This window comes from Oenanthe melanoleuca, chromosome 2 (genome assembly GCF_029582105.1).
Source record: "Oenanthe melanoleuca isolate GR-GAL-2019-014 chromosome 2, OMel1.0, whole genome shotgun sequence".
NCBI classification, from domain to species: Eukaryota; Metazoa; Chordata; class Aves; order Passeriformes; family Muscicapidae; genus Oenanthe; species Oenanthe melanoleuca.
Genome location: NC_079335.1, coordinates 83,916,077 through 84,204,434, shown reverse-complemented (window position 1 = coordinate 84,204,434; position 288,358 = coordinate 83,916,077). Strand labels below are relative to the sequence as shown.

At 41.8% G+C, this 288,358-nt stretch overlaps 5 protein-coding genes across 9 annotated transcripts in view; 3 read left to right on the top strand and 2 right to left on the bottom strand.

Moving 5' to 3' along the window:
- Nucleotides 1-7,849, top strand: part of EEF1E1 (eukaryotic translation elongation factor 1 epsilon 1) — a 17,571-nt gene extending 9,722 nt beyond the window's left edge. For both annotated transcript variants that reach the window (XM_056483804.1, XM_056483805.1), the window contains exons 3-4: nt 108-203; nt 7,204-7,849. In XM_056483804.1, the coding sequence (XP_056339779.1) occupies nt 108-203; nt 7,204-7,344 (237 nt within the window). In that variant the 3' untranslated portion in view covers nt 7,345-7,849. The remainder of the gene's footprint in view (nt 1-107; nt 204-7,203) is intronic.
- An 8,783-nt stretch (nt 7,850-16,632) lies between these two features.
- BLOC1S5 (biogenesis of lysosomal organelles complex 1 subunit 5) lies at nt 16,633-26,204 on the top strand. Its single transcript, XM_056483803.1, has 5 exons — nt 16,633-16,740; nt 17,892-17,974; nt 20,060-20,189; nt 21,807-21,865; nt 24,120-26,204. Exons 1-5 carry the CDS (start codon nt 16,638-16,640, stop codon nt 24,297-24,299), a joined length of 555 nt encoding a protein of 184 aa, XP_056339778.1. The 5' UTR covers nt 16,633-16,637; the 3' UTR covers nt 24,300-26,204.
- Nucleotides 26,205-53,423: 27,219 nt separating this feature from the next.
- On the top strand, nt 53,424-77,755 carry TXNDC5 (thioredoxin domain containing 5). 2 transcript variants are annotated; one of them, XM_056484735.1, is made up of 10 exons: nt 53,424-53,700; nt 58,063-58,212; nt 60,917-61,022; nt 62,231-62,327; nt 64,614-64,729; nt 66,821-66,907; nt 69,633-69,773; nt 72,485-72,567; nt 75,366-75,495; nt 76,069-77,755. In XM_056484735.1, the coding sequence occupies exons 1-10, from the start codon at nt 53,480-53,482 to the stop codon at nt 76,189-76,191; spliced, it is 1,254 nt and encodes a 417-aa protein (XP_056340710.1). In that variant the 5' UTR covers nt 53,424-53,479; the 3' UTR covers nt 76,192-77,755. The 2 variants fall into 2 exon arrangements, with proteins under 2 accessions (XP_056340710.1, XP_056340709.1); XM_056484734.1 differs by having other exon boundaries at nt 72,479-72,567.
- Nucleotides 76,069-163,896, bottom strand: BMP6 (bone morphogenetic protein 6). The gene is made up of 7 exons (XM_056484733.1): nt 163,402-163,896; nt 102,488-102,680; nt 90,203-90,351; nt 88,777-88,974; nt 81,196-81,272; nt 79,103-79,213; nt 76,069-79,011 (listed from the first exon to the last, which is right to left on the bottom strand). Exons 1-7 carry the CDS (start codon nt 163,808-163,810, stop codon nt 78,862-78,864), a joined length of 1,287 nt encoding a protein of 428 aa, XP_056340708.1. The 5' UTR covers nt 163,811-163,896; the 3' UTR covers nt 76,069-78,861.
- A 62,453-nt stretch (nt 163,897-226,349) lies between these two features.
- On the bottom strand, nt 226,350-265,079 carry DSP (desmoplakin). Of its 3 annotated transcripts, none has more exons than XM_056484729.1 (24): nt 264,610-265,079; nt 255,695-255,797; nt 253,925-254,073; nt 253,401-253,575; nt 250,733-250,861; nt 249,533-249,583; nt 248,410-248,571; nt 247,403-247,507; nt 246,159-246,254; nt 245,831-245,956; nt 244,931-245,083; nt 243,728-243,882; nt 243,208-243,334; nt 242,465-242,669; nt 241,769-241,986; nt 240,872-241,038; nt 240,416-240,554; nt 238,297-238,490; nt 237,274-237,436; nt 236,584-236,667; nt 235,569-235,676; nt 234,897-234,995; nt 231,780-234,071; nt 226,350-230,239 (listed from the first exon to the last, which is right to left on the bottom strand). In XM_056484729.1, exons 1-24 carry the CDS (start codon nt 264,807-264,809, stop codon nt 227,045-227,047), a joined length of 8,595 nt encoding a protein of 2,864 aa, XP_056340704.1. In that variant the 5' UTR covers nt 264,810-265,079; the 3' UTR covers nt 226,350-227,044. The 3 variants fall into 3 exon arrangements, with proteins under 3 accessions (XP_056340704.1, XP_056340705.1, XP_056340706.1); XM_056484730.1 differs by having other exon boundaries at nt 233,106-234,071; XM_056484731.1 differs by having other exon boundaries at nt 233,574-234,071.
- Between the last annotated feature and the right edge of the window lie 23,279 nt (nt 265,080-288,358).

Below are 288,358 nucleotides of genomic sequence, written 5' to 3'. Positions count from 1 at the left end.
TATATGCATGGTCTCCAGAGGAAATGTCTATTATTTTTAACAACTGCCTTAATATATTGTTTCACAGAGTCAATACTACAGCAGTACAATGGCTTTTTCTTTTTTAGGATCTTAACGTCCACCTTGAAGATAAAGTCTACCTTGCAGGAAACATTTTTACCTTAGCAGACATTTTGATGTACTATGGATTGCATCATATCATGGTAAGCATTACTTGCCTCATTTTTATATTTACAACTATTATAATTTTTATTTATCTAAAGGGCACTTTATTGTTGTAGAAGTTGACCTACTGGACAGAACAGAGGAAGATAAAACTTTTAAGTTTTTCATTTTATTCTTTAATACTTAGCTATGGATCTGTAGTTTCAAAAGACCTGTAGTTACAGAATGCTTTAGTTTCCTCTCCAAAGTTTAGCAAGGGTGATACCTATCCCTGTGTTTCTAGGATTGAGGACTCTTGCCTGTTCGGGTCTGAAACATGACTGAACTGCAGAATTACAGTCACAGAAGTACATGGGGAAACAGATAAATGAGGCTGAAAGGATGTGTCAGAACTGAAAGAGCTAACTTCATTAGTATTAGACAAATACAAATGCATGTAAATTAAGCTCCTCAATACATATAAAAAAGTTTGAGCCATAACAAATTATCATTTGTGTTTCTAGGCTTAAGTGTAAGACTTGATAAAGTACATAATATGAAAATAACATGGGGAGCTGGTGCTTAGGAGGAAAAGGAAAACAAAAAACAGCCCAAAAATAATTTTGTTCTAAGTGGAAAGATGTTGAGATTATTTGTAGTCCACTCAGGCTACTATGTACTTAAAAATTGGTGCACTTTCAGTTCTGAACCCCAAGTATTAATTTAAACATAAAGCAGTAGAAGCTATTTGCATTTTGGTGGCTGGAATGTGTTTGTAGATGAGCCATTGTCATCCTCTGGAGTGGGAAGAAACTAAAGGACTCAAATAAAATGGTCTAAATTATTGGGAGAAGATTAAATCAGTCAGTTTTGCATAAGAAAATTGAGGGGGGAGTGAGGGTAATTAGAAGAAGATGCTTTTGACAAATGCATGTGTGTCTGAGAATTGAATTCAATCAACTGCGTGAATGGTTACTTTTACACAATTAAAAGCAGAGCTCTGGGAAAAGTGTAGAAGAATACTACATTTCAAAATGGAAGCAGGAGGGAGAGGCAGTCAAGCAGTAAAATTCTGCCAGAAATTAAAGAGAACTTATGTATCTCTATTTTGCCTGTCCAGAAGTAAAAGTTCAAATGAGTGTTAAGCAGAGGAGAGGGAAGCTCCATTTCAGAAGGTTTTTGAAAACATGCTAGAGAAAGTCACATAGAATTAATTCTGTTAAATTATATTTACCTTGTAAAATGTCTTAAGCAGTAGGATAGATGTGTTGATTACAGTGTCAGAATGGGTTACCTTTCACATATGATATGTAGACATAAAAAAGACTGTAAGTATTGTCTAAAAATATGATTGTATATTCTGTTAGAGAGTACAAATTGAAATGAGATTTTAAAAAAAATAAAAAAAACTTGGCAGGGGAAAATCCAAGCATGTTTTAAATTTAGAGTTTGCTCTAGAGTAGACCACCTAATCAAGATGAAAAGATACAAGTTATTGCTTTGGGAAATAGAACAGATGGTAAAAACAAATGACTTGGTGCTCCTGGGTGCCTGCAACCATCCAACACTACTTGGGACAAGTTTATAGTACAGCATCTGTTTCTGAAATGTTTGATTTCATCGAAGGTAATTTTCTGAATCAGAAGGGTACAAAGGGCCAACAATGGGGTGACTATTCTAAATAAACACAAAAATCTAAAAGCTGCTAACTAGGAATTACATGTATTTTAAAGGTTTCAGAACATACAGAGGCAGAATCTTGAACTGTAGAATCTTGTGATTTTATTTTTTAATGTCTTTTAATTATTTTTATTTTTCTTGTGATCAGAAGAGAGTATGTCCAGAGCTGCTGCTCTGCCCTAAGCTTTATGGGGGAGGCAGAGAAAGCTGCTGTATCTCTTCATGTGATGTGGTCCAGAGAAGCAGTTTGTCATATCCATCACTGCTTCAGCTAAGCCTTGTGCTAAATATCAATATGTATTTTCTATGATGCTTTAAGAAAGGAGGGTGAACTAGGAGACATGGGGCATAGGAGAAATACACAGATCTTGCTGTCCATCATGTTGTCTAGAGAATTGATCTGAAAACATAACTGGTAGTTCCTTAAAGGTTAATCTCTGCTTTTGCTAGGCTAAAAACTACATGCTAACACAGACATTAGTGATGGGATGCTGTAAATATTACTGACATACCATGATCATCCTGAGTAAGCCAAGTAGTAAAACTTTAAAACTCTTTTGATGTTTCACTGGAAAAGTTTTTAAGACCAATCAATTCCTATAGCTCAGTTCTTCACATGTGGTATCTTGGTTTCTCTGAATATAGGTCATGCATATTTGTATTCGTTCCCCCTTCCCATCATCATTTTGCCCTTCCCATTATCCAGGAGGGGTTCTGGAGTCTGGTTCTTCACTGTCCTGGCTCATCCATTTGAACTGACAGTTTGTTTACTGGACAGCAGCAACTCTTAATTCTGCAGTTATGTGCCTGCCTTTCATTCTCCCTGTCCATTCTAGTTTGTCATAATAAACACAACAGTGCAATGTGTTTAAAAATCCATATTGTGAGAAAATAATTATTATTTCAATCAGTGAGAATCAGATTCACAGGTAGTGTTTCAGGTTTCTTGCAGAATCTGTTTTGGGTCTTCTAATTCTAATTAGAAATACACACTCATAGTAATAAGGCAGGAACTAAATAGAACATGTTGTTCTGCATCATAATATAGGTCACAAACACCCAAAAAAAAAAGTGTAATGCTTGATACTGCCTTTTCAATCAATGTGAACTACATTGTCATATATAATTGATGTCACCGTGTATGTAGCATTAATATTGTCTTATAGACACTTCACTTCCAGAAATACAAATGGGGATAAATACAAACAATAAAGTTCTACTAGGTTAAAGCATGCATTGCAGAGAAAACATGAATTTAGAAGCATTGCTTGAGGTTAGCTTAGGCAATCATTAAGCATTAAATTCCCCCCCCCCCCCATGGTAATGAACTTGTTTTCTAATCTGGGGGATTCTTTAAATTATTTTTTAAAAAAACTTTCCAGATGTCTTCCTACTTAAATATTTTTGACCAGCACAAGTCCAGTTTTGTTTCAAGAGAAAGAATCAATATGGTGATTGGTCTGCTTTTATACTTCAAAAATGTTGTCAGAACCAAGGAAGCGATTTCAAATCTATATGTGTGACTTGAAAATTTCTTTAATAAGGTCTGGAAAATTACTTGTGGGTGAAGCTTATATCTGCAAATGGAAGATGCCTCAGTCAAAATTTTTTTGTGTCAAACCAAATATGATCAAGTACAAAACAAACTAAGCAGTGGTCCTTGAGTTAGAACCACTAATATTGAACTGTTATGAAACTACAGTAGTAGTTTATTTTGGAGTTATTTTTTCCATAAGGAACATTTCTTGTAATGAACAGATTGCCATGACTTTTTGTTAATATTCGCTGATATGTTGCTTATTTTAGTACTGAGGTAACAGGCTTTTTTGCTAAGCAATGATGCTAAAAATGGTTCTTGAATGGAATTGCAAAGGAAGCAGTTTTAACTAAAAAAAAGATATAATTTTCTGCTGTTAAAGGAATAATCTTAAAATTACACAAAACTATGTGAAAGTGCATGTATGTCATGAAATACACCATCCAACTGTTGGGTTTTTTTCTTTCTCTCATATCTAAAGGCTAAGTTTAAAAAGTCAGATAGTATCTATCCTTTTCTTGATGCTGAAGAGGTTCATATGTAGGCAGGTATTTTTAGATTTTCCGTGACCTGCAGGTTGTGGGAATGAGGCTTTATGCCTGCATCCCCAATGCTACAGAAAGAGAATATAATTAAAGCTTGTGTATTTTTAGCCCTTTCAGAAACTCTTAGAGTTGCATTGTATGATAACCACCTTGGTTCCCCTCGGTGAGCTTTGTGGTGGAAGAAAAAGACCTTTTTTTTTATGACATTAAAAAAAAAAAGCCTGTCAAATTAAGTGTCGGCTTCTTTGCTATTAAAATAATTGCTTTAATAGCAAATAATTATTTTAACAGCAGAACAGCAGCCTTTCTTAACTTGGGGGAATTATCTAATTTAATGAGGAAGAACAGAAAATACCCATCTAACAAAATGTTGTAAAAAATGCCATGGAAGTGATCTCTAAACAATTAACCTAAGAGTTATGTTCTGAGTAAAAAGTAGAGCATGCCACAAAGTGCTTTTTAATATATTTCACTGATGGAGTACATTATGTAAATAAGTAAAAATATCTTGCTTATTGTGCCTAGAGTACAAAAAGGGATCTTACTATTAGCATGGTTGTCTGTTTTGCCCTTCAGATGTTTTTTCACAATGCTAACAGAATGAAAGAGAAACGCTTTTCCAGACTTTTATTTTTTATTTACATTGGAGAAACGTGAAGATGGAGAATGATCAGTAAAAAACTATAGGAAGGAAATACCATATCTGCTGCAAAATCTAAAATTTAGCTCAGCCTTTCCATAGCCAGGTGCTTATCCATTAAAGACTTGGAAAAGGTTATTGTAAACTCAAGGCACATAAAGTTTCAGTATTTTAGTATGAGCAAATACTAAATACCAAATATCTTTCTTCACTTCCAGTAGTTTTAGATTGCCTTAGAGCACATACATTGTTCTTTTCATGTACTCTGTTACTTTGTAAATGGTCCTCCAGCTTCGTATCGAGCATCAGCATCCAGCTACCATTAATTATAACACACTGCAGGTAGTCAAAAGTGTATTTCCCTAAATGGTACTGCTTTTTTTTTTTTTGGTCCTGAATATACTGCACTTGCAGAAACTCAGGCAGTTTGTGAAACTGTTATATTACTGTAGCTTCCACTTTTCATTTGTAGTGCCTTTAAAAATTCTAGATTTTTTCCCCTTCCTTTGTTAGTGCTGTTCTGGTTAGTGCTATTCACTTGGTTAATTGCCAATAACTCTCTTATATTTCCAGATCAGAAAAAATATGTGTCTCCTTTTTATGGTTTATCTGTGCATTTCTATCAGACTATACAACTGTAGGAAAAGTGTTTACATTTCCATGCCAGCAGCAAGAAAAGCAGATTTTCTCATACTGCCTGAACTGGGGTTCATAAGAGTGCAGAACTGCAAAAGTTGTTACATAAATACATCTGTAGTGCTGTGCTTCTGGCAGGTACATTCCCTAGGAAGAGCAGCTATGTGGGTTTAGGAGCAGCTGCAAGATCCCTGGTATTTGGTTGCTGCTGCAGTTACTGTGCTCTTCCTATTAATTGAGCTTTAATGCTATGTTCCATTGGGTTAGATTTTCCTTCTGCAACTCCTTGGAATTGTTCTTTCCCAGTATTTTTCCATTAGTTCATCTTCTAGTATTTATCCTTACTTTTTTTTGCCACTATATTTTTGAAGCTTCCCAGTTCTAAGCCAAGTGCTGGGCTATGTGAGAGAACAGCAAGGAGAAGCAGAGAATCTGATAGGAACCCCCTGAAATCAAAAGGATGGTATGTCACAAGGTGACATTTATGTAACATAAGACTTGGGTTTAAAGAGCAGCATTTTATTCATACACCTGAATAACTTTAAATGAGTATGTTTAGCTCTTTCTGTGGTCCAAAGTTTGTTGAAACAGATTTGTTTCCAGCTGTCTTGTGCCCAAGACCAAATTTTCCGTGAACCTGCAGCATCCATAAAATCTAGTGTTTCTAGAACAAAGCGTAAGGAATATGCCATCTGTTTAGCTTTAGAGGAGATTAACCTTCATTAGCTTTAGAAATCTAAACGTGAAAAATATTAGGCATGTCTAGATCATTATTTATCTGTTAAAAATGTCCTCTACAGATGTGCTCTTTTTCATTGACTGCTGGCATTGTCAAGATTTAAGTCAAGCTTGATGGTTAATTGGCTAACTGAAAATGAAATGAGGTGAATCCTGATTGGTTTCAGTATTTGGTGAGATAGGATTAGGTAGTTGATGTGAGGATAACATTTTGTTCCTGGTTCAGGTTTTATAGCCTATTCTGAGGACTACCCCATTTGTAATTCAGTTGTAGTATGTTAATGTGAGAAAAGAGATTATGGTCTAAACTGATAAGCCAACTTGATTACAGAGAAATAAGAAGACATAAAATTGCTAATCAAGAATAGTAATACAGGTGATACAAGATGGGAACATGTCTACAGCTGGCTTGAAAGACTGAAGTAATAACAGACTTTGTAGTAAAGTTTTGAGAATGCTGATGACCTATATTTGAAAGACTTTTAAAGGTAAAATTTGGATCTGTAGCTGTAGATAACTTCACCTAAGCCAGTGTTCGGATTAAAAATAGTCTTGAAACTCTGTATTAATCCTAGCCACATATCCTGTGACAAGGAGCTGTTGCAATAGTGTGGTAGAGACTTGTTCCTGATTGATCTTGAAGCTGTTCTGTGTGATAGTACTTTAAATATTTTTATGAAGTATGGCTTCCAGTTTGTTTTACTGTTGTAATTTGAATCATGCCATTGCTGTCTTACTAATGTAAGCTAGCAGATCTGAACAGTTAAGTTATGCTGAATCTTAGAAACTATTCCCTTTTGAACAATAGTCATACAAAGCAACTTCCAATTATCCTATCCAGTCTGAAATTGCCTGGGAAAAGCTTACTCCTGTACTTAAAATACCTTGAAACATGAAGTAGTCATTTTGCCTGTGAGACAAGACTGTCTGCTAAACGACCGTGAAGGGGTTGTGCATGTTATGGAACTCTTCCCTGCCCAGTACTGTACGCTGACCCCATGAATAGAGAGATGCGTTAAATCCATGCGAGCTTTTCCCCCCTCTCTGTCATGCTCTCTATCAGCTGTGTATTCCACTTTCAGGTCTGTTCCTTTGAGTAGATTAAATTTCCATAGATATTATATGTTTGAGTTTTACTATGTGAAATTAGGATAGAATACTGCTGGACTGTAACAAATTACTTGAGTTGAAATCATTTGTAGAATGACCCACTTTTATTTTGCCTTACCACATGACTCTAGTGATACAGTGCATGGTGTTACTTGTGTTTATTCCCCATGCAGGTGGACCTCACAGTGCAAGAAAAGGAGAAATACCTTAATGTGTCTCGTTGGTTCAACCACATTCAGCATTACCCAGGTGTCCGACAGCATCTGTCCAATGTCGTCTTTATCAAGAACAGGGTATACACTAATACTCATTAAGGCAAATCTTGATGTCATGTTGGGATGAGATGTGAGAGTTTAGAAGTTGTACTGTCCAAAGCCACTAACCTGCAAATACTATTTTGTAACTTTCTGTGTGTGAAACGAAACTGTCAATGCCTCAGATAATACAACTGCATTGAATTGCTGTTGTTCATTCAAGAATTGGAACTAAAGAATTGTTATTGTGTATCTGATCAAATGCAAAAATGGTGGAAAGATGGAAATGAAGTTTTAATTCACTATTTTTTTAAAGAAATTAAAGTTCTTTTAATTAAACATTCAAGTGAAATCACATGATCTTTACCATCAAATATTCACTCCTTTTGCTATTTATTGAATTTTTATGTATGTCAACCAGCTTTCCTTTAATTTTTTTTTCCATGGATGTTTACACTAGTTTTGTACAAGTTAAGAGCTATATTGTGTGCCAAGGATGTGAAAAAGGGAACATGCAAATGTTACAAAGTATTTATGTGACTGAATAAATTATTTTAAAACTCTAGTCTTAATTTGGCTATGAAACTTTCTAGTTTTTCTTCAGTAAAAAAAAGATTTGAAAGGGTTAGTTCACTTCCTGCTTCATTTTGTGGTGTACTGTTTTGTATCTAGAAGGGTTTCCTTTCAAACTGGGTAGCAAAGTTAGTGGTTTAAAGATTTTGCATGTGCCTTGCTTCATGTTTTTTACATAAGTGCAAATGCACTTTTCCACTTCCCAACAAAACCAACCAAAATCCTCATCTTGAGATAATTTGCTGCTCTATCAAGTTTGTTAGCAATGTTTAAAGTGGGTTTTAAAACCAACTACACTGTTGTTGTAACACGGTTGGATGTGTCATTTTACTGTAGAATGTGGTCCTCTGATTTTTATTTGTACAAGTATAAAAGTGCTAACTTGAACAACCCTCTGCTCAACTCAGATAACATTTCTTTTAAGACACAAAAGAAATACAAAAATACTTTGATATTTTAATTGATAAATAGACTATGTTGGTTTCTTCAGCAGTGCTTAGCAGACAACTTCACTTGTACATTTTTTTGTTTAATGTGCTACTTAGAAGCCTCTCACCCAGTAAATGTAAAAAAGATATCTTGGATAGATGTTTAAACATTTTGAATATTAAAAGTCCTTTAAAAAAAAGAATAAAAATAAGTCGATAATGAGGTGAGGTCATTAAGATACATTCTGACACATAAATGGACAGAAAAAATTGCAAGGATAAGCATAACCTGGACTATTCCGGACTCTAATAGGTGTTTTCTGTATATATATGTAATTTTACTTCTAATTCTTTTACTGAAGGTTTACAGGCACACCAAGTTACTTTTAGGGCAGAAATTTCTCACCATTTCCTGGGGGCTTAGTTCTCTACTTCTAGCTATTCTTGTTCCTTGCTATTTAGAAGCTCACCTTAGGTACTTTTAAATATCTCTCTGAAATCTTGAGATCTGTTCAAGTTGTGGAGTGGGCTTTAGTCCAAACATACATTATAAACTTATTCTCAAAGCTTTTCATATTCCACTGCCTGAGAGCTTCAGATGTTTACTGTCAGTACTTGTAATCTTAATATCCAGTTTATTCAAACATTTATTACCTAATGTGTGTGCATTCCCCACATGTGTGGGAGTAAGTGATGGTAAGATTAGAAAAATACCTGCACTTCTACTAAATAATAAACCCTTTTCTGTTTCAGAAGGGTGCATGGGTGGGGATCATTAGTGCATTTGGTCAGGTTTAGGGAAGTTTCATGTTGATCTTGAGGATTTATTGCTTTCGTTTATGCTTTTGCAAGTGAGAATGATTTAAATTCTTCAAAAGTGAATGTGCAAGCCTTTTTCCATGAAAATAGCTTACATTGCAACTGAGAACACTGAAATTGAGCCAGAGCTAAATGTTGCTGGGAACAATACTGTCATCTTTTCAGACAGGTTGTTGTAGAGATATTGCTACAAAAGTCATATTTTTTTTAATCCCAAACAGCTGCTGTTTGCAAGTATTGGGATTTCTCAGGTTGGCTACATGCTATTGCTGCAGTATCCCCTAGCCTCTTGTGCCAGTTTTATTTTCTCTGGTGTAGAACAAAAGTGTTACTTGCTGCTGAAATGTTTAAAAAAAAAAGAGTTCACCTAGTAGAAAGATGAAATGTTTAGAAGTTGAATAGTAATATTTAACTCTGTACTATCTAAAAGGCATTTGGTCATTATCATATAGTAACTTGAGCATATTTCAGTTTTTTTCCCCTACTTGGGGAAACTTAGGAGGATAGAGGGTTAAAAGCAAAGAAGGATGAATTGAGACTTCGCCTTTAGAGAGATGACTGGGAAAACCAGATGGTATTTTTCTTGCCTCTCCCCCTTTTTATCTAATGCCTTTTTATCAAGGACAAATAAATCTGTAAGAAAACTTCTGAAAAATCATACAATTCTGAGTTGGTCTGAGACTGAGGTACATTTTTTACAACTATGCTTCATAATTTTGAAAGATGAGGTGTGTAGTGGGAGCTCTCAAATTAACATTGATGGTTTATGTAAAGGGTTTGCATTGGGTAAATATTCAGCTGCTTTTAAAGCTACTTCCTCTTTCTGTAATATTTTATTGCACTTTCACTAAACATTGGTAAAAGAGACTTTGCTCCCTTGCAACCCCTTTCTCCATTCTTAAAACTCCAGTTGCTGAAGGGCACTGTAATGTTTTACTTTCGTTGCTTTGCATTTTGATGATGATGATGACCACAGTGATGTGTGGAATTTATTTTCACAGCATTTCATGAACAGCAACTTTCATTTGTTAATGTATCTCATCATTGCAGTATTATTATTTTGCATAATCGTTCTAATTTATTCAAGGGGCCTGACATGTTATGGTCTTATAAGTATGTGCCCCTGGGACTTGAGTGTATTGCCATATGGTGAGATAGTGCTGTATGACAACCTTTCAGCAACAGAAGAATTCAACAGTGAAATAAATATGATAATTGTAAATGTTTAGCAAAATCCTACGCTTAGCACTTTTTCCCCTTGATGCCAAGATGCTTGTAGACCAACCAGGTTGAACCAGGTGTTCAAGTGTTGCATAAGATATGTTAGAAATGTGCTGATGATTTTTAGTTGTCCTTGTGTGTGTAACTTCACTTTTAAGTGAGAGCTCAGTTTGACTTCTGAAGTCTCTAGGGGTATTTCTTGCTCTGAGACTTGTAACTGGGCAGCAGTGATTTATAGGAAAATCCAGGTTTAATATAGGATTAGGAAAGAGTGAGCAGGAATGGGAAAATTGGAAAGATTACACTGAACAAAAGAAAATTAGTTCAAGTTTAGACCTGGGGACTAAGAAAATCTGACCATTCAGATGGAACCAAAGTGAAGGCTTCTCAACAGCAAAACTAAAGAAATTATTTATGACAGCTTAAATGTGTAACATGCTTTCTGTCATGTTCCTGGTCATCAGTGATTTACCTTTCAGGTTGGCATCCCAGTATTTCTCACAGAAAATGAGTTAGAAGGTTCTGGTTCACACTTGAAACAGTCCAATCCAGCAAGTTTGTTACCCTTCTTCACCCCACCACAGTAAGTACTTGCCGTTGATAGGTTTGCACCTATTGAATTTCCCAAGATTCTTTGTGTAGAAAGTGTAAGTTTTGCCAATGAAGCCTCCTAGCAAACACCTTAGCTGTTTGCCTGTCAGAAATTAAATTCTCACATATTTTTAATCTTTTTCATCTTGTATTCCTTCTCTGTGGCCTGCCAGTCCTCTTCAAAATATTTGTAAACTGAAGTAGAGCTTTTCTCAGGAATGTTATGCTACTGGCCGAATCCTTGGAAGCACATAGGCCTAGAAATGGGGAGCTTATTTTTTGTGAGGTGTACCTTAGACTTTCCAATAGGTGTTACAACTTTGGAATATTTGATAAAAAATCAAAAATAAAGTAATTCTAGAACTTAACTTTGTTTCTCTCTCACACACGTATACACACATTAGTTTCAATTATAGCTGATGGAAGGTTATTCTGCACCCTTCAGTGTGGGTGTGGATCCTGGGTAATTTGCAGGGAGCTGAGACTCTAAGTAAGGTTTAATGTAGATGTACTTTGCAATTCAAATAAGACATTCATATTAACTATTTTATATGAAAATGTGACTTAGAAGTGGTTTTGTCTGTGAAACAGACCAAGTAGCATTACAGATAGAAAAACAGTGGAACTTGGGTATCTTTATTTTTTGCTTGGTTAAAAAAATCATAGATGATCAAAAGTCAGCTGTTGATTTGACAGAGGACAAAGTACTTAAAAAGCAATTAGCTGAGAGAGATGAAAATAAAGAAATAGATAGAACTATAAAATGATTTTTAAGAAATCCATTATAAGCTCTTCTATTTAGAATGGTTCATATTCTTTCTCATCTGCTAGCATCTTCTGTTTGCATATCTGCAGGTGGTTTATGGTTTGTCTGCTATGTTGAATGCAGAAGCTGGGAATAGATTTTTCAAGTAGATTTGCTTGGTATGGACATAAATTGATTTTACAATTGTATGTATATACAGAACCTTGTATGAATTTTTTTTCTACCTTTTTTTGCTAGAAATAGGTATCTGTAGGCCTATTTGATTTTTTCCCCTTTTGGTTTTTAATCTTATCACCTCTTTTAATCTTTAAAGACTGTGTGTTTCACAGTCTTTAACTTCAAAGTGTAATTGCAATGATGCAGCTGCTTAATGGATTGCTACATTTAATATTTTCCCCCCAAGAGCAGTATTTCTTCTTTGCATCTATAATTGGATCATGCTGCTGCTATCCCTGATGGAAATGCCAGGTTTCATATTCACCATACACCGGAGCACATGGTTACTCACTTGGTAATCCTAATTTTTTTTTCTATTTATCAAAATTTACTTGGATTGCACACATTTTCTTTGCGCTGAAATTTTATTGCAGAGGAACTTAAAGGGGAAATGCCATCACGCACCTCTTGCTTTGCTGAGTCTTCAGATTCAGACTGGGCCTTTGTACCCCTCCTCTGCATGTCTTGAAGGTGAGATGTATCCTACCTGAGAGCCCAGCTCCAGGACCACACAAAGATATCACAGATTTGGAAAGGGGCATCGATTTTGTAGCAAGCATTACTTGTTGCTGCTCTGTGCACGTTCCTGCAGGCGTGGCCTTTATTTTCCATGCTGGTAGTGACTACAGCCAGCACGGCTGCCACAGAACACCGTGCATCCCATCTCTCACTGCAGGCAGGCAGGAGGGCTGCATTTTTCATTGTTGCTGCATCTGAAGGATTCCCCTTTCCCCTCCCACACTACCTTGGCCCCTTTAGGAAAATCTTCATCCATTAAACTTTCCCTTCTCTGTTGGAAGAACTAAATCTCTCTCAGCATTTTCAGGCTGGTGATCTAATTTGACAGCTCGTAGGTGATGTCTATTCCTCTTCAAAGAGGCAGGTAGCCCCGGGCTAGCCAGCTGCATTGTGGATTCTGCAGATTTGGCTTGCTGTTCCTGCTGGGTGTCATCTGTCTTCTCAGTCTTGCAGTAGATAATTTTTGTCCTCCCCAGCATCATCTGCCTGAGCAGTTTCTGCCTGGCAGGCCTGTCTGTCCGGGTTGAGCATCAAACGCAGTGGCCGCCCGGCTAATGTGACAAGGCACCCCTCCAAAGAGCGCAGCCCCGGGCCTGCTCAGGCCAGCATCGGCATCGCAGCCCGCAAACTTGCAGCCATCACCATCGTGGTCTTGCTCTCCCATCACGGGTGCAGCCCATGGACTTATTCTGCTGGCACAAAGTATGTCCCCCGCCTCGCCCTCTTAAGGGCCGTCGCTCCGATTGCTGCCGTCTGGGCAGATGTCTGCCTCAACAGGTTTGGGTTTCCCTGCCTGTTGCCGCCATTTGACTCGGACATCGGCGCTTGGATGAAATAATCCTTCAGAGGATTATCGTCGCCAGACAGCCTGTGGGGGAAATGACAGGACTCGGCACGTTCATCGAAGATTTTGCAATTCAGAGTGCTGCTAATGCTAATGGGAAGTGGCAGGGTGATCCCTAAATGAGAAAGCGGGTTCCATTGCACGGCAAAAATGACAGAGGTTGTTTAGCCTATCTTCCAAAAAAATACATGATGACTACATATGTTGATTTTCATGCTCCAAGCCATAGCTATTTCCATATTTTTGTGACTTGATGACTACTTTCCACAAACTGACAGGTTAGGGGCTCCACAAGTATTGTCTTTTTATAGCCATCACCTCTTTAAGTCCTCCTTAATTTCTTTAAAATATGTTTTGAAAATAAGCTTGACTGGGCAATGAGAGTAAGCAGGAAAACAAAACCAGGCATAAATACAACAAATAGCATATTCAAAAAAAAAAAAAAAAGGAAAAACCCAACATTATTCAAACAAAGGAGGAATGGTTTCAGAACAGTAGTCCTAGAAACCAATGCAACTATCTGTCACATGATTTGCCTTTGTTACAGTCCCATAATTCTGAACCTGACATTAGTCATGATGTAAAAACTCTTTCCTAGAAATGCAGTAGTTACAAAACCCAACTACAGGATTTCCTTCTTAACAAATAAAAAGCTGGAGCATAGGGCTTAGAGGGGCAAATAACTTGTCTGAGAGGCTATGAAAGAAGGGCAGCTAAGCTGGAAAGGGTAAAATTAACATTTGAACAATTCTAGCCCAAGTTAGTAGTGATGATTGAGCAGCTGGAATATCCTGCAGATATTACTAATATATTTGCATGACTGTAATTTACTGGTGATTGTCAAATGCTTACATGTTTTGGATTCAAGTGGAAAACTATAAATACTAATTTACAGGTTGCAATAGGTGGTCACTTTCAGGAAAAAAGATAATGTAGGAGGAAACTATTTTTAAAATAATTCTTATATGTAATAATTACAGACTGCATAACAGTGAAGGAGTGAAAAACTACATTATATATTTATGCTAAATTTAATAATAATGTTAGTTGAAGTATTGAACACTTCTCAATGTAAGATTCATTTTATTATTTAGACAGGTTCCAGCTATATTTTGCCTGATTTGGGGGAAGATTGTTTCCACAAAACCAATTAACTCATTTTTGAGCCTGAATTTAGAAGATTGTTGATATTGTCAAAAAAACCAAAACCCATATAGTAATTTCCGTGAGCAGTTTCCAACCTTTTATGATGTGGCATACAATTTAATAATAGAATCATTTTTTTGTGTCAGTCTTAATAGCTTTAAAAAGTCCCTTTTTTTTTCCTGAGCCACACAATTGCTCCTATTTATAAAAGCTATGTGGGTTAGAACATGGGCACAACTAATTTCTAACAAAGAATACATACTAGTCCTATTTTCTACTAATAAACTAGTAATTGTTCTAGCTAAACTAGCACCTTTCTGGTATTCCAGGTAGGAAGGAAGCCTTCAGGACACTGAAGGCTGCAGCAGCTATAGCAGAATTTGTGGCCCAGTTTATTCTTCATTGACCATACAATGACACTGAGAATTATAGTATGTATTGCAGATTTAAAAGAAAAAAAAAATGTGTAAATGAAGAAAATAATTTAGATGCGATTAAACAGAATCAACGTGTTCTATAAATTACTGAGTATCAGGAAGAAAAAAGTCACAAACAGAAGTTAATATACTGTAATTTCTAAGTGGCCAGGATGGAGGGGAAGCATATTGAAAATATCTGAATGCTCTCATAGAATCACCGGATGGGTCAGGTTGGAAGTGACTACGTTGGCTTATCTGGTCCAACCTCCCTGCTCAAGCAGTCATCCCAGAGCACTTGGCACATAATTTTATCCACAAAATACCTAAGTATCTCCAGGGAGGGGGACTCCACAACCTCTCCGGACAATCTGTTCCAGTGCTCAGTCACCTGCACAGTAAAGAACTTCTTCCTCCTGTTCAGGTGAATTTCCTGTGCATCAGTTTCTGTCCATTGCCTCTTGTTCTATTGCTCAGCCCCACCAAGAAGAGCCTGCCTCCATCCTCTTGTTACTCTCCCTTCAGATACTGATAGACATTGATAAGGTTCCCCCTCAGTTGTTTCTTCTCAGGGCTGTACAATCCCACTTCCCTCAGCCTTTCATTGCAAGAAATGCTCCAGAACCCTAATCAGTTTTATAGCTCTCCACTGGACCTGCTCCAGGAGCTCCATGTCTTTCTCATACTGAAAGCCTCTCTTGTACTCTGAAGTAGTTTTAAAAGAAATGTACAGGGATTTTACATCGTTTTTGCTTTTTTTTAATACTTGTAAAAAGAGACTGCTGCAAGCTTTTTTGTTTGGTTGGTTTTGTTTGTTTGTGGTTTTTTGTTTGGTTTTTTTTTTTTTTTTTGTAGCCTGCGTGTCCAGCAGTTGCTATTCATGTTTGCTGCACCTAGAAGCAAGCTGGGTTGCTTAATGTATGTCTCTTACTATAATTTATGAACCAGAGAATCAATTGGGTTTTAAAAAACCTTTGAAATAATCGAATCCTTCCTATGACTAAACACTACCATGTCAAGTAGACCAAGCGTCACGTCCAGTCTTTCCTTAAACACCTCCAGAAGTGGTGACCCCACCACGTCCCTGGTCAGCCCATTGCAGTGTCCAATCTCTCTTTCTGCGGAGAAATTCCTCCTGATGTCCAACCCGAACATCCCCTGACACACCTTAAGGCCATGTCCTCCGTCCTGTCGCTGGTTAGAAGAGGCTGACCCCACCTGGCTACACCCTCCTCTCAGGGAGTTGCAGAGAGCAGTCATGTCTCTCCTGTGCCTCAGGGTAACGCCCGCAGCTCCCTCACGCCGCTCCTCACAGGAATGTCCTCCCGCCCCGCGCCCATCTCCGCACCCGGGCGCTCTCCCCCACAGGCGCAGCCCCACAGGCTCGGGGCTCCCTGGGGCGGTTCCGCGGCCCCACAGGCGCAGCCCCACACCCTGTACGGGTCTGTGGGCTCGGGGCTCCTTGGGGGCGGTTCCGCGGCCCCACAGGCGCAGCCCCACACCCTGTACAGGTCTGTGGGCTCGGGGCTCCCTGGGGCGGTTCCGCGGCCCCACAGGCGCAGCCCCACACCCTGTACGGGTCTGTGGGCTCGGGGCTCCCTGGGGGCGGTTCCGCGGCCCCACAGGCGCAGCCCCACACCCTGTACGGGTCTGTGGGCTCGGGGCTCCTTGGGGGCGGTTCCGCGGCCGGCGCGCTGCGATGACCTCACGGCGCGGCGGCGGGCCCGGCGGAAGCTCTGCGGGAGCAGGCGGGGAGAGAGGCCGGGGAAGGGCCGGGGCGGCCCGGGCTGCGCTGCCCGGAGCCGCTGAGCGCCATGAGCGGGGCCGGCCCCGCGTCCCCGGGCCGTGGAGGGCCGCCCGCCGACAGGAGACGGGACTCTCCGGCCGCCGGGTCCCCGATCCAGCCCATCATAAAGGGTAAGGAGGGAGCGGTGCGGGGCCCGGAGGTGCCGAGCGCGCTGTGTAACCCCGCGGCAGAGGCGGAGAGATGGCCCGGGAGCGGCCGGAGTGTCCCGGGATCCCCCCAGCACCGCTCCGGCTCTCCGGGATTCCAGCGCCCTCCAGCCCTCCGGGGTTGGGCGGCGTGTGCTGAGGTTTAAAGGTGGACGCCTGGGAGGCTTAGCTGGCTTTCGCCTCTCAGAACTGGAAACCAGGGTGTCTCTGTGGCTTTTTTTCGGGGAGCCGAGTCGGCCACCCAGGGTCTTGATACGGGCGTGGGGTTTCCTGGGAAGCTCGCTCTTTCGGTCTTGTTCGCCCAAGTTTTGTCCTGTATAATCCGTACACAAAACATTTGGGCTTTATTTGCTGCAATCATGACTTTCCCGAATTTCTAAATAATCGTTCTGCAATCGTTTTGAACGTGGTGGGATTCAGGGTGTTGAACAAACACGGGTGGACACAGTAGAGCCACAGGGCAAGTACATCAGCTGGGGCAGGAGAGCGCATCCATCCTTTAGATGGCAGTGCCACTTTAAAATGTTTTCTTGGCACTGCGTTGTGTTTGCTGTGCTCTCACGGTGCTTTTCAATTTAGCAGGCTTTTTCTTTGTGACAGGCAAGCCTGTTTCTCCACATACACTTAAATAGTAAAGGCTCTTTTCCAAGACTAAATTTCAAGTCTGGGCCTAGAATACAAGAAAATGTTCAGTTTTCCTTTGTAGTAAGGATTCCTCCTGTCTCTCGCTGCAGAAGACTCCCACACTTACTCTGTGGATCTCTGTTAAGCTGCAGCGTTTAGTTCTGGTCTTTTACCAGCACTAACAATCAGGTATGGAAGCTGTACTGAGGAGAAAGAGGATTGAGTCGAAGGGTGCTGAGCCACAGCATTCACCTTTACAGAAAGGTGTTTTTGGCATCTAGAATACTGGTTCGTTGTGTTTTATCTAAGCTGGTGGTTTGCTGGATAGATAGGTTACCCTACGAATTCTGTTCTGGTGCTCTTTAGGTTTTGTATGCACTTGGTGAGCAGTAATCCTTCCTTACACTGAGATATAGTGCACTGCCTGTGTTGTGTAGCCTGGTGTGAGAGTGAGAGAAAAACTAAAATTCTGGCTTTCATTCATCTTCTAGATGTTGGGGAAGTCTATTCAAGACTGCTGGATCATCGACCAGTAATTCAGGGAGAAATACGTTACTTTGTTAAAGAATTTGAAGTAAGTATTTGTATCTTACTGGAAACTTTGAACAGCTTTAGCAGCTTTTTAGATATCATAGTAGGTCCATAACTTTCTTCAAAAGGGCTTGACATGGATTTTTTTCCCAAAATAACCTGTAGTATAGATCTGCATCTTTGGCAAACAAGGCAGTAGTTTAGGCCTTTCTTTAAAACAACTTTTGAAAAAAGTTTGAAAAGAACATGTGTTTTTTAATTTTTTTCTTGCAGAAGACTGGAAAGAATATTGATGTAGGAGAATAATGTAGTCCTAACATCTTAGAGAACTCCTGTTGGTTCAAGGAAAGTGTAGTTGGCCAGTGTAGGTTTACATCCTCTAGAGAAACTACTTTGTGCCTCAGCTGGATTCAGCTAGCACAGTTATTTTTTTATTTTCTTTGATTTTCGTTACACAGGAGAAAGTGACACTACTCGAAAAAAAGAGGAACACAAAGTAATAAAATCATTAAAAATTGAATGACTGTTATTTGACTGTCTGCAAATAAGGCTAAAGTACTAAATGTGTAGAACTGTTTATATACAGCTTTGCCTGGGAAGTATAATTTGGTTTCCACAAGATGGCAGCAAAAGTTTAGAAAATTTGAATCCTACGCCAGCAAAAGGCTGTTTCTCTATAGATTTTCTTTCTTACAGAATGTGGAATTTTAAAATTGTAGCTGAAAATGCAATAACATCTCAAAATTCCGGTGTACAGACCTGATTTGAATGACATTAAAATGTCTTTCCTCATCACCTTCCCCAACCTAGACTGTAGCTTATATTTCAAGCAGGTTTGTTTTTGTCTCTGCCGGTTTAGCAAAATACAGATAAGAAATAAAATCTCACCAGATTGGTATTGTATACACTTGAGAGTCACAAGAAATAGTTTCTTTTCTCTTCTTTCCCTAACTAAGCTATAGGATACAGTAAATAATTTTAAATGTCATTCCACAGGGAGGAAAATATTAAACTCATGGACAAAATTAGGACTTATATCTTTAGGTTGATAATTTATATATTTGTCTCATTTTTCCTGAAGTCTTGATCTGTTTCTTAGACAAGTTTAATATATTCCTAGATCTTTTATTGAAATTTAGTTACTGGTTTATACTTTTATGGGGGGAAAATAGTAAAGTAGAGGATTGTTTAAATTTCTGCAATTTAGAATTTCTTTTAAGTGGGCTTAGGAATACTGGCACCCTAAAATTCCAATTGTTTCTAACTTTTGAGATATGAGATACTTTTTGGTTGAAACATGTGCTTGTTTTTTCAATGATTAGCACCTAGTGTGCAAGGAATGGAGATTTGCACTCAGGAAATCTGGAGCCTATTTAATTAAGGAGTTTTACTTGTCTGTGCCTCTGTTTCTGAAGTTTTAAAATAGGTGTGGTGATCCCTGTCCCCCTTTATGTGATAGAGTATTTTTGTTTATTATTGAAAGTAAAATGCTGATGAAATCCATAGTGTGAATAGTGCTGTGGCTTCAGAAAAATAGATTATTTTTTTTATTTAGTCAATAAAACAAGATCTTCCTGTACTTGTAATTAATCATGATCAGTAGTGATCTAGAAGTGCTGCCTCTTTAGCCAGCTGTGTTATATTATTTTTTAGTCAACTTCATTGCTTCAGTTGAAACAATTTTACTTGTTTTCATCTCCTACCATACTAAATGTGAAGGGTCAGACATCAAGCAAGCTATGTTATTTCTCAGTAACCAACTGAGCTATAAAAATGAAATACATTCAAGCACTGTTGCTCTCTGTTGTTTTAGAGATGCTGTAAATTATCTATACAAGACAGGACATTTTTCCTCACAGTGTGTAAATAGTTAATATTGTCTTTTTTCACAAGGGACAGCGGCATCATTCAGAGGATTTTTGTATTTTAATGTGAAGTGTGGAACATTGATCTCGGGTTATTTTGGCAATTTTTTCTGTGTTGTTAAATAAATAGAGTAACACTTTAGTAGACAATGGTCTAGTCTTTGAAATGAAGCTATTAGTTGATCAACTGGGAAAGCTTCTTTAATTTGTGAAGTGGAATTCCTTGCTAAGCACTTGCTCACCTTCTTTCATTTTTTTGGCAGGAAAAACGTGGCCTCCGAGAACTGCGAGTACTTGAAAATCTGAAAAATACAATCTTTGAAACAAATGAACGTGTTCTTCCAAAGTGTGAGCAGGCAATGCAAGACAATTTGAGTGAAACCTTCAAGAGATGTAAGCAGGTTGCTTCTTATTGCTCTTGATGCATTATTTTGAGTAAATTAAATAATATGGATTCAAAACATGATTTGTTAAAAAATTAACACACTTGGGTAATTTTGTATTCTTTATGTGCTTTGTTCTCACTTCTGTGCAACTTTAAAAGGGAAACAACAGGGACTTTTTTTGATAATAGCTGATCAGCTCTTGCTAAGGTTGCATTAAAATTTTTTGTTGATTTGAGTAGAAGCTGTTTCAGCACATTCTCTTCCTATTTGCTTGGAAATAGTGCACCAGGTAGACTAAAGCCATGTGAAAAATTTGAGTTTCCTGGTTTGTTGCAAGTGTGCTGTGGTGACCATCAAGTTTCTTAATTTTACCAGAAGACTGCATAATACTGTCTCACATCATCTAAAACAAAACTTCCTTCTGAATAGCTATGAAATTATTATTATTATTCAGTCACAAATTGGGAAGTCACAAATTGCATGCTAATCTTTGTTTCATCCTTATTAATATATATTTCTTTACTGCTCAGATTTTAAAAGAATGTTTGAAATTTTTGCTGATTTTTAAGTGTTCTTCTTTTTATACTCTTTTAGCAGGATGGCTTCTTCAAAAGAGATTCTAAGAGAGTGTGGGTACACAGCTTTAGTTGCCAAATTTATGCAGTTGGAACATCCCACTGTGGGTTTTGTTACAATTTATGTGTGGCATGTTGTATAAACATTTAATTTCCTATAACTTATTTATATGGCATCTGGCATATGCAGAATAGCAAATGGTAGATGGTGCTTTACACACCAAAAGGATTGCAGGAAAACATTAAATTAACCTTAAAATTTAGTCATGCAAATAAGGCATTCTAATACCATCCAAGTGGGGTGTACCTTTGATGCTGCTCCCTGACTTTCTAATGGCCAGCTACATGCAGTTCATCATCAGTAACAGAATCCCAGAATGTTTGGGGTAGCAAGGGAGCTCTGGAGGTCATGTCCAACCTCCCTGCTCAAGCAGCAGCAGCTTGAGCCAGTTGTGCAGAACTGCAACCAGCTGCTCTTTGGGAAATTAGTGCATTTAATTCTGCATTTAAATTAGGTGTTAAATAAGTTAGAGGGGAGGGAGAGTGTGTAGGAATACAGTTCCTATTTCCATTGACAAGTTTTCCCAGGCTTAGTCTGGGAGAGAAGAGATGGACTTCAGCATAAAGATGTTGTATATGTAGAATCTATATACAGCTGATGGGGAGAAAACAAGGGAAAAAAACCCAACTAACTAATACATAGAGTTTGATCACCTGTTTCTACTTACTGACTTGAGAATGGTTTTTGATGTCTTCTGAGTTGCTGAGTAGTGCACTCCAGCTCATCAGCAGCACTAAGAGTGCTTTCTGCTTTTGGCTTCTAGAACATACAAAGGTTGAACTCTGCAATAAGCCTACTTACTTTTCTGAGTGTAAAAGTTGTAAGTGTAAAGCATTTTCTGCAAGTACAGGTGACTCTTGGGCAGAGTTAAGTGACACAGTGGAATATTATCTTCACCTTGCAACAGCCTTGAATCTTCTAAATCCCTTTTACGCAAGTTTGTCTGATTTACAGCAGCAGCCTGATGTACTGCAATTTGTTGTTTCAGTGCAAGCTGCCAACGCCATGATGCATAGACTCCAAGAGAGGGAGTATGAAGCAAGAAAGGTAAAGGATGGATGGATGGATGGATGGATGGATGGATGCATGGATGCATGGATGGATGGATTTTTATTTTGTGATCTAAGAGTCTTGTGCTTCACAGCAAGTTTGTCTGCCTTCAGTACAGCAAAGCTTAGAAACATATTTTTCTATACCTTATATACTTGCAGTAAAACTTCCTTTGGGATGATTTCTGCACTTATAAAATGCACACTGCAAAGTTAATGGATGTAGCTACCTCTTTCTACAATCTCCTGGTATATGGAAACTATTTTTTTATTTCCTTTGCTTTATTTTCCCTCCTAGCTCAGACTATAACATTTGTCACATACAGGGAAAGCTTAAATATAAAAAAATCTTATTTTCTGTGGAACAAAAAACATCTACTAACCTACCAGAATGGAAATGTAAATCTTTCCTAGTTAGCTGAGAACATTGACCATATTATATATATTGCTTGTTGAAAGGAAGTATTTTTTTCACTTGTGGATGGGTTATTTAATGAAGGGCTATATTATAGGAACATGCGAATCATTGGAACCTTTTCAGTTGGCTACACTTTGCTTATTTGAAATACATGTGCCCTGAATCTAAAACCTGGAAAATTATACAAAAAAATTAGTTTCATGTATTCCCATTACTACTTCTTTATTGTGTTCCTGTGTTATCTCTTTACTTGCAAAATGCCATTGATAATAATTTAGTTCAGGAAAAACCGAAGACGTTTCCATGGCTATCAAGCAAAACAGGTTGTGCATTGATGGATGTAAGCTGATAGTCATGTTTTTCTTTCCTTTTTTGCAACTGATGAAGATGGGCAGTCCAGTTGCAATTGAATACTGGTACTGGGCAAACAGCACACGTCTGAACACTGACAGAGTTTGTTGTGTCTGACACTAGAGTAGATACTCAGAGAGGTAGGAAATTCTTACAGTTCTGCCACTGTTTGAAGTAAAACTTTAATAAGAAATTTATAACTTAGAACATGAACAGTCACTTAGTAAGAAAGGTGACTGTCCTTCTAAAAAATATTAGCTGTATGTTTTTTTTTTTCTTTTTTTTTTTTTTTCTTTTTTTTTTAATATGTAGCAAAATAGTTGTTGTAGGTATCCATGATTGATAGCATTTCTTAAAGTTTGTAGTATAAGACTTTTTGCTTGCAACTTTCCAAAAGGGAGTAGTAACATGTAGGTAACTTTTTTTAAAATATAGATAAAATTTGTCATTGTAGTGCAGCCACTTGAGGAGAAATACTTTTCCTTACTTTTCTGAAAGGATGTGTTAGGAAAAAATCGTGAGATTTTGGCAGAAGTAGTGTCAGGTTTGGGTGTATAACATGTAATTGTATCAAAAAGTGTTTGAAACACCAGTGTTTCAAAATACAAAGCGGTCAAACTGTTTGTGTGCACTAGTGTATTTTTGTCAGTAGATGTTACTGTATCTGTTGCAAACAAAATGGATCTTGGCACATTGTTAAAGTGTATCAAAGGCTGCACTGAAAAAGTAGTGTATTTAGCCCTTGCTGTGTGAGCTTGAAGAACAGCAGAGAAAATGTTTATATAAATGTGTTCCCAGTGCCTTTAGTTGACAAAAATTCCACACATTAAAAAACAATCATTGCTGATACACTGAAAAGGAGAGAGGCTTAAAAAAAGAAGGATTAATCTTCTCTTTTGCTGGGTGATGGAGCAAATGGAAGAGCAACTGCCTAGATTTATTTTGGCTTCTGCACCTGTAATATAAGGGGGCCAGACCGTCAATACAGCTTGCAAGCAATCCACAGAATTACATTGTGTTTTGTCATGTGCATTGGATGTGTGTATGATCTCTTTTTCTAGATATGTAGACATTTTTAATTTTTCTTTTCAAGATAAGATAGTGAATGGAATTAGACTTAGCAGAAGCCAAGCAGTAGGAAAGTATGAGGGGAAAAATAACTTATTTATAAAGGAAGACATTAATCACAGTGAGAACTAGCTGGCTAAAGCAGAAACACTAGCTGCCAGTTTCAAAACATTTAATATCTCTGTTGTGTTTTATAGAAATAGCATCATTACTAATACAATCACATTAATAGCATTGCAGACATTTTACCACTTGTTTTGGATTGGCTATACAAAAATAAGTGTTTTCTTTTTCGTTTCCCCTTTCCATTTGTTTTCTTGCTAGTTTCCAGAAACTTTAAAGTTACGTAGCTCTCATTAACCCCTCTGTTTTAGCATGGAAAAGATTGTTCAAAACTGTACTTTCCTCCTTTCAGCTTCAGGCAGACAAGGTGATGGCTCGCGAGGAGAAGTGCATTGCTGACTGTGAGGAGTTCATGAAAGAGCAGCAGAACAAGCGCGCGGAGGTGGACGAAGAGCACAGAAAAGCCATGGAGCGCCTCAAAGAGCAGTATTCTGAGATGGAGAAGGAACTGGCCAAATACGTCTCTTTTTGAGACCTTTTTTAATAATGCTGGATTTGTGCCATGCTGAGTTGCCTCTGAATTAAATTGAGGTTATTTTGGAAAGCTGAAGCTGATAGAAATAAGGAGAATTTCCTCTGCTGGCTTGGTACGGGAAGAAAAAGTTTGCATGCTTTCAACTTAAGTGCCTATCTATGCTCTTTTGGTTCAGGGCAGGTGGAATGCCAATATTTGTTTGTTGGAAGGTGGAACTGAAAACTGTGTGACTACATCAGCTCAGGGAGTTGCAAACTGGAGTTCTCTCCCATCAGCAGAGTATCGTATCATTTGAGAAAACAAAGACTAATGTAATATCAACTATCCTGGTATGCAGCCACAACCCTTTCCCAAAAAGTAGGTTAATAGATTCCAGCCATAGTTAGCTGAGAACACTGGGAAAACTCTGCATTATGCTTGTAGATTTCAAGAAAGTAAAGTTGTCTTATGGAATATTTTACTTTGAAGATTAACCTGTGAAAGATCTCAACAGAACTTTAAATCCAATTGTAATTCAAACTTTTGGGTTGTATATTTAGTATTATGATGTAGAGTTGCTATTTGAATGGGTTTTGTTAACATAAAAATTGTAAGATAAGCTTGGTAAACAATTCCTTTTTTTTTTTTTTCTCCCTGTAAATGTCTCAGGCCTCTCTTTTTAAGCAAAGCCATAGCAAGCTAAAAAAATGATCATGAGAGGCATATCAGTCTTTGTATTAGCTTTGTAGCTAGTACAGATTTACCTTAAGTATTTGGCGTGCTGTTGGTTTACTTAGGATAAGCTTGTCAGAAATTTATGAAGCAATTGAGGTAAGATTTTTGTTTCTTTATCAGAATAACAAATGAGCAGATTAGTGGTTAAATGCCTGTAGTACTGTTCTACTTTCTTACCAACTTTTACAGCATATATGAAATACACTTTTGCACTGCCTTCATTTATCCCAAACTTGCAGTTACCAGCAGTGTAACTGAAGAAGTTAACTTAATCAGTTCATTAGCCAAGGAAAATGAGACATAGTACCTTAATGAAAATTACTGCAAGCTAACCGTTAGCGCAGGAAATATCTTTCCATAATTTAGTTGGTGTCCAGTGTAGAATGGAAACAGGTAAAAATAAACAGAATTTACGCGTTACCTGTATTGCAGCAGTAATGTACCAACAAGGGTTGCTTGTGTAGGTTTATGGCTTGGTTTCAAGGCTCCATTCCTGGCAGCATGTTGATAGTGTGATTAAAGTTAGTAGAGGAGATGGAATAAGTATTTGAGATTTCTTTCAATAACACTGAATTCCTGCCAAGCTGCTCTGCCTGCTACCGTAGGCCCAACAGCTTCATCAATCATCATCGTGTATCTGGACTGAAAAGAGGATTTGCCAACACTGGGGCACACTGGAATGTTGTTAATTCTCTGTTCTGAATGGAAAAAACATAGATGTCTCAAAAGGATCCCACACATGAAAAATAGGAAAGCTTCTTTGTGAGCAACTGTCTGAATAGAGAGTGACCTCTGTAATATTTCTCAGCTTGTGTACCCATGATGAATGTTGTAACTAAGGTCAGACTTTTCATTTACAAAGAAAAAAATTAGATCTTGCCTGTCTTTAGAATTGGGTGTGGAATAGTTTTGTTTGGAGCACAGGCTGGAAATGGATTCTCTTACCAGATTATTTGGTGTATATGTGCTCAAAGCCCAAATCTCTTTGTAACAAAACACATTTACCTGCATACTGAATTAATTTTTATTTTTGCACTGATTATTTTTATTAAGATTTAGATATCTAATTAACTGTGCACTGGAGCTGTGGGGTTTAGTATTTCATCAATTTGAAGACTCCTAAGCAATGATGCAAGTGTTATAAGTTGGATATTCACTGGAAAATAAAAGTGGTATTTCCAAAACCTGGGATGTGTGCTCCTGATTTTTTTGAAAGCTTAAGTACTAACACTGAAAACGTGTTCCCCTTTCTGAATGTTTCATGCTGAAGAATCTTTTATGCTGGAGACAATTTGAAAGCATCCTTCTTCAAAATCTGTCTACCTCTTGGTGTCAATGTTATTCATTGTGGGGACTAAATGAAAAACATCTGTTCCTGAAAAAATTTCATTTAGTAACTTTCACCTTTTTTTGCATAATATGCTGTAGGTACTTGGAAATGCTTAATCACATTTGAAGCAACTTGACAGTATTTGTAGGAGAACCTATTTTTCTGTTTAAGTGCTTAAAAAAAATCTCGACCAACACCTGATGTGTCTCAGTGTGTCTGACTGATAGATCCTGTCTTCAGTATTTTTTTGTCAAAGTGGGACTATGGTCTGTCTGGACACAACAGTTTACAGTGCAACTTTCTTTGCAAGATTCAATTTTTTGTTATTCACAGTCTCTGCTATTTGGAAAAACAGAAAACTCAATAGTTTACTCGTTGGTTTTATGCCATTGGTGCACGAAGGAAGTATTTCACCTTATACTTGTAATTTTACATGACTGAATTTCATAGCTTTAAAAATCTTGAGGGTTTATTTAATCCCTGTTAAACCTGATAGAAGTTTGCATTTGTTTCCAATAGGAGTTTGAAAAGGTCCTCAATATTAAGTTAACTTCTAGTATGAAAAGTGAGTTTTGCAATCCATCTTCATACCAGACTATGTGTATAACTTTTTGCTTAACTATTAGTGCTGTTTATTTTGCTGAACTGTTCTTTGGAACTGAGAGTGGGACGGGGTGTCATGTAACCACTGGAATATTTTCTTAGTACTTCTGTTCTAACAAGCACATAGCAAGAAGCTGGTGTCTTCCTTGGAACTGCTGTTTGAAATCTGCCCCTGCTGTATTTAGGAGCAATAACAAATTGAGGAACTGAAGAGGTATTTAAGGGTTTGGGGTTTTTTTAACTGCCTTATGTTAACAATGAACCTAAGTGCTGTTCTTCATGGAATGTTTTGTATCTAAGGCCTACCACATTGTTTTATTCTTAGGAATTAGGGAGAGTGCTGATTTGTATTTTCTTCCTCTGTTCTTTCTCTGGTAATACATTTTAAAGAAAAGGTAGATCATTAGAACTGGGTCATCACATCTCTGATGATTTATGGCTTGTTAGATCTTTCATTAAAAATTGTGGAGTTTTTTTCAAAAGTCAAACTATACTTGGCATAATCAGCCAGTGAATTGAATTGGTTCACTGCTGAGTTGAAAAATGCTTAATATGTCTCAAGGGTGTGGATTCTGAGGTCAACACAAGTTTCCCAGCAGGTGTCAGTGTAGTCTGGAGAAGGAGCATGAGGAAGCCTGGTTTTGCATGAGATATAAATTTAAATGCTGCTGTTCAGTTGTAACTCAGTGTTTTGTGTAAGTAAAAGATGTTTTGTGGTTGGAGCTGCATACTTTTAAATATAAAGTGACACTACTTTCCAGTGGCATTTGCCCCATTAGAACAGGACACTCTTCAAGTTGTTTATCTTACCAATGCTGATGTTCTTTTGCATTCTAATTAAAATTTATTATATTCTGAGATTAGACTCAAGGCGATTAAAACTTTTCAAGAGTTGCATTCTTACACTACTGTTGGTTTTAGTAGATCAGGTTTTCTGAAGATTTGATGCAAAAATTTAAGCTTATTGAGGGAGATTGTGCCATAAAAAGGAAATGGGATCTTCTGCAAATACAATTTGTGAATCAAATTACTGTACAAATTAAAGCAGGCCAGTTATTTTAATTGCTTATAATGAAGCAATTAATACTTCTCAAGTTATTAAAGATGCAGTATGCCCAGTGCTGTTGGTCAGTCTTCTGATCTGTGTGTCAAGGTACAACAGAATTTGCAGGAAGATGGAATTGGTTGATTAACACAACTTTCATAAATAGTTTAGTCAAAGATTGTTCAAAAAATCCAAATAATGTAGATGCTTAAAAGAGAGAGCAAAAGTCAAAAGCATCAGAGTCTATTTTGAAACAATTAACAAAGGGAGTTTTCTAAGGGTTGAAAGAAATCTTGTAGAAATACATTACTCCACATCCATGTACCTTCCAGGTCTGCAGGGTATACAGTTTTTTGTGCAGTGCCTTGGTGGTTTCATATATAAGCAATGACCAAAGTAGGAACAAATTTACTCAAGACAATGGTGAGCATCAGAAAGAAGAAAATCTTGAAGAAGTCCTGCTAGGGTGTAAAACTGTAGATTTGAAACTCCAGGCTCAGACTTCCTAACTACAAATCATGTAGCTAAGTTTCATTTTGTCACCTTATATGCTTTTTTAGGCCAAATCAGAACATAGAAGGTTCAGGTTTTTATTGAATATCATTTCTCAGATGGTGAAGAAAAAGAAAACCATTTCAAGATGAACTTTTGAGACAACTGTACTGAAGGGTGGACGATACTATATGGTAAAACTAATTTAAAATAAAATCTTGCATTTCCTCAGTCTTCCCCACTAATGACTCACTGGGTGGACACAAGGAGACCTGCAATTGTGTATAATTTTTTATTATTATTTTTCTTTTTTATCAGACATTGCATTTAATGTGATATAATGGAATTTAATGGGAATCAAAGCACTATTTATGGCTTTTGCTCATTACTAAGGTTTTGAGATGGACATATTCTAGAAATTTATCCAGTATTTCATGACATGTGGTCTCAATATTCTTTAATCAGGGAAAAAAAAAACCAACCCTTTGTTCTTGCTGCAGTAGATGTTCAGGAACTGGACAAGCATTTTTACTTGTCTTTGAATTGATTGTAAAATAAATTTACCGTCTTGATTTGGAAGGCTCGTGGGGTGGGCCCTAGTCAGTGCTTTCCCAAACTAGGATATGCAAAAATGCCTCTTGCTACAACGTGTTCTGGAATATGCACAGCACTTTTCAGTAGCTTTAGCCCTGGGAAATTTAGTTCAGGATTGCTTGAGGTCATAGGAAGTCCTTTATGAGTGGACACAAGTTTGTCCTTTCCAGATGTTTTTAGCCCTCATTAAATAAATTCCGGTTCCTGAAAATCCCCTCTCCAGATGGCACTAAATATGTTCCAATATTTACTATGTCAACTAGAAACATTCTAAGCTGAATTACATAAATAGGAAATACTGTGCATCCTTCCAGAGTACTGATTTGAAATAAAATTGAGCATCATTTAGTTATTAAAAAATGAATGTTCAAAATTGTAAAATAGAATTACAGTAGTATGCCTAGGTAGCAGCTTGGTTTCAAACAGCAAATTCGATTTTGGAATCCTAAGGAGGAGTTATCTATCAAGCTCTCAAAGGATTAAAAACTTTTTTTAGAGTAAGCAGCCTGCAGTACATCACCAGAGTGGAAAAATTTTGTGGAAGCAAGAAGCATTGAAGCTAACAGGACTGTGATATTTGTGTCTTGAGAAAGTTTAGAGATGCTCATTTTATCAACCAGTGTGATGAGTTTGTTGTCTGGGGCACCTTGTACAGAATACAAATACTGCACAGGCACCTAGTGTAGGACAGCACCTTTCTCCCATTTTGTTTAACAATTGTGTACTCTTGTGTTCAGGATAAGTGGATTTGCTACTGTATCTGGCTGTAAAAAGACTCAAAAAACCAAAACACCAAATCTCAAAATATATACACATGTACTAAAAAAAAAAAAATTTGGGGTGACCAGGATTCATTGTGTTTCGAAACTCTCTTGCAGCTGTTACTTGCAGATGGTACAGCAAATGCAATTTCCTTTAAAACATCCAAAACAGATAGAATATTGTGTAATAAAGCTTTCTGATTATTGACTTTTGTTTCTTAGCCAGATGTTGAAGTAGGGAGGAAATGGACAATGCAGCCAGCTAAATCAGTTTTACAGTTTGCCACTGAGGTGGTCACCATCAGCACATGATCACTAAAGGCAAAAATCTTCATTTTGTTTTAGAGGATGCAAGTCCTCCAGATATGAGACATGGTCAATCTGGAGCATGGAAAGCCATAGCAGAGTTTCTGCATATTGTCCCTTAGTCCTAAAACCCCTCTCCTCAGAATAAATAGTATATTCTTTCCAGGCCCAGTTTTTCTTTAATCAAAATTTAAATTGAAATTCAAAAACTGTGTTAAATTTTCTACATTATTTTTAGTCAAAAATAAAGAAAGAGGCTCAAACTGAGCTCTAGTTCTTACAAGTTTCAGTCCTTATTATATTTTGCCTGTTGACACGTAGCTGGAACAAGACCACATACTTCTGTGAGGAGGTTATCCAGCAGCCATTGTATCAGTGCTACTGTAGGTCATTGCCTCAGTGTGCTCCCTTTGAAAAGGCTGCCATAAAGAGAAACTTCAGCTGAAAACTATTTCCAAATCATTTTCACACGGTAAGGAATTATTCTTCATATATGATGTGATTTCCACGTGCACCTTCCTTCTGCTTTCAAGTTCCCAGGCTGGTTTGTCCCACAGAATCCAATAAAGAAAGTGTAATTTCTCCCTGGGGTCTTTTCTGGTCATGCTTGATATCACTTAACATAATGAGCTTTTTACTCTCACATCATAAAAGGTTTTGTTTAATATTTCTCTTTTTTTTGTACTTCAACAAAAAGTGTTGCTTACATCCCTTCTAAAGAATGCTCTGAGTTATGTGAAATGTGGACATGTTGTCTGGGCCAACCCCTTATCTCTGCCAGATTCAAAAAGTCTGGTTCAGTACAGTGGTTTAGACTGCGTGTTTTTATTGTGTTTTGTTTCTTTTAAAAATATGTATGTGTGTGTCTTGTTAAAAAACATTGCTGCCCCCGTCTAGGAACAATGCAACACTCACATCATTTCCTGAAAGAATAGAGTTGGAAGGCAATTATCTACTCACCAAACAGGCTAAAACAACAGTTCCTGATATTCTTCTCAAATATTTCAACTTCCCAGGAATCCGGAAAAAATAATTCCATGAGACGGTGTTATGAATGAAGGTATGACATTTCAGTTTCCTTCGCTTGGAATCAGACATCCAGAGGTAATAAATTACCATGTGCTTGGCACTGCTGGGAGGGGGGTCTGGCTGTGGCAAATTGTTTTTCTTCAGTGCAGGAACAATGAAGTGCTTTTACATCCTCCTTTGTCCAGTGACAGGCAAGGGATTCTTTCTTAATGAGCTTTCATTAGCAATCTGATGAATTACAAAGAGAAGCAACAGGAACCTGATGGCAAAGTACCCTGAGTCAAATGAAGTTAGAGATAAGAAAGTACAATAAAGACTTTTTTTTCCCATTTTATCTCTGTGAAGGAAAGCCAGTGACATGGTCTCAGAAATGTGCTGTACCAGGAAAACATATGGGAAAAAAAAATGAGTGGTGACAAAGCATCTTTCCCTCTTATGCATCTCAATGAGTGATATTTTAACCAGCATTATCTTGGTCCAGTTTCTGTCACTCTGAAATGACTGCATCTGCTTTCTGTGTTCATTTTATGCCTCTTCTTTTTGTTTTATCAATAATAATAATAGTAATAAAAATTGCTTTTGCAAGTTAATCTTCAGCTGACTCATTAATTTGTTTTTGAGTAGGCCTTAGAGGGGATTGCAATTTGGAATGCATGCTAGACATATTGGCATATAAAAAAATGAAAAGCTGCTCCTGGGAAAAGTTGATGCTCTTCATCTTTGAAGAGCTCCCTTTATGTGTTTAACAATCAAGGAAATGGAAAATACTTCTGAAAAGTCTGTGTTTGGATCCAAAATGAAGATACTTAGCAAGACAGCACAGGGAGCCTTGCATTTTTAGATTTGTGAAGTCATAACAAGGAAACTGCAAGTCAATGCACATCAAAAATCAAGTTGTATTAAACCAGAAGCCCTTAATTGAACTTACTCTCAGTCTTGCATCTGGGTGGAGTATTAAGAAAGTATTCTTAAAAGGGAAAGGTATGGATTCCATTTAATTAAGAAGGGAGATATTTCTGAATTAATGATAATATGTAGATATCATATAACTTTCCTTAGAGTTGTTTTTCTTTTCTTACTTCTTTGGGACAGCTTGACAGAGCTCTACCAGCTCCAGGGCTGTGTGGGATCACTTGTAGCATGGCTGCAGAGTCTGTCTGGACTCAGCACCTGGGAGCACACTCAGCATTTACAAGGGATCACTTGGCCAGAAAGACCTGGACTCAGCAGAGTCTCCACATTGTGTTGTTTTCATGCCAGGGAAAACAGGACAAAATCCTGCTCCTGCTGAAGCCTTTAGCAAAATTCACATTAACTTCACTGCAGCTAGAATTCAGCTGGGGGTTTTGTAATCAGACATGACTTCTGGAGGACAGAAGTAAGTAGTCCCTTTTTAAAATAATGACCCTGAACTGTGGTGAGGAAACCTGATTAATGTAATCACTGTTCTCATGCCACTGAACTTTCATGCCCATGCTCTTTAGATCTTTCTCAAATCGAATCTATTGCTGTAGATTTGCAACTTACCTGATTATTTCTGTTTGCTGTATCAAGATTTAGTTAGTTCATCACAACTCAAAACTAGCTCTTTCCAAACATTTAAAATTTCAAGGCATCTCGTGGGTAATGAGGTGAAGGAACTTTAGCATGTTTCCTGGCTAGTGACATATTTTGTGAATAGTAGGCTGGTTGTTAGTACCTATGAAGGGTAGGTAATGAGAGCACCTTGTCTTTTACCCAAAATGTCACCAGTGGCTTTTACATGAACCAAAAAATAATAGAGGTTAGATTTAGTTATTTGTTATGTAGATCCTTCTTTTCCTATCTGATAGCCCTGGATGCATAAAGAGGCATGTTTGAAGGTGAACTTCTTATTTCCATTTTGCCTTCTCTTCTCTTGCTCATGGTAAGGAGGTGATAAGCTAACAGTTTCCACAATTGTTTTGGTAGAGCCCTGCAGGCTTCACCTCCTATCCTTTTTCACATGGCCTCATAGTTGTGAGTGCTGTAGGACTTGGTGCTCTGCTTCCCACCAGTGCTGTCCCTTTAGCTTCACTTCAGCTCATTGCTGAGTTGGCAGTGTAACACAAAAGGAGTAAAAGGGAGTAAATTATTTCTGTTCTTGGAACATCTTAGTGGCCATTAAGCCAGTAACAGATGTTTAACTGAAAGGTCAGATAATTTACAATGTGAAACATTATTTTGGTTGCCACCTTTCACAATTACAAGTATGTAGTTTACCTACCTAGTACTCAAAGTGTTTGTGGCCCTGTGAAATTAGCTAAAATCTGGGCTGAGAATCAGACCCTCACTCCATTACAGGGTCATAAGGAAGAAAAAGGAGGGGAGAAAAAACAGTCCCAGAGAGCTAAGTAAAACAAACAAAGAGTCATTATGTCTTGGTATTCTATAATATCTATACTGATATTTTGCTAAGTCCTTTGATCAGAAGAAATTGAACTGGGCAATAAAAAACTAAAGATTAGATAAGAAGACTAGAGTGTCAGCTTGCTTGGAAGTAAAGTATATTTTAGGAGATGTGGTCTGGAAGCCTTAGGCAATCTATTATATATTTTATTTTTTAAAAAATATGGAATTTATTAGAGAGGAGTGGAATTTATTATCTTTATTTTAATGTCTGCAGAAAACAGGATTGTCACCTTTTCTTAGTGTGCAAGTAATTGAGTCATGAAGGCTCCAAATTTATTTTCTATAAAATTGAAAGAGAAAGAAAAGGTCTCAAATTGTGTTTCTTTCTAACAGGTGACTGTACTGTGCATCCAAGCATAGTAGTAGTGGGATCAGTTCTAGGGCTTTTTGGGTTTGTTTTTTTGTGGGGAGAGGTTCCTGAATATGTTGATAGAACAGCTCTGAGGTCTGTGTAACTTCTGTGTAACTAAGGAGGAGAAAACCCAAACTGAAGAGATGGGAATATTACATAGATAAGGCATTGGCAGTTATGTTATTTTCATGTATTTCTTGCTATTAAATGCTACAAACAGAGAAGGGAAGAAAGCTAATAATATTCAGAACAAACCCCATGTATTTTGCGTATTACACGGATATTCATTTAATTTTTAGATCGGTGGTTGAGCCAGCATTTAAGATAATTATTAGAAAACAAAAGCTGACTTTCTGGGGGCAGCTGTGTTGCCAGCCCGTGGCCGGATGCTCGGGCAGACTTTCCCCAATTAGCAGGTTGTGTGCCCGTTCTGGTTGGCCAACTCCTCAGTTTATGCGTCCTACGCGTTACCGCAGTCGAGACTCGAAACAGTAAACACCTCGGAACACCAAAAGTGCCAAAAGCCACCTCATTTTTGTTGTTATTTTCTGTAATTATACCTGGGAGGACTGGGGAGTTTTAGCACATTTCTTCCCTCCCTTTTTTTTTTTTTTTTTTTTTTTTTTTAATTTTTTTTATTTTTAATTTTATGGCTTGGTTTTTGCATCCCATAAACCCTTGGCAATGGGTACAACAGCTGCCTTTGGACTTGTAGGAGATGAGGTCCTCGAGGACATGGATGTTTCAGCAATGACCAGTCCCCTTCTTTGACCATGCCAGGGGTTGGTGGTCTGGCCAAGAGAGTGGCCATCGTGTGAACAGCCTCATTGAGTGGTGTGGGACTCCCCCTCAAGGCTCCCATTCACTTCCCTCCTTTCCTTTCTATTTTGTGCTTGACTTCCTAGTGAGCAATGATGCCCTCTGAGCTCTAACTTCCATCTTTTACTCACTTTTTTCCTCAACATGTCTGTATCAGGAATTGCAAAGTTCTGATTTTTTTTTCTCATTTTTTTCTTTCTTTAACATGAGAAGGTCAGTTTGGTTTACTTTATGGTAAAAAATATGAGACTCTACAGCAGAAAAGGTGGATGCAAGTTGTTTTCATAGAGTTTAATTAAGGTTAAGTGGAGTTCCCCCAAAGTTTGTGCTGGTGCTCTCTAATGTTTGATTTGGAGGAAGGCGCAACCAGTGGGATCGTAAAATCAACACATGCCCCAAAGAAATTGCTCAGTCACATTTAGAAAGGAGGAGAAGGAAATGTGGAAGGATCTAACAAAGGTCTGGTAATCTGACATGATGATGAAGCTGCTATTGCAGTGTAATGTGATTTAGAGAAAAATGTTGACTATTCGTATATACTAGATTTTAATTCACCGAAACCAGATGGGAAAAGGACACAGATGTGGCTGTAAAGAACAGAGAGAAAGGATTTTCCATCATGCCATGTTGGCTGAAAAGCAAAGAGATGTATGGGAAATGAGAGAGTAGTATTAGGGAAGAATAAAGAACAATACTAAAAATAAAATAATGTAAAACCTTGATATACATATATACCCAGATATATATACCTGGACTACTAAATGTAGTTTGCTCCGCCTCAGAAGGAGTATGACTGAGAAGGGAAAAGGGCAGCAAAAATCTAATGAAGTTTTGAGAGGTGTGTATGTAGGCAGAAAGTTTTAGAGGCGTGGTGTGGACTCTAAAGATTTTAATACAGTGAACAGCAGAAAGTAAACCACTGATCTATTAATATTCCTTTATTGTCCAAGAGTAGGGAGAAAATGGATTAAATCTATTTACAACTGAGTAGAGAAATTGAGTTTTTTATATAACAGACAATTGATTTGTTGTCCACACTATAGGTTGTCATTGACCAACTGTTTTGTTGGTGAACTTTCTGGGAAAATTGTGCACACTGCATCAAAGGACTCTGTTTAGGAAACTTTCCATTGGCTCTTTTGGCCTAATTTCATTGTGACCTTTCCTAACTGTTGAACACTATCCTTTGCACAACACTTTTTAACACAGATGAAGGCATCTCATCAGATACCTGTCTTAAGGTATGTGTTTTCCATGGATTTTAGTTCTTCAAACAATCTATTTCACACTGTATATTGTGTAACAGTTGCTATCTAACTTTTAGGGAACTCTAGGAAGGATTTAACAAAAAATCTCACATTTTACTGGAAGTATGATGTATCCTTTTTCCTTTAAGATTCCCACATCCTGTTACACCTCACTCTTTTCCTGGGTAGATAAGCATCCTTGTGAATTTCACAAAATTCTTGAAGAGGAGAATGCACGTGGCTGATCATATCTGGTTTGTTTCCAGTGTTAAACTTGTCATGAATTTTGGGAAGGGAGAATGAGCAGTGCAGTTTCTTGGAAGTACCTTGTAGGAGGTGGAGTAACATTGGATCCTGCACGACTTTGAAAGGTGCCGTGGGGGGAAACTAAATGGCACATTGACTTGGGGGAGAGAGAGAGAACCTGCTTCTACTAGGAAAATACAAATAATCCCATTTTTTTTCCCCCTATAAAGCAAATACATCCATGCCACTAGAATGACTCTCTGGGCTTTCAAACAAATTTACCATGCAAAGGTATTGAAAGGCAAGGTGGCTGCAGTCTGTGCCAAACTTGTAATACTTTGTTGCTCTTGCATATTAAGAGTTTGCTGTAAATAAGCTTTCTATCTATGTGCTCTTATTTGCTTTATGTGGAATTAATAGTCCAGCAGCATGTTTGCCTATAGCTCCTTTTATTTCCAGCTTTTCTGAAGTGCAATGAACCTGTCTTACTTTGTTTTAATACCACTGGAACTGTCGTGCACTTGAGTGGGCACTGACTGTTGAAGGGTCTGCTGGAGCAAGAATGGCTTCTGAAGGTGAGAGAAGGGCATCTGGCTGTGGACATCTTGCAGATGAGGAAACTGAGGTTTTCCCAGTGCTGGCACAAGGAAAGTGGGGTTGCTCTCCTTAGGGGTGGCATGAAGGGCATCAAGAAAGCTGAGCCAGGCTTTGCTTTTACCACTGAAATGGTGTTGCTGGACAAAAACTAAGGCCCCATCCAAATGAAATTTTTCCTGGTCAGCTGTGGGCTATGGACAATGAGAGAATCCAAATACCATCTCCTAAAAAAAAAAAAAAACAAAAAAAACAAAAGCAAACAAAACAACAACAAAAAAAAAAACCCTCTAGCACAAAGCAAACCCCACCAATGCCATCCACCAAAAAGCTGCAACTTCCCATCCTCCAAGTCCCGTGTTCCTGAATCTGATCACATACTTCTGCTTCAGCAAAGAAGAGAATTCCATGAGAATTTAATACCTCAGTCCCGAGGTTCCCACAGAGCAGCTGGCTTGGGTTCCTTCACAGAGACAGGGTAAGCAGTAGGTGATGGAAGGTTTTCCAGTTAGCATAGCACACTCCAGAAAGTGGGGAAGGTATAGGAACAGATATAAATTAATAATTAAAAATAGCCCACTTTCACCAGTAACAACAGAGAAAATACTTTCCATGCTGTGTAAGTAATACATCAACATTTAAGCTGATTAAAATTTGATAAACTACTAACTTCCCCATTTTCTGATAGGAAGGCTGGGGCCCAAGATAAAGCAGTGTCATGCTGGGGAGGACAAATACCCTAGCATCCAATAAGCTTTCAAAGCATTTATTTTGTTAAGACTGATCCCTGCTTCCTTTGTAACTCTTTGTTTATTAATGAGTTGACTCATCCAAAGTCCAGCAGCTTGTTTCCACACCAGAGGAATGGATTTGCACCTCTGCCAAGAGGAGTCAGAGGCAGAGATAACAGCCAGCAACAACAAAAGTCTTCCCTGGTCCCTTTGCCAAGAACAATTGGCAGAAAGGACTCGAGGAGTAACTTATCACCAGCACGGGGAGAGGCTGAAGCTCTGGAAGCAGAGGGGCTGCTGCTTGCCTGCCACAGATAAACAGCAGGATGCAGCCCAGAGCCAACATGCATTGCAGGCTTTACCTGTGGAGGAGGAGGAGGAACCCAGCAGTTAATGGAACACTCTGGGACAGCCAGCCAGTTATTTCTAGTGGTCTGCTAATAGTACCAGCCTAATGCAGCAGGCTTTTTTTCAGGTGCCAAAGCCACACTGATAAAACCCTGAAGATAATTAGATCCTGAGTGAAGTGTGCACACACATCCCTGAGTTGGTTGAGGTATTCTCAGGTGAAGTGCTGGGTTTTTAAAATGTGAGCAGTAGTCAGGTCCTGTAGTAAGGGTGATGCGAAATGAGATCACAGTAGTTCACATTTGACATTTTAACCTGTTTCTCTCCAGTGTTATTCTACAAAATAGTGATCACCTGTTCGTATCCATACCTCTGTGTTTGATCTGGATGAATCTTTTGCTCAAGGGTAAAAATATAGCAACACCTGAGGCAAATTCTATTACAAAAACTGTATCAAAATCTGACTTTTGACTGCATTACGGTTCTCTCTGAGAGGAGATCCCTCTAGCTAGCTAGCCAGAGAAGCTCAGGCTTTACCAAGGTGATAACTCTAAGTTACAGCTCTGCAGCTGATATTTGCATGGCTTTTTGGACAAAAGACACACCTTACCAACTAGCATGTTGAATGTAACTGGAACACTGATGGAGATAAAAGTTGTGTTACTCAAATCTCATCATGACTGATGAAATACAACCAATACAATATAGCCAATCTGAGGGTTTAGATGGGCAGAAGTGGGAAATGGTATATTGTGGATCATCCACCATTCATACTTCTGAACCCATTTCAGATTCAGGAGAAATTGGAGCATGTAATTTTTTCTACATCTCTTCTTTGCCTTAAATCAAATTTACTTCTTGATATGACTCAATGTCAGAAACTGTCTTTCCAATCTGGCTTGGTAGAGATTATTTTTTGTTATTTTTTCCTCTTCCCTGTCAATATATCTAGATTGTATTGAGATCCTTCCACTTTTTTTCTGCGGAGTTATTTTTTCCACAACTTCATCCAGTTTTCTCATTTGAGCTTTTATTGACCATGTGTTACTCTTCAGCTTGGAACATGCTTTTTGCAAGGGTCACAGACACATGCTTCCCCCCAAAACAAGTGTTCAATTCCAGCTCCACTTATATTTGTTTGATCATGCTGCTTCTCACTTCAGATCTCAGATTTGGCTTCCATGAAGCATTGTATCTAATTTAAGACTCTAGTTCCTTCAACACAGGACAGAAAAATTGCTGTTGATTTTTAAACTTTATATTTCCTGGTATTTTGAATTCTAAAGTTAGCCCTTACTAAACTATTAACATTATTTTTGTTTCACAGCAGAAACAACAGAGGTAAAAAAACAGTGTGAAGATGGTTTGCAATGAAATTTTTCATAGCCACTAGACCAAGAGATGAGAAAGTTACTGATTTCTGAAGTATGAGTTCAGGATAGCAAAATAATGATTTCCTGTGAATCACCCGTATTATTATAAAAACTGAACATCCAAAATGTACTTGTGCTGTAATCTTTGTCCATGAGCCCATCTCACCCTCCAGCCTTCTCCCTCTCAGCCTTTACCCCACCACACCTAAAGTGAGACTTTTAGCACCAGAGACCACACCTTTTCTTTTTTTTTTTTTTAAGAATTTATACCATTTTTGCTTGCTCTATAAATAACTGATAACCAGTGTGGGGCCAAGGAAGGAAAGAAAAACCAGATACATTAGATCATAAGGCAAAATATGAAATCGACAAACTTAAGTATTTTCCTTTCAAAATGCAACCACTCTCAGGAGGAATCAATGCAGCCAGTGTTATGAATGAAGTCCACCTCTTCATTGGAGTACCCCTGTTCCTGAGTGAAGACACTGCCATGCCATGCAAGGATATTTGGGACACCTAAATGACAAGTCAGACCAGCACTATGGGCTGGTCACTGAGAGCCACCTTGCAAGCCACAGGCAGGCAGCGGCTGCAGAGCCAAGGCCAGAGATGCTCTGAGCTGCCAGAACCCCTGATGGGCTCAGCAGTGCTCCCCACCTTGCTGCTGTGGTGCCCTTCCCTCGTGCCAGGTGTTTGGAGCAGGATTGGTGCCCCATGGGCTCTGTCAGGTGGAGCTGTGCACAGCTGTGAAGCACAAGAGGAAGGGATGAGCAGGGAGAAGGAGTGGGCCAGGAGTTGCTTATATAATCGTGATTTTCTGCTTACTTCAGCCAGGTGAATGGGGGCTGAGTGCCTCTCTGTTCCCACCATTAGCCCAGAGTCAACATATCACAACCGTGGCTTTAAAACCCCTTTGGAATTCATTCCCCTTAAGGCATTGGGATGTTCATCCCATCACCTTGCCTCATGTGTTTCTAAGCAATCAGACATACTAGCATTAGCAGTGCTGCAATCTGTCATTTGATGTACTTTTTCTGACCTATTTTTTAATGGTGTTGTTGATTCTATTTATCTGTTGTGTGTTCACTGTTCCCCTTTCCTTCCCATCTAATATCTCCTTAATATCTGCTTTCATTTGGATTCTAAGGGTTTTCATAAGGATTTGAGAAAGCTGGAATGCAGTTCTCCATCTTGAATGGATGTTATGTGATTCTTTAAAGTGTTGTAGATTTTTTATCTTATCAGTAGCAAAATATAGATGAGGAACATGAACTACCTGGATCCCCAAGAGAAATGTAGGAAGTGAGGAAGCTGAACACCTCCTCATGAGATCAGAAGGGAGCATTGTGTTGGGGCCCTCAGCTTTTTCTTTTAGAGTTTCTGATTCACACATAGTAGTAACATTTGCTCAGAGGACTCTAAGCAGGCATCTCATCATTCTTCATGCCCTTTCTTACCACAAATGTTAACAAACTTAAAGATGACACTAGGTAGTAGCCCTCTACTTGTTGACAGAGGAAAGGACTCTAGAAGTTGGGTAACACCTACAGCTGCCATCTCACATTCTGCATGGGCAGACACAGCTGTTTGTGGCTTTCCCCCCTCCCTGGAGCATTATTTTGCTAGCACCTGGCAAATGCACCTGGTAGGGTTTCTGGGACCGAGGAACAAACAGCACTGAACATACTCACTGTGCTGGCTGAGAAAGTGCACATGATGTTACTTCAAAATAGCATTTGAAAGTGGTAAAGGCAAATAACCCTTCCTCCAGCTCCAGGTCAAGGTGAGAACTATTCTAATCCAGATCTATAGTTTTTGCAGAATCTGTCCCCCAAAGGATCTAAACAGACAGGAAACCTAGAGCTCTAAAAGACTTTTTAACTTTTCAATATACTTCTATTCTGAGGACAGTTCCTTCTTATTAATAATTAAATACACTCATGGAAAAGCAATTTTCTTTCCTTATTAAGAGGACACCAAGGGCTTTCCCAGAGTTTGAGACATGGTGCATGCACAGCACCAGGACAGCCCCTAAAAGAAAGGTATGTGTGGGGTGGCAGCTTGGTTTGGAGGTTTCAGTTCAGAAGGTGGTATCTGGAACTGCTGAACATTCTGTCAATGCCTTTTACAGAATTTTAGTATATTTTTTTTACTGATTCCTTTCCCATTTCCCTCTCTATTTCTTTGACTAAGCTAGAAAATGCAATGTGTTGAGGTCAGAGAAGTGCCTTGTAAGAATAAACATTCAAGGTTGCACAATACTGCCACATAAAATGAATAGTTTACACACTAAAACCAGGTCCATTTGTTTCAGTGGGACTTCAGGCATATCTGTATGAGAAATGTGGTGTGTAAACCTTCACCTCCAACCTTGTGAAAGCCTGGGTGTGTATCTCAGAGCAGTAATTGCTGTAATTGTAGTTGCAGAGCAGTAGTTGCTGTGCTAGAGGACCCAAAATGGTGAAGTGTCCTTTCACTGTCAGGTGCTGAGCACACACAGGGTGACTCACTGCAATAAAGCTGGTGACATGTGTTGACTTACTGAGCTCTGTCAAGGAACTACACTTCCTTCTTCTGCTGCCTGAACTTTATCTGCAAACTGAGGCCCCAAGCCAGGTGTCACAGATGCTAAGAGTAACAGCAGATATTACACAGCTTATTTTTTAGCATGATTTCTCATAATCACATTGTAAAATCCATGTTTTCATATTTTGCTACACAGTAGGAATGTCCAAGTAGAGTTGTTTAAGAGCTGTAACCTCACCCTAATTTGAGTAAAAGAACAGGAAACAACAAACTTAAAGGAAGAATGAAGCAAAAGTTGCCATACCATATGCTAAAGTTGTTCCTGCATTTGCTAGCTGGAGTGCTCAATAAAACTTACTTGCTATTTATATCTTTTTTCCAAAGTAATTTGCAAGTATTCATAAATCAGTCCTTACAACACTCTTGTGGATTGAGGGTAAATTTATTTTCAACTAAGCAAAAGTACAGACTTGTCACAGTACAGTGGCTCATCAGGAAGTTGTTGAACTTGTTGTGTCCCTCCAGACCTGGTGCACTGGAGTCGTTGGTTTGGATATGTTGGCTGCTGACCACTGAGGTAGGTTTGCACAGACAGTGCCTTTCAGCCAGGAGTGCTGGAGGCTCAAGCCAGCTGCCTGTCAGTCATATGCTGCCAATAAAAGAACAACTTTAAAAGCAGGATCTGCTATTGAAAAAGGACTTCCATGTCCAAACAAGCCTTATGTACACAGCCTTATCTAGAGCATGCCAGATTGCCCCCACTCTGAGATAACAGAGAAAGAAGCCTTAGCCAGGACCACATCTCAGTGAATGAAACAAGTGCCTGTGTCATGGGTGCTGCCCACTCAAGGAGGATCTGCTCTTCATCAAACAGGATCCAGAGCCTGTAAACATATGGAATGGATGGCTCCTGCATGCCTTGAGGTACAGCCAAAATGTCTTTCTCCTCTCTTACTATGGTCAAAATGTTTTTTTCCAGGCAGTGTTCATACAGATCCATCTCATTCACACATAGAGGAAAAAGGTGGTTTCATGGATTTTTTTATGCCCTGTCATTTTAAGGTGGTTAATTCAAAGTCTGAGATTCCTTTTTTCCTGAAAACTCCTTCAGGTCCTAGAACCAGGTAGATATTTCTAGTCAAAGGAAGTCCATCACATGAATCTCTAGGTTGAAACAGTCCTTGGCACAGAAGCCTTAATGACAAATGTTAAACATTTCTTTATGGGTGTTTTCACTGCAATACCTTGAAGCAGGGGTACTCTGTAGGCAGGACACAGCCCTGTTCTCTGCAGATTTACACTAGAATTCATTTAAACTCGTGTAGAATGGATTCATTATATTGGAATGAAGAGTTTAACTGTCAAGTGGACAAGTGTTGCATGTTAACCCTGGATTTCCTCTCTCTGTTGGCCCTATCCTTCAAAACATGCTTAGCACTTGCCTGGTATTGTCCTAATGTTTGTGCAGCACAGCAAAACTCTGAGATAGTGATTCAAAGTTGAGTCAATATTCCTAAAGAATTTAATACTCGTAGAAGTTAACTTTGTAATTCGAATAAAAAATATATCCACTGTGTAGGGTGTCTTGCTGGTATGAGAGTAAAGGTGCTTTCCTTTTTTTCCAGGGTGAGAAGGGCACTTGGTTTGCTGTTGCCTCGTGTGTCCTGTGCCAGCAGGAATGGCTGTTAAGCACCTACATTGTGTTGTTGACTCAGTGATATGATCTGTTTGCCATCAGGGACTCCACGTAGTGCTTTGTACACATGAAAAGCAAGTAGTTAGGGCTCTGTTTCTGCTGTTTGCAGAGGTTGAGAGTCCTTTAGTGCGACAGAAAATCAGACCCTGAGGCAATTTCTGGTTTTGAGTGCATGAATTCATCCATCAGCATATAGAATACAAGTTCAGTAGGTGATATGTGAGGATAAATTAATATTTTATGTTTTAAAAACAAAGTGAGATTTTCCCCTCCCCCCTTTTCAAACAGAAAGTTGAGTAGCAGAATAGGTGGGGGAAAAAGGACTTTATTTAGTGGAAGGTTTGTAAAGAATGAAACTTCAGAGAGGCTTTTGCTGGTGACTTGCTGTCTTTGAGAGGAATATTTTGACCTGCAACAGAGCATGAGGAACTGGCAATACTCCCTGGTGGTGAAGGGTTTTCAGTTACCATTGCTTCACAGAAACAGGAATTTTGGTGGGTTTATGCCACTGGTTGAATGTACCTGGCCTGCACTTGGTAGCTCCTTCTTTTCTGAGCAAATGGAATGTTGTTCTGCTTGAGATGGAGGGAAAAAAATAGATTAAATTGTTCAAAGGTTGGTGGTAGGATGTTCTAAGTCATCAGGAATGTCTGATGCTCCAGCCTCTTCACAAGCTACAGCAATTTTTCTGTAGGATACCACATTGGAGTCCATTTGCCTGAGTGACAACTTCAGCATTATATATGAATAACTGATTGTCTTTCCTTCATTTCAGAACCTAAGTGAAAGAGAAAGAAGAGTTAACTACAGAGTTTCAGAGTAGCAGCCCTTGTGTGGTTGGTTGCATAAGAGTTTTTATAAAATCTAAGTTGTTCAAAATGTATTGAGCTGTAACTATGTAATTATAAAACTGTGCAACTGAATAATTACAATATTTTAATTTTCCTACATGCAGAGCTTTAACTGTGCTCAAGCTTGCACCAAGGGAAAATACTTATTTAATGTTCCTTAGCAGCAGGCACACATACAGTCTATGTGTCTTGGCAAGGTGATAATCAAGGAAGAGTTTGCTTTATCACATAGACTGAACCTTCACAGAATATGCAGCAGGTTTAGTTTTGTTAAACTGCTTGAGGTACCTCAGCTTTTCATTAAGAACATCAGCACAGAAAATTAATTTCTCCCTGGCTGAATGCCTAAAGCTACAGTCATTGATTTAGTCGTATTTACCCAAGGATTAGGTCAGAAATGCAGGTACCTAATATTTTCTAGCAAACCAAATGCACTAGAAACATGATCATGTTTCATGAAATGAGATAAGATTAAACTCTGTCTACAAAAAGAGCAATTTTTCTCATTAAGAATAATGATTCCAAATTCTGAGATAGCTAAAGCAGTTTGGGGCAAGCTGAAATGGCAGGGACACGCCAACGTTCCTAAAACAGAAGTCTCTGCTTAGAGATAACTTGGACACAAAGGAGAATTACAGAAAAGTTGATGAAACTGCACTGATCACAAGGCATCCAAAAAAGCTTCTGAAGATCCTACCACAATCCCTCTTCCCATCTTGTAAAGGAGTGGTAGTAAAAAATCTGTTGAAGACAGAGCTTAACCTGCATCATGTTTTGATGTCTCTCATGAAACAGGAGTTGAACAGATCCCTCAGGGTGAGCTAGAAATACCTAATTTGGCTAAATCATTGTCTAGCCAAATTATTTATATCTAATTACTGTTTTCTGCCATCCTCTCATGTTTTCTCTTTCTTCAGAAATACAGTTATACCCATTTCCCCATTTCCAAGGAGTTTGTGAATATTTCTCTGTGCTCAGGGCAATGATGGCATGTTTTTCTGCTATGTTTGGCCTGCTTGATGACTTCATCTTGTTTGAAGATTTGTTTTTCTTGAGTTTTGTGACATTATTTCCCATTTCCTCTCTGTTTTCCTGTCTTCTTTTTCCACTGAGTGCTCTCCCTTCCCTTCTTTGGGAAAAGTCCCACCATATTCTGTCTTTGGCCATCTCACTGTGTAGCCAAATGCTTCCTAAGCACTTTGTGAAGCTCTTGCCTCTTGAACACCATCCTTTACTCTCTAGATCAGGGCATGATCCCTTATTTTAAAGCACAAGACATTGTATTTGGCTTTGCTAAAGTGTCCAGCTTACCAAGAAATTAGCATCTTCTATAATACTTGCCCCTTTGATGACCTTTGCCTTACCTGCTGTGAGTAAATCTATCAGCAAAAAGGTGTAAGTATTGACAGCCCCTTCTGAGAGCTCCTGTCCCTGCAGTGGCAGGTAACATTTAGCAGTGCTGAGTGTGGTGTGTGCTCTGTGATCCCTGACTCACTCAGCAGGCTCAGGTGGGATCTGCCAGCCAGAGCAGTTTACAGCTGCTCTCATGCTCTTAAGAGCAGCCAGCTTTGAAGGGAGTGAAGTGCACATAATGAAGACGTTTGTGTTTATATCCAAATCAGCTAGCTCCCATTTAAAAGGCTGAGTGTTTGTTTTATTTTTTTTAATCTCTGTACATCTTTCTTTGCTTCTCTGAAGCTGCAAAGACTGCATTTGACATCAGCTGTTGCAGGGAGAAGTTCATTAGTGCTCCAAAACTTCCAAATTAGATTATGTGACATGCTGCAAGTATAAAACAAACATTAAGTAATGGCAGCCCTGTCAGTTAGAATTACAGTCCTTCCCAGTTTTGGGTCTTCTTTACTAAAGAGAGGTGGTGCTGCTGTTCAAGTGAGAAAAATGAAGGGAAAAAAATTACTCTTATTGGTCCCCTTAATTGCAGCTGGCTTTCAAGGGGTAACATCAGAGTCCAAATTTTCTTTGGGTGGATATTGGAGTATGCTGGTTATGAGCCACCAGAAGAGTGCAGAGCAGATCAGGGAGAAACTGCTGATTAAAAAATAATTAAAACCAGTTTTCTTGCTTTACAGCATGCAGTGCTGGCCAAAAACAAGGAGTGAGTAACTCTGTCTACAGATGTGCCTTTTGGTTTCTTTTTTCCTAGTCTTCACTCACCTTCTCAATATGTCAGGGCCTTTTAAAATTCTTCTCATGTCTGCAGCCACCATTTCTTGAGCTTCAGATTGGTTTTATTTAGAGTATGTGGAGAAATCACAGGGGCTCAGTAATGTGTCAAATATCACAATGGATCAGCATTTGTACTAGCAGATAAAAGCAGCTGCAGGTTACTTAAGAGGGTGTGTGCAGTGTAATGGAAGAGAATTCAACCATGGAAAAAAATAGCCTCCAGTATTCCATCATTAAGAGGAATACATTAAAGCAGCTGCAGAATTAATAGCAGGAAATTCCTTCTTTATGATCCATGAAATTTTCAATCTATATTATCCTATTCTTCCTAACAACTTCTAATTGCAAAAGTGAATTTCTCTGTTTATTAATTTTGCCACATAGTGACTTACAATTGAGAGTAAATTGCCTGAAAACAAAATTCAGTTTCATTTGACTGAACCATATAAATCAGAGGACCATGGAGTGAGTAGCATTCCCAGCAATTATATATTCTTTTCCTGCAGACAATGAAGAGAGCAGCCATTGAAACTGGGGTTTGTGGCCACAGTGGTCAGAGTCCCACAGAGACAGTGGCTGGCCAGCACAATGGGAATACATTTCCTCCAGAAAGGAGAGCCCTCGCTTGCCATGAGACTGCTCTTTCCTTACTGCTGTGCCATTTGCTAGGCTGACAAACTCGTAACATTTTGTGGGTGGCAAAGTGATGTCATTTTACTCAACAGCTTGTAGTAATTTCCACTCCTAACCCTTCATGAAGAGGTACAAATTACCAAAGAAAAAGGTCTATGAGCTTACAGATGGCAGTATCACTTTTCTTTTCCATTGAGATCACAACATCCATCTTTCTAGCTGAATGACAATTGGGCTGTCACTAAAATTACATAATGCTGTGTCCCCTGAGGGGTTATAGTTTGGGATTCAAAGGACAGCTGTCAAAATACAAGTTGCTCTATTTTGAGATTTAAAAGTCTCTTAGCGGGCTGTACATAAGAGTTTGTCTTTTTTATGTGTGTGTGTGTGTGAATTAGAGATAGAGTTAACAATGGAATGTTAATGAAAAAACTGCACTTACACACAATGATACACACGAGGTACAAGTGACACATTAAAATAACCAGTGTTTGCTATAAATCATAGACTTATGCAAATGGTAGCACTGTAAAGACACAGTGGGTTTTGGTATCCTGTGGTAAAGCTGGTTTTCCCCTTTGATTTGTATACTATCACATCATACAATGTGTAGTAAAATCTGCTCTGATTTTCCAGGTTTTTGTCCAGTGTCTTGAAGTCAGCTATGCTCTAATAGCATTTGCTGCTGTTCACTGAGTGTCTGCAAATTACTGTGAACAAGCATTAAATGAAAGGGTCTCAGTACAGCCTTTGACTGTGACTGGAAAGGACAACTTGGGTAGTTCTAGAAAGCATGTCCAAAATTTCCCCATACAAGAAGAGGGAAAAAAAGGAAGTGGGGAGAGGAAGGAAAAAGGTTGGAAAATGCATCTTGGTATCTTGGTTAGGGTAAATGTTCTGGTTTAGCTCCAGTGGGGGCCTGCCCCTAAACATCTTCATGCCTACTCCCTCTGAGTAGGATGGGAGAGAAAGCCAGAAGGCTCATAGATTGAGATAAAGGCAGTTTAATATGTGAAGCAAAAGATGTGTTCACAAGCAGTTCAAAATATTGGATTCATTCACATTTTGCAATTGGCAGAAAATATTCAGCCATCTCCAAAAGAATTGGGAGAACTGTGTTCTATCTCCCACAGCAGTGATTAGGAAGACAAATGACATAACTCTGAACTTCCCTTTTTCTCCTTCTTTCTCCCAGGTTTTATTGATGAGCTCAACATCCTGTGGTGTGCCATACCCCTCTGGTCAGTTGGGATCAGCTGATTGAACCTGGCTCCTACAGCAGGTAGTTCTATATTTCCCTGGTCCCCACCTTTGCCTTCTGTGACTTGGACAGTGTAACTGGACCACTTGCAGGTGAAGACCAAGGCAGAAATATTATCTACTACCTCAGGCTTCTCCATCTTTCTGGTAACTAGGTCTCTTGTTTCCTTCTGAAGAAATCCCCCATTTTCCCTAGTCTTCCTTTTATCACCAATATACCTACAGAAGCTTTTTTCTTTTTGTAGCCCTTGATGTTGCTGGGCAGATTTAATTCTCTCAGGACTTTAGTTTTCCTAACCTGATTTCTGCCTGCTTGGAGAATTGCTCTTTAATTCTCCCAGGCTACCTGTTCCTGTTTCTACCCTTTGTAGGCTTTGTTTTTGTGGTTTTATTTGTTCAGGGGCTCCTTGTTCATCATGCAGGCCTCCTGGAGTTTTTGCTGGACTTCCTCCTTGTTGTGATGCATCACCCCTGAACTTGGAGTGGGGATCCTTGAATGTTAACCAGCTTTCTTGGGCCTCTTGCAGGGTTTTATCTCATGATATACTACCAAGCAGATCCCTGAAGAGACCAAAGTCTGCTCTCCTGAAGTCCAGAGTAGTGAGGCTGCTGTGCACCCTCCTTGGTGCTCTAAGGAACTCCACAATTTCATGGTCATTGCAGCCCAGGCAGAGGGATGTGTGTGTCAGAACACCTATTTCTGGACTCCCTCAAGCAGGACAGTCTTTTGCTGTATATTGCTTTAGTTGACAGCAAGAAAATGACATTAAAAAAACCCTGAAACAAACTGAATGTGATCATAATATCACCTTTTCAGGTCTGAGTCACTGAGAGGAAGTAGTTGTCTGTGACATGAATGGAAACGGAAACATCTGCAAAACAGTCAAACTCTTAGATTAGATGATTTCTGAAATGCATTTAACACTGACTGAGATGTGCAAGTGTTAGAACACACATTTGCTGTTCAGCTGTGTGGGAATGAATGAGAGAATGAATGATTGTTTTTATTTGCCAGTCTGATTTGTGCAGGAGATTTGTGGGATGGTACTCAGGCGTGAATGGGAGCTGTTGGCTTGTTTAGTCTAGTAGAACAAAAGGGAGAAAGGATGTCACTGCTACCTCCAAATACTGTCAGAGGGGAAAAGAGTATTTCATTGAAAAGACAATGCTGGCAGAGGAGCCCCTGGTATGAATGAGCTATAAGTAAACATAGGCTGACTATGAAAAAAGTTCATAATCCTAGGCAAGGAACTAACTTTCAGAGAAGTGTAGGCAAAAAAACCTCCAACCTTTTGCTTGTTTTAAAGTAGAGCTGAGGCAGTTTACAAATAGGATTGTATGATGCTATTAGCTGGCAGAATGAGGACTAAAATTAATCCACTCTGAGATCTTTTCCAGTCCTAGGCTCCTTGGTCCTACAAAGCATTTACATCAGACCTATGCGTTGCACATACTACCCACCAAGGACTTTCTTTGGCCAAGCACATGTGGATGAATAATTTGTTTGTCCTGTTTAACCTCTGCAGGTCAAAACTTCCACTAAGGTGGTGCCTCTTTAGCCAGAGGGAGCTGGCTGCATGGGGAGTTAAGAGGCAGTGGGCTAGGTTTGAGGTATAAGGATCATTTCTCTGCAAAGAGAAATGAAACGAGATCGAGGGAATGGAGGACATTGGGAGGTGGCATTTGTGCAAGGGGCTGTAGGACTCACTGGGAGTCATAATCAGCAGTGACTGAGATCATCCAAGGATGAGCCCTCATGTTTATAAACATTGTCAGCTAATTGCTGTGTATTGGCAATTTCCTCTCCATTAAGAGGCAAGTTTAGATCAGTCTTCACAACCATCAGCTACCATCTGTACCTTTGTTTTTCCTAGTGTTTTTTTACTTCCAGATGTTCTCACCCAGAATGAGTTGCTGTGAGCTGCTGATCAGTGAGAAGCAATTGCAGCAATCATAAGTGGTTGATGTTGGTGGCCCTTCATCCTTGGAACTATTTGCCCTAGGTCTTGCTTTCCAGCTGCTCTGTAACATTTACTCTGGGACAGGCAGAGGGAGCAGGGAGCTGGAGGGAGGTGGTGGACAAAATAATTGAGTTTTAATCAAAATGCAAATCAGCAAGCAGGAAATAGTAACTTATATAAGTGATATTAAACTGAGTGTTTTATGGAGAGGAAGGAGGCATTCTCAGAGAAAGGATTAGTCTTATTGGCAGTTCTGACCTAGTAGTAGTTCTGGCTAATTCACAAGAGTTTAACTATAATCTGTGTATGTTCCTCTAGGGAATGTTATCACATATTATACTCACATTTCTACTGAAAGTGATGTTGTACTGCTGTCCCTTTCTCTGCAGTATGTACCTTAGATGGAAGCTTTAATTCCATTAAAAAATACTTTAAAATAGTTTTTAATTACTCCATTTTTAATTAAGTTAAGATGATCTGTAATTTAAAAGTCTATTTTTAAGTACAGTAAATGTACAGAGAAAAAGCAGATCAAAAATACTCATGGGGAAAAGAAACAGCTCTCTTAAACAACAGGAGGTACTTTCTGTGGTTAGACAACTCACCTGGTTGTATCAACACTATTCTTCAAGGTCTGAGAATTAGTCAATCTCACCCTTTCTGATACTGCCTTTTTGTTTAGGGGGATTTTTGTTTTTTTTTCATGTGCTGAAGAAGAAAATAATCTGCACTTATCCTTTTTTTTTTCTTTTTCTTTTTTTTTTTTATGTGCATAATTAGTCAATCAATTAATTTGAACACCACAGGTCTTTCATTTAAATAAAGAGCTGCTGCTTTGTATTTAAGCTTTGTGATTTGGAATTAAATTTTGATTCAGGTGATTGGCTACTTTTCCAGACACTCTAGGTTTGTCCTTTCTTCTAGCTTGGCAATAAGAGTAGTTTGAGTCTTTTGTGGTTGTTTCACATATACATGATGAGGAATTTTGAAAGACTAATTTTGAGGCAGATAATAGCTTTAGAAAGCAATTAAAAATTTTCAAAGAAAAGACATCTCTAATTTTATGGGGGTTTTTTGAGGGGAGGGGTTAAGAAGTGAGTTTATCATCCTTTTATGCTCTAAGGATGGACTTTGGAGCATAAAAGTGAGCTAAGAAACCAGGGTCAGCACAGGCTCTAAGCAAAAACCAGCCCAGGAAATGAGATGGATGTCACAAGTTCATGGGCAGCACAGCCAGGTCCTTCCTTGTGTTAGTCCTGTGAAAGAGGTGATGTTAGAGTGAAGTGCTCAGTGATGAGATGATGTGGGGAAGAAGGAGTCTGGAGGACAAAATTTGAAACAGACTCCACCTGTCTGGGCACTTGACTGCAAGCAGCAGCTTGTCAGTGAGCAGAGCAGTGCCAGGATGAGCCTGTCCTGCTGGTTTTGAGCCCTGATATTACACCAACACAGACTGCTGCAGGTACAAAGGTCAGATATGTGTCTGTGTGCACATGTGCATGATCAATTATTTAGTTTCCTGGCTTTTTCATAAAAATGTATTATGCTGTTAGACAAGATGAGTCCCCGATTATTATCCACTTTGCTATTGCAAGCTTAAGGACTTGAAGGTCAAATCTAACTGAAAATAATAAAATTGAAGTAATTGTAGAAATGCTGCGGGACCTCCAACACAAGAAAATTATGGACCTTGTTGGAACAAACCCATAGCAGGGACACAAAGATGTTGAGAGGGCTGGAGCACCTCTTCTATGAAGGCAGGCTGAGAGAGTTGGGAATTGTTCATCCTGGAGAAGAGAAGGCTCTGGAGACACCTTGGAGCAGCATTCCAGTTCCTAAAGGGGGCCTACAAGAGAGCTGGAGAGGGACTTTTTACAGGGCCATGGAATGATAAGACAAGGCTTTAAGGAGAAAGGAGGGTAGGTTGAGATTAGATTGGATATTGGGAAGAAGTTCTTTACTGTGAGAGCGGAGAGGCCCTGGAGCTGATTGCCCAGAGAAACTGTGGATGCTCCATCCCTTGAAGTGTTCAAGACCAGGATGGATGGGACTTTTCTTGTGGGATGTGTCCCTGCCCATAGCAGGGGGATTGGAAGTAGATGATCTTTAAGGTCCCTTCGACTCCAAACCATTCTGTGATTCCAGGAAATACAACCCCCTTCTCCCATGTTACATCAGCTTGCAGCTATATCATACTGATCTCCTTGTCCTAATATTTGCTACAACTATTTACTGATTATCTCTACTCTGTTGCAGGTCAGAAACCCTCATCAGTGTGAGCACCCATTTGTTCCCTTCCCTCAGAAGTAAGGGAGCCAAGCCAAGGGAGCAGACACCTCTTTCCACTTGGGCGTGGGGCTGGGACTGAGGACACAAGGGGCCAGGCTTTATCCCAGAGGCACAGCACTGTAACTCACCTGGCTGGTACCAGCACACCTGCCTTCCCATCACTCATGAATTGTACAAAAAGCTTCATTGCAGTATGCCTGCATGTGTAAATATATAGCAAAAATTAATATTTGAATATTTAATATAAATCCATGTATCTATATAATTAATATATAATATTAATATAATTAATATGTAATGTAAAACAGATATTATGTGTTTAAGAAATAATATTTTAAGGAGTTTAGGAAAATATTTATTTCCAAAAATGAGTTTGTGTATAAAGAGATGTAAAAATTGCTATTTTAAAAAAATTATCATATAGATGTATGGATCTGTATAATGAAAATATAATATAAAAACAGATATTATTTGGTACTTAAATAACATCTTAATGCTTTTATAAAATTAAGAATTTCCAGAAATGAGCATGTTTGTATATTAAAAAAAAAAAAAAAAAAAAAAAAAAAAAAAAAAAAAAAGAAAAGAAAAGCTGCAATTATTTTAAATTCTAACATGGATGTGTAATTAATGAACGACGTGAAGAACAGCCGCGGGGCGCCGGGCGGGAGGCGGGCGGGGGCGGGGGCCGCGGGCGGGGCGGGGCGGAGGCGGCAGCGGCGGGGCCCGGGGCTCTGCCCGCTCGCTCTCCGGCGCTGCCATGGCTCCGCTCCGCTCCGGCCCGGCCTGGTGGCGCGTCCTGTCGCTGGCCGTGCTCGGCCCCGTGCTCTGCGGCCGCCCGGCGCGGGCCGAGCCGGAGCCGGGCCCGGGCCCGGAGGAGGCGGCGGCGGGGGACCCGCACGGGCGGCACCTCTACAGCGCCGAGATGCTGCGGCACGGCGCCGCCGCCGCCCCGCACTTCGTCATGTTCTTCGCCCCGTGGTGGGTACTGCCCGAGCGCGGCGGCCCGGCCCGGCCCGCGCCCTCCGCCCGCCTCTCCGCGTTGACGTGGCGGCGGGAGGCGCCGGCCGGGCCGCGCCGCGGGGAGGCCGCGGGGCCGAGCGGGACCGGCGGGGAAGGGCCGGGACGGGAGCGGGACCCCGCGTGTGCCCGGCCCGGGCCTCGGCGGCCCCCCCGCCACATGGGCACGGGCTGGGTTGGCTCGGAAAAGACCTCTGGGATCATCAGGTCCATCCCGGCGGGGCTGCGGGGGCGTCGCTCCTGCGCGCCTCGCAGCTGCAGCTTGGGTCACTTCGCTGCCCTGTGCCCCGCAGCCCGAGCTCGCAGATGCTTGCGTTGCAGAATCTGTGTTCTCGTTGCAGTCACGAAATTTAAGGGTGGGTTTGCGGTGTTAACCACCGTGCTGTGTCCCCGAGGCCACAGGTAGCCAGCCGTAGGAGAGCTGGAGAGTTCTGGAGTTTTTATCGCTGGGCTTTTATCCTGATCTGGTACTTTTAGCACAAGAATGACAGAACAGTGCTTTACTGGATATTCCTAGTCAAGAGGACAGGACTTTTCTCGTGGTTGTTCATATTCTTTAGTTTGCCTCTTCCCCTACCCTTTTTTTATATTACTTTTATCAGTAGATGTTATTGGGAGTTCTATTGTTAGGGTTGTTAGGTTTCTTTTTTACTTTTTTTTTTTTTTTCCCTCCCAAGTTTTCTTTAATCTAGATAAAATAAAGTTAAGGGAACAATGTACAAACGTTATATTTTGATCCAAAGTTATCCATTGCTACATGGTGCCATTTAGGCATATGAGAGTCTTTGAAATCCGTAGCAGGAAAGCATTTCTTTTGAAAACTTTTTTTGTTATTAACATTGACTTATTTGTGCCATGTGAAAATGTTGAGTAAAAGCTCAAAAGAGCAGATGCCTTTGTTCTCTGAAGATCACAAAAGTGGAGGATGCCTGACTTGCTGGTGAAGGACTTTTGCCTGAGAGTGCAGTAAGGCCTGAAAAGTATCTGTGCAGAGCAGGAGTGCTTCTGTTCTCTTCTGTACTCAGGTGATGATGTGTGTGTCTGCCCAAACTTTGACTGACTGTTTCACAGGCATCCCTAAAACCAGATGAGCTTCCTCTTATCTCAAGACACTGTTTGTAGGAGACCCTCTGCCAAAAGGGCTGTTTGCAGAATTCTCTATATGTTGTACATCCTCAATGCAGATCAAAGGGAGTGCTGGCCTTGAAGATTTGGATCACATGGTGCCCTTGGGAGATCTGAGGATCTCTGCCCAACTTAAGTGTGAGGGAAGTGTGTTGTTTACCAGATTTGTTGCAGCTTCTCTGGATGTTCTCCTCATCCCTAGCAAATCTCCTCCAGATCTCTGGGTCTTGGCTTCAGGGCCCTTGGTCTGGATGTCTGGCTCCTGACAGGCAGCAACAGGGCCAGGTATCAGGTCCAAGGGGAGAGCAGAACAAAGGGAACATCCAAGTGCCTGAGAGAGGTGCTTGTACACACCAGTAGTTTTATTGTCAGTGGGACAGGAGGGCAGCCTGACAGTCCTGGAGTCTGTGTTAGAGCCTCTTGCCCTGTTCCAAGGTGTTTTGCCAATCTCGAGTGCTTCCCACAGGTTGTTGTCTGTAGTTCCAAGGCAAACAGCAAACAGCCCAACCTTCAGCTGGGATTGTCTTTCAGATTTATGTGGGTGCTGCTAATGTTGCATCATCAATGCTACCAGTGAGAGCTGGATTAGAGCCAACACCACCCTTCTCTTCCAGATTCTTGAAACAAATGTTGCTGAGGGCCTGGCTCAGAAACAGTGGTGGTACACATGAGGTCCTACATTTGTTTCAAAGATGGCAGGATACTCCAGGAAGAGAGCATTCCAAGTCGTTTGCCATCAGATGTCATAAAGTTTTTGTTCAGAAGGCTGTCCCACTTGCTAGATACACTTGGGGACAGAACATGTTACTCTCTTAATGGCACAAAGTATGCTTGTTTGCCATGCCAGTTGCATTTCTACAGAGGAGTAAGGTTCTCCTGGTTCCTTAGCAGGAGGAAATCTCAACTGAGTAATTTCACTTCATTATTTTGACTCTTATGGCTTCTTTCAACATATGTTCTTTTTTGGTAAACCTGACAAGTCCACAGCTGCCGCAGAATTGATCACCAGAGTTCGTTTTGAATCAAACTCTGTTGACTGGATTTTTCTTCAGTTGAATTCTTCTGTGTGGAGCAAGACTGGTCCTAGGATGCTTATACCACTATCCATGTCAATGTTTTTAATTGGATAAGGATTTGATCTCTATATTGCTGTGGAGCTGCCCTTGCTGGCTGCAGAGCTCAAGCTCTGCTGGTGGTCCCCAGAAACATTTGTGTTAGTCTCTTTTGGATCTTCATTTGTGCTTGTCAGTGGAGGTTGTGGATGCTTACAACTTTCTAGCCCATGTAGGGACAAAAAGGCAGAACTCATCATTGATATCCAGGTCTCCACTGTCCCCAGCAGCTCCTCCAGCCCCACAATGTATTGTAGAGTAGCAGCAGTGAAGGACTGTGTAGATGCATGGGGCTGAGGGAATTGTGTTATTGCATGGTCTTGCTCTTTGATTTTACCCTCCTTAGTTTTATATATATTTCCATGGAAACTTGGGAAAAAGCATTTTCGGGACTGTCATGTATTTCCTTCTATATAATAGTGGTTTGGGGTTTTTGTCAAACTGGAATGACTAACTATTCAATTACTGATTTCAGACAGGAACATTTTTCCTGCTTTATTCTCAGTTTTAGCTTCCATAAGAAGGAAGGGAAGGAGTGTGTATAGCAAAGATCACAGTGTTAAGTAGGGACAAGGCAGCTCTATTGTGCTTAAAAAACAGGAGGTTAATTAATTTGGATTCTCTTACCTAGTTTTCCATGCTCTATTCTCTAACACCAGTCAGTATTCATTTGGTGTTTTAAATCACTTCATCCACTAGGGGAAGGGATCAGTATATCTAAAATCCTCCCCTTAATTCAAGCTTTGTGAAGGAGTTGACTATGGAGGGACTTCAGTCAGAAGTTAAATATTTTTAAGAATATTTGATTTTAATAATAACACATTGTATCCCTTCACCAGGACAATTCAGAATAAGATCACATATGAGGTTGTATTCAGCCACATCATGGAAGCATGTGTGACCCTCTGTGCCTGACTGTTACAGGACTTTATTAAGATCAGAATAAATTCTTTATCTTAAAGTAGATCTCAAGGTTTTTTTATTTTGTTGGGTTTTTTTTTTCCTCTTAATGATATCAGGATACCTGGAAAGGTGTGAATCCGTGCAACTTCTCTACAAGTGTACTCAAAATCATTCATATGAGTGAAACTATTTTAAGTCAGAGCAAAATTCTCCAAAGTCCTAATGGTGATTTGATTGTTCCTTACAAAGTAGAGGTTGTAGGTCATGCCAAGCAATAACTGCTTTCATACTGTCAGTCTGAGAATGTTTCCTGTTACTCCAGCTTTGTATTTTTTAGGTGTCTTGGAAGGTTGGCCAAAGCAGCCATTAAAAAAAAATGAAAATCTGTTCCTTAAAAGTTTCCATCATACTTTGAGGAATAGACTATTGGTATAATAACTTGAAAGACTAGGAAAACAGTGAGAATAATAATAGCTATTTTTTTGCTTCTGGGAAGATGCTTTTGTGAGAACTGTATGAGGCCAGTTTTCTGTGTGTATGCAGATATAAAGAGTTGATGGTGTCCTGCTGGGGCAGAGCATAGGATGGGAGGATTTTCACAGATTATTCTGAATTGGAAGGGACCCACAAGGGTCATCAGAATTTTGGGAAACTGTATTGCAAAATCAGTTGTGATGTTTCTTGACTTGTGTGTTACAATTCCTCTGAAACATGGAAGTGCAGGTGGTATTACAAAGAGACTAGAAACTATTATCTTCTTACCTATTGCTTTAAAAAAAAGGGAATTTAGAAATATTAGAATGTAAAGAAAGCTGGGCAACCTTGCAGGATTTTTCTAGAAAGCTGGAAGACTGACAGTGCTTTGATTAATAGCCTTACTAAGTCTAGGGGGTATTCATAGGATTTGTACTGTAAAAGGGAAGTAGCAAGAGGTTCTCAAATCTTGGTGATTTTTACATGAGATGTGTTTGCAGCATGCTACAGTTCTTAATAGCATTTGCTGTTGCTTAGAATAACAGTGCTTGAGTATGGAAGATTTCTGATGTAACAGATTTAATTTTTGATTTAAAAACTTGTTTAACTTATCAAAATCACCCTTCTGCATATGACTTTTCCATGGGCTCATTCATTCCCCTCTAAGTGTGAGCAGCTATTAAACAGTATCTTGTTGCTTCTGTCACAGGTGTGGGCATTGTCAGCGCCTCCAGCCAACTTGGAATGATTTGGGAGATAAATACAACAACATGGAAAACCCACAGGTCTATGTTGTTAAAGTGGATTGTACTGTGGATCTTCCACTGTGCTCTGAATTTGGTGTGCGAGGATACCCCACGTAAGTATCGACGTCTGTTCCTGATTTTCAGTTTTCCATGATCCTCTGCCAATTTCTTGAAGCAACTTCTAGGCTATATTTTTGCTACGTTTCTTTGTAGCCCCTTGGACCTGCTACATTCATTTTAAGATTTTTATCATGCTGCCAAGTATCATGTGATACATAGTACTCTTATGCTTTTTTTTTTTTTTTCTTTCAAGAAGCTGTTTTATGTCTTGGAAGGCGGCTGTGTTTAACAGAAGTTCAGAATTCTCCTGTTCTTTTGTCTGGGAGTATCTCTTTCTGAAGCAACAGTACATTGTGCAGCTGCTGTGATATGCATGACAGAGCTGGTTTCTACAAACAGTACTATTAAAAGTAACTTGCCATAAGTTTGTCAGTACTCTGCAGCCTTCATTATTGCATTATAAGTGGTCTCTTAGATTTCTAGTGAACTTAGTGCTCATAAAGCAGTAAATTAATCATATCACTTAGCATAGCGATATTGTGTGGACATTTTTCTAGCTAAATTTGCTTATATTGATCTAGTATTTTAAGGTTGCTATGCTCATGCTGTTATCAGGAATATATATGTCTTAATACCTCTGCTTTGGTAGGCAGGACATGATCTGGAGTATCTATGAGAGGTCAGTGCCTTTGGGGGTTAGATGTGTGTTCCCTTTTAAACTGCTTGAAAGGGCACAAAAGGATTTATTTTTCACTCTTGTCTTCTTTAAAGCTTCTTGAAAATATGAATGAGATCCTTTCAACTGCTTTATTAATTGCTCATCTTAGTGGAGATAAGTGGAGATTGTAGTCATCTGTAGCCCTTCCACAGCCTGTATTTTTCAGTTTCCTTCCCTTTGCTCACTTTGTCTGGTGTTTTTGCCAACCCCAGCAAGAGCCTGAACTTTTCATTTGCTCCTGGCTGCACCCACTTGGACGCAGATGAGTGTGACTGAGTAGCAGTTGAGAGTTATAAATAGCATAGTCCTTGTTGAGATAGGAATTGTCCTTAAGGGCAGTGTGTGTCTTCTTCCACTACAAATACTAAGAAAGAATGAATATTACAGTTCTGCTTTCATATCTCCAGAAGCAAGCATTGGTTGTCGTTGCATATTTGCATAGATTATGTTGCAGTGCTGTTCCTCTTAAAATAGAATGACAGAGAGTTTTGAATAGGAAACAAATCAATGGATGTGTAATTGCCAGAGGGCTCTTTTTCCCCTCCTTCCTTTTGAAGGTCATTGAATATATAGGAATAGTTAGTGCTTGTTTTTGTCTGTTTGAAAAGTTAAAAACAATAAGGCAGTTATCTGCTAGCAATGAAGGGGAATTCATGGTATCAGCTCTCTTCCTATCTGAGTCAATTTTGAACTAGCTTGTTTCTAAAAACCTCCAGCAAGGGAAATTTCAAAGCTTCCTCAGGCAGAGGTATTGTCACAAGTCCAGGATGTCCTGATCCCTACACTGCTTTTCCAAACACCTGTTAAAGGAAAGGCTACATCCCCTTTTCATCCCCTCAGAGACAAAGTGACTGAGCAGGTCCCTGCACTTCCTATCACAGTTGTCTCAGGATTATTTGGTACTGCAAAATAAATACTCTCTCAACTGAACTAAAAAAAACTTAACCTTGTTTGCAGAAAATAAAGGTGCAGCTAGCTTTTTTTAAGATGTTACCTGAATTTGTTTGGTTACTTTTCAGAAGTGTTGTCAGGAGGTATGTTTTAGATGTTTTTCTTTTTCATTTTTGTTGCTTCCTTATTATTCTGACTTTCTATCATTACAAGGAACATTCAAGAATACCTTGAACAGAAATGACAGTGGGAGCTCCTATCTCTTTTGAATATATTTGCATTATGTGGTTTTTCAGCACTTTCATATGTTCATTTCTTCCAACTGTGGAACAAGAAGAGAGAGAAAAACTTTTCAAGAAACTAAAGAAGCAGTATGAAATGACAGCTTGGCAAGGAGAACTGAGGGCTAAGTGACAGTACTAATTGAAACACTGATTTGCTTTAAAAAATAAGACTAGGTCAGAATCCAGTATCACACCTCTATTAAATATACTTGAAATTTTAACTTAAAATTTAGTAATAGAAGATTTATGTAGTCTATGGAAAAGCTTTGACAGGGATTATTGAACATTACAATAATGAAGTCTGGATGCCTACAAGCAGTCACATATCTTCATGTCCTATTGACTTGTCTCAGTGTGTTTTTAATCAGTTTAATACCACATGAGAAGCCCTACACTACAACAGCAGTCAAGGAACAAAAGATGAGAAGAAAATTCCTGAGAAAATAAGCACTAGATTTCTTTTTTCTTTTTTTTTTTTTTTTTTTTTTTTTTTTTTTGGTGATGGAGAGGTGAATGAAACAAAATTTATGCTCTGACAAACTGAAATAAGATTCATAGAGTTGAATGCAATTTTGAGATTTCTATTTCTTATTATCAAAGTAATATTACACTATGCTGATTGTGTGTCTTATTTTTTCATTTTAAAATCTCCTTAAAGCTTACATGGGAATGAAAAAGGGTTCTAACTTCTAGCCACAACACTTTAATCTGAGAGGGGTGCCTGATGATGATGTTAATAGTCAAGAGAGCTGTTACTGCAGCCTGAGCTGCATCACCATGGATTAGCAAAGCACATTATCTTTCTGAGAATGTTTCCTGTGTGAAAATTTTTGCCTCACTCTTCTCTACATTTGGACCCTTTAGGCTAAAGTTGCTTAAACCAGGACAAGAACCTCTGAAATACCAAGGCCCTAGGGACTTCCAGGCACTGGAAAACTGGATGTTGGAGAAACTAAGTGAGGAACCATCTGTAAGTGAAAAGGAAATACTCCTTTCTGCAGGCTTACTTATCTATCATTTCTTTAAGTTAGGTTTCAATTTCCAGGAGGAAATCTGCTCCTGAGAATAAAAATCAGGTTGCAGTATCAATCTGAAACAGCTTACATGTAAGTCAAAGTAGTAATTAAAACTGTCATCCTGTGACCTGCTGTTTCCTGCTTTTAAAATTACAGTACATAATGCAGTTTTAATGCTTATACATTCTACATTTTAAGATACAGTCCTTGCTGTCAATTCATTTGACACCTGTAGGCCATAATGTTTCTAGAGTAAGAAAAGCAATTTAGCTCTAATACATATAAATTGCATTTGTGTTTGGCTTAATTACCTCTTAAAACATGGATGCCACCTTTAGCTGAGTTACTTTTTGATAATATTGTGGCCTAAAGAAAAGGTTTAAAATGATCAGTTAAGTAAGATAAGCTAATACCATCACTAGGAAAATCCTTATGTTTAGGGATATCATTCACATACAGGAGTCAAGCCTTGCCCAAAATTAAATTTGTGATTGCTGTGTCTTATCAAGTGATTGCTCAACCACAGTTAGAATGTGATTACATTTCAACAAACATGGTTTTTTTAATAATTGAACATTAAATGCTAAATTATTTTAAGAAATGAACTTTGAAGTTCCTAAAAAATTTTGAAGCTCTAGGGTTAGAAAGTATTCACCTGCTTTTCTGAAACACTAATGAGTTTCTTGCAAGTTTTATATATTAAGTGTTTGCTCTATTTCCATTGTTGCTGTCTTCATGGAGCCATTAGGTAGACAGCACTCCTTCTGGCACTAGGGGAGCAGAAAATAACTTTTGTACTATTTTTAAATTGCCCAGAGACCACTGAAACGGGTGTGATGGCAGTTGTGGCTGATGTGTGATGCTCTGGAGGCACTGTTATATAATTTAATCTTGTTAATATATGGTGATGCAATGAATGCTACAGCAGTTTCTGTGCCCTGTGACTACACTACAGCACAGTAAAAGACTGGTATTCCACAGAGTCTGGTAATTCTCTTATGTGGCAGTCCTTTTCACCTTTTGCTTTCAAGTAGTTGTGATTTAGGAAACATAAGGTACCTAAATCAAGCTAAATATGGACATTGCTTTAGGAATTTAAAATTTCAGAGTCTATGGCACTATCACAGAATGGTGTGATACAGTTATTTTTTCTTGTGAATAGGACCCAGAATCTGATGTGGAACCACCAAAAGCCCCTGAACCTAAGCAAGGAATGTATGAACTCTCAGCAGACAATTTCAAGATGCACATAGCAGAAGGTAACTTGGTTACAGAGACATTAGTAGTGGGAAATCTGCACCACAAATGTTAGTTTTCAGGGTAACTCCTTCCCACTTTTATTTTTCAGTAATACCTAGTGAAAGAGGATGAAACTGCAGACTATGTAAAAATGCACTAGTTGAATTATGTATTGCAGACTATGAGAAAGTTGAAGTACAGCACTCAGAAGGCAGTAAAATTATGGCTCTTAACCCCAGGGAAGAATCTAGTGGGACTTGCTCAAGAAATCTGTCTTCTTTCTTGAGTTCCTTTCTCAAGTCACAGCCTTGCCACTTTGTGTTTTTGCAAGTCCCATTTCCTCCTTGCCTTGGTGCTGGCTTGTTCTTCCTCCCAGGCTGTTATTCTGGATGAATATAATCCACCCGCTTCCTCCTTCCAGCCCCCATCCCACTCCATTCTGGCTCTTTATTTGATATTGTTTAGCTTCCTTCCTCCAGAATTTAATGTGGGCAAAACACTTTGTCTGTTTGGCTACTTTAAAAAGTATTTTGTCTGGAAGCTTTGAAATTAGTGCCAGGAGGGATACCTAATATGGGAAATTTCACCCCTCACATGATGCTTTTTCAGACAATGAGCAAAGTCTTAGAATACAAACTTGGGCTGGCATGACAACAGAGGATCCTACTTTCTCCATCTGTTATCCGAAAAAGGCTGGATTAAATTAAATGTTTGTCCATTTGATGTCACTAGGGAAGTTGAACTAGGACATCTTAAAGTAACCAGTAGCTGATTAGAAATATTTCCATGTGTAAAACAGCATTTTGTGCAGCTAACTGAAAATTTCTCAGCATGTCTGGCTTAACGTGGAATTCAATCAAAATTCTTAATTAATTTTCCTCCAAGCCATCAGCGGTATGCTAAGCATTTGTAAACTTAACTACCTTCTCAGGCTGTAAAGTTCAGTGCATTGTAAATGTTTTAGTGTTTTTATTATGTATCTGCTGGCCTTCATAGAGGAGATGTTCTCATGGTCGTATCTGGTGGTTAAGCAGGTTTATGATCACCTATAAATCTGTTGTCCTCTCTTGACTTCAGTTATGAGAAGTTCAGTGCTTAAATTTAAATTTAATTTAATGAGGCTTAACAGTTACACCAGCAAGTTTGACTTCTGTTCGTAAATAGCCTCCTTTTATCTTTTTGCTGCTCTGGGACAAAAAGAAATTATATTGCTTTCTATTGAGAAGAGTATGTCAGAGTATCTGGTGAAGAATAGCTAATTTTGACTAGCATTCTTATTAATTAGTGAGAAATTTAATTTTGCAGTTTACTTGACCAACACAGAGCATGTCGATCAGTTTGAAAGTCTTCCACATGCAGACCAGTCAAGTTACGGTACACTATTCCTGCAGTTTGTTTCCTGGTTATTTTGCACTGCCTTTCCTCTGACCTTCTTTTGTGGACAAGCCTTCAAACTAGAAATTAATTCAAGTTATACTGGCCCCAAAGCAGTCTTCAAAGGATTATGAATGATTCTGCTAAAAATGTTGCTGGTGTTTCCTGCAAATTAATTTTTTCCCCTTATTTTAATTAAGTTCATTTTTATTTCATTTAACAGAGCCTTGCCTTGATGTGTGCAAAAATGTGCAGCAATTTGAATTAATTAATCTTAATTGAAAGAAATTGCATATTCTGGTACTTTGCAATCAATAATATATACTTTTAAACTAAACATTAGCAAGAGATAGCACAGAGACTCTCCTCTGCATAAAATGCCATGAACATCTACTAAAGGCAGAAATTTCTGTGTAGTTGACATGAAAATTCAAAGTACAGAGCAGAAAAAGAAGAATGGAAAACTGAATGACATTTTTCAGGTAATTCATGGACTTAAGCATTTCTTAAGAAACACCATTGCATGAAGTTGAAGTTTAATACTTCAATTTATGCTGTTATCAACATATATTCTTTGGTAGTTCTTTCTACTCTGTAACAGGGCAACTGATTAACATGGTAGAATTAAAAGCTAAGGTAAATGGTTAGGTTAAGAGTATCAGTTTTAATGTGTTGGCTTGAGATTGTGAAGCTGTTTGGATTTTCAGGAAACTTGGCAACGCAGTGGGACTGCATATGGTATTGAAAACCTAATTGCTGAAGTATTTTGTCCTGGCCTTTGATTCACAGTGTTTCCTATCTTTAACTCAGGAAATACCATGATAAATTTGCAGCCTGAGATTAGTACCTAGGGTTATAATTGCAGCCAAGTTCATTCCAAATGAGCTAAATTTTTTTTTTTTTTTTTTTTTTTTTTTTTTGTTACTTAAAAGGTAATCACTTCATCAAGTTCTTTGCCCCTTGGTGTGGTCACTGCAAGGCTTTAGCCCCAACCTGGGAACAGCTGGCTCAAGCCTTTGAGCATTCAGAAACTGTTAAGATTGGCAAGGTAGGTAAAGCACTGTTAGTCTGAAAATATTATTTGTGTCAACATATGTTTCAGTCAAGAATCATGCCTTTTGTGCTATGATTTGCAAATAACACTTGTTTTGTTTGTCACTTCTTAAATCCTTTTATACTCATAGTTTGTATTTTGATTTTGAAATGGTCATTTTTCTTTCTCACACATCCACAGTTAACAGGACCTCCCCCATTTTAAGCAAAACCTTCTTGTAAACAAAGCTGCTTCTCTGCATTTCAGAGAGCTGGGAATAAGTCTGGTACTTCAGATGCAGGGAGTAATATTTTGAGACTTGTTTTGTATTATTCATTTGCTTTGTCAGAACTTGATAGACTTCAATATTTATTTTGAGTGGGAACGTGACTTCTAATTTGTTCTTTGCAGCATTGGATTTCTTAGCAAGCTTTAGCCCTACTGTGTATTTATGATGAGTTATTTCTTTGTTGGTTTTGGTTTTTTTTCTCTTTTTCCCCATAAAACTTTAAAAAGGTTTCAGAGGGTCTTACACCTTAAAAATTGATATCTTGTCCTGCTTTACTATTTCCCTTAGGGTTGATAACCAGGTTCTGTGGTGTATTTACCATGGGAGCTTGTTACTTGTACGTGGAGTGACTTCTGTGCAGAGGTATGGAGGTGGTCTGGCAATTGCAGTTACTGGCTTTATTTGCTGACCCATACCTAAGTCCAGGTGGCTCATGATGGGAATCTCTCTCTCTGCCAACAGTGGAAATTGGACTGGGCTCAACTTCCCTAGACTTCCACAGTGGTTCACTCTCCACATCTCAAATGCTGCACGGCAGCAGTGTTGTCAGTCCTGCAGAGGGACTCTCCCTCTGCTGTCTCCCCTGCCTCTGCCCTCACAGCACTTTCAACTCTTGTAGTAGGAGGGATGAGCTTGACCTTTTTTTTTTTTTTTTAAGGCTTTTGAAAATCTCTTAGTTCATGTATGCTGTACATGTGTAGCCAGTAGAATTGAACTTTAGAGGAGACATACATATATATATATAAGCACAGTTGAACTTCAGAGAAGGCACACAAATGTATATATATTTTTTCAGACCTGGTGGATATAAAGTTAGATTTCATCTGAGAATGAAATGTCAGAAGCTTTTTCTCCTTTGAATCTTTCTGTAATTTTTGATACCCTTGTTTGCTGTCTTATGAAATCGTTGCTTAAGTATCTTTATGAAGTTACCATTCTCTGGTACCCAGAGGAAAATAAACAATAAATTTCAAAAATTTTTGTTTTAGTCAGTTCTCTGTGGTGTTTGCAGTTTGTATTACTGTAAGTTGCTATTTAATACCTCCACCAAGATTTGTCTTGATGCCTAGACAATTTTATGTAACTGTATAGCTTGTGAAATATCTCTTGAAGCATGTCTTGGCTAAGATTTTAAGTCTGTAAGTAAACAGGAAACAAAACTGTTTTTAAGAAGGTTGAACCATGGCCTTCATCTAATCTGGGGGAATAGTGTTTTAACACTGCTTAATCTTTAAAATTGATCTTCAGTGAAAAGCTTATAAATTAGTAACTTTACAGACTGGTTTGTGACATGTTGAAATTGAATGTTGCTGTGCACTTGGAGCTTCCCTTGGAATACAGTTCACTTGCTAGCTGTTGACATGCCTTCTGAAGTCTTTAAAGAGTAGTCTTTTAAAAAATGGGTGTACCAGTATGTCTTCACTTTAAAGCTCTCTCACATTAGTGTTTTGTGTCTCATTGTCCATGCACAGATTTTATTAGCTGAGAATACCAAGCACTTTTTAATTGAAATATTTTATTATGCTTTCATTGTTCTTTGTAACTGCTACTACTTCCTTCTAGCCATACCTCCCTGATCCCGCCTTTGAAAAAATAAATAATTCAAATACACACAGAATCTTCCAATTATACAACCAAGCCACTGTTTGGAATGCAGACATAATCATTCTCAAGACAGTACTTGGTACTGAGTTTTGCCAAGCCCTATATTGCTTGTTCCTGTACTTTTCTGAGATTTTAAACAAGGGAGGCTGTGACGCTTATTGTGTGTTTATTTTAGGCACTGAATAGTTTTGGGTTTTATTCCCAAAATGTAGGTTGACTGTACCCAGCATTATGAAGTCTGCTCTGAAACCCAAGTTCGTGGGTATCCCACACTCCTCTGGTTTAGGAATGGTGAAAAGGTGAGTCTCCGACTTCAGCAAATTTTTCTCTGAATTTCATTTTCTCTGAATAATATTTGGACTATGCTTACATTCTAGAAAAAAAAAAATCAAGTGAGCATATACAAAAGTCTGCTTGTGAGAGAAAAGATGTTGGAGGTTCATTTGGGTACTAGAAAAGGTAGACTTTGTCCACAGATAAAAGTTAAAGGTTTCTGTTCTCTGTGTTTTGCAAATAACTGATATAATGTTCATAAATCTGTATGCAGTATCTCCAGTTATGCTGCTGTGTGAGAGAATTCTGGTTTACTTTATCATAGTATTTTATGGAACTTTGTATGGAACACAAAAACATAACTGAAATAGAATAATGAAGTATGTAATTTTCACAATGTGTATTAGAAGGTTCACATCTCTTAGTGGTGCCCATCTGCTGTGTGAGTGATGTCTCGAGATGCAAATTTTCCCTCTTATAAAAAACCTGAACATTTCACGTGACACTGCGAGTGAGAATCTTGTGGGCCCAGTTGACATTTTTCCTTGCAGCAATTCAGAGAACTAAAATATTCTGATATTATGAGGAGATAAAATATTTATAAATACCACATACATGAACAGCAATAAATAAACATATTATAAATTATAGTGTTATTTATACTATATTTTGCAATTTCGAGTTTAGTTAAATGTATTCAATGGATATTAAAAACAGGCCTGCAAAAGAACCCAGACTATACTCTAGCTCTTACCTGCTAACTTCTGGGCAGGGAGGATCATCTTGCATTCCCTTTTGCACATTTACAGTACATTTACAGTATCAGCAACGTTAAGTTTTGCTACTCGAAACAGTTTAGTGGCTGCTGCTTGTGGCCATTTTCTGACACTCTAAAGAGAAACTGGCCATAAGTACATACCAGTGCATATGAGGTTTGGTATAAGCATCCCTATAAGATCAGACACTAGGAATTTAAATTGAAGCAGCCCCTGCATTTTTGAATCCCAACCAGCTTCACATAAGTGTTCAGCCTTGTGACCTCTCAAAGCACATGTCAGCAGCACAACTGGCATAGTGGCATGTCCAAGGCTAGAGGTTTTCAGTTAATTAAACTGTAGTTTAAGCGTTGTAATAATCAGAGTTCCTTGGAGTTATTTCAGTCAAGAGTGCAGTGAATGAAAAAAATCACTGCTGTTGTATTTGGTAAAGTCAAACCTTGTCCATTAATCTGAGCAATGTATTTCGGTTGACATCAAACTGACTTTCCCCACTGGCAGTGTGGCATTCCTTGGTGGAATACTGCCATCAAAATCACATGTTCCTCCATGGGCTGATACAACATATTTGAAAAAGCACAGAACAACCACAACAATTTTCCAATAATCTGGCCCAGAAATTCCTGAAACTCTCTCTGGTGGCTATGATACGGATCAGTAAGGGGAAGGAGGAGAACTGATAGTCATCCAGCCTTGTCTGTAATACCTTCATCCCCTTTGCCATAACTGAAATCTGACATAATCACACCACTGCTGTGTGAGATGTTGTGAGATGCAGCAGATACCCTGGGAGGAGCCACGACCCTGACGTGGGTACAAACAAACAGGTACAGGCTTCTTGCTGCTTAGGGAATGACACCGAGTGCCAGGAAAGGGGCAGTAGTTACAGAAAGCATCATCAACTACCAAAGAAGGAAAATGTGTAGAAAGACTTCCAGTGATAAAGGAAAGTTGAAGAGATGTCTGTTCTTCCTTCTAATGTATGAAAGATTGTATGTTGGTTCTTAAAGAGTCTTCCTCGTCTGCAAGAGGAGATACATCTTGCAGCCCACACCACGTGACCATGTCTCAAGAATTCTATCCAAAAATGGATATGTAATGCCTCAAAGATATGATCTCTCTTCTGAACAGGAAAATTAATACTAATTCTCAGACAGCCCTGAGGCCAATCATGCAAGAGGCAGATTGGAGAGGGCCGACAGTGGACTTGAGACTAGAAGCTGCTCACAAGTGGTCTGATATCTTGTTCTGACAATCTCTTGATTGTCTTGTTCTCTAGATTTGGAAAGTACCTGAAATATGAGGAAGCATCCAAGGTAAACTCAAAGATCTGGCTGGCTGACTGCTTTATGTGTAGGTTAAAAAATAGGATTAGACTTTTATGAGAGTGGTGCCATTGGAAATGTCTGCCCTGCAGCAGGCTGTCATCTCTAGCTTCCATATGAACTTAGGTGCCCAGGGTGCATTGCCCTACTATTTGGGTATTCCAGGGATTTGTGGCAAGTGTGTAGGCCAGAGGAATGGCTGTGTAGTCCAGAGACATGCAAATTAAGGTTTTCAGCCCTGTCAAATCAGTGTGTAGAGCTCACAGGGTAACAGAGACCACACACAAACCACAGTGGGTATTTTATTTTTCTTCATTGTAGAGTTAGATTCAAAAAATAAAACTTTGAGAAAGCTGACTACGGTGAAACCAGAAGGTCAAAGTGGAAAAGTTCCAAAAATTTGCTTCTACATTTCTAAAATACCTTTCATTTCAAGGAAATTTTAGATTGTTCCCTTTGGGTACTGAAGAATCTATGGCAAAAAGCTGAAGACATGGAGTGAATGGAATGTGATAGAGAAGTTTAAGAACTAGATAATCATATTTATTATTTATATGCTTACACTTGGCAATCTTACGTTTTGCTAGTAATTATTTATTTGCTACATCAACTGCATATAGAAGTTTGCACAAACTATTTGCTAATTGTAGGGTGACCAGTACAAAGGGAAGAGGGATTTTGATTCCTTAAAAGAATATGTGGATTCCCAACTACAGAGCTCTGAGAAAGAGCCACCAGCAGATAAACCTGTTGAAGCCCCACAGCCACCTGCAGAGCCCACCCATGTTGAGGTAAGTACTCCTTCACTCTGCAGCAATGTAAGGTGTTCAGACTGTTTTAGCAGCCTGAGTCTTCCATGTGTTTCTCTAATCGCTTGAGAATTTCTGGATGTAAACTGTACCAAATACTTCCCTGGTTTCTTTTTTGAATAATTAATGAGTGGAATCAGATCATAAATCCTAGAGATACTAACCTGATGAATTGGAGAAGGAAAATAAATTGATTTCTATTTTCTGATTTCAATAAGTTATTTAGATACAGGTGTAAATGGGGTCTTTTTGGCCCATGAAACTGGGTCTGTATGACAGCATATTTCACCACTATAGAGATGAACATTTCTTGCAAGATTATCACTTGAACCTGGGAGGATGGTACATAGTGCTAAGCCCCTAAGAAAAAGCCAGGGTTCTATACATAGAAATCTATCTGCAGAAACAATGAACAAGGATTATGAAGACCAGTACCAATATGGCAAGGTAAAGTGCCCTGTGACAAGAAAACTCCTTGTGGTTTGGAGACTTATTTTAATTTTGGTTGTAGGAGCTACAGGCTTACGTTGTGAAGAAATTGGCAGAAATAACCTTTGCATAGTTGTAGTTCATATCATATAGTTTTCTGTCTTTTCTAATCCCTTTGGCATTTCATCTGCCATTTTTCTTGGAAATGAATGAAAAATTGGTGAGGTTGAAAAATTTGGGATTTCAAACATAATTTTTCATTAAATGTGCAGAACATACTTTTTGCCTATAAAATAAGGGACTGGGATTTACACTCCCTTGTGATATAGAATGAATTTTAGTAATTAGGCAACATCATTATTAATATAAATACAGTTTGTATGCAGCTTCTTACAGGAGAATATTACCTTTCCCAGCTGACTTTTCCAGCAGCATTATCCATCTTGCATAAAGTGGCTTACCAAACATTACAGACCACATAGATTTGCAATTTTCATACTCTTCAATTTTTATTTTTTTAATTGACCTCATATTTGGAAGATCCCAATGAGCTGGTGTTAGTACAATGCCAAAAGTAATTAGTTGTCTTTCTATTTTTATAGAAATAACACAAACCACATGTGACACAAATTCTCACTTCTGCCTTGCATTCACCAGCACACACACAAGGAGGAAAAGATTGTTGGGTTGTTTTTCTTTTTGCCAAATAATAGTAGAAATAGTGTAGGACTTGACTTGTCCTTACAACTTTTATCTTCAGACCCCTTGACTCTTTGTTTTCATGGATTTTGAAACAAGGGGCCAGCCCCTGTAGCCAGCAAACACTGACTGCATTTGCCATCAGTTGACCACAGCTGGTACCACAGGCAACAAAACAATGAGTTGCAGCTCCAAATTTGTGTCCCAGTGTTAAGCCCCTACTTGGATGTCTTATGTAGCCCAAGTACTTGCCAGCCTTTTTACAGAAGCTGTACTTTTACATCTGTGAGATTTCTTTACTGCCTGACATGGCTAAAATCACTCAAAAAATTATCTAGGCAGATTAAGGCAGTGTAAGCAGCAGATGCTCAGATTATGTGATTACATTAGATGTCCCTTTTTCAGACACAAAGCTAAAATTGAGATATCTGATATTAAATTTGTTTTTGTGGTTATATAGTACACATTTCTATTCTGATAGTATTCTACAGATCTTGAAAATTAATTTTTCTGTGCAAATCATGGGAAAGTTGTTGCTAATCATGTTTTCAAATTTTCTGTCTTGGATTGTATATTATGTTTGGAACATCAGTTTTAGATATCCATTTAGGAAAATCAGAGTTGAAACATAGTGTTTGCTTTTTGCTTTATTTAATTATTTCTGATTATTTAATAATTAGAAAGTATAAAAGTATAATTTCTAATTTCTAAATAATTATTTAAAGGTAATAACACTTCAGCTTATTGAAATAATTCTGTGAGCTAACACTTATTTACAGAAATGTTTAAAGGTACTTGATAATTTTGATTTTCAAATTTATTTTTGGCTTCACAAAACTTACTGGGGTTAAAATAGAATTGATAATACTGTCAGCTGTGATCTTGTTTTTCTTTTGCTTTCATTTGATTTTGAAGCTTTTTATAGGCATAAGGTACATTTATTTTGGTTTTAATCCCTCCCACCCTTAAAGGTCTCACACAAAATATGAAGTTTCAGCTCCATGTTCTCATATGAGACTGTAAGCAATGTGCTTTCCTCCCATCATTCCCTGGCTCCTGATATTATCAAGGGTAGAAACATTTCCTGGCACCCATGCAAGTGTGGTGTTGTGATGTCCTCTTGACAGGCAAATCTGTGTTTCTGGTAACAGTTTTTTCAGTGCATGCAATGCAGGGGAAGAAAGAACAGAGAGAACAGCTCTTGAGACATCACTTGCATGCCTTGAAAACCTCATTAAAATCTCGGCTGGCCATTAGCTGCTTGAAGCTAACTCCTCTAAGGGCTGTTCCTTGAAATATAATGTATTAAAATTAAGGTGTTTTTTCAGTTGTGGATGAGATTCAGTGTAAAATATGCTTTTGTTTGTATCTCTCTAGGGAAGGAAAGTAGCTGAGAAGTAAAAGGCAGGTCTGCTCTACTCTTGTTTATATTACCAACAGTATTATCTTTTCCAATTTCAGTTTACCTTTTAGGAAGGTAAAGCTCAATAGGCTGATGTTGTATATACAAAAAGTTTTGATGTTTTTTTTCTCTGTTTTTTTTTTTCCTTTCTTTCCAGGGACAGGCTGCAGTGCTCTCTCTCTCTGAAAAAGACTTTGATGCAACCATTGCTAGGGGGATCACCTTTATTAAATTCTACGCTCCATGGTAAGAAGTTTGCATCTGCTGCTGTTCAGGATTATTGCTGGTCTAAATGAGTGCATTAGTTGCTGTAGTTCTTTGAGCTGTATTACTGTATTTGTTGTCTTGATCTAAACTGTGAATTAGGTGAAGAATGTGTGTGTTGGTAAGAGTTGCAGCAGAAAAAAAAAAAATAGCTCAGTCTTGTTTAGCTCTCTTGAGCTGCCTTTGTGGGGAAAGGTTGACAGAGAAGCTTTACTGTGTCAGGCTCCAGGTACTGCTGGGGTAACAGGGAGAGTGAAGCTCTCTTTGCAGGTATGCTCCTATCCCTGGATTAGGGTAAGATGAGGGGACCATATCTCCATAACTCAGTGCTGAGAAAGAAAGAGGATGCTGGCCTTAGGGCACTCTCCAGCCTAACCTAGAAGCCTCATTTGAGCACCTGAGTTTTGATACAGACTGCTGAGCTGTGGATAATTAATTGCCTGTTACTCTTCAAATAATTGTCAAAAAACTAATTTGCACAAGTGACAGTTTTGAGATGTTCTCAAGAGCGTATGTTCATGTGGTATGTTCTTAGAGGGACTCAATGTAGAGGTGCCCAGTGCAGATGGTATAGGTGTAGATACCCAATGGAAGGCATTGGAAGGGGAAATGAAAGTAATGTCTGGCATCTGCCATTCCTGCTATATCCAGCAGAGCCTGGGACCCCAGCTGGATTAAGACCTCAGTATTACAAACTTGAATAATGCCCTTTTTCTTATTGTTCCCTTTCTGAGAGAAAAAGAAAGTTTCATGGTTCTCTCTCTGGTTTATAGAATTCATCTTATTTGTGCCTCTACTGAATTTAATGAAATTTGGATGCCATCTTGCTCATCCATTATTGGTCTTTTAGCCAACAGCAGGAAGCCTAGTATAGGGGAAGAGATTTAAAATTAAGCCGTATTTCACTGTGTGAAAGATAAATCTCTGATTTAATCACTAGCATTCCATTAACACAGTGTGTAAAATATAAAAAGATCTTTTGTTTGGATTACAAAAAGCTCAATTACAAAGCAACACAAGCAAATGCAACCCATATTCAGATGTGCTCAGGCATATCAAAATATTGCAGTTTAATTTCGACAGTAGGCATGATTGTGTTTCTTAGTGTAGGCAAGAATTACCTGGGAACATTTCATTTCACTTAAGCTCATTTCACTTAAGTGCTGCAGGCTTTTCCACTGCTGTCATCCTTTGCTGTTTGAGAACCATTTCTGTGCTCTCTTCCATCTGTAAGATCTGCTTTTGGATGTGAGCAAGTATGTGCCACCACTGGGTTAAGAAATACCCTGCCCATAGCACGCACACCCCTCATCATTTACTGCTGTTTCCTCACTGCCTTTATCCCCTCTGTGCTGTGGGAGGGACTTAGATTGAGTCTGTGCCTGTGCTGATTCTGCCCCACTTGCAAGCTGGGAAATTCAGTTCACACCTGTGCTCAAGAGCAGCTTCCAGACTGATTTCTGAACCCAGGGCTTGTTGGTATATGTACTAGTTCATTACCTGGAGCAGCTTTTTCTGGGAGAGTTTGAGATCAAGAAATACTCCCTTTTTGATTATCTTTTATTAACAATACCATGTCTTCATCTCATGAGATTCTCATGGGATGCTGCTGGATCTCACAGATAGGATCAGTGTTGGATGGTAGGCTGAGAAGCAGCGGTTTCAGGATGTGGAGTAACCAGTGTGTGCTGCCTGGCTGCAATGCTCAGAAAGCCACCATTTACAAAAATGCTTCCTATATTTATGTAGCTTGTATCCTAGTTTTGGCTCTGAAAGTCAGGCTTGTGACTGCCTGTAGTGCTCTGCATATAAATGACCATATTCTCTTCCAAGTGGATTAACTTATGTAGGGTTCAGCAAATGCAATTATGTTGCTTCCTAGTTCTGCCCTTCAGTTAATTTTGGATAAATATTAATGTTAACTTGCATCGTAAGCACAAAATCATCCTGTTCTAGTAGGTTTTGTGCATGATCAGAAATGCTTTTATGCTGTCCCTATGTATTAACAAGGTGGTTTAAATATACACTGGCTTGCATTAAGAAAACTTCTGCTGAGACATCTTTCATTATTTTTGTAAATGCCCTGATCCAGCCTTGAGGCAATTACGGGTCTGTTTTAATAACCCAATTAAGGTGCAGCTGAGTTAGAACAGAATGAGCAATGCAGCTTTAAAGTCTAAAGTGCTTTGGGAATTCTTCTTGAAGGCAGTAAGAAGTTCACATTAGGAACTTGGCTAAGCCAAGTTCAAAATATAAACAAAACGAACGCTTTACTATGCATTGGTCAAGGAGGCCATTAGGAACCAGAAGAAATTTAATAGGGAAATTAAAATCTCATTTAACTAATTAAACTCGGGCTATGTAGCTTTAGCATAACTGGCATACACTACCTGAAAAATTAATTCATACTACAGACATTCTGTGTCTTCCTAAAAGCATTTTTGTTTCCAAGAGATCTTTTATTTCAATTAAATATTCTCTGTGCTTGTTTTTATTTGGCTTCATACTCCTCTGTAGTGTAAAATGTTAATGTATACTGACATCTAGAATACCATTCTAGGCAAGACTAACAAAGGCCAGAAAGTACTTCAGTGCTTAACTTATTTAAAATCACTTATTTTCTTAGCTCATTTACTGACATAATAGTGCAAAGGAGTTGGAGAGCCAAATCATTAGCAGATAGGAAAGGCTGCTAGTTAAACTTACAGCAATTGCAGCAAGACAGTAGAGATAAAATGGGAAGTGTATCTGCTAAACAAATCTCCCTCCTTTGTTTCTAGGTGTGGTCACTGTAAGAACTTGGCTCCAACCTGGGAGAACCTTGCCAAAGAGCAATTTCCAGGTTTGACTGATGTCAAAATAGCAGAAGTGGACTGCACTGTGGAACGTAATGTCTGCAACAGGTTTTCTGTAAGTGTGCAAGTTCTGAATTGAAGGGGACAGTATTGTGTACCAGATGTTGGAGGCTCCAGTGTGCAGCCCAACTTGCTGCTGCACTCCAGGTGCCTGGTGACAGTGCAGCTGTGGTCTCTGTTAGCCAGAAAGAGGCACCTGCTGACACTGTTTCTTTCCCGAGCTGTTTGTTAGGGCTAGGTCATTTTCATTATTGGACAAGCTGAATAAATCCCTATTTTAGGAAACTTCTCTCTCTGAAAGCATCAAGGCTCTCTTGCGGTACCCAATGCCAAGTTCTGTTCCAAGAAAAAAAATGTCTTTCAGAGCTGTTAGGTAGACAATTGAAGACAGAGCTGGAGCTGTCATTCCAAAAGCCTAGAGGAACATGTATTACCCCATTTTTTAAAAAAATATTCAGAAATTGCAGGTTGGCATTGAAAGTTCTGCTGTGGATTTGATTTTTTAAATTAAAATGGCTTACTGTTTTAGAGGGGTTTGATGGTCTTTCAGAATCAGGTAAATATGAGTGATGGACACAAGTTTGAACATTAATCAAGCAAGTTTATTTTTCGTGTGTGTCTTTTGAAGGTACGTGGTTATCCTACACTGCTGCTTTTCCGAGGAGGAAAAAAAGTCAGTGAGCACAATGGAACGAGAGACCTTGAATCACTGCATAGCTTTGTCTTGCGTCAGGCAAGGGATGAATTGTAATAAAAGTCTGGATGCTCTGTCCCTGGCTGTCTCTGTACAGTAGCTGAGGGATTTTTATCTTTGCTAATTTTCAAATAGTGTATTTGGGGGGGTGGGGCTTTTTTTGTTTCTCTGTTTCTAGGAAATTGAATGTACTAAACTTTGGTATCTTCCCCTTGTGTGTGTGTTAGAGACATGCCTCTCTGTGTGTGAAGGAAAGCTGACAAGTAGTTACTGTGCAGATCAAGAGTATTTTCAGCATTGGTAGTTGCATTGCATTTCTGCATTCACGCAATGAAGTGTAAATGGTTTCCTTTGAGACCAGAATACGTCAAGAAAACCAACTGAAGGGCAGCAGTGGAATATTTTTGTCTTCAAGTTAGATTTGGTTAAAAAGTAATCCTTACAAACTGCTCACGATTACTCGAAAGGCAAAAGCTACAGCTGTGTTGAGTCACTTTTTCCTCTAGAATTGTACTTAATCCCTATTTGTCTTATATAGCTGCTGAAAGGTTGAAAACACACACACCTTTGGAAGATACCAGGCCACCATGAGCTGGTTGTTTCCTGTTAATCCTCTCAGCACGGGAGGTCTAGCCATAATGAAAGTGATGGTACTGTAACATGTGCCTGAGCGTTACTGATGCCATAGTGTACATGTGTCAGGTGGATTTCCATAGGCTGCTGCCATCCAGCTCCAGAGGCACAACTATGCTCTACTTCTCTAGAGCCAGAGTGAAAAAATAGGTGCTGTTATAACTGCTTCATTAATGGTAAATGATCAGTTAGACTCCAGATCTGATGATGTTTCCTACCCCCACCTGAATCCAGACATTGTGCTGACCTGCTCCTTAGTCAGAGTACCTAGAGAACAACAAGTAGTACAATGCTAAATATTTTTTCCATTCAGCTCTTCTGCAGTAGTGTAAAATAGTTTACCCCCCTCTTCTTGAGCCTTAACGTTTTTCCAAGCTGTAAGCATTGATAAATTTGAATACTAGGACCACACACTTTGTGATGTCTTGGATTATAATATAAATCTATTCTTTGGTGCATAAGATGTTTCATGTTAGATTTAACTGAAAGCCAAAGAATTTACATTGCAGAGACTGTCATGATACAAAGGCAACAGCAAACAAAGGACTGAATTCTGCTGTCTCATGTGCACAGAAACTCATGGAATGAGGATTGCTACAGGCTAATTTGACTAATCTGTCAAGATGCTGGGTTTTGTCCATCATATGGAGTAAGTTGGTTTGCTTCTTTTTTTAATTAAAAAAAAAGGCAAAGCGTCAACGAACTTTTAAACTAGTGAATTTCTCCTGGTTCTTCACTTCACTATCCAGAACTTTTGATTCTGTTAAATCTGAAAATGTGTGAAGGTGAAAAAGCCACAGTGAAAGCTAAGTGTTGTACTGGCAGATGTATTGGATCAACGTGTGTACTTCTGCCTTTCAGGAAGCCTTTATTATGTTTTTAACAACTTTCTAGTGAAGCACAATCTCATGAGTTTCTTGTATAAAATCAAAGTGGTACAATTGTTTACACTGAGATTTTTTCTAAATAAAAACTTTTTAAAAAAGCAGTCTTTCTATAAATGATACAGCACAATGAATATACAGTGACAAGTGCAATAAATTATAGCTTGTATTTACAAGAAGCCTTTTAAATGCAAGTAGAGGTAAGTGCATTTAATACAAGTTTAATATTGATCAAAATTTGCTATTAGCTTCTGCTAGACATACCATGGCTCTATGCTGCATATCCTTTATATCAGTTTGTTAGTTGCATGAGTTGAAAGGGAAAGATTGCAAATGTTGTTGACATTCTTCCTGTAAACAAACTGTCCAGCTAGAGAATGAATGGCCCCTAAGCTTTTCCATCTGAATTACAGCTGAAGAAGTATCCTGACTTCCTTCCTGGGCAAGTGGTAGTAGATGAGGCAGCTCCACATGGGGAGTGGAAGGAAGTTGCATAAGAACAAGTGTATAAATTTGTATTGCTCAGTCAGATGGTGAACTGGGAAAACGAGCCAGGGTCTGAGTTCATGGTAGTGTTTCTAACACAGGGTGCAGCCAAGCCATCTTACACTTGCAAGATCAGAGTTAAACAGTGCTGGGAGCATAAGAGAACTGAAACATCTGCTTTGGCACAATTTTAGATGCTTACTGTCATGACAGATGTCAGGAGAAGACTAACAGTATAGGTGCAGTAATTGGTCCTTCTGGCCAAAAGGATCTTGCACGAGATGTACACTCTATGTCTGAAGTGCTTACACCACTTTCTTTAGTTTCTCTGCCTCTCCCACTCATCTTCCCTCCCTGCTCCCAAAAGAGACCTCATTTGTTTTGGGTGTTGAATGCTCCTCTGGTAAAACTGGAGCACATATCCAAGCACCTGCTACAGGCCAAGCTTCTCTGTGAGATTAAGACCATCCCAGCCCAATAAAGTGTGTGGGCATTTTGCTGCTGAGCTGAGCAGCCACCGTGGTGTAGGGTCAGTCTGTAAGAAGTCCAGCAGTTTGCTCCCACCCCGGGGAGTGGTCCCCACACCCCTTCCTCCCACAAGGCACAAAAATGGTGTTTTCTGAAGGGTGGTTCGTCACATGGTTTTTATCCCAAGGTCGTGAAAATGGGGAGGGTTTTGTCAAAGTTCATGGCAGCATCACAGAGTCCGTGTGAAGACTGTTTGTCAGTGACATCCACAAGCTCTTACTACCATATTCCTGTATTTCTTCAAGATTACATTAGAATTATCATCGAAGTAAAGGACAGATATGGCATTTAGTTTGGTAGGTGCACAGCATGGTTTGGGAACGTAATCAGGATTCATAAGATGAACCTGTTGCCAAGAAAGAAAACACAACTGAGACACTGGTATATTGTTTACAAATTCACCTGGTGCTTTGGCACTGAGCTGCCTGGAGACTTACCAGAGTTTGTACAATGGCATGATTGGTTGCATTCATATGGGCGTTGAGTGGGAACGAGCACTCCCCATCACAGTAGTTGGCTGCGTAGCCCTTTGGAGCGATTATCCAGTCCTTTTTAGGGAAACAAACAGAACGTGGTTCAACAGACAACTGCATGCAATTAAGAACAGCTGAAAATTTTCCACTAACTTCTTCCTTCAGGGTGAAAATGTGTTTTCACTGAAACTGCTCGGGTTTTAGTTAGGGCTTTTTTTTTCTTTTTGTGAGCCATCACTTTTTCATGGACACACTGATTTTAATGTCCAAAGAATGGTGCACATCTATGTATAGCCCAACTACACTTAACTAAGAGGGCTTTATCCCTAAAATTCTTGCTGGGTTGCAGTATGGGGATTGTGGTTTGGAGGCCTTTATGTTCCAACATTTCCTGCAGGCCTTCTGGCTGAAATACCTTTCCTAGGTTGAGTCACAGCCACAGCTGGTGTCCTCTCATGAAGAAAATCACATATAAGCAGGCACACAGGCACAATTCCATCAGGGAGCTTCACAACAGGAATTTAAAACCCTGGTGTGCTGTCTCAGAGACAGCCTAGCTTATACACTCTTCTGCAGGGACACTACTCTGCTAAAGACACTGTGGGAAATCTTAGCTGTGTAACAGCTTCTCCATATCTGCCAGACTCCTAAAGGAGGGGCAGGACAGCCAGCCTGAGCTGCATGAACAAGCAGGTAGCAATCTGAATACCATGCTAGGCAAAGAGAGGACTTGTCACCAAAGGGCTAATAAAAAAAATTACAGCTTATCTGTTGCTGACACAAGAGAGCCAAAGAAAAACTAAAAGCAGCACCATGTAACAAGAAACACTTGGCTTCCCTTGATGTGGAACTCTGCAGGTCACCCTGTAGAAGGATGTACTAGTATGTTTCACTTGCATGAATCTCTTGGGCAATTTCCGCTCTACCTGACAATTACTTGAGTCTGCCTGAGCTTTGCTACAGAAGGCTTGAGCAGCCACTCACTGTTGCTGCAGCTTTGCTAACCAAGTTTGTTCTGAGGAAATAGCAGTGCCCGACAACTGCAGGGGGCTCAACCTTGCTTTGATCATCTTCCTACAAAAATAGGACCTGGACTCCTACTCTTACAATGAGTCCTGCTGGTCTGTGGCCTTCCTTTGGCAGCCTCTTACCTTTCAGCAACTAGAAAGGTGAAGGTAGTGCCTTCAAGATCATGACCTTCCCACCTGGGGTCCAATTCCTGACCAAAAGCAGGGCAAGTAAGATAAAGAAGAGGGGAAAGACTGCTCAAGTGAAAAGCCACCCACAAGTAATGGGGAATGGAGTCAGCACACAACCACAGTTGCAGTTAATGGGCTGAAGTTGACATATAAGCTACAAAAAGTGCTGCTGTCCCATTAGCTAAGAGAGGACTTTCATATGTTGGGTATTACAGAAGCAGGAGGGACAGCCCTGGCACCCTGAATTATAACCTGGTAAAAACATCAGCTGATAGAAATGGGACCTCCCTCACAAGTTGAATGAAAGAACGAAAAAAAAATTTAAAAAGACAAGCTGAGGGCATTCTTTGTATTGTAGATTGCACTATAGCCTGCATGTAAATAACTTACTCTAAACTTTCTGGCCTCATGGTGTTGCAACTAAAGTCAGTCTTCAGTCTGCCTACCGCAGGCAGTGCTAATTGTGGGGCAGGGACTGGGGAGGATTTCAAACAATGGCCAAGGTTAAAATCAGGGTGATCACTAGGAAAAAACTTAGTTAAAATCACTGCTTAACATCAGATTGTTTTCCTTATCATTAGAGGTACACAGATATAAGCCTTGCCCGTACCATGACTCCCATAAGTGGCAGAGAATGACTGTATACTTGAATCCCATAAAGTATCAAGCTTTCTCTGGGTCTTATCAAATGTCACAACTATCAATATTTATTTGCCCTTCTCTGTGACTGGTTTTAGTGAGGAGGCACAAGGGACATTTTAAAACATAATGGCAGAGCCGAGTGGAATTACTGTGACACTGTTTAGATAACATTTCATAACAAAATGTCTGGTTTACCCAGAGAGAAACATCACACACCTGCCATCCCAAGTCTTGGAAGCTAACGTAGAGCTCATGCTTTCTGCACGCTGTTTTTAAGTCACTGCTGTTGTAATCTGTTAAAAGAGAAAGAGCAAAACAAAAATTTAGAAAGTAAAACAGGCAGAGCATGGCTGGAGGGCACATCTGGCCAGATATGTGCATGCTGCGGGCTCAGCAGCGAGAAGTGAGGAGCTCCCTCAGCAGCCAAAAGGATAAGGCTGTTGAGGGACATCCAAAGCAGGGCTGAAGCTTTTAAGATGCCTGTGGGAATGGAGGAACCCAAGTAACAGTGACTCAGTTATAGTTACTTCAGCTGTCTTTCAAGTGCTTGGAAAACACCTCCAGCAAAGCGACTTCTCAAAAATAAATCTACTCCGTCAGCCCAGGCTGCATCCCCACTGGGTGCTCACACTCACCCCACTTCCCTGGCTCCCATTTCTGCCGTGTGCTGCCCCAGGTGGGGAGCTCAAGCTGCACACACTCACTGAGAGAGAGAATTACAGCCCCAGGAAGGTTGATCATCACCTTGTACCCCTGCACCAGTCTGCAGAAGTCCTCCACCTGCTCAGGTGTCCTGCAGGCAGGGAAGCCCTGTCCTTGCTCCTCTCTGTGCGTTACCCCAGCTTGCCCCACACATCTCATGTGACCCATGGCACCACCTCTGTCCTTGGACCTTTACAAACCACGCTCTGAAAAACACATTTCTCCTTTCCATAAACTGCTTATATAACACAGCACTTGACATGCTTCTTATTGTCAATAAAAGTGGGGACACAGGATCCCCAAGACTCCATGGCACAACGTATGGGGATGTTTCAACCATGCAGGAGCTGCTCCTGATGATCCTACAAAGTACAGATGTTGACAGTCAGTGGAATTTCCCATTTATATTTGGAAAGAGAGGCAGCTTAGCATGTGAACACCTGAAACCACAGTGAGCAGAGGAGCTGAGCTGTGACAGAGGGGCCTTTCACCTCCAGGTGGCTGCACAGATCCACCCTGATGGGTGGTTGCTGATTTTGTCACACCTCAGGTGGCTGCTGGACCTCAGCAGAGCAGCCACAGAAACCACCCTTGCAGTGGGGTGACTTGGCCATCAGCTACAGCTGCTGATCCTCTGCTTTGCACCCAATGGCAGGCATGAGAGAAAGAGATGGCAACAAATTCAGCCAAGCAGCTTAGGAGCCCAGGTCACCATTCATGTTTTCCTCCCCTGCCTTTCCACAGGGGTCTTCTCCTCCCTCACAGCCCTCATTTGCAAATAAAGGCGCTCCTGTCATCAGGCAGATGCCACAGGCTGATGTCCCTGCCTCCTGCTGCCCTGGACCTTTCAGCTTACCAGCCCTCTGGTGCCCCTAACATGGCTTGAAAGGGCACCCTCCCAGTGTAGCTTTCCCCAGATGCAGCAGCTGGGATAGAAAAATATTTTTAGTGATTTTTTCCTTGGCTCTGAATAAGCCTTTCTTTTTCTTCCCTCTAGCACAGCCCCCCCTCCCCCCCTCAAAAGTTTGGGAACTACAAATGCAAATATTTATTCAAAAGAAAAACTATAATACTAAAAGCACATCCAACTGACATTAAGGGCAGCACAGCAGTACAGCTGGGTACAGTTAACACTGAGGGCTGAAAAAACCCTACACCTCAAACCCAGCTTCCCAACCACTGAAGATTAGAGGGTTGTTTTTAGAAGCAGTTGGGTTTTAAACTCTAAGGATTGCATTTCAGCCTTTGAATAGCTTCACTTCAATCAGGGATTTAATCAGGTGAGCAGAGCTGGTTAACAGCCTGCTGCAGCACAAACATTTGCTCTTCCAGCAGCACGCGGTAGCAGGAACGGGGGCGAGTCTCTCTATTCAAGCTTTCCATTTTCAAACCAGACATACCCAGAAGAAACCAGGGTGTGGTGGTTTATTCCAGATGAAGCTTTCCAGTCCCTGGCTCAGCCCAGGAGCAAATTTCTAGCATGGGATGTTTCGAAATTATTTGGTCATAACGAGGGAAAAAAAATGAGAAGATACTTTTAGTGATCAATGGCTTTCATTAAAGCACCTGAAAACACAACTTCATTGTTCTTCAATGGGAAATATATTATTTGTTTAGAGGAGAACCATCTGTATTTGACAGTGGAGTTGCTCTACTCACAACTGCGTGGGTAAAATGGTGCTGTGTTCCAAATCCAGCTACAATTTATCCAAATCTGCTACAGGAAAGGGGAGAAGGCAAGGGAGGCAGAGAAAACAGGAGTGGGAAGGAAGGCTGCAAGCAATCACAAGTTTAAGAAAACACAGGGGTGGAAAAAAAGAGCTGCTTAACAAGCTACACCAAGCAGAACATGTTATGAACGTGTCCTCTCTCACACTATTACCCCCAAAAACTCGCCCCAGCTCACCGGTCAGAGTCACCTGATTCACACTCTGCATGGAGCCCTGGCTGCTCTCCATCCAGGGCAGATGCAGACAGCTCTACCTCCTCATTTGCCCAGCCTCAGCCTTTGCTTTCCTAAATGTCAACACACTAAACATCCCCTCTCCCTGGCTTTACGCTCTTCCCTGTTTAACCCTCACCCCAAGATCCTCTGCCCTCTTTTCTTGTTATGCCCTTAGCAGTGGCTTTCTGAACTGGGGAAAAAGATGCAGCAATGCAGATGCACATAATCATGACCCATTCCCTACAGTTAGGGGTTCAGCATATGCCCTACATTGGATCTACATCCAGTTATGGGACTGAAAGGAAGAGGAATACACAGAGTCATGGGGTTTTGGCAGTGAGCTAAAGCTCACTGAGCTACTGAACTTGGCTTCCACAATACATTTTCTGCAAAGCCTGGAAAGCAGCATCAGCCACCCCAGGCCAGCATGCTCAGCTGTTTCAGCCCAAATTGCCACTCGAGGTGGTTTGTACAACAAGATCCAACTGCCAGGAGGCAACAGGGTTTGTGTCCCTTCCTGCCAGCCTTGCAGCAGGGAGCCAGGAGGGCCAAGAGCAGGCAGCCTGCAGAGGAGAGGTGCTGCAAACAACTGCCACAGGGCTGGCCCACACTGCCATGGCACAATTGGCAGGGACTGCTCACCAGAGGCTTTCAACATCTCTGAGAGTTTTGGGAGCTGCTTTGGGAGCTTCTGTAGGCTCACTGTGGGTTTAGCAAAATTGTCTCTATTTTTTCCCCTGAACATACCAATTCAGAAACGCTAACTTGGCACTTACAGGGCACTGCATTTAACCATACTGCAAACAATTTTGTCTAAAACAGAGATTCAAAAAAAAAAAGCTCAAACCCCCAGTTCTGCACTTAAAAATAACTCCTGGAGCTGCAGAGTTAAAACAGCACAGCTAAGATGTCTTGTCTCTGTGTGTGTTTGCACTGAATGTTGTCTGCCTTCACCAGGACCCAAGTCTGACTTTCTGCAAGCACAGATGTTTCTCTTAAGGCTGGACACTGGCATGTGTGTTGCTGAAAAGGATGAGAGAACAGCCTGACCCTAATGGTCCTCCTCCTACAGATACTTATGCACCCACCTTAGATTTCCTACAACCTCTCCCACGTTAAGTGCTGGCAAAGAATATATAAATATTTACTGAGGTTGATCCATCTGAGAACACCCTCGCTGCTCCCAAGGTGCCAGTTTACCAAATTCCACACAGTAATTAATTGCTTCTGTGATTCAAAATAGCTTTGACAGAGGTCTCCAAGGCCAGCCCCTTCTTCTTGGTGTTTGACTTTGGTGATTTGTCCGGATAAAGCTGGTGTAAACTGATCACACAGTTAGTAACAGCCCACTTCACATGAAAGTGATCTGCCTGGGTGGGAAGGAGGGGAGATGTGGGGCTGATGGGGACCCACATGTGAAGGCACATACAGAAATGCTGGCCACGCTGCTCCAGTCTGCATCCAAACACTGCACTGCAGGGAAAACTGTACTCAAGGGAAGATTGGCTGCCAGATAACAAAGTTTATTAACAAGGCCCTTGCCATCACAAAAGTATTTGGCCTTATTTGCCTCCAGTGTTTGTGCATGCTGCCCTTTGCAATATCTGGTTCCTGTACACACTCTCTGGTGCCATGCACATCTGCTGGAAGGAAAGGCCACTTGAAGGGCCTCTCCATTTTTCATGGAGCACCTCACATCAGTCCAGGGGGCATTAAAGAGAAGGACCTGAGAAGCGATTTGGCTTGAGTTTGATTCAGACCAGCAAGTGCAGCCCAAAGTCTGGCATTTAAATTCTCTCTGTGAGGAGGGGCTGACAGGAAGGGATGTGCCTGGAGGCTGGCTTGCAGAAGAGAAGGATTATCACCACTGGACAAGGAGACAGCCCTGTGCAAAACCCGTAAATCACAGAGCTGGCTGAAGGGCAGAGGTTCACTGCCTGTTATGCTGGACTGTCCCATCTCTTTGGTCAGCTGGAGGGTCAGCACCAGTGTGAGAGCACAAGTTCAAGCCACTGCAAGATCCAGCTGAGCCAGGGCTCCAGGTCCTGCAGACAGCAGCAGAGAGACACCTGCACCCTGCTCCCACCCCCTGTGCTCCTGCATGTCTGGGGCCAGACCTGGCATATGACTTTCTGCCCCAGCAGATGAAAATACTCCCTTTTCTTCCTGCTCATCCTCCTTCTGCAGAAGAATTGATGCTCCAGGAATGCATTGACTCAGGGCTCCATGTCAAAGCAGTTTATAACCGTGGGGGTTGCTCAGTTCTGCTTTATGTAAGCCAGTGATAATTACATGTTTATAATCAAAGGAAATAAGCATTCTTGGCAAAAAAATACAGACCATTGAGAACCTTGTGCCCACAGCCTTAGCTTCTGAGCTCTTGGTACTGACTGCAGGACAACAGCAGCACATCAAAGGGAGCACAGTGGGATCCTTTGGGTCCCTTTCCCACACACAGCACATGCCCTCACCTAACTCCCTGCCTCCCCAGGTCCAACACCAGCCCAGCAGCACACCTCATGCACTCCAAACTGATTGAAATACTTGCCATACCTAGAAAGTAATTGGGACTTTTTAAAACATACTGCCCCCAAACAGCTCACAGCATCTTTTGGGAAAGGATTTTTCAGATTAAAAAAAGAAAACCTTGTGTATTGATAAACACAGAGGAAAGAAGTTGCAATCTACAATAAAACCATCAAAACCAAAAACTGCCTTGCTCTGAAGAAGAGAAACTGCTCCCTGGTAGGGAGCAGCAATCCTAGCTTGGGGAAGAGCACAGAAATCTGACAAGATGTGAAATATAACAAGAGAAGAAGATGCACAAGTGAGGAAAGACACTGAAAGGAACTGCAACATCCCAGTTCTGCACCCACTTTGGGTCCAGATGCATCAGGGCACCCTCAGAAGAGCTAGGCAGCCTTCAGGATAATCTCTGGGCTTCTGCTTCACCCTGGGGCAAATGCTTCCTAAGCCCCACCATGCACCAGGACTTTTTTATCCTCCCAGGTTAAAAAAAGGAAAAAAAGCTCTGTGATCTGTAATGTTAAAAACACTTTTTGGTCATTGGTGCCTCTTGGGCTGTTAAATCAACCACTTCTTAAAGAGAACAGAGTCTGAGAGTATCACACTTAGAAAGGAAAACAAGATGATGTAGTCTCTTTTCTAAACACAGAAACCAACCAACCAAACATACATCTTAACTTTAAATTCCCCTCCTTTCCCCTGCCTTAAATCCACAGTCTCAACTATACCTTGTTGACTACTGTGCTGCCACATTCCAGGCTTTAAATTAAAGCTGGCCCAAAAAAAGCCCTCGAGACCACAGAATGCCAGCTATTTTCCCTTTTTGTCATTTTAGAATTTTATGACCTGATGTGTGGTGTAGTCAAGAAAGCAGCAAAGTACAAATGGCCCTTTTTGCCCAACATATCTGCTCCCTCTGGGGCTTTGAGTCACATCACCTGATTTAATAGTGTGAAAATTTTGTTTAAGCACCGTGAAGTTTGCAGAGCCAGGGAGAGAAAGCTGGAGCTTATCCTGACTCCAAGTGCCACTAGCACCACAAAACAGCAATGCAGCAAGTAACTCTCCCAAAGTAGCATGACTGCATTAAAAAATTGGCTCTTGTAAAGGGAGCTGAGCCTACCTAAGAGGGAGAACTGCCTGCATAACAGCTGGGCTTACAACACCCAGCTGAATAAACTACCTGTGCCCTTGGCAAGCTCATCATGCAGGAAAGTAATTCAGCAAGCAGCTATGATTCTCAGCTTTAAAACTGCAGCGTGGAACCTGAAGGAGGACCACAGCAGGTCTCAGCAGCTTAGACCCACAAGAGATGATCCCATGGGAGATTAGATGACAACTCCTCCAGAAATGCCAAGCTGGCACTGGCCAGCCTGTCCCAGGGAGGTCAGGTTGCAGAATCGAGCTTAGAATCCATGAAGGGACATCTCACACCCAGGTGAGCCTGGCACTTGCATGGCAGGGCACTGGAACCCACAGCCATGCTGCAATGTGCACCTCAAGGACATGCAAAGGTGGCCAACTGCTGCTGGCACACACTAGCCCAGGGGGCAAGTCCATCACCACAGTGGGCTGCAGTAACTGAGCTAAATCAACACATGGCCATGCACAAACCCTGGCTGCCAGCCCTGGCTCTGCTCCCTGCAGCATGGAGCCACCCTGGGTGCAAGTGTGGCTCACCCACTACCCAAGCATGCAAGAGCAGGAACAGCCCACAGATTCCCACCAGCTCAGTGTCAGCAATGCTGGCTCATCTGCCCCTGCTGTGCTGGGACATAGACTAAGAAAATACAGCTGCCTCTCTTCCTTGGGGTATAGTCATTTCTAGACAGGGGAAAAGCAGGGATCCTATTGGAAACGAAGGGGGCAGCATAAGCAAATTAATCAAGCAACTTGGAATAGGCTGAAATGTTTGAGAGGAAAGAAGGTATTCAGTGGATGAAGGACTTGTAGCACTGTGGTGATGACACTTGTGAGACAAGACTTAGAAGACAGAAGACTCTCAGTTTTTGTGAAAATGTCGTTGTTACTCTATTACCCCACCAGCCCACAACAGCACTCACAAGGCTGCTGTACAGCACCTGCAGTATGCAGCCTCTCCACAGCAAAAAGGCAAACTTCTTTGCCTGCCTGGAATGGTACTTCACTATGTGTACACTGATGCTTCCACAAGATTAAAAAAAAATAAAAAATCTCGTCCTGTTCTTCCATGTTTTTTCCAAAGAAATCTGAAAGAGGACTCTTCTGGGATGCACACATGCAACACCATAAATCTCAGTGTATACACAGAAAGAGTCTTTTAAATACTGCATTTCACAGGGCCTAATTCTAGACAAATACTGCATAGCAAGCAACCTACAAGCACAAGAGTTGTGGTTAAAATACCTCACCACCTTGAATTCAATGGATGCAACTTCCCATGGGGGTCTGGACTCCATACAGGATTCAAGAGGACTCCTCTAAGTTTCACTTCCCTTCCACCACCCTGCGGATGTAACCTATTCCCCCAAGGAAGAGCATCCCACCTCACGGCCCCCTTCTTGCTCCTGCCCTCCAGAGCAAGCAGAGCCATCAGAAGAAGCCAGCCCAGCTCGTGCTCACTGGTTGCCATGTTCCATGGTTACCTGTGACACTGGACACCCTGGAAACGTCGTGGCTCTGTGCGGAGCGGTTGCGGCTCTGCTGCCGGCGCCGGCTGCTCGCCGCCCTGGTGGTGCGCAGGTGGACCTCGCTCACCTTGAAGAAGGCCACCATGAAGGGCTGCTTGTCGTAGGGGCCATCTCGCCCCACCAGCCCTGCCTCTCTAGGGTTTACACTGAAACCTGCAAAAGAAAAGGGAGAAAAGTCAGAGAAAGGGAGCAGTTCCATCGCTCCCTTCACCAGCCTGGTATCCCCACGGGCAGTGTGTCCTCTCCTCTGGCTCACATTCTTCAAACACCAAACATTCCTTTCCTGCCACCATGACCTGTGGACATTTTTATGACAGTGCTCCACCCGTGCTGGACAAGACTTCACTGCAGAATCTGGTTCCTTGGCTCCCCTTTTGCATCTTTAGCCCCATTTTGGCAGTAAAGTTGTATAGATACATGATACATGACATCATGTTTTACATGATATGTAAAACACTAAACCCAGATGTGTCATGAAATTAGTCCTGCTGCCTGTGAAACACAAGCAGCAGACATGAGATTAGGAGACATCTAGGGACAGCAGAGGACAAAGAGATGGTGTGCTTTTGCCAGGAGCACAGTGGTGGGCTCTTAGCTCAGCTGGGGAGGTAGAGGTTGGCACTAACATTTCCTCAGGGAGAAGTGGACAGCCCCTCGAGTCTTACTGGACATCACAGGTATACCGAACTCCAGCATGAAGCAATAGAAAGAAAACAATATTGGAGACTTGTTCCTGTAGAGGACAGATGTCACTGTCATCTTCTGCTCATCTAAAATCTCTCCATTACTTATCTTCCAATACTCAATTTCATGCTCTTTTGCAGTCTCTTCTTTTCTTTTCCATCTTTCAAAGTTTCTGTAGGCTGTGAAATGCTGCCCTTACAGCTGCCCTACACAAGTGACCACATAGTTTCTCCAGCTGCACTCCCACATCAGCTTTGATGAGATCAGCAGTAGCCACAGCAGCCAGAAGGGCTGCCATAAACCCACATGGGCAGGTACATACCTCTGCCCTTTCTCTTCTTCTTATCCCTAAACCTCATCCCACGCGGCATCCCAGCTCCACGCCCCCTTCCACCTCCAACCCAGAAACTGGGGCTCTACCCAAACCCACCTCCACCAGCTGGTCCTGGCACTGTCCAGGGACACCTGACCTCACTTATAGGGAAACACCTGTCCATCACAGGAGCACAGCCAGGACAGTCCTGTGCCCTCAGACATCTTGCTCACAGTGTTGGCTACAGCTGCCTCACGAGGGCAGAGAGCTCACCCTGCCCCGTCCCAGCTGAGCTGTGTTAGCAGTGTCTAGTTCTGTCTAGAAGTGTCCAGACAGCATCCCAGAGCCTGAGGGGTGGCTGGTGGAACCTGGCCCGTAACCTACCGTCCCGTGTCACCACGCTCAGCTGCAGCCCCATGTTGTGCTGGGGGTTCATCACCCACATGTTGCTGGTGGCGGTGACGTCGAACTCCAGCCAGCCCTCCTGCGATGCCCACACCGCCCGCGTGTCCAGCAGAAACAGGTCCGAGGCTCTGCAGAGAAGGGGAAGACCAGACTGTGAGCCTGGGGACTCTCTCTCCTGGCTTTTGCTGTTACAGAAACAAAATCTGAAATAGTTCTAAGTTATGTTAATGTCTAAAACAAAACAATGTCTCAAATCTGCCTGTTTGTATCCAGAGTTTTGCCAGGGGATGCACATACTTCCACAGGTGAAATTGAGGATTATGAAGGTCTTCACCATTTTCTAAGAGAGAGGAAAGCAATCCTGCTCCTCAGAGCTGTCCATTTCTCCACCAGCAAGGGATTAGTAAGGCACTCTTCTTCCTGGAGAGTGTACTGCTAGCCCTGACATGACTTCATTCATACATTTATTATATTCATAGCCAGTGGAACCACCAGGCATTCAACAGCTTTTGCCACAGGGGTGTCATGGTTTAAGCTCACCATACACAAACACAGGCTTACCTCAACTGAGAAAAAGAAAGAACCAAATAAACAACTGGCCAAGCATCAAACATTGAAGGAAAATGGACCTCTAAGGACCTCTAAAGACATTTTTCTGAGGCTTATCAACAAGGATTGGACGCCTTGTTCCAAGGCTGCTGGTCTTGCACCACCTTTACAGTTCAGCTTCAAATGTTTTTGAGTCAATAACTTTTTGCAGCACCAAGTACTCACCCAAGCTCTATTCAATGAAATCAGCTGCAGAAGCACCCAGAGAAATCCCATGTACATTTTCTTACTGTAGTAGAGATGCAACTTTCCTGGGCAAGAAATCCACAATTTCTACCTCTGTGGCCATCACCACAAAATAAATACCAGGTGTCAATCTCATCTTCATCTCTTTTCCCCCTGGATTTTTTTTCTTAACAACTAAAATGAGGAAACAGGGTACCTGTCTCTCCTACCCACCAAAGGTTAAGTTCAGAAAAAAAAATTTTGATTGAGTTACGTTTTATTTTTGGCCAACTGCTATGTCATACTGCCCAGCAGCTTGGTTTGCATGAGATCACACATGGAAAAATAAACACTTAAGTGTACTAGAGCTCCTAGTGCAGCTATTTTTACAGCATGGAGGCTTTCCTCCACCTCACTGGTAGCTGCACACTGTGGTTGACTCAGCAGCCTTTCCCACGGGAGCCTTTGCCACCGTTCCTCCAGCGGGAAGAGGGCTCAGGATCAACTCTGACCTTCACCTCCAACAGCAGTGAGCAACCATGGCTGGTCAGCTGCTACATGTTTTGGAAACCTTGAGGGATTTGGGCTTTCCCAGGCAGGGTATATAAACTGAAATGTTGCTTAAAGGCAGCTGCAAACAGCAGCTGCAGCTGTGACCACTCTTTCCCTCTCCAGTTTTAAGAGAGGAATGAACTTCTAGATCATTCCCACCTCTGAACATGACTAAAACATTGGACCTCTCCAATGCCTGAAGTCAACTATATCTGAAAAGGGCTTTTTCTAGCACTTGTTCCAACCTTCTCCTCACACCAGTTGCTTCCTGATCTCTGTACTTTGTAAATCCTCTACACGAGGAGCTCTGTAAGAGCAAACCCTCCTGAATATTGAAACACACAAATAGGAGTAGTCAGGTTTAAAAAACACATGAAGAGGAGGTTGAAAGTTTACATTCCCATTGCATTGACTTTTGGGAAGGCATTTGGACATCATAGAGTTGTAAAGCCAGAAATAGTCCACAAGGCTTCATGTAGCCCATTCCCCTGAACTCCAGGCAGGATCACCTACATCCACGTTCCTGTGAGATGTTTGCCTGACCTGATCTTGTCTATCTCCAGCCTCAGGAACTCTCTCATCTTTCCAGGAAATTGAATGGACTTCGTGTGATCTTGTTGTCCCCCCTCTGTTATCCAACTTAAATGTCTCAATAATATCACCTTCTTATTACAACATTATCTTCAGTGTCTCCTTAACAAGCCCTGTTTTATAGACTTTGACTTCTCTCATTGCTTTTTATTGACCCAGCTCAGATCAAGACCTCACTGATGCTGAGTACAGTGGAAGGATAATCTTGATACATCTCACAGACTGTGCCTCTACTCACACGCCTCCAGAATATGATTTTGGCTTCTTCACAAAACTCACACTGTTAACTCATGTTCACCTTGTGATCTACTATAATCCTTAGATTCATGCTGCTGAACTGCAAAGGACACAGCCATTCCCTAGGGTGTATCTACATCAATGATTTTTCATGTCCAAATACAACTGTCCTTTCCACCAAATCAAATTTGCCCCAGCCCACCTCAGACTGAACCTCCACAATTTTTAGATTACTTAAACTATACACTTGCCTTCCAATGTGTATCCCCCATTTTAGTGTCCTCCACAAATATAATAAGAAAACTGGCTGACCAAAGAACAATTCTACCAAACAAGAATGAGCAACTTTATCTCAGTCTGTCCCTCTCACTTTGGAAAGATTTTGATTCCTTTGTAAAATGAAGAAAAATGGACCATCAGGCTTTCCAGTTCAGTTTGCAAAAAGTCTCATATAGGACTGGCTTTCAGTCAGTTCTGCTATTCAGACGACTTCTGCATTGTTCAACTGGATGGAGCCAATGCTGAAGGTTTATCCCACAAGTATTTTAGGGCACAGTGGATATGTAGGCAACACATCTGAATACCTTTTCTTTAAGCCTCTTTTCAATCAATATTTGTCACCAAGCTTAAGCAGGCTGTGGAGAACTGCATATTATTACTAGTTTCCATTTTGGCATGAAGGTTTAAAAAAAATGTTCAGTCATTTATGTCCAAAGACAAAATTAGGGAGAAAGAGGGAAAAAAAAAAAACCAACAAAAAACCAAAAAGAATTTACTAACATAACAAAATCTCCCAACTACTTAAGTGTGTGTCTTTAACCACTCCTTTATATTTTTCAGAACAGAAATCTTGTATGGCCCTCATCCCTTAAGAAAATCAAATTTGGCCAAGCAGTAAATACTTGAAAATTGCTACCCACAAAGGCTCAACAGAGATTCAGCTCTCAGCAACAAAATCCTCTGGACTTTTTGCATGCAGGGAACATGCTTTCCCCTCCTTTACCCCTTGGTAAACCAAATACCAGGAATCACCTGAGGGGAATCTGCTCTCTCCTACAGCCACGTAGCTCAGAGATGTCCCTGCTACTCCTGCAAAAAAAGCCATATGATGTCTGATCTTGAAATGGAAACTGGGAAATCTCCCAGACTAGCCTCTGGTCAAAGGGAAATAGGAAGGAAGGTCAAAGGGAAAGAATATGTCATCTCAGTCCCTGGTCAAAGGGAAAGAATATCTCATTAGACAGGGAAAGGTTGAGGGTTTTCTGCAGTCATAGGGGACACAGAGACTAGACAGAGAGACCCTGGATAAAAAGACTGCAGAGAAAAAGGGATTACAAAGATTTTCATCTGCACAACAAGAATGAGGCCTTATAGCCATGTCCAAAAGAGAAATAGTTTAGGAAGCAGTCAAACACAATGCTGAAGACAACTACACATAAGTAGATGCAAGCACACAGTCTAAGCAAAATTTAAGAGTGGACAAGAAAGTGAGAAATGGACCATATACTGAGCAAGTCACACAAAACAAAGTATTGAATTTCTAGTCATTAAGTGATCTGCACTGATCCTGTGCAGAGAGGCAGGCAGTGGCCTTCCAAGAGGAAGCAGCAGCTGTGAACATGCTCACATTCATGGAAAGATGTCTGAAAGCTTCAGTTTTTGAGAACAACAGAGACAAGATGGAACCTGAGGAAAACAAGAAGGGAGTGTGAGGAACAAGAAAAACTAGAAAAATAAAGGCTGGAAGAAATTTTTGAGCCAGCATCACTGAAGAGAGAGGAAGAAGAATCTGCTTTCAACAAGGGCTAAAGAAAGCAGCCAGTCCAAAGATTTCATGCCCAAGCAACCTCAGATGTTAAGGACATCCCAAGACCTCTGGCACCTCCATAGAACTTTAAAATTCAGTGTACAGAAGATAAATTTCATCACCAAAACATGCATCTTCTTACCATACTCTCTGTCTAAACTTGCCTCTGGGTTTTTACACAGCATCTGCCACCTCACTGTCACTAATAAACCAAACAGTCTCATCTTTATTTTCAGTGCTTGACCATCTGGATGAGTCCAGTTACTCAATTCCATAGGAAGGCTGCTGCAGGCATAATATGTATTAACCTTTAATAACAAAAGGGAAGCAAGTGAATGGGAGAAACTGAGGTGATGAGCAGAAACAACTTCCCTGATACAAGAGAGGATATTAAACAGGAAGATGCAAATTAGAGACTCCCAACTCGAAACAGGAGCTCTTTGTTCTGCATCAAGGCCCTGAAGTAGGGTTCAAGTCTCAAGAAGTAAATGGGAGTGTTTCCATGGCCTTCAGAAGACTTTGGAGAAGGACAGAGAAGCAAAGGTCAACAGAGCAATCACAAGTGGCTGCAATAAACAGAACCGAGTACACAGTTTACTGGAGGAAATATGGCCTGTGTAATTCAGAAGGCAGGATTTAGCTCCAGTGTCCTCAGAGAGCAGATTTGTCAGATATAAATATCAAATATAGCTACTATTCTTAATGCCAGCATCCCAAACATGTGCTCAGGGCATTTATAGGAGAAACAGCTTGCATTTAATTTCAGTGCTTTTCCCCCTCTTAGATAAATATTGTTTTAACTGAAACCTCTGTGTAAACCTTTCAACAGAATGTCTCTGGGTGTTAATTCTCTTTAATTGAATACTAATTAAATTAGAATTCAGCCAAATTAGTAACCAGGTCAAGTGGTTTCTCTTAGATACTATACTTAGTGAAATGTTCACATTAAAATAATTTCTCTGTTCTGGATACACATTACAACATGGAACTTTGCTACAGGAAAAACACCAAAGCTATAAAAAGCTAAATTTAAAGAAGCATCTGTTGAACTACTTTTTTTTTTTTTACTTTCCCACCCTCCCTGGCCTTCTTTCCCTGAGCAGACAGAAGTTTTAGCAGGGAGACAGTGAGAACAAACAGAAATCTCACCTTCCAAATGACCAAGTTAAAGGTCTCGTATTTTAATTACATGTCTTGGAACAACATTTTTGGCCCAACTTCAAAGCTTGCAATTACCCAGGTGTTTAAAGGATTGTTACGCATCAACAGCCATTTACCAAAGCATTAATTACTATAAGTCTCTAAAACTTTCCTCGGCTCAACCTTTTTGTTTACTTTTCTTCAAAGACAAGTTGACATAATAGTCTAGACTGCCTAGCAGCAGTTTCTCAAAAGGGAATTTTGCACAGAAGTGTGTGCATTTTAATTAATACACTTTCTAAATACTCCTCTGCATACCTCAGGATCAGTGTCTCTAGTTTGTGGTGACATCAACTTTCTGTAAAAATTATCCTGCATATAGCAAACTAGCAGGATTATTTGCTCTTATCTACTTTCGATGGGCAAATAACTCTTCGCCACAACTGACTTGGTCTTACAGAGTTGGATGGAGCCCCACATAGATAAAATTTTGAAACTGCAGCCTTTTCAGACCTGTGGATCCCCCCTTGCAGTGGATGTAAGCACTACTTCAAATCTAAAAGTTTATTACTTATAGAATGGATCTTATGTGGAGCTCCCACGGCACGAGATGCAATACAAGACCTTAACAACTTAGTGTATCTAAATGACCAGCACTCAAAAGATTTAACAGCAGAAAAAAAGATTTAACAGCATTGAAAATTTAATCTATCGGTGCTCTCCTGGCAGGGGAATGCCAGCACCTGGAGCAAGCTGCCATGGAAAGCAAAGGCAGTCTCTGTTGTATCATGAGAAGTGAGATTCAGTTTAACTGTCCTGAAGAAGCAATGCCACCTGTGGGTCAGCAGGCCAGGAGAGATGTACACAGCCTGTAAGAGTTTCTTAGAAACAAGGAAGGAAATATGAAGAAATGTCTACCCACAAATGAAGTTTCTTCCAAGGTGGAAGAGAAGACCAGCAGCTGGGCACTGATTTGCAAGGACCAAGAGCCAGCAGAGGAAGAAAAACATGGAATGGAGACATTGGGACATTGTGGAAGAGGTCTGCAATTCAGCATAGGGAACGGAAAGCCATCCTGGTTGCATCCAGACATGGAAAAGCACAAGAAGGAATGGATAAGCTCAGCCTCACACCTCCACTGTTCCATGTAATAAATGAGTAACCCTGCACTGAAAGGCTGTTCTGTAACTCTGTGTCCATTGCCCCTGGCAGCAAAGTCTCCCAGGGCAGAGGGTTAAGTCTTCCAGACTCACCAGAGAGCAGCAGCATAAAACCCAGGCTTCAGAGCTGCCTCTGGCAAAGAGTGGAAAACCAGAGCCTAGAGCTAGAAGACACCAAGACTGTGGGAAATTCAACCTACAAGTCCATTATAATCTCCAGTAAAGTCAACATAGATATCTGAGTGCAAAGGTGTCCCAACCCACTAAGCTTAAGGTCTTGAGCTTTACACATTTGAGGAATTAATATTTTACCAACTGGAAGAGTCAAAGAAAAGAAAAAATCATCCCAAGTCATAAGAACAAGAAATGCATTTACCTTTTTTTTTTTTCTTTTTACTATAATGAAGAAGCAGCATTCCAGCCTAAGTGATGGTTATAGCACCACATTTCAGAGTTTAAATGCAGTTTAAGGCATGAAGATGGGGGAGAGGACAAAGGGGTAGTGTTTATCTTTGTCCATTAAGCAAAGAAATAAGGCACTGATATGGCATTCTTTGGTTTAGATAGAAAATGCCAGCTGGTTATGGAACCAGTATGTTTCACCCAGAATAACTCTGGCTTTCAGACTACTCTAAACCAACCAGTGTAAAACACAACAAATCACATACCCACAGTGGGAGCTGAGCTGAGATGCGGATAGACTCTCTATAGCATCATGGAAACAGCTCTATCATATACAAATATATGCACACTATATACAAACCTGACCCCAACTTGAAACAGATTGATGCTAGCTTTGTCATTTGTATTACACAACCCATTCCAAAACCCAGTTGAGGAGGGTTATTTATTTTCTAAGCTATAAACACTGCCGTTGAATCAATTTGCCCTTTAGATTAGAAGCTCGGATCGCATTTGTATAAATATCCTGTTGCAAAGAGGAAGACTTTATTACCACTATAACTGGCAGCTAAAACCAACAAGAGCCTTAACCCTTAAGGAATTGTGCTCAGTAGAACAGGAGCATGGACCCCATGCAGTTGCTCTGCCAGGCACATTTATGTCCACATGTGTCTTTTCATGTAGGAGGAATCTTCCTGACCATCATGTTCCCATATTTCATTCTGGGTGCAAACGAAACTGTTTAATAAACTGACCATTAACGTACCATATCTTCCTTTGATCACTAACACAGGCCACTGTGTTTTTCATAGATCAGTTGTTTGGACAGTGTGGGAGTGTTTTGAGGTCTGCATTAGCAGGATATTTACACTTGAAAACATGTTGATGATCCAAACCAAGGACTAACATCTTTGATCAACCATAAACTGCCTTCCCTAGTCCTGACCTGACACCTCTCTGGGTGAGGGCATGGAATTTTCGAGAAAGAAACTGTTTAAATAATGATCTGTTTTCAGGGACAAACTCATTTCTTCCCTTCCCTTGTAAAGGTCTTGTTTACATGGCATTCCTCTCCCAAGAGGTACCAGAAATCAGAGGGCTTTGCTGGCTCTTCCACAAAATCAGCCCTGCACTTTAGACTCAAGCCCAGGTGCTGGGTTTAGCTGTACCACACAAGGGAGGAGAGTAGAGGCTGTCTCACTCCTGCCTGCTGAAATTGCACAGTCCATCAGATACAGCCAAGGTGGGACAAGCACCTGGAAACTGACACTTCTTGCCTTCCTGAACTGGTGTTTGGGCAAAAGTCCCTGTTTTCTGGATATTCCAAAGGAGAGGAATAAAAAAAAGAAGAAGAAAAAAATCCCACCCTAGTGTTCAAACTCTCTTAAAACTCTGGGGGGTCAGAAGCTGAAGGGCAGCAACATCCGCCAGATGTATCGCCCATTCCCTCTCCCTGCATCAGCCCCTACAGCCCACAGCCTGTTTCAAAACCCAGTCATCCCCCCCAAAGCAAAGCAGGTGTCACCTCAGCCCTGCCTGGTGAAGCCTCTTCTCCACACAATCCAAAATGCATACCACTGATGGCTGGCCTCAAGCTTGACCCATCCATCCTGAGGATTTCATTAATCTCCTCGCAGCATCCCACTGACAGCTCCAGCAGCTTGTGTTATGACAAAACGTGGCTGTTAACCACAGTTTGGTTAAAAAACAAAAGCTTCATTTCTAGGCACTATTTTTCTTACCTTACGAAAGGGTGGAAGGAATGGGGAGATGAAAATATTACTGACACAAGTGAGTCAGTATTAAAAATGGGGTTTTTTTTGAGATAGAATGTATACAGACCACACTGTCCTCAATGTGAGTTTCACTGTTTGGAGCCCCCCACAAGTACATTTTTCATATTTTTGATGGGACAAGGTCACATTTCTGCCCAGAGGGTTAATGCTGTTTCAATCAGCATTGATCTCTGATCATTCATGCTCTCTTTCCATACATGTCAGCCTAGGAGACAGCCTCAAATAGGCCCTGATATTAGCCTTGTCTACAGGGCAAGGATCAGTCTGATAATTCAGTAAGTGGCAGAAATTTTAGCCTCAGGCTTGGTTCCATTTTTAGCCATCAGGGAGCAGCCAGCAGCGCCTCGCCAATCCGTGCAGCTTGCACATCTGGGCTGGAGTCACACGCTCATGCTCTTACTGTCCAGATGAGATTTTTTTTTCCCTTTGCTCAAGTAATACTGAATTAAGCCACTTCATTACACTTAATTGGAGCCAAGGGATACTTCCAGGCTCTGAGCTTTGGTGCAGATTTGTATTTACTCAAGATTTCTCTTATCTCCTGCCCTGCCAAACTTGTTTCTTTGACAGAAGCAGGCAAAATCCTTTTTCTTTATGTTTTTCCCCCCAGAGGTGCATGCTGCCCTTCCCTTGTAGACCCCTGGTTTAAATCTATACATACCAGCTGCCCTCTTAAGAATCATTTGTGCCCAAAAGTACTTTAGCAGTTGCCAATAATTGCCCCAGACAACTGTTAATCTCATAAAAGCCAAGATTAACATGGTGTTTTTGAACTTTCTCTGAAGACTGCAAATGTTAACTGAACAGGCACCTTCTGCAGCCCTTAGAGATGGATTGTCCTGACCAGAAGGAATATTTGTCAGCACAAAAAGGTGAAAAAAGGTGTGACATCAACTCTTCTGTCTCACCTGCTAGCTCACCAGCTAGACTTCAAGATCTGTACAGACTACTCCTCATGCAGTAAAATGTCAGGAAATATCAAGCTGTTAGTCAAAATCGTTAATCTAAAGGAAGTGTGACAGAACTTTTTTTAGTAGTTTTTGGTTTTCAAGTCAAAGGTAGCTGCTATGTTCTGGGTCATAAGATGTTTTCTAAAATTCAACAGAAGCCTTACAAATATTTAGCAAGTTCCTTCAAAACCCAGTGCTTTCTTTTCCTTATAATTTAACCTTCCAGTGTTCTGAACTGGAAAAGAGAACATTGTATTCCAAATTAATCCACTGAGACAAGCAGGGAGAAAGAAATATTTTTGACTTTTTTTTCCCCCAGTAAAAGCAAGTATGTGAATGGATGATCAAAACTCATAACCTCTCCAATAATACAGTTTCTTCAGGCATGCCAGAATAATCTGAGGCATTTCTCCCCTCCATGCAGAGATATTAGTGAACAGCTAAATACAACTTTTTAGTATTTGTTTTCAAGAATGTTTACAGGCCAAAGTCCACACAGGTCACTAGAGAAGGTGGATGTTTGAACCTATGGCAGCTGTACCAATGGAGTCAGACCTCAACTGAATATAATACTGAATATGCAATATGCAGCTTCTACTATCTTAACTCTTGTAACACCTGCATATTTTTAATATAAAGGGGACAATTAATAAATATATATGCACTTTTATATACAGATATGTACAGAAAATACAAACCTATCCATGTATTCATAGAGAAGCACCAGTTCTCAAATACTATTTTATTTTACATATACATGAAACAGTCCTTTAAGCTGAAAGGAAAAAAGAATGGAAAAGGGCATGTCCTTCCTACAGCTGCAGGAATCTGTGAGCCACATCTTGCCCACCTCTGCCAGGATGATGTGACAAGTCCCACAGACTCATCTGAAGCACAAAATGCTTTAGCCAAACGCCTCCCTCCTTCCCACCAGTAAAAGTAAATAAATAAAGCAGGAAAAGAAACAAAAAGGGAGCCCTGAGGGACTGGATGAGTCAGAGGTTAGTAATGAACTACAGACACTCATCCCTGGGTCAGTGGTTCACGCCTAGCCCCTGTCAGGAGGGACAGGGAATTGCTGGCACTCTGGCCTGGAGGAAGCTGCCTTACCATTCCCAGTCCCAGCAGTGGGATCCCCTCTGCAGGGCCACCAGCAGCAGCAGAAGGAACGTGGCAGAAGGAATGGAAGGACCCAAAATACTTGCCAGATCCTGGAGAGAGACCACCCTGGTGATCCCCACCAGGTGCTGCTGTCTCTGCTCTGTCCATAGGGAGGCTCCAGCAGCCAGGGATGTCCAGGACACACAGATGCCAAAGGATACATGGCACAGCTTTGCAGTGCAATCTCATTTTGGCATGCTTCTGGTATGGTGTTTGAAACACAGATACAAGATCCCAGCAGCATTGTTGCACACAGCCACTTTCAGAAGAAAGAGTTTGTAAATTTGTTAGGAACAATCTGTTAGGGGCCATATCCTGTACTTTATCCAGTACTTTATTCTTTCCCACATTGCCTTGCTTGCTCAGTTTACTCCAAAAAAATGTTATATCCATATAAAAGTTGACAGCTCTCCTACTCTGTGCCCTGCTTCGATGACTACCACAGAGCAGTGTATCAATTTCTTCCACAGGCACTCAGCAGAGGTTTTCTTCCTGCTCCAGAGGTGGGATCTCTACTTGTGGAACCTGAAGCAGACCAACACCCTCCATTTCTCCTGCAATGTGGCTCTGAATGAACAACACATCTAACATCTACAAAATTTGCATGACTGTCTGGACTTTGACCATGTCTTCAAGTGGGCATTGATGTAACATCCTAACTAGCATGCACATCACCCAGGAGCACTCCAGCAATCTTCAAGCTGAAGCACAAAGGGAACACTGATCTTCCAAAACCCACAGCTTCTTCTCCATCACCTATTTACCCAAGTATTTCTCTCTTTTCCCCAGAGGCCACACTTCCCACAGAACAACCAGCAGCTATTTGATGTTGCCCTCAGAACTGCCAATCATCAAAGGCTGATCCCTCAAAATGGTACTGATGGAAAGGCTGGAGAATGAAGGAGCAGAAAGGAAACAACCATGAAGCCTTCACAGAGAAAACAAATTGAGCTTTTTTTAAACACTGCTGGTTTTGATTTTTTTTTCCTTTTTTTTTTCTTTTTTTTTTTTTTTTTTTTTGCCTGCAGCAGAGGCATAGTTACAGTCCTGACAAGTTTCAGTAAAAGTAATGAAACACTTTTGTACCACAGCATTACTCTGACATTTAATTGACCATGTATTTCCATCTTTTAGCCTTACATGATTCCTCCATCTGAAACATTACTCTTTTAGAATTAATCACTCCATTTACACTTGTTTGGATTTTTGTGTCACAGTTTCTACCCTGCCTCTCTCACTTTTCCTCTCTCATTGCCACTGAAAGGCCAGAAATTATTTTGTGCCTGTGGACAGCATGCTGAATTTTCTTCTGCTTTATTTACTTTAATATAAGTCCAGCTGAGAGCAGATCAAGTCTGAACTAATTACCAGTATTTTTCAAACAGGCTGGTAATGTTAAGCTGAAAGGGGATATGTGAATTTCAGTACACAACAGCAATGCCAGCAGTGCTTTAAAAATCTATTGCTTCTCAGCAGATTCTTTCTTTATTTAAAGGCAAAGCTTGCAGCTAAGTCACACCCTCATTCTCACTCTACCATGCCCATTTCCCATAAGGAAAGGACCAAGCAATAACATAACCCTGTTAACACGAACAAACCTGACATTTATTTTCACTCCTATCATTATTAATTCATAAGCTCAGCCTTCTCCAGGACAGCAGCTGGTGGCACGGAGCAAGCCCCCTCTTGCATACCTGTTGTGATGCTCCTGCAGCACCTGGTAGATGCTGATAAGGAAGGTTTGGTTTTTAAAGCTGCCCACAACGCAGTCCTTGTAGATCCGAAACTCAGCGGCTGTGACGGCCTCGCCCTCAGGAATCTGAGACAAATTAAATTTGAATTCCTTGTGGTGCCGCTGGTGAGGCGTGAACTCCTTGTCATACTCAACTGCAGATGGGAAAAGGAAAGAAAAGGAAAAAAAAAAAGGAACCATGACTAAAATTTAACAACAAAAGGTTTCTACATGCTGCCACCTGCTCCTTAAAAACACCCCAAGAATTTTTTTTTTCCTCCAAAGATAGCCCTTGCAAGTGCCAGAAAGACTTATGAAATTAAAGCTTTTCAAATACAGTACTAAGTGAAGATGAATGTTCCTCTTCTCTAGCCAATTCCTCTGGGGTTTCCTATTTTTTAAAGAAAAGCCAGCTTTGACAGGTGAAATATGACCACGCATTTTGCTCCTGTGTGAAACTCTGAAGCTTGTTGACCAACCCCCAGCATTTTCCACCTGTGACTCTCTATGTTTTTTACAGCATTTCCCCAAGTCTCACAGCCCTCTTCCAAGCAAGGAGACAGTTCCATTTTGCTTTAGCACACACAGGCACAGGCAGAACCAAGTGACCACACCAGGACAACCAATTCCCTAAGTACCCTAAAATGTTCTGTTTTCTGGCTCCCAGGTTTATACTAGCCATTAGACCACCTTGTGAGTTAATTTTGTGACATTTATTTTGAGGGTTAAAGTCAACCAGAGATCCCCTTCCTTTGCAGAAGCTTATTTTAGAATTAGAGAGCTGAGGACCACTTTTGGTTTCTGGTTTTAGACCTCCTTGAGAACACTTTCAGGAACAGGGTTTAAGACAGACACAAAACAGAATTCCTTCTTCTTTAGGGCTCAGGATTTGCATTTACTGTTTGAGGCTCCCTTTGCAAACTCTGCTTCTAGACCCACTCTTGTATTATTTGATTACATCTCGGTTTAGTCTGACTTTGATTAATTGTTTGTTATTTTTTCTAATTTTCTACTAGAAATCGCTTAAAACATTAACATATTATATAAACATACAAAATTGCATCTTTACAAGCCTGAGGGGACAAAAAGTAAAAACAAAGAGCCGTTCCCACCAGCGGAACGGAAGGAGTGCATGTCAGTGATGAATAAGTCACCATTACATTTTCATTAGGGACGTGATTACGCGCAGAGGCCGGAAGGGAAGAACAGATCCCTTTTAGTGTTTGTCTTTGTGGTCACTTTTTGTTGTTCCCCCCCACCATTTAATGCATCAGACTGCAAAGGCGTCCACGAGGCTCCTCTACAACCTCCCCATGAGGTAAGCAGCAGTGCCTGCTCTCCAGCTGGGATACTGAGTCACCAGGAGAGTGACTTGTCCAAGGACAGGCGGCGGAGGCTTGTGGCAGAGCCAGGAATGACAGCCAGCGTGCTTGAGGTTCAGCACTTTACCCACAGGTTACCTCCCTGAAGAACAGACCTCTCCCAGCTGCTGGAAACAGCCCATGGAGACTTTCCCCTCTACCTTGCCCAGCTGCCTGCTCCTCCTCGTTCTCCAGTCACAGTTTTGTCCGTCCTCTCCCTTTCTTTTGGCAGCCCTTCCATGGGAGCTGCCTCATCTGGCTGGGTCCACGTCCTGGCTCCCTCTGAGACAGTTACTCACATCCTACTCTTTGAAGCTCACCTGGAAATCTTTTCACCTCTGCATGAGTACTGCCAAGCATTCTGTGGGACACCACACCAGGAGATGCTGTGTTAAGGGCTGCCACAAGGCAAACAGGCAAATCCCCAAACTACTGTCAGAGTCAGACACCGCTGCCAATTTTGTTAGTCTCGCACTGCATCTGTCTGAGCAGCTCAGATGTCAAACAACAGACAAACGAGGGTGACTGGGCTCTACAGCTGCCAGAAATGAGGTTGTGATGCCCAGCATCTCCGTCAGAGATTGCATCCAGGCAAGTTATGGCAACACACTCAATCCCAGTGCCACTAGGAATTACCTCTCTGGCTATTGGCTATGGGTGACCTGGGCTTTCCTTTGCAGCACCTGTGTCACTGTGGGGCAAGGAAGCGGTGAAAGAATTCAGCAACACAACTTCTCTTCCAAGCAGCTAGAAGGAGTGATTTATTGAAAAGCCATGGCATATATATAAGGGAGATCACAAAAAACAAAGTGGAAAAGACTCACTGGTCAAAGAAGGCAACATCTCTTCCAAAACATGCTCTCTGCAAAATATCATACACTCAGACACTCACAGGACTCAGTGGTCAACACCAGGTGTCTATCTGTGTTTTCTTTCTACCTTTCCTTGTTTTGTCTCTGAGAAAGATTTCCAGCCTGGGAAAGATCCTGGCTGGAGCTAAGAAAAGTCAACAATCTGGGAAAAAACCCGATTAGTTTCCCCATGAGCCTTCAGTAGTGCCCACACACCTGCCCCTGTGTTTAATGGGGATTGACCCTGGCAATACAGGACTGGTTGGTGTCACTTGCATGTACCCCCTCCGAGACAGGACCTGAGCTGCCCCATCACTCCCCATCCTGAGGAGAGTCCCACAGGACACACTTCACAGAAGAGAGGAGCCAACTTTGAGAAACTTGTAAGCAGCCAACTGATGAGAAACTGCATTGGGCTGCTTGCAGCAGGACGTGCCCAGCTTGGCCCGTTTGCTCGCCGCTAAAAGACGAGAGGATGTAATTAATGGTGAGGGAATGTCTAAATCCACGGGTCTGGAGAGGCACACATATGAAGCAACAATTCTCAATTTAGAACTCACTACATCCTCACTCATGGGTGCAGTGAGCAGCTGAAACCCACACTCCCTTCCGTGCTGTCACAGGGATGAGCTGACCTGCAGGCGAGATGCAGCGACACAGCTTTTCCCCAGGCTCGTGGCTGAGGATGATAAAGAAGAAGCAGGAAGAGCAAGGGGAAGGACACAACCAGGATAAGCAACAGAACTCCATCAGGTGCCAGAATGCTAAAATTAGACTAGAGGCAGCAAAGGAGTCATTGATGCTTCCTGCCAACTCTTGTCCCACATCAGCTTGTGATATGGTCTCTCCAAGTGCACAGGAGAGAGCCTGGAGCTGCCCCACACAGCACAGAGCTCAAAATGAGCCAAAACATCACATTTTGTGGTTCCTTTCTGACCTCAAGTCAGCTACATGGCCTGACCTCCACTTGTCACTACAAAATGTGCAGTTTAAAAGTGATATAATCAAACTCTAGTTCTTTAAATCAGTATTTTCCTACACTCCTTTCCTAAAAAGTCAAATACAAGTCACAAGAGGAAGAAAAGCCCACCAAAACATCTACCACAGAGCATGACAAGCAGCAGCAGGTATGATGCTTGACTCCAATTACCCTTTTCCAGTTTATAACTTGCCTGATATATTCACAATAGTATTTTCCTGTTTTTTTAAAACTTTCTTCCTTTATTCCTGTCCCTGCCCGAATATGCCACACAATCATAGAAGCTGACTAAACTGATTACAGGGGAAACATTCAGACTGATTTCGTTATCAGGCTTGGCAGAATAAACAACCTGAAACACACAAACAAGGAAATCTTTTTTTAATCCTTCAAATTAAGCAATTCAGCTTATTCTGTTACAAGAAAGGCTAGTTTCTGTTATAAGAAAGAAATACTGCTAAGCTGATGGTGTCCTCCTCCACTGGGATCAGTTCAGAAGCAGCCCAACAACATCACAGGATGGAAAAAAGCCTACATTAAGCTTGTATGAAGCAAGTATAAAAGTTTAACGAGTTGGAAAGTTTTTCTGGCTATGTATCTTCCCATGATACAATGGAGGGTGGACTTTTTTTTTTTCTTTGTGGGAGTGGTGAGATATTTAAGTTCTGTATACTCATTGTCACCCCATCAAGCTAATAATCAACTGTTTTCATTCAGCAAGACAGCTTAAAAATATAAAATGCCAACAGTCCTTCTCTGGGGGCTTTTTTGCCCCCTGGAAACTCTTCGTTTTTAACAAAGAAGTCAAGTTTTAGAACAGTAAAATTTGGAAAGGCAAGATTCAAGCTGCTGGTTCCCAGGATTACCCAGTCTGGATTGCTATCACATTACAATGCATTGTATGAGCTTGTATTCAAAATACAGACAGCATGCACCAAAATGCAAGGCAACAGCAAAAAGCAGAAATCATTTCTCAAGCTGCTTTCCCATTATTATTTTTTCCACATGAATACATTTGGGTCAGTCTGACCACTGATGTGAAATCCAAAGCTAATTTCCGTCTGACAATGGACATAAGAATGTCTCAACTGTGCAAAGCTCTTGCAGGGAAAATCAGGCAGCTCACATCTGGGGCAGATTGCAAGGTAGAAGCTCTGAGTGGTGTTGGGCTCCCATATCCTTCTCCCAGAGTGCTGGCTGGAATGGCAGGACCAAGCCAGGCAGAACCAGTGTTTGTAAGGTCACGGCAGGAACTATAGCCTAGAAAACTCATCTTCATGGTCAGACTGTATTATCCCAAACATTACTATTCTTTTGCAGAAGTAAGTCCTTGGAGTTTACAAACCCAGGCCTGCACATATCAGGGTGAGTTGGGAAAGGAGATGTCAAACAGAATTTAGCCCATCATGAGCCAGAGGGACTGCCCACTCCACCATGCAGGTCTGCCCCCATCCTGGCTGGTGGCTGCTCCTTTGCCTGCAATGCAGAGGAAGGTGTGAGCTCTGGACATTGGACTCACCCCTGAGTTTTCACAAGAGCCCATTTCTGAGCAGACTGGCAGAGCGTGCACAGTTAAGAGAAGCCTGCCAGTAGCTCTTTACATTCCCCATAACAAATATTTTTAAATACTATACAAACACAGCACTATTGTTGAGCAGTTAAAAAGGCAAGAATGGCAAAATTAGGGTTACTGTGGTTTTGATTTTTGTGTATTCTAATTCTAACCCAGTGTTGCAATAGCCAATTTCAGCACAAAATGTCCCTGGTTTAAAAATAGCATGCTGCTTACAATACTTGTTACTTTAAAAACACTGCACAGAAAAAAAATAATAATTGAGAAATTAACACATCTATTTTGACAACTATATCATCCTACTTCCATTTGACTGTGTAGCACACACCTTGGACCAAAGGAAACATTAGCCTAATGACAGTCATGGAAATAAACTCTCCTTCTGCATTAGAATTTTAAGCATTTCTTTTTTGGATCTAAATTAAACCATATGCAGAAATAACAGGTCAAGAGCCTTTCCTGAAGAAACACAATTTTCACTTAGAGCAGCAGCACCAAGTATCATGGTATCTGGTGATCTTCTCTAGTTCTCAGCTGCTGAAAAAAGTGTTAGGTCAAATGCTCAGGTGAGAATTAAAATATTGGCTTTAGAAAGTCTCTAGTTCAAACTCTAGGTAATAAAGCAAAAAATACTAACCTAGAGCTCCAGAAGTAATTTTTTAAAAATAAATTTCTTACATAAATAATTATGATTTCCAGGACAATGTTGTTCCTTGGAGGGTGCAGAGAAGGAGTGGGGCTGGAATTTAATAAGATAGGACTATTTAGGACAGGCCATTCTGCATCTGTCCTGACCCCAGCAAAGCTGAAATTGCTGAAGAATCTTTTGCACATAAAGATCTTTAATGGTGACCTGGTTTTGCAGGGCCACAGCTACCGTGCTTCAGGAAAGCCACCAGGATTCATAGCCCGCTTATGCAAAGTGAGTTTTGCATAAGTGTTTCCTGAATTCAGTTCCTATTCATTTCTTCTCAGCCTTCACATGTGACCCACTCCCAAATAAAATGAGAAAACATCTGAAAACTGGAATTGCTAACAGGAGATTCCCCACCACATCTACATAATCAGCACAAAGGCAATCCCTCCGTATTACATCACCAATTTCTGCTCTAAGTCAACAGCATTTATCACATCTGGAGCAATGAAGCAGTGTATTGGGCCTCAAATGCTTTAAGCATTACTAAAGCTCCAACAGGCCCCTCTAATAAATGGACCATGTGCACATGTGACTGATCTACTGCTGTGAACTTACAGTGGCATCACCAGAATCTCTTCAATACTGACTGATAATAGCTTGCACAGAACAAAATTTATGTAAGCTTAAATCTCCCCTCCTTGATCTTGGTCCATAGTTGTTAGTTGCTTCTTTTGAAGCAAAAGAGAGCAAGGATGTGGGGGTTTGTACAGCCAGCCTGAGGGATGTCCAGCTTCAGAGCAAAACTTGGTCATTTGGGTCTAACAATTTGCCTTGTGTTTCACAGTGGATCTACATGGATGGGCTCTGCAGCACATTCTATTTACCCTGAAGAGATGCCCACCATGTGCCTGAAGGCTTGTCTGCATTTTCCAAATCCATCAGGTCAATCTAAAAAAAGATACCAAGTCTCCCAAACAGTCCCACAGCTCTGACAGATGATCACAACTGCAGAAGCACTGTTACTGCTAAAGATTAAAGCTGACATTTCTTCCTAAAATAAGCAGCATTTCCTAAACACTGTTTCAAAAACTGCAGAGTACAACCCAAAGAGCAAAATGTACCAGTTTAATATCTTCAAATAGGAAGGAAAGAAGACTAAAAAGCTTTACAGGTACTTTCTGCTGTATAACAAGGAAACAGATGTTCCCTTACTCTAAGTGGACCTGCAGGCTCAAGAGCAGGCCAGCAGCAAAAACAATGGCTCCCAGAAGTAGGGAGGATGCAGAAAAGGATCACTGCTGCCTGTTTTTCACACTTACATATATACAATGTGTGCCACTGTCACTTGGGCACCTAGATATAGAGATAAGTGGTCTATCCACTGCAGCGACATCCTAAGTCCAGTGCAGCTTACTGACAGGACTGACCACTTTCTCTTTACTGCAAAGACCAAAAAAAATGCAAAATCTTCCCCTTTCCAAAACTATTATTTATTAACAAGCCATTTCACAGGTGGTGAGAAGGACAATTCTTTAAAAGAGAAGAAACTCAGATGAGACATTAAAATACAAGGTCCTAAAGCAAACCCTTCCCTGCCCAAAATGCACAAGAAGTAGGGAAATAATTTCTTCCTACCTTGGTCTCAGCCCAGCAACTTCAACTACCTTCTGTAATCACAGCAACTCTACACAGCCTCCCAGAATTTCCCAAGAAAAGCCTGCTTCTTTCTATCACCCCAATCATGATGAGGGATTCATACCTACATCAAGTCCACTGCCTATTGCTCCTGCTGCTGCTCTTTGTGCCAGATCTTCCCCAATTCCCCCCCCTACCCCTTTCCCCATTTCTGAAAAGCAGCATGAGCAAAAGTAACTAATTCCAAAAAGAAGCAATCATTCTGCTTCTCAGACATCTCCCCTGGATTTTCAATACAGTACCCCAAACAAACTGACCAAAGTTTGCTCTCATAGATAAGAGCATGCAAAAGTTTGCTGGACCTCCTTGATGGACTTGTCCAACATCCACAGAATAAAAGACAGTTTTTAAACATAAAGAAAGGCAAGATACCTATGGTTCAGTCTGCCATTGCACCATTTGCTGATCCCTCTGGGTCCAGCTGAAGTGGACTAGAGAGAACAACCATAAATCTAATGCAGTTTTAAGGTAATGCCTAGACACCTTTACAATAATATGAAGATTTAAGGCCAAAAAACTTCAAAAGGATGCTTCCTTCAAAACAGCTCTAATATCACATCTGGGCTGACACAATAAAGTGGAATTATTCCACTGGCTTTGGTGGAGTGATGCCAATTTACAGCCAATGAAGACCTGGCTTTATGTTCGATAGCAGTGTGTGCCAGAAAATAATGACTCAGAAAATAACCCATCATTAATCCAATCCCAGTGTAATTATGGAGATTTAATTTAAACAATAGCAAATCTCTCTCTAAACATAACACTCCACAGAAGGAGGAGGGGTTTTTACTTTTGGATGAAAAATGCAATTGAGCTCTTATTTGTTTCTTTGTGCTGGGAATCAGGCTGGAATCGGCTTGTAAAATCAGATTAAAATAGTTGCACAACAGCTTCCTTTCAGGATTCTTGAACCAAAGACAGTCTAAAAACCAAAATAATGCCCTAATCAAATACATAATACCCATGGGACACCAGAAAGTACTAAAAAGGCATTCTCACATTTTCACAAAGGTGCCTACTGTATGGCCAGTAAAGCTTTTCCACTCTGCAATGGGAAGAGGCAGCAGTAGGGACCCGGCTTGCTCTAGCACACGTGGGAAAAGTTAAAGAAAAACTGAGGAGAAGGAGAGCCCTTGGCAAAGTGCTTGGGGCTAAGCCAGGGGGCTGACTGCAGTCCACACTCACTTTTGAGCTTCCTGGGCTTTCCCCCTTGCAATAACAGAATCACTTTGCAACTGCTTCCACAGCCGCCTCCTTCATTCCTTCCCCACAGCTCCCCAACACAAATGTTAACAAAACCGGGATTTTCTTTCCATATGCTGGCACATACGGCAGGTCCCTGCACTGCAAACAGTGTTGTGTCTTAGGAAAACAAAACATCTTTTTGCTTAAGAGATGCCAAATTGCTTTATCAAAGGCACTACTGTTTGCATTTTTGTGGCAATATTAATGCAGTTCCCACTGAGAAGCTGATAAAGACCCTGACTGCAAAAACACCCCTCTGGAAGAAGTGATCTGAAGCTATTTCTGTATTGTGTTTCCAAATAATTTATGATTAAAATAATATTATGCTTTGCAAAAAGCATTTCTATTTCACAGCCAGGCTTCATGTGTGCAGAGCCAGCTCGTAGGAGGGGAGAAGGCGATGCTGTCACCCATCAGCACAGAGACATGATCAGAAAGGCTTTGCAGCTATGGGAAGACAATTCTCCTACTGCTCCTGCTTGCTTCCTTGGCTCAGCATTGGCTCCTGTGCCCTTACCCACACAGAACTGCCTGGGACACTCAGAGCAGTGTTTCCCACCCTCCAGGTTGGCCACAGGTCACGCTGCATTTCCTGCTGGCACAGCCACTGGCACTCAGCTCCCTGGAAGCACAGCTGCCCTGGGTGCACCGACTGGGGCTGGAAATATTTTCAGAATTTTTTAAATGGCATAGTCATCTCACACCATGTCTCAATATTATCTCTCCTTCTGCAGGAATTTAAGGCATGACAAACCAATTCACTTGCAAGTTCCAGCTAAGTTTCAAAATGCAGGTTGAGCAAAGTGGGGAAGTTTTTCTTTTCTCTGCTTTTCTTGCAGGTGAGGTTTTATGTTTATTGGTTTGACTGTGAATCAACCAGCAGCAAGTAGGAAAGCAGGCAACAGATGAATGTTTGCAATATAAGTTTCACACTTTCATTTTGAAGCACTCATCTCACACAGTTGAGCACTCATCTCTTGGCATCACAGGCAGGTTTCAGCTTTTCCTTTAATAGCCCAGCTGAGGAAGATATCTCCTGAGCACAAAGCAATCACTCCCCATAAAAATATTGTCTAGAACACTTAAGGTTCTATAAATTTTTGGAAAAGTTTAATCCAGCACTCAAGACTCAGATACACAGAATTCAGCCCTGCTGCAGAGGTTGTCAGGCTGTCCTGGAGACTACACCACCACTGTAAGGGCATTGCCATTGCTGACATGGCTTGTGACTCCAGCTGATAGCACAACATGCTGTTGCCTCACTTATTGTTCAGTATTTAATATTTTACACAGAGCTCCAATTTCAAATGACTGAATTAAGAAGCATCCAGCCAAAAGATCACCACAGAGCATCCTGGGTTTTGGGGAACAGGCAGGGCACTCTGTGATAGAGCACGAAGGACAGCAGACTTGGCATAAGAACAGAGCCAGAGAACAGAAGATACAAGAAAGGAGGAAGCATTGCCCCTAGGAAGGGCATAAAGTGGCCACAGGGATAAAAATAGTAAAATCAGGGTCTGGAGACTCCACAAGTTCCCAACCTCTAACATGACAGCAAAGGAAACACTCTTTATGACAGCCAAGGCAAGAAGATGCTACAGCTCTGAAGACTGAGGAGAGGAAACACAAGAAGTGCCTGCAGAAACAATGCTGTGTTTTAAAGACTGTTCCTGGCTTTGTATATTTGTCCAAAGAAAAGCATTGTTTTTAAGTGAACACCCCCTCAGTGCATCCATTCACTATGTGCTGGCTTGGCACACTGATCCCTAGGAAGGGGTTCCAACATGTCACTGGGATGGGAGATTCTCAACCACCACCAGGGATGAACATCACCACAGAGTCAGGACAACTCCTAAGTGCCAAGTAGACAAAACAGCACCTTGGGAGACACTGATCTGCACAGGAACACCAGAACACCTTTGCTAAACCCACAGTTTCTCTTGCCACCCTGCTTGTTTAGCACACCTTCTGTCCTGGTCATCCTGACAGGTTTCCCTGAAGGTTCAGGCAAGACTCTCTCAGGCCCAGGAAGGTGGCAAAGACAGAGAAGGATGAGCAAAGAGGGATGGGAGAAGGCAAAGGAAAGTGCCACCACTTCCACAGCCTTCTCTAGCAAAGGCAGAAGGGCCATGAAGCCGCTCACTGTGCAGCCCTAACACATCTGGGAAGTGCTCAAGAGCAGAAACCATGAAACCTGGAAAAAAAATCCCAGAATATTTTACAGTCCTTACAGCAATGTGGGGTAAGTGTTCCTCTTTCTGAGGCAATAACAACTTGCAAAGCACTGTCCCCACACTAGCCCTGATTTGCCCCCACACACACCCAGAGAGAACCAGAGGGAGCTCTTGGCACGCCTTGCCCGTAAAAACCCGGTTCTCCTGCCCTACCATGCCACTGAACTCTCATTTTTTTAACATGTCTGCTGGTCATGCCAGCAGGGTGCAATTTGGGAAGTGACTTTTTTACCTCTGAAACCTCATCTGCTGTCAACCAACATAATGATGCTGCAGAGAGCCAAGCAGCCGTCAGGCATTTAAAAATTTGCAGCCGCTGCGGGCGGCTGGAGCAGAGGTCAAAAAATGGTCATTAATAGTTTGACCTAACCTGCAGCTTTCTCCTGCTCAAAACACAGCTTTAAAAAGAAAAGAAAATGACATCACACAGCTTTAACAATCTGCTTAGGAGTAAAGAATTTCACTCTTTTTTTAAAAAAAATTAAGAAAAAAAAAAATCCTTGACAAAAACGCCTGGTTTGACTAACAGCTTTGGTCTAAGCCTTCCTTTTTTATTATTTTTTATATTCCCATATCCCACAGTGACCAGAAGCATACTTGGAATGTCTCTGTCCATCTGATAAAGCCATCAGTGGCAGCAGCCCTGCGCTGGGGACACAGCTCCTGCTCCCAGCTGCAGAGCTCAGTGCCCAGCCCGGCTGAAAGGCAGGGAGATGCAACGCTTTGGGAGTGATGGGAGACTCCCAGTCAGGATAGGAAATCCTAGGGAAAAAGTAAGACTTGAGGAAAAGCACCATTAAAAGAGGATTTGTGGAATAATCCTTAGTTCCACGTAGTTGGCCTGACTTACATACAGTAGCATAGCTGGGTAGTTCACCTGAAAAACATCCAGCAGGAAAAGGGACAGACTCTGCCAAGAACTACATTTTTTTTTCTCCCCTTTCTCCCCACCCCCCTCACTTTCACCAAATACCCAAAGCAATCCTTGGGCTCTAGGCATTTAAAAATCAAAAGTTATTTACAATTGTTCTCAAAGTAATTGCATGTAAGTCGACTCCAAAAGGTTTCAGGTGAACAAATAGGAAATTAATAAATTTCACTGGTTTAAAAAACAACCTGGTATACTGGCTTTTCTGGCTTTCACTCTATCTTGTCTTTTTCTTAAGTTATCAGGTTCCTGGAGACAGAATTTAAAATGAAAAAAAAAAAAAAAAAAAAAAAAAAAAAACAACAAAAAACCAAAAGCCCACAATATGTTAGAATTTTCAGCAGAGCCACTTGCCCACAAATTAATTTTTTGACATTTGGCTTCTATATCTTCACTCCTTGAAATCATGTCCTGGCTGTTTGGCTATTCCAGTATTTCTCTGCCCCACCCAATCCAGCCTTGTCATCACTGATTTTATTTTTCCACTCTTCTCTCTTAGTAATACCCTCCTCTCTTGCCTTGACTGGTCACATGCCATCCTTGGAGAAAAACATCAAAACTCTTTCAAATTTGAGTATACAAAAAAAAATATAGAAAGATAAATCAATTTAAATAAATACCTACAACAAATTTCTTCTTAAAATATGTGTTTTATCTTTTATTGTGCCTGAAGTGTTTTTAATGTTGTCAACGACTAAATTACCCAAACACAGATTTTCATTTATGACTCAGTTTATGATTGAGTTTGTGACTATTTCTTTTAGTTTATGACTTTAGACACATTGGTTAAAAGAATTGCTTTTTTTCCCTTAAGTCCTCTAAAATATTTTTTTAAAGTTACAGCAGGAGGGTAATGCTATGTGTCTGAGAGTATTAACAAGACTACATGGAGACAGCTACCATATCTACAAAGTTTTTATTTGTGCTTTAATAAGAAAACCATCAACCATAAGAAAATTTGGATCAGGTTAGCACATCAAAGCACTCTTTTTACAAGCATATAGACAGTGGGGAGAGTTGAAAAGCACCAGAACCTTTTTAATGCAAATTTACTAAATCTTTTTCAGCCCTGCTCACTAAGCCACCCTAACAAGTGGGGTTGTGGCTTCAGCAAGTGAATCTTTTTACAGCTATTCTCTCATAGACACAGCAAGACTAAAGCTTTTATAAGGTTTGCATGCAGAGAAAAAGGCAATTAATTATATGGCATGTCCTAGTGAAGAACTTCCTCCAGTCAAAATAGGAGAGCAGGAACCTCAGTGTTGTATAATTGATGTTATTAGCTGCAGCTGCTATCATACTTGGAGAAATCTCCATCTCAGAAACAGCAGTGATGAAGTGCTCCAAGATGAGTAATAATATGCTTGATATTAAGGGAGGGGGATAAAAAGGATTCTAAAAAATGTGCTCCCCAGTACAGCAACAGTCTCAGATAATTGCCAGGCAGAAAACACTGAGGGATACCAAAGGAAAAACACACCACATTTAAAGTGTTGTCTCCATGAAACTGAAATTGAGGAGGGGAGAAGTGGGAGGGAGGAAACCCCCTATATTTACCTAACCAATATGAATGCTAATGCTCACATGTGTGTTGTAACAAGATTGGGGACTTTGAAAGCTCTAATCAGTAGGTGCATGAGCAAATATTTATTCTGATCCATTTCAACTCTCTGTGGTTTGTAAATCCCTAAGAAAAAAAAAAAATGCAGAACAAACCAGTCTAGACCACAGAATTCAGCTACTTGTATGCTAGTTAGAAAATTACAGGAAATAGACCAATTCAAGAAGGGATTATTTGGTGGAATTTTTTGTTTGTTTTCTGGAGACCTGTGACTACCTGATACATGTGCACTTGTTTGGGTAGCTGAGGAAAATTCTTTCAAGCATTCTTGCAAGCATAATCACTGCAATATTGAATTCCACATACTTGATGTCTTGGTGAGGTGTTGATGTATATAACCTTCCAGATTCTTTCTGACCCACACTTTTCATCTGAAGACATTATACAACCCTAGCCTGAATAATATCACCTTTGTATTTCAAGATTCTGAAGAGCTTGTAGCAACAGTATTTTTCACCCTGGTACTCAAATGCATGGAAAGAATCACTCGATATCTTTCCATCAGAGGAAAATCTGAGATAGAAAATATTTTAGATAGAAGGTTTATCTATTCAAAGTTATAGAAGGTCTTTCCATCCAGTATTAGAAAATCTTTTCTAAGGGATGAAGAGAAAAGTTTCTGCCTTTCCCATGTGGAAAATATCAATAGCTTGAGCAACTCTGCATTAGGCTGAGTCATAAAGAGGCTGAGTAAAACAGAGCTCCCAGCTTCTGCTGTAGGCACTGAGATAAGGCTGGAGACCTAAAAAAATCCTGGCAAAGACAAAATATTTTCTAAGAAGTATTTCCATAAGAAATGCTTTTCTCATAATTATGCTCTCAATATTTTGGAATCTGAAATATTTTTTTCTACTAGGGAAAACAAAACAAAAAAAAAAGCACATTAAGGTTTTTTTAGTGGGAAGAAATGTTTTTCAAAGACAAGGTTTTATTCTACTATACAAAAAAAGGTTGATACTCAACAACAACAAAAATTATACAAACCTTTTTGAGTACCTATTTTAGCCTCATACATCTAGCTCAATTTTATGAAAAGTTTCTTTCCTTTGCCACTGCCTTTCTGCTGTTTCTTCAGCAGTGCAGCAGCTGGGATGGCTGCCCTGCACCCAATGCATTGTTTGTCATAGGACCTGCCCAAGCTGCATCTCACCCAAAAGGGCTCTGGGCAGTGGTCTGGTACCTGACAGCTTGACTGAGATGAGGTTATTAACCTCCCCTGTGATTTGCTACACTCAAATGTTTGATTTGGCTCAGTGCATCACAGACCAGCCCTGTTTGGGCACCGTGGCATTACAAAGCACAACATCAAGGCCTTTGGTCAGGTATTTGAAGCAATGGGACTATATAGCTTTTCAAAAAAGAGTCAACTGTACTCTACACACAGAAGAAAGTATGATTGAAAGGCTTTGAGGAGACAGTCAAATGTGAATTCTGCTTTCAGAATAGATGGAAGGTTTTTAGTTTTGGTTACATTGCTAACAGCAAAATGTGCACCGGTAAACTTCCCAACTAGTACACATATAAGTGTGGAATCAAGTACATGCTGATTGACTTTGAATAGAAAAGAAGTTTTGCTATTTTTAAACAAAGAGAAACATTAATGCAATAGTTCAATTAACACTTAAAACCTGCTGTTAGATAGAAACAGCCAGTGCTCAAGTTAACATTCTGTGCTCCATATTCATGATGTCCTGCTAGAGCTGCATTTCTGTATGGCTCAGGTAAAGCTGTGGGATGTATTTTCACTATATTCTTCTTCAAAGACTTGCATTTCTTCTATATGCAGTTTTAATGTTTTATTTTCTGACATGGAATAGTTTTCTTCTTAAAATTAAAAGTTTCTGAAAGGCTGCACATTCTTAACTAACCATCATGGGCTGAATCAAAAGTCTTTTGGACTGATACATCATATGCAGAATACAACAAATATTCCTTTTATCCCTACCTTTCATTCCTTGTCCAAGGAGATACAGCTTATGAGTTAAAATATTACAACTTCATTAATTAAGCAACAGAAAGAAACTGCCCCTCAGAACCTCTTTCAAATGCAGCTACTTTTGCTAGGAAAGTCATGGTCTTGATTGAATTCCACATAACTGGAAAACAGAGCTTCAACAGGGAATGTTAGTGAATGAAGAGCAGATATTTCTTATTTATGTTCCAACCTGAAATACTTTACAAATTTATGCATACCATGACAGCTCAGATGCCTCCCAGGGAAGCATTGAAAGATGAATGTCACAGGAACACACCCAGCAGTCTTGGGATCCTGGAGTTATGACAGGGCTACAAATGGAGCTTCCATTCCCAAAAATCTCAACACTTCCAAATGGATGCTCTTTAATGTCAGACTAGAATCAAAACATCACAAAGTGAATCAAAATCACTGAAATATTTTGTTGAAGCAAAAGGTTTCATGCTAACAGTACATAAAAACTCCAGCTTGTAAGAAAACACAAATCACTAGATGAAAATATACAAATGGCTTAATTTCACCTCATTAGAGGGCAGAGCAAGCTAAGGGAAAGAGGTCAGGGAAACCCAACCCAGTTTCATCTAAAGTTGCTGCTTTATCAGGTAGAATCCAAAAGTACACTTAAGCCATTCCTAGTAATACACCAAGAACTCAGCTGAGCTGTAACAATTATCAGAAACACAGAAAGTCTTGGCCCTTCTGGTATGGGCAAGAAGGCTCAACTAAAACCATGCCTGATGTTTCTGAGTTATTTGAAGCACTGCAATCAAAACTGTGCCCCAGTTAAATAACTTGTCCTGAAGAGCTTTTAAGTGATAGAATAGCCACAGCTTTCACAAAACTGCAATGGACAGGTAAAAACTCCCATGAAAACCCTTTTCCATTCTTAAGCCGTTGTTAAGAATCTTGTGAAAACCCCCTTCTACAAAAAAAACCTCTCTCCTAGTTATTTCACCAACTGCACTTCACTTTTTTGCTTTTTTCCTCCCAATAAAGACCTTGGAAAGACCTTGGAAAACCAGAATGTAAATTATTTTGCAGCTTCCCTCACAATGCTCTTCTTTCTATAAGATGAAATATTTTGCTGGCAGCCATAGCAAATCTATATTTTTAATACCAGTAGCATGATGGAGAAGCAAGGCAATTCAATGGTGGAAAATATTCTACTTAATTTTCCTCATTTCCCAATAAAATTGGCTGAACTTTATTTGGCTGTTTACCTCCACCAACTCAAGACTAACATCTGCTTTTTGGTCTATGTAGGTAATAGAAAGTTTCCATATATTTAGAGTTCATTTTGCATTCCTGTTGATAGCAGAAAAGGGTAATAGAAGTTTGCATTTGCAGAAAATAGCATCCACATCACAAGGCACAGGAGCAGACATTCAGAAAGACTAGAAAATATGTGATCAAATACTGCATAATCTACTTTGCTCCATAGCTATTTTAACTTTTAAAAATCTATTCTCCACTGCTCATTTAGTATACATGCATACACTTGCTAAACTTTTATCCAGGTTACAAATGTTATAGTGTAAAAAAAAAATGTGTTTTCAGGCCATTTCCTAATTTTTCCTGTAATGTAACTGTTTCATAGCTGGGAAAGAGCTCTGAGGCAGGTGGTATTATGGCTTTCCAGTCACCCCCAGCACATTCACCAGGAGAGCAGTGGCAAGGACCTGGCTTTTTCTAACCAAGCACAGAGGTTCATCAAAGGAATGGGAATTTTGGAAGCATGAACTGCATATTAGATTTAGCTTTGATTAACTGGACAAGGGAAAAAGGCTTTTATGACATGTACAAACCCAATTGGAAAGTATATGAATTGATGAAGCTGACAAAAGCCTCTGAGAGTGAAAATGCGAATTTTAGCCTCTTTTACATGTGGTCAAGGCTAATGAGAGGACTGATGCTAGAGCCTGCTTACAGAAGTTTGGCTGGCCACACCAGAGCTCATGCAGGCTTGGGGTGACTGGGGGGTGCCAGTGCTCTGCCAGCTCAGAGCATGCTGGAGTGCCAGGACACAGGCTGCAAGCACCAGCCCAGATCCCAGGAGGACAGAGCTTAACTTCTAAATGCAAGTTTAGAAACATATGATGTGTTGGACTTGAACAGAGTTAAGCTACTTGTCTAGACTTAGCCAACCACACTTTGAAATAAAGCCTTTTAAGACTGAGACTATTCAGTGCAGTATTTTCAAAGCTTTATGCTACTGTACTCAAAATGCTGAGGATGGAGCGAAAATAGAAAAGACAAATCCCCTTCCCTAGGGCAGCTGAATCTGAGGTTTAGTTCTACAAATAGTTTAAATCCCCAGGAAGAACTTGCAAATGCCCAGAATAAACTCCCAATTCTTTGTATATGGAACCTTTCCCATCCCCTCCCAGCCCAGATAAAGCCTCAAGTTCAGATTTAAACTCAAAACTCAACTTGCCGGCTACGAAAGCTTAGAAGAGATACAATGAACTGCCTCCTCCACCCCAACCAAAAAAAAAAAAAAAAAAAAAAAAAAAGATACAAGTCACTTGCCATTGGCTTGCTTGTGGACTCTGAAAATCCCTATGCAGTCCTCCAAGGAGAACAGAGGTTGTCTGTGTTTGATTTCTGAACCACATTTTCATCCTTTTCTGCTGCACTCAACCACAAAGAAAAAACAACATCCACATTGTGCATTCTTTTCCCAGCTTGAGAGCTGCTCTTCCACTTTTCCTTGGGATAGCTCGTCTGCTAAAAGAGCTTCACCTCGCAGCAAGGTAAGCTGGGATGCAAACACCAGGACCATAAGATTCATTTTTTGGGGACTGCCAGCCAAATTAGCTCTTGTAGGGATGTAGATCTATTTCTGTCTGCAAAGAATTATACACTAAAACCACTTCTGACAGTCCAAGTTAAACTGCAAAGAGGTGGAGGGTGGGGATGGGGTAGGGGGTGAGGTCCTTCCCAATGTATGGATCAAAGACAAGAGTATATATCCTGTCATTGCTTGAAAGCACTAAAATTTTTGCCAGATTAAATGTGGTTTTCAAATTAAAAAAAAAAAAAAAAAAAAAAAAAAGAAGCAGCAGAAGACTCTATGCTTGCCTTACAGTCTCAAGATTTCAGAAGTTTAAGGAAGCATCAGAAATAATGAGAAGTGGGTGATGCCAATTGTCCAATTTCCCCTGCCTCTCAAAGTAAATAAAAATAGACAACTCCAGTGTTGGTGGTGAGGGGGAAATATCAACATATTTCTAAGCCTTTCTGTTTCCTAAGAACAAATGTTCAATTAAAAAAAAAATAAAAATTCAAAACCAGGATCTCAACAGAGCTATTTGTTCCACTGAGTCCAGAGTAACAGATTGTGACACACCAGCTTCATGTTCATAACAGTGAAAAAGGCTCCTAAAGAAAGATTTACAAGATTCATAATCCTGTTCTAGAAACATCTCTCCATTAGGCCATGCTGATCAGAATTTCATTTAACATTCAACAATAAAAGCTGTGAGAGGACCTTAAGAGATGATACACCTAGAAGAACAACACTGATCTTAAATTTTGAAACATTTAATTAATTAAATTTCCTTTTACTAAATCATATAAAAAGTAAGCCACAAAGCAATATACACGAATTTAACTCATCTTCCCACTGTTTTACACAGCCACAAACTCAACACTGACATAATCTATGCCTTTCTGAAATAAATGTGCCTTCTAGGTTAAAGAAGAGGTTTGAATGAAGAATGTAACCATCATAGATATGTGTTCCTCTTAAGATTTTATACTGTAGAGACTATTGCATTCCTTTAAAATTATGACTAAGGCAAATTGTCCACATGCCACTCCAAAAAAGGCAGTACATTAAGCAGTTTCTTAGTCAGTCTTTCCTGAATTATTTAGACTTAACAAGGAATGATAAACCACCACAAAAGTGATATTCCTGACAAGATAGTAGAAGACACCAATTTCTTTTAGTTACTCATTTTAGACATCTACCGCTACAGTTACAATGCCAAAAATCACCAGAGATACTGTGTGGTATGTTGGAAAAGCTCATAGGAGGTTTTTAAATTGTGGGCATTGGGAGGGCACTCTGTCTCCTATTTTTTGCCACTAAAATGGCAATAGAAACTGCAACCTTCACCCTTCTGGGGGCTTTGGTTTTGTTTGGTTTGGGGTTTTTTTTTGTTGGATTTTTGCTGTTTTTTTGGTTGTGTCTGGTTTGGTTTTGGTTTTGTTTGACTTGGTTTGGTTTTTTTCAGTATATGACAGGAGGAATGTAGAAAGTAAAGTCAGAAATGGGAAACCCCTGAATGAAGAGTAGCAAAACCTTCTTGCTTGACTGAGGCTGGACACTTGTTCTCCTCTCACAGCCCTAGACTGACATGTTTGTGTGACATAATTCATCCTGGCAACCTTTGAGGATGCAAGAGAACAGAGACTGCCAGGACCACTCTGTGAAGAACAATAGGGTTTGAGAAAAATATGTTCTTCTGGTTTTGTTTCAGCCCTCCACTGCCAGCAGTAATAGCACACTATATTCCTTGAAACAGCTGAATATCAAGAAGTCTCAGTCACAGACGTCCACAGGGTTAATTTTGTATTCTCAAAGACCTCAGTTTAAAATGTATTAAACATCAATAGTTTGAAATGTTTTGAGCCCTAGTGTTGACCTGACCCATTAAAACAGAGCAATCCCTGGGGGTGAAAAGCGTGTAGTCTTTTTAACCTGACACTTCACACTTCAGCAGTAATGAGACTAAAACCCAAATGAAGTCATGTGTCGCTTTGACTGGAGATAAACAGAGCTAGCTCTGCTTTACTTGATGACCTCCCATAGTGTGGGAAGGCTCAGCCTGAAATTTTTCACATACATATTTAAGGCACTGAAGCTCTTATGACATTTTTCATTGTACAGTATTTTATGCTCTCATTTCAGCCCTTTGATGCTTCTCTCTGGGATTCTATTTTGCCTTAAATGGTTCTGTAAGTTCCTTTTTGAAACAAAGGCTGCTAAGCTCACTGTTGATGCCATGTTTGTTTTCTTTCGTCATAATGAAGTCCCAAGCAATTGATTCATAGTCATTCACATTACATGGAAACTTCAGCATGACCCTCACTGGGAAAGATCTGGTTTCATTCCAGAGTATCTGATCCAACTGTACAATTAAAATGCCATCTATTTTGAAATATTTAAAACAGAGATAAGCTGTGAGAAGAAAAGCAACCTGTGTAATGCAAAAAAAACCCCAACATGAGCTGTCTGAATGCAAAGTTATCATAGGAAACAGTTAAGCCTAGTCTCCTATTCAAGCTAATTACTGTCTAGATAACAATCTCACCTGTGCTGAATGCATCCAGAGCCCTTCTCATACCTGTATATCAGTATATGATTTCATAACTCAAAAAACATGAGGCATGAACTACACATTGTCAGACATTTACAATGAGCCCATTTGTGGCAGTCCAGCTCACCGAGGCTAAGTGAGTCAACATCTGACAAAGGTCAGCTTGTTGTAAAGGAAAATATACATTTCTCCCTTCCTGCTTGCAAAGCAGGAAAACAATAGGGCACTAAATGTCACAGATGGTTTAAGAAACATCAAGCTTTTACAATCATCACAGAAAGAAAAAAAGAAAGCCCTCAGTGAAAACTTCCATTAAAAAAATCACCAAAGCATCCACACTGTCCTTCACAGATGTGATGGAGGAAGCAAAGCACAGTTGAAGTGAAGCTGGTTACTGTGTTTCTGATCAATTAAAAAAACAATGCTTTTGAATGGTACAAATATGTGCATGCAGCATTGTACAGACTGTGTGTGAAAAGTATTTTTGTTTCTTTCAAATGAAGTGAGCAAGGCAGATGCTCTGCTCTTCTCCTGATATAGAGAGGAGTTTCAGGATGCTCAGTGAGTGATAAGAGGCTCCCACCCAAAACATCACATGTCTCCAGGGTTCAGAAAAACAATATCAATCCTTCCTCCATTATTCCAAAATTATCTGTTCCTCATGTGACATTAGCTAGGCAGGCTTTTAATTGTCATTCAGACTTTAGACCAGCAAGGCAGACCAAAAAAGTGAGGAAGGCAAAAAACTTCATCATGACAGAAACCAGCTTACAGATGAATGAATGACTCTTCTCACATTGCTCTGCAAGAAGACAGAGCAGCCAATTCCCAACCTGACAGCAAACAAGAATGGCTTCCAGGAGCTGAACAGGAAAGCCAGAAGAGGGATGAGCCAAGAATCACAGGTTCAAAGGGCAAGGTCCCTTATGTTTCTTAGGGGAAATTACATGATTTACACAAGGTCAGGAGGGAGCCAAGGTCTGAGCCATGATCCAAATTCAGATGTTTTTGGAAGCTTCATTTTTGACACAGTTTAGAGTGTTTCATCTTATCAGAAGAGAGCCTGGGAGTCTGCCTTGATGTTCCCAAATTATTAAGTGCTCAACTAACCACACGTCCTGCAATTCCTCTTGCTCCCTTCAGGGCTTTCAGGGACAAGTGTTTCCCAGGCCCTCAATCCCAGCTGGCAATAAAGCAAGCAGGAGTGGTACCCAGCCACTGCACCCTGGCAAAGCACAGAGTAACCAGCTGTGGGGGGAGTCTGTAGCCCACACCATCACCAGTGCCTCAGCTTCCCCTGGCACCAGCCAAGCATTAGCACACCCTGGCTCTGCCATAAACCTCCCAGCTCAGCTCTTCATGCCAAGAGGGGAAGGTTGCAAAAACAGACACCCACAGCTGCAGCAGCACAGGGGATACCTCAGCATCAGCACTGAAAACACAGCGTGGAGGAAGTTCTCCTGCCCTTCTGAAATGTAATCTTAGCATGTCCAAGCAAATCTTATGTGCTAGAGCTCTACAGAGCAATGAGGATCCAGTCCTGGGGAGCATAGAAGTCACCCATGCACTCAGGGCTTGTTGCCTTTTTACAACCCTGATGTATTGAACATTGGAAAGATTTCTTTTTTCCTTGGGACTTTTTTGTGTGGGAGGAGGAAAGAGTGCTTGTTCTTAGGAAAAAATCTGTAACAGATTTTTGATGTAAAAGACTCTCAAGCATTTAATAAAGTGGAAAGTTAGTCTTTTTTTGGGAAAAAAACTCACAACATTTATAGCCTTCACACATCTATGCCAAAGTTAGACCTTGGTGTTCATCAGGCAAGGATTAGGAGATCACAGAGAAGAATGGGGCAAAGATTATTCATTACATCTCTTGATTACTATGCAGCTAGTGCAATTCAGTGTTTACTAACAGTATTTTTACAGGTCATGCCTGAGAACAGCAGAAGACCCAAGCATCATTCCCCAGTGTGGAGCCACGACACAGGAGAGGAGGAATGATCACAATTTCTTGTAGCATTCTCTCCTTCTCAGCCTACAGAATATAATCTGCAAATGGAGATAACTTCACCCCTGTTTAGTCTGCATTCTGCCCCACTGTGTCAGTGGAAAAGTTCCCTAGGGAGTGCTCTTAGCCATCACGAGGAAGGGGAAGGTGCAGCTGATGCCTGAGGAGAGCACCACATGGGGTATGAGGACATACCATGCCAGAAACCCAGAGACAAGACCCAAAATTCTTCTCTCAAAATGCTCCACATGACACATAAACAGACTAAAAGCCACTACAGCTCTCAGCTAGATCAAAAGCAAGAAAAACTTTTTGGCACAATAAAAGAGAAAGCAAGCAAGGCTTTATCATATGATTCCAATCACAGACAAGAGGCCTTTCAGTCCTCCAGAGATTAGCTTGAATGAGCAGCGTAAGTTTGGGGCAGAATAACTCTCCATTTCTTAGGAAGTTAATCTGTCTAATTTTGGAGGGGGCTGGTGAGGGGGCTCTCCTTCTCAGGAGATAAGCTGCTTTTAGACTTGGCAATTCTTACAGCTGCCAGGGGCATTAACAAGGCTCATACACACAGCGTGATCCTCTCTGCTCTCAGTAAGAGCAAAGCTAGCTCGAGCTGCTGGCAGCCCACGTTACAGCCATCGGGTCACACCACTGGCAAACAGCTTCCCAAGCACTACCAGATTGTTTGCATTACTTTACAGGAGACTTCCATTTGTGGTTTTGTTGTTTTGGGCTTTTTTTTTTTTTTTATTTTTTTTTAATAGGAGGTAAGGAAAGTATCAGCATTTCCCTCAAGCATAACTACATTTCTGACATGTTAATTGCTGCTCAGAAAGCCTGCAATTAGCCAAGCCTAACTTCATTGCTCTCCATGTCTATCATCAAAATCATAATTTCAGACCAATTACAGGAGCCCCTCACCCACCTGATGAATCAGGTCAGGCTCCTTTGACACAAAATCCCTTTTGTGGTGGATACAATTACTTGAGGGATGATGCTGGCCCTGTCACCAGTTGGAACAAGGCTCTTTCTTCAATAAAATTTTACTGACAGAGAAGGTCTGCTTCCTGCCCCTGATGGAAAGAATACAAAACTACTCCAAGACCATCTTTGAATGCCATCCATCCCACTTGCTGACTGGCTATGCTGTATGAACAAAACCCCCCAGTTCATACTAGCTGATGTGAAAGGCTACTGGCATTCAAACCTCCCCATATCATTTGTGTCTTGCCATGCTCCTCATAATCATCTTTCATTTACTAGTGACCTAATATTTTGGCAACATCCTGATGACAGGATCTCTGAACTATGGAGGTTAGAGAAAGCAGCAACATGAAGTCTCTGAACACATCCCATTAGCTCCCATACCTCCTCTGAACAAGAACAACACCTCCTAACATAACTGCATCCCCAGGTGCTGCTCCCTGTTGTTTCTATCACCATTTTCTTCCCCCATGTGCATGGCAGAGTGCTCCCAGGATGACCATCAGACAGAAGAGAGACCCTGTTAGCAATATCCATTCCTATCAGAGGATTAAGCACACAGTCCAATCACAGAATCTACCCTTACTCATTTTGGATACTCGCTCTAATTAGGATATCAGAAGAATTTGTTTATGATCTCTCTTTAGCTGCCTGAAGTACATAAAACACCCCTAAATACCTTTCCCTCCTACAAATTCTCATCTGTATCTCTTGATGCAGATTAAGATAATCCTCAAACCAGGTAGAGGGATTCAGAAGCTGCTGTCAAAATACAAGGGATTATTTTCAGCAACACATCATTTCATAAACTTGGTTACAGTATCTGCTGTAGAGAAAATAAGTCACCTGAAGAATGCATCCCCTTAAATTCTGCTTGCACATTGGAAACCACTCCAGGGAGGTGACTGTCTTTGTGTTATTACTTCATTACTGCAGCTGATATACAGAGCAACTGTGGAAGGGTAGTGAGGTACTAAATTCTACTATTTATTATGTCTTTTTCAAAATACATGTAGTATTTTACTCTGAATTTCCTGAACAACAGTAGCATAACAATAAACTTACATTCTGGACCTTTTTGATGAGTATATTAGAAAAATAAATATACACGCAACACGTGACCTCAGAAAATCCATTTGAACCTTGTCTCATAGTAGATCAGAGCATCAAAGCCTAAATTCTATCCTCTTTTGCCATGGGAGTAGTTGTAACACAGGTGCAGCTGAAGGTGAAATTTACTCCTAAAATGTTGGTAAAGAGGAAACAATTTTCCCTTCATCTAGATTTGCTTCTCTTTAAGAAGATTTGCTTCTCTTTAAGAACCAGGCAAAAACCATCTTCACAGTGCAAATTCTCATAAGTTTCTCTCTAACACGTTTCAACATCTCAAAAACCAATGACAAAGAGCTCAACTTCGGTCTAGCAACATAACAATCAAAAATGAAGCTTTTAAATAAAACAAAAACAAAGCCTTCCACAGCAACTGCAGCCTAGGTTTGAAAAGCAGAAATATATGACCATTCTGATATAGGGAAAAGTAAGAAGGATGAGTAACAGACAAGAGTGCTCAGATCCCCAGGCATCATCAGAGTGGCAAAACTCAGCAGAAAAAAAACCAACAATTTCAAGAAGACATGGAAAGCCTTTAGCTAAGAAAGGACAAAAGAATTATAACACAACTATATTTACTGTGAATTCAAGAACTCTTTTTTTCGTCCTCTTCCAAAGGCTCACAAGCAGAAAGAAGAAAGCTTCCCATGACTTAGATAAAGGCAGCATGCCTCTGTACAAATGCAGGTGTTAGCCTGGGGGCATTCCTGTCCCTGAGCCTCACAGCTAAACCACAGGGGATGGATGCCATGCTGAGGATGACCCCTCCAGTTCACTGGAGAAGCCTAAGCAGAAAATACCACTGTTCAATCATGCTCTTTCCTACATGTGACACACCTGCTTCCTCCTGTGACTAATCCCCTTTTCTGTTGTGGAAATGTCTGGTTATGAAGACGGCGTGGGCACAGAGAGGTGGCTAACAGCCCACGGCACTTGCTGCCAGCCCATAAACATGGGTGATGGGAAGACTCTGGAGAACAAATAGGCTGTCCTTCAGTGATTAAGTACAGCCTGCCAAACACAGGGTCTAACCCCAAGGCCAACAAAATGAACAGGAGCTTTTCTGGACAAGCATGCCCATGGCAGCCCTAGCAAGGGCTCGGTTACACATGCCTGGGCAGCAGTGGCACTTGCAAGCCCCACTGCCACCAAGGATGGTCACAGGGACCCAGCACCTCCTCAAGTCAAGCCATGTGGGCTCAGCTTCTGGTGCTCTTCAATCTCACTCTACACAGAGTCGCATTTGAAGCAAATGTCTGGGCAAGTGAAGCAAATCAGAGGAGCACCCATCTGCCTGCAAGCTGCTGCTGTCACAGCGAGCCTGGGACTGGAACAGCTTCTTGACAAATCACAGCACTTCCTAGATTTCTGTGACAGACAGAGGGAAGAGGTATTTTGGAGGATATTTTATGGTTGGGATTTTAAGAGCACCTGAAGCCTTTCCAAGGGGTTCCCAGCAATCCCAGTTGTCAGAGGCATTCATTAGTTCTCATCTGTGGTGTTCCACATCAAAAAGTTTAATTCAAATCCTACCTTACTTGGGACCCAAGATACTGTCTTCATTGTTCATGAAAGCACATGTGAGCATTTAACACACAATGCAACACAAAGACAGAATAAAAAAAAAGTTATACTCCAACTTGCTCTGCCTAATGAATAAAACGTTCCCTGACCAGACAGTCAGGATGATAACAAAAGCTCACTTAATATGCTAACAAAAAACACCATGAATTTTGCCTTTGGTTTCTTTTAGTATTGTTAAAACGTGCTTAGGCCAGTCTTTAAATACTTGTTCTGATCATTTACTGCCTGAAGGCATCTCTCCAAAGAGAGTTCTTTCCTCCCCATCTCCAGTAATAGTCTATATTAAAAATAGTGGGGTTTTAAATACAAAAACAAAATAGAAGATTTAATTCATACATCCAGAGTCACAAGAAACTTCATCCTTTTCTTAGTAACAGTAGATTTTAATGATGCAGGTGTTTCCACAAAGATTTCTTCTTACTGGCCCTGCTCTGCTGAAGCATGCCCTGAATGAATAAACTCCTGATGAAAATGTTTGCAACCTTTCTAGAGGGGACAGTGATGGGAAGGGCAGTGGTTTTTCCCAGTTCAGGTTCTAGAAGAAATGTCAACTTGAAGCCATTTCAGAAGGAGTCCTCCTTGCCAGTCCCTGTGGAAAGGCTCCTTAACAGACAAGAGGGATGCAGCCACTGTCCCCCCAAGTGGAGAAGACACTCCAGTGGAACAGCACAGCAGAGTGTACTGCTGATGCTCATTCCAAACCTGTCCACAGGACTGCTAAGGATGACCAGGTAGTGGTTTAACCCTCCTGTTTTACAAAACCTACATGGGTTGCAACTCGCTTGTAATCAAAGGCAGAGAGAGGACTAGGAGCAACCCGGGATCATGAACAGGTCAAGCTATATATTAAATGTCTGCTCAAGGATGCCTGGTGGAAGTGCAATAATGCAGAGACTTTTATTAGTTCTCTGCCTGTGTTTCCTTGCAGACTGTGCTCCTGACAGTTGAGGCTGCAGCACTTGGGTCCAAGACTCCAGCAGATGTGTCTCCATGAGCTTGCACTTGTCCAGGCTCCCACCAGGAGATCTTTCTACCATTGCAACCTTCAAGCCTTCATCTGAACACAGCTGTAGAAATCCAACTGTGAAAAAATGCAAAGTGTACCAGCAAAACAATGAGTTTCATAACTTAAAATACTGCTTTCACAATTTCCTATGAATTTGGGGGCTTTAAAATATTAATCCAGAGACAACAAAAACCACCATACTTTACCATTTCCCTCTTCCCATTCCCTTTTGAATTTTTGGCAAAGCTACTTATTGCATCTAGTTTTAATTAGACTGTGAACTCTCCTAGACCAGGATTGAGCTTTATGTAGAGTGCCTTGCACAACAGGAGAGCATCAGTTCAGATCAAGGCTTCCAGATGTCAGCATAAACCAAACAAAACAGTACATTCATAAATGTCAATGCTTGGAGTAGATCTTAAGGAATAAAAGGCCAGTTGTGTATGTACTTCCTTCACTTATTTAGCCTGGAAGACTGCCTTTCCAGTTTTAAGCCCCACAAAAGCAAAGGTAGTCCCTGAGAATGGCTTGAAGACTCAGGAGTGGCAAGATACACATTCATAATTTTACAGTCATCAATTGACATTTTCTTAGCTAATTAATATGCCTGCAACCAACATAAGTGAAAGATACTAGGGCATACATCAAACTGTAATAAGCTTTTACAATCAAACTGTTTGGAAATGTAGCTCCCAAGTTTATATTTAATATGCTATGATGTTTCCAAGAGGGAACAATATTTTATACTCTAATTCTATTATGTAAAAATATGTTTTCCCTGCCAGTAAAGCATATGGGACAGTTTTTCTGTTGTTAATAAATGAAGTCATGCAGTACAGATTTTCACATTTAGTATTCTGAAACTAAGCCCTTTTTGGTAAAAAAACTTGGCCAAAAATAATCCTAAACAGAAGTGATATTAAGTGCTTTCCCATAATCTTCTCTAAAGAATGAACTTCTACACAGTGTTTTCAAATAGTAATTGAAACACAACAATCATGGGTGATAAAGTTTCTCAGCATGGATCTTTCACTGAAGTCTGTTGCTAACAGCTCTGTAAGAGGAGGGGTTGCAGAAAGAGGCTCTCAGGAAGATGCATGGTTGTGCTTCTTAAGCTACACAGAACAAAGCAGTGCTCTCATTCAGTTGAGCCCAAATGCTCCATCAGTCCTCCAAAATGGTATTGAAGTACACAGCTTTTCAAGTTGTCTACATTCCACTCAAATTTTAATGAGTCTTTTCCCAGTACACAGGTTTAAGTATCAGCTTAAGATTTTGTGGTGTTCAATCAGAAAAAAGTAGATTTCAAAGACAAAGGGAAGCTACCTAGCTAAGCTAGCATCTGAGCAGGACAGGTAAATCTACACAAACTGAAAAAAGAAATCAGACCTCTTATTTATTAGGAATAAAAGTGCCTCACTTCAGGATATAAAAAAATTCCAACTCTTACTGTTTCATTAACCTTAAAAAGTAGTTTTGTCCTAAAGAACATCTTTAAAAATGGAAAGGCCAAATACACCTTTCTAGCCTTACAATATTTCTCATAATGCTTTTCCTAATACTGCAAATGCCATAATAATGATAAAATCATAGGAAAAACTTGCTGCATAATCTTTTGCTGATACCAAAATGCGTCCCACCATGCTAACTCTGATGAGTTCACTACAACAGGAGATAAGCTCTGAAACAAATAAACTGCTACAACAGAAGGAGAAAAGAGCTCAAAGCTACTGCCAAATACCTAAAGTATGGAAATGAGTTAACTAGCAAAGGCCATCCTGACTCAGCAGACAAAGAAATTGCATTTATTTTTGCATGACACCACATGAGCCTGGCATGCTCAGCTTCAACCCCCTTAATCTGGCATGGGAGATGCAGATCAGTGACAGTGATGTAGAAAGGGCAGTATTGACAGGAGAGAGACAACTCAAATGCCAACAAAAAGTGACTTTCTCTTTCAAAACCCAAGCTGGAAGGTGTTTCAAATGAGGAATCACCGCCAACCACTTGCAGAACAGTAGTCTGCTCAAGTGAAAAAGGGGGAAGAGTCCATCTCTCATCCAGCTGAGGGAGGAAACAGGGCAACAGGCATTCAGGTCAGACATGGGGATGTTCCACAATGATTATTTACACATGATTCTCTTTTATGGGCACTCTGATCCCAGTCCAGAGGATGAGTGCCACCACATTCCTGCCTGGACCTTCATCTCAGGTATCCTTGCAACCTTCTGGCTTCCCTGCTGCACAAGCACACACTGGACAGAGTCCAGCCCAATTCACCCAACCTCCTGCATTTCCCCCCTGCCCCTGGAGAGGCAGGACCCCTAGCAGTGGTGCTGCCCACTGACCCTGCTGCAGGCAGCCTCCACCCTCTGCTGAGGACAGAAATCAGCTCAAGCAGACTGTTCTTCAGCCCCCCTGCCATTCCTCTCCAGGACACAAAGCTCCCTGCCAGCTTGCATAAAATCTACTCTATTCAAATTTGATTTCTCAGTGCTTCTTCCTTCCATGCCAGAGCTGCCCCCACTCCCTGTGCTCTGCAAGAAGCCAGAGCACGATGGCCATTTATTAAAAGAGAATGGCAGTGTCTTGCACTTCCTTTGCAAGACCACACAGCTAATTTAACTCATCATTGGGGATGGCCAGCTGAGCTCTTTTACAAAAGAATCTCAAAGTGCAAAAACATTTTACCACTTGTCTCTTTATGCAGCAGACCCTTTGGTTTGGCATCCAACCTCCCAGCTGCTGCTCTGAGAGTCTGAACTGAACAAAAATCAAACCTTATCTCTCAGAGTTGTGAAACTGTCACAAGTGATTATCTGCCCAGCCCAGACTTGACAAAACAATGAGCAAAGAGTTGACAGCCCTTTGAATTAACAAAGCTGGACCAGACCCTCAACCAGCCAGTTCCATCAGCATCCTCCAGTCCAGGAGACATCTGAAATCTGCTGTTGTAAAAACTGAAATCTTGTTGGGAAAAAGCAGCCTTGGATTTATTGGCCCACACAACAGAAGCAAACATGGCTGTAACAACCCTGGAGCCTCCCAACAGCATTCACTTGTCCTGCACTCCAACAAGAAAGGAACTGCCATAAAGAAAAAAAAGAGCAGCAGATGAAATATATTCGTGATTTTGCAAACAAGTTAAGAAACAAATAACTTTGTTAAGGGCAAGTGGAGAAAGGATTCATCTTTGGACTTCTTCCCCAGAAACAATCCACAGGAATCTGCCTGCTGAAAGGGAATATGAATGGGAAAAATCCATCTCATGAGCCAAGGACTGGTCACAAACACCCGGGGATTTTTGTCAGCTGGCCAAATAGGGCCCTCTGGCTTGTTTTCATTCTACCTTCTGCCCACTACCTGCAATCAAAAGTCTTGATTTCAGCAGAGGACAAATCTCTACTGGAGGCACACGAGGAACACTGTGGGTGGAAGGCAGCAGCAGGTGAGCAAGCGTGCACTCCTCTCCGGGGTGCCAGATGGGGTATGTGCCTGGTTGTTTTAATCCAGGAGCTCACTTAAGGACCTGGATTGGTCCTGGCGGGACTAAAGCTATTCAGATGGCATGCCCTCAGGGCAGAGGACAGCTCCAGCCACCATAGAGGGGCCCTGGCATGACTGACCCTTGTCTCAAGTGCCTTTCCTTTTTTTTCCAGACCATTTTAGGAGAAGCTGTAGGTGCATTGGCTTGTCTGCCCAGGGCTGAGCCTGCAGAGCCCCATGCCTGGGCTGACTGCAACCTGCTGAAGTGATCCCCCCCAGCAGCAGCAGGTGCTGCCGGGGGTCTGCCCCGGGCTCTGTGCTACAGCTCTTCCAGAGGGACCCCTGCCAGGGCTGTGAGCAGTCAGCCTTCCTCAGGGACTTGATAAATAAAGGAAAAACAGACGAAAGAAGGAAAAAGCAGCTGTTCGGAAACGAACTGTAAAAACATCTGTAGCACCACCAACTGCTTCTGGCTGTGGCCACTGAGGGCTTTAAAGGGCCAGGAAGTTCCAGCAGAGAGCTGAGACCTAAGCACCCTGACTAGAAGGACACCAGGACCAAATGGCATCCCCAAACAAACAAAAAACAGAGAAAACTGAGTCATGCCACCACAATAAGCCCTCTGCTTTTGGGGCCAGGCAAAAGAAGGAAAGACAAAACTATAAACAAGAAAAAATCCTTAATAAGACTGTACTGCACCTCCAGCAGCCCCTCACAGGTGATGATCTTTTAGCAAGTGGCAATGAGGGGAGATTTAAAGAGGGCTTTTTGACATTTTAGTTTATTGCTGCAAGGCTGGCTGCTGCACCACTGGAAGTGGTTAGTTCACACACAGATGAACTCCATCCCTGCCTGCACTTGACTAGCTGACAACATACCAAAGAAACATTAAAATCAATCTATTTGGCTTCGGTGCATATCATTCCAGCACAATTTTATGCATTAGCTTCAGGCCTAGCAGGAGGGGGAGAAAAAAAATAAGAAGGTTCAAGGGTCTAAGTAGCTCAATTTATTTTTCAGTAACTAAGTTACCAGAAACTTGTAGGGAGATTGTATTTACTTTTTGAAGGAGGCTCCAAGTTGGCAGAGAGGTCTTTGGAAGTACATATTTCTTCACGTTCTCTTGATCTCAGTGTGTGGAGATTCACTTAACAGCTGTTTTATGTGCAAATATTTTTTCAGGCATGTCCTCCCCAACCATAAACAGATTTTTAAAGGAAACCCTCTTAAAAGAAGTTAAGAAACAACAAATCTCTGAGCCTGTTCTCACTCAGACCTGCAGAAGAGATTTGAGCAAAGCCTAGAGGGTCTTCACACTACAGAAAGCCAAGGAGATTTGGGAGGGGGTTTGAGATTTTGTTTGTTTGTTTTTCTTTTTTCCCCTTTGTTTTTAATGTATCAATACTGATACAGAAAAAAAACAAACAAGATTCTGCCTTCTGCACAGCTGTACTTCATTCATTTTTCTACACATACATGCATTTACATAGATTAATGTGTGCAATATCTATATTAGGTCTACCTATATTTAATCTTAAAATAACAAAATGAACAAGGTTTTCTGGCAATGCAGAAGCAAGAGAAACAGTCACCTTACAAGAGCTGCAATGAAATCATGTAAACATTTAGCTGCCACACAAACTAGGCACATCAGTGTATCTGTACACATATGTGCCTACAAGCAGGAATGAAGAATTCTGGACAGAGCAAGGCCAACTCACCCCACCATTTTCTGGGGCACAGATTTGATAAAGGACATTTGAGGTAACTGTTTATGAACACATCTAAGAGCCCACAAAAACCACTTTAAGGTTCTTACATCATACTACAAAATTGCTTATGTTAACTTCTTCAGGTTCATCAGAACGAAAAAGGATCTGAAGATAGGACTTCTAAACAAATGTACAATTTGTGATTCTAATGATAAACTGTCAAGAGTGCCAGCAAGAAAAAAAAACATGCAAAACTGGTTTTGAGCACCAGAAAAGGAAAAAACAAACAAACAAACAAACAAACAAACAAACAAAAAAGAGGAAAGACAAACTATATTTTGAAAGGAATAACATTCATCACCAGAAGAAGCACCTCTGAAGCCACCTGGAAAGCTAGGATGGCAGATTCTACATCCCTTGGTGGAAGAGACAGTTTAGAGATTGCTGTCTGCCTTTCTACTTCCAGGACGCCATTCTAGATATCACATCCTCAAGGGCTCTGGTTGGGCCCTTGTTGTGCTGAATGAAGTGTGTGCAAAGCCAAGTTCCAGGTCAGATCTGCAAAACAATCTAGCTAAAAAAAGCAGAAAGAAAGGGGATGAAAATCAGTAATAATGCTGATGCTGTGGTTTACTGGTGTGGTAAATCCAGCTTTAAAATTCCTACTACCAAATTTTCAAAAATATGATAAAGAACCAAGATTCAGGAAAAACTTCCTCTGCTGGTTGAAGCCTGCTCCACTCCTTGCTACCTGTTCAGCTTTGTACTGGCAGGCTCCTGGCCAAGGCATCTGTCAGTCTGTGCCTCCCATAGGCAACATAAGGCCAACATAAAAGCACCGAGGCAGCATTATATCCCATGTCATCTGTTCACAGCTGATCCAGATCACATCCACACTGCAGAGTGATCCAGTCTGAGACAGGGACCTGGGGCCAGACCACAGATCCACAGTGGAGTCATTGCCTCACATCAATGAGTAGGCAGGGCAGTTGACAAAGCCCTGATGAAATCTCCTTCCTGCATTTAGCAGTGCCATTACCCCTCCTGTCCCAAGCTGTCAGCCTGTAATTGGGATCTTGCAGGTTGTTTCCATTAGGAGATGAAATTGGAGCCAGGTATAGAGCTGGCAGAAAAACAGCATTTCTAGTTCTCAGGAAATTTTCATTTTTTTTGAGTATGGTTTTGGGTTAAATTGGATGTACTTTTTCTGCTGCTGGGGATCATGGTTGAGATCCTCCTGTAATTGCTGTGCTGGAATTGGAGACCACAACACTCCCAGCACCTCCTGCCACAGGAGGGCTGCCACATGCAATACATTTCTCCTGAAGTCTAGATTCATCAACAGCTCAGCAGCCCAAGATATTTCATGTGAAACAACTACTGGCATGTCCTCCTTAATCCATACAAGTATTTTCTCAAGGTAATGCACCTGATTCACAGAGAGGTTATCCCTGTGAAAAGCCCTGCTGTCCTGAGAAGATCAGAGGGCTCTGTTGAGTCCTCCAAAGTGCCTTTCACATCTCCCAAACTGCAACCCAAACTCATGTCATCTATATTCTGAACTCACAGAAGTAATGGACAGTCAAAACAAAACTCAGGGTCCGAGATAAAGTGTCAAAAACATCTAAGAGAAGTGATTATGGAAGAAGTAAATTCTCCATCTTGGAAACCCATCAGCCCAGGGAGTCAAGAGGAATGATACATTTCAGATGGCTCACAGGTGAACCAGAGTTTCACAGAATCACAGAATATGCTGAGTTGGATGGGGCTTATCAGGATCATTGAGTCCAACACCTGGCCCTGCACAGCACTTGTGGTTCACAAGAACCACACCATGTGCCCAGAAGAACTGCCCAAACACCTCTTGAGCTCTGCCAGGCTTGGTGCTGTGACCACTTCCCTGGGGAGCCTGTTACAGTGCCCAACCACCCTCTGGGTGAAAACATCCAACATAAACCTCCCCAGTACAACTTCAGGCCATTTCCTTTGGTCCTGTTACAAGTCACCACAGGAAAGAGATCAGTGTCAGCACCTCTTCTTCCCCTCATGAGAAGCTGTAACTGCAGTGAGGTCTCCCCTCAGTCTCCTCCAGGCTGAACAGACCAAGTGCCCTCAGTCACTCCTCATGTAGCTTCCCCTCAAGGCTCTTCATCATCTTTGTCACCCTCCTTTGGTTACTCTCTAACAGCTTTATCTCTTTCTTACATTGTGGCACCCAAACTGCCCCCAGCACTGGAGGTGAGGCTGCCCCAGCTCAGAGCAGAGCAGGACAATCCCCTCCCTTGCCCAGCTGTGATGCTGTCCCTGATGCCCCCAGGACAGGGATGTCCCTCCTGGCTGCCAGGGCACTGCTGGCTTATGTTCAACTTGCCACTGACCAGGACCCCCAGGTCCCTTTCCATGGGGCTGCTCCCCAACCTCCCATTCCCCAGTCTGTAAATCCAGAATTGTTCTGTTCCAGGGGCAGTATCTGGTACTGTCCCTTGCTGAATTTCATACAGATGGGGATTGCCCATCTCTAATTTGTCAGAGTCTCTCTGCAGGACCTCTCTGCCTTCAAGGATGTTCAGCAGCTCCTGTCAGTTTTGTATCTGTGAACTTGCTCAGTGTCCCTTCCAGTCCTGCATCCAAGTAATTTATGAAGATGTTGAAGAGCACAGGGCTGAGGATGGGGCTCTGTGGAACCCCACTAGTGACAGGTCACCAGTTTGATGTCACCCCATTCACTGCAGCCCTTTGTGCCTGACCTGTGAGCCATTTGTTCACCCACCACGATGTGCTGTTTGTCCAGAAGGATCCTGTGACAGACCCTATCAAAAGGTTTACTGAAATCCAGAAAGGTTACATCAGCTGGCTTCCCTTGGTCAGCTGGGTGAGTTACCTTGCCATACAAGGAATTAGGTTTGATAACCAGGACTCTTCTTCTCATGAGACTGTGCTGGCTGTGACTGATCACTGTATTGTTTTTCAGGTGTTTTTCCATAGCTCCCAGAACAATCTTCTCCAGAGACTGAAATGAGACTGACAGACCTGTAATTTCTGGCATTCTCTTTCCTGCCCTTTAAAACCAGGACACAACCTCTCAAAATCATGAAGAAAGATTTTGAGATTGACATCAGCCAGCTCTTTGAGGATTCTCAAGGGGATGAGGGCAACTCATATCACACTCTCTTTCCTGACAGTTGCTGTGAAAGGTGTCTTTCCAAATTTCAACTTATGAAAGGAAAAAAGCAACAAAAACTCGTGAACTAGTTTATTTATTTATTTGAAGCAGTCCTCCCACCCATCAAGTGCTACTGTTCTCAAGGTTACTAATCCTTCAAGGATTTAACCAGCCAAATTATTCCATTTTCCAGTTGTCAATGAGTAGCTTGTGAACACTCCAGATCTGTTAGTTGGAATAATTCATTCCACTCTTTTTTACAACTAATTTCCAGGCCCTGTCAGCAGCAAACAGGCCATTCACTGCCATCCCATTGGCTTGCTCAATGGACACTAAATCTGCAGCTCCTTTTTATTCACATATACAACCCTACTAAAATCTTATGCCAGCAACAGATTTCTGATTTGTCCACTCATTTGACTGCAAAAAAGCCCCAAACTAAAGCAACAAAATTCTTGCAGGACCCAAAAAGCACTCAGAAACACATCATTGCCTTCCAAAACATAATGCACAGCACACAGATCAGCATCAGTGAAAGCAGCTCCACTGCAGGATTGCTACCTGGCAGAGGCTCAGCTCCCCTGTCCACTCTGAATCCATAGGCATCACTACAGTTTATGCTGGTGCTCACTTTTTGAGTCATTTCAGGGCTTTCTAAAGCAATTGTAAGATCTCCCACCTGCCTTGAACCAGAACTTGGCCTAAAAAAACCCCTGAGCTAGGACTGGATACTTTCATTCAAAACAAAACAAAACCTTGAAACATCTGTTTGCACATTTTTGTTTTTCTAATTGTAGGTATGTCCAAACCAAACAATCTTGCCTCAAAAGGTTACCCCCTGCCTGTGCTCTCATAACTCAATGTCCATATTGGTAAAAAGTTTATTTTTTTTCCTAGGTCTGTAGTTCACCACTTGGGTATCTGCTCAAGGACCTCTAATGAACTGAAATAGCTGTAGCTGGTACCCTCTTTTTCTCATCAGTGTAACACAGCTTGCCTGGTGCTCAGTCTGTCCAGCAGACCAACAGCAAGGGGTTTCCTGCAGCCACAGCACAGCTGATGCCCTTGTACCATCAATACTGCACTTCATGCCATTCCCATATTGACAAGTTTTATCATGAGTCTTACATTATACACCTATATTTGTTGTCATATATTCAAAATCCTTGAGTCAGCCACTAAACTAAACACAAATCCTTCTGGTATTAAATGACACATATAAAAGTACCTTTCTAGAGTTCAGAATTCAGAACTAAAGACTGAAAAGCAAAGAACAAAGATACTAACCAACTTGTTCTTTTCAGTCAAAATAACTGCTTGAGGAGTTTGATCTTTGCTGCTCATTTCTTTTCTAGAAATATACGCAAAAGAAAGGCTGGCAATCCACTCCCCACAGATTTCATGTGGGAAAAGTCTGATGGGGACAAAAATCAGAAGTGGCTGTGGGTCCCTGGCAGTCTGTTCACAAGCACATGCCCTGGAGGCAGGTGCTGTAAGGCAATATGTGAGCAAAGCCTCTTAGAAAAGAAAACCAGCAACATGCAAGCAAAGGGACAATTTCCAATAAAGCCTCTTGGTACTGCTCCATGACAAGCACAAAAACTGCAGGATCTGCCTCATTTTGGTGGGGAAAATGAAATAACAGCCAGCAAAGGCTGATGGGGGGCTGAGGATGATCCTTCTGTCTGTGACGTGGCACTTAGCAAGCCACACTTATTTACAGCCCTAACCAGAGTCAGATTGATGAGATCACAGAAACAGCTTTAATAGACCAGACCAACAACTCAGGAAGCACAGGGCCTTGTTCCCAAAGGTGGCCAGTAAGAAATGCTCAGGGACAAATGCAAGGCAGCACAGGGGGATCAGCACCCTGTCACAGCCTTCCAGCCATCAGAGGCTTAGCACTACAAAGGGAGTCCTGGAGGGGAAAGAATGGGGGGGAGGAAGAGAAGGAGAAGAAATCACACTCATAGGACAAACTGAACTGGAACTGATAGTAAGACACACACAGATAGACTGTAAGCCAACAAAAAGTTGGTAAAACAATGAAGGTATAAGAATTAAATTAATGACAAAAACACATGTTCTGAGATAAAATCTGAGAAAAACAGTAAAGGAATTTTTGAAGAACTGTGCAAGAAAAAGTTATGAAAAGGCAAGGTCAACACTAAAATACTTACACATGACTGTATGAAAATAACTGATTTTTCAATTATTTTTAAAGGGAGGCAAAAAATTTGCTCCAAAGTGCTGCAATCTGGTTATTTTCTTTGCACTCTCCAAGCTAACTATCAAAAGATGATACTTTTTACCCCTGGTGTTTTTCACAAAGCATGAGATGCAGGTTTCCTGCATAATTCATCTGGACTAACAGTTTAACCTACGTGCACTCTCTATCTTTTGGCTGATTCTTTCATTCTAATCCTGCTCTGGCAAAAAAAGAAGAGGGAAACTGTTATGCAGAGATCCACTGAAAAAATTAGATTCAAGAGACCAACTAGGTAGCTCCAGTTGGTAAACTGAGCTTACAGCAAGAAAAACCCTCCAAAATTAAGTTAATGAAAAATCAAGTTAATGAAAAATGATGTTTTCCATATTTAAAACATTTCCTTCAAGAAAAAAAGGCTGGGGGCTCTTAAATAAATGAAAGAAACTTTTGCAAATAACCATCACATATGCCAGTAAAAGGATGGAAAAGAAAAACAAAAAATCTTTCTTAATGGGAAAGACACAATTTTTTTAATTTTCTTTTTCTTCCTTTTTTCATTTCTATTTCAATAGAAAGAAGAATAATGTCCTTTAAATGTCCAAACCATAACACTTTAGCTCTTTTTTTAAAAATGCTAAAATGTTAATTTTTAAAAAAAGACTGACCAACAATAATGCTGAAACCCAGAAATGCAACTCATGACAAGACATACTTACAGAATACCAAAAATTTATTTACTAGAATACAGAAGAAGAGTTACTTTCAAGCCAAATTGCATCTGCTCAGTGTTGGTACCTGTGAGCAAACTCAGACTCCAAAATAATGCAAGCTGGTAGCCCCTAGCACTTCCAGAAGAAAAGGCAAGCAAAGGTCATGCCCAGCCCTCCCCCTCAATCAGATATGCTGCAACAAGGTTTGGAATAATTTTATATCCATAGCAGGGATGCTCAGGCTGGTCCCAGGAAGTGGAGGGGATCATGCTGGCACCCAGTTCATCCCCAAGGAGCACTGGCCACAGACAAGACAAAAGACAACTTGGAGTAGGAACTCTGGCACCCAGTGCTCAAGAGCCTTTTCCTCCTTCTTGCAGATGTGGTTGAGATTAGGTTAGAGCACCACTGAAAGTCAACAGCAGCAAAATTACTCCAACTTCCTTTGCAAACTTGTCCACTCCCTCAAAATATCACTTCTAGGGTAATTCAACATCTCACTCATAAGAACACACTTTCAATTTCTTTAGTGCCACTATTTATCACTGCTTCCACAAAAAGCACTGCATTTCTGCAGTGCTGTGCCAGCTACAACCAGAAGCTCAGCAGCAGCCTTACAGCCCAACTTGCTCACACAGTGCATCAATGACCCACCTCACTCTCTCCTCCACCCAGGAATCTGTGCAGGAACGTTCCTGCCTGACTCATCTATTTCACCAGCCCCACATTTCTCTCCCCTCCATCACTGACCAATGCAGAGTCATGGCCACAGCCTCTGGCCACCTTTTTTCCACTTCAGCCTGACTCACTACTCATCTGTGCTCACCACCAACAACCAGGAACATGATTTACTATCTGAATTCTTCACTGCCACATATTTCAGAGGAGTCCACAAGCATCCAAATTCACTCTGGCACCAGCTGCCTCTCACCCATGAGGGCTAGCAGTTCATCAGTGCAAACCACAGTGTACAAAGCCAACCCAGAAGTCACATTGTGAACACTGGCTGCACTGTGGTGGAGATTGCTGCTTTCTTCAAAGTTAAGAACAGGAAGACCCAGAAATGAAGCCCTAAGACTGAAACCTCAGCATTTGTGTAATCAGCAAACAGGAGGCTTGAATGGTAAAACCCAAGAGAGCAAGGGTGTGACGTGGCACACAGATTCCCACATCCATCCACAAAAATGCGACCACTTCAGAATTACTTGATCAAATTACAAGCCCTTGCACAGCTGAATAGACAATGCTCCTCCACCAAGGCACTGGCTGTCTTCAATCTCTGCAGAAAGCCCACAGCAAACAAACTCAGAGCTGACACCAGCATCTGTATTACTGTAAGAAATGGGAATGCTCTTGCATTTCCAGCCTTCTCAGGCAACTTTTGTCCATTGTTCAATCCACTTGGTCTCTGTAATTTCTCAGTGTGGACTTCAAAATGGTCAGAAAGCCCATTTAGCAGACACAGGAAGAATGTGCTCCTCTCACTCCCAGGGAGTCCATAAGGTCCCCTGTAGAATACACCATGAAATGCAAAGCCATGCCTACAAGCCTCTGAAAATGCCCACAGCAAACAATGGGCAGCAAATGACAGATTACCTCAGTGACTGCTTTGTGTCACAAACCCTATATGAAAGCTTGTCATTCTCCCCCCAACAAAAAAAAAAAAAAAAAACCCCCCCCAAAAAAAAAAAAAAAAAAAAAAAAAAACCTTTAAGGGGAAAGCTTCTTTCCTGTCCGAGTTTGGGCTTTGCACTGAAATAGAAATTTGCTTGTTTTTCTCCTGTTCAGTTGACTGACTCAATCCCCTACATGCTGTTTTCCAAAATGCCAAGTGATTCTGTGTATTCTGCTGAGACCAACCATCCATACAAGTCCATCACTCAGAGAGAAATTATCTCTCTGTTCTCCACCAAGCAGAGAGTTCAAAACATGCATTTATGAGCAGATACCCAAGTTCTAAACCCAGACACCACCCATGTCTCATTTTCTGTTTCAACTGCACCAGCCTAAAAATGATTTCCATGTACACATGCCTCCCAGGGACATGGAAGCAAGATTAGGTACAGAACACTATTCTGCTTGTACAGAAGTAAACTTTGTACAAGCCTTACTTTTCCTTAAAGATAAAAAAAACATGTAAATCTATAAATGTGATATTAAATACTGTAAAATGCATATTCTTTCATATTGAAACATAACACACTGTATTTCAAATAATTTTTTTAATGTGGCTAGACATATTTTTCTGTAAATCTTGGAGTATTTTGCTCCTCTGTCCTCCACCCCTTTTGTTATTCCTGTCATCCCATCATGTCCTCCTAACAGTCAAGGGCAGAGCTGCCTTCTCTGTTATGTATTGGTACAACGCCCAGCACAGACTTCTCATTACTAACTCCAAGCCCTGCTGCAAAAGAAACAGCAATTAGACCCATGAATAAATAGATAAATTTCTGGAGAGAATGTACAACTTACATAATGACACAGATTCACAAAAATGCTGGTTTCGTGTCAGTCAGTGCTGCAGATGCCAACTCCCCCAAGAACCTCCATATTTTATAGGGTTTTTTATGGCATGCTGGGACAGAAGTGAGAAGATGACAGCCTAAAGCCAGCCCTTAATCAAATGCAGATTTACCTATGGAGCACGGGCCAATAATTAGCAAGTTGCATCAGGAAACAGCTGGAGAACCAAAACGACTCCTGGTGGTAATGATACCTCAGGTCACCTGAATTTAAAATAAAACCCTTCAAGAAAAGACTCTTCAGTTAGCCATCATTTTTTATTACCGGTATGTGGGACACTCCCTGCTAAAAATTCCTGCTTCTCTGGGTGGAGACTGATCACTTCTGAGCCATTTCTTCACTGAGTCTGAACCACCCACATCTACCAGGAACATTTATTGTGATGAATAGACCTATTAATACCAGCTTCACCCCACCCTATACTGCTTCAGAGTATGGAAACTCAATGGATGTATCTGGTTTTTGTTAATATGCCATGACTCTCAAGTTTTACAATGGGAAGGCAGAGCAAACACATTATGTATTTTACTGTAGTATTCTGGCACATTCTCCATAAAGTGGAAAATTCAACCTATCAGGGATGCAGTTTTCAGATTTTGTTTACCAAACCTTACATCTTTCTTCACCTTTTCCCACAAAAATATTTTCTCCTTTGTTCTTTGCCTTTTTGTCAGAAAGAGCCAAGAGCAAGCTTTAGGTCCTCCCAAGCTCAAGTTAAAACCACATCCAAAAGGACAAGAAAGAGACAACTGCATGTGAGACTCAGTGTGGGAAAATCTTTCAGGAGCAGTTTTGAATGTGGCATGGGCTTGCTCCCACCTTACCTTTTAAATCCTTGTTACATCTAACATCCCTGGATGTAAGAAATTAAATACTGATGTAAAAATCAAGGTTATTTCAACCTGATGAAAACCCTAGGCAGTGGTCACTCAGAAGAACCACACACAAAAAGGCAACAGCTTGGATTGCTGGGAGCTATCCCACAATTACAGATCACAAATTTGGAGCAAAGAACATAAAAATAAGTGAGGCAGGGCAACCATTGTAATAATGGAGTCAACTCAAAAGGGCAGCAGGAGTGGGGAAGACACTGAAGTGCTTTTGATATGAGGCAAAGGGCAGGCATACTAATCCTATGATGAGGGAAAGAAAATCCAACAGGCTTTCAAACCATACACACTTTAAATATAAAATCCAGCTCCTCAGGAAAACTAAAGAGTGAATTTCCTCATTCATAGGACAGCTGAGGCTTCTACAAGACAGGAATCCACCACTACTTCCAGCACTTCACCAAAATGGATTCTGGACAGGGATGCCCCAAGTACAGGACCTGAGATGAGCTCAGTATGGACATCCTCTCATCAAAGTCATTTGTCTGCCTCCAAGGTGCTAGAATAAAACCCTTACTTTTCCCTGTTTCCTGGCACCACAGGAGATGCTTGAAGGCCAACTCCCTGGGGAACAAGGACTCCTCGACAACATGTTCCAGAACAACTTCATTTTCACAATTACTAGTGTGCCCAGGTCACACCTGTCCCTCCCAGCAAGGCAACTTCCTAACTACTTCAGCAACTCTTGCTCCTCCAGGTGGGAAGCACCAAACACCCAATACAGGGAAGGGCAGGAGGAGCCATCACTTCTTTATCTACATTTCAGAGGCAGCCAGGACCCTGGATCAGGGAGAGGTAGCATTGCAATGACTCCACTTTCCCCAGCACATCTGATAGTGCCATTAACACAACTGGCTCCCAGCCACCTGAGTGAGAAAAAGAACAACTGGATGCTTGTGAGGAATGATCAAATAAAAATTTAATATCTGAACAAATGGAGCAGAACACCTGGCAGAATGACTGAGGTCCAAGCACAGGTACTGGTGGTACCAGCAAGAACTCAGCACTGCAGCAGGGAGATGCCTCGAGCTCAGGTTGGTTCCACTGCAGACCCTGTAAACAGTTTTGGGCCACTTCATGGCAGAGCTCCTCAATTTATTTTAGATTGCTGGCACTTGCCAGAGGGAGCTATTGGGAGGCCCATAAAAACTGAGTTTCCTCTCACAGTGTCAGTCTTTGCTTCCTGACCTCAGTCATTGTAGAGTGCTACCGCCTGCTGTTACAGAAAGCTGCTGTGTGACAGTAAGCAAGCTGACACCTAATTGTTACATTTGACCAAGTGTTTTAATTAAGGGCAGAGTGTCTTTAAAATAAACTCTTAGGAGGCTTTGGCCCACATTCAGGAAAGCACTTAAGTATAAGCCTTAGACTGTCCCTATTCAGGAAAGCATGTGCTTAAGTGCTTTCCTGAATGCAGATATATTCCTGTCCTGGGGCTTTAAAAGTGCACTAAATAATAAAATTTATTGCAATTTGACTTCATTGTTTTCTTGAAATATTTATTTAGCTGTTTCTTTATTAAGAGTAAAGCCATTTGAATTTCATATCTATTTAACAACCCTTACTGCTTGCTGATTGCATTCCAAGAGACAGTCTGTTAATGCTGTTCCAGTTAAACTCTAGGGTATCTTCCCCCACTATCATGAAGCTGTCTCATTTTCTTGACACACCAGTTACTCTCACACAGGGTACCTACCCAAAATAATTTTGCATGGACATGGAGATCTTTGAGTCTGTTCTCCACCTACCCATGAGAAGGATATAAAGTCAAGCTTTATCTAAATCCTCGTGTCTGGGGCATTCACTGAACAGTGTTCAGTCACTGCTCCTACCAATGGTAATGCCTGTATTCTTATACCAATATAAATGTCACAAGTCAGGACAAAAAGCCAAATTTCAACTAGCAGATCCTTCTTCCCACAGTCTATATGCAGAATCTGAGTTTTACATCTCTCACCTCCAACACCTTCACACTGCAAACTTTAGATTTTTCTGACAGAAAGCTGATGGTGTTAGCAGGAGGGGAAGTGCATGTGAGCACAGCATGCACACATTGCTATGAAAAACTGGGAGAAGAGCTGAGGTGTGCTTTGTCCTGCTTAACCACTGCTCCTGCAGCTTCTGAAATGGGAACTTGAAACCTGGGAAATGAGCACAGAGGTGTCAAATCTGTCATTACTGTAGAGCACAATGAAGTGGGAGGTGACCATTCTTTTTCCCGTGCTCATTTGGCTGATAGTTACACTATATCAGTCCCACATTTCACAACTTATATCAACAATCTGAGCCTTTTCCTGTGGTCCTGTGAGGAAGCATCAGGTATTGGCCCAAGCTAGAGAGCCTCAGTGTCTCTTGTGGGGCAAGAGCCTACTCAGACCCCATTCCTGAATTAGTGACAATCTCTCACATTCTAAGGCCAGGACCAGGGACGAAATTTTCCTCAAATTAAAGCAGCAGGAGGAGTTGGCATGTCAGGTATTTTCTCTTCCCCCTGTAATACTGAGAACAGTTCACATCCACCTGGGAACACCACCTAACAGCTGCTGCACTGCTGGGAAGACCCAGGACACTGCTGATCTCTCCTGCTCCAGCACATCTCCCCAGCAGCTTACACCTGCAGGTGCTGGTTTGCACTTCTTCACTCCTACTTTTTTTTTTTTTTTTTTCCAGGGCAGCTGGCTGAAGTCCTGTGACCTGCGAGACATGAAGGAAAACTGGAACAGATTTCTGGGAAGCTTGCTGGATAAAATGCCTACAACACCTTTGCTTTCAATAGCTCTGAGGGTCCTTGCTAGTCCCTAACTTGAATTTGCCTTTCTAGCTCAGACTTGGGCTTTTTGTGTACACCACCACTGCTAATGAAAGTACCAACTGTTGTACTCTAGCTCACTACCTCAGCACTCGAAGCACATAAAGAAATGCCAGAGCAATGGAAAAATAGGACACTGAAGTGATTTAACATAATCTGCATAATCACAAAAAAGTTTTCAAAGGCTGGGAAAAAAAGCCCTGCATCATTAATTGTCCTCTGGCTACACAAAGGAGCAGATGCAAATATAGGTATCCCAACTGCTGTGACCAGCAGGTACATAATTAAGGGAACACCACATGAAGATATGTGCTTAATTGGTTCAGGTGGCAAGGTTAACAAAATAAGCTCAGGGAATGAATGCAACACAAGCAGAATACTTAAAAACTAAGAAAAAGCCGGTCAAAATGAATCACACATCTCAATCAAAAAAAGGAACAGTCTGCTTGCTTTAAACTCAATGAAAATTGGTTCCCCCTCACCTTCCAAAAAGGAAAAGGAAAAAAGGAAAATAGTATTTATGGCTCAAGCTAAATCATAACCACTTTATTTGTCTGTTGTTTCAATTTTTCCTTAAGGCTTGTGTTTAAACACAACGCGAAGCACCCCACTCTCAGCAGCCTTTTCACATATGCTGCATTTAACTAGAAAGAACAAAAGTCTTTACGATGAAGCTTTGTAGGAGAGGACATTGCAAGAAAAGAAAGCAGCATCATTTCCTCAGACTTCTCTTCTTAGCACCATTAAACAGAGATATCTGACCCCTCACTCCAGCAGCTGCTTGAGGATGCACAGGGGATCTCATGGACAAAAAGGCTTTCAGGACAAATCTCCTGCCCTGTGAGCCTTGCCTGTTTCACACTGCTGCTCTCACCGCAGTGAGGCACCATTACTAGTGTTTACATAAGTCTGAATCATGCAAACTAGGAAAGATGGAATAAGAGGTAAAATAATCAAAAGCTGCATCAGCAAGAGCTGAGGTTTCAGTCAGTGGAAAGCATTATTTTTAGAAAGCCAGAATCTCTTAGTCACCATCCTTCAAATTCACTCGCCTACACAGCAAGAGCCGTGACCCCTCTCCCTGGTCCAGTTCATTCTTCCTTCTCCAGAATTTCCCCTCTCCTTCATGCCCATGAAATCAGGTATGCATGGCCAGCCCAACTGATTTGCTGGACATGACCCACCCATAACAGCTGCTGCATTTACTACAACTCTGGTGGAGCCTCCCAGATTTTGCTTGTGATTGTATCCAACATTCCAAGGGCTGGTTTTTTTCAAGAGTCTTCCCCAGTGCTTCACACGTACTTCAGCCTCAGATAACCAAAGCAGCTTTCACAGCTCAGCTGCCCCAGAAAGAACTCCAAGATTTCTTATCTCCTCGAGTACTGCTGGGGTTTATTCAACAAGAAAGAGCAGAAGTAGCAGTGTGTGCCCTTTATACCACATACAGTGGCAGGAAAACATCCTGCAACCCAGTCAGAGATCATCTGAACTGCTGGATAATTGACTTAAAAGTTTGAGTTGAAATCAGGGATGGCAGATCACAAGCAGCTCTGCTGAGAATTATCCTTTTCCCCTCTCTCTTGCTTCTTTGCACCCCAGTTAGCCTGAGCACACCCACACACTCAGGGAACTCCTCCTGCAGCAGAGAGCAAGGCAAATCCAGAGGAGACCTCTGCTACAGCAGCTCTGGCACTGAGCATGTGGCAGGCAGCAACAAGGTGATCCCACCAGGACACTGGCCAGGTATTCTTCAGCAACAAGCCCTTGTCTGCGTGAAATCCTGATGTGGCTTTTTCCACCTTATCCTTGGGATCCAGAACAGACCTCGAGTAACTTCCCACAGGCAGGAGGGCATTGAGGCAAGGAGACAAACCATGAAACCCACAAAGGACAGCAAGCATCTCCTTCCAGGCCACTATGACCTGGCTTTTAACCTCAACTGAGGTTTTGTCTGTACATGATGAGGGTGAGTTTTGCTGTCCTTACGCCTCAAATAGCAGCAATGAAATCTTTTCTCTGGGTAACTACTGCCTCTGACTCTAGCATAAGGCTGCACTTCCAGCAGGAGAAACACATTTGAAAATCACTGATATCAAAGTCTCCACAGTCTCTTAATAATCCGTCCTATTTTTTTGCGGCTTCAAAGAGTTTTAGAAAATTTTGTTAATTTTAAAATAATTATTTCATTTAACTATGATATATCTCTCCTCAATTGCTGAGGGGATCTGTAGTACAAATCCAGGTTTTCTTCCATCTCAAATTGGTACGGTGCAAAGCCAAGAATACATATGTTGCTAGCTGGAAAATAAAGTGCCCTTGATTCCTAACTTTATTTTGGACAGTTTACTCCAAGTTATTAAAAGCCAAATTCAGTAGTGAGAAAATATATATAGCTTCAACTGTTTTGTGTGGGTTTAAAGTACTATTTGCTTTATGAGTAAGAGATTCAATAATGCATATATTTACATAAAAATAGTTTTGACATTTAAGTAAACTTCTTGCCAAGCTTGCAAAAATGGAAATGTAAAAAGCATAAGCACAGAAATAAGCCCCTATGCTGTAAGTCTGCTATTTACAGGTAATTTTTTTCCCTTGGCAATAATACCTGAACAGTATGTTTTATAGCACTAGACCTAACCACTCTGAGTCAATTTAGTGTTTATGGAACGTGCCAGACTGACAATTTGAGATTTAAGTGCTCCATGCCAGCCTGTAGTTGGGCTGGGGTAGGGGCTAGGAGAGTTTCCAGAACCTGGGCCACTGATGGACCCCAGTTGTGTTCTGCAGACACAACAAAATCCATGATGGCACGAGTCCAGTACACAGCCATGCAAGCACCCAATTATTCCTCAAGCCCCAGGAAGCTTCTGAAGAGGATGGCACCAACCTGTGCTGCACAAGAGCATGGAATGAAGCACCCACCACCAGTCAAAGCCCAGAATGGCTATAAAATGCCCAAAACTTTAAAACTGATGCTGTTCAAAAGTGCCCTACTCTGCTAGCTCTGGGGATGACCATGCAGCAGTCCCAAGATAAAGGATTTGATGGACAGAAGAGGTTGGAAACAGTCTCTTTTACTACAGTAACTAAGATTCTTTTTTTTCCCCAGAGCAATTAGTCAGCTCAGGGATGTCAAAACATATAACTGGGCCATGAGACAAATTACAGTGTAAGTGCTGCTACTTTGCCAATGACCTAGCAGGCTTGACCCTGAGATTTCTAGTGTTTGAAGTATCATGTTCCTTGTTCAGTATTGCAGTACTTCTAAACACATTTCAATTAAGATGAAGTGACAGGCAAACCTACCTGCATGGATCCTTCATATATATAAACAAATAACAACAAAGCCCAGATGTCAAAATGGGTGATATACTGGTATAAAAGAGAGAAATATAAAATGCATATATATATATATTCATCAAGCCTTTGGTTGCCAATTCAATCTTTTGCAAAAGTTCATGACAACTGGCTCATCGATACTCTCTGACTGTCCCAGCTGAATGGTCTGACAATCAATGATCATCTTTATATTCTAAGCATCATAAACAGATGAAAATATATAAACAGAAACAATTATTCAGAGCTGAGGATAGTCTTGATCCTTACTGCAGCCTCATGTGTTACATATTTTTTTCTGCTGTGATCTCACTAGCAATGCATCACTGTTTTCAACCACTCTGAGCGCTGATTCTACATTCAGCAGCTGTGTTTGTTTACAGGGCTAGAAATTAGCACAGGACAAATGGACTTCATCCAACTGAAATTTTATTTTGGCATTTTCCACTACACTTCACAATATATTGGTCCTCATAGACCAATTATGTATTTGCCACTGACGCTGGCCAAGGAGAGAGCATAAGCTAAGATGGTGCTCACTAATACTACACAGGGATGCTTTTATTGCTCCAAATGTGGGCTCCTTAATTACTAAGCACAGCCCAGTCACTTGTAGCCAGGAAAGTCCACTACTGTATTGTCCATACATTTTTTTCACTAGGAACATAAAGAATGTCATCATAATCCATCCTGCACTTTGCACCCTGCCAGCTTAGTAAGAGCGATGAAATGCAACAATATTTTCTATTTAAAGGGACCTGTCTGTGCCCTTCACACTTATAACTGAGCTCCCAAAGCCAATTCCAAAAGACTGTAAACCAAAATCAGACAAGTTAGCCTTAACATCATTTTCCATTTCAACATTCAAGTGCTTTTTCATTGACATGTATTTCAAAACAAACAAAAGAGCAGCCCTTTGCCCCCATGCACTTTCCAGCTCCTTGACCATTACCTTAGCACAGAGCTGAGAGGTGCTTCAGTTTTCCCCATCCTGCTTTAGAATAAACTAAAGAGGAGTTCCTGAATTCACTGGAACATGGTGGCAAACACACCTGCTTAGTTCTCACACACCTGAATGTATGTGTAATTTTAAGTGCTCGCCCTGGTTTTTTAGAATATGTTTGTAAGCATTTCCTATTTCTGTTAGGACTCACACAACAGACAATCATAAAGTGCATTAAGTTGTAATTGAGAGATGTTATGCTGCTAAAAATACTCAGCTTTTATCTTAAAAATGTGTTTTAGAGAAACTACCAAACAGTCCCCTAGGCACTAAACAATTTCTTCAGGCAAATATCCACAGCTAATCTCTCAATTAAACCAATAAGCCCCGATCAAGCACCACTCTGGAGAGAATAAATTTAAAAGTACTATGCAATCTCCTGAACAACATTTTTTGGGGGTCTGAAAAAGCCCAGAAACATTTGCAGGGCATTTTGTTTCTGAGGAACTGCCTCTCACTATTTTTAACTTTGCTTCATGCAACTAACTCTGATAATTTAAAATAATAGCAATGATGATGTTCTGACATCACAAGATGCATGAAGAACCCTGTCAAAGTAATATATTGCACTCTGCCATGTAATTATGTTATGTTGGAGCAGAGTGTTGGAAAACTTAGTATAATCATTAGCCGTGTGCTGAATGTTTTGATTGTCAGACAGGTTGTATATGATGCAAATATATGACTCAGAAATGATTTCACATAAACATTTTGGTAACAGTAATCTGACTCATAACCTCCAACATAGAAAATAACAAGCTGCACAAAACATCTGTGCGCTCCGAGCAGCCCCAGCTTGCAGCAACCTTCACAAGTCTCCCAGCACAGAGAGACCAGAGGTCCTATCCCTGAGAGATGTTGACACCTACCTTTCCAAAAAGAGTCAAAGAAGGAGCAAAAAGTGCTGTCATTCCCACCAGGGATCCCTGGCAAAGAGCTGCAATAGTTTATGCCATCTGATAGCCTGCCCAGTGGGCATCGCTTAGTTTCAGACCACAATTAACAGGGCTGAGATGGGAGGAAAGGTTTGTTGTTATTCCACCCCAAAGCTTCATCATGTCAAGTACGACACAATGCACAATTCTTCTTCTATTTATTTTTTCATTCATTAGGAGACGGACAGCTTCTTTCACAGCCCCCTTTGGAGGACAAATGTGCAGCTTTGAGTGACAAGGAGGATTTACCGTGTGTTATTTCAGAGGAGGTTTGCCATGTTTATTCTGGAAAGTGCCATGAATTAATGAACTATCTCTTCAAGCTTCAGTGCATCGGAGCTGCCAATTCTCTGGCTGCCAGAAGCAACAGACTTTTTTGGGACCCCATAAAACTGTTTTTACTGAGACTAGAGATAGCAAAAGTATCAGGCAGATCCAATCCCAATAGCTTCTGAAATATAAAGGAGTCATTATACCAACTTCAGCTGTTACACTGCATTTTTATGGGGAGTTTCTCAACAAAACTGTCAGTTAACTTGGAAGAACATCTACTATTAGCTTCCCTGCAGTGTAGGTATTACCAAAAGTCAACCAAACCTTTATTAAGCTCTCCAACAGTTTTAAGTGAAACACTTGCTGCTAGCCTGTGCCCTCTTTCCTCTTTCTTATGTCTGAAGAGCCATGTCCCTAATGGAGCATGGCTGCAGAAGGCACAGACTGCCCAACACTGATGAGCAAGGTACACAAGCCTAAGCCAAGTGAGAGTCTGCAGCTCCAGTTGATTCATGCTGCCACCTGAAAAGAGACAAGTTTCACCAAATAAGACCCCCTTGTTTCACTGGCTCAATGAGCCCTGGAGGACTGGCCAGGTCAGTAAAACTGCACATAGGCTCATGGCGAGATTGCAAGACTGGAAGCAAGAATTTCAGGGACCTCATCACAGCCCTGGTCCAGCCATAACCTCTGAGCCTCAGCTTAGTTATTTGGAAAATCAGTATAAGAGTGATTCACATTTGTCAGAGCACACTGTGAGATTTCAATGCTTATGAAGTGTTTTGAGGTTCTGAATAAGAGACAGAGCAGTACCTTGATGTTGTCTAGCAAGTAACGAGCACTACATATCCTGCAGAATGGAACATTTTTGGACAGCACAGCTGCTACAATCATTAAAGTGTAAAAACTATCACACGCAAGAGACAAGACACAGACATCTCAAAGAGAAAATCTATTGTAGTACGTTAAACAAATGTATTTTCTCTCCAGCTATCTTCCATAGCATAAAAAGTTGGAACTTCCTTAAATATGAGAACTCTTCTTTTTTTTTTTAAAGTCTCCCTTCATTTCTCTTCACTCCCTTCCCCCTCTGCCTTTTTTCTTTGTGGGTTTAAAAAAAAAAATTAAAAAAATTTTAAGAGCAAGCCAAGAGATTCACAATCACCAAAGCCTGCAGAACATACAGTGAATTTTGGCAGGACATGCATGTTTATACTTTTCATATGCTGTTTAAATTATTTTTATAAACAAGTCATTATCTTGCATAGCCACTGCTTGGTCCCTTTCATGTCAAAGATGTTTGATGTTACAATAATTAAGCAAAAAGGTCTGCATGCTTGAAATGCTGTCTCAGGATGACGGTTTGTGGGCAAGAGAGGCTGCTGCTTTTCTAAAATGAAGGGTTTCTTTGCCAACCTTCATCATTTATGTTAAGCACCTGGATTCTGTACTTGTGGATCAAATCTTTGTGTAGATATTAAAACATGAATTTCAAACCAGGCTTAAATTTGAGGCCTATCCTCCTACTATTTTGCACACATGTCAAGGCTTGCAGAGAAGCCTCTACCTGCTTGCACACAAATGTTTTGAAGAACCTGGCTTGGCATCATTATGAAGATTCAGGTATATTAAAAGTGTGTAAGGACTCTTCCTGCACCACACCACCTGTGTGGCCAGAAAGAGTGAAGAAATGTGAATAGGAAGCCCATGGTAAGTAACATAGGATATGCCTCCTTTTTTTTCCTGCAGAGCATCTGTCCACTGCTGCCTCTACCTCTACTTCTGTTCATTTGAATTTGAACAGAGGGAGCCTGTGCCTCTGTGCCGTGAGGAATTAAAGCTCTGACCACTTCTTTAATTCTTGGTACAGAACCTTTATCCAGATATTTTAAAGTAGCTTGAAAAACAGGGAAGTTAGGCTGCAGCAAGTGTTCATGTTCAAACAACTTTGTATTATTACAGAGTTTACAAAGGCAGAGGCAGGCAAGTCTTTTGCATCTTGTACACATTAGTTACAGTTAAACCTTATTTTCCAGCTTATTTGGATTTCATTCCCTGTAAAAAAGACTGGAATTGACTGCTAAGAGCTTTACTCTTCTGAATTTCCTCTCAATGGTCTGGAAAGCCCAGGAGAGACAAGGATGCAAGAAGGCACATCTGTTTCACTCCAAGGCTGTCGACCCTTTCCTCCATCCAACCTCTTGGCTTACGTGTGCAACTATCAGACCCTGCTCATGAGCTCTAATCTGTTCTCATTTTTTAAGTGCTCTTTGTTGCCTGGTGTGGAGCTTAACACTTGTGCTTCAATAGACATTATGTCACCCTTTAGCCCTTGTACAAACAGAGTGTCTAATACCTTGACCGTACACGCCATGCAAACACGATGCGGCGAGCGACAAGATAAGAAAGCTGCAGCAGTACACTTCAACATAAACATCTCTGTGCATACATGGCACATTTTAACAGCCTGCACTCGATAAAAAAACTGTAGATCTCCATTTGACAAGATTTTGGGTTGAACAAATATATATTCGTTAAAAGAGTGCTTCAAACAGCCAATTCATACATTTCTGCCACTGCAAACAGCCATTAACAGACATGGAATAACACATCTTTGGAACACTGTTTGAAAACACTCTCTCATTTACTATCAGGAAATTTGACTCTTCAGAACAAGTGTTAACACTGTCTTGATTAATTTGTAAAGCTATTCAAGCCATGAAGTACATCTGCACATTCAGTATATTTCCAATACTGTGCTTCTGTTTTCACTTTCAAAATGTTTTTATTTATACACTAATATTTGACCTATGAATGTTCCAAGTTTATATGAAGCCAGCTGTTCTAAATTCTGGTTATACTGAGCATTCGTGCAAAACATCAGGTGATATCATTGGATATTTTTAAGGGGAAAGTTCACAGGAAAGCAGTTATGTATTCTTGTGATTAACACCACATTGGATCAAAACAGTCATGTCTAGCTCTCTGAAAAATACAGCTACTGTTTTAGTTAGCAGAACACTTCAGCTCTGTCTACATTATCCTTTTTTGCCAGAAGTTCCCACTGTTGCTACTACTGATTCAATTCTGTCATTGTGCTGTGATGAACACTGCTACGTAAAATAAAAAGAGCTGAAAGCAGCGCTGTCAAAATCTTTGTGTCCTTAACAACAAAACAAACAAAAAAAATCATCTCATTATATCACAAAAACCCCTAACCAAACCAAAACCCAAACAAACAAAAAAATACATTCCAAAACTCTGCCTAACACTACAAGACTGTTTCTTAAGGAGCTAAAAGTTCAGGAAATGCCAGCTCCAATCCACTGCAGTTTTTTGGAATCAAAGTCCATTACAAGGTATTAAACACCCCTGCAATCCCACAGGGACTCAGCTTCTTTAATGAAGCTTTGTTCTCCTGCACCAGCCCTGCAGCAGCTGCAGCCCCATGCCCTTCCCAAAGCCACTGTGTGGGAGCCTGCTCTGGGGGCAAAGCACCAGGCCACTTTAGTGTGCTGCTGCAAGTCCAGCCATGCCTGCTGCAAGTGCTGCAGCTCTGCAGAAGGCACCACTCCTCATCCTCTGCCAGCCACAAGTGAAAAAAAGATGGAAAGAAACTACTCACTTAATGTTCTTCAGGCATGTCTCCTCACCCTTAGCATATCGCAGCTACAGAATCCCTCAAGAGTCCTGAGCATCCTCTCGATTCCTACTTACAATTCCAGGCAGTTTAGGCTGGAATGGATCTTCAAAAGTCATCCAGAACAACCCCTGCCAGGGGCAGGAACACTGTGTAGTTAGACAGATTGCTCAAAGCCCCACCTAACGCGACTTTGAACAGCTCCAAGGATGGGGCATCCACAGCTCCTCTGGGGGACATGTTTTACTTCTGTTTGAAAAAATTCTGCCTTATATCCAATCTAAACCTACCCTCTTAGGGTTTAAAACTGTTTCCCCATCGAACAGGGAATCTAGGTGTGACCCAACACCAGGCTCCAAGAATCAGGTGGGCAGGAGACAGCTTTCCAGTCCTTAACCTCCATCTCCCAGGCTCTGAGGTAAGATACTTGCTGCAGTAAATGAGAATCTCACCCATGAGCCATATTTCCATTTGGGCAATTGTGCTTGCTCTTTGCTTCACACTGCTATATAAATGGTCAAATGGAAATGTTAAATGATTAGTAGGTGGGCTGTATTTTACAGCATAGCTGTGCATCTGCTGGTTTACAGCAGAAACACACAATGGGACTGTTTATGTCCCAAGTAAATCATACCTTCCTCAAACCCCCTACAAGTTAGCAATGAGGCAAGATGACCTAAAAAGAATCGTGACTCCATAGCATGGAAAGTCTAAACACCACCTTCCTTCCTCCTAAATCACAAACACTGCTTAGAAGTTTATATTTAAAACTACAAGAGAGAGTGTAACCACTGCAATACACCGGGCTAGACCCAGCAAGGATCCACAGCTCCTTGGCAGAGGTACAAGCCTGCAGCAAGCAGTCCCAGCAGGAGCTCAGCACAAGACATCCATGACAGCTGCCCAAGTGATTTTCTGCTAAAGCCATGTTGAGCTGGAAGAAAATTGCCTAAAGAAAACCTTTTTATAAGAACTGGTTTAGCTTCATTTTTTTTCTGAGTGAAATAACTAGGAAGTTCTGCTTTATTTAAAAAAAAAAAAAAAAAAAAAAAAAAATCTAAAAAACCAAACTAACCAGAAAAAAAAAAAAACCAAACAAAAAAAAACAACCCAGCCCCACACCTGGGTTCCTAATTCAAAATGCAAATTTTCACTTATTTACAGATTAAAAATTTGGCTTGAAGTAATCAAGACTGGTTTGGCAATACTAGCTTTTTACAATTACAATAAATTGCTGTTGTTATTGTTGTTGCTGGAAGAAAAATTTGTGCGAAATGTTGAAGTCTAAGACTGTAAATTTTCAAGCTCTGAAAAGCTTTCACAAGACAGAAAATAATCCTACTAATGTCACACTGTCTGGTCCCAGTAGCTTAGTCCAGATGACAGTCAGACTTGGATAAATTGCTCACATGAACATGACTCTCTGCTCATTTCAACAGTACAGGTTTTGAAGAGCAGCATTTCCAGGAGCCACACATCTTCAAGGGCTCCTAGCCAAAGGCAGAAGGATGACTACAGACCCTCAAACTCCAAGTCCAGAGGAGCCAAGGTCTTCTAAAATACCATTTGCCCTTTTTTTAATCATGTTGTCAGGAAGCTTCACACTAGCAGGCAGCTCACAAGCAGCAGCTACTTCAAGGATATTACATAAAAGAAAATCTTGAGCTGTATCAGTTGAATAGCAAATATAAGGGTGCTCTTCAGCACCTGGGAATCTTGTTGGTATCAAAGCCCACTATACAAGACTTGGCAGAAGTCAGTAAACATTCCCATCATCAGCTTCATGATTTCTAGCATTGGCCTGTTCTGGACACACGTGGAGGACACCGCTCACATGCTGAGCAAGTGAGGCTGTACACAGCCAGCTGGCAGCACAGCCAGATCTGCAGCATCACACACTCCAGTTATTCCCTCTGAGTAGATGTCTTGACCTTTACAACACGTGGCCAAGAGTATAAACAGATGGGATGACAGTGTGAATGGTACGGCCCCATCAATACAATCATGCAACATCCCTGATACATCTTGGTTGCCTGATTTCCTATCTCCCAACAGCAAGCATGATACTGGGAAAAAGGCAGGTGGGCTGATCAAAATCCTTCAGGTGAAAAAATTCACCTGCTTTAGAAACACATGTAAGGATGTTGGAGTGCTGCTTCCCTCTCGTGAAAAGCTGTGCAGAGCAAAGGCATACTGCTTGCACCTAAGGTGCTATGGATTTGTGCAAAATCATTCCTAGAAGGAAATCTGGTAGGTGACCACTGCCAAAAAGATGAAAAGCCTGTTTGTAAGACATCACATCCAAAAGGTGCTGCTTCATAGGCAAGGAGACTGAATGAGAGAGAGAAAGAGAGAGAGAGAGTACTTGTACAACAAATCTCATATTTACCTCCAAGCAACTTCCTTGCACTGAAAGGGAGCACTCTTGCCCCAGCAAACACTTGAAATCTTGCAGGTAATATGGAGATTGCCTGCAGTTTGGGGATTCAAAAATAGAAGAGGCTTTTCACCACAACTCCAATTCAGATGGTGCTGAAGCTTCAGTGCTGACTGCAGGACTGCCTGGCAAGAGGTGAGCTTCCCCTCAACCTTTTGCATGAAGGCCTCCCAAGGGACATGTGCGTCTTAGGATGAAAGGGAAAACCTTCTCTCCAGAAGAGATACAGTGAATCAGTGCTGTTAGTCTGCTACAAAAACCACAGTTCTGAATAGCCGGGCACCACACCCCAAAGCACACATTTTAAGGTCCTCATCTCTGCCGGGTTTGATGGGTTCAGACTTTTCCTGCACAGCTATCAACAGTCCCAGATTTGAGTCATGGCAGAAGAAACTCAGACTGCCACTGAATTCCTTGGGTTTGATTGTAGGAAATGCATGGCTGTTTTTCCTCTCAGTGTGGATGCCAGCATAGGAAGACATGGGTGAAGACCATGTTCTGACACAGGATTGCCTCACAGCACCTTCCATGATACAAAAATAATTCTGGATGCATTTAAAGCAGCAATGTCTTTGAGAGTCATGTTTTCTGCTGCTTCATGCAGCATGCACTACTCTGAAGACACCAGCTGGTGAAACAGAGGATGAGTGCAGATCCCCTTCACTGATGTGCCTGAGAACACTGGGGTCAAGCTGTCAATCCAGCATCCCTGCCTCAAGGGGGATCTCCACACCAACCCCAGGCTGTTCTGCCAAGAGGAGATTACCTTATCTCATGCCCCGAGGAAGGCACATTTTCCAGATAGGAAACATTAATATATGCTATTTTCCCAACAGTACTGTGTCAAGACACACCACACATTTATATCAAGGCTGCTCCTACAAGGAGAGCTGAACAGTTTCACAAAAACGCCTCCTGGCCCACAATGCATCCCCCTGCCCCAGCTCCATAACCCTGCTGTAAAGCCATTTCCACAGCACTAAAGTTTTGTACCCTGCCTCATCAGTGAATTCATGCAGATGTTTCCATCTGTGCTAGCTATCCAGACTTCCTATGTGGGAAATGAAAAGAAACAGGCACTTGTCAGATGCCTCATCCTAATGAAAAAAACCCAAAACAGACACTTCTAGGAGCATCTTCCCAAAAAAGAGACCAGATTTACCAAGGACATATTATGTTTTCTGTCAAATTATTTTTTGGTGTTTAACCTGATAGTTTAAATTTATTATCTAAGTTATCTGAACTGGTTTATATCTTGGGTGATTTTGCTTGTAATGGGAACAAAAAATTATTTCTCCTCCCTGTTACTGCTCTCCAGGTGTTTTATAAAACTAAGTGCTAAGCACCTCCTGGAAACGCTGCACACACCAAGCTCCCCTATAATCAGCCCCTCTGGGAATCACTGCCCACACTCTGCAAGCCCATACTATGATACAGACATCAGGTAAGCAAGATAAATCCCAGGCTCCCCATTTCAGACTGATATTTCTTGTTCTCCCTGTAAGAACAGCAACTCCCTGTGTCTGAAGAACCTCCACTACTCTGTGACCTTCCTTTTTCACTTAAAAAAAAAAGAAAAACCAAAACAAAATAGAAACCATCTCCAAGAACGCCATCACCTTTAAGACTGGCATAAGCCTGCACTGCCTGAATAATCTGAGACCTCACCAAAGACCCTCAGCTTTGCAAGACTTCTGCAAAGAGGATTCATACCCTGAGCACATATGGAAACACAGCCTTTCCCAGACAGAAAACACATCAGCTGTGTCCCAGACTGAAGGATGAAGGTTGGTCAGGAAGGGCTGGAGCCCTGCATATTTAAAATCAGCAGTGATTCCAAGCTAGTGACTCTTTTTGGGCTACAGGGCTGGAAAAATTGAATGTGCTTTTCTAAGAACATCAACACCTGCAAACTTTCATGACAAAGAAGGACTCCTCTGCACAGCTGACCTAGATGATGGCTTTCCAGCACAACAAGATGCATCAAACTTTTGTCTGGTTCTGAGTTGCAGCAGAAGCAGCATCAGCCCCTGAAGACAGGAGCCCACACTGACTTGACACCCACACAGTCACATGCACCTGCATCCCCAGGTGATACCATACACTTCTCACCCTGAGAGAACAGCAGAACTCTTTGGTAGTTGTTCCTTCAATAATGGAAAGGGAAATCTTTAAGGTTGAATACAAAGTTCTTCAGAAGTCAGTTTTAACTGAACACATGTAGCTATGTATGGCCACATACAGAAAGCCCCAACTAAAATAATTCTGGCAATGTCCACTTATAAGCAGACTCCAGCTTTGAGTTTTCAGGGTTGTTTGACATGTAATCCATTGGAACAGTCAGTGTGCTTGAAATCAAGAATTCTTCCCTTTCTGCTGTGATCCTACCATCTTTTGCTGCATTTCTGACTTCATCTAATAAGCTACTTTGACAGATCACAAGCTGGCTTTCTCCCATCAAACTTTTGGTTTTTATATTGGAATATAGCATTTCTAGTTTTCTGACCTGAATTGCTGTTAAATGGAAAAGTAAATGTCAACACACAGGTGAAAGACCCAAAAAAATCCCTGGTATGTCAGAGAAGCCACAGAAAACAGCCAAACAGCTGTTCAGTCCCAGCCCATCGATTTGTCAACACTCTGGTAACAAACAATCACATTAAATGACATTATGGTTTATGACTCGGGATTTGGAAGTTGATGAGAAATTTCTACAGTTGATTCATGCTTCCTGAGACACATAACTAGCATTGCAATTGCACTATTTTACTACATTACAGGAATAATTTTCCTTGTTGTTACATAAGTGTCTGGATCCAAATGATCAGAACTGATTTGAATCATATGAGTGGAAGGGGTGTATTTTCAGGTCTACCATCTAATAATACTCTCCTGGTGCTTTATAAACAGCTAATCACCTTCTAAAACATCACATTCTCACACTTATCCCTGAAATCAGCTCCTTTGGGAGCTGCCTAGCCCTTGCAGGCACTTTGTTTCACATCCCTCAAGTAAAATATGCCATAGGGATTGCTTACAGACAGCTACAGCCAGCACACTACTTAAATTCACAGCTCCAAGTACAGGTCCTGAAAGTCCCCAAGGCAAAGAATAGAGACAGCAGCAGCAGCTCTGTGCATTCAAAGGACAGAGAGGTTTCGGGAGGCTGGGAGGGAAGAAAAACAGAGGCAGGTGCCCTTTGGACTGGAAATCTGCCCAGTATTTCCCAGATCTCAGCTTCAGAGCCAAGACTGCACTGGTTTCATTGATGGACAGTTTCAGGATGTCTCAAATGCATCCAAACTCTGAGATGGCAGCACCACCTAAACATCCCCAAGATGATTTTAAACCAGACAGCTGAGACCCTGACAGGTGCACACCCGTGGTACGAGGAGGCAACAGGGCTCCACGCTCCTGGGAGGTCTGAGCACCTAAGGCAGCTCAGCTGCAGCCATACGAGTTGTGGTCACCTCGGTTTCAATGTAGACAAATCCTTCAACAACTTTTTGCAACTCTTCTGACCTACTATGTAATTTCCATCAGGCACAAAAATTAATCAGCACTTGTTCTAGGTGCACACAGCATGGTACAAAGCTATTGAACACCTGTACCAGCACTGGGAGCTCTGAGAAATTTCCTGCTCAGTGACATATCCCTGCTCCAAACGAGTAAACACACAAGTTAGGTTTGGTTGTTTTTGTTTTTTTCTAAAAAACAAGACAAGCTGTTGTTGTTCTGGCACACAGCTCTGGCAGCACAAGTAAAAAGGCAAAGTTCTCAGCTGACCGGCTAAGACACTTGAGCTTCACAGGAATTCCTTAAAAAAAAAAGGAACTGTAATTTGCCAACTGAAATATTTTCATTCGCCACATTAGGCTGAATCTAATTACACTGTTTCCTTACAATTGCATAGTACTAAGAGCTTCTTTAAGTAAAAAAGCTTGATGACTTTCCCATTGCAATGCCCGCTTCAGAGCCCTTCACATCGCTGACAAGATGATTTGTTCGAACAGCAGGTTGACGTCTAACAAAACTTAATTCAAGATTTCCACATGATACAGATTGTAATTATGTTCCCGTGCTCAATCACCAGAATAACCTACACAGAGTCGCATATTTACCACCACACTAGCTCTGATCCCTTATAAAATATAAACTAACAAAAAAAAAAAAAAAGGAGAAGACGAGGACACCGTGAAACAGCGCGACTGTACTTCGTTCAAGCCCGAAAGGCATCTCTGCACAGCTCAACACTGCATAGAGCGAGTGCAACCTGTACTCGGGAATGACCCCAGCTCTGCTACCCAAGAAGCAGAGGACGGTGTATTTATTCTGATCTGACCACTACCACCAGAACAAGAACTACTTTAAAAAGTAATTCTTTTTTTCTTCTTTCCTCTCACGTGCCCCCAAGGTTTTGCATGCTGGGGTACATTCTTATTTTACTGTTTGCTAGAGGCTTTGCCCTTCCCCGAAGTGAGCTGCCCTCCTGGCCGAAACCCGCGCAGTCCAAGCTGGGTCCCAGCCCGCAAAGCCCCGACCCCGTCGCGCCCCGCCGGGAGCGGCCGCCCGTCCGCGCTACCCGGGTGGGCTCGCACAGCCCAGGACTCGCTCCCTGCTCCCCGCACTCACCCAGGTTGACGAAGCTCATGACCATGTCGGCGTCGTTGAGGAAGGCGCTGTCCTGCGGGCTGGGCAGCGGCGGGGCCGGGGTCGGCGGGCGGCCCCCGCCCTCCGCGCCCTCGGCCAGCGAGTGGTAGAGGTCCAGCATGAAGCGCGGTGCCGCCGTCAGCCGTCCCGGCGGCGGGGCCGGCGGCTCCCGCGGCAGCGGCCGGGGCCGGTGGGGCAGCCCCAGCACCGAGAGGATCTCCCGCTGCATCTCCCGCTTCTCGTGCGACTTCAGCCGCCGGTAGAGGAAGCCCGAGGCGGCGGCGGGCGGCGGCGGCTCCCCGCCCTCGGCGGGCAGCGCGGGCTCGGCGGGGCGGCAGGCGCCGCTCAGCAGCGCCCAGCAGCAGCACAGCCAGGCCAGCCGGCGCGGCATGGCGCTCGGCCGGCCGCGGGCGGGGGACGTGCCCGCTCCCCGCTGTCCCCGGGGGCTGCCCGCCGCCCTCCAGCCCTGCCCCCCGGCGGCGGGTTCGGCCCGGGCCGGCGGGGGGCGGCCAGGCCGGGGGGGCTCAGCGCCGGCCGCCGCCGCGCATGGCACCGCGCGGAGCCGCCCGCGCCCGGCGCCGCTCAGGTGCGGCGGGGCCGCCCCCGGCCCGCTCCGGCCGCTCAGCTCGCCATGCCCCTGCCCGGGGGAGCCGCGCCGGGCCGCGGGGGCTGCGTGCGGGGGCAGAAGGAGCAGGGTGAAGAGCGGCAAACTTTTCTCGCTGCCGGGGAGCGAGGGAGCGAGCGAGCGGCTCCTGCGGCTGCAGCCCCGGTCCCCGCGGGCTGGCCGAGCGCGGCTGCTGACAGCGAAGGCAAATCAGCAGCGCGCCCGCCTCTCGGCGGGGCGGGGGCCGCTCCTCCGGGGCGGGGAGCGGCGCAGGTAGCGCGGCCCGCGGGGGCGGACGGCGGGGAGGGGCGGCCGAGCAGGTTGAGAAGCGCCGGCCCCGTCGGATGTCACGCTGGAGCAGCGCTCCGCCAAACTGCGGCTCCGGCCGCTTCTGCCGCCAGACTCCGCCGGCTCGTTGTTAAAGGAAGGGTTTCGGCCACCCCTCCTGCCTCCAGCGGGTGTTGGCTATTTGTCCCGAAAATAGGTGGAGTTTTCTAAATCTGAATAAGCCTTGCGGTTCATTTTAGCAGGTTACGGCATACTACACAGTTTTGGTTTTCTTCTGGAGCATCTTGCAGAGCTGAACAGGGAACTGTGGTACGCGGCTGGGTGTACCCAGGTACCCCCCGCCAGCCCTGACCGATGGAGTGCCGCCCCGTGAAGAAGACTATACTGCCAGGAAAGAACATACTCCTTCCTACAGTAATTCTGCAGCTCTGATTTCATCACTTTCATCAGAGTGAAAACAACCCTCCCAAACCCAGGCACCATCCAACACTCCAAAAGCAGCAGCTTGGTTGAGCGAGAGGCAGCTCTCCCATACTATGATCTCTGACTTCATGGATCTTCCTCGGATCGGATGGTTAAGGCCAGTCTAGTCTCACTGAAATCAGTGCTATTGCTCTAGGTTTGAACTGGGATAATGTCATAGGAGTTGGCCCGTGAATAATATCTGGACTATTTGAAGTTACTGGCAAAATTTCTATTAACTTTATTAGAATCAGAATCTGGCAATAAGCTCATATTCAGCTTCCCAGAGACACAGCTGAGAATATTCAGGACAGAATACAGTATTTTCAGAAGTGGAGGTTACACTGAGCCTTCATATCTCTGAAAGCGAGGTTACAGAAACGTGCTTTAACTGCACCAGTCAAGAAACACTGTAATGCTGGATATTTTAAAACTTGTTTTGATAGGAAGAAGGTCGTCTATAAGGAGATTTGAGCAAGCAGTCACGGGGGTGGGAGGGAAGAGTATGCAAGAGTATTTTTTTTTTCTTTTCCCAGATTGTGAAGACACTCGAAATTTGAAAATGGTGGTGCATGTGACGTGCTCCTTTTGCTGCAGTGGATCCCAGTATCTACATGAAGGAGTCTGTGCTTCCCAGGAAGGACTCAAGAAGACAATGTCCAGGGAAATTTTTGTACTGCTGGTTCATTTATTCACGTTTTTCACAATAGAGCAATGGGGCTGCTTTTATTAGATGGGGACACTAGGGCTCACTCCCAGAGAGGAGGTGAGCAACACACCTTTCCTTCTGTAAGGCAATGTGGGGTCCTGCTGGTAAAACGCAGGTTCCCAGGAGAAGAGCCCGGTGCACAAGCTGTCCCCTTGGCTAGCCGAGAGGGACGCAAGACATTTTGTAGCCTCTTAGGAAAGGCAGCTGGAGGTTGGGAGGAAGTGCAGGAGCCCTTAGGTGAATAAGGGACGTTTCCTAGGCAGGTACTTACTCCGCAGGTGGTGGGGGAGGAGAGCAGCCACTTTCCACAGACATTCACTTTCCGGTCTCTGAGCTTGTTTGGGTGTAGCTCCTGTGGCTGTGTCCAGAAGATCTTTGTAACCTCGGCTTCCTGTTTTGACAATGAGAGAGGGAAGTGTCCCATTACACGGTTATTGCTGAAGAATGAGCCCTTCCATCCGAAGTGTCCCCTGCTTCTCTCGAAGATAGGAAGAAATGGTGCATATTTAGCAACTGTGGAGCAGCTCTTGGTCGTTTCTGCTCCTCTGATTCTCAAACACATATCACCTTTAAGATTTTAATCTGAAATAGGGGTTACTTCAATAAACAGCAAGCGGGAAGCATCCAGAGATCTGAGTTTAAATGAGTCTGAGCACAGGGACACACAGCAAACCTTCCAGTACTTCCCTCTTAAGTTACCTTATTCTGGAGGTAAATTCCCTCGTGTAGGTGGGAAGCTAATGCCCTCCTTAAAAAGTCATTGCACTTTGGTAGGTTTAAGTGTTCCACTTTTTTTCCAGAAGTGCTTTCCAGATTTGTACTCTACTTATGCCTGGAAATGCCTTTTGCTGGTGGATGTGAAGGCTTTACTGTGGGATTCAATTAATGCCATCAGACCTGCGAAAGTTACAGCATCACTCAGCAGCTCGATCAGGCTGAGAAGGACTAGCTATCCTTCATGTGCAGGTCATGTGCACGGACTGCTTTCAGATATTCCTGCCATTTGAAAGGGCAAGTTTCCCAAAAGGATTTTAGGACTTTGGATCAGAGCTGTGTGCCTGATTCTCTGAAAAAGAGCAAAAGCTCTGTATTCTACAACTGCTGCAGGCTGAGACACACGTTTTAAGAGTTAAGCATATATTCTAGAGGTACCAGTAAGATTTTGGATTTTTCGTTGCCAACAAGCCTCTGCAGCATACCCGCGGTTCAAGACTCTATGGTAACACGCAGTTTCACTCGAGTTTTTGCTGTCAGATCTTCAAAAATGCTGCGAATCCGATTTTTTGGGGAGCGCGCAAGTCACCAGTTTTCCCTGCTCATGACGGACATCTGGTGGCAAAGTGGAGAAACTCGGGTCTATTCCTCGAAGTTTCCCTCTTTGTCAAGTTAGCAATAGAACTTTTTTTCTGTCTCAAACAAACGAACAAAAAACACAATCAAACCAAAATGAAATAAACCAACAAAAGAAACCAACTACCCAAAACCAAATATAAGCAATCTCCCCTCTACATAATGCAGAGGTCTCCTCCCTCCCCCAAACCAATCTTTATGTAATTTTCTCTCTTTAAGCCAAACTTTAGTCCATATTCAATCCCACACCTGCTCAGTGCTTCATGAAGAAAGTCTTTTATACATGACCATGAGCAGAGCCTGTATCCCACAGAACACTCATTCCAAGGTGTGGCATGGTGCCAGCAAGGATTAACTGCAGAAGTTAATTTCTTCTGGTAGTGACAGTGTTTAGGTTGTATGCAATTAAAAGCTGGGCTACCTGTTTCTAGTCAAAGGTAATTTAATGGATTTCCAGTTGTCTACTTTTATCAAATCATTCCCTGCTCTTATTTAGGCAAATTAATTTTCCTTGTTGTTTTATGCAGAAGTTGTGAGGAGCAGTTCAAGGCATGTGAAGCACTGAAAGGGTAAAGAGGTAGTTCATTTTATTTGGAAGCTGTCAGAATGAAAAAAACCAAACAACACAACAAACAAACAAAAACACCAAACAAACAAAAAATAGAGGTTTCATGACAATGTCTTAAAATACACTATCTCATCTGTACACATGAGAAAAATGATGTAAAATCTTTGTCAATTGTCTCAGGTACCAGGATTACACAACCCTAGCAGAATGAAACATGTTCAATTGATTTTTTTCAGGACTAATAACATACTGTTAAATAGAGTGGAGAACCTACTATTCTAGTGATCCCTTCTGCATCTCCTGAGCACAGAAAAGGCACAGCTTTGGATTCACACCTTCCCTCAGATGAACCACTGGCTGCCAAAGTCCCTGTGACAAACCCAAGCTCCTGTGCTTATGGGGTCAGCAAGGACACTGCAGTAAGGGCAGCTTCAGTCCTCACACTCATTTTGCCAAACAGAGTGGGTATTTTTAAAATTCATGTGGAAGAGATGTAAGTAATGACATTTGCTTTCTAAAAAAAAACCCAAACCTTATGTTGTACAATAATGACATAGCTGGAATGAACTATTTGCAGTGCTGCACTCGGAGAGGTTGAAAATGCAAACATGCCTCCTAATTTTAGTGTATCTGTTTCCAAAGTCTGCTTGTGCAATGAGAAAGAGTGGTTGAGTATAATCTTAGTTCAAAGATTGAAGCAGGCTAAAAACAGCATTTGCTATGAAAGCTCAAATTTTTCTTTTTGCTTGCTGAACCAACTTTCTCCGCTGCAAGTAGAGGCAGTTGAAAAATAGTAACATCATCTTATTTGCACATAGCAAACCACTACTCTCTTTACTCAGAAATCTGATCTAAAAATACGCCATGGTAATTTCCCAGATCAGAACGCTTTAAAAAATGGTTATAAATATCAATTCAATAACACAACTGGACTGCTATCCCTGCAAAAGCAAACAGTTAGAAGTGAAATAAGTCCCAGTATGAGGTTCACAAACAATTCCAGCTCTGTTCCAATACTGGCCATCATCTTCACCCTATCAAGGATGTACTTATGTATGAACAATTTTACTTTAAGTTTTATTTGAAGTCAACAGTATCAAGGGAATCTGACCTGAAATTGCAGTAATTGAGTAAATATTAATATATTGCATCATTGTTATAATTTTTCTGGTTATTTTAATGGTATTTGCTTTTAATTTCATTTTTCATTAGTGGTATCTCAGGGAAAGAACTTAATTTCTTCTGAACAATGAAAACTAGAGAGGTAACTGGCTGCAAGAACATGAATGTTGCAAAAAGGGATAACAAGAGGAGGAGAGACCCTCACTCCATCCTCTGCTGGTGTCAGCTGGTGAGCCAGTGTCCCTCCCCGAGCATTGTCTGGCATACTGATTAGAAAAATGAACACCAGTGGCAGTAGCTCATAACATGAGGATGAACTGCAAAACTCTGGCTTTAGCAAGTGGCACTTTGCAGCACTCTGCATTAGCCAGTTACTGGAATTAGTGCACAATCTCTACCTCGAGGTGGTAAGGAAAGGATCCAGCTGTATTTCCCACACCATGGTGCTTGGGTAGTCACTGCTCACCCCTCTGGCAATCCAGCTCCCTGTCAACAGAAGAGGAGGATGGGGCAGTGTACTTCACTGGAGCAATTCCCTTCCACTTCTGCCTCGTCCTGCTGCCAGCTGTGAGCACACACTCTGTGGCTGGTGTGCTGCAGAGAGGCACCTACAGCTGCTTCCCAGGGCTGAACACCTGAGCTCACTCACCTGCAGAGGTGCACATTGCTATACAGACAGCAGAAAAAGCGTGTATTGGAGATGCAAGGGCCTGGCCATCACCTTCTGCCTTGGGTCAAGAAAGAAAAAATCAAAAAACACAAGATCAATGACAATGGTTAAGGAAAGAACAGCTGTTAAAACTGCTCACAAACACTGCAGAATGGGGCTGGAAAATATCCTAGAGAAGAAAAAAAAAGGGTTCTGAAATCTTATTTAAAGTAACTCCAATGAGGTCTGCTCTTAGCAGTGTGCAAAATATGTCTTTTCAACAACACTTTTCAATAAAATTGGGATAGACTCAAATAGCATGGGGCCACAGTGGGGACTGCCAGATTATTAAAGTTTGAAAATACAAATGCCATTCCCAGCAGTATCCTATTGAAAAGTCCACTGTATTCAGACTGCCTTTCCCTTATCTATTTGCACACAGGGGCAAGTTTTCAAAGACAAAGGGTCCTATACACCCTCCAAAATTAAATGTCAGAGACCATTCCCTGCTGCTTTAGACTCAGCTGCTGTTTTGTACCAGAAACCCAAGTGGCCTCACACCCATCCCACCCTGAACCCAATGGACATCTCTTTCCTGGGTGGAGCAGTTGCAGGAATCCTGATGGGCAACTTGGTGCCTTTTCCCATCCTCAGCCATCTCCAAGGTTTCCCCATTGTCACCATTACCCCTTCATGCAGCAGAGCTGCCACCAAGGGGTTTTCTGCCTTCTGGTCTCCTCATGCTCTGGGGAATAAAACACATTTCCTACAGTTCTTTGCCACTTACAAGCATTCAGTATACACCACTAGCTTTCATTCACTTTTGCTTTAAAAGGCACCTCATACAGTGCCAAATCAAACATGGTATTTTAGGAAAAAGCAGGGTCCCAGAAGACACTGCACAGGGCAGCAAGTCTACAAAGGCATTTTTAGACATCAAGAACTGTAGCAGCTTAAAAAACTTTTAAACCCCTGTTGTCTTATAGCTGAGCCTATTCTTTCATACGCTTTTCTTGCAAACATTCCCTCATACCCCAAAGAGAATATTTTTCATTACCTGTACTTACTTTGACAGCTAATAGCCTTACAGAGTAGTTCCTTAAGGGAACTGATTCAGCTAAGAAGAAAGAGGACATGAATTGTTCCCAAACACCATTTAATATTTAGATTTAAGAGGTGCACATTAAAATAATCATTTTGTTAACAAGTCAGGAGAAGAGCTGAGGTAAGCAGCAGCTGTATATCAATTTTAGCTGAAAAGATGCAGCTACAATTGTGCACTAAACAAGTTTCCATGCTAGCTCAAGATGAGGTAACTCGGAAAAAAGAGCCATCTTTTTTCTTTCTACAGGAAATGTTTACAGGCTGATAAAAGAGATTTTATACATTTGTCTTCTGGAGGTAGGTAGAAATCACTGAGAAAGAAACTTGATTTCTTTAGAGACTATTAGAAGGAAGCCTTGTAAAAGAAAAAAACAATTTTTCTGTGTCCTTAGTGTTCTCTAAATTAATAAATTTCCTCCTTGGTGAAGCAAAAGTGATAAGCAGCTAGTAATTGCATTGCTTATGAGAGGCTTCAAGTTTCCAGAGCAACAGCACGCCTGTAATGCAGGGCTTGTCTTTGTTGCACTGTTGGCCCAAAGAAGAGCTCAAATTTTCTGTCTCAGCCAGCTTGCCCACAAGCTCTGAAGCCTCTGTCCCTCCTGCAGAATGCCAGCAGCCCAGACTTTGCTGGGTCCCCAGGGGATGCAGTCTGAGAAGCCACAGCTGCCACAACTCAGGGTGGGAAAATCATTTGGGACACGGCCACTGGGTGTCATTGGGCAGATGGATGCTCCCTGGAGCCAGCCCATCCACACAGGTCAGCAAGGCTGTGGGTGCAGGCTCACAGCCACAGCCCTGAAAAGCAGGTAAAACCTTCCCTTTCCAGACCCAGCCTCTGCAAGCCATTCAGAAGTGACTTGGGCAGCTGATCTGCTCCAGGTCCACTTGGCTCTTTGCTCCTATGTAAAAGGATGACTCACACGGGGTGGAAAGAGTAGCCCCTAATGTATTGTTACTGTTTTCATATTTGACAAGTACGGTACTATAATAAATAATGTAAAACAATTAATAAATAATGTCAGGGAGAAGATAGGATTAGCTTAAAACTGAGTACCTCCAGTGTGTGGGATGCCAGAGGTCAGACAGCAGAACCTGCAGAGTTGTGTTGATGTGATGCTCTGCTCAGACTTTCTAGATGGGTGGAGCACTGTGACCACCCTCTATCTCACTGAGCAGGGGTGGTGGTGCCTATGAAGGCACACCAATGCCTGCAGGACTCTCACTCTCTCCATTTTGAGATTAAAAGTTGTCAGGACTGCTCTCTGGGACTGAGCTCCCAGCAGACAGGGGAGGCTCATGACCACAGCACTCCTCCCTTACTCCAAGGACTGCCTCTGGTCAGCACCAGCACCCACCCACCTCGGGAGCCATTTGAGATGGCACTGCCTGGCCCAGGCTGAAACAACACCTGAGACCACTGTGTTCAACCACAAGGACAATCCTGTCCCAGGACCCAGCAACATTAGTGGTCACTGTTTAGTGTAGGGAACAGATGAGGTGTGAGTTGCCTGTGATGCAGGCTGGATGCTTCCTGAGCATCCTTCATGGCAGCCTCAGGAAGGACACTACTCTTGGCTCTGGGCAAGCAGCTGCATTTGTGCTGATGTGAATTAAAAATACTATTCATTTCAAAATGCTACCTGAGGTTTGGGGCAGCAATTTGCAAACTGCTGAGCAGATCTCCCAGTAGAAATACAGCATTTGGCTTGGGAAGGAAACATTTCTAAGCTAACTTCTGGCTCAGAGTAATTCTATTCTCCTACAACGTCTTTATTTCACTCGGCTTTGAAGAGATAGAGGAGTCAGATAATTAATTATAAAAGACAGTTAAAAAAAAAAAATAACCAGTCATTCCAGAGTCTTGTGGCCCCAAGACAAAACTGATACACCAGTGACAGCATATGGGCCCTTGTTAGTGTGGAACCAAATGCCTGCATCTGATCTCCATTAGAGAAGCCTCTGTTCACTTCCCTCACCCAAAACGATAGGGAAATCCATTTAATCTTTTTCAAACCATACGGCAACACTTGGTGAGTTTTGTTTCCTCCCATTTAAAGTAAAATAAAGCAGTAAAATATGATAACAGTCCATCAAGTGATGTTCCAGTTTCATTTATGTGATGTTCAGAACAGTTTGTGGCAGTAAAAGGAATGGGTACTCGAATGAGGTATTATGGTCAGCAGCCTGTGGGAAAATATATTTAGTTTCAATACTAATAATAGCCTAATAGCATCAAAGCAAGATAATAGAGTATGACAGATGTTGGATGTTCTCTCTTTGCAGTGTGCCAGATGTATATTTTAAATAACTGTTTGCATGACAAAAGGGCCAAGAGGCCTCACTTTTGGATTCAGGGCCCTCTGAGGCTGGGTTCTGCAGTCAAGAATGCAATCCCTTTCTCGTGGTTTAACCCCAGCCAACAACTCAGCCCCACACAGCCACTCATTCACTCTGCTCTGGTAGGATGGGGAAGAGAACTAGGAGGGTAAAAGTGAGAAAACTTGTGGGTTGAGATGAACACTATTTAACAAGCAAAGAAAAACAAGGAATTAATCAGCTACTTCTTATTTTCAAGCAGGGGTTTGGCCATATCCAGAAAGGCAAGGCTTCATCATGGGTAACAGTTACTTGTGAAGACAAATTCCATAACTACAAATATTCCTCCTTCCTCCTCCTTCCCCTGGCTGAGCACAATGCCATATGATCCAGAACATCCCTTTGGTCAGTTGGGGTCAGTTGTCCCAGCTGTGTCCCTCCACAACTTCTTGTGCACCCCTAGCCTACTTCTTGACAGGGTGGGGCTGAGAAGAAGAAAAAGTCTTGTCTCTGTACAAACACAGCTTAGCAATAATGAAAATATCTCTATATTACTGACACTGTTTCCTGCACATACTCAAAACATAGTTCCCTGCTAATTACTGTGAAAAAAAATTTATCACACACAAAACCAGCACACTCTCTCTAAAAACAGAAATGACGAGTTATTTTTGTCATGTATATAAATACTTTTGCATAGCCTAGAGCATCCTTAAAGGTGGCATTGTCAAAATATTCACACGAAACCCATTTATTTCCCTGTGCAGGTCATCCAGCATTGAGCCTGGGTGTGTGGAGCAGTGCTTGGCAAGGTGCTGACTCCAGGCTGGCTGCCTGGACTGAGATCCAAAGCTCCTGGGGGATCACTTCATTTGGGCAGTCACACAGTACCACCAGCAGCTGGAGGAACCCTTTCCAAGAACAAATGCATACATATAATACAGACATTTTCTTGGAATTACATTACTGCCAGGAATGCTCTGCACAATGGAGCACTATCATTAAGAAGCTTTTTTAGTATTTGCCCTTTAGTTTTACATTTGAAGAGGCAAAAAGTTATGTATAATGTCAATTGCAGGTTCATGTTATAGAAAGAACTCTGAGAAGGACTCTTGACCTCTGTGTTTTCCTCCCACCAGTGATATCTGATACTCATTTCCACGTAATTTGTCTGTCGTATGAACTAAGACTGGATTTCTAGACTCAGACAAAACCCTTCACAGACTTTTCTAAGTATTTATCATTGGTCTATATTATGCCCTGAAATATATTTTTTGTATACTTGATACCATCAACAAAATTTTACAGAAGCAGTAAATTAGTAAAATATGGGATCAGTGCTATAGACTAGGAGTTTCCAGCTCACATCCTCTCCAGCTTGTTGGCTCTGTGAAACTGTCAGAAGCAAAATACAGAGACCTGCTGTATGTCTCTATAATCCATGCAGTAAGACTTGTATTTCCATAAAAACTCTCCAGATTGGACCTGTATTAGAATTACATGCTGAGATGAGATGATGTTGTTGGGAATTATTCCAAAGGGTCAGCAGGTCCTCCATGAAGCTACTCTGATTTGCTAAATGACAGTGCCCTTTGCTCTGACATCAAAGTTCTCAGGAGCTGCAAACAGTAGGCACACAGAGACACCTCTGTCCAACATAACATCATTTGGGGCTGGATCACTCTCACACCAGAGGATAACCCCTTAGGCCTTCACGCATCTGAGTTCCTACTGTCATCAGAGCACTCAGAAGTCCCAGCACTTAATGAAGTCATTCTTACAAGCCTCTGCAGGAAAAGAATAGATCTATTTTCACCCAGAGAACTAAGGAACAAGGAGAATGGAACATCTATTCCATGGTTAGATGGGAAACTGAGAGCTGAATCCTGTTTTTCTGGTTCCCAAATGGTTCCCTAATCATTAGCCTCTTTTTCCCCCCCCCCCCGATAACTGATTCAAGATGTTACAGGACTCTGACATATGGGTTTCCTCCTGCAGCCCAAGGTTTTTGAGCATTTGGGGTTTGATCAGCCACTGTCACCACCATATTTCTTCAAAGAGATGTCCTGAAGTGTTCTAACGAGCAGCTGCAACACAAAGCAGGGAGAAAGAGAGAAATGGTTCACAGATCCTCAGAGCTACTACGCGGATGTGTGGTTGGGATCAAAGGGGACTGCAGATGACAACAGCAGTGCTTAAAAGTGACCTGGAGAGTTCCAATTTCTTTCACTAAGTTTTATATAACCACACCACTTTGTTCTCAAATATTTGAGCAGGTTAGTGACAATGAATAAACTGTAATCATTATAACACAACAACACATTGAAGCCAGCGTGGTGAAAGTGCTTTGTATTCCCAGGGACCCTGCAGTCGTCATCATCTTCAATATTTGACCATAACTCAGATCCAAGAAAGTATTAGAACAAACTAGACTGCCAACAATTGAATAATTGAATATCTCCTTGATCAACTACTTCCTTTACACAGAGGCCGTTATGGTTATTATATCACACTGTCATCATTTAAATCTTTGGCTGTTTAAGGCAGAGTGTGCAACCCTCCATGCTATGAAGTACAGTTAGAGCAATCCTCCTTCAGAGAATGAGGATTTTTTTGTTCAAATCATACATGTATTTAAGAAAATTCAGCTAAGATATACTAAGCAAGTAATAGTAACAACTAATGAAAATTTCGCCACCCACCAAAAGACCTCCCAAATGTCAAAGGAAAAATTTCTATAGGAGACAGATTACAGACCTCCCCTTTTTCCTCTCAGGCATTTTTTTTTTTTTTTTTTTTTTTTTACTTTTCTTAAGGCATCTCATCATGGTGTAGATTCTGAAATTTTGTGGTAAGTGCTCATTGAGGTACAAATAAATACAGGTTTGGTAAGAAGCTCTGAACTCCTCTGACAATTAGTAGGTAGTGCTGTCCATTTGCTGGTGAGCATGGTTCCACGGGAGACAATGTGAGCTCCGGATATGTGACCCAGTGGGGAACTTAAGGATATACAATGAGCCATGAAAATGCCACTCTCCAAAGGAGAGAGACAGGAAATTAAGAGACAGAGATCCATCAATTCCCAGATCCCAAATAATTTCCAGCAGTGGTTGTACAGCTAGTTATTTCTCATCCCAGATTCCTTCCAAAAACGACATGGGCTTTACTGCTCAAAATACCAGAACTGAGTATTGCTGCACAAGTGTGAGAGACTGAGACTTTCTGCCCCCTCCCTGAGTCCTGCCTCTTCCCAGTACCCTGTTCCTCAAACTTGCCTTTGCTCTGTAATTCCTGCCTGAGACTCCATAATCTTAAAACTCCAACCCTTCAAACCAAATTCCAACAATGAAAGAAAATACATCAATAATATGCTGTGATGCACTCTGCTTCCACAGGATTTCCCACATATTTTTGTCCTTCAAAGATGTGGTAAGCAAAACACTAGGGGTTTGTTTGCTGGATTATTAAAATGACAAATGACCTTTAGTTTCAGCTGTGAATAAACTATCATAATCCTTTGTGCCTTACCTTTAATTAAGCACATAAAACAATTTTGATTTCTCTTTTCATTGTCTGTGCCCAACTGAAAAAATGCTTGACAGAATTTTAGTTGCAGGACATTTGTTAGTTGTGGCTACAATTGCTAGGCATGCCTTTAGAGGAATTTGAATTAACAATTGATCTATTTAAATTAACAGTAACTGCATCAATGAAACATCTCCAGTCATGGTAACACTGTAAGTAAACTATTTCCTTTTGAATCTTTTCCAGGGTAGAGAAAATGGGAAGAGTTGCAGAAGAATAATGAGATACAAGGAATCCAAGAACTGGAGGGACTGGATCAGGAGGGAAAATTGAGTGTGGATATCACCAGAGATGCACTGGAGTTAAAAAAAAAAAAAAAAAAAAAAAAAAAAAAAAAAAATTGGAGTTTAGTAAAGCGAGCTACTGAAATAATTTCTTGTCTCAAAATTTCTATGTTCAAACCACAAACTTAGAAGATACTTTCAGCATTATATTCAAAGTAATTGAATAATTAGAATATTTAACTCATTTAATAACCGATTTTCATTTGCATCACCTTTAGTGTATTTGTACTTTTCAGCAGCATCTTGGCCACTGCAGAGTAGACCTAATGATAGGCCTTTCTCACATCCCTTCCCAAACTCAGCATAACAGCATTTGAAATTTATCTCTTTCTTTCCCTTTTGGTGGCTCTGACTGATTAGAGCCTAGAGTAATTTTGAATTATTACTTATTAAAAAATCCCTTGCTAACATTGTTAGCACATGTTCAAGGTGCACTCAAATTCAGCCTCCTTGCACTTTTCATTGTACTGTCATCATGAGGTTTCTTAATTTTCAAGCTTACCTTAAGAAAATGACAATTTAAAAAGCTGACCAAAAAAGAAGAAAAATTAAGGGTGACAAATCATGAGGATTTAGGTCTTACTCTCAAATGGGTTTCCAGCCTTAAGTTTTGCAAACCTAAATTACATACAAACCAGAAACTGGGAAGTTTGGGGATGGCATTTACAGCAAGATAGAGGTTTTTCCTATGTAAAAATCTGTGCATATGCATTTGTACATAGAAGTGACTGTGAACCTAAGAGCATTTCCACATACTTAGCATGTGCCTTTTCTGTAGAAATTTTCTGAAAAGTGCACTGAGATGATGCAGAGTACTCCAAAGGGCTCTTTGCTCCAAAACATATCAATCAACATGAAGAGATATTTCCAGTCTACTGGCACTGCACACTTGCCTCTTTCAACAGCCCCATGCTTAGGAAACTTTTCATGAGGAAGAATACCACTGAAATGTTCTAAACCCCCATACATATATATACCTATACATATGTATACATTTATATATTATTTTGGTATAGTGCATAAGAAGCTGCTAATTTTACAGAAATTTTGTCATGTAGATAGCAGAGAGAACCCTCTTTGACTGTTCCCAGCCCAGTTTAAGGTATGATGAACTAGCAGTCAGATTTTTTTTTTACTTGTAAAATGTGCAAGAAGATCAATTAACATGAAGATTTTCTTGTTGCCTTTTCTATTGGTTCACTCTTCAGAACCAAACTGAGCTTTGAATTAATGCACAAATCTGACAAAGTACTAAACAACATTTAAATTACCATTGATAAATGCCCAGCCAAAAGTAATTACTTCTACTGTGGCTCATTAAGAAACTGTTCCATTAAAGTAGAGTTAAATAATGAAGGAGATGAGAGAGTTAAGGTTCAGGAAGCTACTGTGCAAATGCTGTGAAAATGCTTGTAAAATGCTCAGATTGTACTTTTAAAAGGCAGGATTTTTCTTCCTGTTTCCAACCCACCTTAGTTCTCTCTAATATCTCCTGACTGATGAAATGGATCTTGCCATTTTTGCCTATCTGGAGCTGAAAGGAATCAGGTAGGCTACAAGTGCTTGCAGGGTGATAGTAAAAGGAGAGTGAGCAATGGATTTCAGAGGACTTAAGCTGAGCACCACCATGGCTTGTCCAGCTGAGCTCAGAGTGCAAGAATACATGGAGACAATGGGCTTGAGCTGGGAGTGTTAGAGGGGGCTGCATATTGAGCTGCAGAAGGAGCTCAATGCCATTATATAAAATAGGAAGGTTAGAATAGGGTGACAATATAAATCTGCTGGGTGGCACAGACTGTATTCACATAATCAGGTGTTAGTCTGCATTATGGTTTCAGCTGTATTCCCAGCCCTATAACCCTGTTGCTACCATAACAGAAAACAAAGGTAACTGATAGAAATCATCTAGCTCAACAGCTTGGCTTGATTTCTCCTCTTGTGCTCCAATTTCATATTGCAATATCTCTGCAATAATTAGAGATACATGGGCAGCGCCAAGCACCAAGAATCACTGACCACTTAATAGAGAAATAACCCATGTGATCATGTCCCATGGCCAGCCCACCCAGTTTTACACTTCTTCCATCCTCATTACAACCAGTCTGTTCTTTAATATAGCTAAATACTCGAGAAGTGAATCATTATATTTTTTAAGAGGGAAGAAACAAAAACGTGACACTGTTAGCAATGATCCCTGCACACCTTTAACTAGCCCAGGTATTTTGCTCAGTGGAAGTATGTTGAGGCTAGGACTCTTAGGATAACATGAATAAAGCATCTGGAAAACTAACTTTGAGGAAGCAAACCCCCTGTATTAGTTACATAGCTTTGTCTGTCAAAAACCAAGAGTGATCTCCAAATGAGAGGAGCTGCTACAAATTTCAGATGATACAACTGCCCTGTTTCCATTTCAACTGGAAAAGCCTACTGACCTGGCTGGCTCTAACATTACCTGAGGTGAGACCAGAAGAGATACAGTGTTGGGTCAATAGACACTGATACCTGTGAATCCAATACTGATACCTGTGTATCTAATTCAAGAGTTTGCTTTCTGAAACTGTATCCACCTGCATTGCTTTTTATTAACAGTCCATTATGAATGTGCCTCTGGCAAATTCACAGCTGATGGAAATGTAAGCATGTCCCTTGATACTGTCTAAAATGCTTTCTAAAGAACAGATAATGGGACATGTGCCAGTGAAGAGGTCAGAAGCAGTGTAAAAAGTCACTTGCCCAACATTCCCTGTCAGGAACAGGCTGGTTTGTCCCAAACTGCTTTGGTAAAACAGGAGTCTTTCCAATGCCAGCTCTGAAAGCACAGGACACTTTTTAGGAGCATTTGGCTCTTCAATCAGCCTTTATTCCATTGTGAGGAGGTATAGACAGCTCTCCTGACACCTTTGCAGGAGACACAGTGGAAGGCACTCCACCCATAAGAGCAGAAAACAGAATTATGTCTTTTCACACACCAGACAAAGCCAGCACTCTTGTTTGCCACCAACACTGCAAAAAAACCTCAAAGATGCCAGCTAAGGAATTGGCTCAGGAGCTCTTGCTGTATGCTTTGTCTTCCTTGCCCGTGCTAAGATCAATTAGCAAGATGTCAATTAGCAAGATCAATGCCAAACATTGATCAATGCTCAGCCTCAGGAAGACAGGACATATCCATCCTAAAATCTTTAGGTGACACTGCACATAGACAATGGTAATTACTTCATATTTGCAGTGTAAAAGTTCATCTAAGCAGGAAGTTTGGTGCAGAGGAAGCCTTCTTAGAACTGAAATAGGACACAGACTACTCAAAGCTTGTCAAGATTTTGGAAAAATGAATTAAATTGGGGAGGGGAGGGGAAGGGAGGATGGACAGAGACATGACACAAGACATGATACAGATGGCATGACATAGATTGGGAACAAAACTTTTTTCTACAAGGCAATAATCATGACATTCCTACTTTATAAGCATCATATTTGGATTGCCCAGAGCTACTAAGCTAGGGAACTCTTATCAATTTTGTCTAAATTTCCTGAGAGAATTTGGAAAAAGACATAAGTCCAAGGATGTAAACAAATGGAAGAAAAATGTAACTGAATGCCATAAGATAAAATTGAATTTGATAAACTCTCAGCTTAAAAGAGAGAAGGACACCCAGGCAGAAATATTCTTTCTGCTGACATACAGAAACACGATTTTCTGACAGAGAAAAAACTCAAGTGTTTCAGAAGACAATTTATTTATGGCTTAACGACAATTAAACCAACTATTATTAAGTTAGCTGAAATGAAAAAGAAATCACTGGCAAATTGGAAAAGAACAAGCCTTAGGTCAATATGACAAATTTGTTATCCTGCGTGTGGGAAAACATCCCTTACAAAATTTGAACTTCACAGCTGGATGAGAACACATAAGCAAATTTAATGCAGAGCATGAACTGTTGGTTGTCACCATCCACAACAATGTACAATCAGGGCACCCCACATAAATGAGAGACAATCAGCCTCTCTCCATTTAAAGCTGCATGGAAATCTGGATTTACCAGCAAAACTAGGATGTCTTCCTGTAATGCCAGGCCAAGGCTTTCTTGCAGATCTACTCAAAGCCACTGAATATTTGAAAAGGGTTAAATGGCAGATCTGAGAATCCCCTCGATCTTTCCATAGCCTCTCCCTAGCAGCATTGCATTTCCATTTGAACTACAAATGACCCTGTACACACAATCGTGTAATTCATATTTATATAAACAGAGGGTACAGTATGTATAATTTGAAAGATTTCTGGGAGGGGATGCATCATAACTAAACTCCTACTTTTCCCTTGAGGAAACAATCCCATTTGGTTTTAGTTAGCTTCAAAGGACAAAAGTATTTTTCCTTCTGTGTCAATAATTTAGCAGAAATTTGTCATTTCTGTCCACAAATCCAGCTTTCAGAGTTGCCCTATCTCAGTGACACACACACCCACAAGCAAGCCTGTAACCTCCCCCACACCCCCACACAAACACACAGAGCACAGCAACTGCAGCACAATGAAATGCTCCTGCAGCAATTTCTAGCCATGGAAATTGAGTTTAGTTTCACTGACTTGCCAGAAACCTCTCCGCACTGGGGAGTTGTATTTCCAAGCACATACCATGGGACCAGGACCTTTGGTGACATGTTGTTCCAATTTGAGTGAGGTTGGGTTGCAGGCCAGACCTTTCAAATCATAACCGGCACAGAAATCACCTCCTACAAAACACTGCAGAAAAGTGAGACTGCAGCAGCAAATCTGGGAAAACTTCATTTGGGGGTCAAAGCAGCTTTAAGTATTGATAATATTTTTCCCCTCAGAGTTTGTCCAAGTACTGTTTTGGAGGAGCCTGAAAGGACACTGTTCACTTTCATTTGGAAATTTATGTGCCCTGATTGCCTAATTCAGAATTTGAGGGAGGAAAAAAATAAAGTATGAACATTTAAAGGAACAGATTTGGATTAGAAAATATTGCATATAAATCTTAGACAATCATCACTTTTTTCCAACCCATTCACTGTCTTCAGCACAGAGCTAGGAAGGCATTCTTTTCAAAACAAATTAATAAAAAAAGGGCAGTGATGTCTATTGTCTATAATAAAGCCTACAGTTTAATTCATAGCAAGTCAAACTGTCCCAGCCTTAAACATCTGCAAATACATTAGCCAGAGATGTAGCTGTGCCGCAATGGGTCCAGCCTTAGCTCTGGGTGATGCCAGGTTGATACTCCCATGGTTTCAGATCCATGGCAGTCAAAGCCTCAGCATGATCAATGTCCATCTTCTCCAAATGAGCCCTGCTCAGGCTCCAGGGCAAATTCTCCAAGTGTTTGCTTCTCTGCAGAAGTGGCTTCCTAACTTGTGAAACTGATTTTAGGTCAGACTACAGCAATTCATAATGAATTATGATGTTTGATAGAGCTGGTAAAACATAGCAGGAAATGGTAACAGCTAGAAACATGTTCTTAAGTGTATCCTAATCATGTATCTTGCTTTCAAGTGCTTTAGTTTCATTTGGAAATTTTTTGAATTATAAAATTCCACAGGGCTTTGGGATGTATAAATAAGTCATATTTAAACATATAGGGCCAGTAGATGGGAGTAGTTTCTTTGAGATATCATTGAAATTACACTAATTCAAACTCTCTGGAAATCTGACTCACAAAGTAGAGATATTAAATGGGAAGTAATGTTTTTAATATGGCTCACTCAGTCAGCTATATAAAATGAAAGCAGGATAAGGAAATGTACTCCATTCTTTCTTACACTAAGAAGCATTTACACCACTATGGAAACATAAAGGTCCTTATAAAGGTATGTTATATCTCAAGACTGCAGGGAAGAGTTGTAGAATATTTTGAGCAGCTTGTTACACTACTCCATTTCTCACTAATAGCATGACATGCTCAATAACATCCATGTCCTTAAGACTGTAATGTATTAAATATTTGTGTTAGAGGAGTTTTTTTTGAACATCTATTAACTGGCTAGTTGGAGAACTAGTGAGAGGTAACGAAGCAAGCTCTAAGCACTGATGGATATACAAGAGGGCAGAGGGAAAACTCCTCAGGCAGCCTTAATTTCTCACTCTCATAGCCTAATTGTTCCTCTTTCCAGTCTTCATTTCAGTGTTTTCTAACCCAAGGCAGCAATGAGGGGGACAAGCCTCTTCTCTAATGTGGGTTTGCCAGATGTTCTCCACCACCTGAGGGCCTTTTTGGCTGGACAAGCACATCCCTCAGCATTTGTTACAGGAGTCATGAATCACCACTCCTAAACTTTTAAATTAGCAGCACTGCCTTCACCCCAAGCAAACAGCTCTGTCCATGGAGCTAACACAAGCTTTGTACGAGGCTCTGCCTGGCAGCCAGAATCTCCCCTCTACAGGGATGGGACAAGGCATACCAAGACAAAACCTGACCCATTGCTTTGTAAGCAGACAAGTCAGAATCCATGATCTCAATGACACAGGATGGATGATGGATGGAAAAAAACACCTCTCTCCAGGGAATGATGAACTCATCCAAATTTCATTCACAGATAAATGGTGTTCTTCCTCTTTACCAGGATCCCTATTGCTTAGCTACTTCTCCTATGGCATAATAGTGAGAGAAGAGAGTGAGTACTTCATCTTCCCCCAGGGAAGGAAGAATCCTTTCCAGATATGGATGCATAAAGGAAAGATGAAAGAAAGAGGCCCACATGGGCTACAATCTTGCAGACCATCTAAAACCAGGTTACAAACGTAGATAAAAACAACGGACTCAGTCTTTAAAATAATTTTTTTAAAGTGTATATCGAGCTGAAGCATTGTCATTCTAGGTATAACATCCAGAAGATGAGAGATTTTGCTTTCCTGCACCTTGACAAATGCAAAGCCATGTAGCTCCTTAATGAGCAGGGAGGGATGTTCTGCTACAGGACAGGAAATCTCCTGGAAACACAGTGTGTTGACTGCTAGTGAACTGGTTATCCTGCCAATAGGTTAAGAATAAACTCATACCTTTGGGCTCTCTTCTGAACTATTCTTGGGCATGTTGTGAAAGATGAGGATGCATTCCCCTGAGCATAGGAAAAGACCCTTATATTGAAAGTGGAAAACCACATATAAACAAGTTGTGCTGATTATTTATCCTTGAGATGATCAGAACAGAGCTCAAAAACATCCTCAAGAGAAGAGAAAAATATTTCAGCCTACGAGTTCATTCCAGTGCTGTGTCAGATTAATAAATGCATATGCAAATCTCCCATGGAACTTTGGAAGACACTAAAAAGGATCACTTCATTAGCATGATGCTGAGAGTCAGCAACAGCTGTATAAACCTAAACATCTACTTGCATTCCAAAGTGAGAACAGATTAAAAGATAACCAAGATTTTTTTTCACCCCTGCATGTCAAAAAGATGCTGATACAAAATTAAGTTTTTATTCACATTTACGGCAGGAAGGAGGTAAAGAACAAAAGAGGTGTAGAAAACTAGAAAAAGGAAGGAAATGGGGGGGAAAAAGAAGAAATAGTGCACATTCTGACTGAGTCTCCAAGAATTACTGTCCAAAATATCAAATCTGTTACTGCAAAGACACCACAATGGTGTTTAAATAAAAACCTGGATGAGCAGGTTTTTAAAATGACTGTGTCTGAAGGAGACTCTTGGGCTATAAAATCACTCCCTGTGGACAGATCTAGTAATGGTCAAATGTATGTCCTAGCCAGGCCCTTTAAACTTAGGAGATTCCTAGGGACATACAGGATCAGGCAAAGCACATGGTTTTAGATACACACACATATATATTATATCCTTGTAATGAAATACAGTATATGGTAACACACAGGAAGGGAATGATTCACTTTCCAGTACTGTGTCCAATGAACCATGGAATATAACATTTTTTATTTCTTGGTGGTAACTGTCAGAATGCATTTACTTTGGGGAGATGAAGAGGGAATGCACAAAGAAGTGTAGAATAATTATGTGTTGAAAATTAAACCCAGTTGTCTGAACTGGGAAGAACAATATAATGTACCAAAGGAGGTCTAAAGTGTTTTGGCCAGCAAATTTAGAGGTCATCCAAGACAACATATTTTGTAAATGAAAGGCAAAGCCAGTTCTCTGTAGTGTACTCCTTACCTCTGTTTTTGAGAGTTTAGATCTACATTTAACACCAAAGAATTCATAGTTTAGTTTATACACATTATAGGGTTGTTTCTCTTGCACTTCTCCAAGAAATTGTGGGTAATGTCTAAGGACACAGAGTCAAGCTCATAGATTGTATATGCAGGACTCCAGAAAGAGATTTTAAAGAACAAATTTCCATTTAAGAGTGGCATGAAAAAAGGCATTTTCTCTCTGCTTCAGAACAACAGCAGTGACAGGGTTAGAAGAATTATGAAACTAACTTTCCAGGATGTCTGTGGAACCAGGGATGTACTGGCCAAACATTTAACTCCCAGTTTGTGTCCTGAATAAACCCACAGGATGGGCTCTCTAAGGCTCAAAAGGTCTGTGTGCATCATATGCAACACCTGAATTACAGTCTGCTCTGCCAGAAATTCCTGCTAAGGAAGCAGTGGGAAGACATGATTGTCACTGTGGAGTATCCATACAAAAACCACAGCTCCCTGAAAGGTCCAGAAATTGCCAAAAGTCTCAGTGCTTCAATGACCAGAGTTGTGACAGGACTAGAGAGGACTCACTGTGACTAAGACTTTGCTTCCCAAAAAGCAAATACAGTGATTAAATTAAATGAGTCGCTTGCTCTGCTGATGGTGGAGATTCTTGCCTATCAGCAAGTTATCAGCATTGCAGTGATTTTTCTGTTAATCTGTCCCATGTTCTTTCCTTGCACCCTGACTGATTATGCCCTGAAGAGATACTACATTCCACAAAGATGTTGAAAAGAGAGCAAGCACGGAGCCAAAGCAAGCCTTGCAATGACTCGTGCCAAGATGAAGGGGCACCCAAAGGGAGGTGAGGCAAATGGTGTAATCTGAGCATTCTGGACCACAAGGGAGGATGGTATGCACTTCTCAAGGCTGTCCACATACCACAAAATACAAAGGGAGACTGCAGGCAGTGAGCAGCCATGTCCCCTGTCTTTTAAGAATGGATACACAGAATGAAAACTGAATACATTTCTAGAGACTTTTGACAGGGTAAACCAGAATTATATCCCTTCTTAATCCACAGCAATATTTCCTCATCACTGGGGATATGTATCCTCTGTCTATGCAACCAAGCCAGACAGAAGACTAAAATCAGTTTTGGGTGGCTAAGGTATCATTATTTTTAGGTTCTGCAAGAAAACTCAGCTGCTGATTAAACCACAATGATGGAAATCAGAACACATAATATTCTTCAGTGCCAGATTGTATGACAACACAAATTCTCCAAAAGATACAAGGAAAGCAGGAATTTACTTGCACAGTTTAACAGACGGAATCACTGTAAATGGCTGCAAAATTCAATGTTCCAATTTTCTCATTATAGATCATTTCTGTGCTATATATGACTCACACATATACCTCAAGAAAATAAAGCTGCAAATCATGCACAAGTTCTTCTTTTCTCCACCTTTTTTTTAAAGTTTGTTACACTAAATTACATTAATTTTTAGGACTTGCAATGCCAGCGCTTTCCAATTCCTTTCTTTTATCTCTTTTCCTTCTGGATAAGGAGTGGTGTGGTTTTTGAAAAGACATTAAGACATTAGTATTGTGAATATGTCATAAGTATTATAAGATAGAATAAGCAACTGTTGTTGGGATACTGCTGGGAGCCAAGAAAGCAGCCTTTTCTCAGGCTGCTCAAGGACAAGAAATTATAACAATGATTAAACAACTGCTGGAGATGTGATGTTTTGTAGAAAGCATGTTTTCAAAGAGGTGTTGCTTTTTTGGACCAATGAGCCTATTGTATTCTGTATGGCACAAACTACCCTATATAAATGCAGTGTTTCTTTATATAAAAGCTCTCTCTTTTGCTTCTCCATCACATGAAGAACTATGTTGCATTATCCTTTTCACTGCTCTCCAATAGATCAAATGTAAAAAGCAACAGCCTGGAAACTGAGGAAAAAAGTGAATAGTTAAGTTCAGGAAGACATTTCCAAAAACTACTTGACATTTACGGTGTTTTTGTGTTTTTGTTTCAGAATGCTCAAGTTGAGGTGTGCTAGAAAGGCTTCTGTTTTTGTTTTTTTTTTTTTTTTGGTTAGGTGGTCAATACTCCTTTGCATTACATGTATATGCAAGGTATTCCAGGCCATGCTCATCCAGACACTGCAAAGAGGTAAAGGCTTTCTCTACCTCACTCCAAGGATGACAGCAGCTGTCCCAAAGGCACACAGACAGGAGTTCTGCCTGAGCCAAAAGGCCACAATGACGGACTGGTTCAAAGCAGAAGCAGAGTAATTTTGCATTTGTTGACATCAGACTGTTGTAGGGTGCCATCAGTATCCAAAACTTAAGTAAGCATTTCCCACAAAACAAAATGTAAACAAACAATCTTGTAGCTTTTTAAGGTGGCAACATCAGGAATACGTATATTTTCGCAATTAATATCATGTCGTTCTGAATTACAGGAATATCTGTGTTTTTCAAGGTTTGGGGGTTAGCTAGCTTTTCAGGAAACAACAAAAGATATTGTGAATGCCACTACAGGAACCATGAGACATGAGGGAAGAGGACAACAGCTAAATTCAGAGTCTATTACTCTATGGAGGCAAATGAAGATACTGTCTACAGATTTTTGGCCCTTCATGATTTTCTTGGAGTAAAGGAACAAAGCCATTCTAGGGCTGTGAGAGGAGCTGTTCTTCCTGAAGCTCCACACTTTCCTCTGATGCTCATGTGACGACAAACCAAAATCTGATGCACTTACATTATTGTGGGTCTTTGAGAAGAAGGATGACGTGGTGAATGACCCACCTAGCCAATATGGGAAAGCCAGTTGATGCAATCTTTTTGGACTTCAGCAAGGCCTTTGGCACTGTCTCTCACAGGATCCTTCTGGATAAAATGGTGGTTGGGCCACAGAGGGTGGTTGAGCACTGGAACAGGCTCCCAAGGCAGTGGGCACAGCACCAGCCTGACAGAGCTCAAGAAACATTTGGACAATGCTCTCAGGCATGGTGTGACTCTTGGAGTGTCCTGTGCATGGTCAGGAGATGGACTCAATCATCCTGATGTGTACCTTCCACTCAATATACTCTATGATTCAATGATTCCATGACTTACATCACAAATGTGTCCCTTGTTTATTGTTATATTGACACATACATGACTTTAATTCAAATAAAAATCCTAGAAAAGCTAAGATCCCAGCAGGCTGCAGAGTATTTCTATCTGCAGTTACCAGGTAATAAGCTATTATAAAGTTGACTACATTATTTTTCAGTATGAACCAAAGTAAAGACATTCAAGTTTTCATTTGCTTTTTCATTTGATTCACTAAATTTAGCAAAATGAGCTTCGCTGGAGAATACTGGTTTGGAAAAGCCTGGCCATCTCCAAACTTAGAACTGTAATGCTAGGTTGGGTGTTTGATCTGCCTCTTTCCTGAAACAGGTCTGTTTTCTCTCCAAACTGACATGAAGATTGAATTTAGGCTTTTACTGTTCAGAAGCACCAAGTTCCACTCACTTAATTTGCATATTTAAAGTCTGTTGAAAATTCATCATATACAATTGTATTCCTCCATTTTTATTAATGATATTTCAAAGGCTAATAATCACTGTTTGATACTCTAAAGTGCAGATCTTATGAATATATACTTATGCATTTCTTTCATAGTATTTTAAACTACAAAAATTAAATTCAAATGCTAACTTAGTAAATTTGGGGGCACAGTATGCCTTCAATTTACTCTCTGTGCATTTACAGCAGTAATATAATCAGTTCTGAGGCTACTTGCTAAGGTAAACCAGAGGACAAGAGCACACATTAAAAAAAATAAATTAATATAATAATAAGGGCAATTAATTGTAAGTGCTGGTCCATGCAAGGTGCCATGACTAAGATTTTAACTGGCAAATGTAAATAACTACCTTTGAACTAACACTGCAGGGACTTTGGGAAGCATTCTTAATATTTTAATGACAAACAATAGCTACAAGTGTCTCCTACCTAAACAATATCAGGGCATTTAGTTCTAATTAGCAATTAATAATATTTCTCCCTGATTTGCTGTCTTTGCAAAAGAGATGGTACAAGCATAAGAAAACCCCTTTTGGGCATTTTTATTTCCTAGTGCACAACCATTTTAGCATCTTCAGTGATGGGGAGATCAGAGAGTTGGGGGTTTTTTTGGTTTTTTTTAATACTGGAAAAATCCAAATTTCAATTGCCTTAGGAAAACAAACAAAAAAGGACAAAAATAAGAGTGAATTAGGTTCACAGTGTTTCCTTAACTTTTTTTGTTCCTGGAGAAATGCCATCCACTGTGTGTTAAAGCCTCCCCTTGACAGCTAACACTATTAAAGTAAAACCAAACCATTGTTGGCAATTGAAGCTGAATGTCTCTGCCACGGTCAAAGGCAAGGATTCAGCACTCTTAGAACCCAACTCTTTGCCCAGCTATCCCTAAGGAAGAACTGGGTCAGTAAAAACTCCACAACAGAAAATAAGAAAAAGAAGTGCATTCACAGATAAGTGATGCAGATGCAACTTAAGGATGAGAGCTGGACTGGGACTGGATAGAAATCAACAATCTAGAGATGCAGGAAGAAGAACACCTCAGCATATTTTCCTCAGGTATAGTGATGAAAGCCCTCAGAAGCTTTAGGAGTTGTAAGGTGAAGGCTGGGAGGCTGGATTCTCCTGCAACTCACTATTTAACTCTTTTACATGGCTTATGAGTAAAGCTTGTGTTTTTAGCAAGTTCTTTTGCAAAGCGTGCACTTTCTGCTTTAACTGCAATTTGCTCTTGACCAGCAGGATGATAACTTAGAGTGCTCAAGTAATTAGAATTTTGGAAAAAGGCAAGCACCAGCTGGGAATGATCTAGGAGAAAATTAGCGTCTGCTTCAAGGCTTCAGACACGCAAACTAAGAGGACCCCCATTGCAACACTGACTTCCAGGCAGAGTCCCTGCAGTTGGACACTATGCACTGGAGCAACAGAGAAGCTGGAACTGGTTTTTAGCCAGACCCACCTGGCCAGAAAGCACACAGGACCCTAATGAGCTCTCCATTGAAATTAGCTGCTGATCTTTCATCGTCAGAGATGGCAGTCCTAAGAAGTTGCACCTTTTCAGGAAACACTCATAGAGCAACCCACTTCAAAGTTTAGAACATGAGTAAAAACAAAGCATTAGTTTCCTGGGTTTTGGCACCATTAACATTAACAGTCCTCTGGACTGTTAATTCAATTGTCATAATGCTCGATGCTTTTCTGTGTTGACATCTCTCTTCCCACCTGAAGTCAAAAAACAAAAGAATAAAAATGCATTTTGACTCATGAAGGAGTGTGCCTGGGTTGCTCATATTCTCTTATTACATTTACCATGATACTTCAAAATAAACACCAAAGGTGAACCTGGGATATTACTTTTTTATCCACACAAAAGTTATTTCTTCACAAATGTGATCCACCACAAAGTATGATTTCAATTTTTCCACTATTGTGTTTAAATGAATTTTGCTCAGTTTGTATTTAAAAATCACCAAATTAGAACATAGGCTATTTCCTGGGGATTAATAAGAAGGGCCAGCTGTGAAGAATGGATGGTCTCAGGCACAGCTGGGGACCACTAATCTCCCTGCACCAAATGAAAAAATACTAAATTTTCCTTAATGCCTTAGAGAGATCTAGTGGGGTCTGTAAGCATGCACCATCTGTAGAGACTTAGTTCAAAATTCTGCATGCTTCACATTGCTTGAAAACTCTCTTGGTAGCCTGCCTTCAAAAAACATTAACTTCTCATTTAATCCTAGTTATTGCCTCATTAGAACAGAGAAAAATTAAGTTTTCTTGAGATTCAAGAACTCAAATGTACCAAGAAATGAAATCCAGGAATTAAATTCTATTCTCAGTAAAGAGCTAGCCTGCAAACCTTCTGGGGAGGGATTGTCCCATAGTACATATTTGAACAGCATCTAGCAAACAGAGTTCAGATTTCTAGGCACTATTGTAACACAAAACAATAAAAATAACTGCAGGAATTTACACAGAACTACTCCAAACAACTCAAGTATAATGGTGAGTACCAAAGATGAAGGTACCTTCCTTGTAAATGTTTTCACTGCACATAATCAAAGATAAAATATTTTGCTTTTAAATAGAACTAGAAAGGGAGATGATGGTTGAAATTCAAAAGAAACAATATAGCTGATTTGCACGTTGTTTTGTCCTACTTTCCTCAACACAGCCAGTTGCTTTTACACAAACTAAGGTTCTATCATTATTGCTCATTTCTGAAGGACTCCTGGACAGACTCATCTCTCTTTCCACCTTGTACTTGTAGAAATGTTAATGCCAAAAACTCTTCCACTAGAGAAAGGGTCGGGAGGCCCAATGGCAGGACAGTGAAGAGGTCTGTCTGTCCTGCCCAGCTATTTGAACACTTGGGCATAGAAAGGATAATCGTTGTGGGAGTAGGGTATTTTTTCATACATTATTATTCTGGATGGAGAGTGAGGAAAAACTGCTGGCTCTCCTTGTAAAGTTATTGTATTTTCAATTGCTCACAAGGTCTCCCAGAGCTCAGAGAGGTATTCTGTTAAACACTGAAATAAATAAAAACTGCTGTCTGATTGGCCAGAGATGAATAATTTCTACTATCCCCAGATGTATCCATCTAGGATGTGCTTATTTGCATGATATGTGAACTAATTGTTTAACACTACCCCAGAACATAGCATTGTTCACTAAGAGAAAGCTACACAATAGAAATTTATTGACTCATCACACTACTATTTTTTAGCCAATTATATGCCAGGATTTTTCCTTCAGATATATAACAATAGCAGAAAGATGCTTCATTTCCTTGGGACTATTACTCTCCTGGGTGGCAAAATTAAAATCAGCCTCTATAAAACACACTTGGGACAGCCTACAGCAACCCCAAACGGCACGAAGGGCATACTTTATGCTTGTACATTATAAGCAGCGGCCTGGAAAACTTCAGGAGGAGTAGAGGGAGTGCCGTACAAAACCCAGTGAGGTGTGGACCAGCATAAAAACCTTTTCACCATCTCTACCCCCCCAAACGCTTCCATCACAAAAGAAAAAGGTCCAGAAGGGATGGGATGGCGGCAATTGCCGTAATTACTTACTAATCAGATGCTTGGTAGAAAATCCCTTTAAAAAATTAGAACAGATATATTCGTTTTATTTCTTTGGAGACAGCTGCCAGGTGGGAGGAATTGTGAAGCCTTTCCCTGCGGGAGGATGGGGAAAGCCGAAAAGACCCCGCACCAGGTCCCAGTCTGTTCTTACCCTCCCGCCCAGCCCTGGGCGAAGGGAGAGGAATTCCCGCCCCCGTTAAATGGAAGAGAACGCAGCAGCTTAGCAGGAACAAGGCGTGTGAAGTGCGTGCAAACACACGTGTGCGAGCAGGTGCCGCCGCGCCGCATCAGCAGCATCAGCGCTCTCTGCCGGGCGCCCGGAGCCGCCGGCACCGGACCGGACCGGGACCGGGCTCCGGCACCACCGTGCACTGCCCGCGGTGCCTCTGCCTGCCCCCGGCATCCCTGCACCCCCGGCGCTCCGCCTGCAGGGCTGGGGCTGGTGTCTGACGGGCACAGGGCTCCAATCAACAGCTGAGATTATAAAAAATACATGTATTTACCTAGAGACATTGACACACACACGTCACTCCCAACACAGCGGGGCAAATCCCAGTCCTTAGGACACGCCTCAGCACGGGCAGGGTGGAGCAGTAGATGTAATAAATTGAGTAGACAGTAAAATGCCACTGGGAAACGAAGCTGGTGAAGGGTCTGGAGCACAAGTCTTATGAGGAGTGGCTGAGGGAGCTGGGGTTGTTCAATCTGGAGAAAAGGAGGTGACCTTTTCCTCTCTACAACCGTGTGAAAGGAGGGTATAGTCAGGTGGGGTCAGCCTCTTCTTCCAGGCAACCAGTGACGGGACAAGAGGACACAATCTTAAGCTGCACCAGGGGAGGTTTAGGTTGGGCATTAGAAAGAAATTCTTCACAGAAAGAGTGGTTAGCTACTGGAATGGGCTTCCCAGGGACATGGTGGAGTCACTGTCCCTGGAGATGTTTAAGGAAAGACTGGATGTGGCACTCAGTGCCGTGGTCTGGTTGACAATGTGGTCTTGGGGCACAGGTTGGACTTGACCTCAGAAGTCTTTTTCAACCTAATTGATTCTGTGGTTCTATGTAATGGTGGTGCCCTCTGGGCTAAAGAACACAGCTGGTCATCAAACTGATCCACCTGCATAGCTTATGAAATAAGAAAAAGTGAGGAGGGACAACTTTTTACAATAGCATCTTAGTGACTGAATAGAACAGCAGTGCAGTCTCATAGACAGACAGCACTGGTAACAATCTCCAATTGCAGTCTAGACAGTTCTTTTGGTTTTTTTTCTAAAATTTCTACTAAATGTGTGAAGCCTGTGCATTCCCTCAGAGCAGCCATAGCTGCTATACCCACTAACCCAGGCACGAGGGGTTCAGCAAGAACAAAAGTGCAGCCCTGTGGAAATGTCTTGAGGTACCTCGTGCCAAACTTCTGCTGCAGCACAGGGGCAGTGCTGTGGCTGAATCATCCATTTGGATAACCTGGAGGCTGAGCTGTCTGCACAGGATCCTGCTGCTCAGGGTTTAGTGCTTTTACTGTCCTGACCTTAGAGCTTAGGCAGATAACCTGCGACTCAGACAGCCCAGCAGGAGTGTATCCACAGCTGCAGACATCACATAATAGAATCCCTCTGCAACAGAAACTTTTATGTCTTCTACAGATATTCCTAGATTGATTTTTCCAAATTCCTCTCCTTCCTTAGAGAGACCCTGTTGAAATCCTTGTCACTCCAAAAACATCCTCTTTACTTTTGGACGCTGCTAGTCTCAGCTTATATGAGCAAAGCCAGGTTTGCTCTTAACTGGTGCAAAAGTTTTCAAAGTTAGTGTTTAGAGAATTTTCCTTTTATGAAATCTCAAGCTTTTGCTGGTTGATGGTCTTCTTCTGGCCATTTGGGAGCATTCCTGTTTGCTTTTTCTCCATAGCCTCTTACTAGATAAAAGGAACACTTTCAAATATTAAACGTGAGTCAAAACACACGTATCTGAACACCATTATAAAGTGGCTCTCCAGGTCTTGTAACCCAGCTCTGGTTTGAGACATGAGCTCTTTATTCCTGTTTAGAGTAGAGTAGTGCTTTGGAGGCTGACACAGGCCTGTTGTGACTCAGAATCAGCTACAGCACTACCTCTTAGTAACACACACTCCTCACATCATGCATGTGAAAATTTCCATATGTTCAGTTATCATTTTTAAAATTAGGTTTCCTGTTTGCTTTTTCAGAGAATGTTCTTCCTTATAAAGTCTTCAATCCACAAGCATTCTGCAGCTAGTCTGGGCTTAATTTAAACACCACTTCCAGGTACCATCTTTATGTCTGCTGTAAAATATATGCTTTTCTTGTTTTTAACCCAAGTACATTTTTAATTCTTAGTGCACTGAATACGTGTTGCAATCAGTCTGTGCCTTTCTACCCCATCAACATATGAGGAATGTTTTAGAGAGAAGTCCTCTAGAACTTATTATAACCAATTTGTTAGATTTACTTTCACCTCCTGAAGTTTTATTGAACTATTGTTGAATTTTTATTGATTCTACATTCTCCTATAAACAAAACAAGACAATGAAAGAAGAAAAGATAATCTCTGTTTCATGATCCAAAATTTCATTCAGAGTGCTAAGCTTCAGAATGGCTAAATAGTTAGTGTCATTTCCATATACACCTCTCCCTTTCACTTTTTTGGCAGAATTTGTAGTTTTCTAGAAAGGCAGTCAACAAAAAGACTCTTCTTCACACAGCCATCAATCTGGATACATCATTTGGCAAACTGCAATGCCTTTTAAGTTATTTTCTGTAAGGGAACGTTGTGCTCTCTCCAGAAAGAATATTTGGCCAGTCACACAAGTCTCCAGGTTTCCAGTAAATTAGCTGATGAGTAACAGAGGTGGTTACAGTAGCCTCTCTTTACTGCCTGTAGAAAACCTCCAACAATTTATTTGCAAGAGGCTTGGCCACGACCCAGAGCAGAGCTCTGAAAGCAAGGAGGCAGCTGCAAACCTAACTTGGACTAATACCTGGGCTTTGTGGAAGTGGTTTAAGAAAGATGCATACAGTCATGTGTTTTAAATACCTGTGAGCAATTTCTGACACAGAAACCCTGAAAATGACTTTTTAAAAAAAAAAAAATAAGGGAGACAGAAGCTCAGACTTTTGTTCAGGATTACTAATGCTGCTGTTTTTCAATGATAGTCCAATACATGGTGTACTGCAGAATGTTGTGATTGCCCCTCATGCTGTGGCATCATGAGGAAAAAATCCATTAGCTGAGGCTCCCCCCAGCAAGGCTGTGGCTGGTAATGTGGCTACAGAGGGAACCTGAAGGGGGTGTGTTTCCCTTGTTTCTCCTTGCTATGGCTAGAAGAAATAAGAGCCTCAGCAGGGAGGAAATTTGAGTCTGCTGCTCAGGTACCTTCTCTTTGGAAATAGGTGAGTTGGGAAAGAGTGTGAATTTTCCCAGGGGTCCCTCTCCCTGTGGATGCAGAGCAGGCAGGCAGTGCCTGGGGTACTTTGCATCTCCTGGCAAGACCTTCGAGTCACTCCATTATGACAGTCCACCAAGGGATTGTCTCCCTCCTGAAGCAACCTGTCCTCACACCACATCATGGCTAAGGAGTCTTGCCAGCCCCAGTAGAGGCTGTGTACATCTATTACCAGACAGAAGGCACAAACATACTGCAGCTGTAGCAAAGGAAGGAGCAGTGCCTGGGCCTTATAGGAGTTTCTAATAGTAGCTTGATCTAAGACTTCTCTTCCTCTACCAGTCTAAAACTATGAACCATGCAGAAACCTAAAGATGAAATTATTTTACCATTTTGGAGTGTATTCTGGCAGTATAGAGTAGGGTCCAGACTGCAGAGGCAGTGGCAGGTACCTAAACAGAAGTTCTTTGGCAACAGGAGATAAAACTCTGATGTCTCCCCCTAATCACTCCCCTAGTCCTCCCTCTGCTGAGACTGACAATTAATGCAACAATTAGCAGGGACTCAGACTGCAGTAGCTCAGTATAAGATTTTGTACTGTTACATTTTTTTCCTTTGTCAAATACACTAATATAACAAACTATCAGTTCATTAATAGATCACCTACAGAAGCAGAAGAATCTATACAGGCAAAGCACCATTTCCTTCGTCATCTTGAGGATCAGAACACCAGACAAAGAGTTTGACAGCTGTTGGTTGAGTGCTTTACCTCAGAAGGGTTTGTTATACAAACTTAAAATCTAAGTACAAACAATAAATGACAAACCTCAAGGCAGATTAGCTTGCTGGCCACATACCTTGTTGCCTTTGTCCCTTGTCTCTCCAGGATCCCATTAGAAGAGAAAATCATTAGAAAATAGTATTTGAAATTACTCTCAATGTCCTTCATGTGATGCATTCTATTTTTCTCCTCACCATATTTCAACCACATGTCTCAAGTTTCTGTTTCCTAAACGACTCTGTCAAGCTCCCCCCAAACATGTTTATAGGCCACATTTTAAAAAGAAACACATTTTAAATTAAGAGTTGTATGACTAGAACTTGAGGAAGCATCTGCAGTTTGCTTTTGCAAATGTTCTGTGGTGAGGTAAAGAATTATTTTTTTCAAGCTTTACAGAAAAAAAAAATCTTTCTGGAAATGTTTTCTGGGAAGAGTTTCTTTCATTTGATAATGCTTTTGATTAGAGAATGAATATCCAAAATATTTGTGTGGGAGAGGCAGGAAAACATCAATTTTTTAGCATAATTTTATGCATCAGTAGAATTAGGAAAAACACAGCCATTCTCCCTAGCCTTATGGCTCCTTATCACTCACATATTCCTCATTACAGGGGACATAATTTGGTTTAATATCAAGATATCTATCAAAACAAAGAAATTGATGTTCCCTCCTAATGTTCCAGATGTAACTAATTTCAACTCTAAAGATTGGGAAAGTGTAATCTTGAATTAAATTAACAGACTTATTTCCATGGGACTTTGAGATTCCTGTCTGAATGGTTCTTTGTGGGTTCTTTTTCTCTCTTTTTGGATTTTTATCATATGTTATATCATTTATTTGGGTCTTAGAAGATTAAGAAGTATGTCTAGGCCTCAACACCATGGTGCCTGAGTGTCTCCTAAATTATTAAAAACAGATATAGCAACAACATGAACATCTATTTTTATGTATAGTGCAATCATTAGTACTCTGACCCCAATTCAGAAAAGGACATATAGTCAGGAAAAAACCCCAAACAATGTAAGTCTAACTAAATATTTGTATGAAGCACATTGAAGTGGCAAGTTCAAGAGCATAATTGGAGCTAAACAAGGTGTTTCTGTGAACCATATATTTCATCATATATTCAACTACCAGCACCACATGAAAATAGAACTGCAGAGCAATGCTGTTGGTATTGAATAAAATATAATTTGGGACCACTTTCAATACTTAGGCTTTAAATGGTGCATGAACATAAATTTACATTTTATCTAACTGCTTCTTGCAGAGGTTTTATCTTTCTTCAGTGTCACTTATTCTGACAGTTGTGTGTAAATGGAACTGGGAATAAATAGTCCATTTATTCCAACCACAGGAGCAAAACCCAGAAGAAAATTAGAGGTTTAAATTAGTGACAAGTGAATTAAAATTATCATTTTCAAGAATGATTTCTGGTCTTCTGAAACTGTTAAAGATGAAATCATGCATTGAATTATATTGGCTTACAACATCTCTGTCAGTTGCAGAAAAGGATCAGTAATCAAAGAGATGATTTCTACAAGGAACTAATACCAAACTAAACTCCAAACTATACAGTAATAAAACAACTGACAGCCATATAGAATTCAGTGGCTCTTGGGAATCAGTAATTCATTTTGAAGTTGTTGCACATAGCTATAAAGCTTTTGGCTTTGCAGCAGCCCAATCTGGTTGAAAACAAATATTGGTTTCCTTTCTGCAGTTTTCTAGTTACAAAGCCATGCACTCCATCCAAATAAAACTGCCACTGGTTTGCTAAAAATCTGTCCCATGTCAGTTGTTTTATCCCTATGTTTCTAAGGAAATAATGCATATCAGTGATTTTCACTCTGTCTCTAGAGACCCTTATAGGTCTGCAGTCAAATTTTAAGGTATTTAAAAACAACAATTCAGAACTGCATTTCTATCCCTAATCACATTAATTTGGGGATTTAGGGGCTGTTGTCTTCCTGGAAAAAAACTGGTGGCCTGCCAACAGTAAAATAAATCTCAGGTTTTTTTCTATGTACATTTTGTTTGTACATCTCCACCCACACACATCCATTTTCCCATCCAGGTGCAGCAGTGAGATTCACATCCCCATCCCTGGGACCTTTGCACATGTTTCCCTGTCACATCCTCTAGCTCAGCCAGGTTACAGCATTTGCACTTCTCAATGAGGCTGCAAGTAGCTACCAAAGTCCTACCACTCACCTGGCTCTGAAGCCAGCATTGGTCTGATCCCAAATTTTGGGGAGATGAACTTGACTTTCTGACATTAAAAAAAAAATTATATGGAGCCACTAGATGGCACTTTCAAAACATGGTTTTGTACTTTCTGTCCATCTGGGTCTGGAACCCAAGGTGCACTGTAAACCTTCCAATTTATTTTATCTATTTGCTAAACAAATTCTGCTCCCTGAAACTTACAGTGACTGCCCTTAACAACAGATATATTTTAAACAGAAAAAGCAAAACTACTTTTTCACAAAGGATGGAGTTTCTCCTCCTTTTCCCCATGCCATCATCCTCTCTGGAACACAAAACCAATATATAACTGTGGGTTATATGTTGTCATGACATCAAATAGCTCTTGTAACACATGTAGGGAGAGAAATAGCACAACTTCACAACAGATCAGATACATGGTATAGTGGATGCAGCAGTCTCCTTTCTTGTTTAGAAACTAATCAAGAGCCCAGGTTTTCCAGCCATGAGACTAGAAAATCCATTGTATTCGAGTATATTTTGTATGCCTCTTTCCCCTTTCATCCTCCCTCAGGCATCCATTCCAGAGGCAATATTGATAAAGGAGCTCAGTTTTAAAAAAAAAGAAAATGAAAAAACCTGTTTTAGGCAATAAGATCTTCAGGGCAGGACTGTCTGCCTCTTTATGTTTCTCTAGCACTCAGCACCATGACAATGCACATCCAGTGAGGTCTCAAAACTTTCCTGTGGATGATTATGTAAAAAATAATTCCATCACAGAACATCAAAGATGTTGCTAATTGCTATTAGAAATTTAACGACTAACTCTTTTACCCCAGAACAGAAAAGATGGAAACATGTTACCATTGCAAGAGTGGGTCACCACCTGTTTAGCCTCTCTGTCTGAGGGTTTCAAACAAAGATAACCTTGCAACACCTGAAAAAAAGAAACTGTTAGGTTGTGTGCTTCTATTCAGAATTCAATTCCAAGGACTGAAATTTTCTAGTTTTACTGTTACTTTAATCACTCATTGCCTACTCCTGTTTACCAACAATCTGTCAGCAGACACTTCCAGTTCTTGAATCTTGTTAATTTTTAGAACTCTGGAAACACAATACATGGAATTGGCTGGGGCTTAATGGTTCTGGGTGGTTTTGTTTTCATGTCACTAGAAAGACTGCTGTTATAAAAGCAGTGCGACCTCAACTCTTGCAGCATTTTCTGCAGATGGTGTAAAATGGATAATCCATGGCAGTATCTGTAGTAGAGTATGTATTTGGTTGCTTGAGATACTGGAAATGTAAAGCTCTGGGGCAAAAGTTCCCATAGTTCAGACTTCATGGTCAAGAAAAGAGAAATAGGACAGCTGTGTTTGTGAACCAAACCTTTTTTCCACTGAGCTAGCTTTTTTGATGAAATGTAGAAATCTTGTTAACCATGCCAGTCTGCTTAATCTGCAAGGATTGGAAATTTTTGTTAGCAAGGAAGCATTTTAAGTGTGTTCCAGAGTATTTGCATTGTGCAAACATGAGGAAAGACAGGTTTATGAAAATATATATGTCACACACAGAAACAAACAAAAAGCTAAAAGAACCTCTTCAGGTGCAGAGTTGAGCAAATCAGCATCAAGAAATACCAGAATTAAGGCACTTATAGACCATTAATTTAGTTCCTTTGAGTCTACAAATTCTGGTAGTCTTTAATTTCATTTTCATTATAATAGACTGGTGGTATTTCTTTCCATGTCAACAGTGTTTTATTGAGAATATATAATAGATTATCATGCTATTTTGTTACCAATGTATATTTTGTTTGCTGTCATTTGATGTATGATCCTTACTTGTTGCATGTTATTTTAATCCTTCTAAGAATTGGCTCACCAACCTTTCTAAAGTATTTGGTTTTTAATTAAATAAATAAATAAATAAATAATTTTCATAAGCTCTGTGTAAATAGAGGGTTAATGCGACAAGGGATCTTATTGGTTATGAAGCAGAGGTTAAAAACATTCATTTTGGCTGCTTAAATGAAATTCCTACAACATCATTTTTGCATATTTACCATTTCATGTCAGTTTACATGGTCAAGCAGAATTCTCTTGGTGTTCTTGACTCATTGGCATCAAGACTAGAAGCAGCAAACAATTTCAATGGAGAATAATATATATCATAATCTAATATCTTTTCTCCTTTTCAAACTTTCTGCCTGATTTCCTAACGTGCATAGACATGACAAAAGAGAGAAATGTAGATACCAAATCACATCTTCGTTACATGGCCTTAACAGAAAAAATGTCACAGTAGGAAAGCTGGTATTTCTTTGTGAATCAGCCCCAAAGGGAGCTGCAACATTAGCCTTTGTCTGTAAAATAGCAATCCTCTGAAATGACCTTTAGGTGAAGATACAAACTCCTTTACCCATTCAAAATGAACCAGTTTTGCTCACCAGTCTGTACCTCGTCCTTATTTCTTGTTACCATATTTTCTGTCATTCTAGATTCTTCTGCTACTAAGACTGCTTTTGAGTTTTCATATTGGTTCCTTTTTCCTTTGCCCAAACTTTGCCTGATTTTCCTGTTCCCACTAACTTCTCCATTTAAGCTGCCTCCTACAATCCCACCAATGACTCCCAGTCTAACTCTCCAACACGAGGCTTGTTCAATCTCAGTGACTCTGCCTTTGTAATGCATTTATTTGTATTCTTCCCTGGATTTCTCAGGGAAAATATTCCTCTAAAGTATGCATAAAAGAGAAAAATTGTTCCAGGATTTGCCAGGTATATCCCACAACTTGGGACAGTTGGTCTATTGTGGCTTCTAAAGCCTTACTTTTTAGTTAAACTACGTTCTACATGCGTGGATTATTTTCATTAGAATATGAATTCTTAAATTTAGTGTTCTGTACTTGCTTCAAAATCAGAGTTGTCAGTAATTTATTTTAACTGTCCTGACTGTCCCTATGTGTAAAAGAAACCTGAGGAGAGGAATCTTTGAATACAGAATAAGCTGGTGCCGTTGAGTCATCTCACCACTTTGCACTTTAGTTTAACCCTTGACTTTTTTACACCTTGAATAGAATATGATACCAATCAAACCACAATGCCCAACTGCAAAGAGAAAATACAAAGGGTTAGGGATGTTATTAATATGGAGGGGAGAGGAATCTCTGTCGATGCATATCTTACATCTGCAGCATTTTCATGCAAAGTTACTGATAACATTACATATCCTTTGTATTTTGAAATTTGCTCTGTGGAAGTCATCAGACTCAGAGCAATGTCTTAAAATTATATCATCTACTCATATTCTCCATTATTATCTTCTCACCATTGTTTTTGCTGTCAAGACAGTCATTGTGCAATTTGATAATTGAATAAGACCTATGATAATTAACAATAATAGGAGGTGACACAGGATAATGCAGGAAACACAAAAGTCTAAAGAGCAAGGAGTCATTCTATACAAGACAAAAATTACGATACCAAATATAATTTTTCTTTCTCCTGCATATGATTTCTAGAGGTAGAATTAAGAGATCAAATAAAATGACATAAATAATCAAGTTTTATGGGTCTTTTTCTTTGGAAGAGTGAAAATAAGTTTGTTTGCTTGTGGTTTTGTTGTTTGGGTTTTTTTAAAAAAGAACTCACATGTCAGTTAGACACTAGTATAAGGGGTCAAGTTAAAAAATTAATTCCAGATTGAATGGCTGGAAATGGCTGAATGGCTCTGAAATTCTGTTCTCCCCAAATCAACGCCCTAGGTACTGAAACAGTCTGCTTATTTAAGAACAGAGTTTGAACAAACCACTATTAAGAAATATTACTACATAAAGGGTATGACTAGCACATCTCATAAAAAATGCTTTGGTGTGTAAAATTGTTTCATTGTAGATGAAAGATTATTATCTTAGCATGAACAGCTGTGACTCAGTCTGACCAAGCAGAGTCTGAGTGAGAAACAAAAAGCAAATTCAGGGAAACTAGGTTTTATCTGCTAAGGAACAGGCTATTTTGGTTTAAGTTTCATTTATATCCTCAGGTTACTGGAGGACACAAAGCTCTGAAGGTGTGGCTTGCATGTTACAGCATATCTCTTGTTCCTTCTCTGGATATCTGTCTTCATTAATTTCACACATTACAAAAGGAATTGCCACATCCATTCCAAGAGAGAAATTATCCAGTAAACAGCACAGAAGCAAGGATGAGGACTTCTCACAGCAGCCCTGGCATGTGCAGTACGCCAGACTGTCATCAGCCATGAGGACACTAGAGTCACATCCCGTGAAGGAAGGATTGCAGGAGTCGCGGGCACCTTTTTGGGGGGACCGCAGCTCCTCCGCCCGCTCCCGGGTTCAGCACCAGGGACAGCGACAGCGCCCGCCCCGCCGCCCCCCGGGAGCGGAGAACTCGTTCATCTACATGTGTAAGGGCATATATACACATATAGTAGCAAAACACGCCAGAAAACTAAACTAAATATCTTATATTTGAAATAAGACCGGATTAAAAGCGTTCTATGAATTTTAAAAGTCCTTTGTCGTTTCAGCTATTCAGTGAGATATAGGCAATATTCTTCTGATAGGGGGTTTAATGCTTTCTTCTTATAAGAAACAGTAGCGAAAAAACACAGAAAATCATATATACCAGTTAAATCTTAAATCCCCGACCATGCTGTGGTGAAGTATGGCTCAAGGGGCAAGGTTTAAGCAGAGGAGCTAAGAGGGTCAGATACATTTGCATTTTGGAAGCAGGTATTTCTCACAATTTTGAGACTTGCCACAGGCCTGGCTGGAGCACAAAGATCAACACACAACAGTTGCCAAAACTCCCGTGAAAAACAATTATACCAGAGAAATGACAACGCAGGAAAACCAGAAAATACACACAGAAGTGCAGATATGAATGGCAAGTGTTAAAAGAAGAATCATTACCATGTGTGGAATTACTGATACATATCTGACCAGTCCCTTTAGGGACCACTAACTCCAAAATTGCCTCTGGCTTGAGTACAAATGAATAATATAACTTCTGTTTTCCTTCTTAAATATAATTTACTACTTATAAGCCTTTTTATATCTCCATTCTGAATATTATCCTCAAAATTCAATATAGAAGACAGTATGGCTTTTACATAATTTATCTTAGTGACAGAATCTTACAAAAAAGACTTCCTGAAGTGTATTTAGACTATATAATTTTCAACTGATCTTTCATTCTTATAGGCATCTATTTCCATGTCATATGGCAAGCTGGTGATACTAATTTATTAAGCTTATGTTTATGGTGTGACAGTAAATTAGACACCTTGTGTGACTGAAAAGAACAAAGGTATCACATATTTTGCATGTGAAGAGATGGGCAAATGTGTTTATTCTTCTAACTTCCAGCTAGAAAAAAGGAAACTAGAGGAAGGAAAAAAAAAGATGCAAATAACTTATCTTGCTGTTCTGTAATCACTCTGATTAAGGGTGGACCTGCCTGCACAGTCACCAGTGTGGGACAGACGCTTGTCCTTCCCCTGCAGTAGAAGCCAGGTACAGCAATAAGTCTTGGTATTCTAGACACTGGCACAGGCATGACAACATACAGGATAGCTGATGAGCCATCAGCATGTGAGCAGGCTCGCTGAGATTTGCACCTGGGAATATTCAGGCCAGTTTTATTCAATCTAGTAGAAGCTGGTGGGACTATTCAAGAAGTGCTTTCACTTGGAACCATGGTCAGGGACTGCAAATGATCTGTGAAACAAAAGGGCTGCAACAAAGCCTTGTCTACTCTAAGAGGTGATTCTAGTATTTCTACTTCAGAATTGATTTTCTATTTAACTCTCCACTCTCTAGGCAAGTAAGAAATAAGCTAAAATTTAATTCACACACTTTCCACCAGAGCCACAGCACTGGACCCCCTTCTGCTCACTCCTTCAACATTCATTTCAGCAGTTCCCACATCAATGCAAAGTGCTGACTTTAATAGCCTGATTTAAACAGCCTTCTACCAGACACCCCATTTAAAATTAATGGAAATGAAATGGAAATATTTTCATGTCCCAAGGGAGAGTACCCAGACAGATTGATAATCTGCAAGGCAAAACTGTACCTCAAAAGCTATTTCTGTGACACACACACCTGAGACATAGCACAGATTACTATGCACTGCCAACTTTGGTGGCCTGCTTGGGTAAGCATATGCTCCTTATGTATCACAAAATCACACACACACACACACACACACACATATATATACATATGAACATACAGAAAATGTAAATATACATGTATATATGTATGTATCTCTTGTTTGGACATACATGGCAAAAGAAAGAAAATATCTTAAGTGGAGATTGTACAGATCAAGTAACTGCTGCAGATAGCTGTAAACTATTGGCTTTTTGGACCTCTCGCCCAAAAGGGCAACTTGTTACCAAATAGTTACAGGGTCCAAAACATTACCAGCCTGGAACAAAAACTAGGAGACAGAAAGTCACTGCTTAAAGTTGTAACTGTGACTTTCTGACATATGAAGGTAACGGGGAACTTGATTAAGTCTCTGCCATTTCAGAATTTTAGGCAACTGTGCCTGTAATAATTTGTTACAGTAAGTTTTGTTCCACTTATAAAGAAAATTATTTCAGAGAACCACTGTATCATTAAAGCTGCCTGTTTTCATCACTGTGCTGATCTCCATTCATTCATGCTCAAAGGCAACAAAGCACTTAAACATGTACATAATTTAAAACATGTCTCCAAAATCCCTAGTATCTTAATTCAAAATTAAAACTGGAAGTGGTTCAATGAATCAGTGCTTCCAACAGGAGACAACTCCTTTCTTCCTCCCAACCTTTTAAGAAGAAAACAAGGCCACCCCTCTTACACTTCAGAAGGACATTAAAGTAAGTGACAATCAAATAAGAGGCAAAATAGAGCTTCAGTTAAGAAACCTGCCAAGCAAAGAGAAAGTCACTTGCAACTTAATGAAAGAGCAGAAAGGAATCCCCAAGTCCAGTGTTGTTAAAGTGTAAGATAGGGCATATTAGAAGAAATAACATGCAGGAATTGCTAGGTTCCTGTAGGCATCTAGAGGAAGAGCTGGTTCACATAAATCTAGCTTCCACTGAATCTATATCAAAATTTCTTCTAAAAATGCATTATCAAATATTTTCATATTTTATCTCATAAGTCATTGAAAGTTATCATGCCTCCAGTGTCTGGTTGCCCAGAGAGGTTGTGGAGCCTCCACCCTCAGAGATACTCAAAAACCTGATCATGGTCCCAGGCAGCCTGCTGTAAAGAAACCCAATTGTTTTGAGAGGCTGGACCAGATGATGTCCAGAGTTCCCTTCCAACCTCAATTAATCTATTATTTATGTCATTAAATGAATGCTAGGGATTAAGTTCAACCTGAACTTGTTTGTATATACTGTAACCAAAGAGACTTTCATTGAGACTTCTGAATCCATTTGCCAAGTGACAAACCACTAGATAGAAAAAGCAGGCATTGAAAATTACCAAGTCACTGACTAAGAAATCACATTTTACCTGAAACTATTTTCTATTATGCTTTGCATTTTCTAGATGTTGGAGTTTTGTCAAATTCAATCTTCGTCTGTATCTCTGTATATAGATAAAAGCACTGCTCAATAAAGGTATTGGATCAAAAGCAAAACTAAGATTTTGAACTTGCCTGTTGTTTTTCACAAAGTCGAACAAAGAAATCATATATCTCAGCAGCTTTCAAAATCAGACACTCTTCCTCTGTGTTCATAAAAGGTTCTGTGTAGCTTTCTCCTGTGGACAGGAATGTCTAGTCTTCTTGCCAGTTGAACTTGGTTACTCACATTCCTGACTAGATTTACAGTTCCTATACACTGGGGAAAATTGTAACTCAATTCCTTCTTTTAACTTACAATTTGAGTGTCTTCAACAATGTTATTTTTTAGTAAATGATCAAACATTAGATAGGCAAGCACAAAAATAATTCATGAAAAAATGATGATAACATGTTTTTACATAATATATTTTCAAGCTTATCTAATTATGTTTTTAAAAAAAAAGAAAACAAAACAAAACAACCCCCCCAAAACCTTATTATTAGGCACATTGTTAAAACAATAAAGGAATGTTTGAGGGGTAATGTTTTTTCCTAAGCTTATTCAGTTCAGAAACCATTTGGTTTCTGAGCGTTCTTTTTTTGTTATTTTTATTCTCACAGTACTTTGTTGAGCTATTACACTTTTTGTAAGCGATCTTCAGGTCTCACCACTGATTTTAAAAATAATTGTAATTCAGGTAAATGCCTAAGCCTAGTACTTCCAATTGGCATGCACCCAAACCCTGCTTGTTCTAGATATTAAAACTGAGGTGGTAGAAAGGCCACCCCATGCCATCCCTGGTGGTTATGACTTCCTGGTGGGAGCTGTTCCCTGCCTCTGTAGGGAGCAGGTGTGGCAGAGGTCCAGACCTAAGCATGTTTTGCCTCAAACATTCTGAGTATTGCTACAGGAATAGGAGATCAGAGAGGAGGGGCTCCCCAGAGGTGGGGCAGCACTCCTCTGAGCCAAACTGTTGCTCTGCCCTAAGGCTCATGCTCAATCCAGCCCTCCACTCACCTCCTGGAGAAGGGCTATGCAAAAAACCACAAAAATTCTTGTTTGCATTAGAGGTGGGCACCAAGTTAAGTATAAAAGGAAGTGGATTGGGTCCCCCTCACTCTCTTCTCTTTCTTGTTGTCTCACAACCCCAGCTCCTGACCATCTACTGACAAGGTCAGCCACTGGGCTCTAAGGACTGGTGATATTCTTTGCTTTCTTCCCTTGCTTAGCCCAGGCAAAGCACAGCTATCATTTTCTACTCTGTGACCAGCAAATATTGATGTATTGGTGGCAGTGGCAGACTGTTTGTCATCCAGTCCCTCTAGGACCCTTGAGATTTCCCTCTGGTTCCCTTAACTGCTTGGAAACCCTTCCAAATTCATCGTGGTGAAAGAAGGTGGCAGTGTAGCAACAGCAGACACCTCACTGAATGCCTGGAGAGACCCATGGGGACACTGGAGGTGGGGCCATCCTTTCTGTGCCCCACCTTCATTGTGTGGTGAGGGGACTTTTTCCAGGTGGGGACAAACGCAGCTTCTCCTGGGGGAAGCCTCAGCAAGGGAGCAATCTCTCAAATAAGTCTGGGGCCTTCCAGCTGAAGGGAAAGTCACCCCACAGGCAGTAGGACAGGCCAAGGCTAGTCTGCTTAGGATGCTGCACGTCTGAAGGACACCATTGGTTTGGGACCAATTGTTCCAACTTTATGAAACCACAGCTACTCTCCTCCTGCTCCTGGGCACCAGCAGCGCAATGCTCGCAGGATGAATCCTCACTTTCCCCGAACCCTTGGGCTCCTCAGGATGTAGACAGTCTGAAGAGCCAGGCTAGAGACAGAGGGATTGCTGTCTGCCTGCAGGGGCTGAAGGGCTGTGACCAAAAAATACAGAACCAAGATGAACTCCTGTGCTTGCAGAGATCCCCAGATATGCCCTCCATCCACACTCCCCGCTCACCACGGCAGATCTCATCCAGTTTCTCCATGCTTTGCAGGTGCTGTGCAGCCAGCCCTAGGCACAAAGCTCCATCACCTCCTGCTCCCAAACCTGCTTCCAGCAGCCTGGCTCCTGGCCCTGCCTTCTCCCTTTACGGGGGTGGCCCCAGGAACCACCAGGGGAGTGGAACTGAGCCAAGTGGCCACCAAGCCCACCTACATGGACCTACAGTGGTGGCACAGGGAGGGCTGAACCCTGCACACAGCAGGGACAGGGCAGTGCAGCAGCAGGAACAGGGGCCAGGCTGCCCAAAGGGGTCTCCAGGGGCTGGGGCTCACCAATGAACCTGACAGCCACCTCTCTCACAGTGGCCCGAGGGTCCCTGAGGTACAGCAGGCTCTGATGCAGGTACTCTTCAGCCCTGCTCTTGTCCTTCAGCAGCTGGAGAGAGGACAGGGGGATGTCACATAGCCCCCCAGACGGCTGGGGCAGTCTCTCCTGCCAGCACACTTGTCATTACTGAGGGGCCTCCCTCTCACTGTGTGCAGGGAAGGGACAGACCCTTGGGGCTCTCTTCTTGAGGATAGGAACAAGGGTACAGCTCCAGGAGTGGGCTCAGGGCTGGTGAGGGCTTTGGGTGCAGGGCAGCTCTGACCCATCCTGCAGCCTGGGGCTGTCCTTACCAAGCACTTGCAGATCCTACATGTCTGCTGTGTCTCCAGCAGGTGCTTGAGCTCCTTCCACTTGAGGAGCTTGGCAGCAGCAAGGAGGGCTTCCCCAGATGCCTGCACAGCAGCAGAAACTGTGAGATAGCACCATGGCTGGAAAAGGAGACCTCTTGGCTTTGTTCCTGGGGGTGATCCTGCCTTTAGGAAGTGGTGTATGCCCTCACCAAAGCATCTAGGGGTCTCTTGAGGACAGTCCTGGGGTACATCACATGGAGCCCTGGCCTCCACCACATGCCAGAGACAGCCATGAAATGTGGGGACACACCTACTCAGGCTTTGGTGGCTGTGGGCTGCTGCCAAGCCCTGCTGGAGCAGGCAGGGCTGGTGCTGGAAATGGCCATGCCAGCTTCTCCACCCCTGCTCACACTGGTTCTGCAGGGGGGCTGTGCTGGGGGAGCACTGCTCACTGCCAGCAGCCCAGCCCTGCCTGTGCCACTGCTCAGCCTGGGAACCTGTACCTTGGCCACACCAGGGCTCTGGTCACTCATGTGGAAGAGGAGTGGGATCAGTGCACTCTTGATGGAGCTGTTCCTCTTCTGGTTGCTCCCCACCACTGCCTCCAGCTGGTCTCCCAGCAGGCAGATGGACAGCTCTCGCAGCTGGCTGCACTCCTGGCAGGAAGGAAGGAAGATAAGCTTTGGGAACAGCAGCTCCCTGCCCACTGAGATGGGGAGTGATCATGGCTGAGGGGAGGGGATATGCTCTAGGGTAAGATTCCAGAGTGGGGAGAAGGAGCTGGGCTGCAAAGCCCAGAAGTCACAAGAGCCCAGAGGAGCACAGCCTACTCTGAGTATATTTCTGTGTGTTTTCTGTTTTCCTTGGTTGTCCATCTGGGCTGCAGGGCAGCTGTCACTGCCCAGTGCCTGTCTCAGGGCTCAGGGTCCCCCATCAGCCTTACTGAGTCAAAGAGGAGCAGGAGATTTTCCATCAGCTGCCCAGTGATGGGGCTGCCCACAGTCTTATCCAGGTTTTGAAATGTGGTGGTGTTTCCCATCACATTTTTGATGAACATTAGGCTCTTTATCTTGAGGTCTGCACTGCCAGCCTGCAGGACTCCCATCATATCTGGCAGAAGGACCTGCATTTTTGTTGCCTGTGTGAAAGACAGTTTCTTTTTTGAGAAGATTCACACCTGGAAAACTCCTCAGGCAGCCACCAAGCCTCACCATGGCAGAGAGGGTGTGTGGAGCAGTCACCTCCCTGCCTGACTCCCAGACCAGGCCAAGCCAAGCCAAACCTTACCCACTGCCCCAGACCCCAGCTGCCAACGTGGCTGTCCCCAACACCACCCTGCTCACAATGTCATGTGTTTCTGACAGCATGTGGAGGCCTCCAACCAGCAGGGAGGCTGTCACCAGCCTTGGATGCCTCTGATTGCTCTCAGAGTCAGGCTTGTCACCCAAATCCTTAGATACAAACTGTCTGGAGGATGGCTGAAGGAAAAAGCACAGCTGTGAGATAAACTGGCAGAGCCTGCAGGCTCGTGACAGGGGATCAAGGCTTTTTCTGGTAACTCACAGGCAAGTCAGGGACACAGGTGCCTTCTTCAGTAGAGCTGGGCATGGCAGTCATCTGGAGGAGCCAAAGCAAGCTAACAAATACCATTAATATCTTCTCCCGAATCTGGGGCTTGTAGAAGATCTGACCCCACAGCTGCAGGGCTGTGCTGCAAGGCAGAGACTCTGTCAGCAGGGCTGCCTTGGCACCTTGCTTGGCTTGGCATGCCTGGGGACCCTGCCCAGGTAGGAGGGGACTGAGATGGTGGTCCCCAGAAACAGCATGGTGGCTCTGGGCTGGCTCTGCAAGCCCAGACAACATTATCAGGGCTGGAAATCTTGGTGGGATGGAGAACCCCACTCCGTGGAGGTGTCCTGCAGCATTCCTTAGGTCTGGAAGTCAGAGAGCCTCGAGGTCTCTCTCCCACAAGCCTTTGGGATTGTCAGGGGCAGTACCTGTCTCCTTGTGGAGCAATGTGCAGCAGTGTAGTGACCACCTCCTCAGGGTACCCATCAGCCATCTTCATAAGCAGGGAGTCGAGGCAGTGCTGGTTTCTGGATGCCTTGCAGGCTGTCATGGATGCAGCTCAAAATCTTTTGCACCTGGAGGGGACACAGGTGAGAGTGGTGCTGCCACTGGAGTGCAGCTATGTCCTCAGCTGCCTTTTCCATCCCTCTCTGCTGCCTTAAGGGGGCTTTAGGTGCTGGAGACACCTGGATTTTGGGGGGAGGGATGGACAGAGGCACAAGGCCTGACAGGGCTGAAAGGCAGGGCTATCCAGCCACAGGCCACTTACATCCATCAGCCAGAAATCCGGGTCTCTCATGGCTACTTCCAGAATGTGCTGTGCCACCATCTTGTCAAAGACTGTGGTTTCTGTCATTACCTCCATGGCTGCAAGGGTGATGTGTGTCCTCTCAGGAGGCATGAGGTACCTTTCAAAGGGCTGTGCCAGGAAGGAAGGGAGCAAAGGTGTCACACCAAGCACCCTGATGGTGCTGCTTAGCTGGGTAGAGTGAGCTGTCACAGGGTGCTGGACCCACAGAGAACCAGGGCTCACTGGTGGGCAGAAGGGCTGGAACTGCAGCTGGGACCCCAGGGTGCCACCCTCAGATAGTCCCTGCTTGGAGGACAGCAGATGCCCTCTCATCAGAGACAGTGAGGCCACATCAGACTCTCTGATTCTGGGTCCCTTTGCTCACACAAAGTGTGAGAGAGAGTGCCAGCAAAGGAGGAGCTCAAAGGAGCTCATTACCTTGGTGTTGAGCAGGTTGACACAATGCAGCAAGGAGGTGGTGGCACCTTCTCCATGGAGCTGTGTGTTATCCTTCAACCTTGACCTGCCTAAAGAGTGGGGCAGATGCAAAAGTCAGTAAGACAGAGCAGCTCTTCCAGCAAGCTTTCCAAATGACTCTGGGATCTGCTTGTGAGATGGCAGGAGAGAAGCAGCCAAGGAGATTCTGGAGGATGTCATACTGGGGTTCACAGATCAGCAGGGTTGAAGATGATGAAAGGAGAGAGGAAGGAGAGCAGCAGAGAAAAGATCCTGGATGTGAGAAGAGAACTATGCTTCAGCAGGAAATGACAGCTGGATGACACAGGAAGCATCCAGAAGGGCAAAGATGGTCAAGCAGAGAGGCAGAGCTTTGAGATGTCTGTATGGAGGGGAATGAAGCCCACCAACAATGCCCCTTATCATTCTGCTTACAGATGAATTCACTGAGGTGATGAAGAGTGCTCAAAGCTGTTTCCTTTTCTCTGGAGGAAGTTTGTAAAAGGAGAATACGTCCCAGCAGCTGCCCAAGGATTGAGATCTGGATGTCTTCATAGTAGACTGTGCAGTCCTTTTTTCTAAAGAGGTCCCAGTCCTGTGTGAGGGAGGCAGAAGAGCAGCAGGGCTGACAGCAGGCAGCTGGTGCTGAAGCCCCAGGCCCAAGAGTGTGTCCAGGGCTGGATCCCTGATGAATCCAGGATTTACAGAGCCCACATCCCAGAGCAGCCAGCTGGGCAAGGGAGAGCAGCATGGCCAGTCTAGAGGGTGCCTTGCCTTCTGTGTGGAATAGCTGTACAGGAAATGGCTCAGCACTTCAATCCTCCCCAAGGCTCTTGACCACATTTCCTCTATCCTAGAATTAGTGAAGTCCAGCAGCACCTGGGCAAAGAGAAGCTGCTGGTGAGCCCCAGAGCAAACACGTGTTTCAGCAGCAGCAGGGCAGCTCCAGTCCTGTGTGGGACTTGCACCATCCCTCAAAGCTTCCTCTGGCCTCAAGCAAAGCCTAGAGCAAGGCTCCTGCTCCTGGGTTCCCTTTTGGGTCTGGGATGAAGGCCCTGGGCCAACCATGTGGCTATGCAGGAAGGCAGGTGCCACCCCCTGTGCTCCTGAAGGAGCCTGGTAAGAGCCTGGTGACAGCCCCTGCTGCCCCATGGGAGCTGGGCACTGTCCTGCAAGGCACTGCTCTGGGGGGATCACTCACCACGAGTGGGCAGCACCTCCCCCTCAGGGTGAGGAGCAGCCCTGGGACCCCCACACTTTGCACAGCCCATACCTGCAAGATGTTCTGCAGCTCCTCGCTGATTCTGGAGGGAGGAGCGCTGAGCACTATTGCCCTCAGCATGGAGTCCATGCTTCTCAGGGTCTGCAAGGAGCTCAGAGAGTGGTGGTAGCGATTCTTCAGCTGATCTGAGACTGATCTTAGTGTCAGGGGAGGATGCCCATGCTGCCCAGGAGAGACCTAGGAGCTGGCAGTCTGCTGCAGACAGAGCAGCCTGCAGCATTGGACATGGCTGGGCCATGAGAAGGGGACGAAAGGACTACAGCAGGAAAGCAGAGCTGAGACCCTACCCTGCCTTGGATCTCTGGTCATGGGGCAGCACAGGGTGGCCAGGAAGCAGCCCAGAGGGACTGGGAGCTTCCACAGCTCACCCAGGACTTACACTCTTTAAGAGGAGTTGTTGATCTCTGTTTAAACGAGAGCATGGAGGAAGCCAGAAGACAGTTCTGAAGCACGTCTCTAGGAGGCTTCTCTTTTTGTCTTCCAGCACCACTTGTGCTGTCTTGCTGAAAGAGAGAGCCTATCTGGACACTGGGAACAGTGCCTCGAGGCCTTGTGCAGAGGGATGCTGTCCTCTGGGGAAGGTCCCTGGGAGGCATGGGCAGGTACCTCAGTATTTCAGTGGTGAGCATGGCGACCTGCCGCAGCCCTGTGGACAGCTGGCACCAGGGCTCATCTTCCAGCAGCACCTGCAGAGCACAGCAGAGCTGGCACCTGGCAGCTGCCAGCACCCAGTGCCACCAGCCCCTGGCTGTGCCCAGGGGCTGCTCTCACAGGGTGCCAGTGCCCCTTCCCCTGAGCACTGGGTGTCCCCCCACCCGGATCCTCTCCACCAGGTCATGTCTGCGGCAGAAATCAATCAGGCCGTGTTGAGCCAAAGAACACCGTGCTTATGCACAGATCCATGATTTTGTAAAGAAAGGTGATCTTGCATTTCACATGCTGCAGTCAGGGAACAGAGAGACAAAAGATAGCATGAGAAGTGGGGACAGCCAGCCAGCAGGAGTTCTGAGGGGCAGCACCATGTGGAAGCTGCAGCTCTGTCCATCCAGGACGCTTCCAACAGCTGAGCCCCTGCCAGCAGATGCTGGAACAGTCATGGTCCTGCTGGCCATAGTTACCGGGCTGAGGTCGCTGGCAAGGATCTGGATGGAGTCCACAACTTCCTCTTCCTCTCTGGACAGTTGCAACCAGCTGGGATCTAACAGAGGGGTAGCAGGTTAAAGGTCTGACAACAGAAAAGAGCAGAGGAAGATCTGCTCTCCGCCAGCCCTACACGTGCTCCCCTGGCATGGCCTTCCCAGGTAGCTCCCAGCTGAAGGGTGCCCAGCAGAGGAGCTGCCATGCCAGAGCAGGGCATGGTGGGGGAAGTGCCAGTGCCCCAGGCTGAGGAATGTGCTGGCAGACAGACAGGAGAGTCCAGTGTTCCACAGCACTGCTGCCTCCTGCCAGACAGCTGCCCTTTGCTGCCCAGTGTGGGCAGGAGCTGGGCCCCTCCTTGGGAGAGGCTGTGCTGGGACATCCCCAGCATTCAGGCATCACACCCACCCTGCAGGACCCTCGCTGCCAGCATGCCTGGGAAACATGGTCCTGGCATCGGCAGGATGTGCTGGCAGCCCCAGCCCTGCCCAGTCCAGCTGGGTCCTCCCTCACCCGCCTGCAGTGGATCCACCACAATCATCTCGCAGGGATCTGCTGGAATGCTGGGTGTCTCCTCCATTCTGCAGGAGAAAGAATGAGAAGTGGGAAAGGGACAAGTGAGAAGCTTTGCTGAGACAGCAGGGAAAGTTGGGCTATGCTTGGAAGCTCCTCACCAGCTCCGTGATCCCATCCCATCCCATCGTCCTGCAGGACACAGCAGCTGTACTGACCACATGTGCTATAGTGGGGTGTCAAAAAGGGCCCCCCTGTGACCCACCACCTGCCCCTAGCACTGTTGCAGTGTTTGCAGACATGGAACCAGCCCATAGCTCTGGGTGCTGGCAATGAGGAAAACCATGCTATGTGTTTTTACATAGTATATTTTCAAGTTCACCTTATTTCAAAAAACACAAAACAATAATATAAAAAAAAAAAAAAACCACCAAACAAAATTTGTTATTATATTGTTTTAAAAAATAAATATAAGGGGTTTCTTCCCAAGATTATTCAGTCACAAAAATCCTTGAATCTCTGAGATTTTTTTTTTTTTAACTCATAGTAATTTACTGAACTGTTATACTTTTTGTAAACAATACTCAGGTCTTACTACTAATTTAAAAAATAATTGCAATTTAAGTAAATGCCTAAGCCTAGTACTTCCCATTGGCATGCACTCAAGCCTTGCATATTCCAGGTATTATAACTAAGACAGTCAGAAGATTTCCCCCTCTGAGATGAATATATTCTTTCACTGTTGGTGATCATTTTAAGCTCCTCCTGAGGGCTGCAACTCCTGGTGCTAGAGGCATTTTTGTAAAAGAGCAAAAGACTAATTCCCCTCTAGGAAAAAAAGCTTTCTGCAAAAGCTGTGCAACGCAGCAATTTATTGCATCTGTATACCAAAAATACTGCAGAATTTTACCTACCAAAAAATGACAAAAAATATGGATTAATGAAGGTGCTAAGTGTCCCTGAAGGGTGACTGTTCTTCTCTGCAGATTATTATGTTGCCTTGGCTTGGTATATCATCACAGGATCATTGGATCATTCCAATGATCCAGTGTTGGAGAGGTCATCTAGTCCAGCTCACTCATCACACACAAGGCAACAGTATGAACTCAGAACTTTAAAAATCCTGAAGAGTCTACAAAGACACTGTAGATCTGCCATGAGCTGACAAAGTTTCTTTCTGTGATTACACAGGTCCTGATGGTCTTTGGTCGTGTCCCTGTGACTGGATAACAGTGGGGACCTGGACTCTGATCTGCCTTGCTGTGAAGCCATTCAGCAAAGGAGAAGAGCTGTCTGGACACAGTTCAGTTACATGATGTTAAATCAATTAGCTTAGTTTGACAAAAGGGTAAAGTAAATAGAGACTACATCAATTTTATTCTTTTGAGTTAGTTTATTGATATTTTTAGTAGGTTTCCCAGATGGAAAATGTTGTATGAGAATATTTTATTTTACTCATTTACCTAGATATTTCTCCTTCCTAAAAAGTGTTACAATATATTTATGGCCCCATTTGGTACATTTATTGCCTTTCCACTGACAGACATAATTCCCTGTGACAGCTATCATTAATGGAAAAAAAATTAAAGAGGACTTCATAATGTTGCAGTGGCAACAAAGAAGAAATTTTAAAAATTGTTCCATAATTCATTTCTAGATTTGTTCTTCCTGAGGAATGCTCCATTGTCTTTGCCTTTCAGAAGGAAAGAGAGCCCTTCTAAGATGACATGGGAGATAAAGGACAGATGGGGCTGACCAGTTCAAGCTACTTCTTTATGGGGAGAGCAAGGCAGTATCTGCAGTGCAGCTGAGGAAGGGTCTGGCAGTGAGAGACCCATCTTTGAGAACATGGCAAAGGTTTAGGAGGGAGCCTGGCACAAAATTGCAAGGGGAAGCCTGCTCACACTGTGTCTGTAGCCCCTGTCAGTCCCTACAGAGCAAGGAGGGCAGGTGGAGATGGTGCCCTTGCATGGTAAGCCAGGACAATGTTACCCCTGGGTGATCATCAGGACCTTACTGTGTGTATAGATCTCCACTGGATCTCAGCTGCCAAAAGCTGGCCTGTGCATGACTTTGGTCGTGTGCTGTGATAGCAGGAATTTATTACTTCATCACCTTGGGATTACTGTGATAGAAACAGAGCTGTAGCTAGTGGTCTGAGAACAGTGTTTGTTTTACTTCATGTGCAAAGGATGCGCTCACAGTAACTAGAAGTGACTGGCTCAAGTCTTTAAATCTTTTGTTTAAAAAAAAAAAGACTGATGAGTGTGTTCTGCCTTTTGCTTTGGTTCCTCCAAAATACAGAACAAGTCTCTGTTCCATAGTCAAAATAACTCTGGAGACTGAAACAGGCAGCCATAGCCTTTGTCTTCCCTGTGTGGCCCTGATTTGTTACAACTGGAACAACACAGAGCTGTCCAACCTCAGAAAACCTACATAGAAATTCACACACAAAAAATTCCAGACACTCACTTCAAGCTGAGATTGTTTCAGACCATACCACACTCCAAATTAAATGTACAATATATTTCCTTGATGTTTAATTTTCCCACAATTAGTTCTTACTATTGTAAAGCACCACCACACCAGAAATCCTCTCTATCCTGCACAGACAAATTCACAAACCTACTGAAATCCTTCTCCCACAAACTGGGAATTAGTTTAATCCTATATTTGGGAAACGCTCCCCATGCTAGTGAAGGTGTCTATGTGGATAAGCAGTTAGACTGGACCTAGACAGAAACTGTACAGAAAGTTTTAACACCTGTCTTCCTGTTCACTTTTCCCGTAGATCAATGTGCCACTGCTTGAATTTTTTGCCGATCATAACACGGCAGCAGAGGAAACCTGCTGTGAAGTTCCTGGAGTGGCAAGCTGACTGACAGCAAAATAAGACACCTTTGTGGTTTCTTTTCCCTGAGGTTTTAAACAAATTAATTTGCCTAGTTTTCACTGTTGTTTTTTCCCTCATGTCTTCCTTACAGGAAGATGAGCAGGCAACTTTCTTATGTTATTGATTTTTAAATATGGAAATTACACATATATATATATTTATTTTTTTTTATACTTTGGTACACACAAGGCAAGTGTTTATCAAGCAATGCTTAAATGAACCAAGTTTAGCCTATCTATTCTTTAATTGTTTGCTTTCCTTGTTGCGTGTTTCTTCCCCTTACCACTAGAAATGGAGATGAGAGAGAGTGTTAGTTTGGAATATATGGAAATTCCCAAAGATTGGAGCAGTGCTTTTCAGAGAGCCAGGTCATGCCAGCTTGCCTGGTAAGAAGGGCAGACATTTACATTATAAAGCAGAGCAAGCATCGACCAATACATGAAACATAAGGGGGTTGCAAGACTGTATTACTCATTTGCTTAAAAAATTGAATTTGTTTGAAAATATTAAAGGACTAAGGTGGAAAACTGGTCCCACTGGAATAAGTAGTCTGTTCCCTGTTCTTTCTGTAGAGCCAGAACTTAATCCTAGATCTCCAGGAGGCAAAGCCTCTCCCTTTATAGCTGCAAATCAAAGTACTTCTAATTCCTCTTAATTTACCTAAGATTACAAAGAGGTGTGGTTACCCTGATTGAGATCTGTATTTGAATCCAAGAGTAAATTTCAGCTCTAGAGCCACTGCAAATTTAAATTTTCAGAAGATAGGCTTTTCCTAGTCTCTGAATATTTTTCTTCATTCTTCATAGGCACATTAGTTTTACTAAGAGTGGTATACACTGAGTTGGGAGAAGTCATAAATATCAAAGACAGCAAAATGTTAGTATATTATATATTATTCTGTAATTCTAGGATTGTAGGGAGGACAACCATGTAGTCATACCTAGGAACAGCAAATAATACTTATCTGTCAGATGTTTAGAAATAAAATTTTTTTCATGCTCTAAATTTATTCCAGATATAAAAGACAGTATTTTGCATTTGAACTGCATCTAATTGAAAGTGATAGGGCCTGTTAATATGGAGAAATGTATGAAATGTTAAGAATGGCTATTAAAAAAACAGATACTACAAGTAATCAGTGAGAATGACATTTTTGACACAGCTACCCACTGCTCCACCCCATGACCCACAGATCCCTTCCACACATTCATTTTATTTTCCTGAACAGCTTTTTAATCCAAAATTCCTTCTGTGTTTAGGTAGCAAGTGCTTTCTTAATCAGACTGGAGTCCTTATCTTCTGACTGCTAGTGCTAAAAAGGGAAGAAAGTGCTGAAATCCAAGTTATACTCTTGTTCTTGAAGATGTCTAACTAAAAGCATGTGAGTGGAACACTCAGGCAAACATCCAGCTTTGAAGCAGCTCCTGATTTGAGTTGGAAATAACTATCTAGTGGTATGAAACAAGATTATTGGAGAGGATTAAATTCATTTATATATACAAACAAGAGCAAAAAGAAACACCAAGAAATACTGAGCAAGATGAGGAGCTTTGTTTGGCTTGCTTTGTCATTTTCACAGTGATGAAGGGTATGTGGGATCTCAGGAGTGGATGGCAGTTCAGGGAAGTGAGTTAAGGTTTGCTTCAAAATGTTAAAGAAACCACTTTTCAGGCAAAAAAAAAAGCTTATCCTGGCAAAGAATCTATTGTTTGCTCAGGGCCCCTCAGTGCTAGGAGGTAAGAAAGGATTTCTGGGTCCCAAAGACAATATAGTGTGGCTGAAGCATTAAATCAGTTTTAGTACTCAAAACAACTGGGAAGAAGAACAAAAAGAAATACAATGATAGCAGAAAGTAATGTCTTCCAAAGCTTTGCCTTCCAACACTATGCAACTGACTTTACCGTAAAAATCCTTGCCAAAAATCTGATAGTGGCTAAAGAGGTCCAGATGATTCCACAGCCTAATTTTTTACTATGATTACACCAAGAAGCTTGCCATGCAATCCAGTGATATCCTTGGCCACTGCCTTCTAAGCTCCTTCCTTCCTGCTAGTCAGGGTTGTTGTAAAAATGAACTAGAAACAGATATTTTATTGTTCCTCCAGAACTAAAAAATAAATAGAAGTTTCATAATTAATGATAATTCTGAGTTAAAAACTCTCTTAAGATTCACTTAACTGCAGAGTGAGCTTGTATCAAAGTCTATTGCCATTAATTGCCCTTTTCTAGAAGTGAATTATCCCAGATGTTTTCAACTGCCTTGGCAGGTGTTAGGAGTGAGCAGGGCCATGGAGGCTCCCCAAGAAGACTGGGCTTTATTGTATTACACAGCACACACAGACTGCACCTTCAGTAGTGGAACTTGGGCACCAGTTTTAGGTCTCAGTGTGGCACCAACACATATGACAGTGCACCTGTCATGTGCCAACACTGTAGGAAGCAGTATTTTAATTTATTTTTTTTACTCCTTCAAATACCATCTCCAGTTTGCTGCAAAGCCCAGCAGGAAATCCACGTCTGGAGGGAAGCTGGTAGATGCCAGGAAGATGCCCTGGACCTAAGGCCTACTCAGAGAAATCATAACTACAATTTTCCTGTGAATTATGTGGATATCTGAGATGTGGCTGGGACAAAGGGCAGCATCATGTCCCTGCTACGAGCAGAGTCCTACTAACCAGATGCACATGGTACTATGCAACACTCAGAGCTCAACAAGGTGTGATGGGAATTGCTAACAGAAGGTGTTTCCAAGGTTTCCAGCAGAAGGAGAAAGCCTTGTTTTTAGGAGCCACTTTAGTTTCCAGAAGCAGGGCGGAGGGAAGAAAGATCTTCATAAATACTTCTGAGACCTGCTCACCAAAACTTTGAGACAGCTCACGATCCAAGTCTGAATTTAAGATAAAATATTTCAAATACTAAAATTAAAGGACTGTAAAGCAGGCAAATCTCAGAAAATCTGCTCCAAAAATGACCTTTAGAAGATGAATAAGCCCAAAGTGTCATATTGGGGGGAATAGGGAGTACAGGTAGAGGGCAAACTTACAAACCTCACACTAAGAATATATAAAAATAACTAAAGAAAATTAATGCACCATTAATGTCAAGTAAAATCAAGCAAATGTATAACTGACTTTTTATGCAGCCTCTGTGCATATTAGTGGAGAACTCGAGATACTGTCTCCATTTTATATCCTCTGGAACAGGTTTAATTTCTGGTTAAGAGAGAACTGAAAATAGTTCTTGCTTGACTTGTGAAATGTCCACAGTTGTAAACAGAGCCTGATTCAAACAGTGGGAATCTTTGCTTGCTGGGAACTTGAGAGTACTAATTCAGCTAGCAGCCTGTAATTGTCCTCAAAGCACTTTCCACATGTACCCATAAGAAATCAAATTAGTTTTATATTAGTGGCATTTGCCATCTCCTGAACTTGCTCCTCCAGATGTAGAATTCTCAGCCATTCATCACTGCATCAGCAAGTGGTGACAGTTTACTTTCAGATCCAACAGTTGTGTCCACTAGAAAGCCTGATCTCCCTCAGGCTTTTTCTGTTTATGCAATTAATTTTTATGGTTTTTTAAAAGTGACTCCTGAAATATTAGCCATTTTTTAGCTTCCTCTGCCAACAGTTCACACAACAGGTTGTGCCTCTTTACCCTGCCATCTTGGACTGAAGGGCAATACCCACTAATATGTGAGCAAGTCTCACCCTCTGCATGGGAGCACCAAGAGTTCTTGAGTGTCCTCCCTGCCCCTTGCCAGAAGTGTGATGTAGCTTACTTGAACACAGTGATGAGCTTTCTGAGAGAAATGCCCCAGTGATACTCTATCCAGTTGTCACTAATTTTATCGCTCCTAAAGCTCACAATCACACAGCCACACATGTGTGCAACACAAGCAATTTGGTCCCATTCAAAAATTCCTATATTTGCCAGTCTCAAGACCTTGGAAAGATGACATTTGGCAAAGATATCTCCTGTCTCCCAAGACAAGTTCCTCACCACTTCCAAATTCCAAGATCACCATGATTGCTGTGGAGTCCCAAATAGAAGAAATTTCCTCTTAATCACCACCTGCCAGAGGTCACAGTTGTTTAAACTCTTTACACCTACCAGATGACCAATCTGTGATGTCATCTGACAACTGAGCAATTTGGTGCAGACTCTGGACCTGAGCACTAGGAGCCACTCCAGAAGGTGTGGCAACACCCAGACATCCATCCCAAGTGCTGGAATATGGGATGGCATCACAGGTAGACAAGGTTAACCAAGCCCTGGTGCCTCAAATTGCCAAATCAAGGGTGTGTACGTGCGTGGCTTTTCCATTAACTTGGCCTGCTAAGTACATCACTCATGGGATTGTACATCCCTTCAAGATGCCCACTTTATCAAATGGCTTCAGTAGAGCCTGCTCACCCTGCTTTTACAACCTGTTCAGCTTTTCCAGTAGAAGCAGCTCAAATATCCCAGCCCACGGGTCCACATATAGATGTACCAAGGTATTTTTTTGGAACTGTCTAGATCAAAAATATTGAGAGATATGCCATTAATTGCTCACAATAGACAGCCACTGTTCACATAGGAATCCTTTGCAGGCTGGATGTAAAACTGTGGCACTTCTCACCCTGTCTCAGATCACAAGAAACCCATAAAATTTCAGAAAAAAAATTTGTATTCCTCCCAAGATTCACTCAATAGAACCAAGTCATCTGCAAAGGCCAGTGTTGTCGAGTGTGTCTAACAATGCTGAGACTCATCCCCTCCTCCTCCAACTTGCACAGAAGAGGGTTCATAGGCAAATACACATTTGGCAACATTAGATCTAATGTAATCTCTAAGAGCAACCTGAAAGAAATGGAGGCTCAAAATTTCCAGGCTATAGGTAAGTACATTCCTCCTACTCTCCTCCATACACATCCTCAAATTATTTTCCAGAAAAACTGACAGTGCTAGATCAATTACAACTATTTTGAAACACGTGCTTAATGCTGTGAACAGATTTACAGATGAAAAAAGAGTTAGAGAGGTTTAAAAATTTTCCTGCTATTTCCTAAATGCAAATATTTATAGCTACATTTTAAAATTGCACTGATTTAATAATACAGTTTTAAAAATAAAACCATATGAAAAAGAAACTTTGGATTATGTTTTTAAACTCCTTAGCCCAGCCAAGAAATCAAGCACTATCCCAGTTCTATCCTTGGCTGCTTGTAAAAATTTTCCAGTACTTTGATTTCATAGGAGAAAAAAAATAAAAAAGAACAATCACATTACTCTTGGTCTAATTGAAAAAAAAAAAATTAAATCTGCAATATTTTAAAAAGGAGAAACCTAATCTGCCTAGACTTAATGGTGAACCTGACCCCAGGGGACCTAAGAGATTGTTTGGAGTGAAAGAAACAGCTGGGAAAGCAGGTAGGAATCCAAAAGCCCCTAGGGCCAGTTCACAAAGAAGAGTTGTGGCCAGATGCATTTCTTTTAATTTGTGCCCTGCAAGATACAAAAGTTTTAAGAGGTAAAAGGGCAATTTGGGTAGAGGTCACTCTGGCTTAGACAGGCGCCATGGTTTTGGAGGTAATGTTCACACTGAGTGACAGCCACCTTTTATGGAATGCTTTCATCCTCTATTTACCATCAATTCAACCATTAAATGAAATGTTTTAGGAGTGGAAAGCTTTGCATACAGTAAGGGGCTTATTTGTAATCAGGTAACAATACTCAGCAGCTTCCATCTATTTACTGCTGCAGCTGTGCTGCAATGTCAGTACTCACTTAATTCTGTAAGAAACTGAGTTTGTCCAACAGTTCCCACCATACAGTCAGAAAATGGGATGTGTCCCTAGGCCTTGGTGAGAGAAAAGGCACATGTGTGCATGTTGAAGAAAAGGGAGAGAAAGATGCTTTGTTCCCCAGCAGTCTTTTCAGTGCCAGGGAAGCCAGCCACTCTCCCTTAAGCATATACCCTGTGGTGATTAAACGATAATGAGCTCACAGCCCTAAATGTGGCACTTAGGGACATGGTTTGGTGGTGGACTTGACAATATTAAGTTAACAGCTGGACTCAAAGATCTCAGAGGCCTTTACTGTCCTCAGTGATTCTAGGACTTGCATGAGGAGGGTGCTGCACATACTGGAGAATCTAAGAGAAAGCATGCCCTTACCCAGAGCTTTGCTGCTCAATTTCCACTGACCTCCTAATCCTCACTGGTATTTCTCATGTGGACGTGCTAGGCTTGGATCCTCCTCAAATTTTACACTAGTACAGTTTCACCCTGTGTCACAGAGTCACTCCTGGTCAAAGCAGCAGGAATTAGACTCATATATTGGCCACATAAAAAAAACATTTTTGAATGTAGCATTATTCTGAGAGCTTTACCCAGCATGTGAATTCTGCTCATTTCAGAATAGCTGAGTATCACAGAAAAGCCGGAAACAAATGACTCTTCCAGATTTATATTATAAAAATGTATAAAAATTGGAACAAACTCAACCCAAAAACCAACCAAAACCCACCTTCTTCCTAAATACTTACAATTTGCTAGTAATTTAAACATTGTTATACTAAGTCATATTGCTGCTATTCTGTAAATCTCCCCAACCCTCTTCCATATTCATAAGGCTGGACTATTAATTAACCATGGCAGTGCACATTTCCAAATAGCTTAAGAAGGACAAAACTATGTCTTGAGCACTGCTGTGTTGAGTAAACCTCATGGTGGATTACACACTTCTGGCCCTAACCAGCAGTCATTTCCCAGCCTCAAAATAGGACAGCAAAATTTACAACATCGAGGCCATTAAATCAGTCAGTAAAACCCTGTGCTGCTCAGAGCAAAGACCAATTCTCTAAAGAGTTGAGCCTGCTAATGAGAACCGTCCCCAGCCACTGTGTCGAGTCAGCACTCTGGCACACATTTGCCATTGAACAGGGTGAGAATCACCTACCCAGAGGCACAAGGAAGAAGCAAGAGGCAGCAAATTCAGGGGAGTGGCTAGAAAGTATGAGCCTTCCAAAGAGTACACCCAGCTCAGCACTTCTCCTGAACAGGGAAGTGCTCGCAGCTACAGGCTGAACCAGGTACTCAGGCTTTTCAATATCAAGGAGTTACTGTCTCAGCAGCAATCATTCTAAGTTGCCAGCCTTACTTTTTAAAATGCATGAATGGAGCTCATTCCACCTTCGGTGCTAAAGAGCGACAGATCTTATGAACATCCTGCCCCAAACACACAGCAGCAGCCCCCAACTCATACCCATGCTCCTGCTACACCCGACTACAACAAACCACAGCCTCCGAGCCCAGGCAAGACTCTCCCAGCCCAGAAACGCTGAGCAGTGCTGCAAACACAGCCTCCACACTGCCCTGCCAGGTGTGCTCACCTGCCACGTGTGTCTCTGCCAGCTGACCACCCCATAGGGCTACAAATGGAAAAAAGAGATTCCTCCAAACTTCCTTCCTCAGCACCTCGTGATGGTGGAGGAAAACTCTCCACTTATCTCTTTAGCATCCCACATCAGCTGTGTCCTGAACCACCTGCTGCCTTCTCTGGCTCAGCTGCTGCTCAGACCCTGGGCACCTGAGTCACACCTCTGGCCACATAAAGCCACTAATACCACACCAGAAGCAGCTGCTGGAATGTGTGCAAGGAGAAAGCACTGCCACCATAATTTCTGTGATATTGCCTCCTATTTTGGTCACTATGAGAGGACAAAGTGTTGACTGAGCAGTAAGAAAGGTAGTATGCAGGATGGAGCTTTAAACAAGGTAACAGAGATGCCAGGAATGCCTTGAATGAGAAAGGGAAGCCCAGCCTGCTATGGAGTGTGCAGAGCCCATGCAAACTGCAGGGGTGTGTGCACCCAACAGTGAACTTTCCTTTAGTAGTGACCAGCTTTACTCTTACTGTAGACCTTAGGAACCCCAGTCATTTAAAGCTGCAGAATCAGTCTGGGATTATATTAAGCAGTGATTTTTTTATTTTTTTTTAACCGAGTCTTTTCTCCCTAGCAGTCAGAAAGCCTTTCAGACATTGACTCTTCCTCTTGGGTACAGCCAATAAACTCAGCTGTAGAGAGAAATCTCCAAAGCTGTGAAGATTCTTCTTGTGATGATAGGACGCACTTTCTCACCTACTTTCTGTGGAGGTCTCCAACACTGACCTGTAAGAGTCCTAATAATTTTTTCATCCAGTAACTGAAGACATTTTATATATGATGGAGATTTTATACACAGCCCTCATCTCCAGGAAACACTGGAAATGCTTCTCAGACTAGAGAGTAAATGTTATCCAGAGACAGCAGGATCAGAACATGTGCTATTCCTTACTGCAGAAATGTTCTACAAAAAAATTAGGCAGCATAATTAACAGTTAATATTTATGCCCATCAACTTCTTTCTATCTATAGCAACTAAAATTCATAGAGCAGCAGGGTTCCTACGTGGTTCATGGCTAAAAGGTGTATGTGCTTTGAACAACTTAATGGAAGAAATTATTTCAGCTACTGGCAAATTATACTAAGTTTTGTCACTAAAGTGCTGTATAAAACCATAGTGTGTCACTGAAGCAGTTGTATAAAACCATACTAAATTCTTGTAACTGATCAATCACCCTGCTGAGAACATTGTGCCTACCCAGAGGTAGCTGCACTGTGTGCCACAGGGGAGAGAACAGGACAGCCTCCAGGTATACAAATCATTTTCTGCACTGGCTGAAGTGATTTCAAATCACTCTTGTGTCCTCTAATACTGTGGTCATTTAGTCCTGCTCTGGTTTCTCAGCTCAGATAAAAAGAGTCAGCAGGATTCCAGCAGCCTATGCAGAACTGATGACAGCAAGATATCATATAGGCACTGTTACACTACCTTGGTTTTCTCAACCTAGGCCTTTGGGAGCCAACAGAAGAGGCAGAAGGACGTTACTAGAGGCAATTGTCAGGTTTTTAAAGATGTTCCTGTGCCACAGTTGGACAGCTAAGCCAGCCGGTTTTTGGTTCTGCTCATTGTCCAAAGTTGCATGGATGTGTAAGGGAAAAACTGACTCAGTCCCTTGTAGCTGCAGAGACAATGAGCTGGATCACAAGCAGAAGAAATATGCTTCCCATTATCATCATCAACTCTATAAAAAAGTGTGCAAACAACCATTCTGCTTCTGGGGCATAGCTTCTATTATTGGTGTTATCTTCATTTTCCTACTGAAAAATCAGAATTAGAAGTCCTCATTCTTAAAAGTGATGGCTCAGCATCATGAAATGTAATGTGCCTGCACACTTTTTACAACAAAGCTAATGTCTGCTTCTTTTAAAAATGGTTCTCTCTCTAACTTGCACTTCCAAGAACATCCACAGATAAAATTATTAAGTACACACCAAATACTTTGAAACTTCTGAAGTTTATTGTCCAGAATAGCTCACATGGTACAGTTGGATTTTTTTTATTTTCTTTGTTACAGGGAAATCAAGCAAAACAGTAGAAAATGTATGAGTTAACAGTAAAACAAAAGCCCAGCCTAGTAATAGCCCTTTACATCCACCAAGTTATACTTCAGAAAATGGCTAGCCAAACATAAAGAAGTAGAGCATCTGAAAGACAGTTTCATGTCTATGGTATAGATTCTAAACCAGTATTAAGGGCATTTTCTGTCCATATTGTTAGTATCTTTTTCCATAATAGCAAATTGAAAAAGGTCTATGTGAATAAAAAGTTAACTACTGCAAGACTTTCAAACCTCAGTTATCACCTTATAGGTTGATAGTTACGGATAACAGGAGAAGGCACATGACACAGTATTTAAAATATACAGAGACCTATTAAAATTCAAAGACTAAAAGGAAATGGGAACCAAAACTCAAAATTCACAAATATTACTTTTGCATTCCCTAATCTATATTCTATAAGTTTGCACTCAAGCATTTTACAGCTTTTTCAGAAGAAAAGTGTAACACACTCAGAAAAAGACTTCAAGGCTTTGCTTTGAGTTACTTTGTAGGTGTTTTTTTTCTTTTAGTAAATGGAATATAGGATAATCTAAACAATAATAAAATGCAGACACATTCCCTCACTTGTTATTAGCGCCCAATAGACCCACTGCTGAAGGCTGAGTATGAGTAGGAATATGAAGAGCTTGCTGAGGCATCGAAGCTTCCTCTCCTAGACCCGCTGCGTGAGCCTGAACGCGAGCCGGAGCGAGAGCCAGAGCGAGAGCCAGGTGCCGAGGAGACATTGTAGGGACTGGATATGCCTTTAGAGGAAACAGAGGCTGCTTCCAACAGTTTAAGCCCAGTGATGTCTTCCACCATTGAGCGGTTCATTGCATCTTTGTAGGATATTTTCAGCTTGGTCTTGGGGCAGGTCAGAATTTTGGGATAGCTGTTAGTGTCTTGTAATTTCTGGGCAGCGCGACCGTCAATCAACCCATTCCTAATGGCTTCTTCAGTAGTTATTCTTCCACGCACTTCTGGGTCCACAAGACCTCCAGTGAGGTACTGGAATTCAAGGAACCGCTGCCCAGCCTCATAAGGCAGCCACTTTTCCTTCACTGCTTCAGCTGCTGACATCCTCTTGCGTCCGCCCTTTATGCCTTCAAACCCTATGAAGGCCTTCTGGGCTGGTTTGAGACGTGTGGCCATATCCTGATCAATGATGCCTTGGCTAGTGGCTTCCTGGAGGGAAAGCCTCTGGCCAGTGGTAGGGCATATTATGCCACCAGTGCAGGCCTGGGCTTCAAGCAACCGCTGCCCAGTGATGCTATCCACGATGCCCCGCTGTATAGCTTCTGAAATGGAGATTTTCTCCAAGTTTTCCGTGTCAAATATGGCTGCAATAGGACTGCACTCATCTGGGGTCTCTGAGAAAGAACCGCTCCTGATCACTGAAGATGAGCTCCTGACGCTCAGCACGGTGGGAGAGCGAGCCACGGACTCGTGCCGGAACACCTCGTCAGTGCCATTACGGCAGGAAATCATGTCTGCAAACTGGGTCAGGCTCAAGCTGCCAGAACGGTACTGGTCAAAAAACTTCCTCTCCACCAGGCCTTTATCAATGGCATCTTGGATGTCGTACTGGCTACCTGTTTTTCTGTCGACGAGGACTACTCTGCTGCTGCCATCCGATCCCGTGATAGTTATTTCTTCCCACTCGCACTCCTGCTCAGCTAGTTCTGTGTAGGTGTCATAATCGATGAGGCCCTTGCTGTACGCCTCCTGAACAGACATCTCCCGGTTTGTTTCTGGATCCACAATGACCACCCTGCGCTTCCTGAGGGTGTTCTTCTGCGAGGTGTGCACCACCTTCTTCTTCTCTCTCAGGGGCAGAAGGCAGAGCCCTGTTGCATCATCCTTGATGCATCTTTCTTTCAGCTGCAAGTAGGTCAAGTTCTCCTCTGTGTTGGGATCGAAGAACCCTTTGGTGTCATCGCTTGGATCACTAAGGATCTGGTTGAGCTCCTCATTGAAGTAGCCACGTTTGTAGGCAGTCTCCACTGGCAAGCGGTAGCTCTCCTTGGGGTCGATGATCCCTCCAGTAGCGATCTGGGCCTCCAGCAGACGAATGCCATGGCCTCTCTCTATGAGCTCCTTATTCATTGCTTGGAACAGAGAAATGATGTTCCCAGTTTCTGGGTCTTTGTACCCAGTGACAGCTCTTTCAGCAGAGAGAAGTTTCTCTTTAAATTCAATTCCAACAAGGCCTCTTTTGTAAGCTTCCTCAACAGGCAGCCTCACGTTGCTGACAGGATCTACTATGAACCCTGTGGCTGCCTGGGCTTCTAGGAGTTCCAGGGCTGTCCCCGGCCTAACCAAACCTATTTTCATAGCCTGGTAAATGCCGAGTTTCTCTTTAGTAGCCTCATTGTAAATACCAGCAATACAGCTAGAGCCTTGAAGGAAATCAATAATTCTCTCACTCACTTCTTCCACTGTAATTGCACCCCTTTCCAAGTCATTCCTTGTTGATTCCTTTATGATTCCAGCCTCAAGCAGTGCATCTGCTGAGACAGGCTGCCTGATCCCTTGGAACGACATACTCCTCTTCTGCACTGGAAGGAGGAGCAGACCAGTGTGTGGTTCAATCCTGCATTTTTCCTTCAGCTGCATGTAAGTGACTGCCTTCTTGGTGGTGGGATCAATGAAGTTCTTTGTATTGCCTTGGCAGTTGTTTAGCATCCTGTACAGGTCTTTGTCAATCAACCCACGAGATAAAGCTACCTCTTTGGGTAGGAAAACACTGTTGACAGGATCAACAATCCCTCCTACAGCCAGCTGGGCTTCAAGCAGACGAATTCCGGTTTCTCTGTCAACCAAGTTTTTCTTGATGGCTTCAGACACGGGCACAGTTTTGCCTGAGAAAGGATCCTTAAATCCTGTAATAGCCTTTTCTGCTGTATAGATCTGTTCTCTGTCATCGAAGTCAATCAGGTCTCTGGCGATAGCACTGTCCACTGTCAGTATCTCGTTTCGATGTGGGTCTATCACACCTCCTGTTGCTGCCTGGGCTTCTAGGAGCAGGACTGCATTCTCTGCTGTGAGCAGCTGATTCCGTTTGGCCTCAACAAAAGAATACTTCTGCCTGGGCGAAAGGGACACCCCTGCAATAGCACCTGCCCCCTTGAGGTAGGGTTCAATGTCAGCCGCCACCTCTTCCACCGACCTCTGCCCCTTCAGCAGTTTATCCAGGGTGAGTTTGTCTATCAGCTGGCACTCATACAGCTGCATGGCTGTGATCTTCTTCCGCAGCCCACTGAACACCAGCTTGGAGGCATCAATACAGAAGTCTTCCTCGGTCTGCGTAGATCTGTGAGCCCCATATGGGCGCTGCTTGAGTTTCTCAATCTCTCTTTGCAGCCTGAGACGCTCTGACTCCAACTCTGACTGGTTTTTGACAGCGGTCTCTTCCAGTCTGCACCGGTATCTCTCCTCAATCCGTTTGATTTCCATCTGCAGCCTTTCGATCTCACTCCTCAGGCTGTTCTTCTCCCTCTCACTCTTCTCCCTCTCACACTGGATCTTCCTTATGGATTCCTCTGTTCGGGAGTGCTGGCTCTTCCACTGATTGAGGTCATTCAGAATCTGTTGCTTCTCACTTTCCAGGCGTTGCTTCGAACGGGATTCCGACTCCAGGGTAACTTTCAAACGGTTCAGCTCCTCTTCTAATCTCTGCAGTCTGGCTTTGTCTTGCTCCAAAGCACTCATTTTTATCAGCAGGGTTTCTCTTTCTTGCATAATGTGACTATACTGATTTTTGGATTCTTGAATCCTACTGGATGCCTACAATTGTGAAGGAGAAATAAACCAAGAAAGGATGGTTAGAGCTTGTGCTGGTTAGTTATGCCCTCTGCCTACAATGTCCTCCAGCCTGTCATTTAACCTGCAGCAAGCTCCCACTGGAAAACATTCTAGTCACAGCACTGCCTTTCCAAGATTATGGACACACATAAACCAGAGAAGGCACATTATCCCTTCACTTACAGTGTCTCCAGTACTGCCAGAGACTCAAGAGACTTCATTCTGTTACCCACAGCCTCAATCTTCAGCTGATTTAGCTCTCTGTAACTTTTTGATACTTCTCACAGTACACGGACAAACACACAGAGCATTTAAGACTCATAAATAGCCTGATGCTCAGCAGATGTCCTGGCAGTCCTACTAATCCAGGGGAATTTGCATCAGCTAAGGACTGGTCATACAAGGACAAAAAGGGAACATATGACTCAATTTTTGCTTTCCTTTTAGTTTCACGTCACTCCAAACAATTTTACCTGCGTTGCATTCTGTTTTAATTCAAGCAGTGTCTTCATATATGCATATGCACAAACACCCACAAGCATGCACGTTTGTATGCAGTCCATATTAAACTGAATACAAGTTTATCTACTTGTAATACATGCATATAAAAGTGAATATATATGCACAGGTGTTACATAATCCTAAATGTTAGTATTTTTTTAATATCAGTATTAGGATTTTTAGAATAAAGGAAATAAAAACTGAATAAAGGATATGAGAAAATAAATAGAAGGGACAAGTCTAGGGAAAAAAACAATTTTCATACGTGCTCTCTTGTATATATTTGAAGAGTAGTTCTTTGTACAAGAAACAAGGCAGAACAAAATATTAAAAAATGTTTTCTTTAACTTGTTTATGTTGTCACCTAAAGTTTAAGAAATAAGAGCCAATAGTAAAATTTGCAAATGCCCCTAGTGACTTAGGAATATAAATTACCCAAGGAGTCCATGAAAGATAAGCTTTTAGTACCTTAGGTGCAGCTGACAACATGACTTTTAATTCTCACTTGGAGTAAACATCTTAACCCAACTAACCAGCACCTTGACAGCTTGTTGGGTCTGGGGTTTTTAGGCAGCTTAGTTTGTGACAGCACCCAGGTCAGCCTCAAAGGACAGCTTTAACCCATCCTGGCTGAAACAGCCTGGGAAGCACACAGCCAGCAGGGAACTGTTAAAGCACAGTGGTACTCCACATGCTCCCATTTTTCCCTAAGATGATTTGCTAGACACTGGCACAGAATACAGATTTTTTCTGAGGCAAGGCCTAAGAACAAAGCTCTCCCGGGTGATGAGAGCTTATGGCTCCCTAGAACAGTTACTAGGGAGTAAAGAGCCTATGGAAGTGGCCAAATCCTGCCATCTTTATTTACAACTTAACCAAGGGGAAGGATCATAAAGGGGATGTTAGTCACAAGTACAGTGACTTCAAACTGCAAAGGGTGAATTAATTTGTTCAAATCGACACTGCAATTAATTATGTATTTGAGAAACAGTAAAGCTGGGATCAAAATATGTGTGAATACCTCTAGAGCTTGCTTTTGGAATTTTTCAATTTCCTGTCTCAATTTTTCCCTTTCTTTCTGTAAATCATTAAGCAACCCCTGAAGTTCCAGGGTTTGCTTGCTGCTCATCTGAAGCTGATTCTTTAGTTCAGCAATGGTGGAATTTTTTTCATCAACTTCATTTCTGACCATTCTGAGGTCATCGTACTCCAATCTAACATTTCGCAGCTCCTCCTCCAGTAACAAGTGCTCCTTGGTAAGGTTCTCGGTGAGAGACTGAAGCCTTTCAATCTCTATTTTGCACTCATTCAAGGCTTTGCTTTTTTCCTCAGAGGTTTTCTGTAAGTGCTCATATCGTAGATGAGCCTGTTTTAATTGCTCCTGCTCCTGGACCAACTGGCGACGTAAAGCCTCAATGTCAGAGGTGTACTTTCTTAACTCCTCCATGTATCTTTGCTTCTCTCTCACATGACCATCTAATACTTCTCTTTGGTGTCTCAGGTCATCTTCATTCCTCTTCTTTACAATAGATACTTCCTCTATCTGCTGTGTGAGATTAGTTATTTTAACTGATTGGTCTCTCAGAGATCTCCTCATGCCTTCTATTTCCTCCTCCAGTTTTTTCCTCCTGGATGTTTCCTCCATTAAATTCTTGTTCTGTCTGCACAGTTCCTCCTCCAGCTTATGTTTCTGGATCTGCAAGTCTTTTACAGTGCTCTGGAACTTTGCACTTTCTTGATCCCTGCCTTTTTTCTCTTGTGAAACTCTTTCATAGTCAATTTTCAGTCTGGCCAGTTCCTGCTCTTGGATCCTCAGTTTGTTAATTGTCTCAGTCGCACTCGTGTTTGCTTTCTGCAGGTCAAACTGGACTCTTTTCAACTGACTGTTCTCATCCTCCACTTCTTTCCTCTGACTTGTTTCTACATCCAACAACTTTCTCAGCCTTTCAATCTCCTTGTTTCTTTCCTTAATGGTTTTAGAAGCATCATCAAGTGACTGTTTGTACCGCATGCTTTCATCAGAGTGTCTCTGAATAACTTGTTTTAGCTCAATCTCCAGCTGCTGTTTCTTCTGAGAAAGCTCTGAGCCAGCTGCCTTCTGCTGCTGAGCATTCTCTTCTATTTTCCGTAGATTATCTGTTGTCTGACTTATTGTATTCTTCAGTCTCCTAATTTCCTCACACAAATTCCTATTTTCTCTCATGGCATTATCGAGCTGCGTTCTATAATTATTTGTCTCCTCTTCCTTTTGCATGGTGACCTGGTGAATTGTGTTCTTTGTGATATTAATCTCGGTTTCATATTTGTTCTTTAAACTAATAATTTCCTCATCATAACTGTTTCTTACCTTAGCCAACTCATTTTCAAGTTCCCATCGGCTTTTAGCCTCTTCCTGAAGCTGAAGCTTTAGCCTTTCCAACTCCTTAGTTTTATCCTGAATAGTTGAGGCAGCCTCCTCAAGAGCCTGCTTGTATCTTGAGTTGTCTTCCCCTCGAAGCTGAATGATCTGTTTCAGCTCCAGCTCTAACTGATGCTTCTGCTGTGACACCTCAGAACTGCAAGCCTTCTGCTGGAGAGCATCTTCTTCTGCCCTCCGCCGCTGGTCTGTTGTTTGCAGGATGGCATCGTTCAGCCTCACAATCTCATCCTTAAGGTCTCTGTTCTCTCTTGTCAGTCTGTCAACCTGGGCTCTGAGGCCTTTCGCATCATCATCTTTTTGTGCAGCTATCTGCTGGATTGTTGTCTTCTTAATATTAATTTCTGTTTCATACTTGTTCTTTAAATTACTCATCTCCTCGCTAAACTGGTTCCTTACCTTAGCCAGCTCATTTTCATACTCCCTCTTCCGTGTGCCTTCGTCCTGAAGAAGAACCCTTAATCTTTCTATCTCGTACTCCTTCTCCTTGATGACCTTCTCAGACTCTAACTTCTGCCAACCAAGGCTGTCTTTCTCATTTTGCCTTGTTTTTTGCAGTTGGTCATAGTCATTTTTCTGCTGCTCATATCTGTCCTCCAGCAACTTCCTTTTCCTTTTCTCATCTTCAGTCTCATAAGTCAACCTGGTAATTCTGTCATTTAGATCCTTTATTTGGGCATAGCATTTGTCTAGGTTTTGCTTAGCAGAATTCCCATCCATTTCAGCTTGTCTTTTCATTTCTTCCAAACTCATCAGCTTTGCCTTGAGCTGAGAAATGTCCATCTGGTACTTCTGCAGATTTTGCTCCAGGAATTTATGTTTGTTGCTTGTCTCTGAATTTGAATCCCTAGCAAGCCTGAGTTCTTCTTCCAGGAGCTCAATTTTGGTGTTTTTCATCTGCAACACGATAGCAGGAAAACAAACAAACAGAAAAACTCCCATAAATATTTGTGGCAACTGCTTCAAAATCACCACATGCAATAAAATATAAATTTGAAACACTGACAACTTAAAAATAATTTTTTTTTACCGCTTCAATGAGAACTAAACCCCCCTTTTTTATTTAACGTCATCAAGACAAATTCTGGAGTCTTTATTTATTCAGAGTCAAACCTGATTTAGAAATCAGCACATAATGACTTTCAGAGGGGAAAAGATACTTGATAGGGGGAGAGAGGTGTGTTACTGATAGTAAAATATGGTGTAGCAGAAGTTCACCAGCAAAATATGAAATAGTCACCTTTAGAACCTCCCCAGTTTTCAAACAGGTGAAAATCACATTCCATATATGCAACTTCTTTAATCAGCCTCTCTGTTTCACTGAGCTGTATCAAATCAGAAGTTGCTTCTCTTGAAACACTTTAGAATATGGTCTAAAGTGAGGTGTCCTCAAGCATAAGGAGCAAGTTTTCAGCACTGAGGTCAAGGCTGGGATGGGCAGGGAAGGCTTGCTCATGTGCCTTGATGAGCATCTCCTTATTTACCAAGGAGACCAGTTCTCTACCTCCCTTCACACACAACCTTGGAGGTCACTTTGTAAAACACTGTACTCTTCCACAAAAGATGCATGACACTCCTAATATGCCTCCTTTGTAGGACACCTCTGAGTTCTGGATACAGTTTTGTGAGCTATTTTACACTGTACTTTCTGCCTCTGACCAATGATAGTTTCCTCATCTGTGATAAAAATGAAAGCTACAGAAAATAAAGGAGTTAGAATACCTTCAAATCCTCCATGCTCTTTAACATTTCACTCAAGAATCTGTAATAATCTCCTGATCTTGTAAGAAGCTCTATATAGCGGGACTGAGCCTCATTAGCCTTGAAAAGAAACAGAGTTGTTAGCACCTTGTACAAAGTCAAAGTCAAGTTACCACTTGACAAAGCAAAAACAAATTCTCCTGCTCACAAATTCACATGATTTTCTGAAAGTGTAAATTCTTCCTTAAGAAAAACCAAACCTTTTTTGGCTTTTCAGGATTGCTTGCCCCCCATTGCTGACGTGATATTAAATTCAAGCCTTCATCCCCTGGTTCATCACGCTCTTCCTGTCTGACAGTCACAAGCAACCCAAGTTTAATTTTTAATAGCAGTCAATTCCCAGGATGAAAGTGACTAAACCACTTGGAGCATGGATCTACCTTTCTCACAGCATTTATGCAGTGGACACTGCATAGGAAGGAGAAAGATTCCTGAGGGCTAATCTAATGTCTGAACAAGCCCAGGTCTGATTTTACAGCACAATGATTATTCTGCACTAACTTGTGCTTACGTGCTTAGCACACATTACCAGTGACAGTGCTAACTATTAGAATACAGCTGGGTATGACTCACAAGGGTTCATACAGACAAACAAATGTATTCAGAAGACTGAAGGGGAGGAAAGAAAGGTACCTCTTGTAGAATCAGCACTGCAGGAGACTGAACCACACTCTTCTTGATAGGTATGTTGAGCAATGTTTCTAATCCCGAACTGTAGGAAGCAACCTGCAGTTCATAATCCTGAAAAACAAGACAAAAAAGCAAGACCCATTTAGAAACTGTCAAAGAATTCTTTGTTAATCTACTCCAGAAAATGCAAGTTTTAGGGATTTTTTTGTTTTGCTTTCTTCATGAAAACCTAAATCTTTCCCTTGTTTATATTTCTGACCCTGTACAGATGATCTTCTGTCATAAACAGAAGCTCATCAGTTCAAGTACCCCTGTGGAGATTCATAGAGGAGAATGACCAGGGAAAAAGAGGAAAAAAAATTTTCAAAAACAAGAAGACAACTGTTTCCGTAAGTTGAGGGCTACAGGGAGACGAAAAAGATTCATGGGAGTAGCAGGTCTAAATACTGTTATCCACCAAAATTTCATCAGAAATAACAGTCTCTGCATCTCTTTTGTATCACATATGCCATGTCACATATAGAGCAAAATCTTTGTCACAGAGAGTAAGATTGAGCTGGAGAAAGCAAGGATATAAAGGTGACAAATATGCAAGTACCACAAAACTATTCCCTCTATGTTACTGGTTTTCATGGCTATTGCACACCATTCCTCCTGCTAATCTGCATTTATCTTGCCTCCTAGATCAGACCCCAACCAGACCTAATTTGTTAAGTACCAATATGTTCTTGATTTCCTTATATTTTTTAACATGCGAATTGGAAAGTTTGGTCTGGCTAGAAGGAGGCTTTGATTCACAAGACAAACTCTCACTGGTGCCTGCTGCATGATCCCATAGTCTTCAGGTGGCAAGTACACAAATTGCTTTCATTGTGTTTTGTACCCAGAAGTACTTCACACAGCAATTTCTGTACACATATCAGGGAGCTGACTCTTCACCTGTCAGCAGAGCAGAGAACAATGGGATGTGCCTGACCATGAAAAACCACACCCCACAAAAATGCTGAGATCCAAGTACCTTAATTGCAGCTGAGCACTGATCTGCATGCTTGAGAAGCTCCTCGACTTTGTCTCGCTTCCCACAGATTTCACTGTGCAAGTTCTGTCAAGAGAGAAGTGAGCTGTGAAACAGTCCTGCAAGATTTACCAGTATTTCCTCCTGTACATGCTGCCTGTATCAGAAAGCACCTGCAGCAGGAGACTCCTGCAGCCCCTGAAGCTGAGATCTGAAATGATCTGTAGCTGGGCAGTTTTTACAACAGCAAGCACTCTGGGCATGAGAAGGTTTTTCTCAGAGAGAACACCCAACAACTGAAATACCCCCAGAGCTGGGAAGGCAGAGTTCCTTGACTTTAGCTTAGATGTATTTGCTTGATTTCTATTTTTGTGCTGTAATTTGTCCCATAAGTAACACCATCTTACAGTCCCTTGAATTAATTCAAAGCTGATGTGTAAAAGTGTCAGTGAATGTGTAGGAGCCAAACACAGTCTTGTTCATAATCTGTTGCAGTGCTGACAGAAAGTAATGAGGACAATAATATTTCCTCCCTCCTGCCTTCTACATATGTGGTGTTTTTTGGTAGCTTGCATACTTTATAATTCAAAACAGGCCACTGTATTACAGACTGCATTGATATTGATATTTTCTGTGTAGCAAAACAATTTAAAATCCAGATAACTGAAGATAGCTCATGCAGGTGCTGCACACCTTCTGATCATGCAGGTATCTCATGATAGTGTTGGAATCACACAGCTTCACGGACTCAATGGAATCCTGCCGGCGCTTGGCATCACAGATCCACTTGCACAGAGCCTGGTAGAGATCTCGGTAGGTTTTCAGCTGTTTGATCTGCCTTTCTAAATCCCATGATCTGGGAAAAAAAAGGGAAAATCCTGTCAAAATGGAAAGTGCATTCTCTTTCTCTCTCTTTACACAGTTTTCAGGAACAAGACACAGAAATAAACTTATGTAAAACTATTGGAAGCACTGAGAAGATTCTGAACAAAAATTATAAATAAATGAGAATTGTACTGGTTATTAGTCACTCAACATGGAGTTTTAATACATCACTTTTGAGTAACTAATACACAGAGGCCGGGCCTTCCTGACAAAATGAGGGATGAATGAAACTTGCAGTGATAAAAATCAAGTTCGCTGACTACAGGACTCTTGTTCTCAATTTTAAGTGAAGAATCAGCAACCAGTTAGGACTAGATTTTGTCCTCAGATAAAAACAAAATTAAACAAACTAAAATGACCTATACCCCAACCCTCACCTCTCCCCCTCAAAAAAATCAGAATATGCCTTCAGATCATTATTCAAATTCAAGGCTCAATTTTGTTAGTTAATTCTTAAGGTTACTTTTTTAATCCTCATGTACAAGTACAGGGTGTTGAGGAATAAGCATGGCTGCTTTTTTGAGGGTCAAAATGCTGACTGAAAACACCTAATCCAAAAACATTAGAAAAAATTTTTTTAAAAATCAGAACAATTCTTTAGCACATAGGTTAGACATTTGCATGGCTAACTACCTTTTTCTGCTTGATCTTACCCAATTCCTTTTGAAGTACGTTCAACCTATTCACAATTGCTCAAGTCTTATTGCCCTGAAGTCACCACTTGTCCTTTGGAAGCAAAGGTTAGTGCACACCAGTTCTTTTAGACTTCACTGCTGAGGTGATCTGGGTAGCAATAGCAATAAGGAAAATGCCATGAAAACATGAACAAACCTGTTATCTATCTGCTTATCAGCCCTCTGCCAGCGGTCTATTAGCTGGGTAACTTTGTCACAGTACTTTCCAATGTCCATGTCATACAGGGTGTATGACTGGCAAGACTGTGAGTGAATCTGAAGTGTTCTCTGCAGCTCATTTTCCAGGGTATTCAGTAATGACTTCTTCATATTTAGGTCTGCTTTCATTTTCTGGAGAAAAAAATCAAAATGTTGTCATTTAATTTACTCTTGAGAACATACTTACATTTAACCAATTTAAGAGCATGCATAATATGTTGGGATCTAAAGATGTTGTTTTTAACTCAGTAAGGTATGCATAGTGATGTCAGCTGGGCCTATTTAAAGTGAAACACCTATTTTGGTTAACAGTTTGGCTTAAATAGGTGTTTAAAGTTAGACCAAATAATTTGCTGAACCAAAGCCCTCTGCTATTCTGTTCTGAAGTCAGCATTACAGTTTCTCAGAACTCTACAGAGCAGTTACCAGAGCAGAACAAGAGCCTTGCTTGCTCCTAGAAACAACTGACTAGAAAATTTCACTGAAGTATAAAAGATTCCTGTACTTGCAACAGCTGTGGAATCAAGCCTCAGGAGTGGCATATCCAGTTTTTGAACACCTAAAAATCTGCACAGATTTTTTTGTTTTCTCCTATTTACATTTTTATGAACATCTTTCATGGAGATGTTTCTTCTCACACACACTCTTTGTTTAGATACACATACTCACATACTGTGGGCATCACCAAATGGAATATACAGCACAGGCAGTGGTCTGCCTTGCATCCCCCAGTCACAGGGATGGCTACAGCCTTCAGTGATATGCTCAAGCTATTTTTCTTTTTATTTCTTTTTATGGAGCTCAAATTTATACCAGCTAAGAACAACTCCCAGCAACTGAACTGCAGCTCTCATTTGACATGATAAAAACGTAACTGGGTTGTGCTCCATTTGCACCACCTACACACTTTTTCCCTACTAAAGGTAAGAACAGAAAATAATGAAAGAGTTCTTGTTTTCCCAAATGTATTCAGTGTACAAAAGGACCAGCAAATAAAGGCTGATAAAAGACTGAATCTGCAAGATAACTTTGTGCTCAGCAAAGCAGATATTTCCCTTTTCCCCTTGTACAGGCTGGATACTTTTCACTCTAGGATTTTACACAGGCTCTGTAGCAAAACCATGACAATAACACTCAAACTTACTTGTTACATCTAGAGGACAAGGGCAATTAACAAGTCTGTATGCAAGAAAGGAGATACTGCCTTCAAATCTACATTCACTAGTGATATAAATGAACACAGATAATAGTGTACAGAAATGGGTTACAGAAACCTTCCATGCAGCTGCCCTTGCTGTGGGGCCAGCAACAACCAGGGGCTGGAAGAAGTAATAACCTGTATAATACTTTCAATAATTTCATGTAATAAGAGCTTCCTGAGTTGGAAATGACAAGGATCATGAAGTCCAACTCCTGGCCTTGCACAGGACATCCCAAGAGTCACACCCTGTGCCTGAGAGTGTTATCTAAACATTTCATGAGCTCTGTCAGGCTTGGTGCTGTGACCACTGCCCTGGGGAGCCTGTTCCAGTGCCCACTTCTGGATGAAGAATGTTTTCCTGATATCCAACCTAAACTTCCCCTGACACAGCCTCTTCCCATTTCCTTGGGTCCTGTAACAGATGAGATCAGTGCCTGCCCCTCTTTCCCCATCAGAAGAAGTTGTAACTGCAGAGAGGTCTCCCCTCAGTCTCCTCCAGGCTGAACAGTGACCTCAGCTGCTCCTCATACAGCTTCCTCAAAGCCCTTTACCATTCCCACATCCTCCTTTGGACACTGTCTAATAACTTTATATATTTTTTATCTTGTGGTACCCAAAACTGCGCACAGGACTCAAGGGGAGGCTGCACCAGAGCAGAGCAGAGCAGGACAATCCCCTCCCTTAACTAGCCAGCAATACTCCCTCATTTGCAAAACATTGTATGTCTATACACAAAATACAAGAGGATCAGTATGTGTGTCTCCTGTGGTTTTGGAAGGGTTTCCCCCAGCTCAATAAATCAGTGCTGGCAGCTATGAATTTTGTTTTGCTGTGTCTTTGGGTTTTGGCCCCTCACCTTCAGACAAGCCCGATAAGCCTCCACTTTATCAAGATCCAAAGGAACAGTCTCCTCTTCAGAGAGTCTGACTTCAAAAACTCTGATCACATCTTCTGTTTGCAGAATAACCTGGAGCAGACACCTCAGTGCATTCAAGCTAAAATAAATGATACAAGGCAAATCCATTATGGACAAGGAAGAAACAGTGTTGTTTTTAATTAGTAGGAGATGATTGGCTGAAGAGAACACATAACACAAGAAATTTCTGTGATACCCATGCTTCTCACTTTCTTTTTTTAAAGTGTTCCAGAAAAGAGAAGAAATTCACGTAAATTACATAAATTGTTTCTACCAACATGTACACAATTTGCAGAGAATGTGTTATTTTACACTACTGGTAACAAAAGGCAGGTTTCTGGACTAACAATAATGGGAGAAAGTGAATATTTATTGCTATAGCCTCAATTTACTTACCTGTCTAAGTAGCCAGCAGAAACACCATTAATATTTTCCAGTTTTTGAAAAAGGGCATTTATCTCTGATTGCAAGTACACATACTTCTCACAGCCTCTGAAGTTAGGCAGCAAGTCCTTATGCTTATTGAGGGTTTCAGCCATTATTTGAGAGTCATTCTGCACACCCTAAGGAAAAGGAGAATGCCTGGTTTACACATTTTTGGTTGGCTGAATGATCATTCTATTCCATATTCATATGGAATTCGTCTCCTTATCCAAGCAGTCTGCTCTTACATAACCAGCTTGACTGAGGATTGCAGAAGTGGCTGAGCTTGCTTTCTGCAAGGCAAGCATAATTGAGCAGTTTCTTTTCTGTCCACAATAGGTTATATGTCTTTTTGAGCATCTCCACTCCAAAACTCAGCTCTGACATGCCAAGGTCCTTCTGTTATTGAGATCTTTGCAACCTCATTGCCTCACAGGAATTTCTCATATGCTGAACCTGTTACCTTTTTGTACCCACCTTCTCTCCATGGTCTCCTACAAGTCTAAAGAGCTAGGAGAGGGATAGGAAGTCTGGTGTATCCAGTCTGTATCTCACAGACAGCACTTTACAGGTAGGTGGTTAAGTGAAATCCTTGAAAATGGACTTTACTCTGGATGAGGCTTAGCATGCATTCACAGGCACCTGACATCAGTCTTTCTGTATTCCTTGCCTGGCAGAATTTGATTTCTAAAATTCAAGAGTCAACTTTTTCTACTTGGAAGGTAAATTCTAATCCAAAATCCAAATCATTATGGTTAGCTTCCAACAGAGAATTTTCTGCACAAAGTCTGTGTCTTTCCTAGATGATCATAAACAGAACTGCAGCACAGAGTCACACTGAACTTGAGATGCTCAAACATCCACAGTTACCTCTAAGTCCTTTATTCTGACTGAAAAGTCGTGCATAGCCCCTTGATCCACTCCAAGAGGAGCTCTTTGAACCATCTGAATCTCAGCAGCTTCAATCTGACGCCGAAGTTTCTGAAGCTCCATCAGCAGCCAGGCCTCCTGCTTCTCATGTTCTCTGTTTCTCTCATTAACAATAATGGTGCTTGAGGAACCCACGGGACAGCTCTCAGTTGGGACCACTGTAAAATGAATTGGGTAAGCATCAGCTGCCAGAGAACTAAGCAGGAACATGCAGGAAGACAAGGCAGTGCCCAAGCAATCCAAGCACTGAGTTATCTGTAGGACTGAGAACAGGTGGAAGATCTGGGCCCATAGGCAGCTGTTTCAGGAAATAAAATCCCAACTTCACAGAAATTTAAACTTGCTTCCTTATTACAGAAACATATCAGATGGACTAAATTCTTCTCATGCTCTCAGCAAATTCCATGAATTTTGGAGCACTATTCCCAGATTCCCACCAAAGGAAGGAAGAACAAAATCCTCCCCTGTGCACAGCCAGTTTTGTTATGTTGGGAGACAGCAGGATAGTTCTTGAACATATTCCCATTCATATGTTGAAGAGAACATTTTCACATATAAAAAATGCACCACCTGCCACCTCTGGAACAAAGAAACCCCAGCACTGCAAACTCTACAAAAGCCAGGACGACAACAAACCTGTTTGTGGCTGTCGTGGTTGATTAGGCAGTTGTATGATCAAGGTCTGGTAGTGCTTCTGAGCATCAGTGAACTGGGTCTGCATCTTTCTCTTGTCTTCATCACCAAACATCTCTGAGCCTTGGCTGTTCCTGAGGAATTCTTGATAATGGATCTCCAGGTCAGTTATTATTTTTTGGTAATCTTCCTTACGCATTGTTTTCAGCTGAAATAAGGAAGAAGGGAATTTTGAAATAAAAGAGAAAAAAAAAAGCAGTTGAGGAAGTTTTATGACTAGCTAATCATTAAGGAAAAAACTAATAAACCTATAAAAAACCCAAAGTAATCACACTTTAGAATAAATCCTAACTAGGCTGCCTCTAGAAGTATGGTGCTAAGAGTCCCATCTGAGTTCATCTATCCTTGTTACCATCATTTCACACCTTAAAAGCAGTTTAAAATTCCACCTCTTACTGTTTATCCATGCCCTTGTACAGTGGGAACAAGTACAGCAAGCATGCAATAAATTCCCTTAGCTAATCTTCCTGCTTATCTGTATTGTGTTTAAGTAGGAAAGCATTTTGTTTCTCCTTTAATAAAATTACAGCTTCCATATGTGTGAGTGTTTGTGCAATCTAGCAAAAGGAAGGCCCATGGTTTTGTAGAACATACATCTGCACAGGATACTGCAGGGTCTGCTGGGGACAGCAGACATCAGGTCATGGATGTCTCTGGTCTGCAGGCAAGGCCAGCTGGCATCTTACCTTGGCAATAGTCATAGCTCTGATTTTCTCAATGTCAATCATGCAGTAATGCCAGGACACCAGGCTCTTCATGTTGATATACAGCTGGTTCCACAAAGCTAAAATAGCTTCATAGTATTGCTCAATTCTAGCATGAGAGGGGAAAAAAAAAAAAACAAAACCATGATCAGAATGCATCTGTCCTTGTAGCAAAGCTACAAAACATCACAAGAAACATCCACCAGATGTGGAGTGTTAAGGCCAGTTCTCTAGTTGAAAAAATCTTGGAAATTAATTTATACATGACTTTCATTAGCAGAGATGAGAAAAACCTCATAGCCATTAACATTTCAACATTTCTAGGCCCCAGCCTAGATTCCAATTTCACTGAAGTGAGTTTCCTCAAGCCAAGGGTCTAGTCCTTAATCCCCCACCTTTAGGAGCAGGGGTGAGTGCACTCTGATCAAGGCACAGAACGCATTTTGTGACTGGTTGCTATTTTGAGTGAACTCTAATCCCAGAGGCAAGTGTCCAAACTCACTTGGTAGCAAGATCCACTGCCAGTGGATTGGGGGGTGGGATGATAAGGCTGACAGATGGCACCAGCATGTCCACTCCCCCGGGGCCGGTGACCAGCCACTTGCTGCGCTCGTTGTTGTCCTTCAGGATGCACTCATCGCCCTTCCGCACCGTTTTCTGAAAGGGATGCAGAACAATGCTTGTCCTCAGTCAAGTAAGGTGGGGCTCCCAGGACAGACAGACAAGGAAAATGCACCTAGATCATAGAAGCAGGAGTGCTTCCCAGCTGCCAGGTCTGGGTATGCATCTCAGCTTCATATTGGGAAAATAGATTAGTAAAGACCAACCCCTTCTCCCTCAATCTGGTTTCCACGTGAAGAAAACCCAAAAAAGCCCAAGAATGAGCCAGGGAACACTCTGAGCAGTTGCCAGTCTAGTAGATCATCAGACCTGGGGACTGCCCTGACAAAGACCAAATGTGGACACATGGCCTGGTAAGCTATGCAACCATACATGGCTTTAAGCCAGTGAGCTGAAGGCATGAGGATATTTAGTGCTGCATCCATATTTGCAAAGGTACTGGGAGTGAGTGTGGCAGAGCCAGATTCACCAGCTCCAACTGCCAGAAATCCTGACACCAGGCAGCCATGGGTGTGGCCACAGTGCAGGAAAAAGCACATAAGCAGAAAGCATATCTAAGTTTACTGTTAGGGAAAAAATACACAAATAAATCCAAGCAGCCTCAGTACTGAGGAGGAAGAACAAACATCACCATTCATTTCATAGCCCATCCAGAAAAGGAGTGGGAATATCAATGAATAACTGTATATTCCTCACTTTTGTTAAATGAATTGTTCACCTAAAAGGCTCCAGAGAGGCACTGGAAAGGTGAACGACCACCGAAAAAAAAAAAAACGGTGTGGATGCTGAGAGGCATCTGTACAACAATTTTAATCCTATTATCAACAAGACTTTTATGTTCTAATTTGAAACATGAGTATTGAGGTTATTTAATAGATTAATAATAGTAATTTTGACTAGATTTATTAACCAGTAAGAACCTACTTGTTTATTCATAATGGCAAGAAAGGCAGAGCCTCTTCTGTCAAAAAAATTCAAGCAGATAAAGGGGTTACACCTATCAGCTCAATGGTTTGCTTGCTAAGTAATTTACAATGTTCTAGTTTACATGATGTTCTTTCTCAGCCAAAAAGGAATACAATACCAGATCCTGTTTGTAGTCACACAGAGCCTTGAGGATAATGGGCTTGTTACTTCGATAGTCTGGGTTACGTGGCTTCAGCTGCACAATCTTCCTGGATTTATTCACCAAACTCTGCACTTGCCTCTTGTATTCAAGAATTCTCTCTCGTTCATTCTGCAAAGATTAATTATATGTTACAATTTTATTCTAAAAAGAAAAGGCATCTAGTTCCTGATGTTTTATTAAGAGAGGGATACAGCTGGAGCTTATAGTAAGCAAAACTTATTTTATGAGTCTTTGGCCTACAATGTAAAACTGCATTTTTAAAAAGAGCAGAGAAACATCTAATGAAGTATCTTTGCAGCTCTGGCAAGAAGCAAAGTTTGCAAAATTTGCATAGCAGGTTTTTCATACAGATCTTCAATGTGGTTTAAGTGGTGTTTAAGAAATACAGGCATAAATTGAAAGAATCTAACAAAATGAATGCTAACAAAAAAAGGGAACAATCACACTTTCCAATTGACTTCATCAATTGGCCTTTTACACCATAACCATTTTTTCTCCAATTTCAGACTGTAGTGCTTAATTCATTAAAAGAAAACAGCTAAAAAAGCTGACATCTATCCTTTCAAAGAGACTACAGTGTAGGTTGACATAATTTATCAAATGCATTTATCCTTTGAGGCAAAATCTATTCTTCCACCTAAGAACAAAAGTATTCCTTTGCTTTTCATTTGTTAGCATGTCAGAAACTTGGGAATTTGCTGGACTTTTTCCAGACTTAAAAATATAATGGTCTCAAGTTCATACAGTGCTGTATTTCAACATTGCAGAGCACTTGGGTTTACATTTGGTATCCAAAGAGGACAGCTGATTTCCCAGAAAAGCAGAACATAACCTGCCAGGCAAGTGTGACAGTACCTCCAGCTCTTTGATCTGCTCCAGCAAAGTCTGCAGTGACATGCTCTTATCACAGATGAACTTCTTTCTGATAGAGTCTTGTAAGTTTTTCAGGTAGCACTCTGTGGCTTGGGCCTCTTCAAAGAACTACGGGAGAAAAATTGTGAATTTAGCTGTGTGTAGCTCTTAAAAATGTCTGCTAAAATTGATGGGCTCCTTTAACGAGAAATCCCAGTTCACCTTGGGCACATTTATAACATGGTAACAGTGTGCTATGCACAATAAATGCATCTTTGATGGGAGTCACATTTTTTTAAAAGTTGTGTGAGCTCCCCACATCACTACTCACTTGGAAGTAAGCTGCATTCTCCTTCAGATGAACATCAATACATTTGGTGATCTGAAGAATCCAGCTCCACTGAGTTTGCAAGGTATCCATGTAAGCCTAAGAAAAACAGTAATATACACACTTCAGGCCACCACACTGATCTCTCTCCCACACCTAGACTCAAGCAAAATTATCTACACTCCACACAAATGCAAATGGAAAATCTGCTAAGACAAATTCATGCAAATGATTTTGCAACTTCTAAGCATCCACCTAACTGAAATGAGTTAAATACCTGCTTGTGAGACATAAAAAGAAATCTGTTCATGACCTGAATTTGTTTGATCAACATGAAGCCCCGGGTGAGTTAACAAAAAGGGGTGAAATGCAAACAAATAAAGTGCAAATGAAGTATTACAGCTGCAAATGGCCATGTTCTCCTTCTTTCAAGGAACACCCCCAAACATGATATTTTATGCTAGTTGGTTTTAGATTCAAAATACTCAAGCAGCCATAATGTAAATTATTTAAAAAACTACACACAACTTTTAGTTCACTCTGGAGCTTAAAAGAATCTTTCCTTTAAGAGAGAAATTGACTACAGAAAAAACAGGATTTTAAACAATATAAAAACAGTTAACCAAGTAAACACACAGAAAGGTAGAAAGGACTTTTTTTTCATTTTAGCTTTTTCAGTTGCAGAGTTCTTATGCACTCCTGAAACTGCAACAAATACAGCATTTCTTGATAAAATGAAGTCTTCCAAATTGTTGCAGCCTTTTTAATTAAAGAGCACACCAAGCTGTGAAAGCAAAAGTGTCTTGGCTAAACTGTAGAAAGGCACTATGAATTTCAGCTGCAGAAAGTATTTGCACCTGGATTAAACATAAACCTTCAAAGGGTGTGGCTTTTTTAAAAATATGCCTGCTAAGACAGCAGAATAGCAATGACATGTCTTCCTACCATAAATTCTGCTGCACTGTAGTCAGGTCAAACAAGATACAGTAATTTCAACACACTCAGGTAGCTCCCTAAGCTTAGAATTAACTTTTACTTGCATCTATCACCATGCAGTTGTTAATGGCCAGGTTTGTAGAGGAAGGTATTAACATTTGTTAGAGCAGCTCATACAGCAACATAAAATGGACATGATTTTGGGCAGGCAAACCCTTCTTGAGCCCTAATGCAGCACTTTGTATTTGAACTTTCACTGAGAACTTTTCCCTCGTAGCAACTAAAGGAGCAAGTGAAATCCCACAACTCACCTCGATTTTATCTGAAGCAGGATGCTGATTGAGCACTAGCTGGTCACTTTCTTGCTTCAGCTTGTTGAGTTCTTTTTCTTTAACCTCCAGTTCACTCATACGTTTCTAAATAACCAAAACACAGCATTAAACAAACTCCAAAGGTACACTGCACAGGATGATTTGCTTTCCCAGATAGTTGTGATAATGTAAAATTATCCCCTCAAACACTATAAAGCATTTCCCTTAGGTGTACTGATGTTAATTATGAAGACAGTAGAATCAAAGAAGGTGCAATCATCTCAATTCCAGTCTCTAGGCTTGCTGTTTCAGAGAGCAAAGCAGAGTTCTGCCTTTCTTAAGAATGATGGAAGCAAAAATGACTGCATCTTGCAATACCCAGAACAACTGAATTAAAAAGGCACCTCCATAATAGTGTGAACTTTATATTCCTTTTTCAATTTGGTGATCAGCACCAATACTGGCTAAACAAACACACATGCTCAATTTCCCTACACACCCACAGACGACAAGGAGCAGGGCAAACTACATCTGGCCATGCCCACAATGTGTTGCTGGCAGAACCACCAGAGGAGGAGAGCACAGCTCTACTTCCTGGTGACAGGTAATCAGGGCCAAATACAGAGACCTCTGACCCCTGCATAGTCCCAACAGGGAGAATCTAAACTGCCTGATTCAAGTTCCTTAGTTAGGCATTGCCATCACAATGGCTGTGTGCACAAGCTGGAGGTGATCACTGGTCTGCAGTGGACTAGAAGACCACATTCCAAGGTCAAAATAAACTATGACAACTCATTGAATGGGAGAAAAATCCTCCAAAAAATGTCCTGTCCTGATTCAAAAGGTTATTACATAGTACTTTATTGAAAACTGTTGATAAAAAACCCCATGAACTTAAAAGCAGTGAAAAAACACCCTTTGATGAGTCTCTCCTGAGAGAGGCTGCTCCTCCCTGACTATTCCAAGAGAGGGCTGATGGGAAGCACAGGGAGGTTGAGCTATCTTACAGAGAAGGACTCCTGCTTCCTGGCAATATCAGTGTTCCTGTCACTCCAGTCATAGAGAAGCTCCTCTTCCTCACAGTCATTGATCCACATGATCTCTCTGCTGGTGGCCTGGATGAGGTTCTGGAACTGGCGAAGCTGATCCATTCTCTCAAAGGAATATTTCTGCAAGGAAGTAAAGAAACGAGAAGCCATAAAGACATAAATGCCTGAGCTGGGTGGAGAAAGGGAAGCCAAGAGCACAGCATGGCTTCTTTGCTATGTTTTTGTTTTGTTTTGTTTTAATAAACTAACAGTAAAACCCACACGTCTGTAAAACCTGTTGGCAATGGACGGCAGATGTGTCTGGGTTTATTGAAACACGAAACCTGTTGGCAATGGACAGTGGACAACATGTCAGGATTTAGAGAACAATGGGATCCTGATGTCAGCAGCTTCTCAAAGTTATTTCAAACACACGTGTAGCAGACATGTAGGCAGGCAAGCAAAAAGGCAGCGAGGGAAGTACAAGAAATGTCTGAACATTTAACATGCTCTAACTTGCATTTGCAGCTCACAGCACATCCTCAATGTCATAGCAGCATCTTTTGCACAGGTGACACCTCAAGAAAAAATTCTTTGTCTTCACATCATAATACACATCCTGTTACTTGAAATCAGGTTGCCAGGAATCAGATTCTGACCCCAAGTGTTAAATAAACCATTTGCACAAGATTCTTGCTGTGTTTTACATGAAGATCCACAGCAGGGAGGATGCACAGAATTTGATTCTAGTCCAACCTTTGAGTAACTTTTTAAGCTTCATATACAGCCTAATTTCATCATTACTCTTATTAAGGAGGTAGAGTTCTAGTCTTCACTTGCTTAGTGACCAACTCCCTTCACCAGGTGCAAATCAGAAACTTCCTTGTGAGAGTAAATCAATTATACAGCAGGCAATGCATTAATCTCAAGTCCATGACTCAAAACGAATCTTTCAGAAACTACAAAGCACTTTCAGTTTACTGCTGAATAGCATTATTTAAATGAGCATCTGTCACTATCAAAACCTGAAGTGTCACTTGACAATCATACAGGTGTTCATAAAGCAAACAGGGTCTCACAAATGAGAACATCCCATGCTTACCAGCAGGCCTTCATACTCTTCCTCCAGCTGATGAACTGCAGCCTTCTCCCGCTGGAACAGAGACAGCAAATACTTAGTGAGCTTTTTACAAGTTGCCTATTTCCTTTACAGTGTCAATATCATAATAATTGCAGGTGGTAACCTACAAATGCCTGCAAGAGACATCTGTCAATAGCAGATTTGCTCCACTGGATGACTCAGAAGTACAAAACCAAGGCTTGGACAAACTTACTATGTTCAAGGATGCTTGGTATTTAACCAAGTCTGCACATAATCTGTAGTACCAAAACAATACTCAAAACTGGATTTCTTTCTGCACCAAACTCCTGCACCAGCTAGTCCTAGAGCAAGCTTTGGAGATTGTGAACTAGTATAAATTACAATGTGAGTAGACAGCTTCAGTCTTTATCCCCATTTCGACAGCTGGGAACCTGCCCAGCCTTGGAACTGGTATTCCACAGGGCAGACTATCACCTTTCCTATTTGAAGCAGAAGGGAAAAGGGAAAAAAATCCTTTTCACTCAACAGCTTTGTTGAGAGATCAGGGCTCCAGAACAGAACACCTTTTCTTTAGATTGAACTCTCTTCTGCCAAATAAGAAAAAAGATGAATGGAAATTAAATAAGCCTCCTCTCTCCTATACCTAAGTGCTGGGATGATAGGAAAGGAAGTTAAAACTGCATTTTCAGTCACTTCTTTATTCCAATAACAAAATTCAGAGGGCAACAGAAGTCTCAGATGAAAAAAAGAAAAAAAAAGAAAAAAAAATAATAACACTTAAAAAAAGCTTTAATCTTAGCCCAGAATTTAGGCATTTTTCACAGGAAAAACCTGATGACTCACGGCTGCATCTGAGCATCCACCTTATTCTTTCACTTTCTTCTTTAATATACTAAGACAGCAAGTGAGAATAATCATTCTTAGTCATTTGTCTCACAAATAATATAGCAATATTTATTTGCCAGCCTTGGTACACAACAACAAAAAGCTGAATAGCTACTAAATTTTTATTTCAAAGTTCCGAGGAAAGAAGTGAAACACAAAATTATCGAGGAATTAAAGTTGGAAGTGGTTGCTGTCATGACACCAGTGCTTTCTGAAGAGGAGGAACTTTTCAACTTTCTTTTTTTGTAGTGGAACACCAGTAAGCCAATGCTATATACCTAGAACAAGCAATGTGTGAGTGAGGACAGTAATTACCAGATCTGTTTTGACTTTGTCCAGGTGCCAACGATAGTCTCCAATGGCATTGTGAGTTCTCCTGTGCTCACCAATCTGTTGCTCAATGGATGCTGCATCAAAGCCCCACTTCACTTGCTCCATTTCAACCTAGAAACAAGAAACAGGATTGGTACTTTCATTTCCAACATTACTGCCTAAATTGGAGCATAAAGGAATTGAACTGAACAAACAGACTATGCAATAGAGAGTAAAACTGAAATAAACAGAAGTTCAGGAGAGGGTCTTACAGTTTCTTTAAACTGCCATCAATTGAACTGTGTGACAGCAGAAGAAACAAAACAGGAAAAATATTTCAGTTGTTTATAGTTATACTAGATGAAGCACACTCAGTAGTGTATTTTCATCTGGTTTTCTTTGGACCAAACTGCTGGTTTATGTTCTACAGTAAAATTACTTTCTTATCACTCTGAAAACAAACCATGACTTTATCAAACAATGCTATTCATGCAATTCATGTGAAAATGCCCAGTCCATTTAAATTTTGCTCCTGTAAACTTCGACAACCTCAGTTAAATGCAGTCACACTAAAAAACTCCACAGAAGATAAACGTAAATTATCAGAAAATGTGTTGCATTTTGGCAACATTTATTGTAGGATGCCAAGTGAAAATGTCTAGAAACAGCCTTAAAAAACAGTACTACACCTGCTAATTACTAACCTGAAAACTGACTGCAGTTTCTTGTTTCATTTTTCTTCAAATATTAAAAGCTACCTAACTTTAAATTCAACTCCTCAAACTCCAAATCCTCTTTTATGCTACAAAGACACACTATGACTCTGTCTGAATGCCTATCTGTGCACATGCCCAGTAAAGAAAGAGGCATCCTAATCTTGGGTTGGGACTGAATTTGGTAATTACCAGCCGGGAATCAAATCTCTATGAGTCAACAGATGACAATAAAGCCAGAACTCAAGTGTAGGGGTTCAAAGGCAGTGCTGGAAACAATCCAAGAAACAAAACCATATTTCATTCAGCCATTTAAAAGCTAGAGGACTTTGACCCTTCTCGTTATATTTAAACAGTCTAAAGAGACTGTAGCAGCAGTGGCAGTCGTGGCTGGCTGCCATATGTGAACAAAGGCTGTCTGGATCTCACTGCACTTTCCCCAGTTCTGCACTGGAAATTTGACCAACCCTCCCTACACCTGATTCTCCTACCAGCAAAGCATCCCGAAAAAAAACAGGAAAACAGCAAAAAACTGCAGCTGCTCAGAACTTTTTCCCACATCTTACCACACTATGAGGGGAAACATTATCCTAGTCTCAGTGTGAGCAAGTAAAGGGACACAGCGAGGCATGACAGAAAGAAGCAGCATCCTGGCAAGCTCAGAATTAATTTTCCCAGTAAGGCAAGTGTTTACTGGCCCCACCTCAGCTTTGCTGTAGGCATGAAGGGGAAGAGAGGCAGAGAGCCTTTTACTTTCACAGAAGGTTCAGTGTGGGAACACAGCTATAAAGCACATGCTTATGCTCCCTGTGTTTATTGAGGGGTGTCTGAGCAGGGTGCCATGTGGTGTATTTGGGAGGTGCAGCCTGTTCACCATCCTTCATCGCTGGAAGCGTGCCCAGAGTCTGTCCAACATCACCCCTCAAGTCATGGCAGCTCTGACAATCAGCCTCCTCTCCCACGGTGTGTGCAGAGCAGTCATGTCAGCTCTTGCTGTCCAGGCACAATGCTTACACACATTGCCACTCAAGGAGTGCATCTCCCTTCCTCCCTTAAAACACACCACACTGAAAGACTAGACTACAACCAGCACTCACTTAAAAATGCTGCAGCTCTACAGAGCTCTACCCTCCTCATCTGGTTTGCATAAAAGCCACCTGGCAAACGCCGTACACAGATAATAATGACAGAATCGCAAAGCAACAACCTAATAAAGAGAGATAAAAATAATGCAATTTCAATTTGCAAAGAGTCTGCAAAGGGTGACTTCAGCCACCTTGTTCTATCCTCCCTGTCTCTCAGAAAGGGCTGTCCAATCACAAACTCACAATTTTCACCCCAGCAGTACAAAACCAGGGCGTGTTTTCCACTCCAGGTTACATCAGCAACAGCTGTGAATTGGCAAATTTGTTCTCAGAATGCAGCAAACAGTAGCTTCAGCACTTCTATGTGCATTTCAGCACTGACTTCTGAAAGCCTAGTCCTGTGGCAACCAGCTCTACCTCTCTGTGACAAAGACAGACTAGAGGGGGAGAACAACTGTAGAACACAACAATGATTAAATCTGTGAAGATAGTCCTGACTGTGCAAAGGGTTAAAATAAATACGAATCAAAGGAAAACTGTGCAAGGAAGGAAGGAGGGAAATACTGAACACAATCTCTAACACAAACACACCAATGCCTTTTGTTCTAGTAACACCTGTGCTTCACTTAGCTTTCAAAACTAACTTCCACACCTTTTCCTCTGCAAAAGAAGACCCCAATCCACGTTTGGATTTCAGTGAGAATTCACTGTATGTACAATACTGGGAGGGGGAAAAAAGGAACTTGGAATAACATGTGAGCATTCATGCACACCTTTACTTTCCTACTGACACCCAAAACATTAATACATATGGGTGACATTCATGAACGACACCAAGTTTTAGCATTGTCCCTGGGTTTTGCACACATTTACCTTCTGCTGCCTCATCCAGCTTAAGCATTCACTTGTGACACGTTTGGTGTACTCATCCCAGCCCGAGCCACTCTGAGAGGAGAAGCAGCCACCGCCTTTGGAGCTGGCCCTCCTGGCACGGGGAACACTGATGGCTTTGTACAGGGCACGCATTTGCTCCTGGAGCTGCAGCAGCCTGAAAGGGAAGGAACCACTCAGTGTCTGAGAGCAAAACACCCAGAAAACACACACAGACAATGAAATTTATCTTTCCTACTGGACCACCAGCTGTTCAAGACAAAGTATTGAAAGCAAAGACAGTGGAAATAATATACAGACTATGATTTCATGGAGAAAACAAAGGTGTGAATTTCTATCAGAAATATATTATTGCAAGACCCTTCTCCATATTAGTGTGACCAAACAGATTTAGTTCAACCTCACTGATTTCTATTACATCCTGCAACAGCAGGGAAGGTGAGCACTTGAGGTGTCACAAACTCTTATCAGTCACATTCCCGACCCCAACCCTTCCCTGACAATACCTTTTCTGATACATGTCACAGGGCTGGCCCATCTGCCTCATCTCTCTGATCAGTCCATCCAGCATGTCCATTTGGTCATTTGCCTGTGCAAAACATTCTTCCAGATCCCTGTTTCCTCTAAGTGGGACACCATCCCCATATTTCAATTCCTAATGAAGAAAAAGGATGGGAGATTAAATTAAATATTCATCATCTAAGCTTCCTTTGGTTGGCTTAAAAGAGCTGTTGTGACAACTGGCGTTTTCTTTAGGCAGCATGGTAAGTTTCAACTGTCAGGCCTCTGACTGCCAGTTTTAACTGGTAGAAGGCTAACAAGCAAAGGATCCACAGTCACTGGAAAATGTTTATTAAAATAAAATATGGAATAAAATTATTAAAATGTAATGTCAAACAAAACTTTCCATAAAGAGCAGCACATCTTGATGTTTATTTCAGTGGAGCCAAGGTTTCACACGGTGTGCTAACTTCTTAAGGCATTATGCTTTTGTGTTTAGAAGACGAGAAGGAAACACTATCCTAGGAGATGGTAGATACTGCTCCTGATTTTCCCTGAGGTCCTAAGACTTCCCTCTCCTGTAAAAACATGAGCAACACAGTCTGCCTGGGTCCAGCTCCATGCCCCATCACATCTGCATCCCACCTCATCACCCAAAGTGTAGGCAAATTCTCCATGCCCTCTCTCAGTGCAGTTGGACCAGCATGATCACGGTGTTTCAACCAGGAAGACAGAGCTCTTCGACCTCATGCCACACTGACACAGCCATGCTGAACAAAACATAATGCAGCTGTGACCTGATTTTACAAATAGAATATTATGGACCTCATTGCTCTGTCCCTTAGAAGGCAAAGAAACAAAGCAAGCAATGCATGGTGTGGCACCAAGCTGGAACTAAACATCTCTTTCTTTCAACTTCACTGGAATAATATTAGTCCTGAACAAAAGGCAGTATTTACTCTGGCATTGATTTTTACATAAACATGCTCACACGTCCTGTATCTCTCAAAAGGAAATGAACTCCTAACCACAGAGTTCATTTCTGAAAGAATTTTCTGTCCACAGAGGGGCCAAAAGTGCACATTAAATCACATCTACTGCCAGAACTGGGAAAGTGTTTCACATCTCAGTGGCCTCAACAGCAGGATGCACTCACCACCCTGCACCTCCTCTGACTTCAGCAGGAACAGAGGACACCCCATGTTCACCAGGAGTGAACAGAGCATCAATGAGTAACCCACCCCCAGGCACTCTGGGTTTGTACCAGAGTGGCATACTGCAGAGATTATCTGTATGTATTGCAGCTGAAACAGCCAGAAAGGTTTTAGTTTTATTTACTTCTTTAGGAATCATCTGGAGAAATAAAATAAAGGTTTTTCTTAAGGTGGCTCAGGCCCTGAAAACAATGACAATATCCTACAGAACATACTAAGAGAGTGTAAATAGTCATTTAGAGTCTTAACACTGACAGTGGTCCTGATCTAAAACTGAAAAATAAGATGCAGTAGAATCTGATTAAGGGTGGGTTTGTTGTTTTTTTTCTTAATCAAGAAGACCCCTTTAACCAGATGCATTTCAATCAGTTTTACTGAACAGAGTACAGAGGGAAGAAGGAGACCTAAGAAGGAGCTCTACCATTCCACTCCCAGTGGCCTCACACAAACAGCTGAAAGGGGAGAAAGGAGATGAAGAAGCAGAGCCTGGAGTCCAGATAACACAGAATATGTATGTAATATTCACAATCACTTTAGATAAGAAGAACAAGAAGCACTCACAGGCTGTACTATGAGCTCAGCTCGTGTCAGGCAGTCCGCACAGTTTTGCAAAAGCTCCTGGATGGTGTTCTGGCGTCTGGACATGGTACAGGTCCCATTCTGGCTGTTGTGGGGGAGAAGAAGAAGGTGAAGTAAGCACAAGAAATACAAGAAACACAAATTCAGAACAGTTAAGAGAAGTTACACTAAATAATCCATCTCAAAAAAGCTCACAGAGACACACACACATTAACTGCACTGTGATATTTTAATGACAATTCCACGATGGCAGAACCACTTTATAGTCCTGCAACAGCAGACATGGACTGACTTTACCACAGAATAGAGTAGAACATGGAAACTGGCATGCCATAAAGGAAAAAGTTTTTCTTCCAGCACAGGTATTTTTAGCTTTGATCGACAAAACTTTGGCAGCATTACAGTGAGAGTGAATTATTCACAATCTTTGTTAAAGTCAATACATTAGAGCATAGCCTTTGTGTGATGTAATTGCTCATGTTATCACACCAGCTATCAAATGTCAGGGCACACAAAGAAAGCAGGATTCTCAGCTAGAGCATGCACATCCACATAAGTGTAAGAAGGGCCCTTTTACCAGCAGAAATGCACAAAGTTAGTGCAGGGTCTTAGGAATGAATAGCAAGATACACAAGCTGCTACAAAAATAGATGTAGGGCCTGGAGTCAGAGCACATGCTTTCTCACAACACATAAAGTGTGAGTTTGTAATCTCTAAGTAAAACTCCAGAATGAAAAACACTAGTGAGGGAAAAAAAACAAGGCAGGTAATGGGGTCATTATTGTTGTCTTGCACATAATCTACTGCATCCATACTGCCAGAATGCTGCTTTTCCAGCATTTAGGATTTAGCCATCAAAGTGAGCCAGTGTAGTTGAATGGGGGTGAGGTGCTTCAAGTGAGGAACCATTCCTTGGTGATGGGATCAGACCTCCCAAGCAAGCCCAGGCGGCTCCTAAACCCAAACACTTGCCAGTGAAACTAAATAAACCACCAACAAACAGTAAGAGCTAAGGTGTTTCCAAGCCTTGCCTAGTTTTCTAACTCCTCACAGTAGGTAACCTTTTCCATTACAAATCACTGAAGAGACAAACATTCCTCAGAACAGTGATGCCAACAAGAGTACCAGTGTGAACCTGTCCAACTCAGCACCAGCAAGCAATCGGGATTCAGTGGAAATCTTTCCACTGACTTGAACAGACTCTGACCATCCTTCACAAAAGGAATTGTGACAATGAAAAAGTAGAAGTGTCCTTGGCAAAATCACTGGAGTGGTGAGAAACATTCAATATTTTTAAGAGCTCTTCTGCTCTTAAAAAAAGCTCTGTGCTTTTGATGCATCAGAGCCTGCAGTTCTCCTACCAGCTCATCTGGAACAAACAGAAAAGGTCTGAGCAACTTTCCTGCAGCTTCCCCCACACCAGGGAATAGACCCTCAGAGTTGTAGAGACAGAGCTGCAGAGTCACTGGGTGACATAAAACAGGCTGTACACATGCAGCCCCCAGCTTGTACTGTGACCCTGTGGCTGCACAAACGCTGCGCCCCACTGTGCTATGCACCCCTGTGTATCTTGGAAACTGCTTCAAGAAAACAATTATGAAAAATAACATATGGGTCTGATTTTGTGCCAGGCTTTGTGTCAGCTTCCTTCTCTAAATCATTCCTTCTCCTTAGGCATCACTGCTGTGTTTAGATATAGAAATATCTGACTGCATCTGAAATTTACATTTAATTACAGCCACAATTATCCTCATGAATGAAACATAATAAAGATGGGAGAGGAAGCTTCTAAGCAATTTTCTCTTTTTAGAACACTGGAAGAGTATTTTTTCTTGAATCACTTTTTCCATCATAATCTGGCAGCTACAAATGCTGGATATCCACTAAAGCCAAATGAAGTGTAGATAGACTGACTGGTTACAGTATAAATCTGGTCACTATCTCCACTGGCTTCAGGGTAACTCCACTGAACTCAAAACCATTACTCCACCATGGCAAGAAATCTAAACTATTATAGTTAACATGATAAGAAGTTGTGAAGAAAAGCTATTTTCAAATAAATCAAAATATTAAATTAAAATATAAAGAAGTATAAATACAAGCATTTTGCATTCATTCTAATGATGCTTGAATGCCATATCCACAATTATTGCCCAAATAATTTAAAAAATTGAAAATCTGAAGATGGCTAAATATAGATGCACAAAACTGATTCAAAAGCAAGCGCAGAGGCCTTGAAATGAGAGGCTTAAGTACCCCTATCTAGGTCTCCAAAGAGAGTAACAATCCAGCAGATAAATATACAACCAAAATAATGGCAGAAGCTGGAACTATACACATTGAAAACAGAAAAGAGCACACTATTTTATTAATGTTTTCTTTGTTGTCAAAAATCTAACCAGTTTTGCCAATGAAAATACAGAGATCAATGCTATGATAATGATAAAAAGGTCATGGCCTGTTAGAGGCACTTTCAAATCTGTCAGAAGACCAAACAGAGCGATGTGGGGTTACTAGGACACAATCAGAAACAGCAGATGCCAGCATAGGACCTGATGTTTGATGGCATAGCTCCACCAAGCCAACAGGAATCAAGAACTTCAAATCTGAAGAGGATTTAGCTGTACAAACATTCCCAAGGGCATAAATCAAAACCTGGACTTAAGAAAAATGAAAAATACTTAGTAAGACAATACCTCAACAGACATACTGATTTTGATATATCAGATGGCACTAGCACAATCTCAGAGGGACACATCTTCAGTACTTTTCACCCATGTGACAGGAAGGTACTTCATTAGCAGTTTCAAAGTCCCTCAGTATAATCTACCTCTTAACAAAGCCAACAGGCCTTTAATGGGGATGAGCAGATCAAAGCAGAAACTCCAATTCAGAGTAATAGGACAACCAACCTTGAGGCAGTAGGAAACAGACAGCCAAAGTAAAACCATACCCAACACAGAAAATACTGGGCCAAAGAAACTGAGGCAAACCCTGAACATGCTGGACAGCATCATAGTATGGAGGCAAGAACAAAGCTGGATTTTTAAAGAAAAAAATGTAACCCACATGGTACCTAAAAATATATTTATGTCCCTTAGAAAAATGTAGGATACCAACAATCATCAGAGAACACAGATTAAGTGGGTTACTTTACACAGTACTTTGTCAGTGTCTCTCGTTTAGTCTGATTTTGTTTACATTAAACTGAACGTTTAGTAGTAGAGTAAAAGAGTAATGTTTGGTCATTGTAACACCTACTGCTGCTATGATAATTTGATTTAACTCTGGCAGCATCTATAGCTCTAACCTATGAATAGGATCCGGCTCTATCCAACACTGTAGGCACACCATGCAGTGAAAATATGGGCAGATTTTTCATTTGTTTCACTGCACTCCTACAAATGCAGCATATGTTACCAACCATTCCAGCAGAAATGGAAAGAGTTGGAGGCTGGTCTTTTAGCAGGACTCATAATAAAAGAGTGCAGGGTCTACTACTAATAAATATATACATTTGCAATAACCTGATTATTTGCTGTGCTGCTTTGGTTTTGTAAACCCTGCAGAGCAACGCTGAGAGAAACAGACTGGACTGCTTTTGACCTTAACTATGTATTTGTCCCTATAACCCATTTTAGACCATGGCACTTATTTGGAAGGCAACTCATGAATTTCAAAAAGGTCCTATTAAGCAGAGTTCTTCATTAAAATAATTTTAATAGTCATTAACTATTAAAGGAACAAAGGAAAACAAAAGGGGATAGCGTCTTTGTTTTAAAATTACGAAAACACTTTAAAACACAGATTAATTGCTTTTACTTGGGATGTTGAAATGTAGGTCTGTTGCTCTCCACTGTCAGGAGAGCCCTTGGAAAGGCATAGCATCTCCCTGTCGTCATTCTGTACAGGAGCCTCCCTTCTCAGTGCATGTCAAGGCAGAACACATTGATCCCTTGCTATAATATCCTTCTTCTCTCCCTGAGAAATGAGAGGACAGCCCAACCCCTGCTGCCACTGGGATTTGGACAGGATAGCAGCTCAAGCAACACCTCCCTGCTGGAATATACCCCAGCTGAGCTAAATCCAGTCATTACTTTACTATTGAATCCTCAGTGTCTGAACTAGGATTTATGTTTAACTGATGAGCAGTATCTATGATCTTTACAAGATCCCCAACTCTACTGAAACAAGAAAGAACTATTCCTGCTTTCCTAAAAGGGACTGAGAAAAACGCTCAAGGCCATATAATGACTTGGGAGCATAGAGACAGACATGTCAGCAGTGCCCACATCCCCAGAACACAGCAGGGCTGAGTACTGCTGGCACTGACTTATTCAAGCAGTCAAAAATTATCCCAAGTGATGCATTCTGAATAAACCAAGTACCTTCCCTAAACACTCAGCTTGCACCCCCACAGGCCCACTGTGGGAGCTGATGTCATCACTGCAGAACCCAAGGGGCAAGGAAGCCAGCTCCCTTCTGCTTTCTCATTTGCCTCCTGCTGCTGCAAGACCTGCACACCCCCAGCACAAACACCTGGACCGTGGGAGCTGCTCTGGTGTCTGCCTTTGCTACTGCACATCCAGAGGCTGCTGGGTTATCCAGGGTGTGATCAGTGCCCAGAGAAGCAAGGCAAAGGAGACACAGAAACACATCCAGCAATTCTGAGGAGCCTTCCCATAGCTTCACAGCTCCCTAAAGCTTTGGGAGCATAAAGAGGTTGCTCTTGTCCCGAAGATACTATTTAAAACAAATCAGAATAATCCATGTTAAATTTTCCAAGCCCTCCACAAAACTCCTAGCCTTTTAAAAATTCAAAGCTTTTTAATTTTTTTTATTCATTAAAAAATGGAGGAAGCTTTAAAAAAAAGTCTTTGAGAAGATCCAGAATATTGAATGACTCCCATAACTCAACAAGAGAAAAAAAAAAAAGCGCATCTTTTTCTTCACACTTCCCATCCCCCTCCACACAAACTTGTTTGAACAAGCAAAAGATTCATAAAGGGATTACCTGGTATGCCCAGGGTAGGCAAGTCAGAAGAAAAACCTGACCTGGAATCTGCATTCCCAGCAGAGAGCCTGCACATGCCACCGCCCATCTGCCACCACCTGCCAGCTGGGTGTGTGCATGCTGGAAAACGCAGCGGCATGAAGGTGGTGAATCACGACATCCATAAGGATATAACCAGCAGTTAAAACGCTACAGCCCAGCTTTCCCCCCCGCCTCAAAGGAGGTGAATACAAACTGTCAAATCATCAGGAGTTCTCCCCATGTGTCTCTGCTCTAGCTAGGACCAGTGCTGGCACACCGCAGCCTCACCAAACTAGTCCATCTGCCAAGTATGCACACAGACTAGAGTTTCCATGATGGCTGGAAACCTCAAAAGACCCCTGCATCTGGCACAATCAGGCTCTAAATCCCATGAAAATGGTGCAAAAAAATCTAGTAGTCACTAGTGAAGTATTGAATTGTTAGGACCCCCGGGGCTCAGTGCCTTGGCAGCATGCAGGGCTTCACAAGGGACCGTGCCACTCCTCATGCTTGTTCCCACTGGTATGAATCACAGGAGCGACAGAAGCGCTCCCAAAGGCCGTACCTGCCCGATGCAGCCGGCTGCTCACAGGCTGCCTCTCCCAAGGCAGAGGGAGGTGCCAAACACCGGCTCCAGCCGGGACCATGGGAATGCGCCTCCGCGGGAGCCACCGCTCGGGACGCAGCAAACCCCCTTCTGACAGAGCCTTCCACACCTTCCACACCTGCACGTCCCCACGGAACGGGCACACGGCAAAGCACAGCCCGAGCCTCTGCTCACGGCGGGGCAGCCTCTCCCTTTCTTCCTTTCCCGGCAGCCAGAGCCCGGCGCAGGCTCTGCCGGCAGGGCAGGTATTCCCCGGCAATTCATGCATTCCTCCCTCGCCGTCTGAGCAGCTCAAAGGGCAAGTAACCATGCCAGCTCTTCCACCACTCAGCTTAGCCAGGACTCTGCAGATCTGCAGAGACTGATGGGAAAGGCAAAAGTGTGTCTCTGAGCCGGTTTTCTCCACGTTTACTTTGCTTCTTGGCTCCTCAGAGGACTGTCAGGGCAGGGAAGGTAATTTTCTACCTCCTTTTCTAACTTGAAGCACAGAAGTTACATTAATCCTTAAGTAGAACTTTGTAAATTAATTTATGCTCATGTTCAGTGTCTGCGAATCCTAGGCTATTTTTCCCCCTAATCTCAGCAATGACAAATAAAACTGCACAACTTCGCATTTTTTTTTCTTTTCTCTCACGGTTTATCAGATTTTCTATCTCCATAGCAAAGGCATTGATAAATATTTGACTGATGAATTGGCAGTTTAGCAGAGTGTGAGTCACTGTCAAGCTAAGTATCTGTACTCCGGGCCAAGCTCATCCTGAGTTCCCAAGCCAGAAGAAACCGGGAATGTTGTAAAAGCACCTTGCTGAGCCCTAAGGGTAGGGAGCGTCTCATATTGCTCTGTGAGTAATGTAACACTCAGCACAGACTTGTTTGGCAGAATACGCCCCAAAACTTACAAGACTAGACCCTAACTTGAATCCTACTGCATTTAAAAATTAGGGTAGAGTGATCTTCCCCATGGAAAAAAGAAGCCTCCGTTTTCTGAGTTCAGTAGATGCCACTAAACTTTGGCACCAAATATGTCAGGCTAAATGCAATTAAAAAAAACAGTTCCATAGATGATGGCCTGATCCCAATCAGGGATCAACAACATGCAGAGCATTTAATGGATTTTCTGCACGCAAACATACGTGCAAAATCAGGCAAAACTGATAATAAACCCCTTGTTTTGAGACACACTTTAACTCCTATCAGTACTGCTTACAAATAAACTTATGTAACTCAGTAAAGTGGCAGACACACATACTATGTTGCAAAAAAATATTTAAAGTATTTGGTACGGTCAGATTTTTTCAAATGAAACAATATGTAAGTTTTATATACTTTATATACTATAGCCTATATACTTTTTTATTATTTTTTTAATCTCAATAATAATTGTCTTTAGTTCCACTCAGAAGTTTCACAATAAAGTGAACAAGAACTTTCATTGCAACCTTCTTGCCAGACATACCTTCATAAAGAAAGCATATATGAATATTATGTTATAAAAAGAAAATGAAAGAATGTTGATATAAGGTTGTTAACCTCTTGATCTGTCTTTTCCATTCTTGCTACATCACCATTGAAAGAAGATCCTAACAAAGTACAGACTGGCTTAAAATATGTAAATATGGCCAAAGTATGCTGAATTAAAGGAAAGCATGTGTCCTCTAGTGAAAGTTGGGAGTGATACAGAAATCACCATACTGAACCCAAATAGAGTTGCACCAGTGTAAAAAGAGTGAAAAGAGAACAGCCAGGAAGTAACACACGCTGCCATTCATTTTTCATGGCTGTCTGCTGTAAACACTAAAGGTATTTGCAATGAAGCACCCCTAGCAAAACAAATCCTCACACAGGCAGTGCAGCAATTTGGAGTCCTAGTGTGTGCACTCCACAGTGCTCCAGTACTGAATTGTTCGTATTATATAGCAATAAATAGATATTCTCATACTACTGTAGAGATAACTGGATGTGTTCTGGCTACAATTTGTTGTAACTAACTCACCTATGCACACAACAAACCGAGAGTCAAACAAAGAACTAAAACTATGGGCAAAGTAATAAACAAAAAATCCATAGAATGCAAGTTTTGTCATTCATTCAATGGTTCTCCAGCAACAGGTCTGACACACCTAAACAGAGCACACTGTGCATCTAGAATAACCCTAATTCTCTATGGCCACTTAGAGATCTGTCTGATATAAAAAAGCCTGCCTTTTCTCATCTGCTGTTTATTTAGTATGTATGTTTAATTTTCACCCTTTTGCAACCTAATCATGTACTATCCATAAAATTAGGGCTTAAATTCTAATACAAAATACATGACAGGGCTTCTGCATCAATTCCTGAGTCAGTGGCATCCATAATTAGACCAATAGACTTAATACAGCCATTCCACACACACAAGCCAGCCATCACCAGCTGTGCTTTGTGATGGTGCTGTACCATACAGCAGCACTGCTTCCTTCAGTGACTCTAACTGCTGCCTGCTTTTCAGTCCTGCGAACTCCCAGAGAAGTAGATAAATGGAGAAGTCTTCATGATTACTGCACTCTGCAGAAAGTCCTTGTCAGACTTGATGTGCACAGACAGCTGCATCCATGAGAACAAGGCATTCCCCAAGCCAGGATCCACATCTGGCACCCTGACTACAAGATCTTGACTGTGCCCACAGCACCAGGGCAAGCAGAAAGTTAAAAGGTAAGAGGAGAGTAGAGCAGATCGATATTGAGTCATGTATCTCTGTCCCCTGTCACCAAATGTCAGGGATCGCTCTATAAAACATCATGACTTAAACTCCCAGGCCTCACACAAGCTAGAAATGAACTCAAAAACTAACAAGAGAACATTTCCCACTAGTTAAAACTGTTTTATAGCCCTAGTTATGCAACTAGCCGGGGAAGGCAGAGCCTGGGTGTATGGGGTATAAAGCAATTCACTTCGGTTCAGCTTGTTTTGCGTCACTGAGCAAAGTGGGGGTTTATCAGCACAGAGCTGTTGGGTCAATACAGCCAACGCAGACCCATTTACAGCCCTCAGTATAAACGGGACACACTGCTTTTAGTCCTGCTACTCTCTTCAAGGAGAGTCACCACCAAAAGCGGATTTTTAAAAAAATAAGTTCTTCGCTCGCATTTAAAAGCCTTTTAGAAGTTTAAGACGCCTCAGGGAGGAACGGAAAGAAGAAACTTGGAAGCTCGCGGACCTAGGGAGCCGCACCGCGAGCGGGCTCACGGCGGCTGTCCCAAGGGCTGGGCCCGCACCTACCCGTATCCGTCCGAGGCGTAATCTCCCCCGTATGTCTTCTGGTAGTAGTAGGTCTTGTGGGTGTGGGTGGTGCCGCCGCCGCCGCCGCCGCCGCCCACGACGTGGGAGCTCATCTCGTAGCGCAGGTCGGTGCCCGACTCTGCCCGCGCCATGCGGCCCAGCGTGTTGATGCGCGGGTGCGACCCGCCGTTGATGCTCATGGCAGCGGGCGGGGGGCGAAGCGACCGGGACACGGGGCCGGAGCCGACGGCACGAAAGGCATTCACGGCCGGCAGCGCCCGCCGCCGTGCCGCCGCTCCCTCGCGGTGCGCCGAGGGCCGGGAGGAAAGAGCCGGGAAGAGCCGGGGCGGCCCGCAGGTGAGGGCACGGCAGGAGCGCGGTGCGGAGCCGGGCGGGCGGTGAGAGCTGCTGGCGGCGGCGGCAAGAGCGGAGACCCTGTCCTGTCCTGTCCCCTCCCCGCCGGCGGAGGAAAGGCGAGGCCACACCTTTCCGCGGAGGTTTTAAGCGGCGCTCCTGGGCGGGGAGCTCCGCGCCTCCTCGGCGGCCGCCCCGCTCCCTGCGCTCCCCGCCCCGCCGTGCCGCTCCCCGGACACCGCGCGGGCTCTGTCACCGCCGCACCGGTGTTTCCACCACCTGTCCCGGTGCTTGTGCTGCCCAGCGGAGGTTGGAGTCCGCTGGGAACTTCCTCCCGTCCTGTCCCGTGTTTGCGGGCTGGCGCTTGCCCTGGAGCTGCGGCTCGGAGCGCTGCGGGGAGGATGGAGCGGGGCCAGGGTGCCCTCGACGCCAAACACTTTCATGCCTGTCAGGAAAGAGCCCGGCACCAGAACAAGATACCATTCCATCGAGGACGGGTCTGGACCGCTGGCAGCCGCCCTCTGCCCTGCGCATCTCAGGGAAAACGACTTGCGTGCTTCATCAATTCCAAAATACACAGGGTCTCACATGCAGGAGCGCTTTGGGCACTCCAAGCCCAGTGAGTTTCTGAAACAGGGCTGAAACTTGTGTCCCAGTGCATGAAATGTTGGATTAGTGCCATGCACTGACTGCGTTTGTGCCTGAGAAAGAAGACATTCAGAAACGCACATTTAAACTTGTCTTTTCTCCTCAGATTTTCTTGATTCCCACCTTCTGGTGCTCTGAAAGTTGTGATTAGCTTTCAAATAGGCCATATCTTAGGAGACAAAGTTATTTTGACACAATCGTGTGTATACAGGGTGTTGGCAAAGGCAGATTGCTGTAGGATGCCCAGAGGGGCCTTTGTTGCCAGCCAGTGACCATCGGATTAGTCTCAAGTGTCAACTGAGCACCATTTCTTAGCTAAGCTCAGTGGCAGTGCCTCAGCTGGTCTGGCCACTTGTCCATGGTGTTGGAAAACAAAGATGTCCAGATTTTAAGAAGCAACAGTCACTCATGAATAACCGTGCCAGGTTTTTCTGAGTTAATCCTGAGGCTTTCATCCTGATGTGTAGTACATGAGCCAGCCATATCTGCCACCTGAAGCTCTGTGACAGCACACCTGCTGGAAGTTTTTAAACTTGTGTGAGATTACCAGCAGCTCACACCATGTCTAAGTTCTTGTGCCTGTTTCTGTCTTTTCTGCACTCCTCATTCTCCTGGTATTTTAAATCCAAGTGATGGGTCATGGGACAGTAAGTAACAACCAGATAAATGTATCAAAGAACAAGACTTAATAAACTACTCAAGAGAAAACCGACTGAGTGCAGTTCTCTCCAGTGCCACTGAAGCTGCTGGGACTGTGGAGCACCACGGCACAGGTCACATGAGAACCTGCTCTGCTGCTGGAGGTGATGGGCAAAGTGTGCAGCAGAGGAGGCATAAGAGCTCCTCCAAGCAAGTGGGGTTGCTTGGTCCTTAGGGGCATCCTGGTGGCACTGCCTGGAGCTGTAAAGAGCGCTATGAAGAGGCAGAATGCAAGGTGGCTTATTATATGTGAAGTCATACAGTGACTTTTATATTGTAATATATATGCTGTATTATATGTAATGTGAGTGATTATATATGAGTGCATATATATATATATGTATACAGATATACATATATATTTGTGTATATATGTGGATTTGGGATGCTGTTTTGAATACAGATTACATCTGTGCTATTGGATGGTTTGACATTACATTTCAAAGCCGTAAGGGAGCAGAATACTAAGCAAGGATGAGTAAGAAAAACAAATATAGGGGCTTAATGCTGTAAAGAAGGAAGAAAAAAAGTAGGAAACAGATGTAGAATAGGCAGGAAATGCAGAATGAGGGAAACTTGGACTTTGTGCTTTGATACTCCAGTCCAAACTTTTTGAAACTTAAATACAGATCTCTGAATTAGTACCAATATACATAAAAGTCAGATTTTTGCATGGTGGTGTATCAAGCCAGGCATTTGTATTTAGACATCCAAACATAAAGCTTTCTTTTTTTCTTTTTTTTTTTTTTTTTTTCCCAGCAAGTCCCTTTGAAAGCTGTCCATTTATATGTATTCGTATTTAGAGATCCAAAAGTATTACACTGATTTGAGGTTCTTGCTGAGTTTTAGCACCACCTCCAATCAGCCCCACCTTTCAGCTTGGACTGGTGTGCCAGCTCAGTGAGACACACCATTATCTGTGATGGAGACAGCATGTGTGATACACCCAGAGGCCTGGATGAGTCACTGTTACCTGGACACAAAGAAAAATCCTTAAATACTTAAATAATGACAGGTTCTGGTGGTCCTACTTGCACAATTAGCCCTACTGAAATGAGGACAAGAGAATAAGACTGAGATGGTACTGTGAGCAGCACAGTTCTCCTATCTTGATGTTTTAATAGCTAGAGAAATAAATAAACACAAATAATTAAATTTGCTGAAATAATAACTTTTTCTTAGGTCCTCACCCTAGCTGGACTCAGTTATCTTGAAGCAGGATCAAGTCACATAGATACTGCTTGAAATTAATCTAAATGCATGAAAATATCAGTGTAATAGCTAGATGATTTCACTTAAACCACTATTCCTGGAAAGGCCCAATCCTGACATACCTAAGGCCACATCCTAAATTCCTTGACTTTCTTTGGTACCGAAGAGTTTTTGAGTGCAAATAGCCAGTAAACTGCAAAGTGCAGTCTCATAGTGTCCCTCTCTCATGGTGTCTCTCCCCATGGCAGTGGGGTTGAACGTAGCTGATCTTTAGGGTCCCTTCCCACTCAAATCCATGATTTTATGATTTTCCTCCTAAGGAAAACTACAGGCAGGAGAGAATAAAATGTAGTAATTTGAAGTTTATAGTTCATCTCCATTGGCAGAGTTCTGTCTCCTAAGGTAAGGACCTATTAAAATTGTGTAGATTTTAGGAGCCCCTCTTTAAGCAAGTAGTCTAAAGGAGATATAATATTCCCTACAGGCACCAAGCTAGAGCTAGGGTCCATGCTGCAGCCCTGTTTCCTAATGCGCCTTGAATTGCAGACACCATGAGGATATTAGGAGACAATATCCAAAGAGGCAAAGTGTCAGCAGCTGATGACTGCTTCAGTAAGCAGAGGAAATCTCCTTTATACATAGTATTAGTGCTAGGCATATCTCTTTAGTTTTAATAAAAGGCTCCTTTCCAAACAGTGGACCCAAAAGCCCTATTTTAGGCTTAGGCTGCTGGATCTGGGTCCTTACCCAGGACACTACCTGAAATGAACTTAACACACTATGTTGGTTGCTGTCTATACCAGAAAAACCTCTGTATTTTATCTTAAGAACTGAATACCCAGGGGCACACTGAAATTCCCCTCAGTGGCTTGTTAATTCATTGCTTTTGGCAGTAGTTGCCAGCCCCTCCTACTTCACGTGGCTCCTTCTGAGCTTATTTATTGGCATCCTCTCTTTAATGCCCTCCTTGCCTGGAAAGGAACCAAATAAATTTAAAGTAGCTGAAACACATTGATAACCACTGACATCTGACATTCAAAGTACAAATCTGAATGTGACTTGGTAACTGATTCCCATTATTGTAGCTTGCAAAAAACCAGCTCTGGCCTTCCAAACAAATCAAATCATCCAGGTAAACCAGTATGTGACTCTTGTGTTCCTAACTCCTACACTTTTGGGCAGCAAGGACAAGTTTGCACGTGCAAGCCACTAATCTGGCTATGTGTCTTTGTGAGGTGCTTGATATGCACCTCCCCTCCTGTGCAGGGGCTGCCTGGGAAGAGGCAGCTTGGGCTGAGGGGCAGCATTCACAAAGTCCTTGTTTGTGATGATGTGACAGTCAGTCCTGGGAATTTCCTCTTCCTCCCTTTGCTCAGACAGAATTCTCCCCAGAAAATTGACAGTTAACCCTCCAGAGTCTGTGCTGTTCTGTGCATGTGAAGAGAGGCTGGTGCCAGTAGGAAGACCTCTGAGCAAGAGCATATATGATCCAAAATGTCATTAATAACAAACTGAGAGGGCTCAGACAACTTGTTCAGCTGTATCCCTGTCATGGGGAAGATACATCTTAAATACACTCAAACAGTGTCTAATTATGGGCAGATTTACAGGGCCCTGCAGCAAAATGCACTTTAAAATGTAGATATGCCCCAGTGAATGTTTGGAGAGTTTTTGGAGGGCAGGGTACGATAGATACAAGGTGCTCACTCAGAGCCTCTTTTAGTGTCCAGTCAAGTCCAGGACTACCTGCCATTTCCAGGTTCCTGAACAGCTGCTGTGCTCCTTTCAGACAATCCCTGGAATATTACCATCTCAGTCTCTGGCAGGGTTTAAAAAAAAAACAAAGCCTTTGAATTCATCAAGAGGAATGAAGCTTAGGACTGCACAATTCCTTCTATACCATGCAAAAGTAGAGGGTGTGGTAAGGGATGTGTCAGCCTTGTCAAACCTGACTGACTACTCAGACAAAAAGTTTCAGGATGCCTCACTGTTCAGCTTCAGGTGGAAGAGACCAGGATGGGACATTGTTTTCCCAGCATGGTCCTGCCATGATCTACAGAGCGTGCACACAGTATTTCTAACACAGCTCTTGATTTCATGTCGCTGCACGTAGAGCACTCAAACTGTGACTGTACAAGGTCAAATATTTAATATTTTACATAAATTTTAATGTAATTTAAGTATTTAATTTTACATTATTATGGTTCCTTTAAAGTCTCACTTCAACATTCTGTTTCTTTCACCAACACCTGGTGATGTTCGCTAGAGCTTGAAAAGTTAATGGATCTCAAGATACTTAACAGTGCTGAGAGCAATACAAGGCTATTTCTGACTAATTATTCTTTAGTAGTTGGACAAAAATCTTTTCAGTCACATGCCATGCATGCAAAATGCATTCATTTGGAAAATGAATTATTTTAATAAAATATGGACTTTTGGCAAGGTGCATCTGCCCCTCATTATTCAGATAGTTTGATAATTGGTTTTAGATACCACACATCTGTTCAACCACATGCAGCACAAGGTAAGAAGCAGGACAGTAGAAGCTCTCAAGGGATCTTTACACTTGCTTCACACTGGGGCTGCTCTAATTTGCACCCAGGTGTCTTCAAGCCCAAGGGAATCAGGAAAGCCATGATTTTATTGACACCCATCCCTTTCTTCTGCTTGTGCCCTCATTCTTTGAAATGAAAGTGAAGGATCAAATGGGAGCCTCTACAGTTGCCCTGTAGACACCCAGGGCTCCCCCTCATTAGGGTGAATCTTCCATCAGCAAGGTTGCACATCGTAACAGATGTTTGTCATCCCAACATCCCAAATAACTGGGTTATGGCACTGGCCTGAGGCACTGATAGCCTTATTAAAATGTTACCACCATAGTTTAAAATACCTTGTAAGAGGGATTACCAGAACCAGAGCAGTTATAAAGGTTCCAAGCATTTTTACCAACTTAATGGAGGAGGGAAGGGTAGAATTTTATAAAAATATTTTTGTGCACATCTCCCCTGTGCTGAACTTTTATGGCATATACAAGACTGCGGAGGATAATGGAGAATTAGATGTAACATATATATAAAGGAATGCAAATTAACTCACTTTGCACTAGTTTTTGCAAGCAGACCTGTCATTTCATGTTCACTTTGGTGGGTCATACCTCAACTATTTTGATAACAACCAGGGAAAGTAAAGATTCAGTTCTGTACTGTGCCAGAAGCTTTGCTTCTCACAGCTGAGGAGTGGAGGTGTCACCCTTAAAGGAATATTTTGTTCTCTGAAACCCTGAGGCTACGGAGGGCAATTTATCTTCTGGTAGAATTGGAAACCTCCTTACCAAGATACCTTCTGTACAAATTCCAGATGTTATCTCAGTGTTGTGTGCTCCAGCTGTGCCTGCTTGTACACCCAGCCAGACAGAGCTCACCACACCAAAGGGACCTCGCACTGATTGGCAAAGGCAGCTTTAAGAATTGATGGGTGCAGGAAAAGCCTTTCCAAATAAATAAAACTTGACTTCAGAAAGTTTCCTAAGAGCCCTTTTTATTCTCATCATTCAACAGGGGATTTTGCTACTGTCAAGTTTGCAGTACAAGTGAGAAAAGAAAGGAAAAAGAGGCAGCCTTCTCTCTCACACACCCCCCTTAACTCTCTAATGACAAATTCAGAAGTGAGAAGTTGAAGTCAGCCTCTCTCCTCCCTCCAGCTGAGTCATGTTGATCAGAAATGGGAGCTCTTTTATTCCAGCTGTATTTTCCTCCCTTATAAAAGCACAACCACTGCTAGAACTCATGTAAACCTCGAGCCATTGTCATCAGAGGGACCAGAATACTACAAAACAGCCACTGGGGATCATGAAACATCTGTGATTTCTGCAGCTTTCAAGATGTGGTGATGTAAATGTGAAAGTGCTCTCCAGTCTAGATCAAATTCCACTGCTGCCTAAGTTTCTTTCAGACTTCCAGTATTCTCCCCCTTCTCCTCCTCCTCACTTATCACTGTAGTTCTGCTGCTCAGCATTCAGAAGCTGGTGTGTTTTGCTTGCTTTCCCCAAACACCTACACAAACCTTGTAGTTCAAATAGCAGAATCAATTGCATTTAGTTTTCTGCCTTCTCATTCTCTGCCCTGTGTAATTATAAAAGTCTGATAAAGAGACCAGAGAATTAAAGTCCTAATATGATGAGATGCTAAAGAAGCTACTTTGCATCAGTGTTTTCTTCCCAGCTCTCCATCTGATTTGGTTGTGTGGGTATCTATGGTATCTTCTCTATCTAAGTAGGTCTGAGTAAGATATGTAGGAAATAAAGTTATTGTTTTATTTCCTGTTTTTCTGTTTAGATCCACTTTTTCTGCTAGGGTGATTTAGCTCCCTTTAGGAGACATCAGCTGTCTCCATAAAAATGCTCATCTTTTGCATGATTAGCAGCAAAAGAACAAGCAAGGCTGACATTTATGTTGAGTTTGCATGGTCTGATTTTGGTAGCAGAGGGGCTGCAGGGGTGGCTTCTATGAGAAACTGGCAGAAGTTTCCCCAGAAACTGTGCCAGACAGCTCCAGGACAGACCCATCACTGGCCAAGACTGAATTAACCAGGAGTGAGAGAAACACTTCTGTGATAACATATTAATGAAGGAAGAAAAGCTATTACAGAAGTAATTTGCAGCCAGAGTAGAGCAGTTAGAATATGTGAGAGAATCAGGTCAGTGGTGAAGGAGTAGGAGGAGGTGTTCCAGCAGCTGAAATTCCCCTGCAGCCTGTGGTGAAGACCAGAGAGGCAGCTCCCATGGAGGACAGTGAGGATGCAGAGATCCACCTGCAGCCCTTGGAGGAGACCCACACCAGAGCAGGTGAATGCCTGTGAACCTGTGGGAAGCTCCCTGGAGCAGACTCCTCTTTCCACCTGTGGACCTGTGGAAAGTGGAGTCCACCCTGGAGCAGGTTTCCTGGTAGGACTCATGACCCCACAGGGGACCACGCTGGAGCAGGCTGTGCCTGAAGGACTGCACCCTGTGGAAAGGTGATCCGTGCTGGAACACTCTGTGGAGAACAGTTACCATGGGATGGACTCACACTGGAGAAGTTCATGGAGAGCTGTTTCCTGTAGGAGGGACCCCAAGCTGGAGCAGGGGAAGCTGCTCTCTCAGCAGCAGCAGGAACATCCTGTGATGGCCTGACCATAACCCCCATTCTCTGTCTCCCTGTGCCACCATGGCAGAGGAAGCAGAAATGGGAAGGAGGAAGGGATGGGGGGAAGGTATTTTAAAGATTTATTTTGCTTCTCATTATCCTACTTTGATTTTGTTACTAATAAGCTCAATTAATATCCCCAAGTTGAGTCTGTTTTGCCCATGATGGTATTTGGTGAGTCATCGCTCTCCCAGTCCTTATCTCAACTCATGAACACTTCATTCTGTTTTCTCTCCCCTGCCCACTTGTGGAGGGGAGTGATAGAATGGCTTTTGTGGGTGCCTGACATCCAGGCAGAGTCAACCCTCCACATACAAAACTACTTTGATGGGAAACAAGGAAGAAAAATTATTACTTTGTGTTATCTTTCTTGGCATAGCTCTGAGCTCCTATGCTGGCACCGAGGGGTCAACAGTTCTATTTTTTTTCTGCACGGATTCCTAGAAAATTTCCTTCAAATGGCATTGTAGGAACACAAATCAGCTCACTGTATAAATGCCTTCTATGCCTTGTGCATAGGTCTCAGTGACCTAAGTGTGCTCAAGTAGGGTTTAAAACATCTGAACAGATACTAGAAAACCACTCAGTATGAAGGACAATGTAACACACTGTATGCATGATTTCCTTCAATATAATCAGAAATTTCACTTGCCCATGCCACTCTGTTAAATGTAGTATGAGTTTAAACTAAGAATGAGTCCAGTCCTGCACAACTAGCATGGCCTCACCTCCAGGACAGACTCTAGCCACATCCTTGAAAAAAGTCTTGTCTGCAAGAAAGCAATAAAATAATAATTATGAACTAGACTGCTGTGCAGAGCACTGTGCTTTCTTGTGCTTTTGTAGCTAATGCACCTTGTTGATGCAAGAGCAAGAAGAGGAAGCACAGCCTGGCTCTTCTGGGAGAGGTGGGAGCACTCAGGGCTTCTTCCACCTCTCTGTGAGCTGGGCAAAGGGCACACATGAGAATTGGCATGAGAGAGACACTGTGCCCAGGGAGAGCTCCTATGCAGTGGTGCTGGGCAGGAGGAGGAAGGGTCTCTCCTGAGTATTGGACATCTTTGGCTGTGCAGTTTTGCCTGCAGAGCTCAGCAGCAGCCTGTACTGCTGCAAGGAGCTGCTTTGCCCCAGTGGCAGGACCTCACATTTGTCCTTGTCAAATGTCATGAGGTTCCCTTTGGTCCCTTCCTCCAGCTGCTCAGGTCTCTCTGAGTGGCAGTTCTGCCCTGGCACGTGCCAGTCACTCTCCTTTGGTGGGTTTGGTGTCAGCTGCTTGATGAGGGTGCATACTGTATCCATTTTCACATCATTGACAAAGATATTAAATTGCCTGGATAGATCCCTGAGGAATTCTGCTTATAAAAGCCTCCAGGTAGAATATGAATCCTTTAAGCTCAAAAAACAAGGTGGTTTTTAACCCACCTACTAATCCACCTGTCCAAACCAGAATGTTCCAGCCTAGATTCAAAGGTGTTCTAGGAAATCATGCCTAACATTAAGTTAAACTCAGAGCAGATAACAACCACTCTTCTTTCCTTATCACACAGAGCAATCAGTTTTGTCAAGCAGGGGAAATTCCCAGTCAATATTAGGGAAAATAAGTTTACCATGAGGGTAAACATTGGAGCAGATGCCCAGGGAGGCTGTGGAGTCTCCACCCTGGAGATACTCAAAATCCAGCTGGGCAAGACCCTGAGCAACTTACCCTACCCAGATCTACTTGGTGGAGGGGTGGGATGAGAGACCTCTAGAGGTCCTGCAAAAGCCTGTGTGATCTGATGATCCAGCCTTGGTAAATCCATGTTGACTATGCCAAATCAACACCTTCTCATTCATGTAACAAAGCTTTTGCATACACCACTGTGCCTCAAAAGGTTTTGCTTGCAGCATGATCACACCAGATCTGCCCTGGAATGTCCTTGTTCCAAAGGACATAAATCACCTTCTTTGTTATTCAGTAGCATACACACAAATTCTGATGCTCAGTAGAGACCCTGATGTTTCTGCCTTTTGGGTGGAGGAAGACAAGGCTTTTCCTAGGGTATGTTTTTATAAATTTATTTCTTGTTTCTAGATGATAACAATTAGGAGAAGATGTAGCTGTTAGCATTGTTTTTATAATGGAAGAATAAGGGACATAGATATGTCCAAGTGTTAGTGATATTCACATTCAAGCATGCTAAAACATTAGAGCTGGTCATACTTTTGCCAGTAACAATAGTGACAAAATACTTTCCAATAATCTCCCTTTTTGGCATCTCTGAGAGGTGCTAAAGGAGCCAAAAACTAATGAGATGAGGACATAACAGCTATGCTAACATTAGAAATGCAACAAGCAGAAAACAATGCAAAATTCTTATGAGTAAACAAGCTGATTTACAGCTGAAGATTAGTGTTCATTGCTGACAACAATATGTTGTAAAACCATTAGGCACCATCCTTAGGACACATCTACACTATCATTGCGGTTTGCTCCCTCTGTCACTCCTCAGCCCCTGATTGTCCATACCACTTATATGCTGGTTTGCCCCCAGGCTTCTACATTGAGAAAATCCACTCTCTCCCTCCCAGAGGGCACAAAATTCCCAGGTCTGAGCTCCAAGGACACAAGATGCTCCACTGCCTAGGTCAGAGTTTTCTTCCCAAGGCGGTCAGGGTTTGCTTCCCGAGCAGACCACGGGCTGTGTAGGCTCACTTGTAGTCTCTCATCGTACTGAGATACTCATTTTGCTGTGTTGCTTCATCTGGAGCAGATGAGCAGCTTTCTGCAGGGCCACTGGAAGGCTGCTCCTGGGGAAACCGTGGATACAGTCCTTCAGTGAAATAATTCGCTGTGGGTTTATCAACAGTCCATCCCCAGGAGCATCAGTTACGATTTTGGCTCTGTTTGGTTAAACTTGCTCTGATCCAATTTTGTGGCAAAAAAAAATACCTTATTTCCTCTAGAATCCTCATGCTACTAATGGAGATGTTGTCCTCCTTGCCATCATGTCCGTGAGAGGTCTGTGGGATGGCTTAAGATAATACCTATTATATATACAATACTGCATGCAGAGGCACTTTTAAATAAACACACAAAAAGTCTGACCTAGAGGTCCCCAAGATTTTCATGTTCTACATTTCTATGATCTCCCTTCCAGTTTCACATGTCCTCAAGAAAATCAGGTTTTGCCTATCAAATTGGCTGATGGGTGTAATCTATATACACTACCACATATTTCATGCATAACAAGAATAAAAACATCCTGCTCCAGAAGAGCAACTGCATTCATTCATTGATTCATTGGTCTGCTTTTCTTTCCTCTTAATCCCTTTTTTTCTGCAAACTTTGATGAGTTTCCAAAGCTGAAAACTCCATGCAAAATTTACACCAACATTCTGAAAATCCACTGCTGCGTGCCCTTGTTTTTGATGGGAATAGCCCATCAGGGTGCTTGTTCTAACACGCACGATACGATTTTTGCACCAGCAAACAAGTTTTTATCTAGCATGCAGAACTTATTCAGAAGGTATTACTTCTGCTGGGACTAGAGGCAGGAATGAGTCACGGCTCTTTAATACGCATGAAGTGCCCTGCCCCAAGGAGTGCCTCTGTTTTCCTCCCTTCCCTGTCTCGCGCGCTCTCTCTCAAGCCTTAATTGTCTTGAGTTATAATGCTTTTGAGAAATCACTCTTAAAATTATGACTCCTGTTAAAGTTAATTAGACATGAACCCCAGCCAGGAGAGCAGGGATAGTTTCATAATTGTTATTCTAGCTGAAACCAGGAGGATTCCCTGACCACAGGAAGTTCAAAGGACCAGCAGCAAAAGGAGGAGATAACCTCTGTTTCCAGAGAGCACCGGCTTCACTTGGGATGCCAGCGGATTTATGACAGGAGCTTCCCTGTAATTACTGTTTGGGGTGGAGCCTCTCACAATGATAAACAATTGGGTTTCTACGGGGCTGCAGTTTGTAGCAGCACCACATATTTAGGCACAGGAGTGTTACAGCAACACGCATTTGGTGTATTTTAGAGTCTTCTCCCCCTGGAGCTGGGTATCGCCCTGAAAGAGGAGGTGCTGCCCCATGTGAACCATTTGGGAAAAAGATATGTTTCATATTTATTTTAACAAGCAAAATGTAGACAATTTTACAAATTTACAAAGCCAGGAGACATTTGGATCTGTGATATTTAAGAGAGAAAGGAAGCTTAATATAGACAATGTTTATCTATGTAAAAATAAAGTCAAAGTAAACTAATAACCTAAACCTGCAACAGGACAATAATTGTAAGACTGTACTCTAAAACACCCTGTGGCAGAATTCCCATTGACTTTATTGACTAAATTCTCACCCCATGGATTTTTCTTAAGCAGCTTCCACACACAAAATTAATTTCAAAGTCCTTTCAAAGATGAATAATATTCTTATTTTTGAGCATCAACAGCATATTTAATGATTTATAAACATGCACAGAACAGCCTTTGCCTGGAGGTCACCACAGTCTAGGTAAAATACAGCTAGAACAGGCTCAGAATAGCATAGCAGCTACCTAATACAAACATTGATCACAAATGCAGACTTACAAATATGGAGATGGACGGAGAAACATTTCGGATGCCGCCGTTTAGAGGGTTCATGCATACACAGAAGGTTTTGGAAAAAAGAGAGGAAGGTCATCTGACTCAGTGTCAGGATGAAAGCCAGTTTTGTTAGAAGGCACCAAGCTGGGCTCTGTAAACACGTGTGGTCTAGTATGGTCTATGGTCCAGAGGGAATCTGCAGCAGCCTGAGAGCAAGATAAGGGAGGAATGTGTGAGCAGATATAGAGACAGGGGTCAGGAAGGGCATCACTTGTGAAAGCAAGAGGCTCCAAACTCAGTGCAGAGAGACAGGAAAACCTGGAGAGAGGGGGGTGTGCAGGGCCAGCGTGGCAGGAAGAAGGGTTGAACTTCAGCAGTAGATGCACTTAGGATAATCCATTATGTAAAGCAAGGACTTGCAAAAATACTATTTTGCTTTTTTTCTGCATGTTTTAGATACCAATGATTTCTGTTGAAAGAATACATTTGTCATTTTTTAAGGGATTCAAGAAAAAATTTCTGTGTATGAGTTACAGATCTTACCTCTCCAGACCTATTGATGTTATCTTTCTCTTTAATACCTACAAGAAGAGGGCTGGTCACTTCTTGCAGAAAAGAGCAGCACAATATTTCTGCATATGGTATACATGTTTTCTATGGATGTTATAATTTTTTTTTAGAGGACAGTTTGGACCTCTATTAAGGCTTTACTTCAGTAAAACTGTGGTACAATGAGAGCCTTGGAGGCAAAACCTTGTAGGGCAATGTGGAGATTCAGGAGCAATGCAGGCATGGGTAGGAACAGGGCTCAAAGTGGACTTTATTGCTGCTTAAAACCCAGCAGTTTTACAGAGACCCAGGATCCCATGGCTCCCACAGCCTGCAAAAATTCAGGTTGTGCCTCCAGCATGAGAAAGCATGAGAGGGAAATTCATCCAGCTGTATTGCCAGCCCTGCAACTGCAGGAATCTCAGTGTGCTTCAGGTAAAGGGTACTTTTTGCACACCTTCTCATCTGTGAATGCCCTCAGACACTGTCAGAAGGTCAGCAAGCCTCTAAAACAGGAAAACAGCAAACACAATAAACAGAGGGATATGGCAGCCAGGATGGCTAAAAGAGATGTAACAGAGATCATTTTCTAAATATGCTCTATCCTGCATACAGCTGTAGCTTAAAACAGTGGGCTGCTTCTCACAGAGATGAAATTTTAAAGCCAGAAGGAACTGGTTTGATAATATAATTGGTCCCTGGTGCAGGGCAAACTATGCAATCTCACCTTGTAAATCTAATCTTTTATCAAACCTACATTTTGTGGCTGAGTTAAAGCATAACTTTTGGGAAGATAGGCAATTCCACTTTTACTTCAGATGGCTGTATGTTGGGTGGTTAAGGGCTTCAAGAGGGAAATATATCTTCAAAAGTTCATTTTGGATCACAGGTCTATGAAGCTGACAGTTTGACTTCTCCTTATCCCTGGTTTAGCAAGTAGTGGGAGCAAGTCCCCCTTGTATGGGACCAGCTAGGAAAGCTTAGATGGGAGAAAAGAGACATGACAAAGGGATACTGAGGTGGAAAGCTTGTCCATCTTTCCAGCCACATTACTTGATTTGACAAAAGATTTTTAGTCAAAAAAAAAACCAACCAAACTTTTTTCTCTTTTACACCGTCCCAGCTACCACAGTTCTACTCCTGCATCTTGCATTTGACCTCAGAAAAACAGCATACTCAAAAAAATGTCTTTCAACAAAGGAGAAAACCACAGTAAAATAATAAAGCATATTACATCCCCATTATGTGGCTCACAGCTGGTAGGATGGTCTCAAGATCTGTTATTAAGCAGAAATAATAAAGATTTGGTCCTATAGATGCAAAATGATGGAATCAAACAGAGCAAGCACTCATGTGCACACTGTCCATCTCCTGACTCACTCGTGCAACACAGGAATGTGTCACTTCCATAAAATATGCCTTTTATCTTGCTGCAGCTAACAGCACATCTGTGGTTAGGAATTTTTCAGGCATACTTCAGTCAAGTGGTGCTGCCTCAACAGAGAGCTGCTGTGCCTTTCCCCTCCCCTCTCAACCCAGCCAGGCAGCATATCCTGAGGGAGGCCTGGCACTCTGGAAATCTGGCTCTGGCCAAACTTACCTCCTGAAAAGAGGAGGGGTAGCATGGGGCATGGCCAAAACCAAGAAATCCTCAGTGGTCCTCTTGCAGCATGATTCGTTTTCCTCCAGGAGCTCTGACTGAAACAAGCAGGATTGGTATAAGAAAAGGAAATTAATTTAATCCTGTGAAATAGCATTCCAGAAGAAGGTTAGCAGAAGATTAGGTGTTGTGTGATGCCAGCTAGGTATTGTTATCTCTAAATCTCTTGACTTAGACTAAGAAATGTGTCCATCCACATTACAGGCAGAATTTTTAGTTCTTCCACTTATTCACAGTAGAACCTGAGGTCTCCTGAGGTGCAAAAGATCTGCAGATTAATTTTAGTGACTGGCAAATAAGCTCAGTTTGTACAAACATGCTGCCTGGAGAAATATTTGATTTATGATTAAATAGGTTTCTTTCTAACATAGAAGGATTTGCCACAGAAACTCCTTTTTGGATTGTAGAGTTGCTATATTTATAAACTGCAATCTCATCAAGGCAATTACCTTCTTTTTACAGCATGTTCCATTCATGGTCTCTTCTGTTATATCTGTTGTCTTCACACATTAAAGAACTGGGAAATACAGGCAGGCCTCCACCCCCCAAAATATGAATTGCAATTATCCCAGTCCTCAATAAGCTTGTTTGAGTTCCAGTTAAATAACAGGCATGACAAGGGGGTAAGGATCTGGCCTCTGCCCCCTCTTGCATCACCTGGGAGAGCTGAGGTCCCTGCCTTGCTCCCCAAGCTCTTGCAACTTTCTTGAGAGGTCCAAGGACAGTGGTCTCTCTCTGCATCTTGTGATCCTGGATGCTGATCTGAAAATCACCAGATTAGAGAAACATTTGATTCCACCCACTGAGCCAAACACATCTTGCACTTAAATCTGTTGATATCAGTAGCTGTGCACAAGGGATGGATTTGCTGCACTGCAGCCAGCCACTGGTTAACAGAAATGGCTGTTTTCAAATATTGTGTGGTTTTATCTCCTTTATATAGTCCTGGCCCTGCTGGCCTTGGCCCACCTCCCTTCTCCATGTGATTGCTGGAGTGACCCTACTGAGCATCATCCCCACATGGAGCAGTGAGGCAAGGAAAATACATCAGTGTGGGGAGTAGAAAGCTTGGGTGAGCACATTCAATGGGAAAAGGAGCATAGAGGCTTCAAATTTTGCCCAGACTTTCTGTTCATCCAGCTCCAGCACTCTCCCTCCAGCAGTGGCCTTCAGAAGGAAACGTTGGTCATGAAAAATAAGCTTGGATAATGCTCTGATGAATATGATTGTAACAGTGCTAAGAATCATCTGTTTTTTGAGAGAACAGAAGGAATCATTTTGTTTTTCTCCTCTATATTAATGAGAAGTGATCTGAAACAGTCAGTGATCTAGAAATCATCTAGATCCTCTGGTAGGTGATATTTGAGATCCTACAGAATAAGCTTGCAAAGAATAGAAGAGTGGATGGCACATGCAAGTTTTCATGTATTCCAAGTCTTTACCTTAAAGCACAGGCTGTCCACAGGTATTTTCATCACACATTTAGTTGTGAAGGACTTTCAACTGACCTGCCAAGAGTTTTGTCTCAGAGTATAGCCACATTTACAAGAAACCACATCAACATGCCAGCCAGACTCCCCCAGGAGTTATTTCCCACTGACTCTTTCCAAAGTCACACTGCACCTGCCCTTTTCCTGGGCCAGGAGGGGAGAATTTGCCTCTCACATCCATCCCTGACGCAGCTGCCATGGAGCTGCCCTAGCACAGAGCAATCCCTTCCCTCCCCATCCCTTCACTATCAATAAACCATCCTTCACACTCAGCTGCAGGTGGGAACATGCCCCTGGATGAGCTGCAGGTGGGAACATGCCCCTTGGCTGCCTGCCTGCCTTGGTTCTGCCACTGGTGGCTGTGAGTAATTATCAGGCAGCCCTGCAGAGAGCACAGGGTGCTGCTTTTACAGGTCTGGCAAGCACGATTATAGATGGGACCACAAGAAAGGTTGAAAACAAACACACATGGACAACCACCAATGGAGAGGGAGTGATTTTCAGCATGGATCCAGTCCATTTTCCAAACTCAAGGAAATGCCCACTTCCCTTGGCAGCTACAGGTCCATTCTGCTGCAGCATTGTACCAGCGAGCCAGGAACGCAGCCACTCTCTATTTGCACACCCTCCAGCTCCTCCCTGAGATTCACTTGCCTTCCAGACTGAAAATCACCAAACAGGAGAGAGAGAGAGGGAGGTGGAAAAGCCAAAAAAGCCTGTGGTGGTATAAGACAGACCCTGCAGCAATGGGGCTGGGTAGGAGCAATGCCTGCATGCCAGACTGCAGTGCTAGGAGCAGGTGGGATTACCTGCATTCATCTGTGGGATTGATGGAAATTGAGAAGATATCACTTTTATAGGGCTATATAAAACCCCACATGCTCTGGGCAATCAGGCAAATAGGAACTGGAGCCTGTGTGCTGTGCAAATTCAGACATTACACTGGCTCCTGCAAACACAGGGCAGGCAGAAAGGAGAGCCTTGAGGCTTTTTTAGCTGGGAACTGTCAGCAGTGCTGGGGAGAACAAGGTAAGCTCCAGATAAAGAGGTGAGGGAGGGTCAGCCTGGGAAAACTCTGCTGCTGCAACCTGGCCCCTGTGTGTGCACTGGCAGGAGATCCAACAGAGAGAAAGTAAAGGAACTGATTCTAGGGGCTCTGAACTTATTCCTGCTCACAACAGAGGCTGAGCACATCCAAACAAAAAGAAACAGGGACAATTCAGCACTTGGGGATCTAATGCTAGCAGCATTGACAATAAGAGAAGGACTTCAGGATAATTCAGGGGGTTGTGATCTTTTACTCCACTTTCCTCATCCTTGTGATTTTTTCATTCAGAAAAATGAATAATCTCTCATTTTTGCTCCTCCAGGAAAGTGTTCTTCTGTTTAAAAGGAAACTTTTCAGAGATGCCTTAGCGAGTCCAACTTGTTTTCACTAGGTTTTGTAGTTACTTAGGCAGCTATTTCAGAAAAACTGCTTGGAAAACAGATATGTATCCAGATAAAAGTTAGGAGCCCAAAAATCTTCAGACAGCCATTTGCCAAAGTCTAGTGGGGTTAAGTGCTGGACTTCCTTCCATTGGGATAAACTGTTCACCAAAAACATCTTATCTCCCCCTTCTTTTTTTCATAAAGGAAAACAGCGGGAGAAATTTACATTATCCTGATGCAAGTGTGTTTAAACACAGCCAAAAACTTCTGCAAGTTCAACCCATGATTTCACCCAGTCCAAACCAAACTGATTGCTTCTCACTAAGCCCCTTGCAGTGCATGCAGTGTGATATAGTATTAGCATTATCAAAGAATGACAGACTAATTTAGGTTGTAAAAGACCTCTTAGATCATGAAGTCCAACCATGAACCTTGCACTGCCAAATCCAGACCTCATTTCCTTTAAAGGAACAGCCACTCTTAGCCAGTTGCCTGGGATGGTCTTACTACATCAGTACTGCACAAAATAATTTCACTTAATCTGAAATGACATAAAGAGATGGTTCCTACTGTGAGGTTGTGTGTATTTAATGCAAAACAATTAAAAATCTTTCCACATGTCCTTCATGCCTATTAAAGCATTCTAATTGTACCTGCTGGGGAGCGATTTGCAGAGAACTCATTTGGTATCAGCAAAATTGTGAGAAATTGAAGCTCTTCTCTGGCCATCAGTGGGAGTAGCTGCAGTCCCAGTGATTAATGCAGCTATTAAGTTACAAAGAAAACTCTTCATCTGACTGTCCTCTGACTCAGCCAAAAACAAACTAGCTTTATCTCTCCTTCTCCAGCCCAGGCCCCCTCCCTCGCTCATCAACATCAACAAAGGAAAATGTGGGACAAGATGAAAGAGCAGGACCAGGGCTTTCATTAGCATACCAGGCCAAGGAAAAAAGGTAAGAAGCTCAGGGAAGAACTCAGTGCCCAATTTGTGCCTTGCAACCAATGCCAAGGAGTTCTATGTGAAGCAACATGGTTGGTGTATAGCGTTTAATGACATTTAATGTTGTTGCCTCCTGCCAATACCAAATGTCATCCTTCAACATGGTTCTCAGACAAGCTCTGGTTTTAATCCTGCCTCCCTTCTGACTCAAAAACACATGCAATAGTCAGCACAGAAAGAGAACTCATAAACCCATCCTGTTGAATACCTCTGTCAAAAGTTTTGTATTTGAAATTACTTTAACAAACTGCCTGTTATATGGTTTTAGCTCTATTAATGTCTCTTCCTAAACCTGCTTAAACATATATTTTACTATGCCATGTAAAAAGGCAGCACTTTATCAGGAGGTTTCAGTGCATACAGAATAATTTACAGCAGCTGAAGAGTGGGCCAAAATACATTTATAGTTCCACTATTTGTTATTTTTTATTACTGTGTGCTTTTTAATGCACTGTGTATTCAACCTGAAAAGACAATATAATCCAAGCAAACAATACTGATAATGAGCACTGAATAGTATCTTTTATATCACAGAAGGATCTCAGCCAAGCTAGACATTGTCCCTGCCTGCAAAGATTACAAGTGACACAACAGATAAAAGAGGGAAGGAGGGAAAAATCCACTGCAATGCCCAGATTTTCCTAGTTAAGCTGGCTAGGTAAGTTTCTGCTACAAGAATATTTTCACTGGAACGTTACATTTTTGTATGGATGAACACATTCTTTTACAACTAGTCCTGACCTGCTACACTCTTGGCTGCTCCAAATAAAAGCAGGAATGGATGGGGAAGAATAGTGTCTCCAGGTGATGTCAGGAGAGTCCAGTCCTTTTTGCTACAACACCCCAGATGGTGACTCACCCCCATGGCTGAGTGTAAAACCAATCCTTCAGGATGTTGCTTCTATCAGCCCCGTTCTACTCTTACCTCTTACCTCCTTTTTCCCAAATGGAACAAAAAGGCAAGGGACAGTTTCCAGCATATGCTTGTGCCTGCTGGATTTGATGATTTATTTCACCCATTTCCTTATTTCAAAACCTTCTTATCTGGCTGAGGAAGATGCTGAGCAATCCCTCTCTGTGTGCCCAGCTCCCACCCAGCCCCAGATGGACTACAGTGAGATCTCACATAACAACAGAGGATAGTGGTAAAGCTTCTTCCCCTCACCAAGTTTTTTTTGCTTACCACACACCTACTAAGCTCCTGTTCTCCTCTGGAAAGAGGCTCCTACAGCACAAAGGGCACCCCAAAGTTGCTCAAACCTTTCTATAATGTAGTATAAAATTTGTGAATGGAGGAGCAAGTCCTGCAATGTCTTGCTCTTCCTATCTGCTCTTCTCTCACCATTGAAATAGATCAAAATGGGCTGCTGTGGCTACACTGGACCTCATAAAAGAGCACAGGCACATGGTGCCTCCCTCTCTCCTCACTGTCACAGGTTTTGGTGGAAGCCTCTAGCAGTCATCCATCCATCCATCCATCCATCCATCCATCCATCCATCCATCCCCCAGGGATGACATCTCTCCTAGTAATTGGTGAAAGCTCCTTGTTTTTCTATAACTCTTTAATTACCATGGCAGTAATCTTCCAGTAACTGACTTTGCTTTTCCAGTAATTACACCATGCAGGTATTTATGGGTGTAATGGACACATAGGACAACAGATCCACCAGAGTACCTATAAAAATTAGGATTTATACTCCACCCAAACGCTGATTTCAGTAAGCACACATGTACATCATCTCCCAGTTCAGTGAGGCTTTCCATAGACATCCTCATGTTGCTCCTGGAGGCTCCATTTTCCCAGTGGTTTGAATGCCTGACACATTTGCTGGTGCTGCATTAGAGGCTGGTGAGCATTGCTTCCCTGTGACTGAAGTCCAGTCCAATCAATCATCACCATCATTATTAACTGATTTCCCTGTCCCATCCCTTCCCCAGAGAGTGAACAACCAACCAGCCAAGCAGAGGGGTACCAGGCATCCAGCAGCACAGCCTCTTCCAGAGGAAAGCTGACTTTTCTCTCAGCTGCAGAACTGCAGATGACATTTGCTTCCATGCTTGCTTGAGGAATGCTCATCTTCTCAGCAGCTGCACCATGCCCACGTGTGGAACACAGGCTCTTCTGACATCATCAGATTCAGAAAAGGTCAGATGTGCATTCATACCCAAAAAATAGGCAGGAGACATGAACTTATTTCATGCACCCCCCTCCCTGCTACTTAGAGTCTGCAAACACACATCTCAGTGTTAAGCACAGGTCCACAAAGAGTCATAACCAGGTCAGAAATACCATTGTGGGACAGTGCCCCGTGCACTAACTTAGAATGGAAATAACTAAGAAATAAGTCTGTTACTTTCTTTCCAAAATGTTAACACTCTCAGGCTAAGTGTTACATATTTGCATGTGTTTTTCTCTTTTAGGACGCTTCCATATTTGTGCCAGCACTGCTGGATTTTGTAAATATGTTAACGTTATTTGTACTTTCTTCACTTCTCAGCCAGAAAAAATACCAAAAGGGATTTTTTCTTAATGGTCTAAATAGTCAGAGCTGGATATGTTCTACATAGCAGACTCATGAGGTTTACATTAATGAATTGTGGTTGGAAGAAGGACATTTATGGCACATTTTTGCACAGAACAATTTTCACTAAAAGAGATGAAAAATAGCTGTTAGGTTTTTTTCTTGCAGAGACTCAAAAGTTGGAAAAATACCATCTGTTTTCATTAAAATTGAGAAATATGGTATTTTCTGACCTTGTTCTGCATTGATATTTTTCTAATGAACTTTTGATCATAGGAATTTTTTACTTAATTTCAAATCAGCACAGACAAGGTCAGCACCTCTCTGCATAACAAAAATTTCTATTAATCCTTGCATTAATACCCACACTCCTACTTGACAGGCCATAGTTTTTTGGTGACAGTGGTTGTGGACTGTATCTAGTATTGCTATCCAAGTACTAGTTAAGTAACACTTCAGGGAATATTGGTAATATTCATGCCAAATGCTTTCACATGTACCTACATGACACACACTCTGCTGCCAACAAACATGATAACTAAACCTTTCTGGGGAGTAGTCAGTGTATCTCAGAAAACTGTGAGAAAATTAGAGAAGAGGGAGATGGGATTCCTGCTCTTTCTCAGCTTGTCCCTGTGGGGTTTCCCCATTTGCAAGGCCTTGAAGGATTGCTGCCTTCAAATCATCAAGATCAGATGCATCCAAATGAGTTTGCCCTGCTAATTCAGGCCTGAGTACTCAGTTTTGATTATTGGGGGGTTTTTAATTCCTATTTTGAAATCTCTTGCACAGGCTTCAGAAGGGCAGCCCTCTGCATGTCTTCCTGCCATCTCCCAATAATTCACTACCATAAGAAAACCACCAGAAAAAAAAAATGGTGCTTAGATGTTTCAGAAAATTAGAGTTTTCCATCTTTTATGAAAATAATTAATGGGAAAACACTATCCAGAACTACCATAAAAATAATCCCTTTTTTCTTCAGCTGGCTTTAATGTCTCCCTCACTTTCAGCAAGGACGACTCCCAGCGGTGGTCCCAGATCAGATGCTGTGCATGAGGCAGCTGCATTTCAGAGCACAGTAAATCACTTGCAGATATACAAATTGGCCAGAGATGCAGAGCCAACTCATCCAGCAATGTTCAGGACAGTAATGCTCAGGAAGCAACTTTAGTTTCATCAGCTAAGGTAGCTTGGGTGACGCCTTTGCCTGAAGCACTGCCCTGGCTTTCTGTTGCAGCCAAAAAAAAGCTGCTGAGTGTGGACAAATCATGGAACAGATTAAAAAGTAGCTGAGCTGATGCATGTTCTTTGTATATCATCTTCTTCCAATGTACCATTCAATCCAAACTCCTCAGGCATCATGTGGTGGACTGGGTATGCGACTTATTTTTTCCTCATTATTAAAGAAAAATCCACAGAATGTTTTTTGAAAGGATCAGCTTGAAGTAATGCATGCCCACCCAAAAGCACAGAAAGCACCTCACTCCAAATTGCATAAACATCAAGACAACCTATATCTTTTTAAAATGTGCTTTTTGATATTGCTTCACAAATGGCATATGCAGAAAATGGCTCCGTGTTCTCTTACAGCAGACAACCACAGTTTTGCCAATACATCTGCACAGAGTTAATGAGAAAGGTGCTTAGGTCTCCCTCGTACCAAAGTATCCTGTGTGCCTCTTGAATTTCCCTGGACATGATAAGAATACATGTGTAGCACCTCAGAAATTAAAAAGTTTCATTAATATCAAAAGTAGGGAATGGAGATATTTCACATCTTTCAGAAGCTCCTGCTCTGACTGATCACAGTCATGCTACAACCTCCAAATCATTGAGAAGAAACATTAATGATTTGCAAAGAACCTGAGGTCTGCAACTAGTTTTTAAAGTATATAAATCAGAGCGGGGGAGAAAAAAGAATTGGACAATTGTTTTAACTTTTGGTGTTTTGCAAACATGATGAACAATTGCAGATATCACTGTAGTTCAGGGGCAGGGGAGCTGCTGGAAAGACAAGCAGTACCTTTTTGAACAGTCTGAGGCACCTATCAGGGCAGAGTACAGAGATTTATGTTAAAAGGGGCTTCACTGTGCCATCTGTACAGGGTTTGACCTAACCCCTCCCTCCAGCCTGCTGCAAGCTGCAGGAGAAGCCCCGTGACTCCCACGGCCAGTGGGTCAGTACCCCAGAAAAAACAAGTCAAAACAACTTGCAGAAAACAGAGGAAAAGCAAAAGCACGTGGCCAAGAGACAGAGAGCTGGAACAGGGGTTGGTGCATCCATCCCACTTCTGGAGGAACAGCCACAGCTGGCAGCAAATGCCAAGGGCCAGAACTGGGTGAGGCATTTGCCATTCCAAGGGGTGATGGTGCCAGAGGCAGAGATGGAAGCCCAGCAAAGCCTCTGCTCTCCTGCCCTGAGCATGGCAGCAGAGG

Bases quoted from the DNA above. Each gene is read 5' to 3' on its own strand.
- BMP6 (XM_056484733.1), bottom strand. From the start codon at position 163,810: ATGCCGCGCCGGCTGGCCTGGCTGTGCTGCTGCTGGGCGCTGCTGAGC. The intron at 81,273-88,776 runs GTAACCATGGAA...CTCTTTTAACAG, and splicing joins CAGGGTGTCCAGTGTCACAG to ATTACAACAGCAGTGACTTA. The intron at 79,012-79,102 runs GTAAGTCTCCAG...TCTTGGCAACAG, and splicing joins ATGCCATTGTACAAACTCTG to GTTCATCTTATGAATCCTGA.
- DSP (XM_056484729.1), bottom strand. From the start codon at position 264,809: ATGAGCATCAACGGCGGGTCGCACCCGCGCATCAACACGCTGGGCCGC. The intron at 242,670-243,207 runs GTAAGATGCCAG...TCCTTATTTCAG, and splicing joins GAGCTATGACTATTGCCAAG to CTGAAAACAATGCGTAAGGA. The intron at 234,996-235,568 runs GTACCTTTCTTT...TTTCTTTTCAAG, and splicing joins CAGTGCTGATTCTACAAGAG to GCTAATGAGGCTCAGTCCCG.
- TXNDC5 (XM_056484734.1), top strand. From the start codon at position 53,480: ATGGCTCCGCTCCGCTCCGGCCCGGCCTGGTGGCGCGTCCTGTCGCTG. The intron at 53,701-58,062 runs GTGGGTACTGCC...CTTCTGTCACAG, and splicing joins GTCATGTTCTTCGCCCCGTG to GTGTGGGCATTGTCAGCGCC. The intron at 72,568-75,365 runs GTAAGAAGTTTG...CTTTGTTTCTAG, and splicing joins ATTAAATTCTACGCTCCATG to GTGTGGTCACTGTAAGAACT.
- BLOC1S5 (XM_056483803.1), top strand. From the start codon at position 16,638: ATGAGCGGGGCCGGCCCCGCGTCCCCGGGCCGTGGAGGGCCGCCCGCC. The intron at 17,975-20,059 runs GTAAGTATTTGT...TTTTTTTGGCAG, and splicing joins ACTTTGTTAAAGAATTTGAA to GAAAAACGTGGCCTCCGAGA. The intron at 21,866-24,119 runs GTAAAGGATGGA...TCCTCCTTTCAG, and splicing joins GGGAGTATGAAGCAAGAAAG to CTTCAGGCAGACAAGGTGAT.